The sequence below is a fragment of the Heterocephalus glaber genome, unplaced genomic scaffold, assembly GCF_053883595.1.
Source record: "Heterocephalus glaber isolate CG9 unplaced genomic scaffold, H.glaber_assembly_v1.0 deba00001465, whole genome shotgun sequence".
Taxonomy (NCBI): domain Eukaryota; kingdom Metazoa; phylum Chordata; class Mammalia; order Rodentia; family Bathyergidae; genus Heterocephalus; species Heterocephalus glaber.
This window is the reverse complement of record NW_028258312.1, coordinates 13621075-13909432: the sequence shown is the minus strand read 5'-3', so window position 1 is coordinate 13909432 and position 288358 is coordinate 13621075. Positions and strand designations below refer to the sequence as shown.

Sequence of the window (288358 nt, the reverse complement as noted above, 5' to 3'; positions counted from 1 at the left end):
AACTTAATGAATAAAAATTAATTAATTAATTCAATATGGCAGCAAACGTGATGCCAGGAAAATTCTCAAGCCCAGATCTTCATAGGTGTTTTGTACTTTAGTTTTGTCTGATTAGTCTTCTACCTTCACCATGAAAGAAAATCTCAGATAAAATACTGAAGGATGGAAAACCACAAGGGACATAATTGATTCATCTCAGTCAATATCATCCTGTGGACACCTGAGCCCCACAGGTGAGAGCAGCATGATTTCACATGCAATCTGTAAACTCATAAAAATTAACAATTGGTAAGATATTTTTTATATAGAAATAACTAATGGACAAGTGGATTTTTCTCTAATTTGAACTTTCTTTTAGTAGGAAACTAAAATGGCTTCATTTTACTTACCCTACAGAATATGCTATTTTCTGCACCCATTGGTTATCAAAATTTGCTAATGTCAAGACTGGTTTTCTACTTATAAAAATAAATTTTTAGAATTTGGAAACCTCTTTCAATCTTCTTTTATTTTTTTAATTGATAATTTTATTGGTATATTTTAGGTATACAATATAATGACATTCATTATTGGGGCTTTGCACCTTTACATAATATATCTTGGTTCTTATTTTTTCCCCATTACCCTTCCCTCTCTTCAAGCCCTCCAACCCTCCCTATTTACAAAACTTTGTTTCCATTTTTTATTTTCAAATACTTTTTCCTTTCCCTTCTTTCCTTTCCCCTACCCCTCTCATTTCCCCTTCCCCTTTGGACCTTTTCTTCCTATTTCACATTATCTATTATACCTTATGATCCTTATTTACACTTTTAGTTTTTCACACCAGAGAAACTATTCGGTATTTACACATGTATCCTATTTATTTCACCCAAGAGTATGGCCTCAATGTGCATCCATTTAGCTATAAATGTCTCTAGTTACTCATTCTTTATGGCTGAGTAGTACTCCATTTTATTTTTTTAAAACCCCCACATTTTCTTTATCCAGTCTCCAGTTGATGGGCAGTTGGGCTGTTTCCAAGTTTTAGCTATTACAAACTGTGCCACTATGAACATGGGTGCACATATATCACTGTGGTATGATTCTTTTAATTCTTTTGGGAAGATATCCAGCAGGGGAATAACTGGGTCAAATCCTAGTTTTTTGAGGTATGTAACAAATGCTAGCAGGGCTGTGCAGAAAAAGGAAGCCTTCTCCACTGTTTCTAGGAGTGTAGACTGGTGCAACCTTGTTTTCTTTTTAATTTTCTTTTTACAAACAAATTCTTCCTTTCAAAATCATTATTGTACTAAGATTAAAAAGAAAAACCTTCTGAAATAAAGCAGATCAATGACCTCTTTGCTATACTTGAAGCAGCCTCTCTGGGAGGCTGTGTATGTGTCATTCACATTGTATTGTGAACCATAAGGTGATCCAACTAACAGGATATGAAAGAATACTGATAATCTTTCAATATGTTTATGGCTATTACATACTAGATATATCTGATATCTGATATCTTCAAAGTTACTGAATTAGCATTCCCAGTGCTGGTACAAAATACTTGACACCCATGGTTTAGAGGAAAAGAGGTTTAATTTTGTGCATGGTTTCACATCATGGGTAAAAAGTGTGTAGGAGCAAATTTGTTTAATTCATAGAGGCCAAGAAGTAGAGCAGGGAAACAGCACCAAAAAGAAAGGGCCAGGAACCGGGTGTATTACCCAGCATCACGCCTCTGTGCCTCCCTTGGACACACAGGGAAGTGTGCTTTATTTGTGCAGTAGGTGACTCCCAAGCCAGTCAACTGACAAGTTAACTTAACCCTTATAGTCATTTTTACTTCCAAGCACAGCCAGTACTGGGTTAATCCTTGGCAATTTTTGAGGCTTACTGATCAATGATCACAGTGACATGTATGAGCTTTCTGCATTTTCAGAATACTGTGATCGATATATCTTGTTTAAATATTTAGAAAAACTCTATAAGGCAGACTAGACATTTTATGATCTCTATGTTACGAAAAAATGAATGAGTTTTAGAAATATGAAAGTGGTTGACTTGCAATCCATTTCAACTTCTCTGGCTTCTTATCCATTATTCTTCGCAATTTGAGGAAAAATGGAGTAAAGTAACATGTATATTTTGAGATACAATACCTGGACAAGGCAGACTATGCCAAGATATATATAGTGCACAAAGGTAAATATATGACTCTATCAGTTTGGAGGAGAAAGACATCGCTTTTGGAAGGGAAAGAGGATGAAAATAGGACTTAAGATATGTTATGTACACGTGCCAATTTTCCAACAAGAAATGTAAACATTATGTACTATACACAGTACTGTACAAATAAACTAAAAACTGCATTATAAATTTTTAAAAGTAGTATTTGAATTGGACTTTGCAGAAAACAAGATTAGCTCAGGAATGTAACAATTAATCAGCATCATAGATATTAATATAACATACTGAATTGACTGAAATATGGATTAGAAAACACTTGAGCATTTTAATTCACTCGAAAAAGCAATTGTTTAAATTCATTAGCAATTAAAAAAATATCAAACTAAAAATGTGAAAGAGCTTTCCAAATCAAATAATGAATATCTTTCAAAAACCTGTACCAAACATCATATTTAATGATGAAATTTCAAACTTTTTCCAATTAAATCAAGAACATGACACGGATCGCTTCCTGCACAGGAACTGTGCTGGGTTCGTTAGAGACAAGGTCAACACCTGCATGATCCTGAATGAAAGCAACCTTTACATTTTGCACCACAGGCCTCACTCGGCTAATGCAAGATATTCTAGACAATAAAATTGATGACATAATTAATCAGATGACTATTAATAAAGCATATGAATAGAAAAAGAGGCAAACATTTTATTTACAGACTGTAATGTTTGTTACATAAATAGCAAATGTACTTCATCCTAGGTTTTGGCATCTATTCTTATGAACCATAGAGCAATCATTGTTCACTTGCAAAAAGGAAATAATCATCTTTGGTATTCTTTCTTGAAAAGCTTTTATAGTTTTAATGATTTGAATTGTTAAAAAAAGTATTTCTTGGTCTTACTTAAAACTACTTATTTTTATCAAAAAAATTAGTCCTGTTCAAGACATCTCCTGTTTTAGAGGAAACTTATTTGTGCATCTATTCCCACTTGAACTTTTAATCATGCATGATTGTGTCTCCCCTTCTCCTCTCTCCACTCTTCTGCTTCAACTATGTTTAACAAAACCCAGTACATGTGTTCATGAAGCTGCCTCATCAGTGCCACAGCTGGGTGTGTCCTCTGTGAGGGCTCTGCTGGCTACGCCAAAGGACCCCATGGGGTTTCAGAGTAGCTAGTACCTCTGTCACCACTGACACGAGTTCTTCATGCTGCTACCAAATGACAAAACCCTGACACTGCCGCTCTTGAGAGCCCCTTCAACAAGTGAAGGAACTGTCCTTCCGTCTGAGATTGGAAACTGTTGTTGCCACCCCAGGTACACTCTTGCAGTATTCAGATATTATTATATACCTGGAGAAAATACCCGGAGACAATCTACAGCAACCAGGGCATTGAAGCTATGTTTGTGAGCATACTATTCTCTTGTGTGTGGCAGCCTGTATCTTCTATACATTATTATTTAGAGAATGTCATTTTCCTCATTTTCTATTTCAGTCCACTCGTTTCAGGAACTCAGTCTTAGCCACATAACACATGGGCCTGATGATATTTTTGAGTCACAAATATCACAATTTACTTTGAATTGCCCATCCTTCACATAGCCCTGGGGAAGTTTTCTCATTGGACAGAATTTTGCTGTAACCCTTCAGGGTAAATTGTTTCTACAAAGTGTTCTTTGTACTTCTTAGAAAAAAATCTGACCTGTCCTCCTGATCAATTTCCCAGACAGCCTGGTTAAACCATGAGTAAATACTTATTAGGCTCATTGTTCAAATTCTGATCTCACGGGAAGTCTTTTTGTCATTTATTCAGCTTGATAATAATAGTATGTAATAATTTACAACTAAGAAAATGGGAAATAAATTTTCAAAACTTTAAATGTAAAAAAAATATTTTATCTAATCACTATGTAAGATAAAGTATCAAATATTAATAATAATATCTGGTCACTACAATTGTTAACAGTAAAGAGCCAATATCTGAAAATTTAAATACTTTGTAATAGAATTCAATGTTGATGTTCTGGACTTTACTGAAAAGATGGGATCGGGATAGCTCAAATGAGCATTTTGTTTTTATTGAAAAAGCCCTTTGGAAATTTCTTACATTTTATAGTACATGTTTCTATGTTTTGGGGTCCAAAGCATGAACTTTGGTATAGCCATGAGTTTGAAGCCTTTTTCCTTTTAATAACATTGTGATCATAAACTATTAAATCATCTGAATTCTAGATTAATTTTCTATAAAATGGAAATTATAATTTTATATAGGATTTTTACAAAAAATTTAATAAATTCATGTGGTTCGAATAGACACCAACATATAGAAAGCATCCATTGATCACTATTATTTTTTTAAATTAATTTTATTGGTACATTTTAGGTATACAATATAATGACATTCATCATTGGAAATTTGCACCTTTACATAATCTCTCTTGGTTCTTATTTTTTCCCCATTCCCCTGCCCTCCCTTCAACTCCTCCATCCCTCCCTATTTACAAAGACTTTGTTTCCATTTTTTAATTTTTTCATATTAATTCCATTCTCTTCTTTTCTCTCCCTACCCCTCCCACTTCCCCTTCCCTTTTGCCCCTTTTCTTCCTATTTCTCACTATTATTATTTTTAAAATTTATTCAAATTGTTATTTCCAACTTATTCAAATTGGGTTTTATTCTATTATCTGCACAAGATGAGATATACAAAATGTTCCAGAAGCTAAGCTACCATTACCTATTCTTCTTTTCATTCCTCTGATTTAATTCCAATTAAACTTGCTGAGATTTTCTGTGAAGACTATAGAGTTTGGAATATTTTCTAGAAAGATTCTGTAGATCACAGGCACTCTATGTATTTGGTATGTGTAAAAGTGGATAAGATGCACTCTTAATTCAGTAAGGAGAGATTTGGGGAACTCAGATTCTTGAAATGTGGCACAGTAGTCCTGTAACTTCCTCTGGACTTCTTCCTCTCTGGGTAAAATGCTCATAGCACTTCTGAGTCAGCAATGAAGCTGGCTAAAGGCCATAGGGAGTTATCATTAGACAGATAATGAAAGGAGGCCATTATCGACTTTTTTGCACATTTAATGTACCTGACAGGCTTACAAAAGGTGCCTCTCAAGACACAGCTGATATGGATGGCTGCGCTTGACCAACCACCAGAGCATGAAAAGCATACCTTTAAGAACTGAAATCAAACCCTCTTATCAGCCTCCAACCCATGGAAGCCTGCTCTCTGGAGCTGGATTCCCTGGCTCAGAGATTGCGTTGGCTGCTTTCAAAACAAAGACAAAGACCATGCACATCAATTTCTCTTAATTAGTTTTTACATGACTTTCATTTCTGTTAAGTTGGCCAATTAACAACATGCTACCAAATCAAGTCTCCTACTCCTCTCTCTGGAATTTTCAGGCACTTTCTTTCTCATACTCACTAAAATCAGCTCTGCTAACTTCACTTCTGCAATGATTCAGGCTGGAGGGTAGTTCCCCATTGAGATACAGTAGCTGTACTAATAATTTTGTTCTATACTTTTCTCTCTCCGGGAAACAGACTATTTAATTCGTGAGATTGCTCTGAGGCACTGTTTATGTTGTTGAGGAGATTTATGTAGTGCCTGTATTGAACATCGTTGTGTGCTGACTAGAAATCACTATGCTTCCACATATATGAATTTTAAATAAAAATTTCCAAAGCCTATTTAAGTAAAGAAGCCTCTCCATGAACAAAATAAATGCTATGTTGTGTTGCATTTTTTTTCTTAAAAGGAATGTAGTAATATCTTCATGACACTTCATTGCTAAACGCATGAAATTCATTTTGTTTTACTGGAGGATTAGTGTAAAATGATTGATAACAATGAATGCTCTAATTGTTTCCAAACAACCATACTGAGAAACTTTTAAATTCCCAGGCTACAATGAAGTTTATAATCAGTTGACACCAGCAAGTTAGTTCTTTGTGATAGATTATTTTTATCTCTCAGTTAATCCATTTGATTCTTCATTCTGCAGTAACATAAGTATTTGTCTCTCTCCCTTTGAGCATAGTTAGAGAGAGAGGAGAAGGAGATGAGAAAAGAATTAAGATGTATTGTGTACATGTACCAAACTCCCCCTTAGTGACATCAACATGTATTGGGAATGTAGTAATAAAGAAATTTTAAAAAGAAAAATTTAAATTTTTCATCTCGGAAAAATAGGTAATGTGAACTCCAATGATCTGGAACCAGTGTATTTCTCTTAATTTGGATTTATCACACTTCATTTGAGAAGATTTAGCAAAAACATGGTATTTCATCACAAAGCAACAGATTTTCTCAATGGACTTTAGTTTCTTTTTTTATTAGTACCTGTTTGGAGTACATAATGTTTACATTACTTCTGTGGAGTTGGTACATATATAATACATTCTAAATCCTTCTTTCATCCTTTCTCCCTTCCCTTCCTCCTCCACTCTTCCATCTGTTGATCCCCTTCCTATTTGAGAAAGATCTATGTCCCTATTTACAACCCAAAATATAAATAATAGACAAAATTTCAAGAGCTATCCTTGGTAGATAAATGTTGATTATAGTCAAGATACATATTAGTACTGGTAGGCATTGAAAAAATTAAGTTGCAATGAAATTTTTAACTAATTTACCAAAGTTTCTGTACATTATATATTTATACAATTAAAATTCCTTTGCAGGTATTGCTTTAGCAAATAGTTGCAAACAACATTAAATAATAGTGAACTTTCATAATAAATCCAAAATATATTGCTCATCAAATTTAAAAAGTCATAAAAAGAATATCAGTTATACAAATCTTACAATGTGGCATTTGTCCATTTGGGCCATATTGATAATTCCAAAAACGATAACTCATTGAAAATATAGTGGTTATTCTTTATGTGGATGAAATCAGAGACCTACTTAGCAGTAGCATACAGACTGACCTTAGTGGTGGCAATGATGTTTGAGAGGAAGATGAACGTAGAAACAATTTTGGATAAAGCTCTTACATACAGCAAGAGATACCCTTAGCATCTAAGAAGTAGTTGGAAGCCTAAGCAAGTTATAAAAAGTAAGTGTGAAAATATGTGCAGTGCATTAATTTGATAAAAATCAAATGTTTTTAAATTCAGAGTCAATAAGTCTATGTTTCTAATCCCATAGAAGAGAATGGTCTCAAATTGTGAACACCTGTAATCCCAACACTCTGGGAATGTGAGAAAGGGGAAGATCCTATCTCAAACAAGCGAACAAATAAACAAACAAACAAATAAATAACTAGCTCTGCTTAAAGGCCCTGGGTTCAATCTTTAGTACTAGGGGAAAAAAAGGTATTTAGTAAAATATATATATTCTTTACTTTTTTTTTTTTTTTTGCAGTAGTGGGCATTTTCCCTACAGGTCCTCTGACACTGAGTTACATCCCCAGCCTTTAAAATTTTTTTCTTTGTAATTTTGAGCCTGGTCTCTACATTGCCCAGGCAGGACTCGAATTTATGATCCTCTTGCCACAGCTATGCTAAGTGCCAGGATCACATGAGTGTCTTGGGAAGGCGGGCAACACATACCTCCTGTCTCTCTTGTACCCTCTACAGAGTTAGTCAGGTGGTTTGGCAAAAAGTAGGCTTTTCTCTGTATACAGATTCCTTTTCTGATGTATTGATTATTTCCTAATAGGCTTTGGGGACATGCCTTTACGCCAGCTGTTGTTTCCCTGCAAATACAGAGAAAACGGAAATTCATCATTTAGAAAATTAGTTTTGTACTACTTTTTCATTTAAAGAATCAAATACAATCCTGGCTTGTGAACAATTCAAGAAATTCACTGAGATTAGTCTGTTCTTTGCTTAAGGAAAGCTAACAGCAGAAAGGAAACAGAATTGAGTTTGGTTTGAGCCACACAGATGCAATCTCCTTTTCTTGAGGATAATATCTATTCAGAGCTGATGGCTTTTAAGAATACAGACTGTTACCCAATTTCCTTCCTCTTGCAGCAGGTTTTTAAATGGTTAGCTGTGGGGAGCCTTGTGAAGATGTACTCTGGAATGATCTTACACCTCATGTGGCCATTTAATAAAACACATCCTGCCCACAATTGAGAAAGCAACATGAAATCTTTATTGCAAGCTGAATTCGGTAAGGATGTATGTTTTTGTAAGTATTTGTACACAGTCTTTATCCCTGTGCTTATGGTAGTTTTCTTGTTTCTTCTAAATAAGCCAAGCCGAGGAGACAGGAAAAAGATGACTATTTTACAAAGTACATTTTATTGGTAAGAAGTTACACATTTAATAATGAATTTTCAATCTTAGTTATTATTGCTTTTTCTGTTATGTTTTCAGGAGGGGAAATATGGGAAACATGTATGACAGCCAAATTTTCAATGCATTTTTTATCTGAAGACAATCCAATGATAACAATAACATATATAGATGAAATAAAATTATTCAAATAACTTCAAAACTCATTCTCTGTTAACTTCTATTGCCCTTATATGACAATTCTTTTATATATTAAAATAATAAATCTGTGCAATATCTCCCCATACATGGACTTTACTATTTTTCTAACTTATTCTAAAATATCAAAGTCCTTTAGTACTAACTAGTAAACTTTATGAAGATAAGATTTTTTAAAATTTATGTGTTTAAATTTTTTCTCACAATGTCTGTAACACACTGAAAATGACTACCTTTAATGTGTATAGTAGGAACTCAAAATAGATTAGTTTATTAGACAAGAGAATAAAGTAGCATTTGTGAAATGAATGAAAAAGTTAAAAATATACAATGTCATCCTTAAAAATCAGTATCAAGAAGAGAGATCACCCTGTCTTTGATGAATAGTTCCCTTATCTTACCTGTTTCTAATTCTAGATTTCCTGTAATTGTGGCCAATTGTTTGTCTCCATTTTCTATCTCTTGGAGCCACCAAAGATGAAGATATACTATTTGTGTTTATTTATACCAGATCAGTTTTAAATTATTTGCCTCAATAATCTATTAAAATTGCTTTTTCTCAACGGGAGCTACTCTAAGACTATTTAAAGTTTCCACTGAACAGTTTCTTCCTCATTGCTATCTATAATATAAAATAACAAAATATTTCCATGACTATTTATGATAAAATATGAGTTTAAAGAAGTAATGAAAGCACAACTTATGGCCTCAACCATACACTTGTGAAAGTAAACTAGTGAGTTATTGAAAATTAAGTCACGACAAGGCACACACACATGGGGGTGAAACACCACAGATGGAAATTCAAGGTCACTTAGACTGAAAGTTGGCTAAGTCATTGAGATCTTGCTTATGGAGAAAAGCTTTTGGTTGTGTCCACTAGTCCTTGGTGTATGAATTAATGTTCTTTTGCATAAAAGAATATTAGTGGAAGTGGAAACATAGGTGAATATGCTGTGGTAAGGGTGTTTCAAAATACAAAATGTGATTCTCCTTTTTTTAAAAGCCTAATTCATATACATCTGTCTTTTAGAGGGAGCATCTTAAATCATCCTACTATGGGCACTTCTTCACAGCACTGAATACAGCTGCATCTCTATAACTGATATTTGTTTATTTTACCTCTCTTTTTGTAAAATGTCTAGTCAGACTCTTTTTTTCTTTTTACTGATGATTATACTTCATCCACCTTGACCTTTGATACAAGGTAGGCATTACAGTTTTAAAAAATAAGTAAGTACATAGTTTTCTTTTATGTCACCCACAGTTGTTAAATTCTATCACAAACCTTTTATTGTGTGATAAAAATTAATTTTGAGAACAATGAACTACTTGGAGGATGAAGTCCACTTGGAGTTCTTTCTATTCTACAGAACTGTCGTTCTATCTGGAAATTCTAGTTTCTTACAATCTTGCTTTCAGGCTTTATTTTGCTCACAGATTTTAGTTAACATATAAAAAAAGAAGAAGTAATAAAGAACTGAAGAAAAATAGAAGATTTATAATATTAAGGTATGTATTTAAAGATTCTTTATTCTGCTTTTGTACAAGAAACCTTTGGGTAATGGGAACTACCGTGGTAATTGAGAATAATTATAAAATGGAAATGAATGCCTTTTGACTATATTTACCCATTCATATATTGTGGACAAAGAATTGCAGATGAATGAAAATCATAATTTATTGCAATCAAATAATTTCCAAAATTACAATTTTTATTTTCTCACTCATTTTGTCTAAGAAAATGATGTTGTAGAAAATGTCTAATATTCTGGAGTTGAAATTATCTATCATTAGAAATACTTAAAATAATTCAGAAAACAAAACCAGAAAGTCTATTGTCATCTATATATAAATGAGAGTTTTTGTTTTAAAATTTTGTGTACAAATTAGGGAAGATTGGTCTGGAAGGCATCCAAATTACTCAAACCACAAAAAGAAATTCTAAACAGTGAATCCTTAATATATTTTAAATGGTTTAGAGTTTTGCCAGACCCAGTACTTATGAATGGGTACTTTAGGGCTTCATTTCAGTTCAGTTTGTTTCACTGAACACTGACAGGCATTGTTCTAGACTGGAGGAGCAAAAGGATGAAATGTAAGCCTCACAAGAGTGAAAAGTCAAATAGTTTAGATAAACACAAAAATCCTGATTTACGAAGAGTCCTAAATATCTTGGAAGAGGACTCTACTGTGTCTCTAATCTTAGGTTAAAATTATTACCTCTAAAAGCTTCCAGTTAAAATGCGATTATGTCATCTCCAGGATAAATTAAGACATCAAGCAATTATTAAGTATTGACACCACATAAGCACAGATATTTTAACCCAGAGATAAAGGACAATCCTAGGAGATAAAAGAGACCAAGAAGGAAATGTGAAAAGCAAACAGGAACCACTTGTAAGGAGGATTAATAAGCATATTTCCAATGTGATTGTCAGGAAGGAAAAACAGCCTTGACTATCAATGAGTCTATGATGATATTTTATCTACATTCTGTAAACATTTGTTTAATTAATGAATGGCTAAATTGATGAATGAATACAAGAACATAGCTTCTAGTAGCAGCAAGAGGGCACGGGAACCACATGTGAGATAAGACAGAAGGCGAGAAAGGGATGAACTGGAAACTCAGGACCTGTTTAATGAAAATCTGGGGCAGCTACTGGGCGAGAGTAATGCTCTGTGCTATTGTAACAGAGACTCCAAGTTTCATGCACTTATATAGACATTAGTGTCAAGTTCTGTAGGTTTTCTTGGGAATGAAGGAGGCATTGTTTTGATGGGAAAAAAATGACTGATTCTCAGAGTTTTCCTTTCTTTAGTGTCTCTACACTGGCCTACAGCATCTGATTTGACAAGTGTGGCCCAAGGAGGCCTCATAGACCTCTTATCCAAAACTGGACCTGAACACAGCATGGTGTGCTTCTAAAACTGTGACTTTCTTAAACTCTTCATGCTAGCAGCCCCAACCACTCTCTAAATCTACTCTGGCTCAATCAGTTTTGTAATTTTAAAAGTCTGTTTGCAGGGATGAAACCGATTTCTGCAATTCCTCTGTCTTCCAATTTATCTTCTTGGAAAAAGAAAGTGACTTGGGGAGATTCAACAACCACAATTGCTTACAGGTTTTCAAAAGGATGCTGTGGGAGACTTCACCTTCAATCATACTTAACGTGTTCTCCAATACAACATTTACTTTTCTCTCATCACATACCCCCAAAACCTATGATATAAGTTTATCAAATTACTTTTTAAGTTACATAGAATTTTTTAAAATTGTAAATTATAAATTATGACAAAATTCCAACTGAAATATACTTGTGAATTGATAAACTTAGTTGTGATTAACTGTTTTCTTATTGTAATTTTAATCTTTATAGCCTCAGTAACATAGTACAATGGCATTATTACTCAGGTCTAAACCCAGTAAGTGTCATCTTCTGATGAAATTATATCTTTTTATCAAATTACTAAAGCATTGGGAAAAGTTTCCAGTGGAGTGAATCTCAATTCCTAGATAAATGAGAACCTAGTAACTTTGTAGATTGATACCTCCTTGATGTCATTTTACTTACCTTGTGTGACTTCAGTGTTTTTACTGTAAAATAAAGACATAAAAATAGTCATGAAAAGTAACATGTTTTATGTTATTACAGACAAGTCTACTGAAAAATATATATAGCTGTGTGATTATGAGTTATTATTTTCCCATAGATTTTACATGAATATACATATGTACGTTCAACAATACTCTTGCTATGTTAAAAATTATTTTTGCCATATTTTTACTTTTGCAAACAGCTTTTTATAGTAATATTGCTTTGTCCACCTTTAAAAATACTGTCTGCACTGCCTATCTCTAGCTTCTATTGAACAAAGTGAAATTGAAAATAATTTTTAAAAATTTTATTTATGCCTAACATGTACAGACTTTTCCTTATTCACTAAACTCTACAGTGTAAAAACTTTTTACGTAGCACTGACATTGCTTTAAGTTCCGTAAGTAATATATCTATGAGGTAAAGCATGTGGGGGCGTGTGTATAGGGTAATGCAACATCTGTGCAATTTTATATGAGGCATCTCTGGAGCTTGATGTCCACCAGAATCCTGGTGCAAAGTCTCTGTGGATATAGAGGGAAAAGTATAGATGACCAGGCCACAGACTAATTCAGGAGACTTTATTTTCTTTTACTGTAAGCAGAGAAGCATCTGGTCTTCTGGCAGAAAATGTAAATGATTTTGTTGGCAGCGACAGAGTTATCCTGGAGTGAGCCTGCTAATGGATGTTTGGATTTCCTTGCACTGAGAGACCATTATTCTGTGATGTATTTTCTTTGTTGCATGTATTTTCTGTGTTGGCTACAAATATTGGAGTTTTGAAAATGTGTTTTATAGCTGAAAAACAATAATGAGTCATATTTTATGGTTAGTTGTATTCCAGTTGACTATAGTCCTTAATCTAATCATAGACTATTTTTTTATGTTAGTATGTCTTCTTCAATTTTAAATTTCCATATTTTCTCATATTACTATTTAGTATTTCCATGTTAATGATATTTTTTCTTCAATATTTTTAATGCAGCACTAAAGCACATCTTCATGAAATTTTCAGGAAAATATTAAGCTGAGCCAATACAAGCTCTTATGGCTGGCTGTTTTCTAGAGAATTATTATAATTGTGATTATTTTTTAATAAAAATAGATATTGTTTATATCTCTAGAGAGGACTAATGTTTCTGTTAACTACAAGATCGTATATGAAAATATAGTAAGTCAATATTAAAAAAAAATTTAAATTAGGAAATTGCTAAACCACTGTTGAGGCCTATTAAGAAAAGAATAAATGATTAAAATAATTAATTAGTAGGAACCTGTTAGGGGACCCATCTCCATGCCTGTGTGTCTTTGGCTAGTCAGATATAATGATAATGAATCTCACATAAGAGAATAAAATATGGTAGTTAAAATTATTTTAAAAAGCACACTCACTAATTCACATTGACTTGAGAGATATGAAGATAATTTATTATCCACCTCTTGCATTTCATTTCTTCTTAAAAGCAGAGGCAATGAGTACTTATTTTTTTCAGATTATCTTTTGGGAGATGTATAGGGACTAGTTTTGGGAGATAGAGAATGTGTCTTTCTGAGGAAGAAGCTGACCTGCTTTTTGTTCAGTAAAATAATGATATTTCGGGCTGGGGATTTAGCTCAGTGGTTCCGGCGCCTGCCTCGCAAGCGCAAGGTCCCGAGTTTGATCCCCGGTACCAAAAAAATTAAAATAAAATAATGATATTTCTCCCATCATGAAAAATTTAAAATATGCCTGGTTGCAGCTGATTTCATAATACTGGTCTTTCTACCCTGAAGTATGTTTATCTGCAACGCAAAGCCACCACATGTGCACCATTCATCTGGGTCCCTCCACAGTTCTCTTGGGTAAAAAGGATGTGAACAAAAGAAGGAACTCCTGATTTCATGGACAATTAAGTTCTTATCTCTGACTGAAGAGTCTTCTGTCTTCTACTGGCAATCATGTAACTGTGTGAAATAATTTATTAGCAGACCTTTCACATACGATGACATAGACTTGTAAGCAAGCTTTAATGTGGTAAACATTTTAAGATGAGTAAACTACTGCACAAAGAGCTTATGTAGCTTTCCCAAGGTTATACAGATAGCAAAGAGAAGAGGTAAGATCAAACCCAGAGTTTACTTCCAGAAGTAGGAATGCTTTCAAACATGTCTCCGCAGTGCTGATTGCATTAGTTCAGTTTCCTTAGTGCTACATTGTTGTTGGTGAATTAAGTATTTGCTTAGCAACTTCTACCATATCTATGGGATTAACTTTGGCATGAAACTTCCTCATGTCAAAGTCCTAAAATATTACTCCCAGGGAGAGCCTAAAACAGATGTTCGACTTTGTTTTCTTAACCTTTCTCAAAGTCACTCTTCTGGCTTTTTCCCCATCTTGCAAATAAAGCTCAGTATCTATTCTGCAATGATGCAGTGTAAAACAGTACCTACTTTTCTTAGCATATGTTTGCAATACATCATGATTGTGCTTCTTCTAGGGAATTAGTACATGTATAGAGTATATCTTGATTCTTTTTTATCTGTTTACCCCACTTTTTACTCTATACATTAACCTGGATCCCCTTTTCCAGCTCCAAGAAGTCTGCCTTATGCTTATACCATTTCTCCTTCATTTTTGAATTTTATTTATTTATGCTTTAGGTTTCTCATGTAAGAGAAACCATGTGATATTTATATTTCTGTATCTGACTCATTTCACTTAATATTAATATTATAGTCTCAAGTTCCACCTATAATATGCAAATACCATGATTTAATTCTTCATGACTGAGTGTAGAGTTCCATGGTGTATACACACCACCTGTTCTTTATCCATTCATCTACTGAGCAGCTAGGGTATTTCCAGAGTTTAGCTATTGCGAGTTGTGCTGCTATATTCCTCCAAAACATCCACTACAGTGATAAATGCTATTAATTTTAAGGAGAATTTGAGGCCTCCCTGTAAACAATGATGCTTTCTTGCTGTCACATTCCTTCTTTTCACAGCTTTTTCTGAAATATTTCACTCCATTCCCTAAAGTTCCTCTCACTGCCATTCCACTTTCAACAGCGGACATTTATCTGTTTACTCAGCCCAGAATTGATTACCCTTCTTTTCGTAATGACTCAAAGTTTCTTTGACTTTCTACTCATTGGATTTGGGCAAGCCTTTCTCCACCTTGCCCTACATGGATTGGCCCCATCTTCCACAGTTGTCTGGTAAGATTCCCATTTACCTTCCGAGAGGCCATCGCTTCCAAAGTGCACATGAAAGCAGCTTCAACAGTCAGAGAGAATAACACTAATCTTGAGGTATCTGCTTGCATTGCTGGTAGAAGCCAACCTTCCCTTGAGTTTGCTGGCCTCTTTAAGTGACCAGGGTTGGCCAGCAGCCATTCTGGCACTGTGAAAATATTCTTCCTAAGAATAAAGCCAATTTAGATGAAAGAGAACCAAAAGATGAACACTGCAAAATTCTCTGGCAATACTGGATTTAGTGATGCTATATTTTGCATCAAAAAATAATTCTGGATGTTTATTTTCATGATGCAGTATTTCTTTCTCACACTTTTTCTTTAAACTACGTTAATATATAGGATTAATACTTGGAATAAGTTTCAGATTTTACACATTCTTAGTTTTTTTTTCTAAAATTACATAGTTTCACTTTATTTCTATTTCATCTGTACTTTAGAGTTTTATAGATCTGTGACTTTTTAAAATTTCCAATTTTAATAGTTCTTTAAGAACTTTTCTTCATGGTATAAGAAAACCAGAAAAATCTTATTGTATTTATTTGGTTACTAACTAAGCATAGTTTGATCGCTGCAGTTTATAGTATCCAGAAATATTAAAAAGACATAAGAATAATTATATGGGATGGTGAATTTAAGGAAGAAAAATTCCTGACTGAATTATTAACAAATGGGGTGAAGTTCCATGTTTATTCAATGTTTAGCAAAATGTTTATAGTATATGTGCTGCCAAAGCAAGCACAAGCAAGATGTTTATAAAACAACACAATACTTAAATATTTGTATAGTTCTTTGCATTAAATAGCACTCTGCTAAAATTTCATTTATAGGTTTTTCTCCTATTCAATCCAAAATGAAAGAAAATTATACCACACTGTTTCTTATTTCTCTCGTAATATTTTTTCTTCTAGTGACCAGGGATACTCATCTGAGTAATATATACATCATTTATCCTGAAATAAATGCTCAAATTTGTATCACATAATCTCCATGAAGTTTCAGTAAGACCATGTATACTATTTTAAATTGTGTTACCTTTATGGAGACATAATACTTGTACATCTTTGTGGTGAATAATGCAGTAATTCAGCCCATACGTACCATTTGCAATAAGCAAATCAGTGAAATTTAAGACTTTCACCTCTTCAAGCATTAATCATTTTTATGTGTTGGGAATCTTACACTTTTCTTGCCATTTTGAAATATATCATATTTCAACCAACAGTTATCTTATTAAATTACAAAAACACCCCAAACTGATTTCTCCTGTCTAACTGTTTTGGCTCCCTTTATTTAACTTACTTTAAAAAAAAATGTTATTCCCTCATTGGACTTCACGCCATCCTCTCTGCCTCTGCTGTCTGTATCAGTCTCTAGTAATCACTATTCCACAGGTTCTTCAGGAAAATGACTTAATAGTTTCCACAAATGAATGAGAGCATGCAGTATTTGTCTTTTGGTGATTGGCTAATTTTGCTTGACAATGACCTCCAGTTTCATCCATGTTGCTTCAAATGACAGTTTCATTCTTGCTTATGGATGAATAATATTCCATTGTGTATATATACCACATTTCTTTATCCACACATCTGTTGATTTAAACATGAAATGCAAGTGATTTTTGCCACAATGATTACATATACTTTAGATATATACCCAATAGTGGCATTGTGGGATCAGGTGTACTTCTACTTTTAGATTTGTGAGGAATACTGTTTTCCATAGTGACTTTATTAATTTACATTCCAACCAACAGTGTATAGGAATTCTCCATTTCTATCCCCTTACCATCATTTGTTGTTTTTTGTCTTTTTTATAATGGCCATTCTAACTGTGATGAGATGATATTTCATTGTGGTTTTTAGTTGCATTTCCTCGATGATTAGTACCATTAAGCATTTTTAATATGCTTGTTTTCCATTTGTCTGTTTCTTTTTTTGTTCTTGAAAAGTATTTATGTTTTAGTCCATTTGAAAATTGGCTTATGTGGTTTTATGGTGTGCACCACTTTGAGTGCTTCATATATTCTGGACATTTTTGTGTGTGGGAGATGAGTAGTTTTTAAATATTTTTTCCCATTCTACCATTTGTCTTTTAATTCTGGTGATTATAGTTTTTGCGCTACAGAAGTTTTTATTTTGATGTATCCCTGTCTATTTTTTACTTTCAGTGACTGTGTCTAAAAGTCACTGTCCACACCAATGCTTGATGTATTTTCCCATAATTTTTTCTAGTATGTGAAAAGTTTGTTATTACACTGAGATCTTTGGTCCATTTTATATTGATTTTCATGTACCCTCAGAGGAAGGGGTCTAGTTACACTTTTTGCATATATCCAGACAAATAAACATGTATGTGAAGTTTTACCAGCACCACTTATTAAAAAGACCTTCTTTTCTCCACTGTATGCTCTTGGGCCACCTTTGTGAAAAATCAGCTGATTGTATTAACATAAGTTAATTCACGGATTCTCTGTTCTGTTCCATTGGTCTATTTGTCTGTTTTTATGCCAGTACCATACTGGTTCAGTTGCTATAATTTATAGTATACTATGATGTCAGGTTTTGTGTTATTTCCAGCTTTGTGATTGTTATGTTTAAAATTGCCTTGAGTATTTTGGGTCTTTCACATGAGTTTTAATATTGTTGTTTCTATTTCTGAGTTTAAATTCATTGATGTTTTGATGGGAATTGCATTGAATGTATAGATCATTTAAGTAGTATGGTCATTTTCACAATTTAATTCTTGTAGTCCATAAATATTAGGGATGTTTTAATTTCTTGGTGACCTCTATAGTTTCTTTTATCAGCATTTATAATTTTCCTTGTAGACATTGCTTACTTCCTTGCCAAAATTTATTCCTAAATAGTTTTTTGAGGCTATGGTGAATAAAATTGCTTTTTTAAATTTCTTTTTCAAGAAGTTCATTATTAGCATGCACATTACTATTATTTTTTGTGCATTGATTTTTCCTACAGTTTCATGGAATGTACTTATAAGTTCTAACAAGTTTTGATGGAGCAATGAAATTTCCTGTGTAAAAAATTATGTCATCTGCAAAGATGGATGATTTAACTTCTTCCTTTTCAATTTGGATGTCCTTTCTTTCTTTTGTCTAACAATGCTTTCTGTGGCCTCCAGTATCATATTAAATAGGAATGCCAAGAACGAAAAGCCATTATATGTATATATATGTTGGGGTTTTTTGACACAGGGTGGTGTTTGGGGTTGTGGCTTTAGTACCTGTGGTCTTGGACCTACAAGATATAGAATGTCCCTGGGTAATGTGGAAGGAGCTTTGTTGGGGACAGGGCTTTTGGCATTGGTAGTCACAGTCCTTGACCTTCAGGACACGGACTGGAGCTTGATCCTGTTTTTCAGAACAAGCTTTGGTGATTCTGAGGAATTCTGCACTAGCATCTGCAGTCCTAAGTGCATGGGCTGGCATGACCTTGCCTAGTTCTTACCAGATGAATGAAAGTGGTGCTGGTAGTTGAGACTTTTGGTAGCCACATCCCATGAGCTGCAGAATGTACCTGGACTTATGTCAGTTACTGATGGACAAGCACAGGAGATAAACGGACTTTATAGCAGTAGCTATCCTCTTGCGATTGCAGACTGGGAGGAGAACACCCTGCCTCTTAGGACTAGCAAGTGCTAGTGGGACTCAGGCTTGTGGTGAAGGGACCTTCTGGTCCTGAAGCTGCAGGGTGTCAAGGGAGCTTCTTATTCCCAGGGAGGTGTGCTTTGGCTCAAGATTTCTGCGGGGGGGGGGGGGGGCGGCCGAAAGTATGCTAGCAAAATGTCTGTCTGGTAGCCACTATTGCATCTTGGCTTTTTGAGGTTGGGTGAAACCCGAAGCAAGTTCCTTTCTTCACGTAGAAGAGTCACTCTTAGATCAGCCAGCTCTCCAAACTAGATGAAACCCTTTAGGGACCATGGTATTCTCCTGAAGTTATGACTGGGGGTGGGCTGTTACCATTGGTTTCTGGCACTTTCCTGTTTACCATTAGGGGTCACGTGGGCCATCTTCTGCCTCCCAGTTAGGGATCAGGTACTGAAGTTGTGATTTGCATTGCTCTTTCCTTTAGGTTTCCTTTCTGACTGGTGCTGTTTAAGGCTCCAGTCAAGGTTTCCACAGTTCACCCTTGATGACTTTACTGTAAATACCGTGTTTTCTATGTTGCCCTGGTTCAGGTCCATGGCAGAGAAAAACACACGAGGCAACTCTATTCAGCCAACTTTGCTGTACTCCTTGTGTATGTTCTTTCTTTGGCTTCTGTCACTATTCTGTAATATAGGTAAAAAAGATACTATCATCTTCATTTTGCACATGAGAAAAATGAGTGAAATATTCAACTGAGATCAGGAATCCAGAAACTGGTTTCTTACTCTAACACTTCTGCAACTACTACACGAATATAGCATGCAATCTAAAGTGACAGATCAAATAGAAATATCCTCACATAAACATTAAATCTAGCATTGCATATGTATCACCATATCTTCAAAGTATACAGACTAGAGCAGAATGAGAGGCTCTGTTGGATTACACGACAGGAAATAAAATGCAGAACATTCATTCACTTACTGAATCAGCAGATATCCACAGACAGCATTTTAAAACATGGTAGCCATTGATTTGGAATGATGTCTTAGTGGAGCAGTATACAAGCTGTTTTGGTAGATGATCTTGTTTTATATTTTTCTACCATTAACAAACCAGTTGAAAGAGGATCTATTCTGTCATTCAATTTTTTGGGTGTCTGAGCCTAAATCAAGAGTTTAGCAAGGAAATCAAAGAGACCATAAGAGCTTTGAAGATACACATTATTATATTTTAGAGTAAAATAAAAGTGTGAAGATATCTTGTTGAGTACAAATAATATTGCAACTAAAAGTTAGACACACATAAACATCTTCAGCTTTGGTTTCTGGACAGTCTAACAAACTGTTAAGTCTCTCAGATGATAAATCTGTTTTATCTCAGCTTTTGAAGATTTGAAGCAGCTTTTTGAACGTGAAGTAGGCATACTCTGTATGCTTGATAATTAGAATAGGAAGGGAGTTAACTATAGCAAGTTATTCAACCAAAAGTGTCATTTTTCAACCACAAACAAAGCCTTGCTACAACCTTAGGCACTCAACCTTCCAAATGGTGCCAATTATGTTAACATTCCCTGCTGTGTTCTGAAAAGGAGAGGCACCGAGGGGACCAAAATTAAAACACTTAATTACTTTGTGTTTTAAATGTGAGCTCACTGTGGAAAACAGCAGGCCAATCTTTTTTCTAACCACTCAAGGAAAGTCCCTTTGGTCGCTGGACAAATCCACTAATCATTTGAGTTAAAATACTCTCTGACTGCCTTGTGTTCGCACTAAGAACATCTTTACCTTCTCTTGGAAAGGACTACATGCTTGGTTACTATTAACAATTTATCTGTTGAAGTGGATGAGTGAGAATTAAAGCTCCCTAGAGCTGGCTGATGAGCTTTCACATGGAGTAAATATTGTAACACATCTGGACATCAAGAGCTAAGAGGAAAGGGAGTTGAGAAAAAGAATGAATGTCTAAAGGCACTTCTCGGGATTCACAGAATTGCCATTATAGGATGAAGTATTCTTAGTGCAATCAAATTTGTATTTTATTAACAATGTTAAAATCCTCTCGTAATCTTGACAGTCTATTCATTTTCATTAGCAGAAAATGCTTCAAAATACTAGGATATCTTTCGAAAAGCTGGTTTAGAAAAAAGCTTCAGAAATTTTATACAGATATAAAATTTGTATGACAATTGCTTTTTAATCTTTTTTGTTTAAATTTAGACAGAGAACCTCTTTTTGTCAAAAGTAAATGTTTTGACATCTATTTTTACAATTATTCTATATTTACAGCAATGTTTTGACTCAAGCAATAGTCATTATCTTAGTTTTGTCCACAAATTCAGATGACCTTTAGTTGAGGTTCCATGGTTAATTAGTGCAAAATTAAAAACAAAACATAGGTTTCTATTCTAGCCCAAGACTTTGCCATTAAAGTGTGTGGCTCTTGTGCATTTAATTCTACAGTCATTATAAAAATATGTAAGTGCAAATGTGTAAAAGTGACTTCAACTCTTTGGGGTTGGGAAGGGGAAGACTACAATTAAATTGTCTTGATAGAATCTTATGTGGAAGGTAATTTACTCTGATTGAAAATAATATAACTTGAAGATCACCTATCCAAAATACTTGAAGCCAGAGTGTTTCAATTTGAGGGTTAATCTTTATTTTTAGATTTTGAAATAATAATATACACATAATGAAATGAAATACCTTAAAGATGGTTTTCAGGTTTGAACAAGAAATTCATTTATATTTCATATACAATTTATAGCATAGCCTGAAGTTAATTTTATACAATAGTTCTAATGCATCTGTGCTTTGACTGAGACCCATCGCTTGAGATCAGATGTGGAATTTTTCACTTAGGCTATTGTGTGGGGAATCAAGTATTTTAGGATTCTGCAACATTTCAGATTTTGGATTATTAGATGCAGGATGATCAGCCTGATTATGTATAAATTGAGACACGTTTACTAATCATCATAAAGACAATAAACATAGCATACACATGGGAGAAGACTGGTTATTTGGGAACACAAGGCAAAAATAGAATAGTGAGGAAGTGCGGGAGATAATATGCTTCCTTCCAACATCCAAATTTACTTTCCTTTCTAAATTGTCTGATCACTGTAATCTGTGGTAGGAGGGGTCAACAACAAAGCACCAAAAGATCACAGCACAAAGGTGAAATGATTCCCCTGGCTTAAGTTTTATCACAAAATTCTGAGATCTTCTAATTAAGGAAACAAGATAGGCATCTGCTTGACCCTACTTTGACATCTTCAGATTTCAAGCAATTCAACTCTTACTCTCACAATCAAGCTAATTTTCACTAGAAGAAGTGATTTTGACATTTTCAGAAAGTCAGGTTAAGCTTGTATAAGAGAAGAGAGTCCTTTTTTGTTCTTTTACTGATAGATTTGTCCTCTAAAATAAGACTTCTTAGAGCTCATGGACTTGCTGGGTTATGACAAGTATAATACACAGCAAGGTGTTCAGGGCACAGGCTTTGATTCAAAAATGTGTATGCAGCTCTCTCTGCTTCCATAGCACTAAGTGGCTCTGTGATCTTGGGAAAAGTACTGAAATATCTCTAAGATATGGTTCTTTTGCTATGAAATTGAAATAATAATAGTACTTAACTTTCGAGTGGTATTAGTAGCAAATGATCTGCGCTTGTCTTGATCTTCAGAATCTGTGAATGAGGTCTTATTAAGGAAAATGTTTTGTGTATGGAATTAATTTAAGGAGCTTGAGCTGAGGAGATCTTCCTGGATATTTGGGTGGGTTGTAAATTGAATACAAATATTGTATAGTTATAAGAAGCAGGAGAGAGACCCAAGGGAGAAGAGCAGAGTATATGACCATGGAGGCAGACATGGGAGTGATGTGGTACAAGGAAAGGAACACGTTGAACCGTCATAAACATGAAGAACAAGGAATAGATTCTCCCTGAAATCCTTCGAACCCAGTGTGGCCTGCTTGTACCTTTATGTTGGACTTCTGGCTTCTAGCCTTGGGGAGAATATTGTTTACACCAATATGTTTGTGATCATTTGTTATAGAAGCCATAGAGAAGTAATATAGCCTTAAATTCATATTGTAAACTGTAAAGAATATGTAAAATATATCATTTTGCAAAGTGCGAGAAATACAAGGTGGAGAACCAGTGCTAAAGTATTTGTTTACTTGGAGAAATGATTTCCATTTATTGGTCCCTTTTTTGTGCTAAATATTCTACTCTGTGCTATGTGTGCATTACACGGATTCTCCTTCTTGTTACAAAAAATAAGTTCTATGATTTCTTCTGACAGATAATGAGGAGGCAGAGACTAAAAAACATGAAAGGACTTCCCTCAAAACTTACAATTAGTATGAAAATCAAGATTCAAACTAAAATCCTTAAAACTCAAATATATCAGTGGGTAAATTTTTCTTTTCTTCACATTGCTTCTGCAGGGTACAGTGAACAAAAGTGAGGTTGTGGTTTTTAGAAAAACTAAGTCACATCCATTGTTCATAATAGTTTTTCTATCTTAATATGCTTTCGTGTAATGAAAATGTTAAGAAATTAAACAAAGGTTTAGACAAAAATGAGAGAGAAAAAGATGACAAAATGTGAAATTTGGAAAAATTTCTTAGACAAATTATTATCATGGTAATTGGAGGAGGAAATTGGCTCTAGCCAAATTATAGAAGATGTGGGAATAGCTTTGACTCTGGAGCAGGCAGAATTAAAGATTGTGACCTGCTAATGTCCAGGCTTCTGACCTGGATGATGCAACTTTTCTTAGGAGCTATTAATATGATGGAGTGTGGAGTGTCACTTCTGTGACTAGTGCCTATTATATGGCAAAAGAAATAGAATTTTTGGATGAAATACAGATTGACTTTTAGTTAACTAAAGTCAATTGATTTTCAGTTAGTCAAAATAATGATTGGCCAGGGATTTAGCTCAGTGGTTCCACCGCCTCCAAAGCGCAAGGTCCTGAGTTTGATCCCCAGCACCAAAAAAAAAAAAAAAAATTAATCCTGGTAGGCCTAATTAATCAGACAAAGTCTCTTAAATGGGCAACTGGGAATTGCGGAGGCTAATGTCTGCTCCTGGCCTGGGAGGAGCAATCATGTTGTGACTATGGAAAGGTCGTAGAGCACTGGACTGTGGGAGAAGTCTCTGAGCTGAGGGATGCCCCAGCCAGCAGCTAGCTAGAAAGCAGCTCCCTCATCCTACAATGTGGAATGGGCAGACTTTTTGCCAAAAAATTGAAATAAGCTTGGAAGCAGTCTTTCCCCATGATGTTTGCTGAGTTTAAAGCAGCCTAGATGAGAGATGGGACCTTGAATGCAGGCTTGTGAGTCTCTCAGCAGAGTACCAAGTTAACACTACCTGGGCCCCTGATGCACAGACAGTGAGATAATCTATGTGGAGCATTTAAAAACCAAGCGCTGTTATTTGTAACACAGCAATAGAAAATTAGACATATAAACATAAAATACATAAGGGCACACACATGAACATACACATATATCCAAACACAAATACTCACAGACTTGGGACACGCATACACTACACACATGCACACACGTACACACACTTACTACTGCTTTAGTCTTATAATATGTACTATCTCTTGTTTTTCTTCAAGAAATCTGTCGTAATTTTCATTTTTTTTGTTTCTCGTTAATACCAAATGATACTTATAACCAAATATACCCCTGAGGTTGTATAGCAATGTATGTTTAACACTTTTATTGCCTCATAAAGTAGTATAGTGACAGTAGTTTAATGTGTAACTGCTTCATTATTAATGGGAGAGATCTTGCCTTTCCAGAAGCATTCTGAAATTTTTGTGATACACAGTCATTATAGCCCAATAAATATGATGTGGGTCAGATTGGAAAAGAAATGCTTTCATAAACTCTAAATGCATTAGGTGACTTTGAACCATTTACTGTCGCAATTGCAATGATATTATTGCAAAAGAAATGGCTTAGAACTTGAAAGTAACTCTTTTTAGCACCATAAGTGGTTACCCTGTCTTACCATAAAAATATCAGATTTATTGTCAAAGGTTGTACCTTGTTAATTTTACATTTTAATTTTCTAAACTCTAGAAGCAGAATACAGAATGATATACTATAGAGTAATGATTAAAATTTCTGCATATAAATGTAATCCACATACTTTATTTATAGCTCAGATATATTAATTTGTCAAGTTGGGTTCAAAATCTTTCTCACCTCTTGAGCAAATTAATAGTCTGATATATTTTTATATAATCAGTGTAAGTACTGCTGAATAAAGGTGATAGGTTAGCTTCAATTTGGAAATACTTGTTAAATAGACAATTCATGAAGTAGTAAACCATAGATAAATCATATGAATAAAAGTAATGTAAATAAACTGATAGTATAAGAATCTCTTAGCAAATACATAAAGGGATGTTTAGTCACTTTATCAAAGCCAAATAAGAATTCAAGTGAGAAAAACTGAACGATATCATTTATTTATTATCTAATTAGATAATATTTTCAATAAAAGTCACTTTTGTCATGAAAGTAATGAAATAAATTGTCTAGAAAGTGTGATTCAATGCACTTAAAATCCTATAAAATACACACTTTTTGACTGATATATTTCAATTTTTAACTACAATACCCAGACTAGAATACACACAATTATATCAGATAAGCAAAATAGAAAGAAGAGACAATTGAATATTCAATCAATTTAGAAAATAGTTCTTTGTTTTCAATAGGATGTTTTTGTTTTAAGTAGGACATAATTCAACATATACTATGTCATTCTTTAAATACTTTAAATAAGATTACTAATGGAAAAAACATATTTGCACACATAGATATAAAATTCATGATTATTTGCTATATGATTGTGTGCTTAATTTAGTTCTATATTTTCCATCTTATATTCTTTTTTTGTTTTTTTTATAAGTGTAAAAATGATGCATATTGACTGTAGAAAACATTTAAAATATAGCCTCAAAGGAAAAAAAATCATCAAAGAGAAAACAAAAGCTTATTGTCTTAAATGACTGCACTATGAAATGTTTTAAATATATAGCAAATGTTATATCCAAAATGGCTGATATTTCTAGATAGTATCTTGTAGTATTTAGATTTGTAACATTTTGAAATATTACCGCTACTTTGCTCAGATATATGTAGTGATTAATATAGAGACATCTTTAGCTATGATTCATTATCTTTTTTCAAACTCTTTAATGAAATTTGGCAATAGATTGAGAGTAGAATTAGACTTCATGTATATGTATGCCTTAAGTGCTCTTTCCCCAGAATATTAAACTGTAGTGGTGAGGGGGATAATAGATTCATGAATTTAATTTCATCTGTTTTTTTAACCATTGTATCTATAAATTTGTCTTATTTGAATACAAGTGGAGAATACCACCCAAGTGACCTTAAGAGGGGTTTTCAATACAAAATTAGCCTTTCTCCTTTTCTACTTTCCCTTCTTTCTCTCTTCCCTTTCTTATTCTTCTTTCTTCTTTCTCTTCTTATGTATTTTTTCTCTTTGTTTCCCTTTCTTCTTTTTTTTTTTTTGGTACTGGGAATTGAACTCAGGACTTTGCGCTTGCGCAGCAGGTGCTGGAACCACTGAACTAAATAAATCCCTGGCCCCTGGCCCACTTTCCCTTTCTTTTGAACGCATGCCTTATATAAAGCACTGTGCTAGGGAGAAAAGGTATAAATATTAGCAAGATAGCTTATATCTGCCATCTCAAAGCTTAGGATCATGGCTTTCACTTTGTAAATAAGCATTTGTATTAAAATGTTGTCACTGTTATTCTCCAGAATGGTAAGGAAATGACTTGCAGTGCCCTTAGTAAAGTTGAGAACAAGGAATATTACTCAAATGAATTGCTAGATAAACTGACATTCAAGCTGGAATTAAGGAATCATGAAAATTCTTGGCTTTTAATTACTTTGACTAGTCTTCTGATCATATACATTAAAATGTGGAACAGATGTCCAGGTCTGTACTTTCCCTTCATCACTCTAGGATTGTAAAGTGCTATGCTGTCATCCGTGGTTAGGAGTATTAAGGTTGGATTGACATGTCATTGTTTAGATCACAGCTCAGTTCCTGTAGAATACGAACTGTAAAACTATCTGAAGACCATGTAAGAGGCAAAATAAAACTTGGAGTGAATGTGTGTTGTCATGTAAAAAAGAAAAATTCAAGCAGTATTTGTACTCTAGAAGAATGGAGTCAATTATTCATCTCAAATTCTACCTCATTACAATGCTGGCCGGCCCCATTGCATGCTCAGTACCCACCAAAATATCTGGAATACATATGGTGTTTAATAAATATTAGGGTAATTAGTTCACAAACAGTAAGCAAAATCTGATACATTTGTTTTTAAATGACACTATAATACCTCAGTTTCAAAAACTATAATGAATCATATTTGCATCACTAATCTTAAGATGGTTTTCTTTTTCTTATTGTTCAGTTTTCTTTATATTAATTTCATGTTTTGGTTCCTTTTGTTGGAATCATGGTGGTATATACTTGATTTGAATTTTCTGACTTTATATACTTCATTAAAGCCTCAATGTTTCCTCAAAGTTTAATAGTTTTTTCAGATCTAATTTTATAAAACAACATAAATTAGTAAAATCTTCTGAGTCAATATTTGTTATTTATTTTTGGCCACAGGGAATTGATCCACTAAGAGTCAAGAAAATGTATAAGAACTGCAAAAATATTTTAGTATTAATTACTTATAATTAATTAATTATATTGAATGTTGTTTACTATAAATCTCCATATTCAGTTTGGCCTATATATGGAATATACACACTTATGCTGATTTAGTAGAGATTAATTAAAGAAGAATTAAAATAATATAAAAACCTATACAAATATCATTTTTTAATTTGAAAATATAGTACATATAAAGTTACTAGATTTGTAAATTCATAAAGAAAGCAAATTAGAAAACAACAATGCTAAGTGATATGAAACACCATGGCAACAAGTCATCTAAAATGCCAATCAAAGTTATGGGACTATAGTTAAGAAATGAGCTTTAAGTTCTAATTGAGAATTGAGACCCACAGAATCTCATAAGTATTTTATGCTTGAGATGAGTACTGAATATTTGTTTTTATTAGTTCATATTGGTCTAATACCTCATTTCCTTGTTATTGCATTTTCAATTATCTAAAAATTTAATTTAAGAAAAAGAATACTAAAGCATGCCAAAGAGGGATATGGGTCACAATTTAATAAATACTTTCAAACATTATCTTTGAAGTCAAATTATCTTTGAGAACTTCAAAGGCAAAAATCTATAGTTTGTATCAAACTTTGAAAAGAATACTTATTGGGCTGGGGATTTAGCTTAGCAGTGCTACCGCCTGCCTTGCAAGTGCAAGGTCCCAAGTTCTGATCCCTGGTACCAAAAAAAAAAAGAAGAAGAAGAAGAATACTAATCTAGTTTTTTCCATATAATAAGGCATATTTTATAAGAGAAACAAACTTCCTTCTCAGGAAAGAATATATATCCAAATACACAAAAAGACATGCTAGAGTGACATATCATATTTTAGAGAAGTAAAATATACCTACATTGTGCTTCGTTTTTAATAAAATGTTTGTTCGAACTTCAACATTTTCAGGAAGTAATTTTCTTTGGATTTATAAATTGATTTATAGATCAATTTTAGTTTTGTCCTCTTAAAATTTAAATGCGCTACAATAACTTAAGGTATTGAACTACAATAGCTTAAAAATGAGTTAATACATCACTGGGAAAGGGTATATTAAATACAATGTAGAAATGGTCATATAAAAATAGTGTTCCTAACATTTCACTCCTTTGTATCATTTGGTAAAATTCACAGAACATAGTAACTAACATAAATGCAAAGGAGAAGAAAATATATAAAAAAGAGGCATATTATAATTTATCACAAAAGAACTAAATCACATTTTTTTTTACCTAAATATGCTCACCTTTAATCTTGTATACTGTAGAGAAAATAAAGCAGAAAAGGAGGTAATAAAAAGAGATGTTGAAAGGTTACATTGGGATAATTCCTCAGATTATTCACTTTCAAATATATTTTCAGAAGTGTCTGAGAAGGAAATAAGAAATGGGGCTGCAATGCTCTAAGCGCATGCATACCTCTAGCATAGCAACATGAAATACTACCACAGACATCATACAGCAAAGACTGCCTTAGAACATCATGGTTTGGAATTTGTGTATTGAGGAGGAGAAGGAAAGGAAGATGGTAGAGCACAGCTACTAAATGATCTGGCTGCCCTGTAGATCGACTAATCCCAAACCAAAAGTGCAAAGGAAATCAGGCTTTGGCGGTTTCACTCGGATAATAGAACAAGTTACTTGTATTTGTACTAATACTCTCAATCTCTACCTAGCAAAATAATATGGATTACTGTGGAGGTAATTTAAAATGTACAAATCTGAACAGAAAAGCTAAGACAACAATGTTAGAATTCCACAGTACACTTAAATGAACAATACTGAAAAAAAAACAGCTGTGGGTTTTCAATTGATGCCCTTTATCAGGCTAATAAAATGGCATCAAGTTGGGAAAAACTGAAGCAAAACCATTTTTATTCACAGAACATACAATTCTCTCTTTATATAAAATATAGTAAAGTCCACTATGAGCACAGTAAAAGGGATCAGTCTATTTGAAATTAAAAAATAATTGTATTTTTACACATACCATTAGAAGTTGAAATTTTTATATTATCATTTAAAGTAAATCAAAGGTGTGAAATATTCAATAATAAATATGTTAAAAGATGTGAGACATATACTAAAAGTACAAATAATTGCTAATAGAATATTCAAAAGACCTAAATAAATGGAAAGCTATATCCTGTTTATGGATCGCAAAACTCAACATTATTGAAATGTAAATTCTCCACAAAGTGAATTATAGATTCAACCCACAAACTCAATACAATTAAAATCTTTTTTTATTATAAATTAAAACTTTTATTTTAAAATGTATGTAAAAATATAGCAAACCTCGAATATCCAAAATAACCACAAAGGGTGGATTAAATTAAAAAATGAATGCTGATTAACTTTGAGGTTCATTATAAAACCATATTAAGACAATCCGATATTGAGATAAAACTCCAAAATTGATATTAAGTACAAAATAGAGTCTAGAAATAGTCAGAGAAATTTGAATTTTTTTTTTATAAAAGTGCTAGGGTGGGTTGGGGATTTAGCCATGCTTTCTCTTATTTTAGAAATCCAGAGGATAAATAATTTAGGAATAAAACATAAGGTAGATGATAGGGAGCAGGGAGATATGGCTTGGAAGGGAAATTGGGGATGATGGGAGATGGAAGGAGAGGAGGGTAAGGAGCAATGAAAGAGTCAGAAGGGAATAGGGTATGCACAGATGCCCCAGGATGAGTGTACTCATTATATATTGTAACATGTACTAAAAATAAAAATCAACACTTGTTTAGTGTGTATGAGGCCTCCTGCTTAATCTCCACCACTGGGGCATGGATCATTTGCAAGGGTAATTCAGTGGAAAAGGTTAGGTTTTTTTTTTAAATGATAATGGAACAGTTGGAAATCCATAAGCCAAACAATGCTGATCTTTCCATTGTAATTTATACCATCTTCAAATGCGAAGTGAAAATAGTTGATAATTTAAAGCCTAGAGCTGCTGAGCAAGGCAGGCACACCCATAATCGCAGTGCTCAGGAGGCTAAAGGGGAAGGACCATCATGTCAAAGCTACACAGTGGGATCTGGTTTTAAAAAGCCATGTGTGTTTCTAAAGATCCCTTAGGCATTTCCTCTAACAAACTCTCATCACCATAACCGAAGTGGTGGTGCAGCCCTGTAATCCCAGCACTCTGGGAGGCTGAGGTGGGAAGACAACAAGTTGGAACTCAGCCTGGATAATTTAGGGATGTAGTAAGATCCTTTTTCTAAAACGCAAAAAATTAAAAATGAGTTGAGGATATAGAGTAGTGTCAAAGCCCTGGGTTCAATACTTGGTACAGCAAAATAATAAGGAAAGAAAGAAAGAAAGAAAGAAAGAAAGAAAGAAAGAAAGAAAGAAAGTAAGTCTGACCATAGGCTACAGTAATACCCGTGTATGAATTAGCATCCTCTGCTAGACAGCAGTTGGCCATTTGAGGAGTTCAGAGATCTCTTCCAGACTCTGATTTCTAATGGAGTTAATAGTACCTGCAGGTCTTATATCAAAGTTGGTCAGCCAGTGGGGGAAATTTTAGAAAAAATGGAAAGAGTATGATATATGGAATTAGAGATTTAAAATTTGAGTCTTTCACTGCTCTTTCCTAGTTTCCTCAGTGTTCTTATGTAACTGTGCTTTATCTGTAAAATGAGGTAACACTAAAGCCTATTGCACTAATTTTCATTTCCTTTGTCTATTAAATTTAAAAATATATACATACATGCTCCTTCTAGAGAATTAATCTAATTGTTCTGTCTTTGGACTTGAACTTCAAAACTTTTAAAATAATCTCTAAAATTGATTCACATTGCAGCCACTACAGAGAAATGCTAAGTTAATTAGATGAGGCAGATAATTACTAATCTATTCGTTATACCTCAGACTCAGTGTTAAAAAAAGCTCAGTCTTCTTGTTGCTGAACTAAGATTTAAAGTGAGAAAAAAAATGCATAGTCTGTTTTTCTTTATTAGACCTTATAGGTTAAGACTATTAATTTAAAAGTTCACATACAATTAGAATGATGATGATTTTAACTTTATTCTTTTTATTTTTATTTTTTCCACTTTTTCAGTGGTGCTATGGTGACCACCTCCTAATATACTTTTTATAATTTAATACGGATTAGTTATTGTTCCAAATTCTTTCCTTATTTCACTGAAATGCCCATCAACTAATGAATGGATTAAAAAGATGTGGTTTTTTTAATATAATGGAATACTATTCATCCACAAAGAAGGATAAACTTGAGACATTTCTAGGTAAATGGATGCACCTTGAAACTATATTCTTAAGTGAAATATATTGAACACACTTTTGTAAATATAGCATTGTCTCTCTGGTGTGAGAAACTGAAATTGTAAATTTCAAAACATATAATAGATTTGTGAAATAGGAAAAAATTGTTCAAAATCTTAACGAGTGTGAGATACTTTGTTAAAAATTAAAGTGTTTTATGCAGAAAACGGTATAATATTAGAAAATGAGTTGAGAAATGGATTAACAAGTGAAAATATATTCTTTTAAGATCATGATACACAGTGTATTTACCCTTGCTATCTCCAATTATTTTCGTTGTGAAAAATTATTTTTCATACAATGATTGGCCTCTGCCATGCCACCTCTCCAATGCCATGCCATTGGAGGCAGCTGACTATGAACTAAACCTCCAGAAACTGTGAGCCCAAGTAAACCCCTCCTCCTTTTAGTATAGGGTGTTGAATATTTTGTCCCAGGAATGAGAAAGTGATGAAGACATTCTTCATGTACTATGGCATAAACATTTCAATTACACCATCCATATAATTTTTTCTTAATATCTAAAAATTATTTAATATCACGAATAGCTAATGTTTTACAATTTTAATTTGAAGTATATTTCACCTCAATTTAATTGTCCTAAATTATTATAAAGGTATTTATAAATTTCCTTTGTCCATCACATACCCCACCAATGTCCTAGTACAGATATATATATGTATATTTATATATATAATGAGATCCTTCATGTATTTGTTTATATATATGAAGAATCACACAATATGTACTCTTTTATTTTTTTTTGGTTAAACATATTTATGAGTTTTGACTAAATTATTGCATGTATTTGTAATTTGTTCATACTTGTATAGCTTTCCATTGTATGCATACACAACTTTCATATCTGTTTTACAAATAGTGAATGTCATAGGTTCTTGGCACTGACAAAATACATGCAATAATTAAAGGTATAAGGGATCTGGGTTCACAGTCTCAGAAGTTTCAGTCTGTGACTACTTGAACCTGTTGCTTTGGGCCTGTGGCAAGCACACCCTGGTGGGATCATGTGGTACTTCTACTGTTCCTCATGGAAGCTAGGAGGGAAGAGAGAGACAGGAAGGAGCTAGGTTCTCAGTGTCCTCTCTCAAGGGTGCAATCAGAGTGACCTAATGTTCTTCCAATGGGATCCCCTCTCCTCAACATTTCAACACCTTCCAATAGCAATGCAGACTCATTACTAAGCTTTTAACACAAAGTCCTTCAGGAAACAACAGCCAAACCCATAGCAATGACAGCTTGGATGGTTTCCAGTTTGGGGCTACCATGAATAAAATAGTGCTATTATAAACTATCATAGATGTTTATTTCATGAACACAAACATGTTTGTTTAAAATTTGTTTTCATCAGTATGTTTGGAGTGCATAATGATTGCATTCACTGTAGAGACTTAGTACAAATGTATAACACGTTTTAATTTTTAATTAATCTTTATTCTTTTTACTTCCGTTTTGCACTCTCTCCTTCCATCTCTAGATCTCTGTCTCATTTGTAAAGGATCTATATTTCTTTACTTTTTTTCCATGGCGCCACTGAGCTAAATCCCTAGCCCCAGATCTATATTTCTTTGTTTGTTTGTTTGTTTGTTTTTTGGTACCGGGGATGGAACTCGGGTCCTTGAGCTTGTGCAGCAGGCGGCGAAACCACTGAGCTAAATCTCCGGCCCAGATCTATATTTCTTAACAGCTATATTAAGATATAGTTCACACGCTAAAAATTTACCCATTTAAAGTATACAATTAAATGCATTTTAGTCCATATAGAGTTATGAAACCATCATCACAATCAATTTACTATATTTCCATCATCTAAAATGAAACATTATATCCACTAAGAGTTAGTGCTTAATTATCAAACCTCTTTTTTATCTGTAGGCAAGTAGACTACATAGTTTATAAATTTACCTACACTGGGTACTTCACGTAGATGCAGTCAATCAATGTAAAATTTCTCACTGAAAAATATGCGAGTCTATGGATTTACACCATTTTATTTATTCACTCATTAGTTGATGTACATTAGGGTTGCTTACATTTTATGGCTATTAAGAATAATGATGTTATGAAAGTTAGTGAACAAATTTTTGAGTCAATATGTTTTCATTTCTCTTCAATATTAATAGCCAAATTGCAGAGTTATATGGTAACTCAGGTTCATATTTGAGGGAGTTCCAAACTGATTTCCAAAGTGGCCACACCAGTTTAAATTCCTTCAGCAATATAAGAGTGTTCTGATTTCTCTTTAGTCTTGCTAAAACCTATCATTACCCATCTTTTTGATTATAGCAATTCTAGTACTGTAAAGTAGTATCTTACGTTGACTTGTTGACCATTTCTCTAATGAATAATGGTGCTGAATATCTTTTCAATGTGCTGTTGGTAATTTGTGCACTTTTTTTGAGCAATGTTTATTTAGAACTTTTAGAATGTCATTTCTGATAGGCTTGTATGTCATTTTTATTATTATTTTGTAGTTTTCATGTATTTGGGGTAATTGGACTTTAACAGATATATGATTTACAATTTTTTTTTACTCTGTATATTGACTATTCTTTTTCTTAATAGAAGCATTCAAATTTTGGAAAAAAGGCTTTAACTTTGTCCAATTGATTTGCTTTTATTTTTGTTGCTTGTGCTTTTGATGTCATATTGAAGAAGGCTTTGTTTACCCTAAACAGGCCAATTAATTCCCATTTTTAAGAATTTCATAGTTTTTGTAGTTACACTTAGTCTATGTTCCATTCAGAATTATTTTTTGTTTATAGCATAAGGAAGTGATCCATCTTTGTTCTTTCGCATTCAGACATCTAGTTGTCCCAGCAATAATTGTTGCAAAGACTATTTTCCAAATAAATTGCCTGGATACTCCTATTGAATGGCAATTAATCATGAGCATGAAGATTTATTTCTAGACTTGAAGTTAGGTTTTATTGATCTGTATCTTTGTTTATATGTGGTGTGTCAAGTATCATACTATTTTCTTTGTTATTTTAACATTGTATCTACTTTTGAAAGGACAAAGTGACTTCTGCTAATTTCTATTCAAGAATATTGTGACTATTTTTGATCCCTTGAACTGAACTTTTAGATAACTTTTAGGGTCAGCTCATAGGTTTCTACAAAACAGAAAGACTGTTGAAATTTGGAGAAAAATAGTACAGAATTTGTTGAACAATTTGGATAGTGCTGTAGCTTTAATAATACTAAGGTTTTTGATCCATAAACATAGGACGTCTCATTTATTGAGACTTTCTTTAGTACCTTTAACCATGTCTCATTACTTTTGCAATACAGGTTTTGCACTTTAAAAAGTATATTAGTAAGTATTGTATGGGATTTGATAATACTGCAGTAGAATTATTTTATTAAGATCATTTGGAGGAATATTTCTTTGCTAATAAAATTGTTTTTTCAAGAAAGAAAAATCTTCTTTGGCCTTCCTTTAACTAACTGCCCTGATTAATGTGTCCCACGAAATGATGAAAAGAAGAGGTGAAAGCAAATTTTCTTTTACCATTTTTCTGTTTACACAGAAGAATTTGTAATCTCTGATAGTTAAGTATGATGGTGAGTTTGTGATATTTTATGGATTTTCTTTACTTGCTGGATAAATTATCCTTCTGTTTTTAAGTTTTGGAGTATTTTCAGCATGAAAGAGTATCAGGTTTTTGTTGAAATGATTTTTCTGTGTCAAATGAGATGATCATGCAGAGTTTAATCATTACACTATTGATTCTGTTGATTTTCAAATGTAAAATAAACTCTTGTTTTTCTTTAAAAATACCAAGTGGCCAACATTGCATAATATTTTTCTTCATAATAAATGCTGTTCTCATTGTAGTTTGACATTTATAGAAAAAAAGAAAAAGCATAAATATAAGATCTCACATTCTCTCTCCCAGTGCAGTTTTCTCTTTTACTAATATCTTGCATCGTTGTGGTATGTGTGGTACAACTGAGTAACAAATATTGTTGCATTATTATTAATGAAAGTAAATAACTTAATTAAGTTTCACTCTTTCCATTGTATGGTTATCTGGATTTTGCTAAGAAGCATAATGGTATAATTTCACCATTTTATCGAAAATATTCAATATCAATACGTAAAACTGTCCTAAAAATACCTTTAGGTCCCCTTATTTGTCCCCCTCTCTCTTCTGTGAATTCTCTGTAGCTATTGATTTCTTAATGGCTCCAAAATTTTGCCTTGACTAGACTGTCATATGGATAGAACCATACAGTATGTAGAAGATTTAGACATGATTCTATCACTTAGTGATACTCATCCCTCAGTTCCTCATCCTGGGTCACAGATGCCCATACCATAATTTTCTAACGGAAGTATGACCCATAGTATAAAGGTAGCCAGCTGTGTGTCTCAGTAGCTGCGCTGGGGAAATAAAAGAAGCAATCTTTGCATTCACCCACTTGATATGACGAATAGCAAGGTATATGAGCCTGTGTCAAAGTGTAAACAGATGAGTTTTACCCATGTTAGGTCTCATGTTACATTTTTGTGCATTTGTAATTTTTAAATTAAATTTTTCTTTTGATTTTTCTTGTGGAATCAATCCAATTCAGTACAATATTTCCTTCCATGCTACAAAAATATATCTTTATTCTTAGAAAAATATAGTCAGAGCTAGCTTCCTTATGCTATACATAAGATCTTAACATCAGAGGCAGTACAGGAAAGTACAGATAGCTTTTGAACTGATTTCCAAACCAGCACAAACCCACTTCATTGAAAAAAATAAAATGGTAATTTAAGGTTTTTGGCAAAAGACAGTACTTCGCACATCTAATCCAAGTCAAAGAGCCTGCAGACAGTTTTCAGTAAGATGAAAGAAATGAAATAAATGTAAATTCTATGGATAAATAAATGTAAATGAATTTAAATAAGCTAACAGAATTAATTATTTTTTACATTAAAATACTAGTCAGGCACAAACTTTTGTTTCTCACTGCCAGACTTCTAAATGTTTACCAGACTACTGCTAATATCTTTGACCCAGAGCGTTAGTAGCAATACTGATTTGCATTTGCAAAAGATTATTTTACCAACTGAATGCTTCTGTTCCTGAAAAATATTTTAGGTGTACTACTGAAGGTAGACTGGTGCTAATTAAAGTACTTTTCAAAAGTGACAGACCTCAAAAGCCCATCTACTAATTTGCACAGGTTAAAATGTCTATGAGCATTAGTTCATAATTAGCATCTTAAGTAGTGGAAGCCCTATTGAGCGGTATGATTAGTGACTAATATAGCTTTAATACCATGCCCACAACTTTCTTTCATGTATCATTACTAAAGTTCTTTATTCATTAATTTTATACCCACCACTGAATTCCTAGAGTCAGATAAAAATTTGATAGTATATATAACTGAGGAGAAAAAAATCACAGGGGGTTTTCTTTGAAGTTTTAGAATCTGAGCAATCATTTCCTCTTGGGTTAGCTCTCCCTCTTAATGCCAGAAGCCCTTCTACTTTCTAATTCTTCCCCATGAAATATAGACCGTTATATTCTCTAATAACATGGTGGTCTTCTGCTGTTTTTGATCTACAGTGACTTTTAGCTTGGCAGTAAGAAAAAAAAAGACATTTTGTCCATACAGTCTCATGTTCATCCTAATGTTAAATAAACATTTAAAATATTTCATATACAAATGAATAAGATCACTCCATCAATCCATTGCTTGCTATGTTGATATTTTATAAAAAGTTTCTATTTTAAGTCAGAGTTGCAGTAAGCATTTAAAAAAATGTCTCATGACCTAATGACCATCACAAGTGTGCAGTAACTCTGTGTCCAATTCTTCCTTCATTTTAAAGCAGATTCAGTTGCATTCGCTAAAACTCCTCCACAAAAATCATGTTTGGGAGAATATAAATAATACAATTTTCTCACAAAGCAACTTTCTGAAATCTAAAAAACTAAATTTATGGTCACTTTTGATTTCCAAGTAGTCTGCAGAAACAAAATCTTTTTAACAATCAGAATGCTTTAAAGGATACACTTTTTACCCAAAGGAGAAGGACTTGACCAATGGATTCAATACAATATTTCACAAAAATTCACTATTACAACTTTCAGAGGAGGTTGAAAGTAAGATCAGATGATTTAGATTCAGCTACCTATAATGATGTGGATCATGTAAGCCAAAGAAGATAGCAAAGATATAACATATAGAGAAGTACATACAGAATGAAGATCTGGATTCAGGTGAGGAAGAAAACAGTAAAAGTATTTGTAAAAAATATTTGAGTGGTCAAAATACTACAAAATAGTCATGTATACCTGAATGATCAACATTAGAACTAAGTCAGAAAATGTTATTAGGTTCTTACCAGGGGTGAAACCTATTGGACCTAATGCCAACATTGAGATTCAGTGTTAGAAATTGTTTGCAATGGACCATATGCTACAACGTATTTTGAAAATACAAGTAAACAAAATAAAAGTAAAACATTCTATGTCCATCAATAGTGATACTCAAAGCCAGATGTGGTGGCACATGCCTGTAATCCCAGCATGTGGGAAGCTGAGACAGGAGGATTGCCATAAATTTGAGGCCAGGCTGGGCTACAGAGTGAGTCCAAGAGCAGCCTGAACTACACAGTGAGACCCTGTCTCAAAAGAAAAATAATGATACTCAAAAATGTATTTATCATGAAACCTCACTATCTGAACTAAAAGACTTCATAGGAGGACTTTCTCATTCTAATCCTCAGAATCTACAGGATTGATGGAGAAGTGACGAGTGTGGTACTGACATTTTTAGAACAATAATGACACTTAAGAGATTTGGTTTCCTTTAAAATTGCCTGTGTTTTGACAATAAAAAGGCCCACCTAGAAAGAATAAGATCCAACAATTTGGCTGCTATTAGCTCATTTTTTGAAATCTTTGTTTCAAACTGTCAAGCAATTTATATGCTGTTTGAATATATAAGAACAAATGAACAACTTGCATCATTTAGTTGTTGTCAAAGCTTTTGGTAATATATGCCAAGTAAATCTTTCAAATATGGTGTAACAATATATGACCTGGTAGATGCAATGACATTTTACACCTTGAATTTAAAAATTTATCCTAGAACTCAGCCACCAGGTCATTCTTCCTTCAGTAATAAACTGTATGACTTTGTGAACAGACTTATTGTACCTATTTCAAAAAGTAACCCAAATGTCACACTCAACAATTGGTTCAGGAGTTACCCATTGATGTTACATTTGCTAAAAGAACACCAGCTGACTAACACAGAAACTATTTACAAGAACAAAGTTGAGACTCCTGAAAAAAATGTTGCAAGTTCACAATTAAGAAATGTATAGTACAATCTTTGGATTTCAGAAAGACATAACACTGGCCTCCTTAGGTTTGAAGTAAAGATTATTTTTGTGATGAAGTTTGACTTGTATTTTCATTGTAATTCACATACAAATTTATTTCTGCTGTTATTTTTAGGCCTTTTAAGCAAGTAAACAGTTGATTTTGAAAATGTTGATACTCTACACACATTACATATAAACAATTTAATGTTTTATTTTGTTAATATTTTTATTTTCCTGTTAGGTACATATTGTTTAATATAATAAAACTCATAAAATTAAATTAAAATTAATAATTTATCAAGATAAATATTTCTAAAAAATAAACATGGGCATTATACATCAGCCATAATGTGCTCTTCATAAGATTTGCTGTGACGCCCGAGTGTTTCCAAGTCTTTATAGCAGATTTCTTCTTATTACCAAATCTTGTTCTATTTTGTGTATTCAATATAGTTTGCCAATTGTTAAATATTGAAGAATATTTTATTTGCTTTCAATTTGAAGCAATTATGAATGAAGCTGTTCTAATCAATCAAAGGAAAGTTTTTGTATGAGCGTAAGTTTTCCACTCATTTGGATAAATAACAAGAAGTGTAGTTATTGGGAAGGTTGATGGTAAGATTATGTCTATCAACTGTCTTCCAGGTGATGCACTCTTGAGTCCTTACCAGCAGTGAATGGCACTTCCTTTTGCTACCCATTTTCTTCAAGGATGGATTTGGCAATGCTCTGGATTTTCACCATTTTAGTTAGTGAGTAGTTATCTCTTATTGTCATTTTCATTTTTAATTTCCCAATGACATATGTTGTATGCATTTCTATGTATGTTTATTTACCTCCCATGTCTTTTCCTGGTTTGATGTATGTTCAAAACTTTTGCCTATAATGCAGTTGTGTATTTATTGTTACATTTGCTTTGAATTCTTTGGATACATTTTTAAAATTGAATGTGTGTTTTATAGATTTCTTTTTTTCTTCACCCTATGCCTTGTATTTCCATTATCTTAGTGCTGTTTTTTCAGAGCACAATTTTTAAATTTTAGTTGAAGGCTAACTTACATTTTTAATTGTATCAATTAGACTTTTGGTGTAGTATCCAAAAAGTCATTGTCAATCACAAAAGTAACTTCTTTTTTTTCTATACTATATTCTAGAAATTTTATACTTTTGCATTTTACATTTAGGTATATGATACTCAGTTAATTTTCATAAAATGTATAATTGGTGATTCTGTATCAATTTTTTCTTTCTACATGTTAATATCTAGTTGTTTAAGCATTATTTGTTTAAAACACTGTATCAGGCTGTGGGGAGAAGGGAACCCTTCTTCACTGTTGGTAGGAGTGCAGACTGGTGCAACCTCTGTGGAAATCAATATGGAGATACCTCAAAAAACTAGGATTAGAGGTCGCATTTGACCCAGCTATCCCTCTGCTGTGCATCTTTCCAAAAGAATTAAAAGAATCATACCACAGTGATATATGCGCACTCATGTTTATAGCGGCACAGTTTGTAATAGCTAAAATTTGGAAACAGCCCAAATGCCCATCAACTGGAGACTGGATAAAGAAGATGTGGTTTTTCTATAAAATGGAGTACTACTCAGCCATAAGGAATGAGAAACTAGAGACATGTATAGCTAAATGGATGCACATTGAGGCCATAATCTTGAGTGAAATAAATAGGACACACATGTGTAAATGCTGAATAGTTTCTCTGATGTGAAAAAGTAAAAGTGTAAATGAGGCTCAAATAGTATAATTGAAAATGTGAAATAGGAAGAAAAGGTCTAAAGGACTAGGGGAAGTGGGAACGGTAGAGGAATGGAAAGAAGGGAAAAGAAAAAATATGAGCAAAGGAAAAACTGGAAACAAAGTCTTTGTAAATAGGGAAGAGTGGAGGAAGTGAAGGGAGGGCAGGGAGATGGGGAAAAAATAAAAACTAAGATAGATCATGTGAAGGTACAATATATGAGGAAGGTAACTATTTTATACCTAAAATGTACCAATAAACTTAATTAAAAAAAGCAATATATCAGGTCTCCACTGGTTTTCCTGTGCTTCATTTTCATACAAAAATTGAGTATGTCTATGAATCTATTTTGGGGGTCTTTACTTTGTTTCATGAATCCATCTTTATTCTTTCACCAATATTACACTATGTTGCTTACTATGTATCTACAATAAATTCAAGTTCAGAACTTCAAGTTCAGTAATGTCAGTTTTTGGATTTGGATCTTTTCCTGTGATATTATCTTGGTTCCTCTGTCTCTTTTTTTCCTTAACATAAATTTTAAAATCGAACTCATTTTCTAGTAATTAAATTGCTAGGATTTTGAATGACCTTACATTCAATATTTATATAAAGTTAGAAAAAACTCATGACAATATTCAGTCTTCCTATCCAAAAATGTCCATTTTTTTCCATTTATCTAGAGCATATTTGATATTTTTTCATCTTTTTTGTTTTTAATCAGAGTTTTAATCAAGTAAATTTTGTATATATTTTGTTAGATTTATACTACTACATTTTGATATTTGTACTGATGTACATTTGTATAGATCTATATTTGTACAGATGTGGGTGTTTTCTATTTTAATTCTGATTGAAAGTGGTAAATAAGAAGGCAATTTAAGTTGGTATATTAAATTGTATTCTGCAATATGCTTATACAATGTAAAATAACTTTCAAGGATCTTTAACTCCATGTCTAAAAATTTTCAGGGTATGGTCACCATACTCAGAACACACAACTCATAGGAAAAGTGAAACAAAACATTAATTAAAGTGTAAAATGCTGTGAGTGAAACATGAACATGTCGAGAATACTTAGGGGACATAATTTATCAACTATAGGTGTGTCAGGATAAGCCTGCAGAAGAGAAAATATTTAACAGGGCATTAATTTTTTAAAAAGTTGGAATTTGATATGTAGAACTGGGAAAATTAGTAAGTTTTTAAAAAATGAGCAAGCTGCCTACATTGTTAAAGATATTAAAAGTTCTGTATCTAGTTTTGACAAGAAAATTATTCTATCATTTCAAAAGAAATTTGCTTCCCATTTTTATTTGTGAGATATTAGATTCAACTTATATTTCTATCCATGTCATTTATGCTGAGATGTATTACTCTCATATATTTACTTTGCAATGAACCTTTATGAAGATAAACCAATTTATTCACTTGCATATTTTACATAAAGGGGTGTTAAATTAGAATTTCAATTAGTTAAATATTTAGTTTCTTTTGTGAATCTGTAGATTTAAAACCATTATGTGCTTTAAAACTATTATTCTTAGCAGATATCTAGTCTTCCCCCAGTGGCAAAAGTATCCATTCTTCAAAATATTTAAAGACTCTTTATCTTATTATTTTTAACAGAACAAAATCAGTATCATCATAGAAAAATATTTGTTTATACAGCCTGATTTCCAATATTTTTTGCCTTTGTTGATAAAATACTGTTTTTCTCAAATGTAAAAAGATTATAATATGTTCCCTTCATAATTTGTTATTAAAAAGATGTTCTCATTTTATTTAATGGATTAGCATTTTGCATTTGAAGATTAATAAAATAAAGGTGATTGGAAAAAAATGTTCCATTCTATTTCACATGAAAGCAGAGGGTCAGAAGGTGAGGGGGGAAGAAAAATGAATTCAAGTTTTTAAATTTATTTTTAAGTTGTTTTCTATTTCTCATGCAAAGTGAAATTTTTTATTTTTGAACTTATTCTCTCAATATGTTATAAGTAAATTCTTATGTCATTGTTTTTATATTGAGTATTACAACACTTATTTATGAGTTCTTTGGCTTCTTCAAATCCAGATCAGGTAAAAATAATGATTGACAGATTCCATCAATGAAATTATTAAAATTAATTTGCACTAATACCATAGTAACTAGTAATATTGTGGCCAAGATACTGGTAAAAGGTTAATGACTGAAAATTAGAAAATGAACTTTCATGTTCTAATTTCTTCTGATAGATTTCTACACATTAAAATATATCCCTAAGGCATTATAGGAAAAGCATCAACTTTTTCTTTAGATGTAACAAGAGGACTGGTCCTTGGAGATTTCAGTGTTGCTCCTTTCATAATAATTTAATGCACTTAAAACAAATTGAAGTAATTAGATTTTAAGACTTTAATTTGTCAGCTACAGTAATTTATTGTTCTTAGTAGCAAAGTTCCAGTCATTGATATATATCAACCCTATCCTTTTGGTGTCAAGGGAGGGGCTGATGTTCTGGTAAGAGTAATTTTGATATAATGAAGAGATCAAATTATAAAGATAACGTTGACATAAAGGAGTTTCAACAAGAACAAGCTGATATCCTTACAAAAGAAAAGATTGATAGCAGTGGCATTAGTCATGTATTTATTGAAAAACTCTGCATTTTCACAGTTTAAAAAAGATAATTTTAAACTTTATTGTGATCAATCAAAGTTGGCCCTTAATTCAATATTTTGTTTCATAGTTTTAGACTTAATCCAAAATTGATTAAGATATTTCACCTAATAAATATAAAAATTAGTTATACTTTTGAATATAGTTAATGAATCAATCTTTGTAAAAATTATTGAAGATTAAATTTTAGTATAATGTAGTTTTTGATAGTTGTGAAAAATTATAAACTTTCTCTCCATATTTATGATACATAGTATGGCCACAGTTGAAATATGGCCACTGGATTCTATTCAAGTAATGATTGGATAATAATATAATTCATCTTTCACTTCAGGAAATACTTGAAAGTAAACAGATGCTACTAATAATTGTACTAAGCTATCAGACATAAACCAGGACTATCTCAGGCCTGTAGTTAAGACAACTCTAGAATTGACAGACCTATTTTCTTAAAAGTACTTGATGATGGGCTGAAAACAAAATATCAATGTGACAGTGAAGGATGGTTGCAGTTTAGTTATCAACTGAAAATCTGTTCATGAAGCAAATAGTAAATTGAAAAATGTTGCTAGTTTTTAATTTATAAATGTCTTATTTAGCATTACATTGATCTGAATTATTTATGCTTATTATACTTTTCAAAATTTAGTAAAAAATGAAACTTTAGGTGATAATAATATGTTCTCTTATATTTAATAATAAAAATAGTAAAATTGCTTAAAAATGGATGATTTAGGGTATAAATTGGTGATATGCATATTAATTGGTTAAATAAATAAGAAAAAGGTGAATTCATGATCATTCTTATGATCCAAGTTGCTTTTACTTACAAAAAAGTTTATATTTATTGAAAACTAGGTGTATTCAGTGTTTAAAGGATAATTTTGAACTTTATTATAATTGACCAAATTGGGAGTTCAGGGAGTTGTGATTTTGCTGACCTACCTTGCAATGTTCTTTTGGAAGTTCTGCATTATTCTCCTTGTAAACAGCATGGATTTTTCACTTTACTTTTAGCTCCCTGAAGTGCCCGTTTTATACCGTATCACTCAGAAAAACATGATATATATATAGACTGAAAGGGGATTACTTTTTATTCTATCTTTTGTACCAACTTCAAAAACTGAAATGAAGTTACTGAATAGAAATGAGAAGAAAATTACTTTAGTAACTCTTTGATACTGACCAATTGACAGTTATTTTTCTTATTCTTCTCTAAGATCTAATGTATTCTATGGAATTATTCAATAAATCTTAATGCAGAAAGATCTTCAGATAGTCATTCACAGGTGAAATCTAGAGCCCTAAAATTCTGCATTGACAAAATGCACTAACTAAAATTCTCTCCTCTTTTAACCTCCAGGCAATTCTAATCATCTGGAAAGAGATCAAATAACAGAGAAATGAATAAATTTTCAAAAGAGGAAACTTATAGTCATGAAATAATGGATAATTCATGAGTTAACATCTTATTTTTAAATCTAGAGGAAGATCAATTTAAATTCTCCCAAATAATATTTAAGGTCTTATGAACAACAACATGTAGAAGAGCTGAGGTCATGATAGATGAGGAGACTGTATACAAATGGGCTGGACCGGAATGGAAAACAGCAGTACTTCACCTGTATTAAAGGTTTGGCTTCTACATTACTATTTTATTTTGTTTTGACAAAAATATTTCGTCTCATATATATATATATATATATATATATATATATATATGTATATATACACACACACACATATATATACACACAATCATCATTCTCAGTTTCTCAGTTTATTTAAAAAGAAAAAGAAGCTCATAAATTGAATATATTTGCACCAAAAAATGAAAACAAACAAGCATAATTCCTCTGGACTATTAAATGAAGGAGAAGAGATCCTGCCCCTGGTCACAAAGTCAGCTCTAATCTAGGAGACAGAGAAACTGGTATGCAAAGCCAGCTCCTTCCTTGCTGCCTCTACCATGCCCAATTTTAGAGCTGAAGAAGTTGAAAAAAGAAAAACGTCAGTTCAGAATTTACCTTTTGTTTAATTCAGACATTGTGTGTTTTCCACCATAGTGGATTAAACCATAAAATCCCAAGTAGGTGATGTCATTAAACATGGAAGTGGGCAGAGATGTTCTTCATCTGCTGTGTGAATCAATCTGACAGTATGATCTAGCTCTGAAATACTACACACTTTGTGAAATTACTCAGACCAGGGGTCATCACACTTTGTTTATAAAAGAAGAGGAGTGTTGTAAGATGTGCTGGTCATACAGTATGTGTCCTAATAACTCAGCCCGGCCTTTGTTGTGGGTAGTGTGTTTAAGGATGGTGAATTTGCATTTTGATATCATTTTCTAATGTCACAAATTGATTTCTTTGTTTTGAGTTTTTGACTATCTAAATGCAAAAAAATAATCTTAATTTGTGAGACATATAATAAATAAAAACAGTTCACAGATTCCTGATTTAGACTAGACAATTGGTCAACCTGTGGTAGACTGGACTGAGAAGCATTCCTCATCAGTCTCACTTCACCCATCAGTGTCTGCTTGTTCTTGCCATACCTGCCCGTTCTGGCATCAGTAGTCATGATCTTTTTGCCCCTCAAAATCGCAGGCTTCATTATTTTATGCTTTATCTTTATAATTTGCTTCCTTGTACTAGTTTTGGATTTATATTGTTCTTGATTTCCTAGGGCCTTGAGGTGCATTATTAGGCTATATGAGTTTGCTTTGTTTCTGCAAAGTGAGCACTCACAGGTACAGTCTTCCCTCTTAGTGGTGCTTTAGTTCTGTGCCACATGTCATGTGCTGTACTGTACTAGCTGTACTGTACTGGCATTATTGTTTGAGTCTAGGAACTATTTTCTTCCTTAATTCTTTTCTGTGACTCATTGATTATTCAAGAGTATATTGCTCAATCTCCACGTTTCCATAATTCCTGAGGTTTATTTTGCCATTGATTCACAGATTCATTACATTATGATCTATTCATAGCCATATTAATAGGAAGTTATGGAAACTGTGTAAGAGGTTTCTTAAACAGGGATTTCTGAGATTCTGTCCTTAATCAAGGAACTATCTCTTTTTTCTCCATCAGCCACCTACAATTGTCTCTCAACAAACAAATATGTGTCTTATGAATTCATATTAATATAACACCTTGCCTGTGGTCAACAAAGCTATAATATGGAAAATGTCCACATTCATAAATTTACATTTTTATTCATTATTTAAAATTCTATTTTTTCTTTCTACACTGTTGTCCAATAGAAATACAAAAATACAAAGATTAAATGATCTACCAACACGATTGTATTATTTTGTAATTTTATTTAAAGCACACATTTTATCCATCTACACAGATTAATGAACATGTCCGTGAAATACAAACAAATCAACATCAGTCAACTGTGAAACTATTTCCTCACACCACAGATTATACAAAAATATTCTGATTCCGTCAGACTTCTCCCTCACCCAACTCCATTCCTTTCTGAACATTAGGGAAATATAACTTCTGATTCAAACTGGAAATTACTTGAGAAAGCTGTTTATCACCTGATAAAAGTTTTAAATCACATTAGACAAAATGATTCTGACTTGAGAGTGGGTATACAAGTCACACAATTATGTGGTCCTTAGCATATTTACAAAACATCTTTCCTGATACAGTTTCCTCCTGTATAAAATCAAGATAATATCATTGTACTGTTTTCACAGTTAGGAGGCAGCAATTTGCCGATGTGAATTTCTTGTAAATTTGAAAGCACCTTGAGACAGAATAGATCCTCTATCTATGGAGAACTAGTAAGTCATTTTTGTCACTTCTTGTTTCATTTTGCTCCAGAAGCCAACCCTGGAACCCCTCCCCCTTCTGTGGTGGGGACCCAGCCACTGTGTACTTCTCTATAAGAGGAAAGTGGGGTTGCAGCAGGGAATGTGAGTATATCGTTTGCTACTTTGGCAACTCAAATTCTGTGACAACACAGGATATTGACAACAGATAGAGATGGAAAATTCACTTATAATAATCACTTCAATACATAAGCAAATGTTTTAACACCATGACTTATTGCTAGAAGATACTGAATACACGCATTAGACAGCAGCTCTTTTAACGACCATTTAAAGCTTCACTAGTTCTTTTATCCTGTATATTTAATAAGCTATTACAGCAGTTTCATATTATTCTCAAATTAAACTTTTCTACAACTAAAATACCTTTAAAAATGATTGAAACATTTTAGTATATAATTGAACAGTTTTAAAGTGAAAAATTGAGAGACACAGTGGTACTGCGGTTCATAAACTTAATTCATTCTATGTTTCTGGAAAAAATGGCCGCGTTTGCTTACCCACAGGAAAGATGGCCAAGGTCATGTTCATCACCGGATGCAGAGTTCTCAAAACAAAAATGCCGCTGAACACTTCTGTTTGCAAACCGTATTGTTTGCAGACAAAAGCATTCAGTTGGTGAACTGAGGTACCACTGTAATTTCTTATGCTGTTCTTTCATTAATGTATACATATATGAGGTATGACCACAAAACACAGTGAATGTTTAAATTACAAATATGTATTACAGTAAAAGACTCACTGCTATTAATCCTCCTCAAAAATATCTCCCGTATTCAAACACTCTTATCTCATCCTTCTTGCCACTTTCTGAAAAAGCTCTAAAATTCCTCTTTTGCATCTTTAGCTGCCTCCATGTCCCGAATTGGTTCAATTCACTTTGCAAGGTCACTTTGACCTTGAGGAATAGACGGAAACTTGGTGAATAAGATGATAGCTGTGGTATTACGCACCTGCCTTCCCTCTGGATGGCATTCAGCGGGGCCATTCATTTTTTTAAATCACACTTTATAAAGACACTCTGGAAAGGATTTCAAGAACTGCTTCAGAAAGTGGCGCAAGCAATACGATAAGTGATTTGAAGTGTGTGGGGATAATTTGGATAATATTAATGGCAATATATTTTTTTTACAATAAATTTTTAAACTCACTGAATACTCAGATCCCATCCCCTATTAAGCTCAAATGAGATCTGTATAAAACCTATATTTAGAGGCAAAAGATTGAGATATTTTTCAATATAAAAATTAAATTCTATATATTTCTAATACATTGAAGTAAAGATTTTTATTTGATGAAAAAAACCCCAAAATTTTATAAGCAGAGGATAACAATAGTTGTTACACCATATATTTTTATCTTCAAAGTAGTTATTCAGACTATTATATATAAACCAAAAAGATTCTTACAAAAAAGAAACAGATAATAACACAACTCTTTCAACAAATAAGAGCTAAAATATGTAGGACCACATAAAATGTTATAGCATCTGTTTCCATGGTTCTTAAATTTAAAATATGATTTTATTGCTTTATTTCATTGTTTCACTTTCTGGACTTTAGATGCCTAAGATGAGTTAATTATTTTAACTCAATTCATAGTACTATATCAATTATCTGTCCAAAGTCTCACTCTTTTTTTTCTTTATTCATTTCTCCACTATTCTATGCTTATTCTTGTTTATCAAAGTCATTACACTAATATTTTAAAGTGTATTTTGCACATGCCTATTTTCACAAATTTATATTATTTTTGAATGTATTCAATGTACTTGAATGGCTGTTATATAACAATCTATCCATCCATATTTATCTCTGTGATCTAAGGACATCCATGTTTATTTGTGCACCTTTAATCCCTTGCTTCTATATTCTGCATAAAATCCTCATTGTGTGTATCTACTCTATCTTTTCTATTCTACTAACAATTCCTTCTCCAGTTGACTCAAACTCCCCAGTACTGTCAGAATCTCTGCAATGCACATCTACAAACATCTCTCTCATGGTGAGTAACAAATCCTGAGAACCCTAGGCTACAGAGTGGAATTCCTGGGCCATAAACCACACATAATTTTCTTATCCTGGGAAATGACAGCAGCTCTCCAGAATCAATATTACAATATACATTCTCAGCAGTGTTACATGAAAATTCATATATCTTGTATCTATGTCAACACTTTGTACTATCCAGCTTTCTCAGTTTTTGTCATTTAATAGATACAAAGTGTTATTTCATTGATTTTAAACTTGTAATTCTTTGTTTGCTAATGATTTTGAGATTTCCCTTACATGTTTCTTACTTTTTTGAAATTTCTTTCACTGTAAAATTTTATATATATTGGGGCTGATTGCTCTTTTTTAGGAATTCTAAATTTAGTTGCTCTGCCACTGTAGAGCAAATACTTTAATAAACATACTTTAACTTTAAAAAAGGTATATTAATTTAATTTTTAACTGATAGAGAAAGCATAAAGTACAAATTAATGGAATGTCTGATGATCTTTCAATGCATGTATACATTTTATAATGTTTTAATAGTTTTAAATATATCTATTTCTTCAGAAATTTACCATTTCCTTATGGTGAATAGATTTAAACCCCTTTCTATTCAGGGTTTGAATTTCATATAATATAATTAAAATTGTGTTTTGATTTATGGCTATAGAGTTGAAATTTTAAGTGATTGTTGCTTATCATAAAAATGCACTCACATATTTCCTTTTATTATTTGTATACTGTTCCTCTTTAACATTTAGCATTTCATTCTTCAGGAATCTTCTTTTTTATGAGTTGCAAAATAGTGATCCAATCTTATTTTTCTCTACAGAGTGATCCAGTTTTTCTAAGGCTTACTAAACATTTATCTTTAATTCATTGATCTTGGGTGTCTCACTACTATAAATTATGTGTAGGCAGTTCATGCCTTTGTGTTCTCTTTTATATCACTGAACTACTCTCTCTTCTTTGATATCATTTTATATTTATTAGTATTGTTTTGTAATCCATTTAATTATCTGGCTGGGTGATTTTGTAGATGTAAAAGGACTGAATGGCCATTTGGTCTAAACTCCCACCCTTTCCCAACTCTTTTTTATAACACTGAAGGGTATCCACAACTTCTGTTGGAATAGTTCTATTCAAGCTAACTCAGGTAACCCATCCTAGTGTTATTTATGTCACTTCATCTATGATCTTTACACTTTGAAATGAAATTTATTCTTCTGTTTTCCAACCTTTAGCCAATTGCTAGTCCTCCTGCATCAGAGGAAAAAGATTTAATTTAATTTTACACCTGAGAATTTTGTAGTTATTGTGGAAATTTTATAGCATTTTTTTCTATTCTAAATTTAATATTCACACCTTCTCAATGTCTTTATGTCCCAAGATGTTTTTCTATGTTTCACCTCTACCTGTCTTTGTACACAGTCCATTTGAGCTTTGATCTTTGAAAATATTTCGTAGATAACTGGAAATCAATTCAGATATGGTCTGGTAAATATAGAGATAGGGAAATCATAGTCACTTTCCATGTAAGCACTAAAGCACAATTGATAATGTGCTCTTTTTAGAGCTTACATGGTTTAACTTTTCAAAAAGTAGCATATTTTGGAAAATAGGTAAAAATGATAAGTCTACCAGGCATCAACATTTGAATGACTCTGAATACATTTAAGGTAGAAAAAAATAAAGCACTATTTTTGAATGCAATTAAATTTATTATATTGAAAATCTTTCCATGAGCTGACTGGTAGAACTTTGGGCTTGTTACTTCTCAATATATATACAATGGAATCCATCATTTCTGTGATCACACATCACAAAGCTGCCACGAAGTACTGTAAATCTGTGATTGCAGCTTATTTCACAGGACATCTAGATTCTTTGGGCCACTCCGAGTCAAACTGAGTCAAATTGGCCATAATAATGCCCTGCCATGTCTCTACTATTTTTAGGCAAGATTGTCTCACACATCATTCGGCTCTCAGCATGGAAATATCTGAGGAAGTACCAGGAGGATGATTTGCCTTCTCCAGGAAAGAATGAATAGAAGCTTAAGGGCCAGTGACAAGCTGCATGCTAGGAGAACCCAAGGTGTGACAAACCCTGTCAACCACGTGACACACTACTTCAGGGCTGTCAGCTCACCTTCAATGCACTATTAAAGGATTAAACACATCAAATCCTCATGCAAATTCCAGCTGTGTACCAAAACCCAGAAGAAAGACCCAGAAACATTATGGTAAATGGTACTCATTGAAGAAGTTAACTGCTACAAGTTTTCTTACCTTTTTTCTTCTTAAATTCTTGTTTAGCCTCCTTGAAAAATAAATACATTTGCAGAGTTGAGTTTTGATATATTTCCCTATGCAATTTGTAGCCTACTTTGACAAGCTGTCTTTAGGTTGTGCTGGGATGCTCTAAGAAATTCAGCTGAATGCATTTAGAATCAGCTTAGAAACCTGTTGAGCCTTGTCTGATTGTACACCAGCATGATTTGTCTCATCCTTGTAAATCCAAGTTGAAGGTCATCTCCTTCGTGATACCTTCCACGCTGCTGGAATTAATGCTTAGCCTTTTTGTGCTCTCTTCAAAGACTGTTAACATGGTCATAGCATTCATTCATTCAAGACACATTGTAGTGCTTATTACAAAGCAAACTCTGTGTGATGTACTAAAACACACAGTTAAAAAACAACAAAATACTTGTCTTTTAAAGACTTCCAAGCTGTAGCTGTGGAGGAAGACTTGCATCAGCCCTTTCCAACCCTGGTTCCTCAGGAAGATCTTCAATTATATACAGATCCTGCAAGCTTTTTATCTGGGCTTTACTTCCTTAGATAGTAAAATTTTCACCATAATTTACTTTCCAGTATAGCTATGTTTGTTCTAAGGGTCTGGGTCATTTATGTTTTTAGATTTTAAAAGATTCTGTTATTGATGTTCATGTCATTGTAATGACTATTACCTTTAAAAATAATATCTATAATCCAGATCCTACAGCTAGTCATTTTATTCATATCATTTACTAAATATAAAATTTTTAAAGTGTGTGAATTCTCCCTATTTACAGATAGGTAAACTGAGGTTCTAGGAGTTGATCACGTCACATTGAAAGCAGATACATAATCTCGATGAATGTAAATATTATATGCCATAAACATGAATTAAGATTAATATCAATAAGGAAAATGAGGGAAAGGAAATTAAAGAAGGAAAGAGGTCGGGAAGAGATAGAGGATTTTAAAAAGTTGTACTATGTACATGTACACACTCCCCAAGATGATGGTAAACTTCATGTACTCCAAACATGCTAAACAGAAAAAAGAAACTAAGTCTACTTAAATCTGAAATTTTAAGTCAATCTTATTAAATAACTCTAATATCTGTTCATAAAATTTTAATAAATTAAATAGCTTCTTGACAATCATGAATCAAATGGAAAGTAAAAGTTTTAAGAAGAGAATGACAGCAATTATAGAAAATATCAGACTGGTCAATGTGAGCATGTGAGAAAGAAGTTTGGGAAGACAAAGGTGTTGCGCATAAAGGCAGATAAATCCAGCAATCAAAGCAGCTTATGCATAGATGTAAGAAGAAAGCAAAGTCTCAGACAAAGAGAGGAAGTGAGGAAGACGTATGTATGAAAGTAATTTAGGATGAATCTGTTGGCAAAAGATACAAATCAAGTCTTTCATTTTCTTCATGTTAGACATGTTAGTATATCTAAGCAATTTTGATTTTAAACCAGTATAGGAGTTCAGTGAGCAATTGTGAATAAAATATCATTCAGGGATAGTTTATACTAGGTCTTCTTTTGGGAGCAGTATAGTTGCTAGGCTGTGGCAAACTGTATAGTCTTTGATTGCATTTCTGGAATCTTGTATCACTCCCAGTGCTGATGTCCAAGACTTGGAGGGGGTGGGAGAAATAGTGCTCTCTCAGAAGACTGACCGAACCATAACTGGGCTCTGAATTAATTTTTTCCTATCTTCGAGTTCCCAGACCCTCTGCACAGTATGAGGCCAGTCGAGTCCAACACACGCTCCAGGAGTTTGAGGATTTGTGCAAATGAAATAACCTTGACCCTTAGCCAGTCTCAGGTTCCTACTAAAGGAAATGGATCACTCTCTTCTTCTACCATGACCTATCTTTCTTTCCTTTCCTTTCCTTCCTTTCCTTTCCTTTCCTTCCTTTCCTTTCCTTTCCTTTCCTTTCCTTCCCCTTCCCCTTCCCCTTCCCCTTCCTTCCTTATTCCTTCTTTCTCTCTCCGTTTCTCTTTCTGAATGGTGCTGACACACTGGTTTGGGGTAACTCATTCACATTACACAAAATATGTAGATCCTACACAAGCAATGATTGAAAAAGTTGCTAATACCACTTCTACATCTGTTCTTCTAGGTTAGTGGGGGTGAACCTATGGCAAGGGTGTTATTCATTTTTCTTTTAAGACAAAACATGTTGATTCATGGGGTTTTTTTAGAAGTAAAACCTCAACATTCAGCTTTAATTGTGGTGTTGGCATTTTGCTATAAATAATAGGTTTGGGGTTGCGGTTTGGGCACTCTTCTTCAGAAGGTTCACCATCACTGTTCTAGGTCTTTATCTGTAAGTGGTTACACTTCCAGTAAATCAGTTAATTTGCAATACATTTTACACTCAGATTGTTTGTAATGTCCTAGATGCTTAAAAAGTATTCCTCTAGAGGAGAGCATGTTAAGATGCTGACAAGGAGTGTGAATGGCAGAACTCTTATCTAACACACAGGATGCATTTCTTTGAGCCAGTAACTATTTTTATGCACTTTTTTTTACTGGGCAACTGATAAGCTATGGGGTGCTACAGTAAGTTAAAAACCTACTCAAAGGTCTCAATTCATTTCTCCATAAAGACATGAAGATTCTTAATTAATATTGGAATTGAATAAACTGCTCTTTTTTGTGTACTTATTGATTTTAACTTATTTACGCATGATAGCATGTGTGTTAACAAGATTTAGAATACTTTGTTTTTCTGGAAGGAAAAAAACCTCTAGCATTAAGATTGGAATAGATAAAAGGATGCCCTGAAGCAAGCGTGATGTCATGGGCAATGAGTAGCTCTGCTGCCCTTAATGCTGGGCACCATGACAGCCTCTAGACCAAAGTGATGATCCGGCCCAAGCCAGCAGCCAGCCCTAGTGTGGATGCCTAACTGCGTCCTGCAAGACAGGGCTAAGTACAAGAAATGTTGAAGCATTGACATAGATGTACCCAAATCATACACATTTTCAGCCTTCCGAGTTCTCAGAATCCATTTTGGCTAAATTACAAGAACAAAATGAGGTCAGGGTTATGTTACAAATACATCCAACTAAATGAGGGCTAGCTTTGATCTGATCCAGGCTACAATTCCATGCATGCCGAATGATTTGAGGAAATGTTGCCATTATTAAAACAGCCAGGCATGTGACTTTTTAAAATCGAAAGCAAAGCAGATCAACTGCTCACAGCAAAACAGAGCTAAGATCTTAAAAATTATGGGCTATAATTTGCAGAATAGTATTAATTCTATATTAAATTATGTACATCTCTACATATATAAATATATATATGTATATATATATATTTTTTTGGTACTGGGGATAGAACTGGGGACCTTGCATTTGTGAGGCAGGTGGCAGAACCACTGAGCTAAATCCCAGCCACTAAAAATATATTTTGATACTTACCAATACTCATCCTTTACTTGCTTAGGCATTAATTTTATTCCCTGGTTGCTGTAAGCATTTATGTTGGTAAAAACTGGCCGAAAGCAAGGTCAGCCTGTTAAAGGTGTCAAATTGCAGAAACGTGCAAATGAAGGAGTTGAGAAAAGCAAACATTAAATTTTCCAAACTCAGGATAAATACAGGTTGAATGAATAAGAATATAAGGGAGAATTAAATATGCAGGTAACTTAGTTGCACTGGCATGACATTCTAAGAAATACTTAAGGAATATGAAAGTTTGAGATACTATGTTATACTTTTACATCTGTGGGCCAATGTTAACTATCTTAACCAAAAATATATTTTTCTAATACATCAGAAAATACTGTCATATGGCAAAAAAAGAAAAAAACGATTTAAAAGAACAAGCAAACAAAGTTATACTACAGCTAGAATCAGAATGTGAGGAAATGGATATGTATCGACAGTGAGGAAAGGGTAAAGGATCCATTATTTTTAAGATAAAGTAACCAATTCAATTAAATATCACTTAGAGACCTTTTTTGAGACTAGCCTCTTTATCTTTAACCTGACCTTCTTCCTCAGTGCCTGTGTTTAAATTGCTTATTGATGCCAGGTATGATAAAGGTCACAGCTAGTAAATACCCTCTACTTCATATTATACATCATGCAGTTCTAATGTTTCTGACCAAATCCCAAAGGAATGAATGTTAGTTACAAATCTCTGCATTAGGAAAATAATTGGATTTGTTGGGCTTTGCAATATAAAAGTATTTGAAGGATAAAGCAAAAAGGCCAAGTCAAAAAAAAAAAAAAAGAGAGAGAGAGAGACATATACAGTGAGATGTCATTTACTTTCTCTCCAAAACATCATCTCTCTATAAAATGTTATTTGAAATACTTGCACAAAAATCTGAGCCAAGAAACAGAAATCTTCACAGTTTTTTTGTTTTAGATGAACTCATTGCTACTTGGTTGGAAAGGAGGAAGCCAGAAGAAAATGACTATGCATATATGAACCGTCTAATTTTATCACATCTTTATTTTACTTTGCAAGTAGTGTAACACTACTTCTGGCTTCAAGGCACTGTCAGAGGAATAAGAGCAAGACTCTCCTATCAGAAGTATGGGACTTCATGGGAAAATGATATAATTATTGCAAGCATACCAGATTGAGATTGGAAAAACACATGAAGTCTCAGGATACTATACACCTGAGCCATTTTTATTAGCTTCTAAATGTTTTGAGTGTGAACTAAGCTTCAATCACAATCCCAAGCACCTTAGCCATTCTTGAATCAATCTTATAGCTCAATGATGAACTTAAAATGATTTTCTTATTTTCTGCTGCAGAAATAGATTCAGAGTTTAAGTATTTTACTAAGATCACATAGCTAAAATAGGCTCAAGATTTGAATCCAAGATTTAAATTAAGATCTTCCCCCCAACTTCCTTCCTCAAATGATTTCTGACTCCCATCTCTACTGTTCAGCACTTCCCCCCAGGTGGCATCTAGAAGGAGCCAGAAACATATCCCTTTCTAAAATTCATATAATATTGCTGGGGATAGAATCAGCACTTATAGATTTTTGTTCCTCATTTTTTGTTTCACCAATGAAAAAATAAATTCTCACACCAAGGGTCTACATGGTTTTAACTACTATTTCTTGCCTGTTTCCATTGTTCCAGCATGATACCATTATCACTTGCTCCATTCCCTCACACATCCTTGCAAATGCCTTGTATACCTTCAGACAGACTCGATGCATACCGATATTTCATTACATACCTCTGAGTCAAAGAGCTGTACATTTGTATACCTGCCATTTAATTTTTTTTTATTTTTTAGTATATGTTTGCAGTACATAATGATTATGTACATCACTCTGAGTTGGCATATGTACATAACACATCTTAAAACTTATTCCTTTCATTTCAGAGGCAGTTATGAGAGTGAGTGCAAGTGGGCAAATAGGTGGATTGAGTGAAAAACCATTTGAGAAGAGCACATGAGGAAGCTTGACAAGGCATACATTTCTGCTTTGATATTTTTCTGAAGAGCTTAGAATAAGTTAGCTGAGATTCAACTTAATCCTCTTGTTTCAATCCACTTTTTATCATCTTCCCAATTCACCACACTTTCTCAAAAGCAATGAAAATTTTTCCAGGATAATTTTTGCATTTGTCAAACATTTCCAAAAAATTCCCATAATATAATCATCATATAGCTCATATTGCTCTAATATTTGTGAACTCTTTAGTATTTTAAGTTTCTCAGGTTTCCTAAAAGAATAAGATTTCTAGAAAAATTGTGACTTCATTATAGTATTTTATAAATATGTTCCAGAACTCAAAATTATAGATAGAATCATAGGTCTTTTTTGACTGTAAAATATCTATTTTCACTATTGACTTTTCTTTATACAATGAAGGAAAATAGTCTGAAAGTTAGATCTCAAGTGCACTCATTTCATAAATTGAATGCCTTTCTTAAAAAATTAATTTTATTGGTACATTTTATTGGTACACTTTAGGTATACAATTCGTTTACATTTATCATTGGGTGTTTGTACCTGTACATGGTATATCTTGGTTCTTATTTTTTCCCCATTACCTGTGTGCCCTTCACCCCCTCCACCCTTCCCTATTTACATAGATTTCATTTCCATATTTTTCTTTTCTCATAGTTTTTCCTTTCCCTCTTTTCCTTTCCCCTTCCCCTCCCTTCACTCCTTCGTCTTTGGAACTTTTTTTTCTATTTCAAATTATCAATTATTCATTTAAATCATTTTAACTCTTGTTTACACTATCGGTTTCTCACACTAGTGAAACTATTTGATATTTACACATGTGTGTCCTATTTATTTCACTTAAGAGCATGACCTCGATATGTATCCATTTATCTATAAATGACTCTAGTTTTTCATTCTTTATGGCTGAGTAGTACTCCATTTTATAAAAAACCCCACATTTTCTTTATCCAGTTTCCAATTGATGGACACTTGGGCTGCTTCCAAGCTTTAGCTGTTACAAACTGTGCCGCTATGAACATGGGTGCACATATATTACTGTGGTATGATTCTTTTAATTCTTTTGGGAAGATACCCAGCAGGGGAATAGCTGGGTCAAATGGGACCTCTAGTGCTAGTTCTTTGAGGTATCTTCATACTGACTTCCACAGTGATTGCACCAGTCTACACTCCCACCAGCACCAGCAATGGAGAAGGCTTCCTTTCTCCCCACAACCCTGCCAGCATTTGTTATTTGTTGATTTCTTGATAGCAGCCATTCTTTCTGGGGTGAGGTGGAATCTCAGTGTTGTTTTCATCTGCATCTCTTGAATAATGAGTGATGTTGAACATTTTTTTCATATATGTGTTTGCTGCTTTTACTTCCTTGTCTGAGAAATATACTACAAAGCTACTGTGATAAAATCAGCATGGTACTGGCAAAGGAACACACCTGAGGATCAGTGAAATAGATTAGAAGATGCAGAAACAACTCCAGACATGATCAGTCACCTCATCTTTGACAAAGGAGCCAACCACCATCATTGGAGGAAAGATAGTCTATTTAATAAATGGTGTTGGAAAAACTGGATTTCAACCTGCCAAAGATTAAAACTAGACCCATACCTATCACCATGCACTAAACTAAGATTGAAGTGGATTAAAGATATAAATATTAAGACAGAAACACTAAACTTGCTGGAAGATAAGTTAGGTAGAACTCTTGAAGACATTGGCATAGGAAAAGACTTCATGAACAAAATCTCAGCAGCACGGGAACTAGCAGAAAGAATCAACAACTGGGATCTCATCTTATTAAAAACCTTCTGCACTGCAAAAGAAATCACCAACAGAGCTAACAGACAACCTACAATATGGGAAAACATTTTTAGCAGCTGTACCTCAGACAAAGGACTACTATCTAGAATATATAAAGAATTGAAAAAAATCAGACCCCCCAAATTCAAAGACCCAATTGAAAAATGGGCACCTGAAATGAACAGACATTGAATGCCTTTTGACCTTAAAATATAAAGTAGAAACAGCATATGAGAAAAGTGTATTGTTATCATTAATGAAAAAAATATATGGATGTAGGTATTAAAATGTAATGCACATTTTTTCCTCAAGACTTTCTTTCCAGATCAAGGTTTTGAATGCAATCTTTAAAAAAGCAATTGTTGGATTTTCTTTGTTATTCTCTTTGTCACCTGTACAAGTTTCTTTCAGAAAGTACCAATTTTATGTTAAGGTTTTAATCAATATTTCACACAGTGAAACCTTTTTCTTTGGCACAGTAGGATACCAAAGCATTTTTTTTTCCCCAGGCAGCAGCTTGAGCTGCAAATGACAATAGATTTTGTGGATCTCGTAGATACTGCCCATGTGAAGATTAGATCAGATACCATGGGGATTCCTTTTCTTGGGAATAAGTTTTAAATCAGCATAAACAATATACAAAATTCCTTGATTCTAAAGGTTAGTTTTTCCTCAGAAGAAACACTATCCCTGATTATATTCAATTTCATTACTTCAGAAAAAACATACAGCTGTACAGTTGAAAATGGACCTGAATATGTACTACCTGACTCTTTTTTTTCTTTGAAAGTATTTGTTTCCAAAAGTCATAGCAAAACTTTCTCCTTAATGTATACAGATTATATCTATTATTATATATAAAATAATGGAATATATATTAAAATATTTTCTCTTCAATATAATTTTGCTATTAAATCACATATGTAATTAAATCTTACAGGTGAGCAATTTGTCTTTTGCCAACATTAACTCTTTTTTATATTAATAAGTAAAAACAAGAAAAAGAAAAATAGAACCATTACTAGCTGTGTTCCATGCAGAAGTATCAAACTGGGGTTGAGTTTAAGCCTAAAGATAATTTTCCTCTTTCTCTCTCCTATTCTTTCCATGTTTTTGTATATTTTATTAGCTGTTTCTGGTTAGCTTTGTCCTGTGAGATAGGTTTTATCTTTTAGTACACTGAGCAGGTTTGATGATAACAGTCTGTCATCAGAATTTTGTGGGCTTGAATTCTGTCTCTACCACTTATTAGCTGTGAGAACTTACATGTTCTTTTCCTCATGACCAACAATGCCTAACTCCCTGGCTGGTAGAGGGACTTGATATGAACTACATAAGCATTTAGCACTGTGCCTGACGCGTAATGGCTATTTAATATATGCTAGCATCATTATGATTGGTGCAGTAAGACTGCTGTATAGACAACGTATATCAGTTAAAAATGGCTTCTACATATTTACCAAAAAAATTGTATCACACTTCTCTTAAATTTACATCTTTTTATTTCAGTACTGGGGAAAGAATGGAGGATTTTAGCACTAAGTTACACCCTCAGCACATTTAAAAAAATTATTTTAATTTCTAGACCAGGTCTTGCAGCCTGGGCTTCAACTTAAGATCCTCCTGCCTTAGCTTTCCAGAGTGCTGGGATTATAGGTATGCACCAACATGCCCAGTTATATTTGAATATTTAACTAGCTTTCTTCCAGTGATGTCTAAGAGAATAAATAATATTATTTCCTATGATATTTCCTATGAGTAGAAAGTATTTGGTATATAACTAATGTGACCTTCTGGAGTAAAATTTTAAGTGTGGAATTTTTTACACAGTCAATATTCTTTTAATATTAGTTAGCTTCAGATTTTTATGATTTCAATGTTCTGTGATCAGCCAACCAGATGTTCTTTTTAAAAATATTGTCAAAGCTGGTAGATTCTAGGAAAAATATACCATTAGGATGTGATAGAAATTTGCTTGATTCTCCTAACAGTGTAGGCTCTGTTAAGGAAGGCAGCGGCTGTGTCTGTTATTGATGGCTCTCTGGAAGCTTCCCTGCTTTAGAGGAATTGAGCGTGCAGAAGATGAAGTCATTTTTCTATGCTTGGCCCGTTGCCCTGAATTCTCTTCATGCTGACCATTCGGATGATGGGCACTTGTGAGCATGGAAGGAGGTGCCATACTGACATGAAAAATGGGGTTAATGAACCATGAAGATGCATAATCCAAATAAAACCATTCCAATAAAGCAGAATTGGCACCTTTCACTCTGTAAACAATGACCGTGCATGCCAGAAATTAGCCAGCTTTTAAAATTTTAATTAATTTGAAATATTAAGTGGATTTTAGGTATTTACTTCCCTGTTAAAGACTAGAGGGTTGTAAATCATCAACAGAATTTCTGAGAAAAAGGATTTTTCTACACCCAGGAATACTCACACACAGGAAAGCTCTAGGATCTAAATTAGTCATTTGCATAATCCTATATGGAAACCACTTTATGCCATAATTGTCTGCATAATCATTCAGAAAATATTCAAGAGAGGTACTGGTATCTTAACTGCATGAATGACAGAATATTTATTAAAAAAACAAAGTGCACAACAATTATTCAAATAATTAAGTGCTCATGGAGAAGGAAAGAAAAGGCTGTTTTAAGGAGGATTCCCTTCTTCCCCTCAATTAGTTTTTCCTAGCATTTTATCCTCTCTGAGAATTGTAATATCCCAAATCACACTTTTCTTTTCAGTGTGAAAGTATTTCTTTATGATGGGCAAGCAGATTATAGCAGGATCTTCTGTATCCAGCAAAGACTCTGGAACTGTGGCTTTCCCTAGAGTTCCTGCTGCTTCTAGTTGAAAAGCAGCCACCTGTGCTAGTAGGTTAATCCACACCAGTCCTATTCAAAGAGAAATTTCCTCTCTATTCTTAAAGAAATTATCTGAAAACAAATTATTAAACTAAGAGTAGTGAGAGATTAGTTTCTTGAAAATTCTCTACTGTTTTACCCTCATCCTCATTTGATATCTGTAAGACAATGGATTTCCAATTTATGCAATCGAAGGTGGATGAAGCACTGGCCTCTCATGGGAACCACAGGCAAGTTGAGGCCACAGGTGTGGGTACCCACAGAGGTGTACAAACACCCTCACTCTGTGATGCTAAAATGTACCTGCCGTTCTCCATCTGCAAAGCCCCTGTCTCCCTGTGGTGCCTATTCTTAGAGAAATATCACTAAAGCTTGTAGCCTAACTGCCTGTAATAGAGCTGCCCCGGGATAAATTGAAAAGCTTTCTGTCCTCCTCACTGGTAAGCATATCATATTTCTTTAGTGTAGGAATAATATCTTTCAACCACTGTCCATCAAATCTTGGAAAAGAATGCCACTTATGGATTTAGCTTATGTTGTGAATCGTGTTGGGAACGTAACAAGATCTGTCTTCAGTCCAAAGACTTTAAAATATACTTAGAATAGATTTCTGAGGAAACTGAATGTAAAAATTCATTCAACATTTTTGGAAAGAATATCATTATTTTTATCTTTGAAAGGCAGAAAACTTTTAGAAATGGAAGAATATCTGGCAATGAGTAATGTGCTGTGGACAGTTTTAGAAAGTTCTGGTATATAACACATACACTGAAGCAGATGAGTGACTGCTCTTTGCCTGCATATGGTGACATTGCTGTCGATGTTGGAAATGATACATTGCTGTTGTTTGGCAAAGTCATGTTTTGTGTCTTTGTAAAATAAATCATAATTCAAAATGTCAGTGAGTTTTTTACATATGCATGAAATTATGAGATGCCACATTGAAACTGAAAGACTGAAATGGACCTTTAAGAATTTGGATTTTGGGGCCGGGGATTTAGCTCACTGGTGCCACCACCTGTGTTTCAAGAGCAAGGTCCCAAGTTCAATCTCCGGTACCAGAAAAAAAAAAAAATTTGGTTTCTGTCTTGTTTAGTTTTGTTTGCTTAAGATAAGCTATTTCTCCAGCTTCCTGCTGAGGCCAGAAACTGCCACTTCTCAGCCCTGGCACCAAAGAAAATTCAACATTTCTTGGGCTTCGGGTGTGCTAAAGCTTGGCAAAATCTAGAGATGTGTATTTCTTGGCTTTTGTTCTACTTCTTCTATAAATTGGAGTACTGCTGCGAGTTCCAGGGTAGTGGACTAGCAGCCTTCCCGATTTCTCCAAATTGAAAATAAATTCATTTTTCCATTTTTATGGGCATCTTTCTGCTCTTGATGGTGGGAAGGCAACTGAATCTAGACAGCCTCCGACAGAGCCCACCCCCATAATGGTGTTAAATAAGTCTTGCATATTAAATGATATTTAATAACTATAAAAGGCTGATCCAAATATGTAATATATGTACCTTTGTATCTTTCCAGTTCCAATGTTTTTTTTAAATGGGCATTATTGGGTGGTTATACAAATCCCCCAAATTTACAGCATGTTAAATATTATTAAAATGCTAATGTTTGTGTACCTGGAGGGTCTAGGTGATTATTAGTCTGGGATGCTGAAGTTTTAAATTTTCTTACCTGTAAAGCGTGATTGTTGAGTATTGCTGCGTTCCTCAGTCAGGGCCTGTTCTCTAGAATGTTTCCTAACTTCCCTGGGAGTAGAGGTTGCCTGTACTTTATCTACATTCAGGCATTTAACTACCACTTTAGAGCATACTACTTCATCAAGCTGTTTACTCTGGGGTCAGGAACTATGTCTCTCTTGTTAATCAGAGACACCAGGATCCAGGCACATAATACCCGCTTACAGCCTGCTTTTGAGTGAATGAGATAAGGAATGAGGCCCATGGCCGCCCACGCCTGTGTGTCTCTCCATGGAGGAGGAGGTCACTGGCCTCCTGTCAGCTCCTGTGCCTGCCCAGGGTCTTGATCTCCATGGTGGAAGGAATCCTGCTACCACCTTCCTTTTCCCACATTCTCGGCCCGAACAGCTGTGCCCTTCCATCAACATGACACAACCTCTAGCGACTTCCGGCCCAGGACTTTTGAAATCAACATTCAAAGATTAATAAATACTCATATAGTCATAATCACTATCTAATCAAAGAGAATGGCCTTCACCTTTTTTTTTCTTCTTTCAACAGTTTTCTTCCCTTTTCCCACAGTTTCCTCTTTAAGACAGAGAACATGTGCTTTCCCTCGCTTCACATTTTTAGTGGTGGGAAGTGCGTCTTACATTCTCTTTTCTCATGTCTTCCATTCTTTTGGAAAAGAAAAGCAAACTTGATTCTCTGGCTGCATACATGCTGTAAAATATTATTCAAGCATACTAATGACGATAATTTTCACAGAATTATATTTTTACTTCTGCATCTCCGTAATCTTCATTATTTGGGTTTTTAATAAGCATGCATTATTTTATTTAAAAACCCTATTTCCAGATAAAATATTTTTTCAGCTCATATCTAACTTACACTTTTCTCCTCTCCCAGGTACATACTCTCTACCATGTCTTTCCAACCAGCCACCTGCACTTCCTTGAAGTCTCTAGAAGTTGGCATACAATTTCCCTAGCTATTCCTCTTTTTAATATTATAGTAAATACTCTAGTAGCCATATCCAAGATTTGATTGGTCCTCAAATCTTACCTCATCTCCAGTGATAGTCATATTCTTTTCATTCCAATTACAAACTTGCTAGGGTCATAGTTTGAATCTTCTCACCTCACTTACATCTGTGATGCCATAAAGTTGAATATTACATCTTTTTTTTCCCCAGTATCAGGGACCAAACTCAGGACCTTGCACTTGCCAGGCAGACACGGTGTCACTGAGCCACATCCCCAGCCCATAATATCGCCTTCTTAATACAGTACAACATATTTCCTTTCTATTCTTGCTAATGTCCTTTTTGTTACATTTAATCTTTGACTCCAACAAGATATCTAGAACTTTTATTTCTAGTCTGTGTAGTCAGTCCTATGTAAAGCACAAAATCTAGGACTAGATTTACCTGAGTTTGGGTCCTAGATGTGTTGACATTTCTGTTTATTATTATGATTAATATTATGTTTATAATGTTTTATATATATATATATATATATATATATATCTCAATACTTCAATCTTTCCTTTCCCAATTCTTTTACTATATTTTATCCTTCACATAACCTGGAAATCTTAATAATGAATCAGTTCCAATTATACATTTTTTTTCCTGACAAATAGCTGTTTAAAGCTGCTGAAGAAGTTGTACTAGCAAGTAAATGAGAATTAATAAAAATTATAATATCCATATTACTTGGGACTCAATAATACATAGAAATTCTATTAAGCTTTCTCTGACATTTCTTTCAACAATTATTTTAATACTCTTCTCTTTTTCATAAATTGTAATCTTACTATATTCAGGTATCATATGGTGTCTCAGTTTATGTAAATTCATCTGTGTTTAAATGCTGGCATTTGTGAGTTCACATGTGTGTTCATGTTTTTGTTTATGTACGTATTTGTGTGTGTATCTCTGTGTGTAGTTGAGCTTGTGTATTTCAGGGTTTTTTTACAGGGATATTAATATGCTTTTCTTGTTGGCTTCAAGATTGATTCAACTGACTAGAAAATTCACATATTAGGGGAAAGCTAGAATTTCATTTCAGACCCATTTTTCATGTTGGCTTTTGTTTTTCTTATTGTTTAAAAAATTTGTATTAGTACATGTTTACAGTTTATAATTATTACATTCCTCATGGAGAGTTGGTACATGTACATATCATATCATAATTTCTTTTTATCTCCTTCTCCCTCTCCCTCCACTTCTCTCCAGCTCCTGGTCCCTCCCTATTTGCTATCATCTAGCTTTTATTTTCCCCTTCATTTATATTTCCATTTTCCCATATAAAAGAAATGATGCAATATTTAAGTTTGTGTGTCTGATATATTTCACTTAATATTATGGTCTCAAGGTGCATCCATTTTCTTACAAATGACTCAAGTTTATCCTTCTTTATGGCAGAGTAGTATTCGAGTACTTATCTATTATTTTGTAGTGTGTTTCTATGATGTCTTTAAACTTTGAGCAAAAATAGAAGCTATCAATTTGTTCTAATCAAACTTATACACCTAGTCAAATTCATAGTCTTTCTTCTTTGTGTTACACTGGGAAAGCTTATCCTACTATTAAATAAATCCCTCTCTTGGATCATGGGATATTATTGCTTTCTTTTTTCTTGAAAGCCCTATCATACCCCAAAATTTCTTTTAAAAAATCTGTTTTTGAAGTTAATTACAGACATTTAATAACAAATAAATGTTATTTGGTCAAATTAGCTTCAGGAAAGATTAGGAAACACAAAGTCAAATAGGTTTATCATGAAATTCACATAATCTTTGTTAAAATGACATCATATGTTATGAATTTCCCAAAGGGAAATAAAGCATGCATCACCACCTCTGTTCTTCAGCCTCACCATCTCTACTGTTCACATTATGTAAAGATACTTTACCCTTGTTAATCACAAAACTAAACAAGGTGCCAACTCTTCTCCCTCTAGTAATTTTTCTCTCTTTCCTCTTGTTAAATTCCACAAAAGTTTTGGACCTTTGCTGTTTCCACTTCATCTTGTTCTATGAGCATCCTGCACCTGCTCTTCTCTCTACTACTTTGGTCCACACTGACAGTATTATTACCATGGTTACTGAAGGAATGCATATTTTAGGTCCATATTTACCTCACCTGCCAGTAGCTCATGATGTTGATCATTCTCCACTATATAAAACATTCAATTTTCTTGATTTTTGATTGTCTTCTATTCTTCAATAAGCTTTAGAAATTCTTCTGTTTTTATATTTATATAATTATGACCATTTGGTTCATATTGAAGATGATCTTGTCTCTCCTAATAAGATGGCTTCTTTTCAGATTCTTCTCTTTCCATGGCTTCACATAGGATCAAATGTATTGATTTTCTAATTTGTGTCTTTTACACAGATTCTTTTTACTGAGTACCAATTACATATATATGGCTATTTACTAACTTCTCCCATGTGAATAGCTTTCAGAAACCTAATGCTCCACTACTTAAAAATTTAAGTTATTGTTTATTGCTCCAAATCAATTTTTAGTCTAGTTTCCCTTTGACAAACTTGTTAGCTCTCAAGCCAGCTACTAATGTATTCTCTTTGATTTCTTAACCTTCTTTCTCGCTTTACCCTGTTCAATCAATTTCAAATCCCTATTGAATCCACCTCTATGCTATTTTTCAAATCCATTATACCTCTCAATTCCTGCTACCAATCTTCTATTTCACACTACCTGTGTCAGTGTCTATGTCAGGGAGATTTCTGCAAACCTTAAAGGTGGCTCAGCTTTTCTTGGTCTGGCCTTGTCTGACTTATGCTGCACTCTATTCTCTTGCTTGCAATTCTTAAATAACTGTCCCATTGTCATTGAAAAGCAGTGTGCCAAAGATCCTGTAAAGTTCCCCTCTATTTCTAATAATTAAAATTTAGACTACTGGATATCAATAGTTGTTTGAATCATCCTCACGATATGAAAAAGTATATACTTCCTTTGGTGTTAATGTTTTAAAATTAAATCTTAAAATTGACGATCTTTTTTGAAGATGGAGAACTGGGGCAAAGACAAGGCTGTATTAATTCCTTCTTTGAATGAGAATGGGAGAAACCAAGCCTGGCTGTCATGGAGAATTATCCTATTCAGGAGCAAACAGTTCACTTTCTTCAATTGTACAGTTGACAAGAATACATAGGCTTTTCTGAAGACTCATGGTAGATTAATGAAAAAAAAAGAAAATCTCTGAAATGTGTGGCTACCAGTGTTCCTATATTGACAGTCATAGCCACTTGGACCAAATTGAGAAAACATAAATATAGTCGTTTATAGAGCAAACGGGATCTTAAACTTTTGCTCATTGTACAGTAATATCTCATGAATGCTTCTGTTTGCAAACAATTCTGTTATCAAACAATAGTATTTAGCACAATTTTGCTTCTGTTTCCAAACTCTGCATCAGTTGACAAACACAATGAAGGCCAACATCCCCACAAAATGATAAATGCAGGCATCTTCCCCCAAATCATAATATAAGTTAAATTTGTAAACCGAAGTACCACTATATTTTAACAATGACTTTATTGATCAAAAAGCTCATAACTTTTAGTTCTTTCAATAAGTGGTAATCATGTAGAAATCTATTTCATATAATAATATCGAACAGAATAATAGTATCTGTCCTTGAGTGGATTCATTGGCTTTAAAGAGGATTTAAGTCTTGGGTGAAACTGATTCAGGGTAAACACGACTTCCAGTATCCATGATCTCATTCACAGTAACTTGCAAAATTATGATCTTCTTTCATGCTCTCACCATGAGGAGTTCTAGAAGACACAGAACAATGAACAATATTAGTCAGCTTGTCTGTCCTCAGGACACAATACCCAACACCCAGGTGTTAAAGAAGAACAGATTTAATTTGGCTCATGGTTTCAGAGGATTCAGTCAATGGTCACCTGGCTCCAAGGAAGAAATATCATGGTGGAAGGCTATGACTCCAGAAGCTGCTCAGTTCATGGTGGGTGGAAAGCAGGGCAGGTGAACAGTGCCAGAAGGGGAAGAGGCCAAGGACCATGTAGAGTGCCCATGGTCACCTCTCTAGGACCCACCCAAATCTTTGTTTTATCATTCTCTTGGTTTGGTTTGTTGTTTATATTAATCACAGGGCTGAGATTATTTGCAGATCTTAGTTCTTTTGTCCTGTTATTTTATTTTATTTTATTTTTGGTACTGGGGATCGAACATGGGACCTTTCGCTCGCTAGGCAGGCGGTGGCACCACTGAGCTAAATCCCTGGCCCCCAGATCTTAGTTCTTTAGATACGATCTTCTTTATGAAGAGATCTATTTTCACAAGAAGTATAATATTTATACGTATGCATCTCCAAAATATAGCATAAAATGACTTTAAAGACATAAAATAGTGCTGTTTAATTAACTAGATATCTATAAATATATAATTTTACTACTGTTTTTAAGATTAAAATACACTTATGTGTTAATAGTGATTCTTTCAACTACTGACCTTTTTTTTAAATTTGAAATTTACTAGAATTTATCAAACTAGTTAACATAGCTTATGTTTTCTGGAGTTAAAAAGCAATTATACCTTCATACAGATTACACCTTCATTCAAAACTCCATACACATTTGAACAGGAACTAAACTGTACCAAGTAGTAGTGTAGGCACTGAGCATTACTCAATGACACTGATTTCATGTGACTTACTTTCTGTTGGAGAATAAACAATGAACAAATACATTAAAAGTGTACATTTCATTTATTAAGTAGTATGGGGAAGAATAATGCAAAGCTATGGAATACAAAGATTGTGGTCTTTTATATATGAAAATCAGGAGAAAGGTTGTTTGATGGTGTGGAGAGATTATTAACAAAGTTGTTTAGAAAAAATAATTAAATAAACAAGACAGATATGAGAGCAGTGTTTAATAGAGTAGGATAAATGCATCTGACTCTACTTTTATTCTGCTTTTTAGGTTAGTCATGCATAAACATATAAAAATCAATCCCTACCTTCCACAACACAGATACCACAGATATTTAAAATGAATATTAAATTATTTTAGTACAAAAATTGGATATTTATAGGACTAGGTATATAAGTGATTGTTTTTCTAGCCTTTCGGTAGTCTCTAATTTTTAATATATATCTACAGAAAAATAATGCCCCATCTAACAAGAGATAATTAAATAACAAGATTCTTCTCATTTACTACCATGAATAACAATTTCATATGATTTTTCTATGATGAGTTATAATTTACACTAAAATACATTTCCATATTTTAAAACAAATAGCCAGTGTATGTTTGATTATTTGATTCACCAAATGAAATATGTACTGACTCACAGGCAGTAACTAAGTTACATTTTAGTTATTGTACTCAAATGGCATGGTTGTCTTTGGCCAAAACAACAGAAAAATTAGAAACTAGCAAATCCAGGAAAAAAAATACTAATACAAAGGCGAAAAATAATAAGCACAGTATGATATTTTTCTTTAACATAGGTTATAGTTTGGTTTCAGAAAGCCTCATTAATAAAACATTTTTTCAGAAAAGTTAGGAAGGTATTTTCGGTAAATCACTAGAAAAACTTTAAAAAAATGAATGATATAACTACAACTTTCACACATGGATTACATCATCTATATGCCTGAGGAAGTAAGAACTGATTAGGGCTTCTCAGAATGGGTCATTAGTTAGGCAGAAAGGATGATAGCTAGGAAAGTCATTTACTATTTATTCTGGTAGAAATGTTTTCTTAATGCATGGTACAACCTAAGCAATACAATGGAACCAATTTTGATTTTATATTATAAAAAAGGGGGAAAAGCAAGTTTCTAAGAACTGTCATTTTTAGAGTTTTCTTAAGCCCATGATTATTCAGAAACAATCTTTACCATAATTAATAATAGAAAGAAAAATCCATCAGCTCTAACAAAGAGATGGGCTAAATCCAAACGGATTACTTCCCAAACACAATTTACTGAAATCCCAAAAGAACAAAGGCAATTTTGTTAGATAAACTATCCGTTCTCTTAGGATTTTTTAAATTGCTTCTGGTTTGACAGATAAATAGGGTCAAATTAAAAAAAAAACGAATGGACTTATTTATTAAACTTTCTTATAACTGCAATACAAGAATAAATGCTTAAAACTGAAACTTAATCACTTCAACTGTATTAAAGGTCAAGATAGCCTTCTTATGTAAATATGGCAATTACTAGATTCCCAGGACATATGTATTTATTTTTTAACTTAAATGTTAGAGTACTTTCAGCATAGTGCTAATCAATTCAGTTCAAGATAGAGAGACAACCCTATATTAAGTGCTTACTCTGCACAACGCACAGTGTTAGACAAAAGGTGGAGTAGGAAGATACTACAACTTGACAGCTGGCCTCTAAGGGATCACAATCTACTATAGGAGAAAGACATTTAAAGCAATTAACCATAAAGTAAGATGTAATGTATTAAGTGCTATAATACAGATATAATATAACAGGTCAGTGGAGTAATTGGAGGAATTAATTCTGACTAGGGGAGGAAGAAGATTTCTAAAAGTGTTTTTTGAGCAAGCTCATTTAAAAAATTTCACGTTTTGATAGGTATGAGACAGAAGAAAACCTGGAGACATGAAGGAATCAGTCTGTATGGTGAGGATGAGTAGAACATGTCCTACAGGACAAACCCTTGCAGACTGGGAGGATACAACAGGTGGAGAGGCTGGAAAACAATGAGAGGTTAATTCATGAGGACCTGAGACACAGCCACTGATTTCTGCATGTAACAGGAATCCAAAAAGTGTCCAAGCCTGGAAAGGCACAGTGTGGCTCAAGTGTGGGAAATTTACCTTGGAAGCAAAAAAAGAAATATATTGATGAGACCAACAATTCAAGTTAAAGAGCTCATTTAACAAATCGTTTGCACTGTAGCAAAACACATATAGTGCTGAGCCCATGATCTGTGGCAAAGAAAATGAAAAGGAAAAGGCATAATCCGTGAGATTTGATGACTGGCTTGGAGTGAGGCACAAACAAGAGTCAAAACTGACTTTAAAACTCAGAAGCATAATGGTGTGTTTAAGTAAGACATAGATTAGGGAAGTCAAAGAGAGGTGTGTGTGTGTGTGTTTCAAGTACTTATAAAGTCCTTGAAATTTTACTAAAAGTTAAGTGTGTCCATGATTTAATTGATGACAAAGCTCATGAAATTCAGTTTTTCTAATCTGGCTGAACAGTAGAAGCAGCTTAGGAGCAATAATGTAAAAAATACTAATGTCTAGAACCTGTTGCCAAAGATTTAGATTTAAGTGGCCTGGATGCCTGTCTGTCTGTCTGTCTGTCGTCTATTTTTATATTTCCAAATGATATGTAAATATAGCCAGATTTAAAAACCCTAACATATTATACATTCTTTTCTTTAAAGATTATTCTGATAATAATAGTTTGATCCATTCAGAGGTTTCCAATTCATGACAGCTATTCTTCTCCCCACATATCAAACCTCTTTTCTTCTTTCCTAACTGTACTTTTCACACATCATTCCAGGGAGTCCAATCAGTGAGGTGACAGATATAGGTTAAGAAAAGGGGAATGTAAAGATGCCCAGAGTACAACTGTTGTTTATATTAAACCCCTATGTATGATCATGACTCATGATTTTAACCATCACATTTTTAAGCATAACCATTAAATTACATCCTCAGTCCAGCTCTTTCTCCAAATTCTCAATACCACATTTCCAATCTGAGAATCTTCTGTGCTCCACTGTAACTACAAACTCAATATTTCTAAATTTATCTTACCTCCAAATCTTCATTACTAATTCCACACATATGAAATCAGCTCCCCACATACATGTTATTAATGCAAATCATTCCCATATTCATTCAAATTTAAATGAATTTGAGTTATTGTTCCATTTCCCCTTGGGTGTGAGAATGTCTCCCAGGTTATTTGTGGTCCCATATATTGTAACACAGGCCTGTTACCAATAAATACCCACTTAAGTGTTTCTCAGGAAATAAGAGCCTCAATTCAGGACCATTTCCTTCTCCCCCATTCTTCACTCATCACATGGACTCAGACACCTAAACAAGGAGAGGTTTTCTATAGCTGACAGTGGGGAAAAGGGGAAGTGAGAGTAAAACATGGAAGGCATTCTGCTAATAATCCTGCACTCTAATTAGCTGTATTTTAAACTTTGATTTTACTTCTTCAATAATAAAATAAGGATAAATGTAGCTCTTTTGATTACAAGAAAGATCAAATAAAAATACTGACATTATTATTGTCTTTGATGATGCCAGCACCTTTGACATCCAGTCAATAGATGACCGTTTTCCACAAAATGAATCAGGCAGAGAAGATGTACATTTAGGAAGAAACATATCAGCTATGAGTAGAGTTACCACAGGATTATCAAAATGGGAGTCCTTCAATATTAGTGAATTATTTCCCTTAGGGGCTGGGAGGGGCAGCTAATCCTGGTAATGAAAAGTTCTGAACCAATCCCAGAGAACTTGTCAGATGTGATTAACTGCCATTTTTGAAGCAGAAGTAAGCATCACAAAACCATGCACAAATGCCAGACATCCAAATAAGCTCCCATCCAGCCCAGCTCCACGCCAGCCAAGGTATTCAGCTGTAAACTGAAGGTACTTGCTTGCCTTCTAAACTTATCGAAAAGCTTAGTCGACCAGCAAATGATAACAATAAACAGCTAACCATGCATGAAACAAGAAATAAGAGTTTTCTACTTGTATGCACGCTTAAGCTAGAAGAGATGCCAGTCAATGAGGAAAAAAAAAAAAAAAGAAGGTGAATCTGAGCAACAGCAAGATGGCTGTTTGCCATCTCTATCAACACCTCCAGAAATGCACCCAGTTACTTTCCATGGTGGAGAGAAGTTAGGAAATCAGTTGTGTGCAATAGGAAACGCAAATTCGGGCTGGGAAGTGACTTAGAAGTGTGCTTGTTTGGTCAGGGAGAGTCTTCTCTTTGAGTTTTTCCCACACATTTTGCCTGGGTTCAGCTGCTCCCCTGGCAGAAGAGCTCTGAGGTCCCCACTCCTGTCACCGTAAGTGCACAGCTGGGAAGAGAGAATGAAAAGATGTGGCCTTGAAGAGGCGCTACAGTCACCTGGGGACAGAGAGGGGGCATGGCTCTTCTCGGCTCCTCCAAGTTCTGCAGTTTGCTCATAGTTAGATTATTTACTGAAAGTGAGTCAAAAATCATGTTTTAGCCCTTGATTAAAGAGAGGATAATGCTTTGTTAGAAAAGTCAGCTGCAGAGATTTAGTCTAAATGTGATGGCGGAGGCTGCTGAAAGGTTTTGATTTGGCAAATCGCGGAGGTCTTTCTCGAATACTAACTAAGGATTCCAAGCAGAACAAATTCATTCCTGATGAAGTCTTGCAGCTGACAACGTGGAATAATTTGAATCACAGACCTGTGAAATTTGATCAGGATGGAATTAAATGACTCTCCAAAAGTGATTTGGCAAGGCGGTTTTAACCAAGTGAAACTGGGTGACCACCAGGGGCCATTTCACCTGCAGTCTCACTCTGGGTTCTGCTTCCAGGAGGATTTCTGAGCCACACGCCATGGAGGGCGTGCTTACTTGCCTATACTCAAACTGAAGACATGCGCAATGCTGACGTCCTCAATTCCCTGTCATTTATGAATCCATCTGTTACAGTGGGTCCAGAAATTTCTAGTATCCATTTATTCACCCTTTGATGGATCCACCCTTGATGATATCTAAATGTGTTGCTATTTGTGTGAAATGTAATTTCTTCACATTTCTTTTTTGTTTCCTATTATCTTTCATTAGGTCATAATTTGTTTATAGTTTAGGTTTCTCATAAGGGAGAAATCAAGTGATATCTAAGCTTGTGTATTTAGTTTGTTTCACTTAACATTATGGACATTTTAAAGTGCATAGGGTACACAGAGATGGAGAGAAAACTGGAAACTAGCGTACAACTATTAGCTCAACTTTGAACTACTGTGACCGTAATGTGGAAATTCTCTGGAAGGGATCTTGAGGAACTGTATCAAAGCCTTGGCTTTTGTACTTATAGCTTACTATCCAAGCATTGTCATGCTGGCTTTCTGAGGACAGGGCAGAGGAGAGGACGGGCTGGAAGTGAAAATAGAGTACAGGCTGCAGGATGAAGTCAAAGTGGACAGAGACTCCTTAAGTTCTATGGTAGTAGCTGTGGATCCTGCTGTTGAAAAGAAGCAACTTGTATCATCATGGAATAATTATCTGTTTAAGAACACATTAGAAGTCATTAATAAAATACTTTAACACAAAAAGGTGGGGCATCTGAAAAATATATTTTTAATATTATGTTCTGTTACTTTACTTCTTATATACTAGACACGATGAGGGAAATTTCTGGGGAATAATATATAAGGTACAACCAACTGAATTCTGGCAGATATGTGGAGGTAGAGGAGTAAAAGTAAAAGAGTGGTTGTTTGCAAAGGAAAAGGGGTATAAAAAACAAAAATATCAAAGATGAAAATTTCCCAAAAAAGCCACTGAGTTTCAGAGAAATGAAGTAAATAAAGATGAGGATGAACCATGAAAATATAGTATTTAAATGGCTTATTTTTGCAACAAACATAAGGTTATATTTTATTGATTGATTTTAAATGTTATCAGTGCTTGGAAATAGAAAATATCATGAGAGCTAGAATTTACGCAAGTTAATGGCTTCCCTGGTAATGAACAGGCTCTCACTTCCAGATGCTTCTTCAGGAGGATCATAGGTCTGTGTTCCCTATTGTGGCAAGTGGCACTGTGGGTAGAGACCAAATGGTGAAGAAACATGAACGTTTGGTATTTATGATAAAGCACATTTGAAAAGAGACATGCTTCATGTTTGAAGCATTCTCTAAATTCAAAGGAATTCTTTTTAAACTGAGCTTTGATCTTCTAAAATATTACAAAACAGAAGGAAATGAGGTTCATTACTTTTTTTCCATTTAGGTAATAGTGCATTCTGATATTAGGCACCAAGATAAAGAAAATAGACCAACTAAAGTGACCATGTAAAAGAAAATACGCCACACAATTTGGTCTTATTTGGCATTGAGTACCTTAGTTCCTTTTTTCTTTTTCTTATTTTACCTGAATATGTAATGGTCTGGTGAAGAAATGAAAGCCCTTTTCTACCACAACTATACCTTTCAGCTCTACCCTGTAGCTTCAAATATATTTTAACATCTCTGCATATAATCTATACATACACGTATATGTTTAATCCACCATACACGCATATATGTATATGTATCTAATCTACCCAGTCTATGATACAGTATTCTGCAATTTTGAATTGAGACATAATTGTGCTAAACAAATCACTATTTCCTTTGCTATAATTGCATATATTATGTGAACATCTTGCACAATCCATTTTTGTAAACTATAAGACTCATACAGGAAATGCTTAAGGAAGAAGCATTCTATTGTTAAGCCATATAATTCCAGAATGCAAAAAGAAGAGCTTGATCTCATCTAATGACTTCTCATGTCACCATTAATTTAAGGGAGAGGAAAATTCTTTCAATGAGTTTGGAATCAATTACTTGCCTGTGCTTTAAGAAATAAATGTTTGTGTCATCCCAAAAGATCATTTGTTGCAACCCTAACCTGTGATGTGATAGTGTTAGGAGATGAGTCATTTGGTGCAGCGTGGTCACGAGGGTGTACTTCAAATAAGTGGGATTATTGCCCTACCAAAAGAGATCTGAGAGTTCTCTGGTGGATGGTGAGAGGTTCTCATGTGAAGCTATAGGGAGAAGACAGTTTTTTGTCACTTGGAAATGGGGACCCCACCAGACACTGAATCTGTTGCTGCTTTGATCTTTGACTTCAGAATGGTAAGGAATTAGGTTTATTGTTAAGCCACCTAATTTATGGTACCTGATACAGTAGCCTCAAATAAGATTTTACTTAAGAAATTATTTTCCTTTGCTGTGATCTATTCAAAAATAAACTGTGCAAAATGCAGAGAAAATGAAAATTTCATTTCAAGCAAATTTCAAGACATTCCTAGTGTTATTCATTATGAATAACGTCTCCATTTTGTCTCTTCTTTACTGAAACAAATATACCAAGCTACTTGACATCTCCTTGGCCTAAGAATATCCAGCTGGACGTGGAGATGCTAATCATAGTTTAATTCAGAGAACTGTTAACACCTACAACTAATATTGTGTATTTTTACAATGTATTTTTATGGATATATTATAATGGTGTATACAAAGAGAACATTCTATCTTTAATATTCTCATACTCTGTTAGGAGATAAAGAAGTAATGATGATTATAATTTGCAAAAACAGCCAGGAAATATTTGAGAAATATCTATTCACTTTACACATCCCTGGCAAATGGAATCTAGTCTTCTTCATGGCCTCCAGAAGTAATAAAATGCCCCATATCTTGTGGTCTATTTAAGCACTTCTCTTTGGTTTCTCCCAAGTACTTTTAAAATATTCGCTGGCCCTCTTGTGAAACATTCTTCCTTCTTAAAGTTGTTCTTAGTTTTTCTCCTCCTGACTCATGACTTCTTCATTTCCTGTTTTAGCTTCTTTCCCCTTCTGCTCTACAAATATTGTCTTGAGCCACATTTCCACTCTCTTTCTATGGTTTCTCCTTCACACATTTCATATACACCTAAAGTTTCAAATTTCACTACTAAGCTGAAGATTTCTAAACTTTCTAAGTTTATTAGCACCAGATCTCCCTTATGGTTTCCAGTTATAATTTCAGGCTCATATCCATAAGCTCTATATTTGGATCCTACATGCTGTTTCTGGTTTCCAGCATTTTTTGACCAAGTTAGCTGTGAGAATTTCTCTTCTTTGGTGTAATTGCTTTCCCTTGAACACCAGCTGCCTCTCTTAAGTTCTTATCACAGACCAATATATTCAATGTATTTACCTAACTCCTTAGTAATCTCACATTAATGTCAAAAATTTACAGCAATTCAACTTACATACAGAGTTCGTTGTCCATCACTATCCCACTTGGATCCTTCTCTGACGTTCTCTTTCCCCAGTGCATTACATCACTCTGCAACTTGCTTTACTAACCAGAGACATAGGAGCTATCCTTGCTTCTTTGCATGGGCAATGCAATCCAGCCATTACTGTTGAATTAGTCAAAGCTGCATTTGTCTTTCCTTGTGTTAACAAGCACCTTTCTACTTTCTCCAAATAAGTATTTTATTTTTTTTTTTGTACTCTGATTTCTTTACTGCAACTACAATGAGTCCTGGTTTCCTTTGTCTTTATTGACTGAAATTCTGTATATTCTTAAAATCTCAGCTATCATCTATTTTTATTCAAACTTTTCCATGACTCTCACTAACCCTCAACTTATGGTAGTTTTGATTAGTTTTATATGTGCTTTGATTATTCATGTTTCACAGATGAAAAATCTAAGGCTCTAAAAAGAAAACATTTTGCCTGCACTTTCCTATCTAACTGGTAACAGATCAAGATTTTGAAACCAGGTTTAAGTGACTCAAAGTCATTCTTGTCGACAGTGCTAACTCCTTTATTGCACACCCTTGTCTCTCAACTTCAGGGTTACTACTATTATATTAAGCTTGTATTTCAATTCTTCTATATTCCTACCTGAAGCAGAAACTGTTTGAGGGAGGAAACCGTTGCTCTGGTGCTTTGCTCTAGGACCTAGGAACAGGGTGCTTGCTGACTTGTCAGATTTAACAAGTAGTGGCCTGCAGCATGAAACATACCACTGAGGCAGATCTTCATGATTACTAGTAAAGTATGAATGCACTGCATTTTAATTTTAACACTAATCATCATATCTATCGGAGACCTTCCTTCAGAGTTCAGTAATAGGAATCCTTAAAAAGCAACTTTATTCGTTTATTATATTATAATTTTGGGGGAGACATAAACAGTCTTTCAAGGAAATTTTCCTATAAAATACACAGAGGGGCAGTGAATTTTTATGTATCACTGAATATATTGTATAAAGTTCAAAATGGCCTGTTTAATATGCAGTGCAGAGATCCACAGTCTGAGTTCAGAAGTGACTAAATAAATATGTATCAGTATTCAAGAGAAAGTAGCTGTAGCTTTCTTGTGAATAATAGAAGGTGTGTTCCGTGACTCACAATGCTCAGTGAAGTCAGTCTTGTGAAACCTAAAAAGGACATAGGAGGACAAGGTGGCCTCCTGGATATTCTGAGTGACCCACATGCCTCCTCCTTATCCCACTGCCCCTGGATTCTTGGAAGAGAACAGAGACGTCAGCCTCTGGGTTACAGATGAATCTAGAATGCTTGATGTACTGGGGATTTTGAATCTGCTGGGGAAATTTATTATACTTCCAATGACCAAACTCATCCTTGCTTCTCAAGTTGCCACTATAGAAAAAGAAGCAATCTCTTTGCTCTAAGTCTGTTATTAGTGAGCATCTGTTTAGGAGGAACTGACTGACTGGACCAGAAGTGTGACTGGATTGTGCCATACATGCTATGTGCTTGGCCAGTGTGCTGGAGAAATGTGTTTTCCGGGTCTTCTGAAGGTTTCCTTCTGACCCCATGCTGCTCATACTTTCATATTGCTGTCACAGTTTCTACTGTTCTTGAGGGCATTCTTGGAAGAAAGTGAGCATCGAGATGCAGGTGAAGGTGAGCAGACACTGTGGCGTCCACTGGAAATCTGGCTTCTACCACATAACCGGTGTCCCTCAGATGTAAGCACTCTGGTCCTGTAGAGAATTGCTCAGTTCCCTAGGAAAAGAAATCACAGAAATGTCTATCCTTACAGCCAATGTCTATCCCAGAACACCTGAAGGCAGGAATGGGAAGCCAGGACCCCGTCAGGGATCAGGCATCACAGAAGCCCTCCAAGGCCAGGACTAGGCAGGCGTGCCTCTTTACTGTCATCCTTGACTTCCCATAGTCTCTCAACTTCCAGTAACACTTCCTCTTGCAGTTGTCACCACTGTTCTTTCTTCTTTTCCCACTATTTTGTATGAGGACTGTGAGTGAATATAATTGACTTATTAGCCAGTATAACATTAGCTATCATATTTGCTGACTTTGAGTTCTTGTTTCAGTTTTCCATAATATAGCCTCAGATTCATCCTCAGTAAAATGAGATAACACTAGGACATGCTGTAAGGATTAAAGTATTGTGTTCAAAGCACTTAGTATTACACATAGGTCAGAGCCAACTTTCAGTTATTGAGAAAAATAATGTTTTGTTATTATCTGAAAAGATGGATAATTTGAAAGTATGATTTTCACAAATAAAGGAGGTTTTGTGTTTGTTGCCTCTCTGCTATCTCGCTCATAGCCTAGGATGGAAATTATCACAAGCACAGTGATAGAAGGAGTCTTGCATGATGAAGAAGTGTCTGTCAAAGCAGAAGGATGGGGCAGGAGAATAGAAAGAGAATAAAGAATATGTGGAGGCAGGCGGTGGAACCGCTGAGCTAAAGAAAAGGGGAAAAGGAGAAGGGGAAGTGGGAGGGGTAGGGGAATGGAAAGAAGGAAATGGAATTAATATGAGAAAATGAAAAATGGAAACAAAGTCTCTGTAAATAGGGAGGGATGGAGGGGTTGAAGGGAGGGCAGGGGAATGGGGAAAAAATAAGAACCAAGAGAGATTATGCAAAGGTGCAAATTTCCAATGAAGAATATCATTATATTGTATACCTAAAAAGTACCAATAAAATTAATGATATTAAAAAAAAAAACAATATGTGGATGTGAGTTGGCCTGTCCAGAAACTAAGTTTTAGAAAATTTGGGACCGATTTCCAAGGAAGAGAACAACTGAGATAAGAAAAGTACTTGGGGCCATATAATGGAGGATTTTGCAAAGTGGTTAAGGGAGCCTTGAATGTGTCAGAAGGTTGCAGGTTTTAAAAGCAAAGGTAGATATAATCAGTCTTCGAATCTGACTTTGTGTGAACGTGGAGTAGTAAGTTTTTGAATTTTTGGGGATACTTGCACAAAATGTCTTGCAGGGATTTTCAGAAAAACTATGGACTTATGAACTACTATATTGTCAAAATTTTTGGAGAGAAAGTTATGGATTCAAAGACAGGTAGAGTTATGATAAATTATATTTGATTGTTCACAGTAACTAAAGAAACTCGATGACTCTAAATTTTGGTCTGAGTAACTGGGAAGATAATGATAGGATTTACTAAGATTAGTAACATGAAAAGAAGCAAGAAGAGATGTGTTTGCTTTGAAAATATTACTTTTTTCTAATATTTGAGTCTTGAAACAAGGAGAAAGATTTATGCTGAAAGATGTTTTTAAAGATTTTGTTATAAAAAGGCCACTACCAAAGGCATAGAAATTAAAGTCATTTTCTAGAAAGAATATATAGCATGAGAAGAGGGGAAGGATGCAAAGCTGCCTATACACAGTGATTTGGCACAGTGAACCCTGCGTGCCTCTGATGTTCACCACGTCCAAAATTAAAACTTGATAAAAGATAAATAAAAGCTTCTAATTTAAAAAGGCCTTTTCAGAGCAAAGATGGACTATTGTACATTAAAATATTTAATGTTTATGATTAACTTCCAATTTGTTGTGTTCTGTCCCTGCCATGCAGGTGGTGGCCATGCTGTGCATGCCATGCATTCATCCAGGTGGTGGCCTGACTTCCTTCCAGGTCTTTAAGGGAAGGGCACTGTCACTCTTTCCCTACAGTCCCTAAAGATTTTGGAAACAGGTCCCTCTAGGTATGATCACAAGGGAAAGTTCCCATTACATGTAGGTCCAATAAAAATAATAAATCCCATTAAAATAGTAGGTTATGATATACTTATTATTCAAACATTAGTAAGAGCTTATTGAATAAATGGATGCTTAGGAATTTATTTATTTTTATTTTTTATTTTTTTAGTACCGGGGATGGAACTCGGGTCCTTGCACTTGCGCAGCAGGCGGCAAAACCACTGAGCTAAATCCCCAGCCCTTTTTTTTGCTTTTAAGATACCTTAGAGGGGAGAGAAGAAAAGTAGAAGTACTAAATAAGGCAAATTAATGAAATATCAAGGGAAATTAAATTATGTGGGACAGCAACGACAAGGTAAGTCCCTTAGAACTAAAATAAAGACCTAATCATTGCATATGAAGCTACTCATCTTTTGGTGCTACTGATAATCATTATCACAACATTAAATCTTTCTTTAGTTAGAATCCAGTGCATTGTAGCAGAAGAATTTTATCTGCAACTCATGTTACCTATATGCTGCCTTTTAAAATTTTAGAAACGAATTCATTTTTAAACTTTGTCAGGGCTTGTAAGTCATGCCAGGAGACATATATGGCTTACTTGTTGTCCCATTGTGGGTAAGGACACCTTCCACATATCATTCCATCCTTTCTGACCTCACTATGTGAAAAGAGACTGCCCTCCAGAAACAGTCTGAACAGAGCTGTCCCCAAAGCATAGCTATGAAGTATGCTCTGAGCCACATCAGTGACTGAAAGGAGGTTTTCTTACATGAAAGCCCTTGTTCAAGACCTCTCAGACTCTCAAGTGCACAGAAGTATAATTTTGAAATGGTAGGTGACATTTCACTGCTCATTGTGTTTCCACACAATGCAGTCTTTGATCATGTTGTCACTTCACAAGAGGAGACTCAGATGGTGAATATGTTGACTTTTGCGGTATTCTCAGACATGAACAAAGAATCTCTTTTTGGAAGACTCAGATCTTAAATTTTCTAACCCAATTAAGTAATATTTCACCTGGCTGCAAAGCTACCATGTGTTAGGCTCCTTCCAATTGCCTTTGGACTTGCTAAATCCATTTTTAGACTAGAATGAGCAGTCAGAAATATATGGTAGGTAAAAAAAAATATGGTAGGTAAAATAGTCTGTTTCACACTGTGCCTTTTGTTATTGTGTTATAAAAACCCAGGTTCAAAAGGATTGAGGTATACTTACCTTTTAATGAAAATCACCAGGAGATTTGAAGTCAAATATTCTTATCTTTTGCCCCTGTCTCCAGCAGAGCTGACCTTGCAGTTCTATCTTAGAAGGAGCTACCATGTTTATTTTGGATGCTGCGTTCTTCAGAACCACACTTAAAAGAGACAATGAAGCCAGCAGGCCTCCTTTCAGGCTCCATTGTCAGAGTCTGTGCCTGGCAGCTTTTCCAGAAAGCAAAGGGCAGAGAAGTGCAGGGGCATTGTTTGAAACAGCAAGTAGTGAGTTATCTGGACATTGTTAGGAAGCAGGCCTCAAAGGCTGAAGAGGCCATCTGCAGCACCTATTCAATGCTTCCATGGTTTTTTTAACTGAAGACAGGAACCTGGGCCAGTTCCTATCACTGACTTGTCATATATTCCCACTGCCTGGGACCTGCACAAGGAGATGCAGAGTGGGGAATCCCCAGCACACACCAGTAAAAATTCCTCTTTCTGTTGCCATCTCAGCCTAAGGAAACCTGAAATGATCTGGCAGAAACCTGTGTAGGATGAGAGTAATTTAACCAAATGCTTCTTGTCTTAACTTGTTAGACAGACCAGTGGAGAAAAGTTTACACTTCTTTTTTTCTTTAATTCCTCTTTGCGTGAATTTCAAAGTTCATAACAGAAAAGGTGTTGGAAAGAAGAGAAAGGGAGGTGAGAAGTGCAAACAGATGAGAGAATGACATTTAAGGGAAGATTACATTAAGCAGCATTTCTCAAATATCTAAAAAAAAGTATTACACTAAGGAAATACAGCAATGAGAATTTAGTGTCAAAATGATTATAGTTTTAAGCCTAAATTGACTCAGGGTGATCAAGTATTCCCTTAATCTTAATTAGAAATAGAAACAGATTAATGTTTTTCCAGAAACTTCATGACACTAATTCCTCTTTTAAGAACAATAGATAGATGAGAGGCGTGACTACTCCATCATATAGTTTAGAGAACAGAGCTAACATAGCACTGACTTATTAACACGTTGGTCTGGAGAAGCATCTCAGTGCAACTGCTAGTACATAATGTTTCATTTATCAGAACAGAAGCCTTTAAGTTTTATGTGTATCATGACAAAATTGCCTTACTATGAATGGATTCTATATGCAATGGGCAAAGCAAGCCTGAACAATTGATTTGGGCAAGCAGTTTTTATCTGTACCCTTGAAAGAAATTTTCAATGCAGGTGTATGCTGTTTAACATTTTAACAATTGCCTTAATTAGATAGCCTTATCTCGTACATACCTCTTGTGGTACAGTCTACCCACTATCCTTACTGCCTGCCCTTTTCAGTGATTCACAGAAGCATCTAAGGAATTGCATTAAATCTATATATTCCTTTACTATGGATATTTTTGACACTAACAATGTTCTAATCTGTGAGCATCAATTATTTTTCTATTTACTCTGTCCTCTTCAATTTCTTTAATTAATAATGTTTTATAGGTTTCAGTGGATAGATTGTTCTCTTTGGTTGAGTTTTTCCTTAAAGATTTCCTTTCTAAGCTATCTTAAATGGAAGTATTTTTCTTGATTTCATTGTTGGCTATTTTTGTATAGATGTGCCGTGGAGTTTTGTATGTTGATTTTTTATTTGGTAACTACTAAATTCAATTATTGAATCTAATAGATTTTGGATAGAAACTTAGGGATTTTCTGCATATAGAATCATGGCATCTAGAAATATAAATAATTTTCTTTTAAATTTTAGAATTTAGAAGTTTTAATTTCTTTTTCTTGTCTATTTGCTCTTGATAATGCTTCCTGTACTATTTTGAATTGAAAGAGCAAGAGTGCTCATCTTTGTTTTGTGCAGGAGAGGGGAGGAAGGAGAGAGAAAGGTGATGGAAAGAAAAGAATTGAAGGGAAAAAACTAGAATAGGGCTTTTGCAAATGGGAGGGTACTAAGAGTTGGAAGGAACAGGGAGGAATGGGAGAGGTAGGGGAAAAAATTAAGTTGTGTTATGTACATGTACTAGTTCCCCACAATAAGTATAGTCAGTATGTACTGAAAACACATACTAAAATAAATAAATGAATAAATAAGTAAATAATTTAGAGCTTTCAACATCTCCCAAATGATATGATATTATATGTGGGGTTTTCATAAAGGTTCTTTATAATATTGAGGAAATTTTTTCTATACATAAGTGGTAAGGAGCTTTATGAAGAAGGGATATTGAATTTTGCCATAGTCTGGATGTGGTTCACATACTGGAATCTAGATCTCAAGTGTTGGAAGCATTACTAATTGGTGTCAGTAGAAGATGATTAATGTACTGGAGGTACTGGCCTTGCAAAGGGTTAATGTTGGTCTCCCTGAGTACGTTAGGTTTCAGGAGAGTGGGTCGATATAAAACAGCAAAGTTCATCTCTGCATCCTCTCTGGCTTCCTGTGTGATCATGTGATCTCTTCTGTACACATTCTCACCACTGTAATGCCACCCACCATGAGCCTTTGTCAGAGCCAGGCAGAAGTTGCTGTCCCCCTCTTGGACTTTGGAATCTGTAAGCTACGTAAGGCTCTTTTCTTTACAAGTTTCTCAATTCAGACATGTCGTTACAGCAGTAGAAAACAGTCTAGCAAATACATTGTTGAATTTGTGTGTGTGTGTTTACATGCGCGTGCACACGTGTGTGGAATGATAGGATCATGTGGTTTGTGTTTTTCAATCTGTAAATGTCATATACCACATTGACTGATTTGAATATATTAAATCAGCCTAATATACAAAATGTAAATCTCACGTCCTCAAAATGAATAATCTTTTTGATTCAATGTTAAGTTTGACTTTCTAATATTTTATTGAGTATTTTGACATAATGTTTATCAAAAATATTGGCCTACACTATGGTATTCTTTCTGTTTTAGTAATATTAAGGTAAAGGTGGCCTAGTAAAATGTAAAAAGTGTGACTTCCAGCTCTGTTTTTTTGTTTCTTTGTTTTTTTGTTATTTGAAGAAGTTTAAGAAATATTGGTGTGAAGTTTTCCTTGAAATTTTCTTAAAACTTGATCATAAAGCCATCTGTCACTGAAATGTTCTTCGTCCAGCTTTTTAAATTACTACTTCAACATTTTTGCTATTGTTTTTATTTGCTTCTTCCTGTTTCAAAATTGGCTCATCATTTTTTTCCCCCAGAATTTATGCATTTTCTCTAGGTTATCAAATATGTTGGGATGCAATTTTTCATAATAGTCCCTTAGGATCTCTTTCACTTCTGAGTCATCTACTGTAATGTCTCTACAACCGTTTATGAAGCTGATATTTGAGCCCTTTTAATTGTTCTTTCTTTCCCCTCCCTCTCTCTCTCATTAGTCTAGCTTTCTGTTTTATTATTTCTATGTGATTTATTTCTGTTCTTATAGTCATTACTTCCTTCTTTATGTTAACATTGTGCTCATGTCTTTCTTTTTCCAGTTTCTTAAATATAATGTTACTTGTTTGTGATACTGCTTTTTAAAATGTAGGCATTTATCATTGTGAATTTCCATCTTACAACTGCTTTTGCTACAATCCTTACATTAAGTTGTGTTTCTATTATTACTTATCTTAAAGTATTTTAATTTGATATTTGATTTTTTTTACCTATTTGCTCTTCAACAGCATATTGTTTTTCTTTCACATATTTGTAATATTTAAAATATTTCTTCTTTCACTACTTTCTAGTTTAATATTTTTGTGATCAGAAGCAACATATGATTTAAATCTTGCTAAATGAGCTAAAATTGTTTTCTGGCTTGCCATATAGTGTATACTGAAAAATGTACAGTTCATACCAGAGAAGAAAATGCATTCTGGTTCTGTCTGTGTACACTTGTTATAACCATTTTGTTTAAAGTGCAGTTCAAGTCCAATATTTTCTTATCAATTTTCTGCTTGGTTGATGTTTACATTGTTGAAAGTGAGTGAATTTCCCTAGTATATTGCATTGTTATCTATTTCTCTCTTTATATCTATTGATATTTGCTTAATATTTTAAGGTTGGGTACATGTTATGCCCTTTTATTCCCTCTTGACAAACTAAATTTTATCATTAATTAATTATAAGTTTTGCCTTTTTTCCCCCTCGTACCAGGGATCGAATTCAGGACCTTGTGCTTGCAAGGCAGGCGTAGCACCACTGAGCTAAATCCCTAGCAAGCATTGCCTTTTGTGGTAGGTTTTTACCAAAACCCTATTGTATCCTGTGTAATTATAGCTATCCAGTCATAATTTGCATAGAATATTTTCCTCAATCCCTTCACTTTTTGCTTATATTTGTTCTTAAGGCTAGAGAGAGCCTTTTATAGGTAGCATTTAATTAAATCTTGCTTTTCTGTTTGTCCATTCAGTCACTCTATGGCCTTTGGTTGCAAAATATAATCCATTTTTATTTAAAGTAATTACTAACAGGGAAGGACTGCTGCTATTGAGTTGTTTTTGGATTACTTTGTGGATCTAGTAATTCTTCTTCCTCTCTTGTTTATCTTTGTGGTTTGTTTATTTTCCATAGTGCTAATTTTTATTTTTTTCTATTTATCTTTTTTATTTATCTTTTTTATATCCACTATAATTGTATTAGCTGTTTCTTAATAACATGGTAGGCATAGTTATGTTTTACCTTTTTTCTTTGTTTTTTAACTCCATACTACAGATCTGTGTAATTTTCAAGGTGTTAATAACAGCATTGGGCTATTCTGTATTTGACTACATATTTACTTTACTTGTAAATTTTATACTTTCTTATATTCTTATGGCAATAATTAGTGCCCTTAAACATTCCTTGTGAGGTGGCTTGAGAAGTAACAAATTTACTCAATTTTTGCTTATCCAAATGTCAGCCTATTTTAAGTTCACCTGTGTCACGAAGATCATGTTCATAATTGGCCTTGACTGAAAATGCTTGTTCTTATACGTACTGGTTAAGAACATGCTGATCTTCCATTGTACAACTGAATGCCCAAAATAATTGGATTAAAGCTTGAAAAGAAGCCCAATAAATACCATCATGATAGGCATAGGTTTTTAAACATGTAAATTGGGGTGAATTGCTGCATGTCTCTGCCACTCTGAGAAGTGTATTTTTGTTCTATCGTTTAGTAGAAGGCCTCAAAATTTTTTACAAGACTGTTATGGTTTGATGAATTTAGAGGGGCAAAATTGATATTAGGAAAGAAGACAAAATAGACACCTGTAAAATAAACAAGATTTATTTTGTATTATTTGCACGATAAATACCTTAAGCACTTTTCTGTGGCTGGGACATAATATCCAACATCCACCACAAATTAAGAGAGGAGAGGTTTATTTTTGTTTATGGTTTTTAGCAGATTCAGCCCATTGTTGACTGGCTCTAAGGCAAGAAAGGCATGGTGGAAAGGCCATGGTGGAAGAGAACTACTAACATGGCAGCCGTGAAGCAGGGTGAGAAGAGAGAAGCCCAGGGAGATATTCCCTTCCAGGCCAGGTCCCCAGGGACCTGCCTCTTCTGACCAGGCCACACCCAACAACACATCCAGTTAGGGAATCATCAGTGGATCAACTCACTGACTACTGTAACACCTCTATGATCTAACCACCTTCAAAAGCCCACTTCTGACTATATAAGAATTTGGGGGATCATTCTAGATCTAAACTGTGACTGAATTTAGGCAACTGAAATCCAAAAGTGGCCATTTGGTGTTTGTTGATGTTTTGTTTTATAAGGTTATTCATGGTAGGCCAAACTGAAAACTTATTACGATGAGCTGTTTAGAATACTTGACACAGAAGAGGCATTTGATAATCTAATGTTAGAGAATGAACAAATGTGTGAATAATTTAGTGATACTTTAAATTTAATTCATAATTGTGATCATGTTGTGAAAAATTTATGAAAATAGTAAGGTTGAAGTCCACATTTTTAATTGAAAGTTTTAAATACTTTCTGAGTGAATATTTAATGATTCTCCAAATTCTGTTCCCCAAGTTCAATCTCCACTACTCTTAAAAAATACTTTCTGGGTGTGGCAGGGCACACTTGTAATCCCAGCAGTCTGGAGGCTGAGGCAGGAAAATTGCAAGTTTTGTCCCAGTGTGGAAAACCTAGTTACTTAATGAGACTCTGTCTCAAAATTTAAAATAAAAACAAAATAGCTGAGCATGTAGCTCAGTGCAAATGTCCTGGGTTTAATTCCCAGGATCAAGAAACATCTAGCCATAAAATACAGTTTGGCTAAATTAAAAGTAAGATATTTTTCTATTTCAGTCTTTTTTTATTTCCACAATTACTCATCAAGAGAATGAATTCTCAATTTTTTAAATTTTTGCATGTCTATTGTAGGAGGAATGGTAGCTGAGAACACTTTTAATTAGTTCTTTCCTTTTTTAAAATTAATTTTATTGGTACAATTTAAATATATATAATGATCACATTTATCATAGAGAATTGTATACTTTAGTCTTTTTTGCAGCTATTGTGGAGTTAAATATTTTGGTAATCCCAAGTTTTAAAATATTGGTATTTTCCCCTCAAAATCTCTCTCTCTCTCTCTGTCTCCCTCTCTCTCTCTGCATCTACTCTATGCCAGACACTATTTTCTGTCCACAGACAGCTCACTGAATAGTGAAACCTTCTTCAGGTGAACCTTCTAGCAAAGAAAAATAGACAATGTAAAGAGTGCTATATAGTTATCAAATAGTGATAAGTATTGAAGGGGAAAATAAAACAGGAAGACAGTGGTTTGAAGTTAATATGGTACAGTTAGAAAAGGGCCACTGAAAGGGCAAACTCTGAAAAAAGGAGTTAAAAAGGAAGTGAAATGTGGAGTTATCCACCATTGGAGGGAGGAGGAGTACGAAGGTTTGGAAACAGAACTTCAGAGAAGCCAGACAAGCTGGAGTGAAGGAGAGCAATACGTGAGCGTTTTGAAGTGTTCCTGATCATGGGTGGTCACTGCTAGGCCTGCGAGTGAATGAGAAAGGGTAATTGAGAAAGAGTGATTGTACTTACTTTCACTGAGACATTTCCACTTCTTGGGCATAAACATTTCCTTTGCTCTCAGGGTTCATTGGACAGTTTTTCTTTTTGAGCTGAAGTTCAGTACAGGGCTAATCCCTGAGACTTTGGCTTCTGCATTGTACCATATTGTCAAAGCTTATAAGAATTGAAAAGCAATTAAAATAAACATTGTGTTGATCTCCAACTGAACAAAAAGATCTAGATGTGTTTTTCACCCTGAAAATTGCAAGGCAGGCTCATCTTTGTAGAAGATTGACAGAATGTGTGGGGAAAAGTAGAGTGGGAACCAATACTCAGTGTCCAGACCTTTTTGCCCAGTGTCTGTTTTGGGGATGACCACTTAGAGTCTTTTTCTTCAGAAAAATCTGGAGATCAAAGAACGGAATTTAGTAGTCACAGCTTACCCCAAGGAGCCAGGTGTTTCCTCTTCACTGAGCCCTGGAGTGATGAACTTTATGACAAGAGTGCCGGTTTGCTACAAGGTCAGTATGACAAAGCAGTTTTCTGCCACAGAAAGAGTTAATGACACCCACTGAAGATGCAATGGCATGAGATCTGGTCACTTTAGGATCTGTCTATCTGTCTGTCTCTGTGTTTCTCTGTCTCTGTCTCTCTCTCTGTCTCTCTGTCTGTGTGTGTCTCTCTCTCTGTCTCTGTCTCCTTCTCTCTCCTTTTTCTTCCTCCCCTCCTTCCTTCCTTCCTCTCTCTCTCTCCCTTCTTTCCTTCATTGTTCCTTCCTAATCAAATAATTAAAAATAAAGTTTAGATGTAAATGCAAGTTTAGATGTAAATACACTGTGTAAATGCACTTTTCAGTGATGCCTGATTATATTGCCATTCAAAAATTATTCATTAGTAAGACAACTAGGCCAATTGGAGACACATTTTTTAGAGATTTGATGTTTGATTTTTTTAAAAAATTGGTAATTCATCCCCAAAACATTTTATTTCTTTCAATTATCTTATTGCATAGTAATATTTCTATTTTTATTGCACATATGTAGAGGTTATAATATTTTATGGTTGATGTCCTTGAAAAATTTATTTATTGCTTGGCTAGAACTAACTTGCTTTGTGGTCTCAATTTGTGGATAATCTGGTTGTACTTAGTGACAATATTTCTCATCAAGCTATTTTGACCTCTTATTGATAAAACTTTGAGTTGTGGCAATTTGTACTCAAACAACCTAATACTGTATTAAAGAGATAGTCAAGTAACTGACCTTAAGAATACAGATGGGACATAAAGAAACTGGTCAATACTAATTGATAGTTAATACCACATTTTTACTATCCCTTTTGTTTGTTAAATTTCAAACATAATTGGCAAAAAGATCTTTCAAGCTTCAAGTACTTTCATCATTAACTACTACTTCTTTGTAGAACCAAAGACATCCTTAACTGTAAGAGAACCTTTCACTTTATATGAAATTAAAACAGAATAAACCTTCCAATTAATCTATTTACATCACCAATGTTAATCATCACTCTCACTTTACAGATGTCACATTATTAAAACACATGTCATTTGGAGTCAATGAGACACAGTAACTAAATAATTACAATGTGTAAGAGGGCTTACTATGTATAGCCAAATGTACAGAGGACCTATTGTGTGCAGCATGCCATGACGGGCATTCTAGTCATAATAACTGAGTCAATAAAATGCAATCTGCATCCCTAAGCTATTGACACATTTTAAGAAGAAAAATAATCAAGTAAGTGATAATAATAAATTTTAGACAGTACTGTTATAGGGGGAATATAGATTGATGTTTGATCTAAGACCCAAATGGTAAATAGAGGTCAGATAATGTATAGTGGGAAGTGAGTGTCAGGAAGGATGCTTTAACTGAAAGAGATAAGACCAGAAACAATAGAAAAATGATGGTATATTTAAGAGCTTAAAAAAATGTACTATGGCTAAAACATACTGTTTGGTTCTGCCAAAGTTCAGAACACGCTACCTCAACAAAGAGCATCTTGGCATTTGAGAAAACAGCAGAAGCAGAAAGATGACTCATATCTTTCCCCGAACTTTCTTCCTTGAAACACAATATAAAACCTAGGGAGATCACTCTGAGTTCCTTCCACCTCTCTCTGTGGAAGCTGGTGCATAGCTCTTCATCCAAGAGGTACCTTCCCTATACCCAGAAGAAAGAAGCATCCTTATTTCTGAAAAAACAGGTTCATGGGGAAGAATGTGAAAAATTAGGATGTGTTAAGTTCCAATAGTTTGTTATACTAACTGTACCTCTCCTAATTGTACTTTCTCACAATTGACAACTTAGTCAGCAAAAGCATAAAAATACACAGATTTCCCTGTTTGAGTCTTCATTTCTGAGAGTTCCTATGTATTGTAAACATTATGTTAAGTAAATTTATGTGATTTTCTCTTGTTAATCTGTTATGGTTTATATCTACAATGCCCCCTACAAGTATTATGGGTTTGCAAGGTGATTGGATCATGGGGGACAATATTCATCAGTAGATTCATTTACTGATGAGTTCAATGGCTCAGGTGTTGTTTAGGTGGTAGGGCCTGATTAGGGAGGTGGGTCACTGGGGGCATGATCTAGAAAGGCTGTTCTTCTCCCAGACTCCTTCTCTCTCACTCTGATTCCTGGTTGCTGTAAGGTGAACAACTTTCCACCATGCCTTTCCCTATTGTTTTTTCTGACTTGGAGCCAGCCAACCATTAGTGGAATGAGACCTCTGAAACTATGAGCCAAAATCAACCACATTCCCTATTAGTTTTTGGTGTTTTGGGTATTTTTACTCTGTGACAGAAAAGTGATGAACATAAGAAATTGGTACCAGAAAAGTGAGGTAGGTACTATGACTGTACCAGACCATATGGTTTAGAATTCACTGGAACAGGTTTGTGGGAGAAATTTGGAAAACTATGGAGATGTAGATTACAGAAATACTAAATGCTGCAAACAGAGCTTGATGGGTGATTCTAGGCAGATTCTAAAAGGCCAGAGTACTGATAGGAATGTGAAAATTAAAGGCTCACCTCAGGAAGTTTCATGTGGGAATAAGGATCACGTTGGTTTTTAGAATAAAGGCCATGTTTGTTACACTCTAATGAAAAATCTGTTTTCATTTAGCCCATGTTTTGAGACTATGCAGGAGAATGAAATTAAGGGTGGCATACTAATTGATCTGGTGGAGAAAATTTCAAGGCAGCCCAACATTCAGGCTGTGGAATGAGTAATTATGGCTACTTTTAGACAAATCTACAGTGAAAATCTAGAACAAAAGGCAGAGTCAAAAGATATAAAATATTTCTAGTTTTTCTAGAAAGGAAGCACCTGGAAGTTGAGACAAAGGAGAATATGGTTGTTGAAAAGATCAGCATTAAAAAGCAGCTGAGTACTTAGCATTAGGATAATAGGAAAGATGACTTGAAACATCTCAGGAACTGGCCAGATGCAACATTCTCAGGATTAAGGGTATAAAAGAGTAAACAATTTCAAAATAATTTGCTTTAAAGAGAGAGTTTCAGGGATCTCAGTTCATTAAGAGTCATCTAAAAAAGTATATGCAGGAATTCAGCCATCCAGGCTTTCGAACACTACTGTAGCCATGATCAATGGGGCCTGGCTACTGCTTTCCCTAGTGACAGAACTCAGCATCATCTGAATGGTGCTGGTTTTGCAGTCTTGCAGGATGCAAGAATTTTGGTTCTCACAGAGGCTTCCACCAAGATTTCAGACAAAACCCTAGGAGGCCAGGCAGTGTGCTTCTGAGAGGGAAGTCCCTGAAGCTGTGAAAATGAAGCCAAAAGACTAGTGGAGAAGTGAGGAACTTCAAGATGCCAGGAATGTGGAAAGTCTGATGAAAAAAGTTACAGGCAGTGATTAGAGCCAGTCTATGACATAGGTCATGTGGCCCGCAACTGAAGCAGTAGGCCTGTGGCTTTGCCTGAATCTGTACTATCCCCTTGTTCCTCTGCTTTGCAATGGGTATTTTTACCATGTGTCATTTTATTTTGGAAGTATTTTACTTTCTTTTCTTTTCTTTCTCTCTCTCTCTTTCTTTCTGTTTTTTTTTTTCTTTCCTTCTCTCTTTCTTTCTCTTTTGCAGGGGTTCATTACTTAAAAGTTTGCCTTGACTCTTACAGGAGAATTGGAATTGGACATTTCCGGAATACCAGAACTGTTAAGACTTGGGCAACTCCTAAGTGATGAACTAAATGTATTTTGAGATGGACATAATGAGATGGACGTGGGCCTTCTGAGGGTCATGGCAGAATTTTATGCTTTAAATCTAAAGTGTCTGCCAAATGTCTCATATATTTGGAAGGTGATTGGATCATGGGGTACTATATTCATCAGTGGATTCACTCATTGATGAGTTCAGTAGTTCATCTGTAGTTAGGTGATGGGAACTCTTCACAGATGTGGTCACAGAGGGTGTGATCTGGAAGGGATCGTCTGCTCTCACTCTGCTACCAGATGCCTTGGTCTGAGCACCTTTTCTTCATCTTACTCCTCTAACATGCCACTTCTGGCTTGGAGCCCATCAATCATGCATGAACTGAGTCCTCTGAAACTGGGAGCCAAAATCAACCTTTCCTCCTTTCAGTTGAGCACATTGGATATTTTGTCTCAGCAATCAATGGAAAAGCGACTAATACATCTGCCTTTTGTTGTAAGGGTCTCAGCCATGAGCCTAGTGATGACTACAAAAAAGTAAATTTTTTCTTTATATCTCACAGAGTTGCAGCACCAAGAAATTCAATGAAAAACACAAATAGAGAATTTTTGAAGGGCTGATGAGCAAAGAGTAACAGAAAACTACATTTAGATCTATAATAGCTACCATTTAATAGTCCTTGTCACCCTGCATGCATTTTCTCCTTGAGATAATGGAGCAAATAGATTTAAATGTTTGTGATGAGAGAAAATGTTTACCTGGAGGACCACACTGTAATTAGCAGAAGTTTTTGATTTGAGACATACAGGTGTGTACGTGGAGTACATCTTGACACATGCTGAGAAGTTGGCTTTGCATCTGGAAAACTGAAGATAGGATTTTCTCTGAGAATTCTTTTCTTTGAATGTTTCAGGAAAGTATTTATTTAAGACAAGGTCTTTCTTGTAGTCCAGGCTAGACCTGAATTCACCATACACCTGACTCACTCTCTTGCATGTTGGGATTACAGGCTCCACCACCATGCCCAGTTTAAGATTTTACAATTTGTATTTATGCACAGAATATTAAATAGTAGTGAAAATGCATCAAATGGTGCTATCTGCCTCAATATCAAAAAAACTCACAAATACCATGCTAACGTAAAAATCCAGTGTAAGACAGACTATGATTTCACTTTTATTGAACTTAAAGCCTTGCGAAACAAAGAACATGTCATTTAATAATTGAATGTGGCAAAATTATCATGGAAAAATTGAGGTTTCTCTGTTTTATTATGAATATTTTTAAATTTTTTATTAATGTGTTTTAATATAGAATGAATATACTCATTGTGGGGAATTTGTACATATACATATCACATCTTATTTGTTGTTTTTATTTTTTATTCGTACATTTTTGCAGTACATAATGATCACTTTTCTTGTGATGTGTTGGCATACTTATATAACATATTTTAATTATTTTTTAGTTCCCTTCCCTTCCCTTCCTTCCTCTGTGTCTCTCCCTCCCTCCCTCCCTCTCTCTCTCTTCTCTCCCCCTCTCTCCCTCCCTCCCTCCCTCTCTTTCCCCTTCCCATTTGAGAAAGATTTATCTCCTTTTTATCTATCCTATTACTTACCTTTTGTTTGTCTTAGGTTTACCATACAGGAGAATCCATGTGATATTTAAACTCATGAGTGAGCCTTCACATAGAAGACTGGAAAAATTCCATCAGGAGACTCCTAGCATTAATAACTCAATTCAGCAGTGTAGCAGGATACAAAATTAACAGTCATAAATCAGTAGCTTTCTGTACACAAATAATGAATGTACTGAGAAAGAAATTAGTTCAAAAATATTATTCATAAAAGCACCAAGAAAAATTAAATTCTTAGAGGTTAACAAAAATGAAGGATCTCTACAATGAAACTATAGTACTTTGAATGAGAAAAATCAAAAAAGGACATCAGGAAATGGAAAGATATCTGCTGTTCTTGGATAGGTAGAACCAATGATCATACTTACAAAACTGGTATATAGGGTTAACACAATCTCAATCAAAATACCAACAGTATTTTTCACGGAACTGGAGAAAACAATCTCACATATCATGTTTTGAGCTTTTACTTCTGATTCCTTCCACTGTCTCCTCTCCTGTTTATATTTCTATATTCTGTTTTCACGATGTCGGTTAAATAGGCACCATTTTCAATATACAGTTCCATCAATATATCGCAAAATATTTCTCACCAATAAAATTATTTCTATCAATTATTGCATCTCTGCTTGTCTAAGCATCAGACTTACGAAGGTATGAAAATTAGAGTTTTCACAGATGAGGGAAGGACCATAAGACCTGGGCTTCTGCTTTGTAAGCTTGGGTTCCATCCTGCATAGAAATAAGCTGGTTGTGTACAAGGAATGCAACACACACACACACACACACGCGCGCGCGCGCAATTTGTTAAAGAAAGAATATTTTGAGCTGTGCTGCCCCAATCAATCGTCACTAGCTCTATGTCACTATATAACACAATACATGTAGTTCAGGAAAAACCAGAAACTCAGTTATTTTGAGATTATCAACCTGAGTGTCAGCGCCTCATACATTTCCATTCAAGACCTTGATATGACAAAACACATTCTTTTGATGAAAGTTTTACTTTCTTTGGGTCCTTGATATTCTGCTATTGCAATGATTAAATTTCAGACCTGGTCCTCAGCTTTCTCCTCCATTTCAATGCAGAAGAAGAATAGTAGATGTGGGCTCTTTGAGAGTCTTTTATCATTCCTACCACTTTCTGACTGCCTATTAACTAATAGAGCTTTCTTATTATCTTTTTCCAGGGCATCGATTATGGTGCTTAAAAATAGCATTGCCTCCTATGGTATTTATAATTGCTATTTCCCATTGTCTATTATATGGCACCAATATTCCATATGAATTCAGTATAACTAAACACTAATAACTAAACACCAATTTATGCTAGCAGGTATCTGTGGTCAGCCTACCAAAACTGATAAAATGGATGTTTCATTTCTTACCGTATGATTTCTCTGCCACTTCTAGAGCCATCTTTCCCAGGTTGAATTGAAGCAGACACTGTAATGGAATTTTATAAGTTGTGTATTTTTTAGAGACTAATAGCAATGAATTTAAAATTGGAAAGAATGATTTGGCACTTCAGAGACAAAGTCAAAGTCCAGTGGCTTTAATGTAAGGTTACTGTGGAGATGGCTTGCTAGCCAATAGGGCAGATGGAAGCTCTAGAACTTATAGAGCTGATCATAATTGTCTCACACTGACTCCAGCTGACTAAACCTTCACAGTCTTGCCTCAGTCAGTAACTGAATATGTGAAGCTCTGATGTTGGAGTGACCTTGATTAAGCAGCTGTCTTCTACTTATGTAAATCCTAAAGGACTGATTACCGAAGTCTGACTGGTACAAATGGGATGACACATTCTTTGTCCACACAAGGCTAATTAATCAGTTCTGCCTATCACCTTTCAGACTTAGATTTCCAACTGTCACCATGATGTCTTTCTTCACTTTTCCATATGCTCTGGATGAGATCTGAAGCATCATTCTTTATGCATTTTTCCCTCATATTTACATTGAACCTGCCAGCCAATACAGTTGGTTTTTACTTTCTAGAAGCTTGCCTCTGACATCAGAGAAGTCATAATTACTGTGACTTACTATTTCAGTGATTTCATCTTTGCTCAATAATACCTATTCTCCAACATTTCAGCCAAATTAATTTTATTAATTACGGTATTCATTTGCTTAACAAAAACATTAACTGGGTCTTCCAGTGAAAGAAAATTATGTTCATGACCAGTCAGTTCATAACAGATTGTTCCTTACTGTTTCACCTGTTTTGTCACTTCTCTAATTTAAGCTATTACTGTCACACTTGTTCACTCTACCCCAAGTGAGTTGAGTTTTTGATCCTTAGCCATTTTCACATGGATTTCAGCATGTGAATATTGGGTTGACCTCTCAGACCATAACATGATCTTGGTTCTGCACATAAGTTATACAAATAGTGGCCCAGAATCCCATTTCAACAACTTTAATTTGACCACTGTTTATCCTCAGCTGATATCTATACCCTTCCATAGAGTAATCTAGAACCAAGTAATAGAAAAACCAACAAACAAAAACAGGTCATGTTCTCCTGTGGGTCAGCTCAATAGATAATTGAACTGAAATTGTACTTCCACTGTACTTACCCTCCACTCTGGTATGATTCTATGGTGTCTTGGTGGGGTAAATCTTTACACTGAACAAAATTAGAAGTCATATTCTTGGTCATTCTCTTTGTATCAAAGGGGCAAATTATTTTTTAATAATTACATAGGGAATTAAGTAGACAAAGACTGGTTAAAAAAAAAAAAGCAAGTCTGGGATAATTTATCCAGGTGGAAAAGGGAGAAAGCACATAGCTTGTGGATTTTTATATAGCTCATACTAGTATCCTACAGACACCCTTTTACCACAATGGTGAAACTTGACCAGTAGGTGGACAACATATTTTATCCTGCTCACATTGGCAGCTTACTTCTTAGCTACCACAGTGTTCATGCAGTGGATCTATGAACGGGCTGTCTAGGATGGCAGGGATGGGACTATGCTTGGACACAATAGAGTAGATTCCCTTTCACTGAGGCTGAATAGCTATGGCTACTGCCAAATGAGCAAACTGTCAATGGCAGTAACCAACATGACCACCCAATGTAGTACCAACTAAAACTGGACAATTGAAATGAAACAAGGTGCAATTCTATTGGACGCTTTCAACCATGGAAGAGTCAGTATTTTAACTTTATCAAAATTTGTATAATTCTGGATAGGAATTTATTTTTCTAGACATAGTATTTCTTCCTACCTTACTATGCAGGCACTTAATAAATCACTATGAAACAGTTTCTCAGACAATGGACAATTTCTTAGCAAACAAGGGGAAGCAATGGGTGTGTTATCATTGCCATGATATCCACTTATCTCACTACATATTTCATTACCACAAATTACTGAGCTAATATAATGAAATGACCTCTCAGCTCCTCAGCAAAATGACAGATCACCACCAAGATATCATGTAGGATTGGAAAATATAAGGTGCTGTGTCCCCAATATCTAGAATATTAGTCTCATAGACAAGGAATAAAAGTACCATTGACCCACCTTTCCATCATTTCTGTTAATCCAACTTGCAAAATTCTATTTCTTGGATTCAAAAATTCAAACTCTATTTATATTGGATGTCCTGGCTTCTATAGGGGGCCAATTACTTCCATAGACATGTTGTAAGTCATACCAAACTTGAAACTAAAATTGCTACCTCATGAAATTGGACTGCTCATGTGTAGGAGCCAATAGGAAAAGGAAAGTGTTATCCTTCTGGCAAGAGGTAATTGGTAATGACCATGACAGGGAGGTGGAGTTCATGATGTACAGTGAGGGGAAGGAAGGCCATGTCTGGACCCAGAAGAGTCACTGAGTGTCTCCTCATGCTTTTACTTTTAAAAACTGAGTGGATAATTGTGGCAATCAAAATGCCAGAAAAAATCGCTAAGTCCTCAGATTCTTTGAGATGAATGTTTGAGTTAATAAACTCATACTTAGTGAAGTGAGAATGCTCCAAAATGATAGATGAAAGGAGATAATGAATAAAAATAAACTTAGAATGATTTATAGATAGTGCAACTAAACCAACTGCCTTTTGTCTTTTGTAAATTTGGCAAAATTCTAACAAATTGGGGAATTGGTTATGGATTGGAATTAATGGAGTGCACATGTCTATACAAGTAAGAAACTAGAGAGATAACGTCAAACATCTGTATACTACCACACTTCTCTCTGCCTCACCTGGGATTCCAGTCATTGACTCAGCAAACAGTATTGTGTAGATAGGCTTCAAGCCAAGCATTCATTCCCTCTCTTAATGTGCTTGACTGACTTTTTGAAATACAGTATGCAGCACCTCTGGGAACTAGGTTGGAATTCACAAATGTAACTCAGAAGTTGAGAGATTTAATGACTCATGGGGAAACTCTCAATGGAGCAATGGTTCTGATGAGTAATTCTTTCTTTCATCCTGGAATATTGAGGGGAGAAGACTGGGTATCATATTCTGCAGTGATGTATCACTGAACTACTTCTCCAGACTTTTTAAATCTTTATTTCCAGATTGTGTCTTGCTAAGTTGCACAGGTTGGGCACAAACTTGTGTTCTTCCTGCCTCATCCTCTTGTGTCACTGGGTTCCAGTTGTGTATACAAAATGCAGCAAATTTCTACATTAAATTTTTATCAAGAAGCCCTTCAGACAGACCACGTTAGACTGAATACTCATTTTTCATAAGCAGGTAATTTGAAAACATATTTGATGTAGGCTTTCTGTTCCCTGATACATTTCCCCAATTCCCAGCATTTGCTTCCATGAGCATTTGCTAAATTAAATCATTCCCATTAAACTCTGTTTTAAGGGGAACCTGAGTAAAGTATTCACATTTTTCTATGGATTGATTCCCCTATTTCACCATCTTTAAGGTGTGTATGTACCTGTGTTGTGGTTGGTGCTTAGATGTCCCCCCAAAGCCTCATGTGGATGAGGCGAGACTTTTTTTTTCAGAGGTAGTTGAATCTGGACTGTGTGATGCTGGGGTTAAGAGCTTGTGATCACTAAACCACTACACGTGAGTGATTAGTATGGCACTACCCTAATCCCGGTAGCCTGAATAAGATTAAAGATGCTGTTAAATTCCCTTGTTGTCTTTGCTATTTCTTGGGCATCATGTCGTTTGTCTTCTGTGATACTTGTTTGCCATCCCAGCCTCGGAGTCAGCCAATTATGGACTGAAACCTTTATGAACTCTAAGCCAAATAAACCCCTTCCCTGTTAACTTTTGGTGCTGGGCACTTTGTCTCAGCAACAAGAAAAAAGTAACTAACACAACCTACCACAGTTTACAAAGGATCAGAATAGTTAAGATCTTTGTAGGTGTGGAGACAGAAGAAAAATATTGAAGAAAATTTTCAAGAAGCACATTTCAAATAAAAGCACAAAAGGGGAGCACTCCGAAGAGAGGCAGAATGGTCATTGATGGAGAACTATTAGATGCACAGTGTATATTTAGAATATTTTGGCACGATTTGTGGATTTGTAGATTCTGGAAAGATTATAAGGTAAATCTTAAAAAATCATGAAAACTTGGAAATATCTATTGCAGTGACTAAAATAAATTATTTAAGGCATTCATCATTTATAATTAAGTATAAGGCATTTTCTTTTATGGTGCATTCCTTCAAGCTGGAAATACAAAATAAATAAAGACACTCATATTTGGAACTGAAAAGTATTGTGTAATGGTTAATTTCAGAAGTATGCGGTTACAAGCTGAGTGTGATAGTACACACACATCTTCAATGCCCGCACTCCGGGAGGCTGAGGCGGAAGAATCACAGGTTCAAGCAGAGCCTAGGCAACTTAGCAGCATAGGGAGACCCTATCTTAAAATTTTTTTTAAAGTGATAAAAGGGGCTGGAGATGTAGCCAGTGTGGAGGCTCTGAGATTAATCTCCAGTACTGCATTCACTTCCTTTTGGTGGTACTTGCTTGGTTTAGGTTAGGCTTTGGTTTTATTTAAATGTATAATTTAACAATGAATCTGGAAAAGTATGGGCAGGATGGGGGGAGTGTAATTTGCATAATAAATAGGGATGGTAAAGTATGTTTTTAATATACATGGGGTAATCAAAATATAGAGTGAATGCTTTTTATTTCCCCCTTAAATTCTTTTATCGGTACATTTTAGGTATACAATACATTTACATTTGGTAAAGCATTTTTTAAAGTTTTCTAAAACAATCTTTTTTTTTTTTTTTCCAAACTCTACTGTTCAGGTTAATGAAATAATTTTAAAAGAGTCTTATTGCCTTATTTGGGTCTTCGTGTCTTGATTTTATCATCTGGCTCCAAGGCCAGCCCAACTTGGCGTGTGTTCTCTGCTGAGCATGTTTCAAAATAACAGAGCCTGTGCTAGTGCAGTTTACGCCGAAAGTCAAGAGTCCGGCAGACTCGAATCTTTCCTGAAATTCATCTATTTCATGTCCTGTCAAGTCCACTGCAGTATTCATAGATGATCAGAATTTCTGTGTTGCTCCTCACTCCAACATCTACAGTACAGCTGCACAGATTAAGCTGTGCTAGCTCCTGGTAAGTCCACATGATTAACAGCTAATAAGTGTTCCCCAAATGGAAGGAAAGGTGTCTTTTCACACCCCAGAACCAATAGTCAGAAGATGCTCTCTTGGTTAACCTTTTCTACAGGCAAAGATCAATGACTCTATCCACCAGTTCCTGCTATGTTACCTTAACTTTCTGGACATGCTATAAGAGACTTGGTACCAAATGATATTTTTTGTTTAATGCCTTTTCTACCTAAGTTCTGAAAAACATGTGGGAAGGAATTCCCAACGTGTAAGAGAGTAACTAACAGGTAGCATTACTTTCTAAATGTTGAATGAGTGTAAGAATTTTATATGATAATTTTTTTTTGAGATGGGGTCTCAGTACATAGTTCAGGCTGGTCCTGAACTCACTATGTAGCCCAGGCTAGCCTGGAACTCACAGCAATCCTCCTGCCTCAGCCTCTCCAGTGATGGGATTAAATTCACGTAAGAAAAGAATGCTATTAAATAAAACACATCCACAAACAAATTCTTAGTATTTTTAATAAAAAACAGGACTGAGAACTATGGATGCAGAGAATTATTAGAACATTAATTGAGAAAATTAACTTGAATTACACCAATAACTATAGAAAACCAAAAGGGACACTTTCCTCTCACTAAATCTTATATATTATCTTGGAAAAGCTCAGAAAACAAGATTTTAAAGTAGAAGAAAAATCTCATTTTTTTTCACAAAAACTCATTGACCTTTTCAGACACACTTTAACAATGTTTCTAAATACACATTCATGGTAAATGTCAAAGAGAAGAGCCTGCCTCTTAACCTGTTACTGTTCTGTACCTCAGAGACGAATTAACTGTTTGAACAAGATGGCCTTATGCCCAACCATGGAGATTAACTAACATCAAATCCAAAGCGGAGCAACTCCAGTGGTAGTGAGCATTCCTGGAAAACATCTGCTACCAGCTGAGTGTGTTTACATTCTGGCAGCCCGTGCAGATGTGCTTTTAGTCAGCCCATCTGCGTACTTTGTGAGACGGGGGCTAAGGAAGCAGGGCAGGATACACAGCAGTGAGTGACTGGACTATCATAAATCAAGATGCTCCAGAGAATGCAAATTGCACCTCAGAGCAATCTTTTCTTCCTGTGCTACTAAATGCCTTAAGAATTACAGATTTATGTGTATTACCTAGAACGAAAAATATTGTTTAGTAGTAGGACTACTCTTAAAAATGTAGCTATGGCATATAAATACTGTACAAAAGAATTATCATGTCCATAAAAATAACTACAGAAGAAATATATGTTTAAATATTTTTTTCATATTTAAAAACATAAAAGTACTTACTTGGTGGGCAAACAGTAAAATAAATATTAGTTTGTGCAAATGAAACATTTATTGTTTTTTAAATTTTTATTGTAATATAAGTATTAAAGTATGTTCTGTAGATATTAATTTCATAGCTATCAGAAGTTATTTTAAAGAGTAACTCTGGGTTTTTAAACAATAGAAACTTCTCCATTTATAGCAAGATCACAGTTCTTTTACAAAGTTCATGTATTTTCTGAATTTTCAAGGAGGAGATCTCTGGACAAGGCATTGACTGCATCTTCTTGGAGCGCATCATGGACACTACTCTTTTGTGTTTGAGAAGTTTCACATTAGAGATTGAGTCATGAATTACCAATCTGAGAAAAAAATGAATAATTAAATAGCTAGATTTATATTGGCATTTCACAGAGTTAGATATTTGAAATTCCAGCAATTAAGGAAGGCAAGTAATTGAAATTTTTCATCTTTAAGAATAAATTGACAATTTTCTTCTTATATCCAATGTTATCTGGTTCACATGGGCTTAGGCACAATGATGGTAGCACACAGAGGAGGTCATTGAAAGGCTCCTAATTTGAAGATCAGCTATCTCCCATCCCCAAGAAGATAGAGAAAGCAGGAAAAAAATCAGTATCAAATTGATAGGCTTGGCCATCTGCAGATGTTTAACCCTAAGAGATTTCTGTAAATGGTTGCTAGTAGAGATGAATGAAACTCCCAAATGCAATAGAAATATTTTGAAAGGAGCCTCAACTTTAAAATGCCTATAATGCAATGATATTTGTGATATCCAAAGTAAGACTCTACCATAAGAGGAAGCTGATTTGTGTATATATGTGTATAGAGAAAACAAGAATTGGGAGGTTTTATCTGGCACCTTCATGGAAAAGATGCTGTCCTGGAAAGCACTGATATTCTTGGTATTAGATGTGTTAGTGCTGTTTCAAGGCATGGATCATTTGTAGACTTCCTCAAAGTCTAAATTGTGTATTCTTTCTACCTACTTAACTATACTTCTGATCTGTGTTCATTAAATAGCCAATGTGCTACTCTAGTTTCCTAGGAAAGTTTTGCCAGTTAAGTGGAAGCAGCAGCAAAATGTGATCGTTAAGAAGGTAGACCTCGATGTTAGTGGGTTCAAGTCCTGGTTCTTCTACTTCTGAGATGTGTAGCCTTGGGCACATTATATAATACTTCTCATCTTATCTGTAAAATTGGGATATTTGTAGGCCCCGTCTCACAGATTTGTTATTAACTTTAACCACCTTTTCTGTATATAAAGCATTTAAAATTGTGTTTGGCCCAGAGTAGAGATAATTTACATTTTATTAACTTAAAAATGATAAGATGTAACTTGTCCCCACAAGTTTTTAGGTTACTATAAGCAAAATTTCAGTTTGTTTTACACTAACAACAGTGTAAGCCCTAGTAAATTTGATTAGTTTGATTCAGTCACCTAAACAAAAACAAAGCTTCCTCAAAAATTAAATCAACTATCTGCAGAGTCTGTGTTTAATCAAATGAACGTTAAATTCTGATACCTGCATTTTAAATTGTAATGCCTAATGTAAGAAAAGGTAATAATAATGCAATTTATTGTTGCATAATACATGTGTAATATAAGTATTTGTATAATAAATCAAATGAAAAATCCTACGTCCAGCATTTAATTCTACTAAAGTTACTAAAAAAGATAGTAGGTTATGACTTTCACATATTAAAGTTGCAAAATTTTAAGATTTTTGGTCATTCTTGGTTAGAAAATTTTAATTCTTAAAAGTAACTCCACTTCTCAGATTTGGTAATATAGTATAGTACCTTGTTAATCCATGAGAGCACTTTGGAATTGTGTGATAACACACCATTTCTTGGCAATGCATGTGGAACTACAATGCACTAAAAAGGATGATTTTTGCAAATCTAGCCACTTCAGAAAAAAAACACACCAAAACCTATTTTTAAAAGTAAACATTTTGAAAAAATATTTGACAGTAGAACAAGTCATATTTTAAAACTGCCTTTCTGAAAACTGAATCAAAGTCATCAAAATGCATACCAAATCTTGATTTTTCTTCTATAACATCAGAAGTTGATCCATGATGAAATGCATTTACTTTCTAATAGGAATAATTCATTTTCAATTGGCATTTTAAAAAAATTTATTTTTGTTTTGTGAGACAGGGTCTCGCTATGTAGTTCATCCTGGCCTTGAACTCACTATGCTGCTGAGGCTCGCCCAGAACTCATCCTGCCTCAGCCTCCTGAGTGCTGGGATTACAGGCATGTTCCACCAGGCCCAGCTTCAATGGACTTTTGAAAGTAAAAGGAAATTCTATAAATACCGATAATATCTATGTTCACTAACCATTATTGGTGATTCGTTGTAGTCTACAGAAAATATTTCAAAAGCACAGAATACTAAAAATGACCTCATGGAATTAAAGTATTCTTCAGAAAATAGTGCAACGTGAAAACAGATTTGTAAGTTACAAAACGACGTGGAAAAAAGATTTGCATGCGTAGTCTTTCAATCTTATCTCCTGGAAGGTAGTACAAAGAATAGCAATTTGCAGATAAAACCACAAGTCAAAGGGCAGCCCTAGAGTACATATTGTGTGAGGATTCATTGACTTCACCTGTAGAGCTGAACTGACAGAGTTCCCTTAGTCAGAAGGAGTATAAATTGGCTATAAAAGACCCTCATTTATGTAATGTTTCATTCCCCAAACAATGAACAGAATGTTCCCCACACAAGAAGCACCATTAACGATTTTCTGATGAATACTGCAACATTCATATTGTGTTTATTCTGTTGCACCTTCCTTAAAATAAATGATTAGCCTAACTGTCAATGACAGGGACTAAGGAGAGGGGGAGAAAGTACTATTAGAAACTTTTCTAAAATCACTGCCCCCTATTGACCTATAAAGAGAAATCAGAGACTTCTATGTAAGAGATGAAAGATTGAAAAAAGGGTTCAATTTATTTTACAATTTTACAAATGATAAAACAATAATATCCAATTGCTGTACATAAACAACAGGGAAGCAGCTTGGAACAGAATGAACCAGACATGATAAACCTCACCTTTTAATTTCACAAATGGTGTAAGAAATACTCAGTAGCAATTATCCTGTGCAGCAATGCTAACTCTGTAAACTTTTTCTTCCTGCTATGTACATTGGAAACAATTGTGCTTTTGCCTATACACAGAGACAGTATTTATTACAAGGTGCTACTTAAATGAGAAACACAAAGCCTGGAGCCCCAATCTGAAAACTGCAATTCAAATACATTGCCAACTTGAAGAGTTTTTTCTTTTTACATTTCTTTTTTTCTTTTTCTCTTAAGGTTTGGACATACTGTCCCTTATTATAACTACGGGTATGAACAGCACAAAATTCAGACATAAAGTAGAACTCTCATAAAGCAGGTTTCTATCAGAAGTCTCAAAAGAACTTCCTTCTTCTAAAGTGGTCTTATCTCCAGGGTGGTTCACAGTGCAAACCCTGAAGATATCAGCAGAACACAAATCTAGTATGTAATATTACAGACTCAGTGTGGATACACACAGATACACATATATAACGTTGTATATATGCATGACACATGTCTATTTGTACTATATAGATATATCGATAGCACATATATAATAAAATATCTATTTCTAGGTGGGCTTTATTTGGATTTTCTTTTATCAAATACAAACAATAACCCTCATTCAAATTTTAAAACAGTGGTATATAGATAATATGTGATGGAAAAACTTCCAACCTTAAGAGATAACATCTAACTATACACAACTCTTCTTACATCCCTTCCACAATTACAGATAGTCTTTACAAAAACCACACAAAAGCAACCCTTTTATGAACCAAACACCACATTATGTGCATTATGACTAACTGACTCAATGGAAATAAATTACTTTCTTCACTTTTTTCCTGTGTACTAAGCTTAGTAACTAGTTGGTATGTACACTACCCCTAGCATTATTTAAATTAATGACATCTGTAAGCACATATGTAGAATTCCCATTAACAATTGGTACACAATTCATGTGATTTACAACACATGAAGACATTGGAATGCTCAGCACCTTCTTTCAGATAGCAAAAACAAGCTTCCACAGTAGTTTCTTCAGTCTTGTGGGCTGAATCATTAGATTTGCCCCGAAAAATCTGTTACTGAATTTTTTTTTTAATATCAGCAACTTAATTTCTGAACAGGCTAGGGAACAATGGTGGAAGTGTTTCCAAGGCCTATTCATGTCAACAGCACAGTAGCAACCAGATTACCTAAACAACAGGAATATTTCATAATCTCCTGCCTGAGCATTGCCAGGTACAGGGTTAAATCATGAAGAAGAAATTTAAAAATTAAAGCTGTAAATACATGATATTCTTAAAAGGAAAAAAGAAATACTTCAAGTATGTATTCCTAATTTGATTTTGTTATGATCCTTTCTGCCCAGTGTTCATTAAAACTCAAATCTGTTTATTATTCTTGCTGTTACCCTTCAATGATCTCCTTGAAGTGCGTCTATCACTATAAGAAGGCCACAGAGGATGCTGAAAGAAGAGCATGTGGCACGGTTTACACCAGGGAATGAAATGATCTTGTATAGTTTGTCTTCTTTGAACCCTAAATACCTTTAATTGAATTCACTCTTGAGTACTGAAAGTTCCCTGAGATGAATAAAAGTAGTCTCAGTCAATACTGAAGCCCTTTTTTATGCTGAAGTCTTTCTGAACTGGGCAAATATTTAGAGAACGCAAAGCATAGGGTAACAAAGCAACATGAAGAAGCTAAAAAGGCACTACCCAATGCATCTAGGAGATAAACTCAAGTCCACAGAACGTTGAAAGGCTGAAATGGACTTGCTGTGGCTTTAACACTGTTTAAATGCATTTGTTGAAAATACAGTAGAAATGACAAGGTACTGTACATTACTGCTGCTTTTAAAGACATACTTTGAATGAGTGTCAAGCTAAATTTTATATGTAAGAATTTACTTGTGACTATCTGATTTCTGTTGAATTCAAGTTAAAGGTGACTAGATACAGCATACTACCTGCACATAGTCCAAAGAAAGATTCTATAAACCACCTGTATTTTATTTGTTAAGTAAATTAGACTATTCAACTTTACATTCAAATCATGTAACTTTCTCTTAAAGGTTCTTTATCATGTTTCATGATAAAGTACATTAAGGTTGTATTCATTTTCAGGTGTGGATCTTCTATTATGCATTTTACTTTGCTTTCTTAGAGAAACATGAATTTTCACAAAATATCATCTCCTGCATCCCTGTGTTCTACCATACAGTATTTTTAAAAAATAATGCCACATATTATTAAAAATATTGAAAACTGTACTATGGTGGATGTCCTTTCCCATGGTAACATGAATATATATATATGTATAAATATATATGCATATATATATATGCTTTTTATTTATTTCTCAGACTGCCTTCTCTAAGAAATAAAACATGCATATTTCTCCTGCTATTTCTTCTTTTCTCAGATTGCCTTCGCCAAGAAACAAGAAGCATATAAGTTGTTTCTGGCCAAAGAAGAAGTAAGAACACAGTGCTTCTGCTTTCTAAAGAAACAATTTACATCAGAATTACCTCCCAGGATAATAAGTTACCAGAAAATTGCCTAATACTGTTATATATTAAATTGTTTTATATCATTTTATGAATCAATTCACTTTTCTTTAAAAAATGCATTCACTGATAATGTGACTAAATTTAACTACAGAATACTACTGGGAAATTGAATATATTTTAGGTACAATTTATTGACACATAGTTTCAATGTCAAATGTCTTAAAATTAATCATCTCTATGAAAACAACACTGTCTTAATCATGTTATTTCTACACTAAGAAATTTAATAATGATATAAACAGCGTGCCAACCTTTGTATTTAAATAACAGGGGGAATACTTAAGAACCAGAAGTCACATTTCAGCTATATCAATCAAATATTTATTCTAAGGGAAAAATGCTCCCACAAAGTTATGAAATGTAAAAGGTAAAGAAGTTCTCCTTTCAATAAAAATAAAATAAGATTTTGGAAATTTTAAAATAGAGACAATTTTACATTAGTAGGATGATAACATGTTCATATAAATAACACATTATTTTGATCAAAGGAGAACAGTTTGCTGTGTAGAAACATGAATATAATCTTTGGTACCACAAGTGAAATTTTTGTCTGCTAATTTTACCATCTCAGATGATGTTGAAACTTCTTTGTTTTAGAAAGGTTCATTATTACCGAGGGGCACATATCAGCTGGTACCTTTTACACCATTGAAAAATAATCTGGAGTTTTAAAGTTGTGCCAAATAAAACTTCAAAAAAAACCTTTGTGTAATTGCTTTTTTCAAAAATAGAATGAGACCTCAGAAATTATTACTTGACATTTATCTTTCTCATTCATATGTATTTCCTATTTGTGTATCTCAGAAAAGATTGCTAAGCAACCAATACCCCAACTGAAAGAGATTCTAGAAGACAAACAAAAATAAACACAAGCAAAATTCATGATCAGACTCAGAGTCCTGACTGAAGGCATTTACTTGAGTTGTTTATTCTTATAGATTCCACTGCTCAAAATGTTTCCATCTTGTTTTCTGCTGACAAGGATGATTTAATTTCCCAAGGGCTGAGTTGTGTTCCCGGGTTCCTCTTCTAATGTGCTTGGCATTGCTTTGGCAGCCCGACAAATGAAGAACATGTTTGCTTCCTTAATTAATGATAAGTGCATTGTTGGATCTTGTAAACACTACTGATTATACATTCAAACTGTATTCTTAGTGGAAGTGGCACTTACTAGGACCCTTGAAGTCACAACATTTAATTTTTAGAGCACTTTGCAGGTATTTCATCAGCTGGTAGTGGATTTCACATGAACTTCTTTCATCAACCGTTCAGTTAATTTGTGAATGCTTAAACCCAGCCAGCTCTGTTTTGGATCCTATTTTCAAACCTTCAGAAGCATCTTCAGAAACGAAGTGCATGTTGAGTTTGTTTGCATGTTTTAAAATGTGCTTTATTGCTTTATACACTTTCCTGTTGTCAGTTTCAGAGCTCCTCTATTATGTAGCACATTTAATGTTTTGAATTCTAATGGCATTCTGTGAGGACTTGCGTTGGAAAAGTACCTGTATTTTAAGTCATCATAGTAATGATATTTGACAGCTTTTCCATTCAAATCTTTAGGGAATGGCCAGAATCCATACAGGTGAATTTCATCACAGAATCTTGTGGCCAGTGTATACATGAGGAGACCCGTGCTGGGCCTTTTGATGGGAACTTTGTTTGTCAGCCAGTAACTGAAAGAAAACAATCAGAGGAGAAAAATTTAGAGAAACACGGCATATTCTGCATCAAGTATTCTATGTAGAAAGGTTTCTTTTAAATGTATCTCAATGAGAAATACTTCAGCAAATACTGAAAAAATATTTTAAGCATTTAGAAAATTACGTGCTTTTATCTTCTTTTCCTGATTATCCTTGCAATCATAAAAAAATAGTTTTGGGACTTGGAATGTAGGTAAATATTTCTCTTGAATCTCACATTTTAATAAAATAGTATCAAATACATAAAATATACTGAATAGAATCCTCTCAAAAAGGCTAAATATGATTGCAAAAGCCACACTAATTGGGTGCAGATTAAGTAGTCCCCCCAGAAAAAAAATTTTAAATTTAAAATTATGCTTATAGATTTTCAAAATATCAAATATTCCAATTAAAGCTCCAAATAAATATTTAAACTCCATTAGACAAGCTGACTTGTTCAGCCTCAATGGCAAAAATCACATTGTATTAAAGCAAATTAAAAAATATTACCTCAAACAACATAAGAATAGCAACAAGAACAAAACTAAAACATAATTGTAGAATAATTGATAAATAGTTCATCACTTAGGCAGTTTAACATCTTGTTAAATAGGTAAGATGGCTTATAAACAGTTTATAGTGTGTGTGTACAAAACAATAAAATGCTTGAAAGTGTTTAAATCTAGGATTGTTGCCAAACTGCAGACCTGAAGAAGCATGCACTCCCTCAGGTGAATCATCAACTCCAGAGGGAAGGGGTTTTCCAATACTCTCAGAGTACTCATTTCCTAAAGACATGATCTTATATGAAAACAACTAAAAGGGGAAAGAGTATGAGTTTTCTTCAACTTTAAACATTATCTAATTATAAATACAATAAATTTAATATATTTGTTTTCATTTTGTTGTTGCTGTTGTTAGTGTTGCCAATATCACATGCAAGGGGAAGATTGTATTAGATTCTAGCCACCACTGAAAATGAGACAGGAGCAGAATTTCAATTGCATCTATCTGGCTGTAATCTCAATTTCAACTAACAAGGAATTGAAATTTTCAACCTCACAGGAACATTCAGTTTGGAATAGCAAGTCGTTGAGACCATTTTCAACATAGAGGCAGTGGCTGGGAAAATTAATATGGTATGGTGATGAACAGGCTGATGTCAAAAGTGATGTATATCACGTAGGGAACTTCTTTGACTTTTTATTTGAAAGGTAAGTAAGATCTGACCAGTATACTAGATTCACTTTTTCTAATGTAAACTCTCAAAGTATTTGAAGTCAGAAGATCATTTTGTGGTTTTAATATGTAATTTACTTAACCACATTGCAAATGCCAAAGGCAGAGACATTATATCAAAGGGTAAGAATTTCCCTGCAGATATGAATAGGGCTTCCTGAAGTATTTTGAACTCTCATTAAAATTAAAACAGAAATTTGTAACCTCAAGAGGTCACTTATCAATATTTTTTCTATGTGCCCTTTGTATGCAGAGCTCTATATTAAGTAGGAGATAAAAAATAGGAAGTCTTTTCTGTGGAAGGCCTTCTTACTATGTAATGTTTTACCAATGTTACAGGCTTAATGTATCAGAGGCTTAGGACTCCTGAAATGGAGAAAGGATTAGGGATACTACTGTGTATAGAACTGATTAAAACAATCACTGGGGAGTAATGTATTGTATAGAACAATCCCCATATTCAAATTAGTAAATATATATGGACTTGATATCTACTGTAGGAAACCAGCTTTGCCCTTAGCTCTGAATATCACCCCTTTCTTTTATGTGGCTATAAACATTGTCAGATTGATTGTTAAGCCTTAAATCATACAAAGTGCCTCTCATATTTTATTAATCAACAAATAATTTGTGCTATTGAGATATTGACGGTTCTATTTTATACAGTTTCAAAGTACTTTTCAATAATCCTCATAAAATTTTATAATATACATTAAATGCTATTTATATAATGAATATCATCTGTACTTCATAAAGGTGGATCTCTAGCTCAACAAATAAATCTGCCCCATCAATCAGCTGTACAATCGTATTGCACAAAAGTTTAACAGCAGACAGTGGCAGGGAGTAGACTACACTAATGATTCGCAGTGCTTGTCATTTTCTGTGGTGTAAATATTTCCCACCCTGCAGATTTCAACCTTACAGCTTGACGCTGGCAAACGTTTAGTTTGGAAGAGATGCACCAGGCAGCTGCAGCAAATACTGGCAGCAGAAAAGAGGCTGAAAATATTCTTCCTTGCTCATATCACAATAGATGTGGAACAAGAGAATTCAATCAGTAAATTTTCCTTAACAAAAATTTCTGAGTATTAGTTGCTTACCTCACTATTAAAGGCAGAAAATGAGGTGTAGGGTGTAAGTTCAGCTCTTTAAAGATAGATTCACTATATATTTGTAGAAAATTCTAATGTTATCATTCAGTGAAAATAGAAGAGAGATGAGTGATGCTTCTATTTGTATCTGATGATATTTAACACAATGCTGGATACACTCTGTGAATTTAATTTGTATTTATTTGCTTGTTGGTAATTTAGAGAAGTGTAGTGTTACTAAAATAGAACATATTCAAGATTTGACAATTTCAATATTCAACAGCAGGAAAGCAGTGGAAAAGGTAGTATTTTATTAAAAATAAACTAAAATAACTGGTGTCATATCACCAGTTTTAATGTTTTTTTATTTCATTCTATTTTAATTTTGAAAGGAAACTGGAACACATAACCAAAACTTCCAGAATGAGGATGTAATGATGTACAAAAAGTGAAATACTGGAAACCAAAGAAGGGTGGTTTTCAGAAGCATGATGAGAGAGTTAAGTGGGGTTCACTAAATTATAAGAGCAAGTTGGTTTTTGAAAATTAAAAGTTATATAAATGATACATTCTATTCCTAAGATTGAAAGGTAGCTCTGTAATCATGTATCATAAGGCCACAGAGTCCTATAATGAAATAAAAATCCATGTGAGAGAAAAGGATTTGAATGTAGGTAACCCCAAAACAGTAAAAATAGGTTAGCTACTGGAAGATGAAAATGACAGACGATGTTCAACCATGCAAATTTTACCTTTATATTTACATTTAGTCCAATTGGTCATTTTGAGATTGTAATTACTCACCCCCCTCCAAAAAAGGACATTTTCTCAAAAAAATCTATTTTTACTATGATCACAAATTGTAAACAGCTTTTCTAACAGCCTAATTATCTTGTTACTGCTTTATTTGGACTATTTATAAATGGATATGCCAAGTTTATGTAAATGTCAGGTTCCATTAACCTCCCAGATAGGAGTTGTGCTAAAATCCATTTCCACAGGAGCAAGAGCCAACAAATGTGATCTATATTCTATTCAATAACGTAAACTATTTTGCCTGCAAAGTGTCCAAACTAAACATCTGAGTTCTCAAAGCCAAGTGAAGAAATAGAATTAAGATAGCCATAAGCAAATTCTTAATAGTTCTTTAAAGCTTTCCCAGCAAGTATCAAACTAATACATAAGAGGTTAGTTACATTTAGACTATTTTATTTCTGCATAAAGTTTCAGGTGCTGAAGGGACTGCCCATTTAAAAAATGGCTGTGTCCCTAGCATAAATTTATCACTAAGTATAGGGCTTTCCTAGATCATATAAATTGAGAATTAATGGGAGTTGAAGCCAAGGGAAAGCCCTAGGAAGGACTCAGAGCAATGCAGGGATGAGGCCTTGGATTCTGAATCACCTTCCTGTCACCAGGAATGCTACTCCTGTAAATCCTGCTGCAAAAGATTAATTAGAAGATAATTTTAAATTCTTACCATTGACACTGTGAAGGGCCCTATGATGATATTTTTCATTAAGTCAAATTTATTAATATTTTTTCATCTCTATCATTTCTATTTTATGAAATGCCAATCTAATGGAATCAATGCTTTTTCCTCTCTTTTCATTTTTTTGTCTAGAGTCAATGTTGATATCTTTGACATATTGTTAGACAGACTCTACTAACGTATAAGCCACATTTAATAAATTGCTGTTGAACGGAAGAACGTGACTTTAGAGAATTTTCTAAAAATAAGAAATTCAGCTGAAAAGACAATGTGAAATACACTATTCTTTGCCATGAAAAACAATGACGATAAAAACAGTACAACTAAATCAAGTACTTGTGTAACAACCCATAATTGCAACTTTCCTTTGTTATGATGTTTCTTGTATTATTCAGTTAAGATGTATTAAAGAAATATCAATTCTATCCTCTTTATCACACCATTTACAAGTATTACAATGGATCATATACTTAAATTTAAGAGCTAAAACTCTAAGAAGAAATACAAAATATAAAAGTATTGTGCCCTTAGGCTAAATTTTCTTAGAGATGACAACAAAAGCTTAAGCAAGAAAAGAAAAAAATAGATAAATTGGACTGCTTCAAAATTAAAAGGTTAAACAAAAGCTCACAGAGTGAGCAAATATACTAGTAAATCATATACCTACTATAGAACTAAACTCCAAAATAGGTAAATAATGTTTACAATTAAGTTGAGTCAAACAACCCAAATTTAAAAAAAAATAATAATGATCTGAATAGAAGTTTTTAAAAAAGATACATAAAAGATCAAAATGCACAGGAAAATATGTCCAACATTATCAGCCATCAGGGAATTTCAAGTCAACACCAGAATGAAATATGATTTCATCCCAAACAGAATAGTTTTAATCAAAACTTCAAATAATCAAGGTTGATAGTAGAATTGGAACTTCGTGCATTCCTGATGGGAAAGCAAAATGGTCAAGCCTCTTTGAAAAACATTCTAGTGATTTCTCAAAAGTCTAACATATGATGTAAGCAATTGTACTCCCAGGTATACACTGACAAACATTCTTTCCTTTGCCAAACTTAACTTACACTCTCATAAGCCTGATCCTCAATTAATCCTCAATATTGGTTTTCTATGTCCACACTTGCTAAGTCTAATTTTAGGAAAAATTTTACTAACCCAGTTTAGTGAGATTCTCCTACACAATGATATCTACCCATATCTGATAATCAATTTATTTATTCCCCAACTCTGGTGTCTAGACTTTTACCTGTCTTCAGCGAGAAGAATTTTGTTAGGGCTGTTAGAATCCTTTTACTCCAGATGTCTTGTCTCAGTAATTTTTCACGCCTCACTCATCTTCTTGGCTGTAAATCTCCTTGCTGTATTCCAAAGTGTATTTGGCATATCTGAGGTCACTTTTCCCCTACTGAGGTAGTTACTGAGTAAAATCTGACTTTACTTTTTTTTAACCTCTGTAGGACAATACTTAGGAGAACTCAAATACTATGCCTAGCCAAAAACTTGCATATAGATATTTGTATCAACATTAATGTGAACAGCTAAAAGCAGAAGCAATCCACATTTTTATCAATTGATAGATGGATAAATAAAAGGGGGTTTATTTCTACAATAGAAACATAAAAATTATTTCTACAATAGAGTAACATAATAAAAAAATTAGGCATTGATCCATGCTACAACAGAGATGAAACTTGAAAAAATAGTAAATAAAAGAAGGCAATTACACAAAACACACTTTATGTACTTCCATTTATAGGAAATGTCTAGAATAGAATGCTATACATGGACGGAAAATTAATTAATGGTGTCTATAGATGAAGGTTCACGAGAATTGGGGAATGAAGAATGTGTTCTAAATTGTCTACCAATAAACTAAAAACAATTCATTTTATAATTTAAATAGATAAGTGGTACAGTATGTCAATTACATACCAAAAAAGCTGTAATATTAAAAATGTAACACTGAGTTTGTAATATCTTACATTGGTAAAGAACTACATTTATGGATCAAACATTTTCTCTTAGTGTTATTAAAAGGTTTGCAAAACTGAAAAATATTTATCCTAAGAAAAATGAATAGTGAACACAAAATGGAGATTATTCACTTTTTCACTATCTATAACTATACATAATTTATGTAAGTAAGTTATAACAATCACTTAGTACTATAATTTCAATAAGAGAAATGGAAAATTTATTTCAGAAGAATGAAATATATTTTATTGTGCTGACTAACTTGACAGTTTTGTCACAAGGGAAAATCCTTGAATTTACAATGAAATCAAATAGCAAAGAGTGAGCTCTGTCTCTTTTTTACGTTGTGGGGCTTGGCTGGTCATTCACATGTCTGTGTTTCAGATTTCTGCTTTGTAAATTAGGTTAAGACACCTTAACATCTGCAATGCTGAAGGAATTGAAAGCTACTGTACAGATGATTCAATGAATTATAAATCTTTATACATATGAAATTTAATATATCATGTTGCTACATCTACATTACAAAAGTTCAATCCCATTACCTATGCACATGCTTTTATAATAGTCAGCTCATGAATATGAGTTCAGTGTAGTATACCTTTCATTTTTGCTTAAAAACTTTAGTGGATTACTGCCTACATATACAACTAGGGCTTGAAAATTATTGGGAAAAAACCCTACAAATGAAACAAAAAAAACAATGTTACTTTACTTTTTGTACTTGATCAATTTTAAAAAGCAGAGAAAAATCATGAGGTATGATCCTGAATGTTAACTATACAATTCAACTTAATATAGAAATCATAAAATGCACATAAATTTAAATCACTGTCTAAGAAACCAATTTATTTCATATAATTTGGTTTCCTTTGACTACACTGATATAATAGAAATTCAGCAATGAGAGTCACAAACTTTTTTTAAGTCTCTGGGGAAATAAAATATAAGTTGATGATAATTAGCTTAGACTGCATAACAATAAACCTTAAAAGTGAAACATAATTTTCTTTAAAATGAAAATGTGATTGAAATCACTTTTTGTTGTTATTGTTCGGTAAGAATATTTCCATAAGAAAGCATCTCAAATCACTTGTTCGATGATCAGTACTACTTGGGCGAAATATCTGAAGGCAAGTTGGTCTATAAAGCATGTATACGATATACTTAGCTATCTGTTTCCCTCTGCTAGTACATTCTGCTAGTAAAATTGTTTTGTATGCTGACTCAATTTTTTTGTATAAACTTTCATAATTCACAAAATACATGTAGAGTACAGAAAGCAAGAGATGAATGGTAGAAATGTAGAGGTTCAGGAAATGAGTAGAGAATACTGGTGAGTAACTTCCACTTAAATACTGGAAAAAGAAAGATTAAATTTAAAGTATTACAAAATCTTACACTGGACATCTAATCGTGTTTAATAAAACAGCTATCAGGTATCTCAGTTGGTATCTTAATATATATTGTTTCAAATAGAGTAAATGAAATTCAAAGCAGAATAAGACTGGAAACCTTTAAAATTTGAAGGCGGTGTCCAGATGGTCCTTCATTTTGTACAGATGGTAAAAAGCCTTTTCAGTTTTGGTCTAACAATTGGCTATCAAGACAAACTCAGGAATTAAGGAACTGATTTATATAACTAATAAACATTAAATGATACAATCCAAAAGAGGAGAAGGAACCAATGGAAGCCACCTTACATTGACTGAACTTTTGGTTCAGTTCCTCAGAAAAACAGTGGAGTGAGTATACCTAGAGTTCCTCCACATGGTTCCATACATGAGATCTGGCAAACAATGTCTTGGATCAGCTTGCTAGAGTGAGTGATTATTCACTGAAGAAAAAGCCACATATATACATATGGAGTAGAAGTAGTAAAAGCATAACAACTACAGTTGTTTCGATTGAGTTCATCACACTATTGAACTTATTTAAAAAATTTTAAATATCATTGAAGAAGGACACGAGATTTCATGTTTTCAGAAGGGAGCAAGGGTTAAAAAAACTTTGAGGATGGTCTATGAATTCTACCTAATTATATTTAATAGTATTAATATTAAACTTTCTAAATCAGTGATGTTGATGTGAGGAGTACAGAAATAAGAAGGGTATTTATGGCTATCTCGGATCATTTCTACTTCTGTGATTAAATACTTTCGGTAGCATCTGGAGTTCCCAAATTCTCAAGCATTCAATAATTCAGATTCCTCTGTCGTAGACTAATTGCATTCAGACTGTTCTCATAGGCCTGAATTTAAGGAAAGGTAAGAATACTCACTATGACTGCTCTTTCTCTGAAAAAATTATCCTGTCAGTAACCCACACTGGAAGTTCATGATAGTTAATAATCTTGACATTCAGTTGTGTGTTAGGCTTGGCAACTTGTTATTATCAAGAAAATTATGTTTACAAACAAGATATCAATGTATAAATAAACGTTTTTTCTATCTGTAGAATCAAGATGTATCTTAGGGAAACATTTTGGGAATTGTTTGTTTTGCTCTTTCAGATGGGTATTACTATGTTGAACACACCAGTCTCAAACTCCTGAGCTCAAGTGATCTTCCTGCCTCAGCTTTCTAAATAACTTGGACTACAGACATGTGTCACTGTGCCCAGATCTTTTATCATGTTTTTAAACAAAGGTCATTTAACTAACTTGTAGCATGTTGACAGCCTTCTTTAATCCTTGTCAGAAAGGTTTAGTTTGCGTTGACTGTATTTGGGTCAAAATATAATTATAATTTGTATAAATATATAAAATATAACAGAGTAAACATATCCTTGTCAGGAAAAAAACACTCCACCATTTCCTGTATTTCCAAAACTAGTTCTCTCGAAAAATATTCTCACCAGAGAAAAACACAGGTTACTTGATGAAAGTTTGATTGGTTTGCAGCAATATAAATCTGTTTTTTATATGCACTTCTATAGACCAAAGAAATTGGGTCCACACTGGAATACTAAATGATGATCTTCCAATGTTTTCTTGTCACATACCCTGTCTAGTTTCCCTGCTCTGTGCCTCTTGTCTGTATTTAAGAGCTGCCTACATATTCCAGTGTGGGAAAACATTCGTCTTTTACAAACAGAAGTTCTACATAAGTTTCAATTTCCAGTTGATTCATCAAAACAAAGCTGGTTCAGAAAGGGGAAAAAATACAAATTGCTTGCATCTGTTCAAGCTAAAATATTATTCATGATCTGCCAGTGATGATGGCTGAGCCATCTGGGGAATACTATAGGTGTTCAGGACAAAAAATCTGCCACCGTTCAATGAAGAAATGACACGTGTGAAGGTTTCAAGGTTATTCCATAGTTCAGCGATGGCTTATAAGTATTTTGGAATATATAAATTCTGAATTTATATACACACAAACTATAAGCACTTATCTACTGAATAGTTTTACAAAGAATGAACTTACTTGTCAAATAAATTAATGAATTAGTGGATTCAAGATTTTCTGAGATAAACTAGTGAAACAAATTGATACAAATTACCTTTAAGTAACTGGACATTTCATTCTAATTAACAAAATGAATACCGATATATTAGAGGTGTACTTTTAACTATGGTTATTTAATATATATGTTGTCACACATTACTTTTACATATGTAACTATTCATAATATAGAAACATATAGTCACTTATGTACTTAAATGTTATATACAGGTTTTGTGCATATAAATACATATATACAGTTTACTATGTGACTATATAAACACACATATATCTCATAGATATATCAGAATTAAATAAATGTCAGAATACATAGATGACATTATTATATTAAGCCGAAAAGTAGTTTGGGATATTATGATTTTTATTGTAGTGTTAATTGAAATGCTTCTCATTTTCTTTTTGCTGTTAATGGGTGAAATCTTTTGGTTGAGGGCTACAAAACTCCAGATATAATTTTGACTAAGATATGTCTTGTTTATTATGAGATTATCTATGAAATGTATTAGAATCAGTTTTATCAAGAATAAAAAAACAAGTTTAATTGAAAGTAAAACTAGTTCATACATGTTAAGAACAGTTTCTTGTTTTGTTTGATTCAGTGCTGGTGATGGAACCTAGGGCCTCACTCCTGCTAGGCAAATGCTCTACTCCTGAGCCATACCTCCAGTGTGTTCCAGGAATTTTTAATCTGCAGTTAAAAGAAAATGAATTGATCCTCAAATTGCTTCATTTCTCCTGATTTGAACATACCATTCTAAACATGAATATTAATTCTGTCCTGAGAAAATGCTTATATAACCCCTAATCTTATTCACTGGATTTCTGTTGACATTAATACTACAAGTTAGAAGTTTTCAAGTTTTATTATTAATTTTTTCTGTATAATTTTGCAGTAATAAATATAAATATCTAAATATCAAGGAATAAATATAAAAATAGTTCTTTTAAACCTAGGTGGTGACAACATCTCTTTGAAATGCCTTGGGGGATCTATAACAGCTTTGCCTTGTTTTCAGGAACTAGCAGCTGCATGGCTTTAATCTGTGTGGGTTCTAAATGGTCTCTGTCCCTCTCTAACACAAACTAAGAGAATTCTGCCTCCAGAAAATGCAGAGCAATCAAGGACAAGAATGGGTATGGAGGTCAATTCCATTCATCTGCATATTTAACATCCACTATCTTGTTGGGAAAAAAAAATGTTCAAATATGACTGGAGTTTTGCATTTGAATTCATTCTACCATAGAAACAGTTTGAATGTTTTCCTCTAGAGATTTATGTGTCTATCTCAGTGACAGCTGCAGTGCCACAGTATTCTGAAGTGGCTCAACTTGACAGGTCACATCCTGGATTTCACATTCTGAATGGCAGCTGGGAGATGCCAGAGAGTATCCTCACAGTTGGTCGGCCTGGTATTTAATCAGACCCTCCCTGGTCTCAGAGACAAGCAGCACGTGTGGTCACAAGCAACACTAAGACATCCGGGATGTACTGTTATCGCGCTACTTCTTCCCTTAATTAGCAATGACATTCACGGCAGCAAGCTCTGGAGCTCTACAAGAACAGTGTGGAGTGTCTTTGAAGATCACAAATGTCCTGTGTTTTACTGCACCGCCCTGCCTGGGTGCCAGGTACAGGATTAGCAACATGTACACAGCTGATACAAACACTGTTTGAGTGATTCAAGTTTCAAACTGAAATCTATGTCTATACCCACGTATCTATGTATATACAGATGTACATAGTGAAATAGAAAAAAAGAAATGCTTTATAGTTCTGGGATATGTCATCAAACTAAGCAAATCTGTGGTTGCAGCTACAAAACCTGAGTCTACTCCCATTCACTGGAAAGTAAATTACTTATCCTGAGGAAAGCTTTGCTTCCCAGTGAGGGTTGGCGATGCAGAACTGTATGAGTTTTCATGTTTCCAGTACATTACTGACTGGGGCCTGCAAAAGGCAACTGCCTTGCAAAAGGCAAATGAGCTGATGAATAATAAGCGATATGTGCTGACATAAAGAGAGTTCCTCCAGCCTGCTTTCAGGGTTCCTCCTCCTGCCTCAAGCACAGCTGCTGGGACCATTTACCCAGAGAGAACCCACCTAGAGAGAGCAACTTTGTTACTCCTGTCAGTGCGGTTTTGCAAGTTCCAAGTCTCTACTTTACTTTCTCTGAGGCCTCAACAAGCTATACTTCTTTAAAAACCTCTCTGAAAGCTACTCATAATGGACTCAACCGTTTTTGTGTTAGATGGAACCAGGTTGAGTTTTAAGAGTTGTAAATATATCTTTGCAGAAAAGCCTCCTCTTTAGCCAAAAGCCTGGATTACCTTATAGATTTCCTTCCTTGCAGGAATGCAGAGGCATTGAGGACCACTTCTCCTGGTTAATCCTGTACGTTGCCTAATGAGAATTTATGTTAAATGATTTCAGAATTCTAGAGGAAGATCTGTAATTTGCATAGGATAGGGCAGATCCTTACTCCAGAGGCACTGGTTCAAGTCAGAAAAGGTAAAATACCTCTTCTTATTAACAAGAGATGTGTTCAGCTTTTTCAAAGGCCCAGTTTCCTGTGAAATTTTCTTAGTAAGTCTTAGATTTAGAGGAATTGTCATTATCATAATTACAACAGGAAAAGAACAAAGGTCTTTGAAGTGACCTACTATGAACCGATTATAAATTGTGATATAGACAACATGTGAACCCAAAGACATAATCCAGTGACCGTTAAAGAGTGTCAGAACAGGCATTGTACCAACAAGACAACTCCGGAGTCATACATGTTTACTCACGAAGGTGAATATTCTGCACACAGGACTATCATGTGTGTATGACCACTCACCCCAATGTTCTCACCCCAATGCTACACCCTGACCTCTTATGCTAATTACTCAGCATTTATAGGGAGCAACAGAACCTGGGAGCTCTTACAGAACTTTGTGAGCCCCCTTCTCTAGCACTCATTCTCTTCCCTTAAAGTAATTATCTTTAGGCTTGATCCTTTCATCCTGGTCTCTTATCCCCCACATGAAGTAAAAATATAAACTCAATCCCCTCTCAAATGTAAGCCATGTATCCTCTCCACTCCATCTTAGCCAAAAGGCCAAGAAGCGATACCATGTATCTTCTTTGATCCCCTTTTTCATTAGCTCCTCCTAACTGCCGCCTGAATGCTTGGATAAATCTTTGCATTTATATGAGCTTTTATTCTTTGCCTTAATTCTGTTTCAAAGTAAATTGAAAAACAAAAGCTATTGACAGTGATGCATATGTAACTGAGGAAAGGAAGATCAGATATGAATAAGATAATTGACAAAAAACAAAAAAAAGGTAATTGACAAAACAAATGACTTTTGCCCTTAACCTCTACAGGCTTGATGTGCCCACAGTGTACTTTAGAATTACCATCATGTGGCTGCTCTAAGGAAAACTGCTTTATTAAGGCACAACTAAACAAAACAAAGATGCGTGAAGTCCTTATTATTTATGTTGTATTATTAATGAGGGCAGTCATAATATTTTTCCAGTCTTTGGCTATAAATACACAACAATGAAGATAAAGTGTGTCTGTTGTCCATCCTCAGAGTGTTGTTATCATTTCTAAAATCGTGATGTAAGAAGATCTATTCTGAGTGGCAAGCAAATAAGAGGTGCTAGAGATTAACAAGATCTTATTCGTCAGTAGTTTGGGGCATATTCTGCAGCCAAATGGATAGAGGTTAAAGCTCTGAGCAACTGGTTAATGGGGGAGCTTTACACATTTCACAGCCAGATATTTAAGTTTATTATGCTTCTTTCCAAAGTCAAAACAATTGGGATAATATTTACCTTATGTGGTTCATACGGAGATTATAGAAGTTGAAATTTGTATAGTGCTTCACTGTCTGGCACAGAGTATTAATTGTTGAGTAAAACAGCCAAAAGTCTCCTATTTGAACTTCATAGTTTTGAAACACAATTCATTCTAATTTAAGAGCTGTACATACATGGCAAAAGTCTGTATTACCCAAATGTTTTATTCCTATGAATGCATGGTACGCTTCAAGCCATCAGTACACTTATTTCATGTCTTGTAATCTCTCTGAATGTTAATGAACATTCAGATGTTAATGAACATTTGACTTTGGTAGTCAAAGATGCATCATCAAGAATGACCTGACCACTCATGTTGTGTTTTGTAGACAAAAATATCATTTTGAATGGCTGTGTTGTATTTGTCTATGTATGTGCATGTGTTTGCCTAAGTGTACAGACAAGATGCCTATCTGTGAAAGCACAATAAAAATTAGTTCCAAAAATGATACAAGTAAATCATTTCTATGCAGCATTAAGCAAATAATCATATGTGTATAATTGTACTTACATAAGGCTTCTAATGTAAATATTATATTTTATTATGTTTACTTAGATTTTAACTATGCATATTTTAATAAAAAATTGCTAAAACATGATATAACTAATGTGTCAGTTCTTAAAATTTAGACCTATAAAGCCTCAAAGTAAATCAAGCTGTGCATACATATGGAACTTGTATATAATATCCACAGACAACTCTCTTCATGAATATTAATTGATATGGAATCTCCTGGTTTACCAGTGGATCATTAGTTACCCTATATTGTTATATTTATCAGGATAAATTAATTTTGGAATTATTTATTTTTTCATTTATTGTTTTGTTCCTCCAGCAACCACTTCCTTTTGAGGATAGTCAGCTTGCCAGGTGTTCTGGTTGTGAATAAGCAAAGACCAGACGCCCATAATCCCTAATGCGGTGTAACGGACAACCTCCACCCCACAACTCGGGGTTCAGAAAGCTGCTGATGAGCTTAAAAATGACTATATACACTGCCTTGGCAAGGCCAGATCAAGAAAAGTTCCTAAATGAAACAATAAAAGTATTCGCATTACACATTAGGAAGTAAAACACTTTTCCATTCTATACACTTTCCATCTGGATACTTGAACAGGTTTCTTACTCTTTGTGAGCCTCAAATATTCTCATCTTAAAAGAATTCTTATAAACCTTACTTTATATGATCATTATTAAAAAAAACTGGTCAAAAAGTGGAACTGTTATCTTGTACTTCCACTCAGGCACATACACAGTCCATCCCCACTGCCTTCCTATCTCCATCCCAGTTTATCATGTTCACCGGGGCTTGTGTTTCCACCATTTCTGCTCCACATTTCCATCCAGTTGGAGTCCAGGTCGAAGCTAAAGTGCCTCTAGATAACTCAGGCCTCATCCTCTTTGATGCGGGTCCAAACCAAAGTATTTTATTTAAACAATTTTTTCCATCTGAATCTTCATATAGAATTCTACAGAATTTCTATAGAATTTTTTCTTGAGGAGCAGAGCAGGGATGAATAAGTAATATAAGAATTAGGACATAAAGACAATCTTTATGTAAAAACTATTTGAATACATTCTCAGAATCTAGAACCAAAGGTTTATTTAAAATATTCCCTCTGTAAAATGCCTATAATTTATCTGTGATTTCTAAACAGAAAGTATTTTGGCTTAAAAATTTTTTATTAGTACATGTAAATATTACAAGATGATAGCTTTTTATAGGACATTGGTTCATTTATGTTTAAATATTATTTAAACAAATACTGAATAGCAATATCAGAGACTTAATATTTGGATTAACTAGATGTATTTTGTTATACTTAGAGCAGAAACTTTGATAAAAATCAGTTTAAACTTTAGATTTTATCATTTTTCTTTATTAATTCCACGTGGACTAGTTTTTCTTTGGGGGCTCTGTTGGGGCTTCACAGTCATTGCAATTATTACTAAAATCTAAAAATCTGGGACATATGCCTGAGGGAAGCCTTCCCAATACTTAAAAAATATTAAAGACATTTCAGTATCACAGATGTTTTCTCATTGAAGATATTTTGGTATCACAGATGTTTCATTTTCGAACGTGCTTTGGACCACAGAAACTGCAAAAATAAGAAGAAAAATGTCCTATCTCCATTGCTGAAATGAAGGAAATTGTTCTTATTTTCAAAGTATGACTCGCCTTCTTTCAGTTAATGTAGGTTAGTGCACTAAAATGTATTATAGCATCCTACAAATTTAATACATCCTCAGCTAACTTCTTTCCCCTCTTTTCTTCTTTTCTTGCTTATTTTGATCTACTTTAGATTATCATTAATTTCCACAAAGTTTAACACATTAGCCTCTAAAATATTTGTATAAATTCCAGTTACCCCATAAGATATAAATTTACATTGATTGTAAAACTTTATAATCTGATCTTGTCACTTCTTTATTTAAAACTTCCACTGAATATCCATTTTCAAAAGAATGCTGCATCATTCAAGTTCTTCAAGAATCTTATATTGATCAAACTCTTAGGTAAATTCTCTTTCACTCAGTGCTTTAACTTTTCTACTCTAATGCCTTTCTTCACCTTCTCTTCTATATTTCAAATTTCATAGCTCCTATTGTTCTATAACCTTCCAGTAAGGAAATCCAATCTGTAATTCAGGGTCCAAATGCCTCCTTTTGACAAAATATCCTGATTTATCTTGATGAAAGAAATTCTTCTCTTGATATAACATTGTTATATTTAGTTATTTATTCTATCTTCAAACAAATGTCAGACACTGCTGTGAATTCAGAAGTGAACTAGGCAAATTCTTCATCTTCATATTGCATGCAGGTGTTCGCTTTATTGTATTTGCCTGAGTTTTATACATTCTTATTTGTTTATGTATGACCTTACAGAAAAAAAAACCTGTCAATTCATTCAAGGAAAGGATAAAACTAACTTATCTTTGTGTCTCTAGTTTCTATCACAGAACTTTGTACAGGGAAGAAAACAATAAATCTTTGTGGAAATGAAATGAATTCCTAGTGTTACTGCTGACTTCTGATTCATGACAAATGGTACACAGGCTTTCTGGTGATTTGTATTATCTACCTATGGTAAGTTGGTCTCTGTAATAAATTCACTGAATTTATTGGGGGTACAAAATACATATATATGATAATAAATTCTTTTTACTTTACTATACTTCCTCTGTACAAGGTAGTAGAGATTTCAAAGAGAGAGTATAGATGATGAAACCAAACTGCTTGTTTTAGATCCTGGCTTATCTTTTATTAGCTGTGTGCACTTGGGCAAGTTACTTAACTACTAGATTTCTCAGTTACATCATATGTGATAATGGGAGTAATACCCAAACTAGCTAAAGAGTTGTTTCCATACTGTGAAAACACCTTAATAATTACTGACAGGCAGAAAGTGTAATATGGGTGTTAGCAGATACTACACAAAAGAAAAATACAAAAAATCATCTGGTTTCAATGTGTAATTGTTTTAATGCCTGAAATATTTATTCATTTTTTTTCACATCAATGCATCAATTTCTCTAGCTTTTTTTTTCTGTTTTGTTTTAATATGGCACACTGCTCAGATGTGCATGTCACCCTTGCCTAAGGCCCATGCTAACCTGCTCTGTATTATTTCAGCTTTAGCAAATGTGCTAAAGAGTCAAGCACAGAGCACACTTAAATCACTTCCCCAAATCCATTCTGGTCAAAGGATCCCTCACAGATCATTCATTTCTCCTTATCTTGGATGCATCTTTTATTGCAATTTCCTCACCCTGATATAATTATCTAAGTGAGATAATAACTGCATCTGTTGATTCCAAGTTGGTACCCAAAATATAGCAAAGTCCCTGGGACATGGCATATGCTCAATTATATGAAAAAATTTGAGAACAATGAAGGTGTTAGAAAGTCATCTTGAGTAAGTACTGACCAAATTGTCTCTCTGGTGTGAGAAACTGAAAGTGGAAATGAGGACTAAAATGTATAATAGATAATGTGAAATAGGAAGCAAAAGTTCAAAGGGGAAAGGGAAGTGGGGGGAGGAAACAAAGGGAAGAAAAAAATACAAGAAAAAAAGGAAAATACAGAAATGAAGATTTGTAAGTAGGGAGCGATGGAGGAGTGGAAGGGAGGGCAGGGGAATGGGAAAAAACAAGAACTAAGATACATCATGTACAGGTACAAATTCCCAATGATGAATGTGATCATAATGTATACCTAAAATGTACCAATAAAGTTAATTTTTAAAAATCACTTATTATAAAATAGAATCCAAATATATATAAGGCTTTTCTTTTTTTTTTAGAAAGGGTCTCAAGAAGACCTCAAACTCCTGAGTTGAACTGATCGCCCTGCCTCAGCCTCTTGATTACCTAGGAGTAGAGGTAAATCCCACTGTGCCTGGCAATGAGGTCTGTTTTCACTGAAATTAAAAGATAGAAACATGAAGGTATGTGAAAACATGAAATTCTTTAGGGACAAAAAAGGCAACCATTAGTTTGTGGGGCATGGAAAAAGTAGACTTTTTAGGAATTAGCTTTTTGTAAATCTTCATTTGTATAACCTCTTCATTATCTATCTTATATTTTAAAAAATTCTTATTTGTGGCAATGATTGTAACTTTATATCTAATGTGGATATTATTAATACACTCATAAAAGGTATATTATGGGACTTATTTTAGTTGAATGGTTTTGCTTTTCTGAATGCTTTAATATATTCTTCTTCTTAGTTGCTTTTTCCTCTCTCACTTTGTCATTCTTCACAGAATTGATCAATTGTGTTAATCAGCTCTCCATCCCCATGAAGATACCTTGTATAAATCAACTTTAAATGAGACAAGATTGATTTGGGCTCACAGTTTTGAAGTGTCAATCCACAGTCTTTTGATTTTATTACTTTGGATCTGAGACAGATCAGAATACAGGGAGGGGAGTATGTAGAGTGGGTTGATCACCTCATGACAGACAGCAAGGAGAGAGGGAGGACAAAGCCAAGGAAATGATACAACTCTCAAAGGCTCACCTGTCTGAACTACTTCCTCCAACTAGACTATGATAGCCCATTTTAACCCATTTGGGTTTGCCCAATGGCTCAGCCCATTGATGAGGTTAGCACTCTGATGATTCAATCACCTATTTAGGCCTCACCTGTGAACATTAATTACACCACTGAAAATGAAGCCTTAAACACCTGTGCTTTTGGAGACATTTCAGATAAAAATTGTACCATTCTTGCTTTGGAGGTATTTTTTAAACCAATAAAACAGTGACAAAACGGAAAGGAAAGAAGAAACTAGGTCTGAGAAGTCTTCCAATTGTGTTCTTATTTTTAAAGGTATAATTATGTTACATCGAAGACACAAAACTAAGTTTGTTCCATTGTACTAAAAGTTCTCAATGAATTTGACAGATACCACAGGATTTGATTTATTAGCAAATGGTATTTCTTTAACTGTACAGTCAGTAGAGCTTGTTTGAAGAGATATGAATGCATTGGATTATGATATGGAATTATTCCATTATTCATGGAAGTGAGAGACATTCTGAGAGCCACATGAGCCCCTCTATTTATTTTGAAAGAATGTGCATTTTTTCAAACATAAATAAATTGTTAAACTTATATACATGTAGATAGCTGAGAGTAAGAAAATGGACAAGAAAAATATTAACATTTTAGAAATCCTGTTTTTCAGTCAAAATAAATATGGCTACCTGAAATTTTAAAATGTTCAATGCTATCAAGGATAAATTAGGCAATTTGTTTCACAAAATACTGATATTACCTGTGATTAAAATAAGCTTATTAATTGTTATTCATAGTAAATTTCTCATCAGAAGTTGAACTTGTCATTATCATAAAAAGATTAAGGGAAATTTAAAAATGGACAAAGGTTTTTATGGCTGCTGTATTCAACAATTAGTATTTCAGAAATAAAATGGCAAAAGGAAGTAGAAAATACCTTCAACTGATACAGAGTTACTGAATCTTCCAAGTTTTGAATGGACACAGTCCTTCTGGAAACACATCAGACATATTCATCTATTATTAGTTTTCACCAGAATGGAAAGAAAAACAGCAGTTGACTTCAATCCAGAGAGAGAGAGAGAGAGAGAGAGAGAGAGAGAGAGAGAGAGAGCAATCGAAAGGAAAATACACAACTGGAACAGACTGCTTTCTGAAATCAAGGTAAGGCAAAGGATGTGATCACTCAGTCTTCTATTTATTTCTCTAACCAAAGCTTTTATTTACTTCAAGATAGTTTATTGGAAACAATTATAATTAGCTTAAATAAAAGAGCAGAAAGAGGAGGTGGTGCCTGGAGATAGGAAAATACCTTAAGAGAGAAATGAGCTTTTCTTAATTGCCCAAAGGAAAATTTACTGAATCTGTTTTTCAGTGACACATTAATTAGAGCCAAAACTTGCTTAGCATTTAGTATGTGCCAGACACAGTTTCAAGTGGCTTACACATAACTCAAATGAGATTCTCATGATGGTGGCACTGTTATAAACCAACTTTATCAATAAAGAAACTGAGGTGCAATGAGAATAAAGAGCAAGTCTAAAGTAATAGAGCTGCTGGACGGTGGAACTGGGAAATAAAAAGATCTGGCTCTAGAGTGCGTGTGTCCCTAAATCCCAGGGTAAAATGGATCTCTGCAATACAATCAACTTGGCTGTGTCACTTTAGCTGCACTTATTAATTTCAAATTCATATGTTAAATTATTAAAAAAACAAGATGTGATTGGGAGTGTAACACGCATTTTATAAACTTCTTGTGGTATTCTGAGATTAGTCATTGGGTATATTTACCTAACTGATAAAAAATGCAGGGAGAAAGAAAACTCTTTCTCAAATATAAATATAGAAAAGAAGTTTATCACGTTTTCTCAGTTAAATATAAAGTGTACTTTAATCAGTCTAAGCTAGAATTATGTAACTTTTACTACTCCTCAGCAAATGTTAGATCACACGTTGACATGTTGACATGTTGACATCTTGAATTTCTCAAATCAAAGCTATCACTCCATATCCTTAAGAGGGACAAATAAATTATAGAAATGTAAAAATAATAGTTTAAATAACCAATTTGCACTACATGCAATTAGAAAAATTCTAGACAAGTCATTTATCACTTCTAGATCCCATTTAAACGAAGATTTGGAAGGATATGTTGACACTTAGAAAGAATAAATCTATCAAAGAAAATTGCTACTGTTTTATGCTGACACTAAAATAGAATACTTTGGAGATTTACTTTCCAATTTCCAGGTAAAAATACTCCCATGTTGCTTATTATCAACTATTAAATCTGCACACAGGAGCTCTAAAGGAAGCTTAGGGAATTTTCTCATTAGTGCTAACACACCCCCACACACCCCCACACACCCGTCATACCTGGGGAAATAAGAAACCCTTCTGATTGTTAGTTTTACTTTCCACTTATAAAATCTCAGTCAGGATGCTTCAGGGAGTCAGTGTTGAGTTGGTTCATAAAGAAAGAAAAAATTTAAAACAAAACAACGAGAGAGAAAAAAGAGACAGATTGACTTTGGAATCTATACTTTCTATAGCACAGTTTCTTTAAATTTGCGAGAGAAATGACAAAATAATGAGTCAACTTATATCTTAGTCTCAAGCAACTCCCTCCAAATTTTCCCTTGAGGATAATTCCAGAATACTGTTCAATATGTGAATTACTTTATTTTCCTCTTTGGTCCTTTTCTTTTTCATTCCACTCCAAACTCAAAAGTCCTAATCCTCTGCAAAACAAATAAAACAATATAAACAAATAAAAACAACAGAAGGTTGCCTTTATTTTATGGGTTAGGGGCTTTAAAAAACAGAGGATGGACCTCAAGTGCTTCAGATGATTCTCCAAACAAATACACACACGTACACACACAGAAACACACATATACACACACGCACACATTTTTTCACAGGAAATAAATAAAATAAACGGAGTTCCTAAGCCCTGTGAGAAGCAGAAACCTATTACTAATATTTGAACTTTGATCTGCAAATCTTATCTTTCTTTGTTCTCCCTACATCAATTCAGACAGAACTGCTAATCGAAATAAATTATGTAGAATCTCTATCTGTAATATTCAATAATTTTGTGGCACTGACCAAGTCTTCTTCATGCAAGAGTGGTAAAATATTTTAGATACAATGGTGACAATGGAGCCACAGTCAACCATGAAAATGAATTTAGGAGGTTTTAGATGAAATAATCACTATTTTATTTTGTCAGCAGAACCCCATAAAATTGGGTTTGAAGATACCATTTTATTTTATTATAATCTAGTATATCTAGAGTAATAATGAACTGTGTATTATCTTAAGTATCATTGCAAAAAATTTTGGTTCTAATTCCCTTTGGTTGTGACATTCTTTTTATTGTACAATGAGGAATAAATATTTCACTTCTTAACCTACAAGGTCTCTGAATAAATATAAGAACATCACAGGTAAAATGAATTTTTTTTATGCTAAACATGCTGAGCTACTGCATCACACATAGTTATCTATTTTCTATTTGGAAATGAACTTTAATCACTATTAACAATTTGTTTAATGAAATCATTATTGCTCTGAATTTAGAAATAGAATTTGATTCATGATGACTGACTCATCATATATTAAATGGGACATATACATATATAACCAAAATGTCATGAATATTTAAATTAAAAATGACATTATTATATCAAAAGAAACAATGTCCTTAATTCCCCTCAAAATACCATAGTTGCTTCAGATACCCTATCCCAACATTTTTTTCACTTTTGGAAGCAGTTCTGAAAGTCCTCCTCTGTTAGGCTTTTTGATGTGTGATCCAAATGTAAAACCATTATATTGTGTCCTCATCCACTCTGTGCCCTGGATAAGGCACCGTGTGTCTTTCTGCTGTTTCCTGAAGTCAATATGACTACGAAAGGCAAACATTTTGAACTGAGGCAGCCACAAAGCTACAACTGAAGACACATGTGAAAGGACTTTCAGAAATGCTTCAGAAAGTAACAAGGAAGATGAGATAATCATCTATGAAGCCTAAGGGATTATGTTAGGGGAGATTAATAGCAATGCATTTTATACTGTAATTTAAAAAATTTAAAATCATTTTTTAATCACACCTCATATATTTATTATATTACAGGTATTATGAATTAAAATGTAATTCTTTTGTATAAAACTTGTATCAGGAGTTATTTTCCTTCCTATATATTTAGTTCAAAGTAAAGGATAATATAATTTTACTTTATTAAACAAAATGTGATCATTTTTTACTAATATCATCTTGGTTTTCAGGATAAGTGATTAAGAAATTAGAATTTTTAAATTATGTAAGCAATCATATTTAACCTGAGGGAATTCATATCATAAATGCCACATTTCTTGAATAAAATGGACGAATTTAAATGTTGTCAAGATTCTCTCAAACATTTATAGTAGAGAAATTACATTATATTAATTGTGTCATGTCATAATAGTTATTATTAAGATTATGAGCTTTAACATTACATAAAAAGATGAAAATCTAGGTAAACGATAAAGTTTAGAGTACATATCCATTTCTGACAAACACTATAAAATTTAAATGGTATCGGAAAGCCTTTAGTCGGGCCCAGGACAATATCAGGGTAAACAATTTAAGTATTTTTTCTTTAGTCAATAATACTTAAAGACTCCCACTTTAAGGATTGTTATATAAAATATCTATTATGCATTCTTATATTTGATTTGTATAATAAACCAGAAGATAAGAATTAAATGAAAGTTATTGATTTTGCTTTTATAAAAATCACTATTCCAAGTGCATTTACATTAGCCAATCTACACTATGATGATAGATATAATAAAAATAACATTCTAATAAATGAGATGGGTATTTCTGGTGGAGCTCCCAGTGTGATAGAAAGGATTTTACTTAATGAGGCTGAATGTCAATGGCTTCAAGTTTTATTTCCCTAACACAAACACAAATCTGCTTGAATTTCATCTATTCTGGTGTGCTGGGGCTGACCTTTATTGATTCACAAAGCTGTTGTCAAGTTTTCTGGAACTCAGCAAGCTGGTTGATGTCTCATAATAAACTTGAAATTGGATCTGTTGAGAGTATTTATAAATGAAAACCAGCAAATGTTATAAATACAGTTTTGTATGTTTTTCAGAGAACTCTTTGTTAAGCACTTATTAGCTCACATTGTCTAAAGAGGAATTTCTAAAACTACTCCATGTTCAAGTTCTTAGACTAGTTTCAAGAGATGTTTATTTGAGACCAAACTACTGGATATGTCATTGAACCTGTCCTAGGACATCTTTATATCATTTATTCCAAAATGACACCTTGATTAGATCATTTGCAAAATCTTCTTCCAAGAGTGTCCGAATCAATTACCAGATGTGTTTTTACCTCACTCTACCCCTAAGAGACAGAATAATGAAACTAATGGTTATAGGACTGAATAATGTGGGAAGTTGACACTAATAAAAAACTAAAGAACTGAATAAAACCAGAGACCAGCCTTAGCGAGTACAGCTGGTGTCATGATGGAAGAAACACAGGGGTCATGGTGTTGTGAAGCTTTGGAAACCAATTATCAGACCATAAAAAACAGCTAAATTTAGTTCTACCTCATTATTATAATGGAGAAATAAATATCCATTATTGTCAGATATTCTGATTTTAAAAATAATTACTATGTAGAAATTGAAATTGAAATTTGAAATACCATTTTTAATGTTGGCAAGAAACTTCATTTTTAAGTATCTATGTTGTTAAAAAGATCAGCAGACTAGAATTAAATTGTTAGTCAATAGCTTACTATGCTATAACCAGGAAAATGATCAGAAACTACAGAATATATTTCTATTCTGAGGTTTTAATAAAGTCCAATATTATATTGCATAAATAGAAAAGCAACAAATAGGTAGCAAATTATAACATGCTATACTTTGTTTTGACTGGAAGTAATATCTAAATTACACTTTAGTCATTACGTCCAAAGATTAGTAACTGGTTATATCTGGAATATACAGTAAAAAAGTCAAATTAAATATAAATTAAAAGTCATAATAGTAAAATGAAGACCTTGAGCTAGAATTCCAGAGATTCCATTGTAAGTCATCAACATTGTAGTCTTAGAATTTTTTCTCTGGCACTTTCCACCACAAGTATATATGCTCATGCATATTTGCATAAATAGAATAAATAGGTACAAAAATTGCCACTAGGAATTTCAGCAAGTCATAAAATAATGATATTCTTTTTCTAACCATGTTATCTACATTAAACTCTAACAAAATTATACATTTTTGAAAAAACATACTCTAAAAGCAAGATCTATTTTTTTATAATAACCTTTTGTTCTCTGGCCAGATACATATTTTAAATTTCCTTATTTGAGTTCCCATTTCTTTTAGTATAGTATATTTCAAGTGTAGGTGGATTAACTTTACAAATAATATGGCATGCAATCAATCAGTTTTCCAGAAAAGATCTTGATTTTTTTCTGCAGATGTCAGCTGAAAGCCTGAATAGATAAATGATCTTAAATTTAATGAAATGCTTCAGAAATCAGCTATAGAACTTGTGCTATCTCTTTTAGAATTGAAAAAGATAATCTTTGGAATTCTATTTTAGTTAGAATTATTTAAAAGCTTTGAAATAAGTCTGGGTTTGAAGTTCAGGCTATTTATTCTTAGCTTGATGGACAGTTTATTTAGTTATTTCCTTCCATTGTTTGTGAAAAATGATCTGGTTTTTATCTTTGGGCAGAAAACACAAGGCAGAAGCAGTTCAAGATCTGTGATAACTTAAACAAACAGGAATGCATTCACTTACTGAATATTATTTTGGCAGAGTACAAAGGTGTATAAATAAATGCTATTATAGCAAAAAAATCAAACATCAAAAATGAATGACAAAATAATGCAAATATTATCATGCTAATATAAAGTTATACTCTTCTATAGAGGGTTTGGAGGAGAGAGAGATGCTCTGAGAATCAGTAACTCTGTCCCACTAAATCAGTTTATGTTCTTCAACAAACTTGGGCCTCAAAAGTATGCTGTACAAAATGTGAAATTTAATTATATTATGTTAGAAATAATTAAAATCTTTTCCATATACATTTATTAGCTACTTGTAAAAACTTTCATAGCTATATAATTTCAATGAATCTACCCTTTAAAAAGATTCATTGCTAATCCTGAACTTTTATATTATATCACACCATACTATGTTTGGTCTTTCTAGTCCTCTGAAATGAAATTTTTCAATATTCTTCACATGTGCTTAGATTTCTCTAAGTAGTTATAATTTCTCACCTTTTCAAAAATTTCTATTTATTAACAGGATTATAGTGCTATAGTTTTTATTTCAAATCGGAAGTAGTTAATATAGTTATTTGATCATATACATACATAAGTATGATCAATTCTATGTCTCTTAGGGAAAAAGATGGGGGAATTTGATAGAGACCAAAAACTTCTCTTCTATACGCTGCTATAACAATAAAAAACAAGCTATGACAATGTTTTCTCAGTTCATCAACCAGTAACTTGTTTAGAAAATCCCTGATAAAGTCTGAGTGCTACAAGGTCCACAGCATGCAGGAGAGAATACAAAATTCCCCCAAACAGTTCATTTCATCATGAGTCACAATGCTTTAATAACACATTTTCTACCACTAGGACCACTGGAGAGAAAAGATGACATCACCCACTGGTCAGTGTGGGCAGCACAACATTGTAGCAGTTTTTTGTCTACCATAGAATGGCTTTCCCACTGGACATATATTTGCTTTTGTAACATTCAGTTTCCCAGGGTTACTTGAGGATTTAAAAAAGCCAATCTTCAAAGTTTTGTTATTATATAAGTAAGGACCAAAGACTGAAACAAATGAAGAGTTTATCTAGTTTCTTTCTAAAAATCGTTCCTGCCTGTTCTATTCTCCAGAAGGTTGCCTTTTCCTTGCCCCTCCAATCTATTTGCAATCACAGCATGCCTCCTCATTATCACACTGTCACAGTGAGCAATCCAAGAACTCATTCCTGTGCACACCAAGTTAAATGAGAATTCCAGAAAAACAGAAGTGTCAAACCTACCATATATCATGATAGAGATTCATAAAATTGATTTTGAACATATTTTTGCTACCTTGAATTGTTTCTAAGTAGCAATCATTTAAATAGTTGTATAACTAGTGACTATTACAACCTTCTAATCCTTTCTAGAATAAATGTCAGCATGGGGGATTATATGGTTTGGATTCTGAAGCTTTTGTAAAGTGGTACTTAGATTAGCTTTTTTTTTTTAATTCAAGGCATAAGGTATTGGAACCATTATGTTTAATTCTCTCTAGATAAGATAACTATGCACCACGTGGATATGACACAACAAGAGGCTGAGCCTTACTGGGAATTCCCGGTGTACACCCTGCTGATCTTTAATGTCTCTTGGAAACCCTTCTGCCAATCTCTGATGCATAACAGTTGCCATGTCTCACTGGCGATATCTTAAGCACTTGTCAAATCCCTTGGGTTAGCACTCATAAGTTACCTTGTCCCTTCTATATGTAATCCTAGGGATACCAAGCTAAGGCTTCTGTCACTTGAGGAAGCAATTGCTTTTGTTATATTCTTTGCAGTTTCTGTCCCAGCCAAGCTCTGGGCACAGGATGGCACTCTTAGATGTCCTGTGAAGGGATGAATGTGCTACAGAAGAAGTGCATTCATTCTTATTTTTCAAATGTGGAACCGTGATTTCAAGGATTTTGCTCCTTTGAATCCGTTTGATAGGAATGCCATGCCTGGCACACTACTGAAATATCTGTATAAACATATTCTGTGTTAATTATTTCCTGTAACATAATCAACTTAACTAATTTTGAAATTAATGACAATTCTGTTGTCAGCATCTGTTTCAGGAAAAAAGAAAAAGAGCAAATTTTTCCTGCTGAGCAAACTAAAAAGATGTTTGCAGCACTAATTCCTCCTCATAGTGGCTTTTATCAGTGGAGAGCTGCTGATGGATTATTTGACCATGCTGCTCTGGAGACAGAGACTAAAAACTTGTCAAAAGTCTAAAGTCTCTTATTTTTAAAAAATGCTGACTGTTTTTTTCTTTTCTTCTTTTTTTCTTTCTGTTACAGGGGATCGAACTGAGAACTGAGGACCTTGCACTTGAGAGGCAGGCAAGGTGCCACTGAGCTAAATCCCCAGCCCTAACTGCTGACTATTAATAAGCAAAAATAAAGTGCTTTGGTAAAGTTCCTAAAAGCCACCCCAACACTGTTTCCCTAATTTTTTATTATTTTAAAATAGATGCTGTCCAATATTTATTATTATAATACACTTTTCTTAAGCACTGCTGAAAAACAGACACTTTGGTATAAGATTAGCTTATCCTATTTCAAGTATTTTTATATGTGACTATATGATAATTTCTACAGAAAGTTTAGAGAAGCACAATCATCAATGCAAATAATACAAATTTAGAATCCTTGCTATAAATAATATCACTTTAAATAATTTCCAGTGGAAAGAAAGAAAAGAAAAAGGAGTTAACTTCTAATAGTCCAAATTATCAAAAGTATCTGTAAGTGTGATTAGAATGCCTTGCATTTTAGATTATGTTAAGATATAACATATTATCACATGATTTTTTTTTTTTTTTCTTGGTACCGGCGATCGAACTCGGGTCCTTCCGCTTGCGGAGCAGCCGGCGAAACCACTGAGCTAAATCCTCAGCCCCGTCACATGATTATTTCAGTTATTTTAACTTGTTATTCAAGTTTGTAATTGGTGCAAATATAATTTAGTATCTGAAAAAAGGAAGTTCTAAATCGAAACTCAGTTGTTTGCTGCCACTGCTTAATTAATTCTGGCAAATCACACTGAAATTTTATAAAGTTCAAGGAAACTCAGTCTGTAAAATGTATGAAGGGGAATTCACATAAGCTATGTACCTAAGAAGTCTTAGTTACTTCATTACACCATAACCTATTACTTTATTTTTTACAAATTGCAAAATGGATCCTTCCGCTGATTTTATTATATCTACAATGACTTCAGTGGGCAACATTTTGTACAGAAGTACATTTTAAATTAGTGGAACAAGCAATAAAACTGTACATTCACTATGAAATCAACTCACTGTTGACAATGACACTTTGCACTGAATAAAGCTAGTTTACTCTGGGAAATGATTTCCTTGTATTTAGTTTGCAAATCTCTCAGTCTCAGTGAAAACTCACCATCTAAACTTGGAATATATGAGAAATAATAAAACAATTTTAACAGACCGTAAAGTATAAATAACTGAGAGCTAATTTATATTTAAGGGTAATTAAATAAGAGAAGGAAAGTTTTAATAAAGGTCTTATGATCAGATTTTGCAAATTGCGGGAAAGAAATGGAAAATACAAGAGGCATCTGTACTTCTAATTTCTATTGCTCTCGTTAAATCATACATGTTGTATCTTTAGCCTTTTGGTTCCTACTTAGTTATTACAGGTAAACTCAGTACCAAAAAACCATAGGAGACAAATCACTGCTCTGTGTTGACAAAATATTTTTGTTTTTGAATGCATCTTCAGAACAATACTTCATCAGTTTAGCAATGGTATTGTTTAACAGTTATGGTTCTACTGAACAATACTTTCCATATATATATGAACAACCACTTATTATGTTTAAGTATCACCTTCAGAAAACCATACTGAACCACAAATTGCCCATCGTGAAAGGAGAGTTCAAGAGAGGAAAGAATGTTACTTGACATGTTATTGAGGAACACAGAATGGCTCTGGCTATTTGGCACACATTAATGAGGGCAGCCTGGATAGACGTTCTGATTAGACCTCAGCAATGTGTTTTCCCTTCCTGCCAAAAATGTTGGTCTTAACTAGGACTCTATCATTGTGATTTTTGTCTCTCTGAATATTCATCTTGACTTTTGTTATCTATGGAATGTGAAAATGTAGACAAGAGTTCTGAGAGGTCAACCACAGGTTTGTGGCTCAAATTAGAATGCATAAGAGACAGAGCATCCAACCCACTACTAGCCAACCTGCTTTCCAATTCTTGATTTTATTTAAGCACAGAATTAAGAGGAATTGTTAGAAAGACATTAAAATATTTTGTAGCCAAACTCTCCAAACTTATTTTGTTAAAATATACTGACAATGACCCAAATTAAAAAAAAACAATAGGTAGGGCAAGAGAGAAGAGAGAAAGAGGAGAAACAGATACTACTGCCCTTGATCTTTTGCCAAGAGAAATCATGGCATGCTGGCAAACACACAGCAGAATCTACCAATAACTTCTGTCCTATAAGGCAGCTCTAGTGGTCAAGCCCCAAGTTTTTTGTCTTATTCTTTTATTTACTACTGGCATATTGAGCCAACATTGCAAATATATAGAGACATAATTTGAAAGTTGTGGCCTAGAGTTCTGACCATATCATCAACCACATTAGGAGAGAGTATGAGCAGATTGAAGCTGATTGATTACATGGAAACACCCAATCCAGCCCACTACTATCCAGCTAAACTATCACTGAAGTGTTTTAAAGAGACAAGAAATTGTATTCTTTTGAAAGATTTATGGGATACTTAATTCAGTAACATTTCTTTGCATATACAGGCAGTATCTACTCATAATCACTGTCTAAAAATTTGTTAAATATTTTTGCCATCTACCTTACATTCACAATTAATTATTTTAAAACACATGTGAACTCTGAATAAAATAATTGTTTAGTTCCTTGGACATAAGTTACATAAATTCAATACAGATTTTGCACATTGACTAAGTTCCTCTTTTTTTCCTGAAAGGTCAATGAAAGCAGGGAATTTCTAAGGTTGATTGTGATTTTTTTACACTCACCAGAAAAGTGAGTCTTCAAATTAGAAAGAAAATAGAACCACTAAAATCACATAATGAATATAACTTATGACAGAAATTCTTGATTTTTCCCGGCAGTTCTTAAATAAAGTGAGATTAACCTTTCTTCTGATTACTAAATTTCAGACTTGGAATTTAAAAAATTATGAAAATAATTTCCTAATTTGGCTAAAGTATTTAAGTTATCATTTTTCTTTTAGAGAACACCATATTAATATTATTTTTAAAATTCAAATTAATCAATAGATTAAATTATTTAAAAATTAAAGACTAACAGATTCTGAAATACAATACTCAAAAAAACTAAGTTAAATTTTGTAACTAAGGCAAAATTCTCAGTTGGTCCATTAAGTTTGTAAATGATCATTCTATGTGCTACCATTATTACGATCGGTTTACTTTTTAATCAGATCTTGATCATATAGGAATTCTTTTTACCAGTAAATTTTAGTAAGAACTTTCTTTACAGCTTAGTTGATGCTACATACATGTTGATAGATATGTTTATTCAAAACTGTTGGAAGACAAGTTATCTAGTTTCTGTCCTCATTATTTGTGATTCAAACCTTCTTTATTGGCATGGCTCTTTTCTTCACTATATCTGCATGGAAATGCAGAGCTACCCAGAATGAAGAGGAAATTTTTTCCTTGATTCTTCCTGCTTCCTTGTTATCTTGACTGCTATAGATACTAATTCTGAGTAAAATTTTAAATTCTTCTGTTAGTAGTTTTGCCATTTTCTGTGACCCTGTGCCCCAGCCTCCACATAATACATGCAGTTTATAATTTATATTTATTATGAGGCATCTAGAGGTATGAATAAGTCAATCTTTCCTCTCATGACTTTGCTCACAGAGAAGAATATGAACAATAGCTACACATCGTGATGACTATTTTAATAGACATATGCATCACTTGTGAGAAGAATATAAGGAAGAGAGACAAGGTCAATCTGAGAGGATAGAACAAAAGTGAATTTATGCTCAATTGGAATTCACATGTAAACTGAGATTAAGGAAGGAATAGAAATGATATACGTGGAGAAGAGAAAAGTATGGATGCTCCAAAGAAGAAAACCACAGTATGCTTATATCGCAGAAGCACCATGAGGGTTCCATCATGTGTCCAAAGAAATTCTTGACACTTGGAAAATCCTTTTCATCTCATTGAGCAATAACCAAGAACTGGAAAGTGTATTGGTCAAGCACAGCCCATAAATGACGGTCCACTGGCTCCAATTTTAGCCATACATTTATGAAAATCATCTCAGATGTAAATCACTTACACTATCACATTCTACAACACAATATAAACAATGTGAGTTGCAAGGAAAAACAATATTATGTCTGAAGAGCAATCGGATTAATTATGAAGAAATGCTGCATTGCCAGTAGTGTGCAAATCAAAGTCCTCCAGCAAGGGAAGAAATATTCTGTCATGAAAATCTCCTTTGGTTTAAGATGCCTACTATGCAGTATGAACTACTCTAAAACATTAAACTAGGACACGTGTTTTATAAAGAAATATTACAGCTGTGTTGATCACAGGCCAAAATAGAAACCATATGGAAACATTTTTAGTACAAGACTAAATTTAAAACAAGTAAGCCAGTTTCAGAAAGTACTTAGCCTGAACATTTCCTTTTTCAAGTTGTTTTTTATAAAAATTTTTTCCACGTATGATTTTCAGTTGATTCAGTACTCTCAAACAATCCATTTGACTGTGCTGAACTCAATTTTCTGTGGTCTAGTAATGATGTATGTATCTGAGTTTATATTTTTACTAGTGACTTGACTAGCAGCCTGTTTTGATTCAAATTTTTCTACAAGTCTGTGACATTCACATGAAGTTAATCTGGAGAGGAACATCTTAATTTTATATAGCCTTTCATAGTTACACACATCTAAAATAAACACATTTTCACATCTGAAAGGTGAATTAAATAACTGAAATGTGAGATATGTTATTTTTGTGTTAAGCTTAAAACTGAAAAAATGTCCATGCTGGAAGACATATAAAAAATAATCTATTTGTTAAAAATCACACTTTCTAGAAAGACAAATAATATGTTTCTCTCTCTCTCTCTCTCTCTCTCTCTCTCTCTCTCTCTCTCTCTCTCATTTTGTTTTCTTTTGTTTTGAGACAGGGTGTTGCTATCTTCCCCAGGCTGTTCTCAAATTCCTGGGCTCAGATGGTCATCCTGCAAGGCTCCTGAGTAACTGGAACTATAAGCAGGTGCTACTGTGGCTAGCCTCTTTCCTTTCATTTAATAACAAACTGTGTTTTGACAAGTATTTTGCAACTCAGTGACAGTTATCCAAATGAGAGGGCAACTAGAGAAGCTGCTTACTTTGATTTCTGTGAAAATTATTTTTCCCTCCTACATTTACGTAGAAATTAGAGTTTTGACCATTGTCAAAATTAGAGTTTTGATATATCATACTCATATATGATGATACTAATATTTTAGAAATGTTATGATAAAAAAATAACCACAATAATTAAGCAAAACCCTGGAAAATTCAGAAGATATATTAAATGAATTAAATTGTCAAATGTAATTATTTAGAAGTAAGGATGAGACCCATAAAATATAGAGATCAAGCAGATTATTACTTTATATTCTGAGTAAGGAAAATAATTCAAAATTTAATTACATAAAGCAATAAGGCAAACAATTTCTATGTTCTCAAAAGAAAATGAAATTACTAGAAATAAACAATATAGCATAACAAATACTAACAATTTAATTTTATAATAGGGAATTTTTGCTATCTATGAAGTATGGCAAAAGTAATATTTGAAAACTTCAAGTTACTTCAGGTTAAATATGAGTCAGCAATGTGTCATCATTATATGGAATGCCAACATATTATTAGCATATGTTTGACTTACAAAATGTCTAACAAGCAAAATGAATGCCATAATGTACATATATACTGTAAGTACATTATACACTTATACACATAGCGTATATTACAGACTTTGTGAGAATATATAAAATGTTAGTATTATACAATAAGAAATTGTCTACATAACTGTCTTAGATGTCATTCCAATGAAGAATTTTTATTTGAAATCTCTGGAACCACCTAATAATCTATAGCAGTGTTGTTTGAATTGGAGTTCAAATATATGTTGTGAAGGTTCTGAGAAATGTTATTGTTGTCTTTACAAGCACTGTATGAATCATTCAAACTAAGAGCATCAGCATAGGGAAATTTTCTGGATTGTTTAATAATTTTATTTTCAAGGAATATCGAAATAACCTCTCCCTTTCTGATCTTGGATATTGTAACTGAAAGTAGAATAAAAGATTTAGATATCTTCAGCCTCAGTTTTGGTCATTAAAATATGGATACTGACATAATCATTTAGATTCATTTGGGCTTTGAGTTTTGCTGATTCTATATTCTAAATCTCCTTACACAGGTAATATTTGAATGGTCAAAAATGTTTGTGCTTAACTTTTTTAAACTTCTTCAGGATTACCGATCCTGTAACCTCCTAATGTGACTCACTTAAATTTTGATCATAATGATGATAGAAACAGCTTACTGAAATATTCCTTCTTTAAAGTAGTTTTCTCTTGGTAGTAAAATAATTTTCACATATTTCACCACAATTAAATTAACCAACCTTCATATGAATATTTCTTCTTGGCAAATATGCATGTGTGTATATACATAAGAGAATATTATAAAACTATAGATGTTTGTTACTGAATTTGCTTTTCTTATGGATTTTTATAACTATGAAGCTTTTGTAAAATAGATAGCTCTTTTAATAAACATGAATTGTGAAAAATCTGTTCTTGGATTATGTAGTTTAATTGTCAAATGTATGAAAAGTAAACATAGTAGACACACATGTATATAAATACTTCAGCTATACATTATATATACATACTAACCTCCATGTATATTCTCTTTCTATATATATGTATATATATGCACACTAATACATATAAACACAGAGAGAATATATATTATATATATATCATAAATATATAATAACTATAATAGTCCTTTGATTTAACTTTAAAAGATTCTAAGATTTTTCATATATGAAGGTAACAGTTTGTCCACAAAAAGCTAAAGAAAAAAATAAAAAGTCACTTTCATTGTGTAAAAATGTTAAAGACATATATGAACTGAAGTTTTATTTCCTTAAAAATCAGCTTGGGGATGATGTTCAATACAGTAGTGTTGGGTACCTTTAAAATTTCTTGCTGTGGTGGTGACATCACAGAGCATCATATACTTTAACTAATAATAATCAAGTGTGAGTTCTCAATCCAAGTGTTTATCTTTATCCTGACTCACTTAAAACAGAAACTTACCAAGTGTCAGCTAGTTACAATCATATTAAAAATTCATTCCTACAATGTAGTGACAAAATAGGACAAATATATCATCAGATGTTGTGACTGCAGTACTTGCAAGGGACTGCATATTTTAGCATTGTGATTATGTCCACCCTAAAATGCATTTATGGGTGCTCTAAGCTTTCATGAGAGTTAACAAACTTCAGTAATCAACAGAGGATTGAAACTACCTTGCCAAACTGCATTAACCACAGGGTTTTAGAGAGATAAATCAAAAGAGATATAAAATAGACACTTAAACAACAGGTCTCTGGGGAATTTTACTTTGCTTTCATTTCATATAAATCTTCCTTATCAGTATTCACACTTCCTATTCTATTTCAGAGTGCTTTATGTTGAAACAGAATATATTGCATACATTAATGTATTACTTTCAATAGTTCCATAAATAAAATGGCCTTTTAGGCACACCATGTGTACACATTTTCATCTCATTCGAAGTGATAGGTGACACTAAAGCTACTTTTACATGCTAGGCAGAGCCTTAGAATTCAGTCCCTTGACTTAAAGGGAAGCATTTGCAGATATGTGAATAGGAAGATGATAAGACATGTTCTTTCTGGAAAACTCAAAAGCAGTCCAGTCAAAAATACCTAAAACACAGCAACCAAAATAAAGCATATCATTTGTTTTAACAATGGTCAGAAGTTTAGTCTTATTGGGTTTTTTTGGACTATAACAGCCAGGACTCAGTGAAGTTGTTTGTATCCAACTGACTACAGGAGAAAAGTGAATAAGAGGAAACATAGAAGAAGAGCATGGATAAATTACTTAAAGCATTTGCAATTTTTATGTTTAAAGATATCTGAGCCAGGTAGAGTGGTGCCTGTCTCCTGATCTGATACTCAAGAGGCTGAGGCTCTAATGCTGGGGGAGCTCAGGAGCTGCAGGCCAGCCTGAGCAACACAGTGAAACCTCATTTAAAAAAATCTGTAAGAGCCTATATGAATTCATTGTTAACTTCATATAATTCTAACTGAAGCCTAACATACTGAAAATCCATTGCTTCAATCTTGTTCCTATTTCATGTTTTCCTCTTGGTGTTGAATTGAGAAAATACACTCCTGACAAAATAACGCTTTATGATGTGACAAAATATCCCTTTATGATGTTACAAAAGTGGTATAAGCCACTATTTCTACATAAAGCCTGTGCATTCTTTAAGGATAGTGATCAAATCTTAATCTTTTTTCTATACATAGTTTGTGGAACTGAATATACTTTTAGTAAATACACATATTTATTTATATGTGAGTTATCTATTTTAACACAACTCTTATTACTAATTATCAGTATTACTGGATTTAGACTTTTATTCATTTGTCTCTTCTAATTAAAAGATTTTTTACTATTTTTTTCTCTTAAGCTTGTGTTTAAGAAATGGAAATGTTGAAAGGCCTGTGTGGCATCTCTCAGCAGATGGTGGCCCAGGAATCTAGCCAAAGTAAGATGCTGTCCTTGAGGCCCCACTTTAGCATGAGGTTGTGATGCAACCAGAGTGAAATAAACTACAGGAAGAATTATTAAAAGCCAGGGTAGGCCTAGGAGCAGAGCTGCCCCCAGGGTGGAGGAGATGAATTTTCCGGGCCTCAATACCATGGCCCCCAACACTGAGGAGGGTGTCAGCAGCACATATGCTCACGCCCCCCCCCAGTAAAATTGAGAAGATACAGTCTAAAAACCAGACTACCAGATCACCGAAAGCAACATTAAAGGGAATCGAGATGGAACACTCTGATACTCAACCACCTGCACTCCCTAAACTAGAAAAAAAGAGGATCTGGAAAAAATGAAATCAAAAATAATTTCTTAGATAACAGCAGAGATTGTGCCCATAGTGCAAGATGTGATAATAAATCTAGAGAGGACATAGATAAAAAATAGAGGAGCTGAGGAACATGATGGAATCCCAGCACAGGAAACAAATGGAATCCAGAAAACAGATGCAAACAGAATTCCAGGAGATTGAAAACTCCATTAACAGTTTATGCAGCAGAATGAGCCAATATGAGGACAGAATTTCAGATTTGGAGAAAAGATTGCAATTAGTGACCAAGAAAATAAAAACTTGCTTTAAAATAGTAAAGGACTATGAGAAATCAATCCAGCAGCTGCTAGACGATGCAAAGAAGAATAACATAAGACTGATCGGAGTCAATGAAGAAATAGGAGAGGTGCAGATGACACACACACAAAAAAAACAGTTCACAGAAATGATGCCAGAAAACTTCCCAAGCAGGGGAAAAGAGCTTGATATACAGATAAGTGAGACACATAGGACTCCAACCAGCCAAGATAAAAAAAATTCTATACATATGCATATAATAGTTAAGATTCCAGAAACCCAACAAAAGAACAAAATTCTACAAAACATTAAAGAAAAGACACAAATCACATACAAAGGAAAGCCCATCAGAATCACAGCAGACTTCTCAACACAAACCCTCAAGGCAAGAAGAACTTGGAGTAACATATTCCAAGCCCTAAAAGAAAACAGCGTCCAACCCAGCTTGATGTACCCCGCAGAACTATCTTTCAAAATTGTTGGAGAAATAAGATACTTACATAACAAACAGCACCTTAGGAGCTTCATGAATACCAAACCAGCACTCCAAACAATTTTAGACAATATCCTAAGAAAAGATAATGAGGATCACAACCCTTGGAAGCCCAGCAGAATGAATCCATCAGGCACAACAAGAAATTAAAAGCAAAGGAGGAGAATCCAAGAAAAAGAAAAAGTCTTGACAATGAAAACTTAATACGAATCAGTAATAATCATTAATGTTAATGGTCTCAATTCACCAATCAAAAGAAATAGACTGATAGAACGGGTCAAGAACTAAGATTGAACAATATGCTACATACAAGGAGCACACTTAATTCAAAAAGAAACTCATAGACTGAAAGTTAAAGGGTAGAAAACAATACTCCATGTGACAGGAACCCAAAAAACCCAGGAATAGCTATCTATTTTGCAGATCAAGTGGATTTCAAACCAACACTGGTTAAGAGAGACAAAGAAGGACACTACATCCTTATAAAGGGAACAATCCAAGAGGAAGGGATGACAATCATAAACATATATGCACCAAACACGAGTGCGATCAACTATATAAAACAAATACTAATGAACATGAAAAATCAAATAAGAACTAATACGATATTAGTGGGGGAACTGAATACCTCACTGTCACAAATAGATAGATCACCTAGACAAAAAATAATCATGAAAATACTAGAACGCAATCAAACTCTTGAACAAATGAACTTAACAGATGTTTACAGAGTGTTCCACCCCACAAAATCAGAATAAAACATTCTTTTAAGCTGCACATGGGTCATTTTCCAAAATATACCATATACTTGCTCATTGAACATGTTTAAGTAAGTCCAAAGGAATTGAAGTTGTCCTCTGCATATTATCAGATCATAGTGTGATGAAATTGGAGATCAACAGCAAAAGAAACCACAAGAATTTCATAAACACATGGAAATTGAATAACACACTTCTGCAGAACCAATGGGTCACAGGAGAAATTAAAGAAGAAATCAGACAGTTCCTTCAATTAAGTGACAATGCCAATACAATATATCATAATCTGTGGGACACAATGAAAGAAGGCTTACGAAGGAAATTCATAGCAGTGAATACTCATATTAGGAAAACAGAGCAAGCTCAATTAAACAACGTGATGCTGAACCTAGAAACAGAAGAGCAGGACTACTCCAAAACTCATAGAAGGGAGGAAAGTATAAAGATCAGAGCAGAAATCAATGTAATGGAAACTTAGAGGACCATGCAAAAAACATCAATGAAGCCAAGAGTTGGTTCTTAAAAAGAATAAACAAAATTGACAAACCCTTAGCCAAACTTATCACAAAAAAGGAAGAACTAAATCCGTGCAATTAGGAATGAAAAGGATGAAATTACTATGGACCCAGAAAAAATCCCGAGGATCATCAATACCTACTTCAAGAACCTATATGCCAATAAGATGGAAAACAGAAGAAATGGACAGATTCCTAGATATGTATTAATTACCCAAATTCAACAAAGGAGACCTAAAAGTTCTAAAAAACTCAATATCAATGAAATTGAAAATGTAATTAAAAACTTGCTAATTAAGAAAAGCCCAGGTCTTGATGTCTTCACCCCTGAATTCTACAAGACATTTAGAGAGGAACGACTGCCACTACTGTTTAAATTCTTCAATGACATTGAAAGGGAAGCAATGCTCCCGAATTCATTCCTGGAAGCAAGTAACACCTTGATCCCCAAATCAGAGAAAGACTCAACTGAAAAAGAGAACTATAGATCCATCTCACTAATGAACATAGATGCAAAAATCCTTGAAGAGATACTGGCAAACCGAATGCAGAAGATCATCAAGAAGATCATACATCCTAACCAAATGGAAATCCAACATGCGTTTATGATAAAAACCTTACAAAAAATTGGAATATGTGGTCTCTACCTCAATCTGATAAAGCCATGGATGAAAAAACAACAGCCAATATCATACTAAATGGTCAAAAACTGACATCCTGCACATTAAAATCAGGAACAAGACAAGGATGTCCACTATCACCACTCCTGTTCAATATAGTCTTGGAAACATTAGCTACAGCAATTAGAGAACAGATAGACATAAAAGGTATAAAGACAGGAAATTAAGAACTCAAATTATCATTATTTGCAGATGACATGATACTCTATATAGAAGACCCCAAGAACTCCACCAAAAGTCTTCTAGACTTAATAACCAAATTCAGTAAAGTAGTGGGATACAAGGTCAACACACAAAAATCAAGAGCTTTCTTCTACATGAACAACAGACTCACTGAGAGAGAAATAGAGCAAACAATTCCTTTCACAATAGCATCCAAACAACTGAAATACCTAGGAATCAACCCAACAAAAGAAATCAGAGACCTCTTCTCTAAAAACTATAGCACTCTGAAGAGAGAGATTGAAGAGGATATCAGAAAATGGAAAGACATCCCTTGCTCCTGGCTAGGAAGAATCAACATAGTGAAAATGGCCTTACTTCCAAAACTGCTATATAGATTCAATGCAATCCCAATTGAAATTCTAATGGCATACTTCATGGACCTTGAGAAAACAATCCAAAAATTCATTTGGAGCAAGAAGAGATCCAGAATAGCAAAAGCAATTCTAGGCAACAGAGACACAGCAGGGGTGATAACAACCCCAAACTTGAAACTATACCCCAAAGCTACTGTGATAAAAACAGTATGGTACTGGGAAAGAAACAGAGCTAAGGACCAGTGGAATGGATTAGAAGATGCAGAAACAATGCCAGAAACACTCAGTCACCTCATCTTTGACAAAGGAGCCAAACACCCTCACTGGAGGAAAGATAACCTCTTTAATAAATGGTTCTGGAAAAAATTGGGCTTCAACTTCCAAAGATTAAAACTAGACCTATATCTCTCACCATGCACTAAACTAAAATCAAAATGGATTAAAGCTCTAAATATTAACACAGAAACACTGAACGGGCTGGAATAGAGGTTAGGTAGAACTCTTGAAGACATTGGTGTAGGAAAAGATTTTATGAACAAAACCTCATTTGCCTGTGAACTAGCAGAAAAAAATCAACAAGTGGGATCTCTTCTTATTAAAAAGCTTCCACACAGCAAGAGAAACCACCAACAGTGTGAAGAGACAACTCACAATGTGGAAAAAAATTTTACCTTTTGTTTCTCAGACAAAGGCCTACTATCTAGAATCTATAAAGAAAATCAGACCTCCCAAATTTAAAGACCCAATCTGAAAATGGGCATCTGAAATGAACAGACATTTCTCAGACAAAAAAGAAATAGCAAATAAACATATGAAAAATGTTCAACATCACTGGTCATTAGAGAGATGCAAGTAAAAACAATGCTGAGATTCCACCTCACCCCAGATAGAATGGCTGCTCTGAAGAAATCAACCAATAACAGATGCTGTCAGGGCTGTGGGAAAAGAGGAACCCTGCTCCACTGCAGGTGGGAGTGTAGACTGCTGCAACCACTGTGGAAATTTGTATGGAGATACCTCAAAGAACTAGGACTGGAAGTCCCATTTAATCCAGCTATTCCCCTGCTGGGTATCTTCCCCAAATAATTAAAGAAATCATACACAGTGATATATGTGCACCCATGTTCATAGCAGCACACTTTGTAATTGCTAAAACTTGGAAGCATTCCAATTGCCCATCAAAGGGAGACTGGATAAAGAAAATGTTTTTTTTTTGTTGTTTTTTTTTTTTTATAAAAATGGAGTACTAATAAACAGACTGGAACACTGCAGATTCATCCTGTAGTGATCACATCATTTGAAATAGCCATGAGAGACCGAAATGCATTTCAGCATTGCTTTTGGAAGTACTTAATTGTAGATGAAGGACACAGGATTAAGAATATGAAATTCCGTCCAATCAGGAAGTTAAAGCAATTCAATGCTGATAACAGAACTTCTTTTGACTGGTACTCCTTTTGCAAAACAATTTATCAGAGCTTTGGTCATAGCTAAACTTTTTGTTGCCAGATGTGATGACTTGAAAAGCTTTGGATCTTGGTTTGACTTTACTAGTCTTTCCGAAACTGCTGGAGATATTATAGCTAAAGAAAGAGAACAGAATGTATTACATATGCTTAACCAGATTCTAACACCTTTCTTACTGAGAAGACTAAAATCTGACGTTGCTCTTGAAGTTTCTCCTAAACGAGAGGTAGTTGTTTATGCACTACTTTCAAAGAAACAGGAGGTTTTCTACAGAGCCACTGTGAATCGTACAATTGCCAACATGTTTGCATCAAGTGAGAAGGAAACAGTTGAGCTAAGTCCTAATGGATGACCAAAAGGCCGAACTAGAAAATCAATAAATTACAGAAAAATAGATGATTTTCCTAATGAGTTGGAAAAATTGATCAGTCAAATACAGCCAGAAGTAGACAGAGAAAGGCCTGTTGTGGAAGTGAATATTGCTATGGAATCTGAAATAAATTTGAAGCTACAGAACATAATGATGCTACTTCGTAAGTGCTGTAATCATGCATATCGGGTCGAATACCCTATAGACCCTGTTACACAAGAGTTTAAGATTGATGAAGAACTGGTTACAAATTCAGAAAAATTCTTAATTTTGGATCAAATGCTGCCAGAACTAAAAACAGGTCACAAGGTGTTGCTTTTTTTCGCAAATGACACAGACGTTGGACATTTTGATGGATTATTGCCATCTTAGAAATTTCAACTTTAGTAGGCTTGATGGGTCCATATCTTATTCAGAGAGAGAGAAAAAATATGCATGACTTCAACACAGATCCAGATGTGCTTATCTTCTTAGTGAGTACATGAGCTGGTGGCCTGGGTATTAATTTGACTGCAGCAGATACAGTGATTATTTATGATAGGGATTGGAATCCTCAGTCTGATCTTCAAGCCTTTGATAGATGCCATAGAATTGGTCAGACAAAGCCAGTTGTGGTTTATCGGCTTGTTACAGCAAATACCACTGATCAGAAAATTGTGGAAAGAGCAGCTGCTAAAAGAAAACTGGAAAAGTTGATCATCCACAAAAATCATTTCAAAGGTGGTCAATCTGGATTAAATCAATCTACAAATTTCTTATATCCTAAAGAATTAATGGAATTACTAAAATCTAGAAATTATTGAGAGAAAAATAAAAGGATCAGGGGAGAAAATCATCAGTGATAAAGATCTGGAGTTATTGTTAGATCCAAGTGATCTTATTGATCAAATAAAAGCCTCCGGACCAATAAAGGAGAAGATGGGGATAGTCAAGATACTAGAAAATCCTGAAGATTCCAAACCTGAATGTTTGTTTTAAATTGGAGCTGAAGAATAGCTTAAATTACTGTTTACATCTGGTGATTTACTTATATTGGTTTTGAAATCCAGATTGTCCACTTGACTTTTTAAACTAAATCAGTTTACATAATGTAAGTAGTACCCTTGTATACTTAATAGATTATAATTTCCTGAGCCTTGTTAAGAATAACGTTTATCTTAAGTTTAAATTTTCAGTTAAATTTTGAGGCTAGGTAGTACTCTTGGGTACGGTCTGATATACACTTAAGCATCGCCAGATTTATACAGTCTTCCTGTGGAAGTTTAGTAAATGCTTTTTACCCCCTTTCTTTTAGCAGTGCAGTTCAAACGGGCTTGATACTTCAGTTATGGAGTACACTTTCAATGGGGGCTTAGTGCAGTTATGCTTTCTATTGTTGAAATAAGACATTGTTTGATTTTAGAGTCTTTAAGAGAGTTCTCCAATAACATTCCAATACAAGATAAAAAAACCAAATAAAATGGAGCACTACTCAGTCATAAAAAATGAGAAATTAGAGACATTTATAGCTAAATGGATGCACATTGAGGTGATACTCTTAAGTGAAATAAATAGGACACACGTGTAAATACCGAATGGTTTCTCTATTGCAAGAAACTGAAATTGTAAATAAGTACTAAAAGGTATAATAGACAATGTGAAATAGGAAAAAATAGGGGAAGTGGGAGGCGTAAGGGAAAGGAAAGAAGAGAGTGGAATTAATATGAGAAAATGAAAAAAATGGAAACAAAGGCTTTGTAAATATGGAGGGATGGAGGGGTTGAAGGGAGGGCAGAGGAATGGGGAAAAAATAAGAACCAAGAGAGATTATATAAAGGTGCAAATTTCCAATGATGAATGTCATTATATTGTACACCTAAAATGTACCAATAAAATTAATTTTAAAAAGAAACAGAAATGTTGACTTAATTCATAATTATCACATCTGTAACTTAAGACGTATTACCTCAGCCAACCTTCTACCATACTTGTAGGACTCTTAGATATAGATGGGACTTAACTACTCCTTAAATACATACAACCTGTACACTTCTGTTATACTGCCTGCTAGCCATTTAGCACTTCTGTCATAGCTTTTGTTATTCTAAACTCGTTATTTTTATCATACATTCTTATTACTCTTTAGCACAAAAAAATGAAGATCAGTAGTTAGTAGTTTGTTCATGTGGAGACAAAAATATATGCAGAGTTCAACAATTCTGTTTTTCAAGAAAGAAGATGATTTAAAATAGTAAGTGTACAAACAAAACACTTGCTGTGAGGAGGGTAACCATTATACAGCATGAAATCACATGTACCTGGAGGTTATACTGAAGCTTCTGTCCATCTAGGGAAAACATTTGTTTATGTGTTGGACCGTGCCAAAGACAGACAGATGTTTCCAGTCACTTACCCTCTGACAGCATGAATGAGTCTCAGTGATGGGTAGGCAGTTCGCACTTTCAGTTTATTCTTGATGATTAATGCGTTAACCCACTCCACGTGCTTCTCTCCTCCTTTGACCATGAAAGCAGGGATCCAAAGGACACTGTCATTCAGCATGGAAAGTCTATGGACAAATTTTTCTCTGTCACTCTCATTTCGAAAGCCTCCAAACGCTCTTTGCACAACTGATGGATTCATGGTTATAAAATCTGATTTAGTTCCCACATCTGCAGCAAACTCCACCACAGGAGCTAGATTACACCTGTAGAGGAAAAACATCAAGGGTGTGAAATATTCACTTATAAATGGTGTGTATGGAAAGGAAGAATGAGGAACAAATATGTTTTTTCACCAGGTGAAAAAATTCTAAGGATAATCCACCGGTAAACTATATTTTCAGTAAGTTACTATACATTAAGGAATATTGCTTTCAGTAAAGATATGCACTCCACATACAGGGTTCATTTTGCCCCTTATACTCAACCTGTGTTTAAGAATATTCTTAACAATTAAATACATTAGACCACATGATGTAAATTCACAAGGACTCTGTTGCCATGTGAGAGGCAATCTAAACCATATGCTGTTCTATAGGTAAAACACACTGGACTTGATATTCCAATCTGCACTGCTAGTCATATTCAAGTCTTTTCAACAATTTTATACACATACCTAAATAAGTAATTTGGCTTTGCATATTCTACTGTTGGGGGACAGTACAATGGCTTATAGCATTTTCCACAAACATATTTACAATTGCTTCATTTGGGACTAAATGATGAAGTAAGAAAATTAAAGATATTCAAGTTAATATGTCTTTCTGAGATTTTAACTAATATGAAAAAAACCTTTACTATTGGTCAGATACCACCAGCCTTCCTGGTCCTTTTGACATGTTCAAGGTACCTGCTTTTTTTGTTAAGCCATTTCCATCTCTAAAGGAACACATATATAAAGAGAAAAAAGGATTTGATTGTAATCTCACCACTGGAACCTTGGGGCCTTGAAAAGAGCTTGAACTTGATTTTACTCTTATAACCTGATCCAATCTTTTCTCATACGACATTGCTGGAAAGCGCCTTGAATTCATCCTTAATTTGCCATGCTTTGACTCCATAACATTAACCTTGGTTACTTAGCTTAAGAAATAGCTTTTCAAAAAACATTATTTTTTTTAGCTTGTGTAAAAGCAGATTTTAATCGGGTCATGCATGAAAATTAGATTTTTAACAAATAGGAATCACTATCTTGGTAAAAGTCATTTGAATATATTCAATCTATACCTTTGTGAGAACACACACACACACATACACACACACAAACCACACATACATACACACTAAAAAATAGAACTCTTTCTTTTATCAGCCTTTCAATGAAACAATCTTCAATAGTTTTATTATTTCAGCACTTTTGCAGGTTTGATTTCACTATGAAAGCTCCTCATATTCCTCTTGGTTGTGCATTTTGCTACCTTAAATTCTCAAACAGCTTAAATTTTAATTAAAGCACATTAAAAAATTGTTCTACTATTAATACTGCTTTGTTTATCCTTCCTCATCTCTCTTAATTAATACATCTTATTACTTCCTAGATCTCTTGAAACATTTACTTATAAAAACTAATCTCTTTCTTCTCACCCTGTTAAGCAAATTCTGTTACCTAGGGTGAAAAAAAAGAAGAAAAAACATTATGTTATAGATTAAATATTACTCTTTTCAATTTCCATGCATATATATACTATCATATAATAGATTATTTGCTTCTACTCTAGATTCAAAACGATAATGAATATTTTTAATTTCCATCATGACAATGATATCAGAAATAGGACTGTTCTGAAAACCCATTGCTACACATGCACCGATACTAAAATAAACATCCTACTAGGAGATTCATAGGAAATGGAGAATTTGATAATTATTAAAATCATAAAATGTGTACCACACAAATATTAAAGATATCCAAAATCCTAATCAAGCTGATTATATCATGAATTTGGTTACTGTGGGGAAAGGTATTTCCTGAATATTATTATTGTAAACATATCTTTTCCTCATGTAAAATGCAGAAGATACTCATTAATATTACAGTTAATGTATCCCGGCCAGGGAAAATGGCATCATACATATCTTTCCACTACAACAAATCCTCAGAAATTGCTTTCAGAAGATCCTCAATGTAAAAAAAAAGCACAAAACAAAACAAAACAAAACAAACACCCTTTATCTTCATAATATAAACATAATCAGGAACGAGGCAGCTAAAGAGAATAAATTTTACTATTGTGTTGAATTATCTTTTCAGCAAAAACATTACTTATTTTATACTTTTGGTTATGTTTCCTTCCCACATATTTAAAAGTTCTACCCCCTATCCTATGTTTGCTACACCCGCTATTTTGAATATATTTTTCTGACATATGATTATCTACAAATATCTGGGGATGCATCTTCTAGGAGGCAATAAAATGTTCAACAACTAAATCTGAATATTGAGGATAAGAACTTTCCATTGTGAACCAAAAAGAATCTTCTAATATATTTCTGGAGAACAGGGTTAATTCAGGAGGCAAACTAACATATTTAGTGCAATTAAAGAATGGTAAACAAATATGACAGAAACTGGATGTCAAAGGGTAATAAAATTCAGAGGTAAAGTTTTGTGGATTCAAGTACAGCCCAATCAGATTTCTTGGGGAATGATAGGTACAGGATTGAGATAACATGACAGCAAGGCACATCATAAAATATAACCTGTACTATGTCTAGGACTCCATTTTGCGGGGGGGGGGGGCATGATCGCTGTATTTATTTCATTGTAAAGAAGAACTAATAATATGTTCACATGTGGCCAGTAAGTTACTCTGTGGTTGACTCTGATATTTAGTCATATAACTATCTGAATGTTATTTGAGTAAGCTGGAATAACCCACCAGCTGTGTTGCACTCCGGAAGTTCAGTAAATTTATGAACTTCAGAGCACTGCTGACAGCAATACTGCTGATTGAGCAAGAATATAAATGCATTCTCAATCACAAAATTTGCATCTTTCTTTCAAAAAATCTTAGAGGTTATAATATTCAAAAGTAACAAGAATGTGTCTCAAGCATTTATGAAGCAATACTTGATTACTCATATTATTATTTACCTCACAAAATAGAAGAGTGGGCAAGTTGTAAATGACAGATCCTTTGAAAGCCAAAACTGCTGAGTCCAGATGAGAATTTAATAGACTCAGCTCTATTATTTTTACTCAAATTAATTTTTATACTGCTAAACTATTTTTTGACAAATCAAAAACAAAAAAACATACTCACAAAATTAGATGCTACGCAAACTTCCTATTTATTCTAAGCTGCTCAGTTATCAACGTATTCATGTGGATTCTTCATTGTTAATTAAACACCTGCAGAAATGCACCCTAGACCTCTGAATTTTCTTCTGTGATCTCACCCTGTATATCCTGAATTTTCAATTTTCTTTATAGGCCCAACTGAAGGTATTTTCATTTATTTCAAGGCTGTATAAAATGCTAATTTTAAAACTCATAGGAAAGTCATACTTATTATGTGTATGAATGTAAGAGATCACAGAATTTCATACCGAGGATTATCTCCTGGATTTGTCAATGTTCTCTGCATTTCTCTTATATATCCCCAAAATAAGCAAGTAGGAGAGTTCTCTTTTATTTACTCATCAGGCCTCTGTTGACAGTTCATAGAGCAAACACAATGTTAGGTGCTCAGAATCCTTTTCTTAACTTCTTAATTATCCATGGTATCTTACAATATATGATGTATCCCAAATATAACCTTGACAGGCATTACTAATAATACCAACAGGATAAGACTTATTCTTTTAGCCATCTACTTCTTCATTCCACGGTGTACTTTATACTTTTGTGCAGGGTACAGAATTAGCCTTGTAAGATAGAGGTGAAACGGTGTGCTGTGGCAGTTGGAGGTTGTCCCATCCTTGCACATATAATATAGATTAAATTCAAAGGAAATGACCTTGGGTAGGTTAGAGACCACTCCTCCCACTTTGGTTAATGTTCAGACAACCTCCAGGCACATAATCACCGTCCTTTCACTCATGACCGATTCCATTGTGTCTTCCCGGTGCTAACACTGGAATCCTTTGGCCAAGCCAGTCATCACCAGTGGGACCGCTTTGGAAATCCAGTGGGATATGACAGAAAGTCTCTTCTATCTTTGGCTCCCAGAAAAAGTTTATTGATTCTGTCTCTTCACTTCTTGCTTCTCAGCTTGAATAAATAAGGGAAAGAAACAATGTCATACCTATTTTTGGGGGGAGGAGACTTTATTGTTACCCTCTCAGAACCTCTAGTAGGAGCTGGAATATGCAAACTGTCACTCTCTGAGATGAAGGTAATAGACCCCAAATAGACTGGAAACCAATCATTTTTGCTTAAGATCAGGAGTAGTTTTACCCTCACTTTTAGATGGAGAGCTGAAGTGAAGATGATTAGGAGACATTTCCAGGGGCATATCATTTATAATTTATATATATTTAGAATTTATCAAGTCTGGTTTAGAATGACTTCAGAATGGGAGTTTTAATTGGCACATATGATTTCTTTCGGAAATGCCTTCACATTCATCTTTCACATCAACCTTCATGTAGAAGAAATAGTGATATATCTTTTAGCCCTAGGTTTTAATCTCAGACATATTTTAAAAGGCCAGGCAGCCATAAACTTCACAAAGTTCTAAGCAGTTATTAAACAAAGGGTTTTAAATATTTACAATATTGGCATAACATCTATACCTCAGACACAATATTAGCATAATGTCTGTACCTCAGATCTTCTAAATGATAGAATTTCTAAAATATTAGAGAGACTATTAAGAATCTACTTGATAAGACATCTTGATGTTTGAATCATAGGGCTAGAAATAGATTTACCTGTGGTAGGCCATTATGCAGTAAACAAAGGTAAAAGAAATAAAGATTAAAATTCATGTAGAAGATTTGCATTTTCAGTACAGCAAATGCACGCACAAAATACAAACACACAGCCTGTATGTTATGCTTGCTGTTAAGATAACAATTGACACAATCTTTAAGTTGATATAAATAAATCCAAACAACTCTAATAATGTAACTAAATTGAAGAGAAAATTTTTTTTCACAAACCCAGATTTGTTTCTATTACTGCCAAGGGTGAAAACAGTGTCACATAATTTCTAGGGAAATCCAGAGAACTTTTAAAAAAACTCAAATCTTTCTAGAGAAAAAAGATCAGCATACCCAGGAATATGTTAGACTATGTCATTTCTATATTTTATTCAAAACAAAAATGGAAATTTTGTTCTTATTTACTAAATTGTTAGGTTTGGGGGAATAGAAAATAGTGGGGAAAGAATGCCAAAGAATGCATGTATTGTGTTTCCATTTTAAAACAGTAATATATGTATCTGTTGGGAGCAATGTTACATAATTCTAGGGAAAAATCATTTGGTTAGCCTAGTTCTCTTGTCTACAGCCCAGCTACAGAATAACTCCAGTTTGGCCTCCGGTCGCAACTGAGACTTCAGTGATCCAGTAATGCTGTGATTCTCCAGGACAAGAACCATCCTGGGAGAACAAACATCTGCTCAGTTCCTCATTGTTCTTGGACTGATTAACATCTTGTTTGCCGGAGATGTACTGAACTCTCTGCAAGCCTTCCGTTACACCTTGTTTATCCCAATGTAAACTGTTGAACTCTCTGCAAGTCTTTTGTTACATTTGTTTCTCCCAATGTACTGAATAAAGGGTGTGGTAAGATGGGAGCTTTGTCTTTGCTGCCCAGAGCAGCACTGATCAGACCCAAAGCTCAGCTTCTTCTCGGTCTCATTTTTCTACCTTTCCTGTAATTCGCCGTGTGCTGCCGTGGCTCGCAGGAGACCAGGACTAACTGCAGAGGTTCTGGTAACGTCTCCTTCCCCTGTCCCCTACATATATCTAATGTTCATCCAAGTTTGGGTTATATTTTAATGAATAAAATATACTCAGTTTAATATCTGTATTCAACCATCTCTAGCTGTAGCTATTAGGACATGGGAGTCTACATCCTAGTCTCTGTATCCCAAGTAAGTTATTAAAACTCTCTGGGAGAGTGTAATTATATATATATATATATATATATATATATATATATATATATATTTTTTTTTTTTTTTTACTTTTTTGGGGTATCATTGACAAATAAAAATATTTGATATTAAAAATTTTCCATAAATAAGGCTGTACTGATTGGAATGATGATGAGAATATTAAATGAAATAAAATTTCCTCTCAAAATTCCTTTCTCTGGGTAAATAATGCATACTAGATTATGCTGATTCCTTTTACGACATGCTTTTTTTCTTCCCTTTACAATCTATTGCGATTATAAATATTTTGAAATATATGCAGGCAAATTAAAAGCCGTGTCAAATAGGGAGATCATTTTGAGGAATAGTATGAGAAAGCTTAAGTTTTCTTTCTAAAACAGTAAGCCATTTGTGCTAGAATTTAGATTTTGTCTCTAAGAAATTGCAGCCTGAATGGCTGATGGGGCCAACCTGCAAGTATCTTGATAAATAAACAAAAAATAGTTTGACTCTATAGGAAGGTGTGGAAAATTTAAAAGTCCATAGTATGGTCAATTATATTTTAAAAATAAATATATAACTCAATTATTCAGGAGATGAAGAGTATCCAACTAAACCTCATATTGTAATAAGTGTTATATAAAATAATAAAAGTATTTATTGTAATTATAAGAAGAAAAGTACTAGCTACATTTTAAAGAGTCCTTATTATGCAATAGACACCCTTCTACTTGTAATATAATACGTAACTATCACAATAAGCCCATGATAGACACTATTGCTGTATGTTGCCATTATTGAGAATATAGTTACAGGTAAATTGTCCAAGACTACACAACTGTAAGAAATAGAGGCAGATTTTAAACACATTCTCTTAAACTTTGTATATTTCTTAATGCCTGGGAATAAAGAGGAAGCACCAGAGCAAAAAACTAAATACAGTTGCATATGAAAATACAATAGTTCATAAATATATAAATACAGTTCATAAATACAGTTGTACGTGAAAGTACAATTGAGATATGTTTTTTCTTTTTCTTCTGGAGATTTTTTAATTAAAATTGTACATGTCATAAATGTTATTGTTGGAAGGGCAAATCTTTAGCACTTGGATGAAGATAGTTTGAAAGTAATATACTGAAAGAATTCTCTCAAAACTATCATGAGGACACTAGAAGGCATTATTATCTTTAATAAATTCAAATGTACTGTAGAATGATGCACAAATATATTCTTTGATACAAGCAATGGGTGACAGAGAGCTCTAAAATTCGTTATTCTAAGTTTTCAGGTAAGAAAGAAAAAGAGCCCTACTTCTTACGGTAAATTACTAAATGCAGCATGCCAGGAGGGATGGGCCATAGGAAAGAATCATTATAGTCAGAATGTTTCATTGTAAATTCATATTTTTTAATCAAGCTCAAAATTCACATTTAGAAGCTTTGTCCTTGGAGCCTATTTAATTATGTGCGGTCTTATGAGTTACAAGTCAGCACTTCTTCTTCTTCAAGAGAAAAGTAAAAGAAGACAAGGTGAAAAGAAACACAGAAAGAGTAAATGGAAAGAAAAATAAGACATCATAAAGACAAAAATTCACAAACATTGGGCTGGGCATTTAGCTTAGTGGTTTCGCCTCCAGCTGCGCAAGCGCAAGGATCCGAGTTCAATCCCTGGTACCAAAACTAAAATAAATAAATAAACAAATATTAGAAGTCGAACAGCCTTTATTCATCAATGCAAGATTGTGAACAGTAAGCAAAATGCAGAACAAGATAAAGCTTTAACTGCTGTTCTTTATCTGAGATTTGACAATATATTTATAAATGACGACAGTAAATTCTGAAATGGCAACGGAATGAAGGTTCCATTAGTGGACAGAGCTAATTTGTCTGGCTCACTATTGCATGCCCACTGTATAAAACTCAGAACAAGTGCACACTAATTACTTGGAGGGAGTCAATTTCTCTCATTTACTAAAGGGTTAAAACCAGCACTATCTGTGAGAATTAATATATTTCAACTTAATACTATTTTGTCAATTTTTATTCTATAAAATATTCAATTATTAAAATTTTCCTTGTTTCATTTGGCTTCTCCTGACATTTATCTTTTTAAATTTCAGTGATGTCTGCTTCTTCTTTTTATGTTCTTATCTTTTGGGGTTTCTTGTCCTCATAGCCAGAAAACAACTATGATTGAATTAAAAAAAATTATTTGTTGGAAAGTTAGGTGGGGAAAAAACTAAAAAGAGGACAGATCCCTAACAATCTGGTGGGTCCCTGACATGGTCACCTCAGCCTGTCCCTGCTGGGGCACTGCTGAACCTTGCTGTCTCTGAACCTGTCTCTCATTATGTAAGGCCACAGCTAGGAACATTTGCTTGAACTACTTCTGGACACAGTCTTATTTCCTTATTCCCAGGAAAAGAAGAATGAACATATCTGTTCCATTTTCATTTGTAGTGCACAACAGGGCCCCTTTCCACATTTATGAATTCTGCTCAAATAGCCAGAATGGTCAGTCAGATGTCAATTAGTCAAAAAGGGCAATACATATTCAATTAATCACTTCTTATCAATATTTTGCTGGTATTTTCTAGTTTTGATATCAGCCATCTTTTCCCTGAATCCACATGTTACTTCTTAAAGGAAGTCATTATGCTATGCTTTCAATTCATGTGGTTAGCAAAATCTTCATCCCTCTTTGGTAAATTCCAGTTACTGAAATTCTCGGTGACACTCTAAATCAACACAGTCAAGTTGGAAATCACTATCTGTAGTGTTCTCTTTTCTCTTACATAGACAAGTTCCTTTTTTATTTACTAATACTATGTCACCAGCACCTCTGCACCTCTGCCTTCACCAAAACAAAAACATCCGAAGGACCTCTTACACTTCTCCTTTCTTCTTATTTCCCATATTTTATGTGTCTTCAATCTCTGCCTCATGTGCCCCTTTCATGCCATCTAAATAAGACCAGTTTTACTTAATCTCAGTGCCACTACTCAATTTTAATTATGTATTACCTGGATTTTTGTTACACTTTTGAGTATATACCACTGTAATCAGCCATCCACTTTTTCTGTTTATGATCACTATGGCCCATAAGTAAATGAAATCACAAGTAAATGAAATTTATTATTTGATGTTCAAGAATCTACCTAAGCCTGCTCTAAAAATAAAGTTTGTTACTTAAGATTCAGTATCCATGAGCATGGATTCTCTGGTCCTTCAAAGCTAAATGGCAAAGCCTGGTTTATATAACTTTAATACTGGTTTTTCCCAGGTGCTATCTTGTCTTTATTGAGATAGTGCTAACCCCATGTCTATTTATCTACGTCACTAAATTTATCACACTGTATAATAATTATATAGTTACGTCAGTTTTCTCCACTAAAGTGCAGATTCCTTAGTCCACCCTCATTTCCTCCTCCTCACCCCTGTGGCTACCAGTTCAAGGTGCCATAAATACTAGTAATGTAGTCAATAAAATATTGCCAAAATGAACAGAAATCAAGTTAAATGTACTACTTCATGGTCATCCATATACTTTTCACATTCATACATCATATATAACATGTACATTTTCTTTCAAAGAGTAAACTAAAAGATATTGGCATAAGTCAAAATAATGAACATGAAATACATGTCATTCAAAATGTTACAAAGAGGACAGCTTCATTTTTATTGCAACATTTGTAAAGGAATTTTAAAATGTCAACCATCCTCTATAAAAGTCACACACACACACACACATATATACCATATATAATTATAAGTTATATACATATTTATCTATATAATATGTAGAGATATATAGTGGGTACTTTCTTTTTAGGCACTTTTTTTTTTCCTTTTGAGACAGGGTCTCTCTACATAGTTCAGGCTGGCCTTGAACTCACTATGTACCCCAGGCTGGCCTCAAATTCATGGTAATCTTCCTACAGGAGACCCCTGCAGTGGAACTGCTGACATTTATCGGTGACATAATCATTGTTAAATTGGGGTAAAGAGGCCACATGAAGGGGTTACACGTAGTTGCTAGGGATACGTTGTTGACTCAGGCAAGGCTTGTAAAAGAAGAGACAAAGCATTCTTGTATTAGGGACAGAATAGACAAAATATAAGTTGTGATGAACAAACAAACTTGTCTTTTTAGTAAATGAGGTTTCAATTTTGGGAACAGACTTTGGATGCAAGTTACTCTGACCCTGGATGTGTGTTATCTCATATTAAGCTCCATAGCTTCAGGGGCCATTTCTCTGGTCTCTGCCATGGATGTTGGGGTGGGGGTGCTGATATTGGCCTGGACCATGTGCAATGCTCCTATAAGTCACATAGGCTCTGGTTGGACCTATTTCTTTCTTTCTTTCTTTTTTTATTTCAGGTACCAGGGATAGATCTCAGGACCTTGAGCTTTCGAGGCAGGTGACGTGTCACTAACCTAAATTCCCGGTCCTCAGATTCATTTTTTTAAAACAAGCCAATTGTGAGGTAACACTGTATAGCCTGCTCTGTTTACAGCCTGCTTTGGGCATGGTCAATGGGGCAGTCCCATACGTCTTCCTGCTTCAGCCTCCTGAATGCTGATAGTCATATGCCATCACACTGTAGTAGGCACTCTCTATCCATACACTCAGCCGATTTCATTTTGAAATACATTTTTTTTAAATTGACTCTGTACTGAGCATGTATAGATATTTTATTGTGGTTGTATTCTAAATAATATAGCATAAAAACTATTTATATAAAATTGATATTATGCTGTGTATTATAAATTATACAGAGATGCTTTTAAAGTATATGGAGAGAAAGTGTATGGAAAACTACAATATTTTATACAAGTGATTTGAGCAACCTTGGATTTTAGTATCCATGAAGAGTCCCAGAATCACCCCCTCAGGATACATATGCTCACCCGTGCTCCTACATACTCTCTCACACACACACACGCGTACATAAAGCACAATCATTTCATCCTCATCTCACCACAAAGGAGTCATTTCTTCACTATGCATATTTGAAAGAGAATAGGCTGAGGCACACACAAAGGATGAGTAGCTATTTTAAGGTCATTTGGTTTTGATGTGCTAGAACTAGAGTATAATTCCTGATTCGACCCTCAAATTATCTTAACCTTTGGACCAAATAAATACATAGATATTTAAAATGAGTGCAACAAGTCTTGAACTATATACTCTTCATGAACATTGTTAAAATTTTATCATTTTGCTACATAAATTGCCAAAATAACTTGAATGTGACCTATTATTTCCCCCATTTATCACAGTCCCTTATAAACCAGCATATGATGGTTTTCTTTTCTTTTTCACAAAAGTGAATATGGATGTATATATGGTACCAAGCTAATATTTATTCAAATTATTATAAACAGCATGTTTCTTTGAATTACATATGATATTATCATCAAGTATATCCACTAAATTGTTAATTTATAATTAAAAAGGCAAATCCTTTTTATTTTTTAGAAAGGGTATAAGAGAGAATGGTGGCATTTGTTGAGAATTTGCTATACATTGTCTTGGGTAAAACTTCATTGTTGGGATATTTAAGGGGTTGAGCAACCAAGCAAGCATTCTCAAGATGCATTATGAGGCATTCTTGCTGTAATCATCAGGGAATTGACTACTCCATCGATCTGTGGTTGCTAAGCAGTTACTACTGCCTCATAGAAAGAACTGATTCAGCATGGAGTTTATGTCTTTAAAAATTATGTTGTGCGTGAAGAAGAAAAAAAATAGCATTCATGAAATATTATGGCTGGTACTTTAATCACCCATCCTAGAGAACAAAGGCAGGAAATCACAATTTTTTCCTTTGCGATTCATGGTGTTAATACATTATGTACAAACTTAGTGCACTGTGGCATCCTTACAAAGCTTGCAGGAAACAGTCTTTGACTTCTGTATCTTTTAGTGATGAGAGCACCAAGCTTGTCACAGCAGCATTGCTTTGCCATTCAATTTTCTTATTTAGGAAATATTTTTTAAAAGTTTATAACTGTTTCGGTTTGTCATTTTAAAGTATACAACTTTCCTACTTTTTCAAAGTATAACCCAAGGTTCGGAAATATTTTCTAACTCAGGTATGTATAATTTATTTCACACTGACTCCCAGAAAAACAATATAATGTGCAGAAAATTTAGGCTTTCTGATATCAACCAAGTATTTAGGAAATTATTAAAACATGACTGTATAAAAACTGCTTCTGAGGTCACATGGTAGAACATGGCAACTTCCGATTCGTTACCTGAGAGGATCACTCTGAATCTCTGCTTTCAACTCTCACACTTTGACTGGTTCAAGCAAGACTCCTTGATCCCCAGGACTTTCTTTTTTTCCACATCTGATTCATTATAAAACCCTAAATATTTGCAGCAGGAAATTTCTCCTGAATTCGTTCCCTCTTCTCTATTCCTACTGATACTTTCTCAATTGCAACATTATTGTTTATTTGAGCTACTACTGCAATAATATCCTAATTAATTAATTTTTACACAATTAGCTAGATCCACTCGTGTATCATGAATTATTTTGACATCATTGATGAGCAATTTTGAATGAATGGAAAAGAGAATAGTGGATTATAATAGAAAATGACAATATAATTTTATAATTGTATGAAAATTTGTTTCAGACCTCTGTGTGTTGGTTTTTTACTATGTATCTTGGATGAAATAAATTGAAAGACATCGCTTTATAAGTTCTTTATCCTAAAGAACATTCTACTCTTATGTAGAATTAATCGCTTCTGCTGCTCTGGATTAAAGTACTTATATCTTTATTCTACTACATATCAAACTCTGACAAATGTTAATATTTGTCCATGCCTGATGTCTTTGACAAATCAGTACTGCCAAACATAACAATAACGAGGCTCATCCTGTTTATTCTGTGTGTGTACAGGCATGAGAATTAAGAAATTGCTCCCAGCGGCATTCGATCTTTCAAGCTTTCAGGACTATTGATGATGTTTCAAAGGAGTTTTTGAAAACACATAGGGCTATAGGCCAGAGAATAACATAGCTCTAAAATGTAGATAACTCTGCCAGTATATTCCACAATTAAACAGGAGCTTGAGATGACTAATGACAAATAAAACAAAGCTGTCACTTGGATTTGGACCCTCTGCTGTTAGTTTGAGGTGGGCACTAAATCTCATTCTCTGTCTAATCACTTTAGTATTTTGATTTTAATATGTTGGCTCTACTAGAAATATTAAAGATAGTTAATTAGGAAACTGATGTAATATTATGTATTTTGGAAGAAGAGCTAAGGAAAAATATAAGGTACTAAAAATATTCATCAAATTGACACTTTTTAACTCTCCCTAAAATTGTACTAACTAAAAATAGACAAAAATTGGACTGGGGTGTAATTCAGTTATAGAGTGCTTGGCTACCATGCAGGAGGCCTTGAGTTTGAACCCTCTCTCTGCAAAATTAATTAATTAAATAGACAAAAATTGAAAGAAAATCTTTGAAGTTGGAATTATTTATGTTTAAACAAAAAATGTGATCTACTACATTGACAGACTCCTTTTAGGTAACCGTTGTTTTCTACAAGCAGATTCAGAATTTTTCAAAAGAAGTTAGTGACACCAGAAAAATTTAAGGCTAATATGCTTTTCATTCTGATTTTAAAAATACTGTCAAATCAAAATTGATTCACAAGGAGAATTGCCACATAGACATGATAAGTATAAAAAACAAACTATACAGTTTAGATTTCCACCAACAGCTAGGCTGACACCGCCTCTATATTTTTAGTTAAGCTGTAAGAGTTTAAACTTGTGTTTTTTAAATATAAAAATATAAATTCTCACTCTGTATTTTGCTTTATGCCAAAATCAGTTATTAAGGTATGTTTACGTGTCCATTATATAGTAAAATTGTTGAAGATCTGAAAATCAGCCTCATCAGATAATGAAAGAGTAGACCAAAAATGTCTTTATATAAAAGCCAACAAATTAAGCATTCCAAATGTTACTAATTTTCTTAAATTACATGCAGAAGATCATATTGAGGAATTCCAGAAGCTAAAGTACTGTAATGGCAAAGCATGTATTAAAAAATAAGTGAGTAAAAAGCTTTTAATGCTGAAAATCTTAATCATGGAGGCTAAAAATCTTGAAAAGTATATGCATACAATACTTTGTTAAGATTATGTGTAGAAAGAATGAAGGCAAGGAAATCCATAAAATATAAGATATTTCTGTAGAGGAAATTATTTTCCCTTCTTTAAAAGAACTGCCCTAGCACTTAATTTTATTCATTTTTGTAATGCATAGGTTCTGTCTCACTGCCAGCAAAGATTTTATCCCATCTCTATTATTACTGTCATTGCATTATTTTGGTTCTTTCTCTCAGCATATCTGCTTCTTTCTCTAAAGTATAAAATCTCAATATAATTGGCCATGTAATTTATCTTTACTTTCCTAGTACCTAGTCAAATTGCTCCAAACTTGGAACCTATTAATTGTTTGATAATCTTCTACTTAACAAATACTTACTGAATTAATAAGATAACAAATGAATGAAACTACTACTTCCATTTCAAAATATAAAATACATGGATTTTTCCAATTTTTTCCCTTAAATTCTGTTATTAGTCCATTTTAGGTATACAATATGTTTACATTTATCATTGGGTGCTTGTACCTGTTCATGATGTATCTTGCTTCTTATTTTTTCCCCGTTACCTGTGCACCAATTTTTATAATGAACAACACTCAGAGACAAATTATTACACAAAATGTGATATAAGGACTTGAAAATAATTATAATATTTGAACTTTAAATTGTTTCTAAAAATTTATGAATCTCACTACAATAAATAATTAAACTCTATTCTTTAGATCACCTGATGCTTTTGTCTCGAGACAGTTTTGCTGAGGCTTATCATGTATATAATTCACTAACCATACTTGCTATCAATTATATTGTGCCCATAACTATACACACTCAAATTATGTAAATCTTAAAGAACACCTATATAATCAATAGGTATCAGTAGTCACATTTTATAAATAAGGGGGAATATCCTTTCAGTTTGCAAATACTTAAAGTCAGGTTTTGAACTAAATTTTGAATCAAAAAACACAGAATTCAAATGTATTCCCCATTATTGTTATTTTGGATGATTTTGCATATTCAAAATATGTATTATCCCACACAAAAATGAAGCAGAATCAAAACAGCAGTAACAGTAACATTTGACACCTATGAGAAAATATCGAAAACTATAGTTTGCAAATCTCACAAGTTGAATATCTGTATATTTTTTAAAATGACATTCTCAGTATCAGATAGTGTTGGAGCTAAAATATAAACCTAATTCTTCTTACTGTCAGAATAATGTCACATTTCCCATGGATATTCTTCAGGTTTTCAAAAATAAAATTTTAAGTTAAAATTGTTTTTGTCTTAATTTTAAAACAGTACCAGTATTTACTGTATGGAGACCCATGTAGACACAAACAAACTAATACACATGATTACACAAACAACAAAAGATTCCCCATCAAAAATAGAAGGTAATTTCCAAACAAGATCTCCTGTAAATCCTCCTTTAAAAGATAAGATAATCACTGTTAATATGTGATACCATACTGAATGTGTGTGTGTGTGTGTGTGTGTATGTTTGTGTGTGTTTTTCCAGTAATGGCATAAGTCAAATATTACTTTAATGACTGCATTTTGTAGCTACAAGAATTTTGCTAATTGCTACTGAAACAAATATGGGAACTGAGAGTTGTTATCTCCCAGAAAAATGTCAGGGTCTTTTTTCCATAAATATGTTAAATGATGTTGCTGAAACACAACTTCTCTTTCTTTTGATTATACTTGCAGTTTACTGGTTCTTCTTTATACCTTGTACATACGGTAACCTCTCATGGCCCTAACCTCATCACATTTACAATCATCTGTATGACTCATTAACATTAGGTTTCTTTTGCTTTGACTAAGCACTGATACTCTTCTCCTGATTTTACATCTTTTGTACTTGCTAATGTTCAACAGAAATAACAGCAGTACTTCTGGACCAAAGGAAACAAAAAGCCAGATCGAAGGACATAACATTAAGAAGAAAATATTTCCATAACTGTACTGATGAGGAGAAATTTATTCACAAAATATGGCAATTAGAAGGAACATAATTCAAATAACAATGGAAACTGACAGGACTTATTTTAAAGGCCTCTGCTAAGTCATAGAAAATACAGTTACAGAGTTTCAGAGCCAGAAAGGAATGTATGAGGCCATTTAGTTTAACCACCTCATTTGACAGATCAGATCAGGAAATTGAAACCTAAAATGGTTTACATTATTTGTTCAAAATCACCATATATTTAGCTGAAATTCCAGAAGAAAGATCCAAGTTTCTTAACTACCAAATGACTACTGTTTCGACTATGCTTCATGGGATAGTATGGCAGCCTTAGCAACAATGGCGATTTAAATGAAAATATTCACATGTGCTAAGTGAAGAAGTCATAGGTATTATTTTCACCCAGTGAATATACTACAATCTAAAACCATCAGAAGACAGATTTACATTTATTGAAAACTGAAAAAACTGTATGTTGTTACTAGACATTCTCACAATATCTCATTTCTTCTACAGACGTGAAGAAAAAAAGGAGGTATGGATTATTTTCCTTATCTGAGAAAAATCTGTAACTTAAAGAAGTTAATCACCTAAGATTGAAAGCATATTAAATAATATACCTAGGACTTGAATATCCAATTTAAATTTTTATGTCATTTCATCAAGGTGTTAAGACCCTTAAGATTCAAACGTTCACTGCTTACTCATGTTTAGGATATTTGGATGTATTTTGGTGCACAATAAGAACTTGATGCAAGAAAGGAGTTTTCACATTATATTCCAGGGACACTGTTTGACATTATAAAACTTAGCTTGTGGTTTTTAACTTTGTGTTTCTTTCCAGTTCCAAAACTTGATTTGCTAACCTATATTTTGAAGAATCACTGATATCTTCTTAAAATATTAAAATGGGAATTCACTGTTCTGGATTTCGTAAAAATTTGGAATATACTCTAAAATACATCTTAGTTGTCTCTTTCAGGATTCGGAGTAAACATACAATTACAAACTTCTCAATCTAGAAAAATACTGACTTATTTACAAGTAGAAGACATAAATGTATTTACTCTTATATTTGAAAATAAAATCTTGGCTTTTCAGTTGAAGACAGCTATGTTGTTCTTTTGTCACCATACTGGATACACTCAGGAAAGTCGCTAAATTCCTTGTTCTGGGGAAAATTGTATTTTGTTTACCTACATCTAATTACTTGAGAGGAATCACAATGAATACTGATTCTTTGAGATCCATTCTCTGTTTATTATCTGTCATACAAAATGCATTACTTCTCTTATATATTAGACATTTCTCTTAGATATTTCAATATTATAGGTTGTCCATCCTTAATTCAAAAATCCAAAACTAAAATGCTCTAAAATCTGGAAGTTTTTCCATGCAATATGATGCTATAAGCGTCATCAGTCATAGTCAAAATGCAGGTGCACTAAAAATATTGTATATGATTAACTTTAAGCCCTGTATGTAAAGTATATATAAAGTATAAGTATATGTGAAACATAATGAACCCCATGCTTCAACTTGGGTTCCATCCCCAAAATATCACATTATGTATGTGCAAATATTCCAAAATCTGAGGAAGACCAAATTCTAAGAGTCCTTTCTTATTCCAAGCATTTTGGATAATGGATATTCAACCAGCACCAGCTTAATCTCTCTCCCAGTCAATCTATTATCTCAAAATCTTAGTCAAATTCCAACTTGATCATAACATTCCTTTAGGGAGTGGCTTCTCAGAGTACTTGAAAAGTCCCATTCAAGTTTTATTCAGGAACAATGGGCTGTTCCTATGCCTAAATCCTTCTGCACATTGTAGCTCCAGTTTATACTATGCCTCTGTCGATTTTTTCTCCTTTTTACATTTATCTTCTAAGACTTCACTTTAGGTACATGTCTCCTGTCTGTCTTATCACCAGTGTTAGTGCTTCTAATAGAGAAATTCATATGTTGTTAGTTTGTTAGGTAGTTTCTTTTCATCTAGACCTAACTGTGATCACTTCTACAGTGAAACCATAACTGTATCGCTACACTTTGGTATGTTAGAGAATAAAGTAGAAAATATTAAGAAAAATCAAAACAATAGATAGTTAAAATTAGTTTTTGTTTGGCTTTGGAGTATATTTGACAATAATCTGTTTATGGATGAGTCTGACAGTTGAAAAATAACAAAGATTTTAACTCCAAACTGAGACCACATCTCACTCTAGAAGTGAATCTTAAAGCTCACTTCATGTCAGAGAAAGATATTCTCTGTAACATTTTACATTTACTGTTTATGAATAATACTATCAAAGATGTGCTTTGTCATGTTTGTATCTACCATAACCTGAATCTCATCATTTTTACCTCATCTGACATCTTCTTCATTGAGAGCACCTTTTGTTTCATATCTTGTAGTTCTTTATTATGAGGTCTTTCCATTTATGAATGTACTAATTTCTTTACTTTTTAATATATCCCTGTTCTGTTTATAACAAAACTGTAAAATGCAAAATAAAACAAACAAATTAACGATCTAACACACCCCAAGTTTCCTTCCTGAACTATTACAAAGTATCATGCAAATTTTAATATTATGTAATAATTCTTCATCATCGTACATTCAACATAACTTGACATTGCCCCTTCCTCAGAGTTCTTCATTATGCACCAAATAGTGGAGTGGTCCCAAACTTGGTTGTTTCCTATGACCATGGAAAGCATTTGTCTTTGTATTTACTTGTTCCATTGATTCAGATTCTCTTTCTCCATATGCTGAGTGGCTAATGATTCAGTTGTACAAATATTTATTTGACTTGTCTTTTCTTGTACATTATTAACAATGCCATTGCATATACTTAAACAAATACAAGTGGAAAAAGTGGATAAAAAATATGACTAATTTCTATAACTTTTAATATACAATATCAACTTGATTTTACAAAATTTTTATCAATTTACATTTTTAGATTCATTTCACTGAAGTGCCAATACCAAGGGATATTTTTACTGTATATTAAAATTTTTAAAAGTCATTGCTGGGTGAAAATTTGTATAATCTCGATTTCTGAAAATGAGTAAACAATGTCTTAAAAGTTAGAATAGTCTTAGTCATTATCATTTCCGTTTTCATAATTACATTTGTAAATAAGATATATTTGTCTGAGGAATAACATAACTAGAAAAATAATAGTTGGATATTATATCACAATTTGTAACGTCATAGCTTTAAGTTAAAATTTAAAAAACAAATAATTATAAATTTTAAATTCAAGTTTATACATAGGACATGGATTTTACAATTAAAATCAGTAGGCAAAACTGCAAAGCTAATTAGTTTTCTAAAACATAAAATTGCCAGGTGTGGTGGCATGCACCTATAATCCCAGCACTCTGGAGGCTGGTGCAAGAGGATCACTGTGAGTTCAAAGCCAGCCTGAACTACATAGCAAGACCATGTCTCAAAAAAAAATTATAGAATTTCATAAATGACTCTTAGAAATAAAATACTAGGCAATAATAAGAGAGAAAAACATATATACCAAGTACTACATAAGCAATGCTTACGATCCCTACAGTATAAAATTATTTATATTAATAAAAAACTTAAAAATATTCCTTATGCTCTAGCTTTCTCTCTTTCTTATAAACTTAGTTATTTACTATTTCCTATTTGAGATAAGAAAACTATATTTCCTCTGAAAGTGTAAGTGGAAAGAATTGGACAATATTTATGAAACTAGTAAGAATTTACCATCACTTTTCTAATAAAGGTGGGAAAAAAGGGAGCAGGGGAGATGTTTAAGGATGTGTTCTCTTTCCTCTCCCATCATCAATTCTAATTTTTAATGGGAAAAAATCTTCTATTTCCCATAAAAGTGTTTTGGGTTTTTTTTTTCTAAAAGAGTTAGTAGTAATAGAAGGTCAAGAGTCTGACAAATATGACAAAGAGTATGACAAAGTTTATGACAGAGTCATAAACTACCCCACAGGGGAAAGTACAAAGTTGACTGAGCTACAAAAATGCTTTGCTGTGGCCAAGTGGAGTCAACTCCTTTAAGTTTTTCTTTGGGGAAACATGTCATTCTTCCCCTTAGGAAAACAGATATTGTGAAGTGATAATATTTTTATCATGTTACCTTAGTTTCCACTAGATCACATATCTTGATTACTTTTCTAATTTTATGTACTGAGATTTTGCAGTTTTCTATCAGAGCACTGTTTTTTGTTTGCCATTGCATATCTGCTTGTCTCACATGTTACCCAGAGTCAGTTATATTCAGTTAAAAGGACTGAATTTAAGTTACATTTGAATCTATTCATTTTTCCAAAAATTGTACATGCATTGTAAGTGTGGGTCCAACTATTTTATTTTAACACAGCTCCTGTGGAATTTACAGTGTCTTCTGAATGCAGGTGAATATTATTCAGCAACTTATAAAGGAGAACAAATCTGTTAATTGTTTGAATACTTCTATGGAGTACGGGTATGTAAGCTGTTAGTATGTGTTTCGGTTTGTACATTATGTTGGTTTATGACAATATAATAAGACTTCTAAATTATCAATTATGTCTTCCTAAAGTGTACTGTGTGTGTTATCTAAAGATTAATAATATATCTAGACTTACCCTGGAATATCTAAAAGTCTTTAGGTAAAATTGTTAGTTTCAGTAGCCCTATTCAGTAATGGAATCATAACTTGTTTTCTTTATCAAATATTTTTTAATCCATCTGCGTGATTTGAAATAAGAGAACGAGCTATAGACAAGGGTGTTAAATTTGCTAAGACTTCAGGGAATTTGAGTCCAGTGACACCCTTTGAGTCTTTTAAAAAGGAAGGTAAGAATCTTCAATTCTGTAATCAGGCTCTGCTCATGACTGGCCCCTTGTTCACGCAATATGGATAAAAATGTAGTAAGTTATCAGTGACTTTGACAAAGAAGTTAATGTTTGTCTTTTAACTGGTTAGTTTCTTTTTAAATAACTCCAAGAATACTAAGCCAATGTGCTTCGATTATTACACTTTTAGTTAGTATGGAAACTGGGTAAGAGATAAATTTTGTGAAATTATTTCTAGCTTCTGTTAAATTCCCTGATATCATAAGTACTCATAATAAACGAGTGTTTCATTGTTCTACAATTTAAACATCAGGTATCTTTTCCTTCTTTCTGTCTGCACACCCCATTGCTATTGATGTTAGAAGGGGTAGCATCAGTCAACCAAATATTTGGAATTTCTCTTTTATCAGTTAATAATAAAAGGCTCTGTGGTATTGGACAATTTCTGTACTTAGCAGTATCAGAGACCCAGATTTTTCTAAGAAAAAAAAAGACATTATACTTGCAAAAAAAGAATTTTTTTGATGAAATTGTACATGTTATTGAATTCTTTTGTACAGCACATGGTCTGCACCTGGTCTGTTTATGAGGACTCATATAAGCAACTCATGTTTCTATTTTCAAGAAGTGTTTCCAGGGCATTCAAACTTTCCATCAGTCTTTGAAGAAATAGATCTGACAAGCCTAAAATACTATTATTCCTTCTTCTTCCACTTTCTCTTCTGCTCAAGCATGTGAGAGATGGCATGTAACTGACAAATTGCTGCTGATCACATTAGTCAAAATTTTGCTCCTTGGGAGTGATATGGCACAATATCTTAAATTTCATGAGAACTTTATTATACTATGTGAACCACACTTCTTAGAGAAGGATGCAGGTCAATAAATAAGATATTTTCAACTTGAGCCAGTTATTGGCTTTCTTTACTTTCCTATCTTAACTGAGCTTCCTTCTATGTGACAAGGCATCTGTCTAATTGAGACAAGTGATCTTGAGGTTTGTACATGTACAAAAACTGATCACAATGTTCTCAACAATGCTTTTAGAGTTACGGCTTTGGAAATTTTTAATAAGAAATAAAATTTTCTTGTACTTGTGTTTTGTTACTAAGGAACTTGTGCATCTGAGACTTAGATTTAAGAAATCAGTTTAATATTTAGGTTTACTATTTTCCAATACTCATGAAAGAATAAAAGTCACCATTTAACTTATTTGGCAATCTTAGTGTTTTGTTTTGGTATTTTTACCTTAAGCCTCACATAATTACATAATCAGGGTTCCCTCTAATTTAATGTCCCTCTGAAACCAGCATTTAATATAATTGATTTGAGATTCAAGTAGCCACTGAAGCAGTGCCATTTGTAGGAAAGGAAATGCATTACAATATGTTGGGTATCCTGTGTAAATGCACATGAGTGCTTTTCACAGACTGATCATAAAATGTTTTTCACAGAATATTAGGAAAACTCTAAAAGCTCATTTCAAAAGACAATAATGCCATTTATATGACCCTTGCTGCTGCTGCTAAAAGAAAAGCTATCTAGAGCAAGACTTTCACTTGCATGCAATAATGAATTCTGGTATATAACTAAAGAAGATTTCATTTTATTTCATTAAATCTTTTCCCCAAAAAGGTCAGGTAAAAACCTAATTAATGTTTAAGGAATGTTTTATCTTAAAATGGCGCTTTGATTTGTAAAATCTGAAGTCTGCTTGAACACAATACCTGGGTGGTTTAAATCGTGAGGTTGTAAAGACAGACCACTCACAAAGTGTGAAAGGAGGTAAAGCACTCATTGAACACACAAAGTTGAAGTTGAAAAGTAACTGTGGATTCAATGAGGTTTTCAAATAGGAAGCGGTAAAGACATACTTCCCACTGTCCTATTTAGGTGTTTGTCCCTAGCTGATGGAAAGTAGTGGCTCAGAAATCAGCAACAGCCCCTCAGATCCAACCTCCAATTACCAGTGAGGCAGATTAAGACCCTGGAACCACAGAATATGAATTAAAACAGGTAAACCAGTCAGTGGAACTTACTATAGTTGGTTTCCTATAGGAATGACCAAAGAGTATTTTATGGTTAGCAATGGACTTTATTAATCTAAAGTGAAATAAAGAGTTTTTTAAGTCTAAACAAAACTAGGGACAAAATTAGGTGCTTAAGTCATTAAGGAAGAGAAAATATGTGCATTAGCCCAGTTGCTACAACCCTGATATTTTGCAGAAGGAAACTCAGAGTAGGTGATTCAAATGCCCAATTGTCTACAGTAGAACTACAAGGGCAGTGCTACCAGGTGGCCTGCCGATCCTGTTTGGTGAATGAAAAAGAAGTAGCATTAATTTTAGAATGAAAGAGGGAGTCAGTAGGAATTCATGGAAGCAGAATTTTGTTCACAGGTGGACTAGAGTCCAGTAGTTTGGAAACATGAAATCTGGCTAACAAAAGAGAGTGAGATATGGTATAGGTTGTACAATTTCTAAGAAATGAATGGAAGCAAATGAAGACTAGAGCCTGTGATATAACATCAGCATGATCAACCTGTAACTGTTAAGACAGAAAGACAGCAAAAATGTACTCACTGGGGACACAATGCTATGTGAGATAACTTGGTAATTTTAAATTGGAATAATTCAAAGGATTCAGTCTATAGAAATCAGGTAATAAGGCCAGAGCAGAAAGTACTCTCAATGAACTGATATTACACTGGAGAAGTAGGACTATTTCAGGTCTCTCTCGTTGCTCACATGTAAAAGCAATTTCCATTTTAAAGTTAGAGATAAGACTACCTCTAACAACTTCAATAAGCTCCAAGGCCGAAGCTTAAATGGATATAGGAGCAAGACTTGTCATGTTAAAATCATTTTCCTCTAGTATTAATCACCCTTTAAAATCCTCTTTCTGTTGCAACAATTTCCATTATACCTTAAAAGTTTACTTCTTTATGTTACCTGACTTGTGATTCTAGTCACTTCAGAAATTCTAGAAACCTTACATTTTCTTCACAGCTATTCTTCACACAGAAATCAATGTTTAAAGCACATTAATTCCACATCTGTTTTTATTCTACCATCAAATGTTTCTCTCCTTCTCTTTGTATTTTAGTTTATTTTTATATCTAAAAGTCAAGTCTACAGGGGTTTTTCCTCAATCCAATCAATCCCTGAGTTCAGGATTTTAAAAGCTCAACTGGTTTCAAATCAATATCTGACCCTATACTCAGACAAGAAAAGGTTTCAGTTATAAGTATGAATTGTATCCACCTGGTTTTTCATAGATACTATTGGTTTTTGAAGAAATTGTACTCTAATTATGACTAATTATATACAGTGGTGGTACCTTGGTTCACAAACTTAACCTGTTCTACAGTTTGGGAAAAGATGGCCACGTCTGTGTTTGTGTGGGAAAGATGGTCATGGTCATGTTCATCACTTGATGTAGAGTTTGCAAACAAAAACAAAACTTTGCCAAAAGTTTCTGTTTGCAAACCAAATTGTTCTCAAACAAAAGCGCTCCTGAACTGAGGCACCACTGCAGATAATCAATGTCTTTTAAGATGTCTTTCAGCAGATTTTATCATGATCCATACATTACAGCCTGCATTGTGGCCTACCTTCAAGGGACTTCAAGACTTCGCACATATGAAAAATCACATACTTTGCTGTCTTTATATGGTACCTTTTCATATTTCAACATGGATGTTTACCCCATTCAGCAAATGTTTCTGATGCTAACACAAAACATGTACAGATATAAGAATTGGGATTTAAAAACTGCTAATATCTGAGCTGTGATCACAATCCCATTTCCACTGTTGAGTCTATTTCAGGAAATCAGAATTTAGCTAAACACATAATTCATCAAATATCTACAGACCATCAATAAAACAGGTATGTTCAATTGTGTGAAAAAACTAAAATAATAAAGTGTATTAACATTCACAGATACCATGAATAAATGTAATGAAGGGAATTTGGCTGAAGATATCACATATAAACTGCTAAAACATTTCCTTAGAATGTTATATAATTATCAATAAAAAAATAAAATTAGCTCAAATGTATAACATTAATGCAAAGTAATGTTCGCAATCTTTAGAAAAAAAATAAAGTTACACCAAACTAATGACCATAAAGATGAGGGTTTTACCTAATTCTTATTTGAATGTTAACTATAGCAGAATTGGTATCTGTCCCCCTCATCGCCAGAGCTGCCTTGAATCATTGTTACAATGAAAGCAGCTTTTTATTCAGTGATACAATAACTTCAATTTTCTATTCCAAGCTACATGTAGATCTGGGTATAACACAGAAAGGGATGGCATAGGTAAATGTTTGCATAATCAGTAAAACTCTGTATTAATATTAAATTCGAACATTTCTGCCAGTTTCCCATTTCTAAGTAAAAGGTCTTTGAGGAAATCCCAACCCCTAGGATCGGATGGCGCTCACTCACCTGATCACAAAGTTGTGACTGTCAATCTCCTTCCCACATCCACTCTCGAGCAGAATGCCAGAATTTCCAACAACCGCGCAGGTTTTAAACCGACGGTTTTTCATTGGTGAAACTTCAGGTAGGAGGCTGTGCAGGTCATGAGAAATGTTTAGCGTCCGGCGCCTGTCCAGCACGTAGTGTATGACATCACCCGGTTTAAAGCTGCTCTTGACCACTGAGACATCTCGCTCTGCATCTAAGAAGCGAAGAATGTTCTTCCTATATTCGAAACACAAGCAAAGCTTTACATGACAGCAAATCCAAGAACTGGTAATGTCATTCACCAAGTAGCCTATGAAACATAAATTGACAAATCACTGATTTTGAATTTTCAGGTGGTAATTACATCAACAACAGGAAATAGAATATGCTTTTAAAAGCACTTTGCATAGAGTTTATAATAGTTTTGTAAATATAGTATATATACATATTTTGGAGTAAAAAGCACACTATATCAAAACATACTATAGAAAAATCCGTTTATTAAATTAAATACTTGAATTTCCATAATTAGATGTTCGGCTACTAGCTTTCTATTTTCTATAGTCATTTATTTTGTGTCACATAGTCTAATTAAGGTGAATAGAAATAATTTAAATACTTTGAATTTAGATCATAGATAATATTACTGAAAAGACTTACTTTTCAAATAAACATACATATTTATAAAACTTGCCTATAAATATGTGAAGAAAATGTGCAACTATATCACTAAATGTATATGAAAATTTTCTTCCTAGACTAAGATTCCAGGAGATAAGACCAATACATTAAAGGAAAAGATGGGTTAGGGCTGAGGATTTAGCTCAGTGGTTCTGCCGCCTGTCTCACTGTCTCACAAGCGCAAGGACCCAAGTTCAATCCCCGGTACCAAAAAAAAAAAAAAAAAAGGAAAAGATGGGTAGATGAAGCGTTGGGATTGTACATGGCAGAGAGTCAATTGTTGCTTAGTGTCCTTTCTTCCCCTCTTCCTTTTAGTATTTGAATCTTCAAGGTTTTATATGTGACATGGATCCTCGGTTAGGACCCTTCCAATTTTCTGAAACTCAAATACAGCTAGGTTTGGTCATATAAGTTGGCTTTCTTAAGTGGTATTGAGTAGATCGTGTGGGTGGCTGTATGACAAAGAAATGGAAGTCACAGCTCATTTGTCCACAATATTTTAGATCTTTTTTTATATTATGCTACTTCAGTCTACCAAATACCTAACATAAGTTGATCACAAATCTGAGATACCATGAGACATGAACTATATGCATCTGCTAAATAACTGAATGGTGAAAAATGAGAAAATAGCAGGCTGGAAAGTTGATGCACCCTGACTTGATATAGAAAATGCACTTGACAAAGCTATTGCTCGTCATAATTTGGAAGTTGTGCCCTTTACCTGATAAATTTGTTGCTTTTGGATATTTGTTAAATACTGTTCATACGTTGGTTTATGTTGAGTTTTCTTTTTATCAAGGAACTGAAAGAGGTGAAGTCAAGCATGAAATAAACAAGTTGCAAGCTGAAATGAAAAGAAATATATCTCTGGAAATGTTTTGTAATCTAAACTGTTTGTAGTCTATTAATTTAGACCTCTAATTGTTTCTTTATCCCAATTTACAATAAATATGACTATAATTTCCCAGTAAGAAGAAGGATATTGACTTTAACATGAGTCCATAGACTCAAAGGACAAAAGGGTAGCTGCCATTAAGGTGAGGGAAGTGAATTATAACTGAATAGCTGGAGGAGAAAAAACAAGTCTTAAGAATTTTAAAAGAAATCTTTGGATGGGGTTATTTATATCTGAAACTAAGTACAAAGTAATAGCCCAGGATTCTAGTAAGCTCTTGGGATAATCGTACTGCCAGAAAATTACGGACCTAACCTATTAAAGTTTGGAATTATCCGATCCATAGCTTAGCAAACATGTATCAGCAAGAAGTAATTAGAGAAAACTTTACACCTATGTTGGAAATTGAATATTATTCTCTATGTGATTTTATTGGAAAATTGTTTTTTTTCAGTTCTAAAGATTGAACTAGGGCCTTTGCACTGAACAACACCTTCAGTCATTTTTTTTTTTTAATTTTTATTTCAACACAAGTTCTCGCTAAGTTGCAAATTTGCCTAGGCCAAGTTCAAACTTGCTATCCTCCTGACTCAATCTCACAGAATGCTAAGATTTCAGGTGTGCAAAGCTGCATTTTTGAAGTGATGAAACCAATGTCATTATTATAAAATTTACTATCTGACATGTTTTCCTCTATGGCTATTATTGTTTAAGCTTCAATATAATTGGTAAATTTTTAAGACTAAGAAAAAAAAAGGTCCTCTCTTCACAACTACTTCTGTTCATGACTACCAAAGGAATTATTGTCCAATTTACACTTGTAACCTAGAAAGATGATTGGCAAGGATAGATATAAAATAACGAGCTCATATACATCTCATTTTGTTTGGCTTTCTCTAAACCAATTCTATCTTAATGTGTGATCTAATTAGAAAAACCAAATGATTGAAAATTCTGTACGGATAAAAGAAATACTTATCAGCTCTTTGGAAAAAATATTTTTAAGCTTAATTTGTAAAGGAAATTTTATACAAATACTCTACAAATGAAATCAGAAACATTATTAGAAATGCTATCATGCACCGTAATAGTTTATTTTAACAATATATAGATTACATAAGAAATCCTCAACTATGGACTTATTAATAGAGAAAATGGAGAAGTATCTCATTATGTCAAAGACATAATGATTCTTCACAAAAGTTAATGATCAGCACCCAAAGTGGCAAAACACAGAAACCTTTGCAGTTATTTATTAGTTGTCATTTATTTATCTGTGGAAAATTAGTATTTTGACACCTATATTTCAACAAAAAATTCTCATTTCCTGTTAACATGACAAGGCTGGCTCTAAAGTACAGACTGCACGGATGTGGTTAAATCACCCAACTACATGATGTTATCATTTTCCTTTGAACATAATTTGAACAGGTTGCCAGAGATGTTCTTGGAGATGTGCACTCACAGATGGTGGCGTGTTTGCAAGTTTGAGGTGAGTAGATTAGAGGTCTAGATATGGATGAAAATATGGTAGCCTGGACATGCTAAAGGAACAATCACTTTTACTTGATCAAAAAAGTCAGCACTTACATGACTCTCAACTAATAGCAAGAAGGACTTTCTAACAATTGTGCCCTTTCTGTGTAACTGAAAGCAGCCAAAACGCTTGAAAAGACATCTTCTAAATTCTTGATTATAATTGAGCACCTCTATTTTATTCATTTTTAGGAAAAGTGGTATGAAAAGGAGCCTAGGTAACTTGAGAAAAGTTTTAAGAAAATAAAAAACAGTAGCTCATACTAATCAAAATAACAAAATACAAAAATTTCTCAGGCAAAATTCTAAACAGTTGTTAGTGTACAATTTCCTTTTTTTAAAATTGAAAAGGGAAAAAGTGAATTTGAATGACTCCAGTAAGTACTTTTTCTTATACTAAACAAAACTTTTAGTTTCTATTTTAGGGCTTAAATTTAGGCATGGGAAATTACCTGAGATAAATTTGCTGGTGCAAGTGGATGAAAGAGAGAAAATAATTACTATAAGAGAATAATATTGTGATTTAAGCTCTTAATACTCTTTGAAATCAGTAAGAGAAGGCTAGCTTTTTCTCCCCCAGCAGGCTGAAGATATTTTTTAGATTACAGATGTAATGGACCACAAAAAGCTCTGTGTATTTGCCAAATCTAGTTAGTGCTCAGACTATAAATATGTCGGGACTATAAAATTTTTACTTATATATAATAAGCTAGATGACACCGAGAGCATGAAAATACCACTTTAAGCATCATCAAAGAGAACATATGATTTTGCTTAGAATATAATTGTTAAGAATTTAATATTGCTTATCAGCAGGCAAAACAAAACTTTTTCAAAAACAAGAAGGAGAAAAACAGAGTAAAAAACTAAATGTAATATTTGAGCTTTAAGGTACTTGAACCAACAAAAGCTAATATTTAATGCACAGGTGTACCAGGGCAACTTTTCTTAATTTGTAGTCAAGTTATGACCAGATATTCCAAGCAGGGGTTGTGTTTCTGTGCATGACTTAGAAGAAGAACAAGAAGATTCCTCACAGGTCCATAACTGTAATTTTGTGATCCTACTGCAACTTCTGAAACCTCTGTTGAATGTTAAAGATAACTGGAAAAATCTGAAAATGTTTCATTTTCAGTGATACTAAAAATCTTAGTCATACAAACTATTTTCTGTTAAGCAACGTTGGCTAAAACTGAAAGTTTGGTTTAGACTGTTAGGCTGACAGGAATAGATACTACACAGAAACTTTTCAACTGAATTTTCAACTACAACTTCCCTTTCAACAAAATTCATCACTTAACATAGCAGCTGAAAAGTGCCGGAAAATTAGTTTACTAAACAGTGTTTTCACTTGTAGTTAACCTATCACCAGATGCAACTCTTTCTTCTCAGTAGTTTTCTTGTTAACAAGAAGTGCATGTGTTGCAACAACTAGAATTTAATCTACATAGTAGTAAGTTCATCAGAAAGTAATGTGTGACAAATCTTACAGCTCGAAAGCATCATAAGTTGAAAAGCAAATAAGATTGTGATATATATTAGTAATCAAATTTTGCAAACACTAGATAGGGACTCCAGATCCCCCAAAAGCACTGAATCAGTTCAACTGGTAATTGCACAAAGAAAAAAAATAAATTAATGCTAATTCTTATCTCATGCATCCAGTAAACAGAAAGAATACACCAATATTTATCCCTAAAGCCTTGTCCTCCAAAGTAATTTGCTCCAAATCTCTAAAAGAATGAAGTCTGTTCACTGATAGGACATCTGAACTTGTTATAGTTGCTGACATTCTAGTATTTAAAGAAAACCCCCAAATAATAATAACCAAATTAAAAGAAAAATTGTTCAAAATACTTGAAAATAATTTTTGTTGCCTTTATGCCCCAAGTTACAATTTGAGTCTTAGCCCAAAGTTTGGTAATATTGGATGAATAATACCTTTTGTTATTTCAGAGCAATGAAAAATACCACAATACTACATAAACATGCATTTACATGATTCATATTATTTGTATTAAAATATAATATTACAAGAAATGTATTTCTTAATGATCTACTTGCCTGAACAGCCAAATAGGTCTGGGTTTGTATCTAATAAACTTTCTGACCCAAGATCAGCTGTTCTGGTCACTAAATGATGAAAGGAAGTAGAAAATGGTGTTATGTATTGTATATGGACCTTATTCTAAAGTAAATGTACGCATGTAGTAGCAAGTTCTTTTTGAGAAGCATGCATATATAAATTTGCAATTATGTTCAGTTAACTGGGAAGTCTTAGCTGTTTAGGAATTTTGATATATATGATATTATGTATTGAAAATACTTTCTAATTATATGATTAAGCTGTTTTGATGAGAAGCTAAGCTCATACATTTCAAAACTATATTTGCCAGTTTGCTTTTCTTTTTGGCTTTTACTTACTTTATGAAAATTAGAAGAAAGAAATAACCCAAATGTGGAAAAAATATCAAGTCATAAATGTTGGACATGGTCAAATAATCTCTCAGTACAGTGTTCACAGATTTATTCATAACATCTAGCTCAATAAAAATGTCATTTATTAGTTTATAATAAAAAACTCCAAACTATTAATAATGCAATCAAAAATGTATATCTATAGCCAGATGAGCTACAGTATTCATATTTATATAGACTTTGGAAGGTATGGCTGGATGTAATGATTAAACTAGTATTTATTACTGAGAATTTACATGGTAAAGTTTAATTTATCTGATTTATTATTTAGCATGGCTAGATATACTCACTGAACCTTTTTCCATTATTTTCTTTGATCCAGGTAGCCTAAATTAATTGCTTTCTTCTGGCTAAACCATCCTATTTGAAGTTGTCTGTCTAGACATGACTGCAGATCAAGTTTTTCCTTTCAGAGCAATTGTATTTCTCACTTTCTAATCTACTTCCAAGAACTATGAATCTTTAAACTAAATTATACCTGGATGTATGATTCCATATGACCCCGTTCCTTATAATTATTTTATATCTTACAGGGTTTATAAATTCAAATGTGGAGTCGGAGGTGTGGGGAGGACACTAAATAGGTATCATGGGAGAGCAAGCATGGCCCAGTCTGCTACCCATCAGGAAGAACACAGGTCCAAGTCATCAAGTCTTTAAATTTCTCAAGAAATTTGAAAAGTCACACTTCTATGAGGAATTTCCTGATTTTTTAAATATCAGTTTTAAAATATTTTTCTCTATCCAATTTAAATAGAGTTTACTTTCAACCCAAATTCTACTCAGGAGACACCAATTTATAAGGTCATCGGACTCTACACATCTCACCTTTTTATTAGACCCACAAATATACAAAGTTCTCTCTGAACTATAAGCACTCAAACACCATTCCTCATTGCAATGGGTTGGTTCCTGTTTCTGATTCCAACCCTCCCAAAAGTTTAATACAAATTAGCCTTACCATTCTTGTCTTTCTCTGACGTTCACCTCTTTTTAATTTCCAGATACTTTTGAGTAAATTTCAACCTGCAGCATGTGCCTTTGTTGAAATGCACTCTGTAAATTGTGTATACTCTAAAGATCAGTGTCACAGAGTCTTCTTCCAGGTTGCTTACAACCTGCACTACGTGTAGGTATGAACCAAGGAGTGAGTAAATAGAAGCCCAGGAAAACGTGTCAGCCCTTAATCTTTTGATCAGTAAGATACTCTTACAAAATACCTGTCAATATCCAGCCACTGGATGATTGGCATTTGCCAATATTAGAGAAATATGATGATTTTATAATCATATCAATCAAGGCAGCCATGTAAAGTAACTACAGAGAAAATTAATCTGCTAATTTCTTCCATTTAAAAACGTTCTTTCTTGGGCTGGGGATTTAGCTCAGTAGTGCCGTTGCCTACCTCTCAAGCAAGCGTAAGTTCTGGAGTTAGATCCCCGGTACCAAAAAACAAAATCAAAAACAAAAAAGTTTTTTCTTATTAGTAATAGGACTACTAGAAAAAAATGATGTAGTGAATATATTGAATTTTATTTCAAGAGTTTCTTTCAGCTTAAATGCCTAGTATAATAAGTAAGCCAGTATTCAAGCAGGCTCATTATCCTGATTTTTATCCATTTTTCACATGGACTCACACTGACATAACCATTGATAGGTTAAATCACATGTATTCACAATCATCAACAAAATAGGTATTGAGTAGTCTCTCTTTTCATTTACTTGAGATAACGTAAAATTTGAATAAAGTGTCAAAGAAGCCAAAACTAATTCAAAAAATATTTTCATCATGAGCAATTGTGTAAAAGTATGTTAAAATATTAGTGTTTTTTGTTGACTATTTTATTTCATTAATACAAAAACTATATATTCAAATTCACATGTTCATCTTTAAATTTTTTACTGTATAATAATTTCATTTTTACGGCTTCACATTCTTCAGTGAGCAACATTAAGTACAGCTGGTTCACTCTTACTTAACCTATAAATCAGATGTTCGATATAAGTTTGCAAGTCCAACATGTTTGAGAACATGATGTGAAATTTATTAAACCTTATTAAAGAAACTCACCTTATCTCCAAAACCAAAGAAGAATTGATCTTCCAGCCTTCTACAGAGTGCTGGAAGACTGACGAGCCCGCCTTTCGAATCACTTTATCAGAACTATTGACAAGTGATCGGCTCAAACACAATTCACCATCTCTGGAACAAAACAAAAATGCGAGCTTTGTGAAAGAAGAAGCATTTTTGTGTAAGCTATACAATACATAATCTGATTTATATGACTGGTGAATAAATTTCCACAGGTTAGAAAGATACAAGCATGAGGAGAGGTGTTCTAAGAATTAGGTGAATATGACTTAATTATAAAAACCTACACATATTCATTCTTAACTTTAATTATTTTCATATAAAGGAAAAACAAAGATCTCTTTGGAACTTCAAGAAACAAGAATTCTCATCAAAGCCTGATTTCCTACTGCATCCTCAACTGACTCTTTTTAGACAATAGACAGGATGTTTGGTCAATTATTCTACATCTCTGTAACTGTGACCTCAAAGATTAATTTTACTTTCAAAGAAGATGTATAAACACAATGGCAAGAGCTTTGTCTCAAGAGTAAGGAAACATTGCAATATCAGGTGATCTGCACATGTTCTTGATTGTGTGGCTCACCAGCCTTGTGTTGCTAGGCAAAGTTTTTCTGAGCCACAGTGCCTTCACCATAACCTTGAAAATCAACCACCAACTTTCAATCAACATGCTCAGGCTAGCGTAACCTGTGTCATAATTGTATTGGAGTATGGCAGTGTTGATCATTTTGAGAGATAACTATGATATCATTTATACCAAGAAGACTTTGGTGGCTCAACAATTCACTAGTCAATAGACTATTTCTTGTTACTTTACAGATGTACATTCAGATTCAGAGAGTGAAAAGACTTTTATAGCACAGAGGCAAAAAAATCATAGCCTTCTCAACATATACATTTATTTCTTTACATATCACCTTTTAATTTTTTGCATCTCAACAGCATAGTAAAAAAGTAACTTGACTACATATTCAAACACAAATTCTAAATCTGTGCTCTTTATGTAGGCAACCCTCGCCTACTATCAGTGGAACCATTGCTGGCGTAACAGCTGTTGAATGAATTCTATAATTGAAGGTTTATACTTTGGTATTTCAGTTTGCATACTTTTTTAAACATGTAGTTTAAATTTGAAGCAGCTCAAAGCATCATATGAAACCACTCTTTTTAAAATTTAGAACTCTATAAAAATAATGCTTTAAACTGTCTTACTCATGAAAATGATATACTTGCATGCCTGTGTGCAGCTGATAATAATCATTTTACAGAAGTCATTTAGGATGCAAAGAAATATAGAGCATATTTTACCATTCAGTGGTCCAATAGTCTATATTACCTGTTAGTGATAATAATTGCATGTGAAGCAAAATATGGATAAACATAGAAATTAACCTTCACACTTTAGATGATATGCCTTTAAGAGTACAGGCCAACCTGGATTCTCTTCCCAGACCTCTAATCCCAGTGCTTGTGAAGCTGAGGCAGGAAGATCATCTTGAGTACAAGGCCAGCCTGGGGTACATAGTAAGTTCAGAGCCAGACTGGGCTACATTGCAAGACCCTGATTCAAAAAAACCACAAAAAAATGGTATACACCATCACATTTTCCACTTTTCACCCATTAATATCTGGTAAGTCAGTATCACCATTTTCTTACCACTGGTTACTATTATTAAAATAATTTCTTATATCACCGATACATTTTCATGAAAGTAAAAATGTACACAGGCTTGCCTTTCCTTTAATCTGTAGAAGATTGTTTCACTGACCTGTGGATATATTTTTGCCTGCACAATGATGGCTGTGAGGTATTAAATTGCATGGAGCCTTTGCCGATCAAACAGAAGTGATTTTTAAACTTTATAACCATTTTATAAGAATACAATGCTGATGTTACTCTGCTGTTTGTACTGTGTTTTACTGAAGTTGTGATGGGCCAAATGTATGCTTTTATCCCTGGACTAAACTCTGAATGGAAGTAATCTCACTCCTCTTTGAGAGCCAATGGAACTCATGAGTGAGAAGACTAAGTTTAGGGCAGTCTGAATCTCTGGAGAGTTTTTTTTTTTTTTTTTTTTTTTGTGTGTGTGTGTGTGTGTAAAATTAAATGTATCTCAAGGGCTTTTCCACATGTGACCTTTGTAGCATTTCTGTCTTAGGAAAAACTTCCTTCCCATGAATGCAAAGCATGAAGGATGTTGCCACCCCACTTGTTTTTCATTACAGATTGGAAGTGACTTCTGAACAGCTGCACTGAAAACATTTTCTGCATAAGGCTAAGCACGAAAATATTCAACATGTACTTTTAAAAGGAAAATTACAAAACACATCAAAGAAGTCACTCAGCATAAAGCAAATACTACAGAGCAGTCTTGCATATGTGGAGCTATGAAAAATCTAGGCAGATGGTCATCTATGACATACCAGTGATGAAGCTGATGCTTAGGTTTGTTATCTGGTATGTATACATGCTTTCGTCTTTGGTGAGACATTCCCAGCTTCGCCAGAATGTATTCTGTTAGCTCTGCAGTACATAACAAATATGATTGATTTCACTTCTGGAAAAGAGGTCCCCAAAGCTCTGCATTCAACTCCACTGAAACTCTTTCTGACTTAGCTGTGGAATGAATATGTTCCCTTTAGACGGGGTTAAACTTCCTCCTTAATTTAAAAATTTTAAAGTGATTTAAAAGAAAAGAATTGCTTGAACACAAACAGAAGGCAATTTTGTGTTTTTACTCCCATGTTCTGCTACTCAAAATAAAGATTAGATGTTCTACTTTTAATTCATAGGTTTTGGTAGAATTGAAAATATAACATGTGAAGTGCAAATTCTGGAAATCTTGACTTGCAAAAGTATACTCCACTCAGAGCGAACTGAAATTTGGCTGATGTTAGGACTATCCAAAGTACGGTATGAGTGCTTATAACCACTGTCAATCTCATCATCGATTTCAGAACTCATACTCTTGATCAATTAGTAACATAACCTAAAGTGAGCAGTTTCTCGCTTCAGATGAACATCTCTAGAGGATAAGAAAAGTAAGTTACAGTCTCACTTTTCATCAACCAGGAAATAATGTGTAGCAAGTTTAAGAAGAATACCAATCAGAACAACTATCCATGAGACATTAAAGTTTCCTATACTTTCAAACAAACACTTCATCTCATTAAATGAGCATATCTACAAATCTGTGAAAGTTTGGTTTGGTTTCTTGAGTCAGGGTTTGCCATGTATTCTAGGCTGGCCTCAAACTTGCCCTGACAATCCTGGCTCAGCCTCCAGAGTGCTAGGATACCATGCCTGGATCTGTAGGATTCTTGAAAGCCTTTTCCAATAATACCTCAGAGTGCACATAAAGCTAGTAAAATCTTAGGCCTGTGAGGCCCATTAAAGACAAAAAAAAAAAAAGAGGGCAAGAACAGAGCCCTGAATAGTACCAATGCCTTTTGGGTTAAACTTCATTAACTAAGTCATCATAGAAACAATAAATTTTTGTGGAGAAAATGTTGCTTTTAGGTATCGAATCATTATTTGACCAGCTCTGGGATAACCCCTCCTTTCTTTTAAAAATATTGTTCGTGTACCTCTGTAAGTATGAGAAGGTGGCCCTTTGATGGAAAAGCTGGGCTGCTCTTCCTTCTCCTTCTTTCTATGCAGAATGATTGCTCAGTATCATATGCAAGAAGAGTAATGCTACATTAACTCTAGCTGAGACCCGGCCTTTCAAAGTATAACAAGTGCTGAATAGATAAAAGATTGCACTCCTGTTGAAAAAAATATGTAGGCAGGAAAGCTAAACATGAATTTAGGGGAAAGTGTAAGTCTGAAGGGCCATGGAAGGCCTTGCATAGAGACTACTGGCCACCCACAAGGTGCGCAGTGCCCCCCAAAGGCCAGAGCCTGCCTCTGTTACTTCACTTTCAAACGTCTGGCCCAAACCTCCAATCTAATTCAACTCTTTTTAAAAAACGACCTCCCCACGTGGCTTGGGTGGAAAGCGAGTCAATGAGATGATTAGTCTGATGACTCAACTCCTCCTCTACTGGGAGTTAAAACCAGGAGTTTGGATCGTAAGGTTTTCCACTGCATATCTGGTCCTGGTTTGAAAAGAGGAACGTGTGCTCCGGACCTGGAGCTGCCCTTCTCGCCGGCTCCGCGGTTTGCGGAGTAGCCGGTGACCCCCGGGGCAGCAGGACGCTTCGGGGCACGTGGATGACAGCGACGCCTGCAGCCAGCCCTGCCCGGTCCCCAAAACTGCAATTGCGGGTTTTAATTAAGGAGGAGGAGCCGCGGCGCTGGCTGAGCATGGACAGTGATTTGTTTTAAACGAAGGGAGTCCTGATTCCTCCAAACGCTTCTTTCCCCGTCTTGCTCTGTCTCCCACCCTCGCTCTCGGGGTTCTGGGAGGGCCAGACCCTGGGCGCACCTCTCTTCCGGTTTGGTTAACTCGAGGACCAGCCCCACGCCTTCTAAAACGAACTGGGAATAAACCGAACCCGGTTAGCTGGCAGAGGCTGCTGGAGAGGGCTCAGCCTCGCTCGCCCGACCCCCGCCGATGCCCACCTCTTCCTCTGCGCCCAGGGCAGTGCCCACCCAACAAGGGGTCGGCACGGGAAGCATCCCGGGTCCCTGCCCGGCCCTGGAGGGGCTGTGTGAGCTCTTCCCCCCATGCAGCTGGGGAGCTGGAGGGGACGCCCGCTGCATCGCGCCCCCACCCAGCCCGCTCCTGCTCCCCGGGGTCCCGCGCCAGCAGCCCAGACGCTCAGCTCCGGGCCGGGCTCGGCCGCTTTGTCTGGGCGCAGGCTTCTCCTGGAGCCCACAGCCCCGAGGGAACAAAGAGCCTAGACCCGACCCTCACGCCCGGCCTCGCCAGCACCGGAGCCCCGCGCGGGCCAGCGCCTCCCCAAATACCCCTTTGTCTGCCTGGCAGCACAGGTCTGCAGCGAGGCCCACACCCCCTCAAGAGCTCCTTTCCTGACAACTCACACAGCTGGATTTTCAGCCCGCCCTCGCGGGTGTAAAGGACCTCATAGGGTTCTTTTATTTTTTTTCTTTCCCCAGAATAGACCTTGAATAGATCTGTTGATGCATAACTACCATTCAGGCCATTCTTTACTAGCTTTTCATTCTCGGCCAGTCCCTCCTGACTGTCACCACGGCTTTCTCCAGAACAGTGTTTCCTTCTATAAAGACAAACCTTCCTCTTGCTCACTTAAATGCTCATTACTTGGGGAGGAGCAGGAATATTATGGACTCCCTGAAGTTTAAGAGCGGGTATTTTAGCAGTTCTATCACACGCACACACACACACACACACACACACACACACACACACACACACACACACACACTCTCTCACGCGGAAAAGTCCCTTCGTTTTAATCAGTGTCAGAAGAAAATAAAACGAAGAAGGGCGTCTGTACAGTGTAGAGTTTCCTATAGCGGACGCCTCCGGACGAGGGAGGATTTCCGAAACAGGACTTTGGGCAGAGTTGACAAGCAGGTTCTCATCCTCAGAACCAGTTTCCAAGCTCTGTCAGCCCAAAAAGTTGCGCCACCCCCTGGGTAAACTTCAAAAGGCGCAGAGGCTAAGGGGAGGAAGGAAGGAAGTGTGATATTTAGAGAACTTAAGAGGGTGGGGAGATTCTGAACTCATCCAAACGAAAGAAACAGCAACAACACAGTCATGGAAATACAGTACAGCCAGTTTCTTTCTAAAACTACGTCCGCGTTTTATCTCTGGACAAGCAAATAAGGAATCATCCTTGGGGGTGGAAATAGAATTTCTAATTCAAATTAAAACACACAGATGTACCCAACGCCAAAAAGAAGCAAACAAACAAAAAAGTAGAAAAGCAGAGGAGACAAATTTTCTCCTGTGTGGGCTTTAACTTTAATCCTGCAAGAAACCAGCTTTCTCTAGCTTCCCCCTACAGTGACAGGACAGAGGGAAAGTGAAGGAGAGGCGCTGAGTGAACACAGACCCCCGGCTGAGTTCTGCCCACGGATTAGAGGGCCAAGGGCAAACGTTCTTTGTTGACACTTCTGCAGAGACTTCTCCTGCGTGCAGGCCCCCGGGCCAGTACGACTCTCACCTCCACCACTCCACAGGGTAAGTTGAACTCGCTTCGAGAAGCACACACACACACACACACACACACACACGCATGCACGCACGCACACACACAGCTCCACAACAGCCTTTGTTATTTAATTCGCGAGAGTCCCTGCCCAAGAGCTCGGACGCACACGCACAGCATTCCAACCTTCACTCCACCGCCTAGACACACCGTGCCCCTAGGCTGGACTTTCGGTCATCTCTGAAATGGAGCTCTCATTTACCCGATCAGCTGCGTCTCCTGGTGCTCCTCGGTTCTCGCTATTTCTTTTGTCTTATAAAAGATCAGGAGCAGACTTATAGTGCAGATCGTCCACCTCTTCCTGATGGAGCGCATCTTGGGTGCCCAGGAAAGTCCGGGTTGCTCCAGCTCGCGCACCTCCTCGGGATAAAGGCTCCGTGTTGGGAAGAGTCGGGGGAGGGAGGTGGATCTGAAAAAGGCGAGGAGAGCTTAGGAGCCGGGATCCCAGGATCGGGTGGCCGGGGTCCGCCGCGCCCGTGCTCCCCGCTGCTCCCGCGCCGCCCGGCTGCTCCGCGCCGCCTCCCCGGGGCTCAGGGTTCTTTTCAGAGGTACACCTTGGGTTCGGCGGTGGCGGCCGCTTCTGCAGCTGGGTTGGGGGCGTCACTGGCCCTTCCCTCTCGCTAGCAGGGAAATGATGAGCAGAGCCAGCCAATCACCGGGCGGAGGGGGCGGAGGCTGCCGTTGCCTCGCGTTGCCGGAGGCAGCTCGCGGAGTAACGTCGCCGGCTCGGTCCGCCCGGGCCGAGGGAGGAAGCTCGCGGTCGTCTGCGCGCGCGCTCTCGCACGCACACACACAGACACACACACACATGCACACGCAGCATCTCCTGGGACACCGAAGCACCCGCTCTCCGCACCCCGGAGCGCCCAGACAGTCCGCGGGCATCAGTATGGAGCGCGCACCTCGGCTGGGAAAAGATCAGAGACGCATCCGGTGGGATTGCGGTTTTAGATGGAGCCGGGGCTTGCGAGAGGGATAGCTTTTTCCAAAAGCGCACAGAAAATCCACGCCCTCCAGATAGAGTGAAACGGAGCCGAGAGCGGGGAGAGGGAGAGCTTGGTATTCCGCCCACAGCTCAGTCGGGAAAGTACAGATGCTTTCCCGAGCCAATGAGCTGATCTCTGGCCCCTTCAGAATGAACTGCAGATGAGGACCCCTTGCTGTAGACCTCCAGGTCACAAGTGATGCCAGAGTTGTCCTTAGGAACTTTATGGACATCTATGTGACTCACTGTCATTTGGAAACTCTTAACGAAGAAGTCAAGGAAACTAACGCCATTTAAACTTCAGTCAGGAGAAATAGGATTCGGGGAGGGGGCACGATGATACAACCAACCTCTCTTTCCAAATTCTTTAAATTCTCTTTTAAATTTACACTCACCAACACATTAATGCAGCCAGGAAACGAGCAAGGAAGGCAAGAAGGAAGAGCAGTCTCCTCTCTGAAACTCACACCCATAGGTATTGGTAGCCTGTTTTACTCTCTCGTCCCTCCTACCACATTATATTGTGTGGCAGGGACACTTCTCCGGTTCTGTGTTCAAATCCTCAATGCCAACACCTCTGCCCCAACCTTTGGTTTCCCGCCTTATTTCTCTGGTCAGAGGACACCTTGCACCTGCACCTTCCCATGACGTCTGGGCTCCACAGGCATTGAAACTAGGATTTCTCCTGTCCTTTTGCTCCGGTCCCAAGATCCGCATGCTACAGCTGCTGCCTCCAATTCCATGTTCCTTCAGGTGGAGCGGTGGCTCTTTCAGTCATCCATTGCTGTCCGTTGGAGCTAACATGACCGACAGCTAATGGTGACTCACAATTCCCAGGCCCTCAGGAGACCAGGGGAGAGGTTCTAACTTTCTTCTTGTGGACAGCTTAAAATAAGAACAGGAGCACCTTTGTTTAAGAATTTGAGGCCCCAGGGCAAGGGGAGATAGCCTGATAGAATCAGGGGTAGAGTGATTACCAAGCATGCATGTGGGAGGCCTTGGTTTGACTTGAGCACGGAAAACTCCTAAAAACACTGTCCCAGGCCAGTGCTGGCCATTCTTCCCCTAGGGGATAGGGAGGTAAGAATTGCTGAGTTCTCCAGAGCTTAGTCTTTACAGCAGAGAGAGGTAAGGGGTTGGATCTAAATGCTCCAAGGAGCAAGTAATTATGAGTCTTTATTGACACTACAACTGGCCCTCTGGGAGCCTTTGGAGTTTATTGATGTCTGGGCAAATCCTGCTTGCATTAATGCATTTCTATTACAGTGACTCTTCAAGGAGCAGAAACTGCAAGAATAAAATAGCTTCTTATTTAAGAAGAACTGGATATTAGAGAACTGGAAATTTGGGAGTGGGGAAATTATGGTACAAATGTTGAATTCTTCAGAATAAAATTTTGATTCTGAAAGAGTAAACACGTATATTTTGGATTTTATGTAATGCACAACTCTAACTGGGATGGAATAATATGCATCACTTCATTAAATTAATCCAATATTTCTAGGGCAACTGTTATGGACCCGGTAATGTGTAACCAGTGGAGTGTGCTTACATATACAAATGGCTCTCTAGAGCTGTATCTGTATCTATAGTCACCAGGCAAAAACCCTACTCACTAAGAAAGTGACAGCTTTTAAAATTAATAATTTTCAATATGGCAAGAGGAATTAGAAGTATCATTTGAAATATATATCTGGTATTTGGGTAAGATGCTGGATAGATGCAAATGTGGTGTGTTAAGCCTTTCCATAAGGGGAGTTGAGGCTCCTGGTGGGGTAAACAGATGGACTGAGGTCTTCAAAGCTGTGGAGCAACCCAGGCAGAGAGGATAGAACAATGCAAGGAGAAGGAGCTACTTGCAACTTCGGATAGGAATGAAAAGCTAATGGTTTGGGGAACCCTGAAGCAGTTCAGTACTGCTGAAACAGGAAGTGTGAAAGGTGGGTGGTGAGTCATAAGTTGCTACTGTGATCTTAATATTCTGCAGCTCCACAATACGGAAGTGTCATCTCTACTAGGAAAGCCACAAGAACATTTTCAAGTGGAAAGTAGGTTTAATTCTTCTATTTAACTTTAAATTACAGTAGGGGAAACTTTTTACCTGTACCAAACAGACCAAAACAAACCCAAGAGTAAAACTAAAGAACTCTGAGAACTAGTTAAGAAGACACATATGATAAATTTAAATGTGAGATGAGAAAAAGTAAACCCTGCAATTGTGTAATGCTGTTATCTATGACTTTGTTAAGTGCAAAAACTTTCATAGTGAGGTAAACAATTCTGAAATAATGATAATGGTTCTATTAGATTCAAAGGACTCAAATCCCTGTATTGAAACAATTTATTTACCCTAATCCCTAATTCCATGAGTTTAATATCATTAGATCGTTGAGAAAATATATCCACACTATTTTCCAATTAAAAATATATATATAGGTCAACACTGAGGGTACAGTGAAGACAGTGTGGTCCACCTCAAAATGTAATTAGGCATAATAATTATAAAGATTAATTAAGAAGTATTATCTATACAGTGACTATTCCTCCATTACTATGCCCATGATATTCTTACGCAAAATTCTTCCTAGATTTCCATTCTCTATTTGGGCTATAAATTCCACAATAAAAATTTTGTTTATATCCAGTGTACTTTTGCAATTATAATTACTGTGCAAATAAGTAATAAAAATAATGACAGTTGGTTTTAAAATGCTACTTTATCCTTTAAATTAATGCAAATTTCCCCCAGAGTCAGTTTCATTAATTTGTTTTCCAAGGTACTTCTTAGAAGTTCTCAAATTTATTTCAAAAAAGATTTCTGTAATATGGTTTCTATATCCCTTTAAATTGTGTAAAATCTGTGGTAATGTCTCCTAGATCTTGATACTGTAATTTTAAAAATATATAATTGATATTGTGTAATAGCAAGAAAAGGTCTAAAGGAGCAGGGGAAGTGGGAGGGGTAGGGGAAAGGAAAGAAATGAAAAGAAAAAATATGAGAAAAGGAAAAAAATGAAAACAAAGTCTTTGCAAATAGGGAAGGGTGGAGGGGGTGAAGGGAGGGCAGAGGAAGGGGGGAAAAAGAAACAAGATACTCATGTAATGGTACGAGATCCCAATGATGAATGTGACTGTATTTTATACCTGAAATGTACCAATAAACTTAATGGGAAAAAAATTTTCTCTCCATGAATATGGGCTATCACTTTATTTGTATTTTTATGTATTTAAACAGAATATTTTACTTTTCCTCGTAAAGTCTTTATACCGATTTAGTTAAATTTATAACTTCTAAGTATGTCATCAATTTAGGAACCAATATAAAATACTGTGTTTTACTTCAAATTCTAATTGTTGCTGGTACCCATGCTATATTTAACAATTAGAATGATAGATGGTGTACAATTCAGAGTTCTTAAAACAAACATATTCAATAAGATGTTTACATAGAGAGATAAAAATAGGATTTACTTTAAAGAATGAGTCCACATTTTGTAGGCTGACAGAGTAGGATGGCAGGATAGAAATGTAGGGAAGAATTGGTATTAGAGTGTGAAAATAGTTTAAATGCTGAATTTTTTTTCTTTTTGGGGACTTAAGTCTGTTTTTAATTAGGGTCTTCAACTGACTTGATGATCCCTACCCACATTGTGGACTGTAATTTTCACTACTCATATTTTACTTATTTTAAGGTTATTTTCATTAAACACTATGCTTCCATAGCAGCCTCCAGAGTGGTATTTTACCACATGGCTGAGTATCATGGCTCAGCCAAATTTCCACATAAAGCTAAGCCTCACAGATGGGTAGGTTGAAGTTTCTGTAGATGATCTTATATTATGGAGGCTTATCCATAGTTGGCCTTTAACCCATGAGTCATGACCAGGAAAAGCAAAAAGCAAAATAATGAGAATTTTGTCATTCATCATTAGGCAGTCCTGCTTCCTTTTGATTTGGACAAAATATGTAATTTTTAAAAATGCTATCCGACATTAATTCATTTTTCCTGACATGAATACCAATAAAATATACATATATTTTTCCCTGAGTATTTATTGATATTTTTTACTGTTTTATCTATGAGAGCCAAAAATAATAAGCTTTCCACAGAAGGATGACCTTGACATTAAGTAGAAGACATTGTCATAGATTTAGTATAATTTCTGGAACAACAGGAAGATCCTATCATTGTATTCTGAATTATTCCTCATTGTTTAGCTCATAACATTTATAACATTATCCTTTGCATTTAGTACTCTGATTTCTACTTAAACAGGAATGTCTTTTCTGGAGACAATGCCTAAGTATCATTAATTAAAAATTCCTCAATTTTTCATAATTACTTGAAATTTAACACACGTTTTAAACTACTGCTGGTTAAATATACTCCAGTTCATACAATATTAATCGCTCACATTCCACACTTTGTTTATAAAATCTCATCTCCTGAGTTCTATAGTCCTAGGTCTTAGTCCTCATTTCTTTCTGCTCAGAAGCATGCAATGCTAAAAATACACAGTTGCACTATCCCACACATTTTGGGAAGTCCCACGTTCTCATCTAGAGATATATTTTCTTTTCTGTAATCTCGTTTTGCTGTGCTTGCCTGATCAAACCAGAAAAGGGGATCTGTCTTGTAAAAAGAGAATAACCAGCAGTCTAAATGTTGTTGCAACCTGATTTTCTGCTTAATATTGGACATTTAGTAGACAATTTTCAGTGGTCTTATCTCTAGGGAGTATACTGTTTATTCTTGTAATTTCTTCAATCTTTATGAATTTTGTAGAATTTCCTCTTGTATCTTGTTATGTCAACTTCTTTTCTCTCTCAGAATTTTTCATTTTCTCACATTGCCTAATTTAATCAATTTAATTTCTTCTTTCATGTGACCCACTTTCCTTTTATACTATTTTTATCTATCATAAAAAAGAAGCAAAAACAAATAATAACATAAAATTTTAAGAATAAAACTACTTGTGAATGTCTTCCTCTTTTGAGACCTGAACATCCATGGAACTTCTTTTGTAATTGTAATAATTCACAATGAAAGTCTTTGGGAAAAATAGCTTCAGTGTACATATCAATTATGTCCTTTGAATTTTGTAAACTGTGTGATATTTAAATATTTTAAGGTTTATTACAGGAAGACTCCAAGAAAAATAATACTGAGGTCATTATTAGATGGCAGATTAGTAATGAATGTGGCCTGCTGAAGGTTTTTCTTTTCCTTAACAGTAGATCAAAATTAAACACACATGTGTGGATACAGACATCCACACAAACACACATATACAGTTGCTAGAACTTCAAATTGCTTTTTAAAAATATTACAAAACTATTTAACATCAGACACACTCTTAGGGGAGCAATTAGGGGTAGTGGGTAGCAGCTGTATCATTTTACTTTCTATGTACTTTTTGTTTATTGAAATACTTTTATTCATTATTTTTTACCACCTCGGTCCTTGTATAAATTTGAGTTTGTAATTCCTAAAGTAGACAGTTACATTAGGAGATACAAACCCCATAATTTGCCTACTTAATAGACTGCAATTGCAATATCTCAGCTTTTTAAAAGTAAATAATGGATAAAATAACTAAACAAATCCTTTATGAAGTAAAAGTTTGAAGACCAATTCTAAAGATAACAAGTCTGTCAGCAGCAGAAAGTTGTTGTGGGGAAATGAATCGATAAACATTTATTGGAGAGAGCCAATGAGACTAAAAGAAAAAAATGAGTCTAATTCACATCTGACTTATGTCTTTCCAAAATAATATAAATAATTGATCTGCTCTCTGAATTAGCACAATCATAATTGCCACATTTTATTAGAAAAAACTATGTCAATTCCGACGGATAGTATAGGTATTGTGATTAAGCATATTATGTTCACAAAAATCATAGTTTATGCAAATCCTGACAGCTGTTATTAGTAGAAATTGTAATTCTATCATTAGAAAAAATGAAATAAATACATTTTAAAATTCTGCTAGTAAAAGGAAGGTCCACTAGTTCATATCTCTTAAGCACAAATAAAGTGGCAGTTGTTCTATGGTAGAATTTTTGTGAATCAATGTTTGACCACCAAATTTACTGACTCAGGTGTGTGATTTTACCATCAGTCCATAAGTGGTTCATATGTCAAAGGAAGACATATTATCAAACTCATGGAGCTTAATGCTTGCTTTATTCATCTCAGAATAGACATAGTTCTGCAAACAATCTGAGTAAATTCAAGGCTTATTCCCACAAGATTGTGCTAGGAGAGCAGCTGCCAACACTTAGCAAGTTTCTTTTTATAGGATTTCTGGTTTAATCTTAACCTTTTCTGACTGGCATATTTGTTCTCTAACTTTCTTGATTTATTCAGTCAGGTAACATTTATGTATTCACAGTATGCAGCTATCAGTCTCCTTTATATAATAATGTATCTCTGCTCTTTAATTTTAAAACTTCTTTCTCAGAAGACAACCATTATCTTGACTCATTTCTAAATATTTAGTGCTTACCTTATTGTACTTCTAGAGAATCAGTAATATCTATACATATTCCTAAATCTTAAAGATGGAGAAAGCTTTTCTTTAGTTAGGGCTCTTCAACAAATTAATATTTGTATTTAAAAAATAAACCTTAGATATCAAGTAAAAAAACTCAAAATTCTTCATCGATCAAGGTAGAAAGACTTACAAGAAGATCAACTAGCTATGAACACAGAGGTATGTACAAAGGCATAAAATCAATTTATCCTTTCTTATTATCTACTCTGAACTTTAGTCAGTCATTCTTTTGTTGAAATAATAATTTATATTTAGTAAAATACACTCTTCTTAAGGGTACAATGGTATACGTTTAGTAAACCATATAACCTGTTACTAGCACTCTGATTATAGCATCGAACATATCAATCATCCCAGAAATATCTTTTGTTCCTCTTTCTGGTCAATGTTCTATCATTGGCAATTATTCCTTACTCTTTATGTTTTCACAAATCAGATTATCTGGATATTGAACTGTATAAAAATGGACATGTATCTACTCTTTCTACTCTTTCATGACTCTGTTTGAAAGATTTCAACATCGTATTAATTGGTAATTCATTAAAAAATATTGTGTAAACGAGGCATGGTGGTACACTCCTGTAATCCCAACACTATGGGAGAATCTCAGCTTTCAGGCTAGCCTCAGGCAACTTAGCAATGCAGTGATACCCTCTCACAAAATAAAAAGTAATAGATAAATGGAGGAAGAGATGGGATGTAGCTCAATGCAAAAACTCTGAGCTCAACCCTCGGTATAACAAAAAAGAATTAGCATATTGCAATACTCTTCTCTTATAAATGGCTTTCTTTTTCATTTTCTTAGAGCTACTAAAAATGAACAGATATTTTAAATTTGATAGCACGAAAATTATCAAATTTTCTTCATTTTTTGTGACTTGTCTAAAAATATAGTTTGCATTTGACATATATTCTCTCCTACATTTACTTTCAAAAGTTTTAGAGTTTCAGGTTCAACATCAAGCTCTTTTAAAAATTATATTTTGCTTATCATAATGAATTCTTGATTGAGAGAAACTTTATCTATATGAACACACAGTTGTTTCAACAGTATTGGTTGACAATACCTTCTGCTCCGAATAGGATAGTTTTTACCCTTTTATCAAAATCTAGTTGATAGGGCTAGGGATTTAGCTCAGTGGTGCTGCCACCTGCCTTGCAAGGGCAAGGTCCGGAGTTCGATCTCCAATGCAAAAAAAAAAAAAAAAAAAAAAAATCTAGTTGATCATGAGGCTATATTCTGAATTTCTCTCCCACTTTATTGATTCATCTGTTTACTATTGTACCAGTTTAATATTGTTTTGATTAGTATAGCTTAATAGTAAGTCTTCAAGTCAATAGAATGAATCTTCTATTTTTTTCTAGGAAGTTTTGTTTCTCTTTGTTTTTCTTTACCTTTACTTACACATTTTATATAAGTTCATTAGTTCCTTAAACAAATTTTAAAATATATTTTGATTGGGATTATACTGCTTGAATAAGCAAAGTTAGGGAGAAAAGACTTAACGATATTAGGTCTAATCCATAAATATGGGAGTTTTCTATATTCATTTAGGACTTTAAAATGTATCTCAACTTTGCTTTGAAATTATCAATGAATGTGTCTTCTACATTTCACAATGAATACATTTCTTAATGTTTTTCTTTTAAATAACTATGAATGCTAATTTTAAACTTTATTTTTAAATTATTAGTTGTTATTATGTGGAAATACATTTTTTTATTCTTAAGTTCTTTTATTGGTACCTTTTAGGTACACAATACATTTACATTTATCATTGGATGCTTGTACCTGTATATGATGTATCTTGGTTCTTATTTTTTCCCTATTACCTGTGCACCTTTCACCCCCTCCACCCTTCCCTATTTACATAGACTTCATTTCCACTTTTTTTTCTTTTCTCATCATTTTTCCTTTCCCTTCTTTCCTTTCCCCTTCCCCTCCCACCACCCCTACCCCTTTGGACCTTTCTTCCTATTTCAAATTATTAATTATTCATTTTAATCATTTTAACCCTTATTTACACTTTGTTTCTCACAGTAGAGAAACTATTTGATATTTACACGTGTGTCTTATTTATTTTACTTAAGAGTATTGCCTCGGTATGTATCCATTTAGCTGTAAATAACTCTAGTTTTTCATTCTTTATGGCTGAGTAGTACTCCATTTTATATAAAAAAAACAACACATCTTTGTTATCCAGCTCCCAGTTGATGGACACTTAGGCTGTTTCCAAGTTTTAGCTATTACAAACTGTGCTGCTATGAACATGGGTGCACATATATCTGTGTGGTATGATTCTTTTAATTCTTTTGGGAAGATACCCAGCAGGGGAATAGCTGGATCAAACGGGACCTCTATTCCTAGTTCTTCGAGGTATCTCCATACTGATGGAAATATATTTTTAAAAACACTAGCTTTGTATTAGCAATACTACTAACATTATTAATTTTATAAAATGTTTCACATGTTATCTGTGGTTTTCTTCATAAACAATTTCATTGATTAACTACTATAATTCAAGTAAGTTTTCTTTCCTCCCTTCGAATCTCAAATCACTGTATGAGCTCACATACAATGTTGATGTTATAAAAGCAGGTATCTTAGACCTGCTAGTTTGGCTTTTGATTCCAGAAGAAAACCATTACTCAACATTTCAAGCAGACTGTTCTATTATTTTCTATTCCTTTCCATTCTATTTTATAAATAACTTTTATCTGTTTATGGATATTCTATTGTATTCCAAGGTTGAAGTAATTTTTTTCTTTAATAATTATGAATGGATGTTCAATTTTGAAACATGATTTTCTCTTCTGCTGTTAGTGATAAGATCTTTTAGGTTTTTCTCTTTATTCAAATTATATATTAAATTAGTATGATAAAGCATATGTTGGATGCAGCTGCCATCCAACAAAAAGGCAGGTTAAAAAAAAATACGCTTTATCCTCATGTACCTTATTTACCAGATTTAGCACCGTGTGACTCCTTGCTCTCTCATAAAGTGAAAAAGATCATGACTCAGGACATGGAGGCAGCCAGAACACCACAACCACAGACACGGAAGGTATGTTCAGTATAGCTTCAGAAAATAACAAGAAAGACAGGATGTGTTTGAAGTGAAGGAGAGTATTTTGGAGGGGTTTAATAGGAATGTGTTTTTTACTATAATAATTTTATAAAAATAAGCATATATTTCTCAATCACACCTAGTGGTTTATCAGGATTAACATTCAATTTGTACTAGAAGAAGTTATATATTCTTAAGTCATTTTGTGTAATATTCTGTGTCTTATGTCACACTGGTAGTATGAAACGTTAGTTTCTCCAAATATTCTGTATTTTTTGTTGCTTTATTCTATTAGTTCTTCAGAAAACAGAATCAAGACATCTTAATCTGATTGTGACTTTGATATATCCCTTTACCATGTATCAAGTTTTGTTACATATATTTTTACAGCTTAGTTGTGAGGTGCATAAACACAATGACTTATTATATCTTCCCGTTGAGTTGCTCTTTTATCAGTATGGAATATTTCTTTTCATTTCTGGTAATAATACTTTTCTTGAAGTTTGGTCAATGTGATAGGTATATACAATGCCACATTTATTTAATTTTTTAAATTTAAAATTCTGAAATTAAAAAAAATAAATTTATTTAAATTATTTTACATTTATTTAAATTTTTTTCAATCTGTCTTACCCATTCTATTTAATGAAAAATTTTTGACAGCATGTAATTGGGTCGTGTATTTTAAAATCAGACCTTATAAATTTTGTGTTTTAATTATAGTTTTTCATCTGTTGAATTTTTTAGTCTTTTTAATTTTAGTGTAATTATTAATAAATGTTGGTTTAAGCATAATAATTTGATGATACTTTTTTATTGGATCATTTTTTGTTCTGATTTTTCTTTCCTACATTTCTTATCCTCTTTTAGATTAGTCCAATAGCTCTTTTATGTTATTTCTTCTATATGTTTAAATATATTTATATTTATTACTTTTATAGAATTATATTTCTATGTGTTTGTGAATATTTATTCTTAATTTAAATTGAGAACAATTAAAATTATGAAACTTCATGTAAAATACAAGCAAATTACCAGTATATAAATTCTGTTTATGGGCCGGGGATTTAGCTCAGTGGTTTCGCCGCCTGCTGCACAAGCACAAGGACACGAGTTCAATCCTGGGTACCAAATAAATAAATAAATAAATAAATAAATTCTGTTTATTAGCTTTCTATCCTCAGTGTTTTTAGTTTCACTTCAAATAGTTAAGTAACTTAAAACTTTACTATATATTTATATTAACCCACATTTTTACTATTGGGGGGGTTGTTGTATGATTTTATGCAGACCTGAATTTTCATGTGGCATCATTTTTCTTCTACTTTTCTTCTACTTCCATTAATATTTCTTGTAACTCATGTCTACTGGCAAAATATTCTCCATTTAACCCACACTTTGAAGATATTTTTGCCTGATAAGACTACTGAGTAGATATTTATTTATTGTTCTTGTTCCAGCTCTCTACGTATTTTGTTTCATAATTATTTCTCCTTTACTTTTAATCTTTTATGTGAAGTCAGCTGTGATTCACAGGTTTATTCCCTGTAACTTCTAATCAGGTTTCCTTCAGCATTGCTTTTGTTATTTTATTTTATTATTATTATTATTATTATTATTATTATTATTATTATTATTATTTTGGGGGGCGTACCAGGGATTGAACTCAGGTCCTTGCTTTTCTTATTTTAAACAGTCTGAAAATCATGTGTCTAAAAGATATTCAACAATCGTTCTGGAACAGTGTGATTTTATTTTTCACCAATTCGGTAGGTTTGGCCATTATTTTTAAAGTCTTTGTTTGCCAGTTTCTTTTCTTTTGTGTTCTATGAAACCCCAGTTGTAGGTATCATACCACCTGGCATTGGAACATTGATCCCTGACTTTTTTTTTTAACTGACAGGAATTTTCACTGTATGCCTTCGGTTTGCTAATTTATATCGTACAGTGTTCAAGTTTGCTCACACTTTCTCATACTACCACTTATCTCTCATTAAACTTGTCCAGTGGTTTCTCATTTCAGATATTGTACTTTGTATTATTGCAATTCCATTTGGTTCACTTTTGTAGATGTTTTTTATCACTTCTGAAACTCTCTTTCCGTTCTTTCATTATGTGTAACTTCCCTGGAGATACCTTTACTATATTTATTAGAGATGCATTAGATCACTTTTGATAATTCATAAATTTGAGTTATCTGGAAACATGTTTCAGCACTCTTCTTTTTCTTGACTATGGGTCTCATATTTACATACATCATGTTATTTGTTTAATTTTCTGGCCTCTGCAGGTAAATGATACATTTTAGGAAGTCCTGGATACGTTTTAACTTCAAAATCTTCTGAGTGTCCCCATTAGCTTTCACTCTGCATAGTTTCTCTCTGTGAAATCTTGTTCAGACTCACTGAATAGGTATAGCTCTGCCCTGGGTCCATAATGTGTGAGGAACCACACAGAGAATTCTGGTGCTACTACTCTGCATATTGCAATCTTTCATGTTTTGCACACTGTGAATCCAGTCTAGCCATGGATCTAGAGCTTCAATATCTTCTATGGAGCTCAGAAAATTACACTGTGTTGGCCCCTGACTTTCTGTATTTCAATCAATAAAGTGTGTGCATTCAGAAACTAGTATGAACATGGAGGTTACCTCAAGAACTTTCTTTCTGTTACGGTTCACACACAGGTTCTTTCACTTTGAGAAGCAGAATCCAGGATAAGTTTAGACATATAAAAGAAACATTGGAGGGTAGGACTATGAGGAATACAGGAAGCAGCTAGAAGAGGTAAGAAAAACCCTCAGATGGTCATGCAAACCTTATCCTTAGAATATAAAAGAAACTATAGAAAAGTAATTCTATGAGAGTTCAGTACAGCATACGGAAACTTTTCAAGACAAAAAGGCTGATGCCATACCTATGTAAGCCATATCAATTAAGGTTGGGCATAGTCCATGAAAGTGTAACCTTAGGAGAAACAGAGCAGTAGATTCAGAGTGAAGCCCTAAAACCTTCTGTTATTTATCCTTTCGGCAACAGGGCATCTGAATGATACATTTTCATGGCCTTGCTAGCTCTGCTTGCCTCCTAGATATATTCTGACACACACATTCAAAGAACAACTCTTCTGTCATTCTCATGGGCTGCCATTTTTGAATAGCAACACAGAAGATGGTATTTGACTGAACAAATAACGGCTCCTGTCATGCTTGCTTCTCATGGGGCCTCATCCTATAGTTATCACCTCCCTCTGCTTCTCCCTCAGTGATTACCTCTGAAGGCTTGGTCACTCACCTTGAGGAAAGACTTTACCTCCATTAATGAGGGTCCTGACTCTTTAATAATCATCATCTCCTAGGACAAGGTTGCTGCATGTGTCTATTTACAATTGTATTAGAGGAGAGGAGTGGCTAATGTCTACGTGGGCTACAAAAATTCACATGTATTTTTTCCTTTCCCTTCTTTTCTTTCCCCTACCCCTCCCACTTCCCCTACCCCAGAGGAAAAAATGGAAACAAAGTCTTTGCAAATAGGGAGGGGTGGAGGAGTTGAAGGGAGGGCAGGGGAAGGGGGAAAAATGGTAAAGGTACAAATTCCCAATGATGAATGTAACTGTATTGTTAACCTAAAATCTACCAATAAACTTAATGAAAAAAAATTCACACGTATTCTTCTCTGTCCCCAATAAAATTCCTAATCTATGTATTATCATATCTGCAAAGTAGGATGGGACATTTTTCCAGGGCATAACTAGTGTAATATTTAGCTGTTGGGCTTCAATTTGTATCACTGTCTCAGCTTCCATTTGGAAATGCATCCTTTTTGCCTAGTGGGTAGTGGAAGAATCACTCAAAACCTAGATTTTATTACATGTAGTTGTGGAATAACCTTGGTACTATTTGCATGATTCCCATTTCCTCAGAGGCAGACATCAAAAAAGAATTAGGTTAAAAAAAACTGAGCGGAAATTTTCATGAGGGGTTGCAAAGAGAGATCAGGAAAAAATTGAGAACGATGCAGAGAGAGAAACATGGGGCTTGGATATGGGGTTGTGGGAGGAAGAGTTGTAGGTGAAGCGCTATTCTGACAAAGTTTTGGTAAAGGCAAAAAGGTGTCCTTGAGCCACTGATCCCTAGTTAGTCCTTTGTCTGAGTGAAGGTCCAGTAATTTGCTGAGAACAACCTGTGGAAAGCATGGCCTCAGTGTGGACATGACATTGAACTATCTGTGAAGCAGCCAGGATTGTCAGTCAATTATAAGCCCTACAGCAGGAAATCTGAGTGGCTGCCACTTCAGTCCTTTTTCGCCTGTTTTTAGTATCTAAATATAATAGCTTTACGTGTTGTGACAAACCTTATTGTTATTTACTTTGAAAAGATGATTGTAGTCATATTTATTTTTATATGGCTTGAATTTGGAGTCTTTGTGTGTGTGTGTGTGTGTGTGTGTGCGTGTGTGTGTGTGCTACGCCAATCATATGCTGTATCATTGTCACTGGGGAGCTGGGCCTTGATGCAGTGAGAAATTGGTCTCACTTTTTTAGTCCCTAGTTTTTTGTACCCCTCATGAAAGTATTCAGTGAAGACATATAGGTTGCACAGAAGTATGAGTAGAATTTATTGTAAAGCACACATATGTACAGATATCTCTTCAAGCAAGAGAGAAGACATCACCACCAAGGTTTCACCTCCCAGTGTGAGTTTTGATATGTTTTTATGCCCCCAAGACTTTCTCTTGGGGTCTGGAGAACTGGATTAATTATGATTCTTATCAATATTTTACTTAGAATTTACTTTGCAATTGCAAAATGTCTTCTTGTCTTTTTAAATGATCAGCATTTTCTCCCAGGCTTTTCTTTCGTAAGAAACTTGCAAAAGGTGAGCTTTTGATTTAAACCAGGTCCAGCTCAAGACAAGAGGGTCTTAAAATGCTTTTTCTTTTCTGATGTCATTGGGCTGTAGGCTATGGTGGTCAGGAATGCTGTATGCCTGGTTTGGAGCTAGACCATCAGGTATTAGAAAGACTGGGCACATTGTGTAACCCGAACATGTCAGCATGCTCTGTGGGATTACTTTAAGTCTGAGAACTAAGAAATGATTATAAATGTATGACCAATTGACATCTTGTTTCTTTACTTAACTCAAAAAGGATTGCCATTTTGTACAACCTCCCCACATTGTTCCACTAACATCTAACTCTCTATCATTCCCTCCTCAAGAGCCAAACACCTTCACTGGAGGAAAGATAGCATCTTTAATAAATGGTGCTGGAAAAATTAGGTTTCCACGTGCTAAAGATTAAAACTAGACCTGTATCTTTCACCATGCACTAAACTAAAATCAAAAAAGATCAAAGATCTAAATATTACAACACAAATACTTAATCTGCTGGAAGATGGAATAGATAGAATTCTTAAAGACATTACTGTAGGCAAAGACTTTATGAACAAAACCCTGATTTCACAGGAAATATCAGAAAGAATCAACAACTGGGATCTCAACTTACTAAAAAGCTTTTGCACAGCAAGAAAAACCAACAATAGAATGAAGAGACAACCCACAGTGTGGGAAAAAAATTGCTAGCAGTTTCTCAGACAAAGGACTACTACAAATGGGCATCTGAAATGGAAGAAGAAGATGACAACAGAGGAGGAGGAGGAGGAGGAGAAGAAGAAGAAGAAGGTGAAGAAGAAGAAGAAGAAGAAGAAGAAGAAGAAGAAGAAGAAACAGCAAATAAATATATGAAAAAATGTTCAACATCACTGATCATTTGAGAGATGTGAATTTAAAAAACACTGAGATTCCATGTCACTCCAGAAAGAACGGCTGTTATAAAGAAACCATCCAATAACAAATGCTGGTGGGGCTGTGGGGAAAAAGGAACCCTTCTCTATTGTTAGTTGGAGTGTAGACTGGAGCAACCCCTGTGGAAATCAGAGTGGAGATTCCTCATAAAGGTAAAATTAGAGGTTTCATTTGACCCAGCTATTCCCTTTATTAGTATCTTCCTGAAAGAACCCCAAGCATCATACCACAGTGATATATGTCCACCCATGTTTATAGCAGCATAGTTTGTAATAGCTGAATCTTGGAAACAGCCCAAATGCCCATCAACAGATGAAAGGATAATGAAGATATGGGTTTTTTTTATACAACTCTAACATAAAGAAGGATAACCTTGAGACACTTCTAGCTAAATGGATGCACCTTGAAACTGTACTCTTAAGTGAAATAAATTAGATACATATGTTTAAATATTTCATGGATTTGAGCTTGGCATGATAAATCCAGATGGTAATGCCCGGAACTTTGATAGCTGATGGAGAAGAGAGAAGTACCAAGAAAGGGCTCTTCCAAAGAGGAGTTAATTGTGACTTTGTGGGCCATCTCTATAGGTTTTAATGAGAACAAATGTTCTGGGTTGATGGAGAGGCTGTTGTGTGTAAGAGGGATTAAATTAGAGCCAGCAAGAGCAAAGTGGGTGATTCCCCTTGGGTGTTAAAATAACAAAGAGCTGGCCCTACAAAATGACATCACCATTTAATTTCCCTTGTGCTGTGGGTTAGTCCTTTCCAGAACCTGACGTCCTCTACAGGCTCACAAGTGTGCTAGTGAAAGTCCAGTATTCTTGGGTCGCTGTCTTTATCTGGTCTCGTGTTGGAGAAGTGACCGAGGGTCCAGGGTCAGCATCATGGCTCTTTTGCCACATGTCAGCAACAAAAAAGTTAAAAGCTCCAGCTTTTAAGGCATAAAACCAACAAGAGCAAAGCAAACATAGAATGATCAAACATTTGATTTAGTCAAACATTTGACTAAAACAAAGTTTTAGTCCTCATGAAATTTCTGCAACTTAATCACATTTTCTGGAATTTACAATAGCTTTCTGATTTTGCCCTCATCTTTCTTATTTCCATTCTGATAGGGCAACTTTTAACATTTTAACATTTAAGACTACTTCCTGTTCAAAATAATTATCTTTTCCTTTTTTTCCCTTTTCTCCAAAATATCCTTACAAAGATATGCTTATTCTTATATATCTTTCTGTACATCTCTTTTCTCTACTTGCTGTTTTTTTTCTACTTCTTGTTTAAATATTCTGTTTACTCTCTTCCCCCTTTCCCCCAAATAGCAGCAGGAGCATGCAGCACTAAGTAATCAAATTTTCAGGCTGTCCTGATATACCTGTAGGCAAAGACTGTGTCTCAGTAGTGTCCTTAAGAAAAATAATAGCATAGCCATCTCCTCAATTGCCATTGCTTACACTGGCAATAGCATTGATAAGCCACATTACATCTGAGCTATCCAGAGGCCGCTCTCATTGGTCTGGTTGGCTAGCACAGTTAGACTAACAATATCAAGACTATCATAGACAACCGCAGTACTATTTCCCTCCTGGTCGGAAAAAAATTGCACTCTGAAGTAGGAAGCAAAGTAGCAGGATTGAGATGACACCCTTTACATTGTAACAGGGAAGTCACTCGGTGAGGATTGCATACAGTGGAGACACCAAGCTAATCTTAGGAGATTGCTCTGCACAAAGAACAGAAGCCGCCATTGCCTTGATACTTCTTGGTCACTCTTAGCTTCTGTGTCTAGCCACTGTGCTAAGTATTCTGAAGACCTTTGAATAGGACCTAAAGGGTGGAAAAAGACCCCTGAGGCCAAACCTTGAGGTTTAGTTACTCCATTCCTTATAACCAGTTTGTCAGGTTGGGGGGGCAGTCCCACGGGCTTTGAGATGAGAGGATTTTACCTTATCATAAATCTATGATTGTTCCTGCTGCCAGAAGGAGACTTTGATTGTTCTTTCCTTTTAGGGTCTCATATAGAGTTAGCTAAGGGATCATATCAAGGGATTCAATGCTGACAGTAGCTTGTTAATCCTATGGAATCTCAAAAGTTGATTTTCCAGTGCTAGGGCCTGAAGGGCTTGTACGGACTGTATGTGCTCTGCTGAGAAACCTGAATACCACACGGGTAAAACAAATTCTACAGAGTTGACTCTTTGGGACAGTAGCTAGGGCTTAAGCATCGAGATTCCATTTCCACTGTCAGGTAGGAAATTTAAAGTCTGAACCAAATGATTTCAAGAAAAGCAGAACAGAAAAGATCATCCACATGTCTTATGATAACTCTATTCATTAAAGTTAGGTCCAAAACTATGAGGACTGTCTCTGAATCCTTAGGGAAGGGCAATCCAGGAAAGCCTTTTGCTCCCACCCAGCTCATCGGGTCTCTCAAAGGCAAAAAGGAGGGGCCGGGGATTTAGCTCAGTGGTTCCGCTGCCTGCCTTGCAAGCTCAAGGACCGGAGTTCGATCCCCTGTACTAAAAAAAAAAAAAAAAACCTAAAAAAACTGGCAAAAAGGAATTGGGACTAAGGTGTTACTGGAATGCAGAAGAAGGCACCTAGGATTACCGCTGTGTGTTTAAAGGAAGCGGATCCATCAGAGCACAAAGCTCATGGGCTCCTGGATTTACAGGAGTAACTGACTCATTTATGGCATGGGGATTTCCACTAAATGGTAATCACCATTAGGGTTCTCCATAAATTAGACTGGAGTATTACAAGGTGACTGACAAGGCACCAAATATCTGCTGTGAAACAACTTACGTATTAAAATTTGTAGCCCCTCTCGGGTCAAGCCAAATAAAACATCATTTATGGTATGGAAGGCGTGTAAATCCTTTAGCTTAATCACTTCAGGGGCAGAAGTAAGAGCCCTTCCAGGCTTGTCAGTGGCCCACACCTGGGTTTAATAGGAAGGTCAGTAAGAATAAAATCATTGTCAGCATCGCTGGGTGAAGCCACCATTGTCATAACTGTGGGGCTGCTGGGCGAGCCAAAAATAATTTGAGGCCCATCTTTGTTAGTAAGTCTCAGCCAGTTAAGGGACAGGATGTTCAGGACTTAGCAAAAAAGATAGGTAAGGGGAAAATTATTCCCTAATCAGCATGGAGGAGGAGAAAAGTGTTTAACCACAGGAGTTCCATTGATGTCCATAACCTGACAAGAGTTGGAGCCAGTTGTGTGGAATAAGAGGTAGGAGCAAATCAAGGGGCTCTACTGTCCAGGAGGAAGCTTTGTGTTCATCTGCAACATCCAGTGTGATCTGAGGCCCATCCTGCTGATGGTGATGATTGGATTGGGGGCCAACTGGAGCCTTGAGCATCCTCACTCCAGAGACAACAGCTCAGATGCTGGACTGAGGTCCCTTCAATTCTCAGGAGAGTAAGCCCTCCACTGTCCCATTTTGTCACATTTACTGCAAGGTGATGTGGGAGGTTGACCTGAATCAGGGTGGTCTCTCTTCCAGGGCCCTGTTTGCAGCACATATGACACTTTCAGTTAACTTGCTGTCCTTAGGCAAAGAGCCAGGAGGTGATATTCAGAGAAGCTCTGCATGCCTTTTGTCCTCGTTTTCTCATCTAATCTTAGCTTCCTTTTTGCCTCTATTTCTTCTCTACATCACAGTTATAAAAACACAGTGTCATTTAGTAAGTCAATGATGGGAATTTCAGGTCGCAAAGACTTTTTTCTTATAATTTCCTCCTGGTATCTGGTGCTGAGTGGATAAGAAATCTGTCTACAGGGAGGACTCGGCCTTTGGAGGAGTGAGGGTCAATTAAAGTATATTTTTGCTGGCATCCTTTCATCATTCAAGAAATGCTATTATGTTTTCTTTGGGGCCTGCATCAATGGTAGCCAAATAATAGGTTTTATCAGTTTGACTTTACTGGCTTTTAGCCTATCTAGAATTCAGGTTTTAAAATGCCAGAATTTCTAAACATCATCAAATCAGTAAGGGACATCTACTGGGACAACCTGAATATGTAAGAATCTGTCCAAAAATATCATTGACATCCTTCAAAACTAGTTCATAACCATGAACAGTATGTTAGAAAGCTTCTGTATGTTTCTGGAGGTCATCAGAAAAGCTATTCAATTCTCTTTTGATTTGCTTAAAATCCTGCATAGGGAAATGTTGTTGACTCTAACTGATCCAAATTCACCAGTAGTAGCTCATGAAGAGGGCACATGCATGCCAATGGAGCCATAGAATCTGCTGGGGACTCTGAGCCAGGAGGAGCATTAGTGCTAGAGATGAAAAATCACCCAGCCAAGAGAGTTCCACTTTATTTAGGAGTGCCATCACATCTGGGTCTAATTTACACTGGAATCATAAATCAAGATTTCTGGGTAAGGCAAAGAAAACTTGCACATAAGATACCTCTGGCCTCTTTCCTGCCTTTCTGCAAGAGATCTTGCTGGAGTATAGTATTACACACACTTAATGCTTCTCTTCTTTGTCCAGTTCTCTTGACTTCCTAGCTTATACAGAGACTGAGAAGTGTAACAAATAAAACTAAGCTTGTTTTTCTTAAGTGCCTGTGGTTCAAACCTATCCCAGTTGCATATGATGCATCTGACAGGTGAGACAAAGGGAACCAACTGAGGATTACCCATCTTCAAGGAAAAGGAACACTGGCTCAGAAAAGGCGTAGCCATTCTGAGACAAAGAAAAAATGAAGAAGAAGCAGGGTCCCTGTTTTCTCCATCTATAGCTCAGTGATGGGGTATAACCCATCTTGCCAGAGCACCGGATCTTGGGGTACTAACCTTTGGTTTCTCCTTGTAACTAACAGAAAACTCAAGGTGCCTCTCAACAAAAAATGTACTTACTTCCTCCAGCCCTTTCAAATATCTGCAGGAAGCAGGCTTGATGTTTCCTTTCTAATACATAGACTAATGTAACTAGAGTATACTGATAGTATCCATTCAGGAGGTAAACTAATAAAAACCTTCTAAGAAATACCATTTGAAGAAAGAAAATAAACTGGTAGGGAAGAAAAAGGGCTTTCTTTTTTTTTTTTCTCTGCCTATGGGATTGTGTGTAATATATCTTGCTGGAATCTCAAATCTGGGTGGTCCATCAGTCCATTTTCATAACTGATGGACAAATCAGTATGCCCTCTCATGAAATGATGCACTAATTTGTATCCTGTCAAATATCTATAAGGACGGGGGGCCTGACACTCATTTCCCAATGCATAACCTGATGTAAAATGTCTCATATATACCTAAAGATTACACCAAACTTTAAATCCGTTGACACATGAACCAGACTTCGTACTTTATACAGAAACAAAAGCACTCAATGCAGGATTCTCATAGTAGTTAGCAGAGCTATTAGAAGTATGCCATCTTCTGACCAAAAGTGGTGTTACACCTAATAGCAGTGGAAGAGACAAAACCACAAAATCCTAGGAAGCCTAGTGGAAGAACAACAAACAGGCCACAAAGTTTTACACACACGCCAGCCTCAAATATCATACTGAATATAAATTACTTTACGCTAAGCATAAAGTCTCCCATACACTGGAACAATTCTAAGCCTACAGACAGTTGTAGCATAATGTAAACACAAGGAAGACGAAGGCTCATTTAATCCAAGAGAGAAAGAGAGAGAGAGGATCTAACAGTGTATCAATGATCTGAATCACCCCGACAAAATGTCTTCACACAGTGAAGAGCCCACCCTCACGTTCTTGGTCTTTGATTCTTTCTGTCCTTGATGAAAGAGTTCAGTGCAAACACATAGGTGGTGCAGAAATAAAGATAGAATTTATTGTAAAACAGATACAGAGTTAATAGCTTCAAGGAAGAAGGTGGGCAGTGCCACCCAGGCTGTGCCCAGAGCATGAGTTTAGATCCTTTTTTATGCACTGAAGACTTTACTCCTGGGGTCTGAAGATCTGAGATAATTATAGTGCTTATCAATACTTTACTTAGAAGTTACATTTGGAATTGAAATGTGTCTTCCTATGCTTTTTAGATGACTTGGGGCTGTAATCATGTGAGAAACTTAGGAAACTGTCCAGCGCAAGGCAGGAGTGTCTTTAAAAAACATTTTCTTGGGCCAGGGATTTAGCTCAGTGGTGCCACTGCCTGCCTTGCAAGCGCAAGGTCCCAAGTTCAATGCCCGATACGAAAAAACAAAACAGAATAAAACAAAACATTTTCTTTCCGGGTATCATTGGGGTACACTGTATGGCACCCCAGAGTGCTGCATGCTTTGTTTTGGAACCTGATATCCAGGTATCGGAAGGACTATGCACAATGTATAACCTTAAAACTTCACTGTGCTCTGTGGAATCCCTGTAGGTCTGAGACCTAAGGAATAATTAGAAGTGTAGTAGACATTGACATCTCTATTTCTTTAACTAGCAATGTGCGCTATGTGGACCCCTTCCCCCATTTGTCCCTCATCTACCTGCCTAACATCATGGTTGTAAGAAATCACCAATGGGCACTTACTATGCAACTTGCATGTTTGTAGTAAATCATGATCCTCCTTGTCTTTCCTTCCTTCCCCACCCAAGCTAGAATTCAGTTCTCTCTACTCCACAAATTACACAGGGAGACTGGGAAAGTCAGTCTAGTCCCTTTTGGCTCTTTCTTTTCTTTTACTTCTAATGGTTTTTCACAATAAATTTCTTGTCCATCTAATCTTATCTTTCTATCTTCAGATAAGATAATGTGACTAATGAAATGGTATCAAGATTCATACAATACAACACAGAACTGACAGACACCATGAAAATGTACTCCAGAGAAAACAAATAAAAACGCATGATTTATTCTAGTGTGGCAAAATTTTCTTTGATTTGGTATATAGATTGCAAGTATGTCCCCTCACCCATGATTCAATATGTTGAAATGTTAGCTCTCAATGTGATGGGATTGAGCTAGCTGGGTTCACGGAGAATCCTAATAAAAAGGCCTGTAGAGCTCTCTCTCCCCTTTGCTCCTTTGTATCATGTAAGGACACAGCAAGGCAACAGAATTCAAAGGAGCAATAAGTGGGACTTCATCAGATACAGAATATGCTGGTGTCTTGATCTTGAAATTCTCAATCTCCCTAACTGTGAGAAATAAATGTTTGTTTAGACACCCAGTCAATGGTCTTCTTATTATAGTAACTCTAACATATTAAGACAACTAAAAAACTGGAATTTTTTCATGTTCTTGGAGTGCTATGAATATATATTGGTATATAGTGCACTAGGGGGAAGGCAAAAAATAGGTCACAATTTAGGATACTGGAAGAAGAAAGTGGTATCATCCTGGAGAAATAGAAATATCTATGAAATATTTATAAACATTTATTGTTCCAGAAATTTCTTTCTTTCTTTCTTTCTTTCTTTCTTTCTTTCTTTCTTTCTTTCTTTCTTTCTTTCTTTCTTTCTTTCTTTCTTTCTTTCTTTCTTTCTTTCCTTCCTTCCTTCCCTCCTTCTTTCTCTCTCTCTCTCTCTTTCTTCTTTCTTGCTTGCTTACTTTTTTTCTTTTCTTTCTTTCTTTTCTCTCTTTCTTTCTCTTCTCTCTCTTTTTTCTTTCTTTCTGTACTATAGATTGAACCGGGGAGTTTTTCCTTCATCTACATCCCTGATCTTTTTATTTTTAATTTTCTTTTATTTTACCCTTTGACACAGAGTATCACTAAGTTACCCAAGCTGGGCTCAAATTTGTAATTCTTCTGTCTCAGCCTTCCAGTGCACCGGTATTACAGGCATTTCTCACCAAGCCTGGCCTTTTCTGTTTATATCCAATTATGATCACCATGTACCATCATAAATGATACAGAGGAATGAGCTCTAGGGGCAGTGACACTATAGTGCATGAAAATTACAGCCTCAATTCCTTATTGCAAATATTGTGTTGAAAACTTCCTGAAATTTAAGCAAGCTTGATTTTCCCATTAACAGTGGAGACCTCAGCAAGAGTCTAAATTGACAAAATAATTGTTGCAATCATTAGCTAATAAAATCCTCAGATTTTCCTTAAGGAGTGTGTATTATATCTGGTACAAGAAACAAACATCAGTGGAGATGTGCACTTAGGAATCTGTCATTGCTTTTGACACCTGTGTTGGGGTGAAGGAAGGAAGTTGGTGCAAAGAGAAGATGGGATGTGATCTCAGTCTTACAGGACACAGTCTATTCATTAGAGAAACCCTGAACCTGGGAAAGCCCTCCAGTATTATCCAGCACTAAAGCAAGGAATCAGGTTTTACTATTCTTGTACTCACCAGTTGTAAGATGTAGGTTGGTTCAGGTTAGCTATTGCTACAAGTGAGGCAGTTCCCTTAATTAAATGCAACTCATGTAGAAGGATTTCCTAAGGAACCATTCACTACAGAACATTCTGAAGGGGTCTCTGAATTACAACTTCAACTACAGCCCACCACTTTTGCTCCCCTAATTTTCCAGATTTTTTTAAAAAAATTATTTTATTGGTACATTTTAGGTATACAGTATAATGACATTGATCATTGGAAATTTGCACCTTTACATAGTCTCTTTTGGTTCTTATTTTTCCCCTTTCCCCTGCTCTCCCTTCAACGCCTCCATCCCTCCCTATTTACAGTCTTTGTTTCCATTTTTTCATTTTCCCATATTAATTCCATTCCCTTCTTTTCTATCCCCTCCCCATCCCCCCTTCCCCTTCCCCTTTGCCCCTTTTCTTCCTATTTCACATTATGTATTATACATTTCAGTCCTTATTTACAATTTCAGTTTCTCACACCAGAGAAACTATTTTGTATTTACACTTGTGTCCTATTTATTTCACTTAAGAGTATCACCTCAATGTGCATCCATTTAGCTATTAATGTCTCTAAGTTTTCCTTTTTTATGGTTGAGTAGCACTCCGTTTTATAAAAAAAAACCCCACATTTTCTTTATCCAGTCTCCAGTTGATGGGCACTTGGGCTTCTTCCAAGTTTTAGCTATTATGAACTGTGCCGCTATGAACATGGGTACACATATATCACTTTGGTATGATTCTTTTTTTTTTTTTTTTTTTTTGCTTAACTTCTTTTTTTGGTACATTTTAGGTATACAATATGTTTACATTTATCATTGGGTGCTTGTACCTGTACATGATGTATCTTGGTTCCTATTTTTTCCCCATTCCCTGTGTGCCTTTCACCCTTCCACCCTTCCCTATTTACATACTTCATTTCCATTGTTTTTTTTTTTCTTATAATTTTTCCTGTCTATTCTTTCCTTTCCCCATCTCCTCCTACCACCCCTACCCCTTTGGACATTTTCCTATTTTAAAGTATCAATTATTAGTTATTAATCCTTTTAATCCTTATATACATTCTCAGTTTCTCACACTAGAGAAACTATTCGGTATTTACACATGTGTATCCTATTTATTTCACTTAAGAATATGGCCTCCATATGCATCCATTTAGCTATGAATGACTCTAGTTTCTTGTTCTTTATGGCTGAGTAGTACTATATTTTATTAAAAAAAAATCACATCTTCTTTATCCAGTTTCCAGTTGATGGGCACTTGGGCTGTTTCCAAGCTTTAGCTATTACAAACTGTGCTGCTATAAACATGAGTGCACATATATCTCTGTTGTATGATACTTTTAATTCTTTGGGGAATATACCCAGCAGGGGAATAGCTGGGTCAAATGGGACTTCCAGTCCTAGTTCTTTGAGGTATCTCCATACTGATTTCCGCAATGGTTGCACCAGTCCACACTCCCAACAGTGGAGTAGGGTTCCTCTTTCCCCACAGCCCAGCCAGCATTTGTTATTGGTGGATTTCATGATAGCAGTCATTCTTTCTGGAGTGAGGTGGAATCTTAGAATTGTTTTCATTTATATCTCTCGAATGACCAGTGATGCTGAACATTTTTTCAGATGTTTATTTGCTATTTCTACTTCTTTGTCTGAGAAATGTCTGTTCATTTCAGATGCCCATTTTTGGATTGGTTCTTTAAATTTGGGAGGTCTTATTTGTTTAAATTCTTTATATATTCGAGATAGTAGACTTTTGTCTGAAGAACAGCAGGTGAAAAATTTTCCCCACATTGTGGGTTATCTCTTCACATTGCTGATATTTTCTCTTGCTGTGCAGAAGCTTTTTAGTAAGAAGAGATCCTACTTCTTGACTGAGCTAGTTCATGGGCAACAGAGGTTTTGTCCATAAAATCTTTTCCTACACCAGTGTCTTCAAGACTTCTACCTAACCCCTTTTCCAACCAGTTCAGTGTTTCTATTTTAATATTTAGATCTTTAATCTATTTCAATTTTAGTTTAGTGCATGGTGACAGATATAGGTCTAGATTTAATCTTTGGCAAGGTGAAACCCAATTTTTCCAGCACCACTTTTTTTAATTTTGGTACCGGGGATCAAACTCGGGTCCTTGCACTTGCACAGCAAGAGGTGAAACCACTGAGCTAAATCCCTGGCCCCTCCAGCACAACTTATTAAAGAGGCTATCTTTCCTCCAGTGAGGGTGTTTGGCTCCTTTATTGAAGATGAGATGGCTGAGTGTGTCTGGCATTGTTTCTGCATCTTCTAATCTGTTCCACTGGTCCTCAGGTCTGTTTCTTGGCAAGTACCATGCTGTTTTTACCACAGTAGCTTTGTAGTATAGTTTCAAGTTGGGGACTATGATATCCCCTGCCACGCCTCTGTTACCTAGAATTGCTTTTGCTATTCTAGTTCTCTTCTTGTTCCAAATGATTTTTTGGATTGTTTTCTCAAGGTCCATGAAGCATGCTGCTGGGATTTCAATTGGGATTGCATTGAATCTATATAGCAGTTTTGGAAGTATGGCCATTTTCACTATGTTAATCCTTCCTACCTAGGAGCAAGGGATGTCTTTCCATTTTCTTATGTCATCTTCAATCTCTCTTTTCAGAGTGCTATAGCTTTCAGAGAAGAGGCCTGTGATTTTTTTGTTGTTGTTGTTAGGTCAATTCCTAGGTATTTCAGTTACTTGGATGCTATTGTGAAAGAAATCGTTTGCCCTATTTCTGTCTCAGTGAGTTTGTTGTTAGTGAGGAGGAAAGCTCTTGATTTTTGTGTGTTGACCTTGTATCCAGCTACTCTACTGAATTTGGTTATTAAGTCTAGAAGACTTTTGGTGGAATTCTTGGGGTTTTCTATATAGAGTATTCATGTCATCTGCAAATAAAAAATTTTACTTCTTCATTTCCTATCTTTATTTCTTTTATTTCTTTCTCTTGTCTAATTACTGTGGCTAATGTTTCCAAGACTATATTGAACAGGGGTGGTGACAGTGGGCATCCTTGACTTGTTCCTGATTTTAGTGTGAAGGATGTCAGCTTTTGACCAGTTAGTATGATATTGGCTGTTGGTTTTTCATAGATGGCTTTTATCAGATTGAGATAGAGACTGTTTATTCCAATTTTTTGTAGCATTTTTTTCATGAATGGGTGTTGGATTTTATCGAACACTTTTTCTTCATCTATGGAGATGATCATATGGTTTTTGTCCTTGGCTCTACTGATATAGTATATTATATTTATTGATTGTGTATGTTGAACCATCCCTGCATCGCTGGGATGAATCCCACTTGGTCAGGGTGTATGATCTTCTTGATGATCTTCTGCCAGTATCTGATAATTCTATTTGCCAGTATATTATTAAGGATTTTTGCATCTATGTTCATTAGTGAGATTGACCTATAGTTCTCCTTTTTGGTTTGGTCTTTCTCTGCTTTGGGGATCAAGGTGATGCTTGCTTCCAGGAATGAATTTGGGAATATTGCTTCCCTTTTAATTTCACTGATGAGTTTAAAGAGTAGTGTCAGTAGTTTCTCTCTAAATGTCTTGTAGAATGCAGCAGTGAAGCCACCAGGACCTGGACTTTTCTTACTTGGTAAGTTTTTAATTATGTTTTCAATTTCATTGATTGATATTGGGTTGTTTAGAATTTTTAGGTCTTCTTTGTTCAACTTTGGTAATTCATACATATCTAAGAATCTGTGCATTTCTTCTGTGTTTTCCATCTTATTGGTATATAGGTTCTCAAATTAAGTATTGATTATCCTCTGGATTTCTGCTGTGTCCATTGTAATTTCACCCTTTTCATTCCTAACTGCATGGATTTGGGCCTTTTCTTGCCTTTGTCTGATAAGTTTGGCCAAGGGTTTGTTAATTTTGTTTATTCTTTCTAAGAACCAACTTTTGGCTTCATTGACTTTTTGGTATCGTTCTCTTAATCTCCATTGCATTGATTTCTCCTCTGATCTTTATAATTTCCTCCCTTGTATGAGCTTTGGGCTTGTCCTGCTCTTCCTTTTCTAGAAGCTTGAGGTTCAGCATCAGGTTGTTTAGTTGGGCTCACTCTGTTTTCCTAATATGAGTATTCACTGCTATGAATTTCCCTCATAAGACTGCTTTCATTGTGTCCCATAGATTCTGATATGTTGTATTGTCATTGTCATTTAATTGAAGGAACTGTCTTATTTCTTTAATTTCCTCTGTGACTCATTGGTTCTTCAGAAGTGTGTTGTTCAATTTCCATGTGTTTATGAAATTCTTGTGGTTTCTTTTGCTATTGATCTCCAATTTCATTGCACTATGCTCTGATAATATACAAGGGATAACTTCTATTCTTTTGCACTTACTTAAACATGTTCAATGAGCAAGCATGTGGTCTATTCTGGAGAAAGACCAGTGTGCAGCTGAAAAGAATGTGTATTTTGATTTTGTGGGGTGGAACACCCTGTAAACATCTGTTAAGTACATTTGTTCAAGAGTTTGATTCAATTCTAGTATTTTATTTCTTATTTTTTGTCTAGTTGATCTATCTTTTTGTGACAGTGGGGTATTGAGGTCCCCCACTACTATTGTATTAGTGCATATATGACTTTTTGTGTCCATTAGTGTTTGTTTTATATGGTTGGGTGCACTCGCATTTGGTGCATATATATTTATGATTGTCATCTCTTCCTCTTGGATTGTTCCCTTTACAAGGATGTAGTGTCCTTCTTTGTCTCTCTTAATCAGTTTTGGTTTGAAATCTACTTGATCTGCAAAGAGAATAGCTGCTCTTGCTTTTTTTGGGGTTTCTGTCACATGGAGTCTTGTTTTCCAACCTTTAACTTTCACTTCATGAGTTTCTTTTTGAATTAAGTGTGTTTCTTGTATGCAGTGCACTGTTGGATCCTGATTCTTGACCCATTCTGCCAGTCTATTTCTTTTGATTGGTGAACATTGACGGTTATAACTGATACATATTGACTTATCATTGCCACGACTTTTTCTTTTTGTTGGGTTCTCCCCCTTTGCATTTAATTTCTTGTCGGGCCCAACTGATTCATTCTGCTGGGCTTCCTGGTGTTGTGATCCTCATTGTCTTTTCCTAGGATTTTGTTTAAAATTTTTTGGAGTGCTGGTTTGGTATTAATGAAGTTCCTAAGGATTGCACATATGTTTTTACTGATTGCTTTATGCTAATAAATGAAGAAGCACACAGAGAAGTCTGTTGTATTAGAACATGTCAGCAGTCCCAGCACTTAATAGACTAAGGCAGAATGATCACTAGTTAGTTGCACATCAGACTAGACTACATAGAAGACCCAAGATTTTTTCTTTTTAAAACAGAGAAACAGAGAGAGAGAGGCAGACAGAAAGAGGGAGAAAGGAATATGGGGCGGGGGGAATGCACAATGGAGTGAATTGCCAAACCCATTTCTGCAGGTGGCTGTGCGTTTGAAGCTTCACCATGCAGAAGGTTTTCACTGTTACCTTTCGAGGCTACACCTGACTAGGGTTACATTTCAGCAGCAGATTAAATTCAGTTACATTTCAGCAGCAGATTAAATTCAGTCTAATTCCCCTTCCATGAGCTGGACAGAAGAATCTCCTGCAGAGGTAGTGAGAGACTGGTGTAAGAGTAGTGGTGTCATGAGGATCTGAGCCCCTTGTTCCTGCTTGTGTTTTCCTTCTGGGCTGATCTTAGGTGCTCTGTTCCCACATTAGGTGTATTTTGCCTAGGTTCACCTTGCATATGACTTGAACAATTTGACAGAATTCAGCTTATAATCTGCAGTTCAGAGTGTATGCCAATTAATTTCCTAGGAAACACAGTTGTATTGTTAACATTTTTTGAATCATGTAGAATTCGCTTTGTCCTAAAAAACCCCACAAATCGTAATTTCTCATATCCTAATAGGGTCTACTAAGTTCCTATAGATTTTACCTTATCTCGATTTTTACAACTGTAGAATACACCTCAGGTCTGGCCCTACTCAGCGATGACAAATGTGTGTGTCATTTGGCAATGATTCTCAGAGATATTAAAAGTGTGGGAGACACTATGTCCCTTTCTCCCCTCCTCCATTCTCTCTCTCTCTTTCTTTCTTTCTTTCTTTCTTTCTTTCTTTCTTTCTTTCTTTCTTTCTTTCTTTCTTTCTTTCTTTCTTTCTGTGAATGCCAAGTTCAGATTCAAGTTCTGACTCAAGTTCAGAAACTATATTGAAAATCAAAGGTTTCTGCTTGGGAGAGACCATGACCTGAACATAGTCTCTTCAGTTAAAGGACATGTCTAGAGAAAGGCTGCATTTCTCAATGCCACACATCATATTACCAATAGAGGAGGGGCATTGTGTTGGTTGGTCACGCCTTGATTTTATATTGGGAAGGATTTAAGGCCCTTGAGTCCCTATTTCCAGTGTACCTTCTGGGAGAAGTAAGAATGTTAGTTCACTTTTCCTTATGTTTATTCTCAACTGGGAACAATGTTGACACAGTGATGGTTATTTTAAGGGATCTATGTTAGAGCTTTGTTGTTTTGTATGGGAATTATGTTCCATTTGTTTCAAGGATCAGATTTTTTTTTTAACTGCATAAAGACAGCTCATTTCAGGCATCTGTTCCAAAGGCTAACTTCAGTACATGCGGTATCTGTTCAGGTTTTAAAAGTGAGTGATCTTGAATTAATTTTTAGAGATCTAAAGGAAAATAAATTGAACTAAAGGAAAAGTAAATATCACTTACAGATTTCAATGGATTTTATTCATTTTGCTTTTTGAATCATCTCCATGGTAATTTTTAAATTTTTTTCTGCAATTTTTAACTTTTAAATCACCTTTAATGCCACTGATATTTCCTGCCTAGGTGAAAAAAATCAAGAGAAGAGACTGCCATGGAAGTGTCAAGCATCTCTGCTCTATTTTCTTTGCAATGGGGTAATGAATAAGCAGGTCCATTGATCTGGGTGCCATTGAATAAGCACATCACATGGCTCATAGCATAAAACTTCAAAGGAAATATGTGAAGAATCACACACTAATGCAATATTTAAAAGCTCCAGAGTCAGTTAATGTAAAACATTATGGTTTGAAAAAAGAATATTTTAGTACAAGCCTGCATGTTCAAACATAGTGAATGCTCAATGTGACATTCATTTGGTTGAACAATGAAATATTCATTGAAATGCTCATGAATGATCACATGGTTGCACATAATGCTCAGTAACACTTACCTGAATATTTCCATATTGCTAAAGACACATTCATATACAAAACCAGAAAGGACACAGTAGAATGTGTGATGATGAAAACAGATCGAGTTGATATTATTCCAGTATCATCTGTGCTCTGTAATGTATATAGGTCATTTATTGTTTTGAAATATGAAATAAAATGTGATAAGAGTGCTTTACAAATATTTTTACAAGTTGTTCCTGAGGAATTGTAAAATAAAAATATAAAAGATTTAGGATTCATTTTAGTATTTTTTCATAGTTTAATGAAATATAATGAGGCCTTTTTCAAGGAGTTCTTTACAAGTTTGTGAACATGGACATGGCATATTTCCCCTTAATTATCAAGAGAGTGGTTGTTATGTGCTGTTCAGCAAACAAGGTGCAAGACTCTGATTTTTTGTTGTCTTGCTTTCACCAACTGTAACCACATACCTCAACTCAATTATTCCTAATCACTGACCAAAGCACATGGCTAATTTGAGGGTGAGGGCTTAGAGTCAATGCAGCATATTTATTTCACACATTCCAAGATCCAGAGAAAGAGGAAAACAGAAAAAAGTCATTGAGAACTCTTCAAAAGACAATAATTTTTCATTGTTTTTCCTGTATAGCTAACAAAGACAAATTCTATATATTTAAGGTATACGGCATGATGATATATGCACAGTGGAATCCATAATAAAGGTAATTACCATGTGTATCATCACATGTAGTTATATTTGCATGTGTATGAGGATATTTGAGTTTTAATTTTTAGCAAATTTCAAGTGTATAGCATTATTAACTGTAGATAACTTTTTTGTTCCTTACTCACTAGCATCACCCTGTTTATCTTAGTAGTTTATCTTATCTTATTTATAGTTTATAATAAGTTTATCTTATTCATATTTATGGTTTATTTATAGTTTATCTTATTTTATCTTATTAGTTTATCTATTTCAGATTCCACACATAAGTGAAATAATACATTATATGTCTTTCTGTCTGGCTTATTGTACTTAACACAATTCTCTATAGGCTCACCTACATTGTCACAAGGGACAGAATTTCCTTCTTTTTTAAGCCTGAATAACACATGTGCACACACACACACATACACACACACTCACAAATATGTCACATTTTATTTATATATTTGTCCACCAGAAGGCCTATAATTTGTTTCCATATCTTCTCAATGGTAAATTATTTGGTATTTTAAATGAGATTACAGCTATCTCTCTGACATTTATGTTATATTTATGTTCAGATGTGGCATTTCTAGACCATGGAATTGTCTATCTGCATTCCAAACTCTTTTCCACATTGGGTGAAACAATTTCCCTTCCCTCCAACAGTATACTAGGATTCCCTTTTTTCCTTATCTTTATCAATATTTGTCACCTCTTGTCTTTTTGATAATTACTCTTCTGACAAGTGTGATGTGATACCTCATTGTAGTTTTGATGACATTTCTCAGACAATCAGTGATACCAAGTACTTTTCCATATATTTGGTGATCATTTGTATATTTTTTTTTTGAGAAAGGTCTATTCATGTCTTTTGCCTATGGCACCACTTTTCCTATTTTCAAAATATATTATAAAGCTATAGTATCAAAATAGTATGGTACTGTCATAAAAACAGACATAAGAAGCAATGGCACAGAATAGAAAACCTCTAAATGAGTCCATCTATGATTAAATGAACTTGACAAGAGAGCCAAGAATACCCACGGGGAAATCATAGCCTGCTCAATAAATTATGCTGGGAAAACTGTATATCAACATATAGAAGAAATTACTCACACCCTTATCGCATGCAGCACAAAAATCAACACAAACTTATTAGTCTTAAATGTAAGATCAGAAACTCAAAAACTATTAGAAGAAAACATAGAAACAAGCTTTTGAGTACTGCTCTGGGCAATGATTTTTTTTGGATATAACACTAAAATCACAAAAATAAAAGCAAAAATCGATGAGTGAGATTACATCCAAAACTGATGTTTCTAAATAGCACAGGAATCAGTCAACAGAGCGAGAAGACAATGTACAGAATAATAAGAAAACAATTACGTGACATATATGTACATACATATATATATAAATATATCTATCTATCTATATATATATATATATATGGAGGACTACAATTCAATAACAGAAAAATCCCAACTTTAAAAAGGAACCCTAATTCTTCGAGTCTTTCATTACAAATAACTAATACAGCTTCAGAAAAAATAACAAACAAATAAATATGAATTCTATGGTATGACAAGGGAATAGGAATTCTTTTAATGAAATTTAATTATTTAGGCATTACTGTGTAAATATCACTTTCTTTTGGGTAGCATTTACACTAAAGCCTAAGCTTGAAATTTTCTTTTTCTCACTGTGATTAAAACTGTTAGTGTATTATCACATGGATTGTAGAGCTTTCACTTATTATTCTGTCAATTATCTGAAGTTGTTAGAGCACATGAACCTTCAAAAGTTCACTTATGGAGATTCTTAAGAAAACAAGAGGCACAATAAAGATTTAATAATTCAAAAATTAAACAAATGATTTTTATCCATTACAGTATATATACTTGCTGAGATTTCACATCTAATGCCTTTTCTCTAAATTTTTTTCTCTCTCTCTCTACATAATAACATTACTCCATCTTATCCTCTAAAACAGACATTTCATTATTTTAAGCAGACACATCCATTGTAATTTTTTATCTTACTATGAGTATCTCAACAACTTCCGAAATGTTAATATAAATATTATGTTATGGCTATGGTTAATTTTATGGGTCAGTTTGGAGGCTATTTTTAGATGAGATTAACATTTAAATTAACTAAATTGAGGGAGGGAGCAGATTTACCTCTGTGGTGGGTGGGCTCCATCGAAGTAGTCTGAACAGATATCAGCCTGGATGAGGGGAAGGAATTCTGCAGCAGCCTGTTTTTAGACTTTCCTTGTGCCACTGTTTCTCCAGGTATCTACCCCCTCCCCCCTCTGCCTTTGGACAGGAATGACGCTATTGTCTCTTCTGAGTCTTTAATTTCTAGTTCCACATTACAGATTTTGAACTCACTAGCCTCAATAGCAGTCACATAAGACAATGTCTTATACTCTTTAATATATATTATATAATATATAATGTTCATATTATATATGTGTATATATCATACATATTTTATTTAACAAATGACATATAATGTATAGTATATTATATATACATACACACATTATTGTATTGGCTCTGTTTCTCTGGAAAACCTTAAAACAGATATTACATAACATTTAAATGTTCAAGGTAGATAAAAGTATATTTTAGAAATTTTCCTATGACCAGATTATTAGCTTCCCTCTCTCACTATGTTCTAGGTCTTTAAATACCTCTGCTTAGGTAGCAGAGAATGCTTAGTGGACAGATTGTTTCTCTAATTGCATTGCCAGGACAGGTTTTTGAGTACACAACAGCTCTCTCTGGAAATGACAGTGAAAGCTATTTCTTTCATATTTGAATTCCCTGAATACAACAATAGCAAATTGAAAAGGAAAAAAGAGGAAATTGAAAATGACTAAAATATTAATGTCAACTATTTTAGGAAAAAGATGACAATATATGGATATAAAACAGGTAGATAAGGCAAAACCTCCTAAAGTCATTGGTAAAACCTTAATTTTCTTTTCAAATTCTCCAACTTAACACTTTTGTACCTGGAGAAATTAGAGATATAGTGCAATTTTAAACTTTTTATATTTTTACACAATTGTGGTTTTATTTCTCTGAAAACTAACATACAAACAAAATATAAGAACATTGTGGTGAGAATAACTCTACATAAGTTTATTTTTAAAGTAGTATTCTGCTATCCTAAAACACTGAAATGCTTTCGCAGGCCATTTGCCTTTGGTAGTGATAGGGAATAATAGAAATTTATCTGTACTTTTCCCAGAAGTGTCTGGTATTTTTTTCTCAGGAAAAATATGAATATGTAATTTTTGATAATTTTTAATGTTAAAAACTATATGGAAGACAAAAAAGTTAGAAAGAATGTTTTCAGACATCAGACTCCAGTCAGTACAGGACCAAGAAAGAAGAGGAGTTACTCCCACAATCAGATTGGCTCTCTTTCTACAGGGAATTTGTAACCCAGCAGCAAGGAGGGATGATCCACAAGAGCTGTAGGAGACGTTTTGATTGTAAGAGGTAGAAATGAGAATATGCAGATATTGAAATGCCTAGAGTACTAAAGGATAGATCACTAGTGAGGACGGAGTTACACAGAGAAAGAGTGATAGAACCCTTCATAGGATCCTGTGGAGTCTTTAGTTGAATAACAGTCTGCATGTTAAGGTTAAATTTCAAAGGAAAGAATAATTTCCAGGTATACATAAACCAAACAATTCTTACACCTCAAACAGCATCGTGGATGCCTCCAATTCACAATACAATGCAGAAGACCTATTGAATACACAAGTATTTAGTAAGGATGACCAAATGTAATGTGAAATAATAGGGCTGAATTAGTTCTATAGAATAAATTACTCTAGATTAAAAGTTGGCCCAAATCTGATCTCCTACCTGTTATTACAGAAAGTTTCACTGGAAAATGTCTTTTTGCATCTTATTATATGTTATCTTTGGAGAATTTTGAATTATAACACTGGAGATGATTAGTTGTGCCATGAACAAAATGGCCTGCAAAGCTTAAAATGTATGTAGTCTGGTCCTTTACAGATATAGTTTTCTGCTTTCTCCACTGGATGTTCCCTGATCAAAGCATTTTTATATCCATCAACAAAGTTCAACATTGTTAAAACTCAGATGATAAAACCTAATAGCCGAATATTTAAAATTTATTTCTGCCATCCAATCAAAAATCACTAAAGAAGTAGGAAAATATCTTTATACTCAGGATAACAAAAGGAAGCTGTATGATAGAAATGATGTGTTATGTACTTCAAACATGTATTAATAAAAATTAAAGAAAATATATCTTAAAATAATCATCATAATCATGCAGATTATATTCTAGTATTTAAAGAAATCATGGACATGATATGAATAGCAGGGTTGTAAAAAATGACAAAAAGAAATTCTAGAGATAAAAATATAATAATAGATATAAAAATAGTTGCAGATCGGTAGATTGGAATTTACAGTAAAAATATCAGTGAAATTGAAAACAGAAACCGAAAGTAAAAATGAGATAAATAGTTTTAAATAAAAAGACAAAGGAAATAAGATAAAATGAAGAATATATCAATGATCTTTTGGATAATATCAAATAATAGAAAATATATGTTACTACTAAGTACTAAGATGAAGGAAATGAGAAGAAAAACATGAAGTAAAGCTATGTCATTTATCTTTCGGGGCTCTATTTGACAATTGAGGTTGGAATAATTATTTTACAGGTTTATGTGGCTTTTTTTATGTGGCTTCTATCAAGTTGCATTCTAAAATGGGTGCTCAGAATAATTTAATATCAGTTTCTTATTCTCTTAATTTTGTGTTTAAAGCTTTTAACATACAGTAGTTTTAATTATATAGTGTCTAACATGTTGCTTTTTCTGATTACAATTTTAAATGACTGCTATCTAGCTTTTTAATCCACTATCTATCCATTTTGAAGTTAATTCCTGGAGCATAGTGGGGATCTATAGCACACCTAGGATTCCTTAAATATAACTGAAGGTCCCTATCAACTGAAGACTGTATAAGTAACTTTAAATATGTTGAAATGTGTGTGTGTGTGTGTTTGTGTGTGTATTCAGTCATTGCATGCAACTTTGAATTGATACAATAATAGAAACTAAAACAAATGTATGAATAATGTACGGTGCTGAAATTTATTTTGGCACAGGAATTTTTGAAAGTAAGCTTGGAAAACACTGCTGTACACATCTGTCAGATATTTACTACCATCTCACTAGTATCCTTGTAATTTATTTCCAAACATGTCAATGTAATACATTTATCAATTGCTATCCATTGAGAAAATATTTTGTTATATTGAATGTAAAGTAAGTCTATAGTATATCTTGTCAGGCTTTATAGTTTTAAAGGTTATATATATATATATATGTCCCTTAAAGCTTCTTTCTTTATATGTTATACTGTATAATGAGTTGCTTAAATGGAGACATTTTTGTTTCTTTTATATAATGAAGCTTATCTTATGTAATAAATACTTTTCCTTCATATTTCATGTTAGCCTTTTTAGGCAGAACTGCCATGATTTTCTTTTTCGTTGTTGTTGTTGTTATTGGATATTAGTAGACCAGATGAAATGTCTTTCTGTGTGTATTTCTCATACTCCTTGACCAAATTGGCTTGTCAGATCATGGTGGTTTCATAGCAACACCAGAAATGCTAAAGAGTACTTGAAATTGACATACTGACGTGTCTCCCCATATTCTGTTGGTTAAAATAAGAGGTGAGAGACTCATTAACTCTATGGAGAAGAGAAGACTTGCAAAATTAAATGAAAAGTATTAGACATAAGAATAGAAGTATTGCAATATCTAACGAAATCTACCAGGCAGCACTTCAATATACTGGAGAGGCAAAAGGAAAAACTTTATGTGAAAAACATTTATCATTGACACCTGAGAAAATGGGAAGTATAATGTTTGTATCCTAGAAGCCCCAAAAGTGCTGATTCACACACTGTTTCTTACACTAAATGTTAGTCTCTACGTGAGAAATGTGAAGTATACAGTGCCTAATTAATTATTTTTGCTTAATTTTGCCAAAATTATTGTCTGTTATTTGTGAATAAACAGATGTAAGCAAATAAAATCAAGACTGAAATGTGAAGAAGAAAGGGAAAGACGGACTGAAAAAATTCTGCAGAATCTTAGCTTGCAAGAGCGATGTATACTGTGCTCACTTCGGCAGCACAGGTACTGAGAGAAATCCATCTTACCGTGGCCTTGGCTTATCGAGTCTCCTACACTGCCATGGAAAAGACTAGGAATCTTAGTTTCTAAATCAGTTTTTAAGCTTAACCTTGGTGGTGGGGCAAAACTTCTTCTTCAGACCACTTTCCTTTCAATGATCTAACAGCTTCTCCTATAGGATGGAAGACTTCATGTCTCTCCTAGCTCTGGCAAGATTTATTTTGCACTTCTTGAATTCCAAAAATCTGGCTGTGGACTCAGTTTATCAACAAAATCAGACAAACTGAGAGGACTTGGAGGAAGAAAACACCTTTGCTAGTAGTGTTGCTTCAGGCAGCTGCAGTGCTTATTCGCTCCTTTAGTTGAATTACTCTTGTTTGTTGTTCCTTGGGTTTATTTGGTTGGCATTCCATGGCATCATCCAATGAAAATGTATCATTTTAATTTTTATCATGATATTACATAATGCAAAGCTAAATAATTCATAGCAGGTCTTTCAAATGGAAATGCAATATGAATTGCATACATAAGACATATGCATAATATGTAATTTTCATAGCCATATTAAAACGATAGAATAATTCTAGGGCCAGGGATTTGGCTCAGTGGTTTCGCCGCCTGCTGCGCAAGCGCAAGGACCCGAGTTCTATCCCTGGCACACACAAAAAAGATTACATTAATTTTAATGTGGTATTTTATTTAATTCAAAAAAATTCCAAATAGGAACATTGTAAAAGTACACTCATTATATAATTATTGAAAATTTTCATGCCTTTAAAATGCAGCATACATTTTACAATTATTGAAAGCATATCTCCATTTAGATTCATCAAATTAAGTGCTCAATAGCCAAAAATAACTAGAAGCTAGGATATCAGATAATAGAAGTTACTAGGATTTTTATACATTCATGTGTTTGTTTGTTTTGAGACAGAGCCGCACCATGCATCCCAAGCTGGCAATGAACTCACTGTGCAGTCCAGGTAGACCTCAAACTCTCAAGGAGTCTCCTGCCTCAGTCTCCCCTGGGTTGAGATTACAGGTGTGTGCTACCAACCTACTTTATGTTGGTATTTTTTATGTCTAGATTATCTGTAAATTTATGCAGAGAGTTATGGCTCTATTTTACTAATTTTCTTTTGGAAACTTTAAATTGTACCAATCACTAGTAGGTTTTCATGATTCTGTACTTTATGAGGGAGAAAATCCAGTGTTTAATGTTTCGACTTCCCTTTTAACACCTATATATATGCACATAAAATTTATACCATAGCATAGATCCTTTTTTTTCCTGATTATTACAATCATCTGGGTACATGATAAAGATTAAACAATACAAGAGGTGTGATTTCTATTTAAAAATCTTCTTCCCATGCAATACCTAGTTCCACTTCATTCCCAATAAGAAATCATTATTACTTATAAAATATTTGTTATATGTGTTTCTAAACAGTTTCATACCCTGTATTTTTATTAGTGTATATTTGCAATACAGACTAGTGATGTTCATATACTTTGAAACTTTTCAATTCCTCTCTTCTCTCTCCCTTACTTTCAACTACCTCTACAGCCCTTCTGCATCTTTAAGTTTGAATTTGTGTTTCCTACCATCTCTCCTTCATTTTGTTTATGTAGTTTCTTCTATTTTAGGTTTGTCATATAAGAGAAACTATGTGATATTTAACTCTCTGAATCTCATTTGTTTTAGGATTATGGGCTCAAGTTCTACCTATTTCCTGCAAATGACATGATTTCACTCTTCCTTATGGTAGAATAACAGCCCATTGTATACACATACCACACTTTCTTTATACATTTGACTGTTAATGCACAGCTACTCTATTGCATATTGTGCTGCTATAAATGTGGGTATACATACATGTTTTACTATGGTATGAAATTTTTAATTATTTCAGGAATATATGCAGGAGATACATATCTGGATCAAATAGAACTTCTACTTACAGTTTTTAGAGGAATCTCCATAGTGACCTCCATAATGGTTTTATTAGTTTGTATTCCCATCAGCAGTGGATGAGGGTTTGTTTGCCCCACATCCTCACTAACATTGTTTGTTCCTTTCTGTAGTTTAGAAGATAGCTATTCTGCATGGGTAAGACCCAATTTGAGCATTGTTTTGATTTGCATTTTTCTTATGGTTAAAGATATTAAACATTATTTTATGGACTCATTGCTATTTGTGCTTCTTTTATTGAGAAGTATCTACTAATTTTAATTGCCTAATTTTGATTGTGTCATTTGCTTTGGAGATGGCTAATTTATTTTGAGTTCTTTGTATAGTAGAACCCTAAGAAAAGTAGCAGGCAAATTCTTTCCCATTCTGTAGGTTGTCTCTTCTCTTCAGTTTGTTTCCTTTGCTATGCAAGGTTTTTTAATTTGATGCAAGCCCATTTGTTGATTCTTGACTTTACTTCCTGTGGTATTAGAATTTTGTTCAGAAAGTCTTTGGCTGTTTCTATGACTTTAAGCTTTTCTCTTATCCTGTCTTCCAGCAGTATCAAAGATTGCTTCTGTCTGTAGGTCTTTGATCCTTTTTGACTTTATTTGATTCTTGGGTGAGAGATAGAGATCTAGTTTCAATCTTCTGCACGTGGATATCCAGTTTTCCCACCACCATTTATCTAAAAACTATCTTTTCTCCAAAGCATATTTTTAATAATTTTGTCAAAATTTACATGGATGAAGGTTCATGGGGTTGTTTCTTTGTGAACTGTACTACTCCACTGTTCTCCATGTCTAACTTTGTGCCAGTACCATGTTGTTTTTGATACATTAACTCTATAGCAAAACTTGAAATCTTGTACTGTGATGCCTTCTGTTTTCCTGTTTTCGCTCAGAATTTCTTTGGGCATTCTGAGTCTTTTCTGGCTTCATATGAATTTTACAACTGTTTACTCTAGTTTCGTAAAGAAGGTTGTTGATATTTTAATAATGGTTGTATTAAATCTACCGATTGCTTTTGGTAGTAGGGACATTTCAACAATATTAAGAGGTCTTTCATCTCTGTGGTTAATTTCTAGGCACATAACATTTTCTGAAGCTTTTGTGAATAGAATTATTTTCTAGATTTCTTTCTCAGTGGGCTCATTTTTGGTGTGCATCATTGATTTTTGTGTATTGCTTTTCTATCCTATCACTTTGCTGAGTTTATCAGATCTAAAATTCTGGTACTGTTTTGGGTCTTTCATGTAAAGGATAATATCACCTGTAAATAAAGATAATCTGATTTCTTCCTGTCCTATTTGTATCCCATTTATATTTTCTCTTCCCTTGTATTAATCAGCTTTCTTGTTACTGACACATATTACTGAACCCCCACAACTCCAGAAAACCTGTCCCAAAGGCTTCTAACTCAAATGGTCATATACACTCACAGCAATGCCCTCATTATTTCTACGATTTTTTTTTTGTTAGCTTTCTTCTCATTGAGACATAATTTTTGACACTCACAACTTAAAGGATGATAGATTTTATTTGACTCATAATATAAAGAAATCAGTCCATGGTCTGCAGGCTCCAAGGCAAGAATGTCATGGCAGAGGGCATGGCTGTATAAAGCTACCCAATTCATGGTGGCTAGGCAGCAGAGCAGGGGAACAGTGCCAAAGAGGAATCAGTGAGGTACCATACATGGTATCCAAGGCCCCAGGTCCTTGTATCTCTGGGATGAGATTGACTTGGTTATGGTTTATGATCTTTTTAATACGTTGTTGAATTCTGTTTGCAAGTATATTACTGAGGATTTTCACATTTATTTTAAGAATATTGGCCTGTAGTATTGTTTTGTTGAGTTCTTATCTAGTTTTGCTACATAGAATAATTATGAAAGCTTTTCTTTCCTTTTAATTAAATGGAAATATTTGAGGATATTGTCATTATTTCTTTTCTAAAGTTTTGGTTAAATTCAGTGATAAATCCATCAGATGGTAGATATTTTTGGTTGATAGAGGTTTTATAACCTCATTATTTTTATTGGTTTTTATTATTTTGTTCAGGATATTGATGTCTTTTGGTTCAATTTTGGAAAGTCATGTGCTGGGAATTTATTCAGTTTTTCTAAAATCTCCAATACATTGGAATATGTTTTCAAAATAGTTCCTAAAGCTCCTCTGGGTTTCAGTGGCATCTGTTATAATTTTGACCTTAATTTTCTGAAAGTATTAGTGTGGATTTTCTTTCTCTTTCTTTTGGAAAATGTAAGGGTTTATCCATCTTATATCTCATCAAAAAATGAACACTTTCATTCATTGATCCTTTTCTATTTTTTAGTCTCCATTTTATTAATTTCACTTCTACTCTCTATACTCTGTATAATTTATTTCCTTCTACTAGTTTTGGCTTTCAATTCTAGAAACTTGAGATACATCATTGGGTTATTCAAGATTGCTCTATTTTTCTAAATAGAATTAGAGTAGGTGCTGATAGTTGCAAAGTTCCATCTTAGAAATTGTTTCATTTTGTTCCCAAGATTCACATATGCTATATTTCCATTCTCGTTTGATTGTAAGAAGTTTTAAATTTCTTCCATGATTTCTTCTATAATCCATTGATTGCTCAAGAGTGTATTATCCAATCTCAATATGCTTGTGGAAATTCTGTTTTCTTTTGATGTTGATTTCTAGCTTGATTTCATTATGATCTAATAGGATGCATGTGACTATATAAGTTCTTTTGTATGTTTTGAGAGATGCTTTATGATCTGTAAGATAATTTGTTTGGGAGAAAGTTCATGGGCTTCTGAAAAAAAGGTGCAATTTGCTATTGTTAGATGAAAACTGTGTACATATCTATTAAATGTACTTGTCTTCTGGTGTCGTTTAACTCCTGTGTTTCTTTGATGAATTTTTGGTCTATGGACTTATATATTTGTGGCAATAGGGTATTGACCATTATTGAAATTGTTTTGTTGTGTGTATTTGTCCTTTTAGATCAAATACTTTTTATTTTATAAAATTATGAGTGCTTTTATTGGGTGGATATATATTTACAACTGTTATACCTTCTTGGTGAGATACTTCCTTTCCCAGTACCTATTAACCTACTTTGACATTTCTAACTATTTTTGATTTGTAGTCAGTTTTGTTAGATTTAAGCATAGCTATTCCTGCTTGATTTTAAACTCAAATTTCTTGGACTATTATGTTCTACTCTTTCATTTTCAGTCTATGTGTGTCTTTGTGAATGAGATGTATGTATTGCAGGCAACATATGAACAAATATTGTTTTTAATCCAAACTTCTAGTCTGCCATTTGATTGGAGAGTTAAGACCATTTACACTGAGAACTACTACTGAAACATATATATTAATTCCTCTCATGAAATTGTGTTTCCAGTATTTGATTCTTTTTGGTACTCATTTAATATTTTTAAGAGTTCTTTTCTACTGTCCAGGTGTACTGGAGCACCCATAATCAAAATATTTTGGCAAGCTGAGGCAGGATGATCTCAAATTTCTGCCTACAATAGGCATTGAGCAAATATGTGAGATCCTGTCTCAGAAAAAACAAAAAGTATTGGGGATGTAGCTCAGTAAAAAGCCTTGTGCAGTCTTCAGTACTGAAAAAAAAAAAGTGACAAGAACTTCTTCCAGATTCAGATATTACGTTGTTTTATTTTATCTTCATATTTCATGGATTGTGTGTTGCTCACTGTCATGTATATATTCCATAATAATTATTATGTGTTTTTTAAATCATTGCTTTACATTTAATAATGATAGTCCTACTAAGAGCTACTCTTAATCTAATTAGTTAGGCCAGGCCTGTTGAATAAACCATAAATTTTAGTATACCTCCAATCTTTCCCCACTATGTGGGAAGAAAAATATGTATATTTTATGGCATATTATTATTACAATTATGCTTTTAGATAGTTTAATACACTAATATAATTAATTATATCATTTAACATTTTAATATAATATTTAAATTCTCAATGAGTTATATAGATCAAGCATGCTTATCTGAAAATTTTATACACTTATATATGAATCTCTTCCACAATTCTACCAAAACTATCTTGTCTTTAAAATTTTATGACATTTAACTGGAATAGGATATATTAAATGACTGCAGACTCTGGTATGAAAAATATTTTTAATTAAGTTGTAGTATTTTTTGAGCTATAATATTGTAAATTATAACATTGTACTATAGTTCTGGGATGTACTAAAAAATTAAGAACAGTCATAACATTAATTGTGCCAGGTGGTACATTTCATTCATAATGACAAAGTTTATTACCACACTAAATGCATTTTACTGTAAAAGAATTTTGAGAATTCCTATCTAGTGCATCACAAATTTCTTTAATTATCTCCTATTAATATGCTTTTAACAGCAATACATGGTGCTATCAAGCCTCCTAGAATTAAATATTTAAGTGATATTGTGCATTTTTATTAAAGAGAATATTTAAATACAGCAAAAGAAACTCTACATTTAAGAATCTTCAGTTATTTGAATGAAGATCAAAGCTGTGAATATTCTATCTTAGAAAAATTGATAGTAATTGCTGAGACTATTTAACAATGCAAAATTGGATTCACCAAATTATAAACAAAACAAATAACCATGTTTAAGTTGTTCAACTTTTTAATGTGTTAATTACCTTCTAGCTATATTCTGCCTCAAAGCCTCCTTTATGCTGAGGAACATATTGAGGAATTATAAGCATGTCATGTAAAATATGTTGTCATATATTCTGCAGTAACTGGATTTGGAAAAATCCCACCCAAGTGCTAACAGAAAGTATGAGTCTGGAGTGCTATCTGTCTATATGAAAAGCAGCATTTCATCAGTTAAATAAAGTATGATAACCATGTAAAATACAAAAACCAAAATGCATCATTATAATAGTGTAATGTAGAACCAGTAAAAAAATTATTTTATAAGCATTTTTAAAGACTTTAAAATGTTCGTCACCTGTTAACTAAAAATACTGGGTTATGTAATATATTGAATGCAGTGTCATGTCTATATGTACATATATAATTTGTGTAGAAAATGGCAGTGGGCAATTAGCATCTTGAAATAATTATAATCAAAAGAATTTTAACTGGCAATGAGATTTTGTGTTCTTATTTTCTTTATGACTGAAATAAAAATTTTAAGTTTTCCATTATAAGTATATATTATTATGATAATTCAAAAATTATATTCCAATTATTATAAATATATTTATAAATAATTGAATATATCAACAATAATTGCTTCTTTCAACATAAAAAGTAATTATTTAATTTTCTAAGATCAAACAGTAGTATTCACAATATTGAATGTCTTGGATTCACTTGCTCCATTTATGCTACTTTCGTTCTTATGTTTCCCTCCGAGACAGGAATACTGTCTCCACTGTATTTCCCCTTAATTCTATAGATGAGTATGAAGTCTGTGATGGAAACTAAGTGGACCCTAGAGGACAGTCTGTCAGGACAAAGAGCATGCATAACGATGCCTGGCAGCTCTGTCTTTCCTCCAGAAATGTCTTGGATTGAAGGGACTTGGCCACCAAATATTTGATGATGTCTTCCAAGGGTCTAAGGTCCAGTGCAGGTTAATATGGTGACAGAGATGCCTGTCCCTGAGTTGAGGCAGAACTTCTCCGAGAGATCATCTCTAGCTAAGATACCTATGAGCTCGGCTGAAGTAAGACTGGTCTTGTAAGACTGACATTAAAGTCTCGCTTTCACTGTGCTTCCTTCCTTCCTTCCTTCCTTCTTTCCTTCCTTCCTTCCTTCCTTCCTTCTTTCTTTCTTTCCCTTTCTTTCTTTCTTTCTTTCTTTCTTTCTATCTTTCTTTATTTCTTTTTTTCTTTCTTCTTTTTTGGGGGGGAGTATGGGAATCAAATGCAGGACCTTGTTGTTGCCAGGCAGGAGTTGTGCCACTGAGCTACATTCCCTGGCCCTCACTGTGCTCGTCTCCAAGTTCATTTCTTTGGTTTGGACAACTGAGCGTACTTCTCACAGGTAGCAACAGTACACTAGGTATTTTAAAAATTCATACTTTGGGTTTTTTTTTGTTTTTCACCACACTTGGTTACCATTACATGTGTGTTGATGACACTCAAGATTTACACTCTTACCAAATTTCAAATAAACAATACAGTATTACTAACTATAATTACCACGCTGTACAATATTCCCTTGTGCTATGTACTTCATTTACTTTATCTGTTGACATTCATTTAGTTTGCTTTTTGTATCTTGGCTGTTGTCACTAGAGCTACAGTAAACATGGGAATATGAATATCTTTTCCACAAACTGATTTCTTATCCTTCAGATATATACCTAGATGTAGAGCTGCTGTATTTTTTGATAGTACTATTTTTAAATTTTTGTACAACTTCCAAACTATTTGTGAAATGGTTTTATTAGTTTGTGATTGAAATTTTATTTTCTTTTAGAAATTTTCTCTATGTTGTATATGTTGGATAACTTCCACTTATCCTTCTTAAAAATCCAATAATTTCCTTTTAATATCTTCATTTGGCTATTGAGCAGTAAATATTTTATTTTCATCATTGCATTTTCAGAACTAAACTATCTCTTCATTTTTATGACTTCCAATGTTTGTTAATGTTGTCAATTATCTTAATAATTTTGAAGAATTACTTTTGTTCTTATTTCTTAGAACATGCTTATGGCAGTTGCTAAGCCTTCTTTTTTCTTTTTTTAAAAATTAAATTCTTTTATTGCTACATTGTAGGTATACAACACAATTACATTTCTCATTGGGAATTGTACCTTTACATAATGCATCTTGGTTCTTATTTTTATCCCCATTCCTAGCCCTCCCTTCACCCCCTCCACTCTTCCCTATTTACAAAGACTTTATTTCCATTTTTTTCCATTTCTCATCATTTTTCCTTTCCCTTCTTTCCTTTCCCCTGCCCCTCCCACTACCCCTACCCCTTTGGACCTTTTCTTCCTATTTTGCATTATTGATTATTCATTCTAATCATTGTTACATTTTAGGTATACAATATAATGACATTCATCATTGGAAATTTGCACCTTTACATAATCTCTCTTGGTTCTTATTTTTCACCCTTGCCCAGCCCTCCCTTCAACCCTCCATTCCTCCCTATTTACAAAAATTTTGTTGCTATTTTTCTATTTTCTCATATTAATCCCATTCCCTTCTATCCTTTCCCCTAGCCCTCCCACTTCCTTCCCCTTTGCCCCTTTTTTTCCTATCTCACATTACCTATTATACATTTAGTCCTTATTTACACTTTCAGTTTCTCACACAAGAGAAACTATTCAGTATTTAAACATGTGTGTCCTATTTATTTCACTTAAGAGTATCGCCTCAATGTGCATCCACTTAGCTATGTCTCTAATTTCTCATTTTTTATGGGTGAGTAGTACATCATTTTATAAAAAATAAAACACATTTTCTTTATCCAGTCTCCAGTTGATGGACATTTGGCCCGTTTCCAAGTTTCAGCTATTAAAAACTGTGCTCCTATGAACATGGGCACATATATATCACTGTGGCATGATTCTTTTAATCCTTTTTTTTTTTTTTTTTTTTGGTACCGGAGATCGAACTCGGGTCCTTGCGCTTGCGCAGCAGGTGATGAAACCACTGAGCTAAATCCCCAGTCCTATTCGTTTAATTCTTTGGGGGAAGATCACCAGCAGTGGAATAGCAGGGTCAAATGGGACTTCCAGTCCTAGTTCTTTGAGGTATCTCCATACTGATTTCCACAGTGCTTGCACCAGTCTACACTCCCACCAGCAGTGGAGCAGGGTTCCTCATTCCACACAGCCCCACCAGCATTTGTTATTGGTGGACTTCATGATAGCAGCCATTCTTTCTGGAGTGAAGTGGAATCTCAGCGTTGTTTACATTTGCAACTCTTGAATGACCAGTGATGTTGAACATTTTTTCATGTATTTAATTTCTATTTCTACTTCTTTGTCTGAGAAATGTCTGTTCATTTCAGACGCCCATTTTCAGATTGGGTCTTTAAATTTGGGAGGTCTGATCTTTTTAAGTTCTTTATAGATTCAAGATAGTAGACCTTTGTCTGAGGAAAAGCAGGTGAAGATTTTTTCCCACATTGTGGGTTGTCTCTTCACAATGCTGGTGGTTTCTCTTGCTGTGCAGAAGCCTTTTAATAAGAGGAGATCCCACTTGTTGATTGTTTGTGCTAGTTCACAGGCAACTGAGGTTTTGTTCATAAAATCTTTTCCTACACTGATGTCTTCAAGAGTTCCACCTAAACTCTGTTCCAACTGGTTCAGAGTTTCTATTTTAATATTTAGATCTTTAATCCATTTTGATTTTAGTTTAGTGCATGCTGAGAGATATAGGTCTAGTTTTAATCTTTGGCAAGTTGAAGCCCAATTTTTCCAGCGCCATTTATTAAAGAGGCTATCTTTCTTCCAGTGAGGGTGTTTGGCTCCTTTATTGAAGATGAGATGGCTGAGTGTGTCTGGCATTGTTTCTGCATCTTCTAATCTGTTCCACTGGTCCTCAGGTCTGTTTCTTTGCCAGTACCATGCTGTTTTTATCACAGTAGCTTTGTAGTAGAGTTGCAGGTTGGGGATTGTGATACCCCCTGCCATGTCTCTGTTACCTAGAATTGCTTTTGCTATTCTGGGTCTCTTCTTGTTCCAAATGAATTTTTGGATTGTTTTCTCAAGTTCCATGAAGTATGCTGCTGGGATCTCAATTGGAATTGCATTAAATCTATATAACAGTTTTGGGAGTATGGCCATTTTCACTATATTAATCCTTCCTACCCAGGAGCAGGGGATGTCTGTCCATTTTCTGATATCATCTTCAATCTTTCTTTTCAGAGTGCCATAGTTTTCAGAGAAGAGGTCTTTGATTTCTTTTGTTAGGTTGATTCCTAGGTATTTCAGTTTTTTGGATGCTATTGTGAAAGGAATTATTTGCCCTATTTCTCTCTCAGTGAGTCTGTCATTGGTGTAGAGGAAAGCTATTGATTTTTGTGTGTTGACCTTGTAACCAGCTACTTGACTGAATTTGGTTATTAAGTCTAGAAGACTTTTGGTGGAGTTCTTGGTGTCTTCTATATACAGTATCATGTCATCTGCAAATAATGACAATTTGACTTCTTCATTTCCTATCTTTATTACTTTTATTTCTTTCTCTTGTCTAATTGCTGTGGCTAATGTTTCCAGAACTATATTGAAGAAGAGTGGTGATAGTGGACATCCTTGTCTTGTTCCTGATTTTAGTGTGAAGGATTTCAGTTTTTGACCATTTAGTATGATATTGCCTGTTGGTTTTTTCATAGATGACTTATATCAGTTTGAGGTAGAGACCATCTCTTCCAATTTTTTGTAGGGTTTTTATCATAAATGCATGTTGGATTTTGTTAAATGCTTTTTCTGCATCTATGGAGATAATCATATGTTTTTTGTCCTTGGCTCTACTGATATGGTGTATTACATTGTTTGATTTGCGTATATTGAACCATCCCTGCATCCCTGGGATGAATCCCACTTGGTCAGGGTGTATGATCTTCTTGGTGATCTTCTGCATTCTGTTTGCCATTATCTTATTAAGGATTTTTGCATCTATGTTCATTAGTGAGATTGGCATATATAGTTCTCCTTTTTGGTTGGGTCTTTCTCTGCTTTGGGGATCAAGGTTATGCTTGCTTCCAGGAATGATTTTGGGAGTATTGCTTCCCTTTCAATTTCATTGAAGACTTTAAACAGTAGTGGCAGTAGTTCCTCTCTAAATGTCTTGTAGAATTCAGCAGTGAAGCCATCAGGGCCCAGGCTTTTCTTAGTTGATAAATTTTTAATTACATTTTCAATTTCATTGGTTGATATTGGGTTGTTCAGAATTTTTAGGTCTTCTTTGTTCAACTTTGGTAATTCATATGTATCTAGGAGTCTGTCCATTTCTTCTGTGTTGTCCATCTTATTTGCGTATAGGTTCTGGAAGCAGATATTGATGATCCTCTGGATTTCTTCTGGGTCTGTTGTAATTTTACCCTTTTCATTCCTAATTGCATGGATTTGGGCCTTTTCTTTCCTTTTTCTGAAAAGGTCGGCTAAGGGTTTATCAATTTTGTTGATTCTTTCAAAGAACCAACTCTTGACTTCATTGATTTTTTGTATTGTTCTCTTAGTCTCCATTGCATTGATTTCTCCTCTGATCTTTATAATTTCCTCCCTTGTATGAGCTCTGGGGTTGGCCTGCTCTTCTTTTTCTAGAAGCTTGAGGTGTAGCATCAGGTTGTTTAATTGGGCTCATTCTGTTTTCCTAATATGCATATTCACTGCTATGAATTTCCCTTGTAAGACTGCTTTCATTGTGTCCCATAGATTCCGATATGCTGTATTGTCATTGTCATTTAATTGAAGGAACTGTCTGATTTCTTCTTTAATTTCCTCTATGACCCATTGGTTATTCAGAAGTGTGCTGTTCAATTTCCAAGTGTTTATGAAAATTTTGAGTTTCTTTTGCTATGGATCTCCAATTTCATCGCACTATAGTCTGATAATATGCAGAGGATAATTCCAATTCCTTTGCACTTACTTAAATATGCTCTATGTGTGAGTATGTGGTTTATTTTGGAGAATGACCCATGTGCAGCTGAGAAGAATGTGTATTCTGATTTTGTGGGGTGGAAGACTCTGTAAACATCTGTTAAATTCATTTGTTCAAGAGTTTGATTGAGTTCTAGTATTTTATTACTTATTTTTTTTCTAGTTGATCTATCTATTTGTGACAGTGGGGTGTTGAAGTCCCCCACTACAATTATATTCATGCATATATGACTTTTCATGTCTGTTAGTATTTGTTTTAGATAGTTGGGTGCACTAGTTTTTGGTGCATAGATATTTATGATTGTCATCTCTTCCTCTTGGATTCTTCCCTTTACAAGGATGTAGTGTCCTTCATTTTCTCTCTTAATCCGTGTGTGTTTGAAATGTACTTGATCTGCAAAGAGGATAGCTACTCCTGCTTTTCCTTGGGTTCCTGTCACATGGGGTATTGTTTTCCATCCTTTAACTTTCAGTCTATGAGTTTCCCTTTGAATTAAGTGTGTTTCTTGTATGCAGCATATTGTTGGATTTTGGTTCTTGACCCATTCTGCCAGTCTATTTCTTTTGATTAGTGAATTGAGACCATTAACATTGATGGTTATAATTGATACATATTGACTTGTCATTGACATGACATTTTCTTTATGTTGGGTTCTCCCCCTTTACATTTAATTTCTTGTCATGCCAGATGGGTTCATTCTGCTTTGCTTCCTGGGGTTGTGATCCTCAATGTCTGTTCCTAGGATATTGTGTAAAATTCTTTGGAGTGCTGGTTTGGTATTCACAAAGTTCCTAAGGTGCTCTTTGTCATGAAAGTATCTTATTTCTCCATCAATTTTGAAAGATAGTTTTGCAGGGTACATCAATCTGGGTTGGAGGCTGTTTTCCTTTAGGGCTTGGAATATGTCACTTCAAGCTCTTCTTGCCTTGATGGTTTGTGTTGAGAAGTCTGCTGTGATTCTGATGGGCTTTCTTTTGTATGTGATTTGTCTCTTTTCTCTAACTGCTTGTAGAACTTTGTTCTTCTGTTAAATTTCTGGAATCTTAACAAGTATCTGCCTATGTGTAGGGTTTTTTTTGATCAAGGCTATTTGGAGTCCTATATGCCTCACTTATCTGTATGTCAAGCTCTTTTCCCCTGCTTGGGAAGTTTTCTGCCATTATTTCTGTGAAGAGATTTTTTATGTCATCTGCACTCTCTCCTGTTTCTTCATTGACTCCAATCAGTCTTATGTTATTCTTCTTGGCATCATCTAGCAGCTTCTGGATTGATTTCTCATGTTCCCTTATAATTTTGAAGCAATTTTTCTTTTCCTGGTCACTAATTGTAATCTTATCTTCTATATTTGAAATTCTGTCCTCCCATTGGCTCATTCTGCTGTGTAGACTTTCAATGGAGATTTTCATGTCCTGGAAACCTTTTTGTATCTGTTTTATGGATTTCATTTGTTTCCTATGTTGACATTTCATCATGTTCCTGAGCTCCTCTCTAGATTTATTAATCATGTCTTGCACAAGGAGCACAATTTCTCCTGTTATCTGAGAAATTATTTCTGATTTCATTTTTCCCAGATCCCCTTTGGTTGCCAGTTCAGTGGGTCCAGGTGGTTGAGTATGAGAGTGTTCCATCTCATTTCCCTTTGGGGTTGCTGTAGGTGATCTGGAAGTCTGGTTTTGAGACTTATTTATGTGTTTTCTCATTTCAACTGGGGTGGGGGCTGTTGGTCCCTGAACAGATTACCTCCTCTGAGCTGGGAGAGGTGGGACAGGGGCCAGGAGCAGTGGTAGGGATGGTGGCCCAAAAGCCCTTTCCTGTGGGCTGGGAGCAGTGGGAGGGATAGTGGCCGGGAAGCCCCTTCCTCTAGTCCAGGAGCAGTGCGATGGCAGCTCAGCAGCCCCTACCTCTGTGCCGGGAGCGGTGGGAGGGATGGTGGCCGAGAAGCCCCTCCTCTGGACCAAGAGCAGTGGGACAGTGGCTCAGAAGCCCCTACCTCTGGCCCGGGAGCAGTGGGACTCAGTACCGTGGTCTGGTGGTCGGGTGTCCTCTGTGCCTGTGTAGTGTGAAATCAGGTGGATGTACAGAGGAGTGGGGGTGGGGATTCAGTGGATTCTTGCTGGGGCACGAGCTGATTCTGCGTGTTCTTTGTGACTTGAGACCTCGGTTGGCATGCGCAGACCTGTCTGTCTGCAGCGGGCTGATTTGGTGTGTTCCGCATGACTCGGGACCTCCATAGGGCCGCTAAGTCTTTGACTGATTATTTCAAACATTAGTTTCTTTCGTGTTTAGTGTCTGATACTGATCATCTTTTTTCTTTGTTTTTCTTTTTTTCTTTTTTTTTTTCTTTGTTTCTTTTCCTTTTATTCTCTGCCTCTTTATTTCAGTTCCTTTCCTTTTTTTGGTCATGTTGAATAATTTTGGAGGTTTGTTTTATACATTCTGACTTCTGCAAAACTCGATTTTATTAAATTTCCAAAGCATTTGATATGTAAGCCTGGTTAATTTGCTCAAGAAAGGCCAGGGCTTCTGCACACAGAAACGCTTTCTAACACATAAGAAACCCTTTCCTGCAGGGTCCTCCTCCCTATTGCCCTCCAGACATGTACTGGCTCCCATGATTCTCTCTCACAGCCTTCTAGCTGCAGGCTTGGGCTTTAGCTGCTCTGTTTTATTGTGCCCTTTACAGGCCCAGGCTCACATTAGGACAACTCTGAGAAGAACCTTGTGGCTGTCAAAAGCAGCCCTCTGCTACTCTGTAGCTGCTGTCATAAAATTCGCCTGCAGTATTGGATCTTCCTGGGGTTACAGTTAGAAGAAATGAAAATTTGTTCTGCTCTGCCAGTCTTGACTCTACTGCCAGGCCCAGAGAGTCAAGTGTTTCAGTTTTCAGAGGCTTTCTCCACTTTATTGATGGTGCCTGCTTTGAGTAAGACCTGGAAAGGCAAAGGAGACTCCCTGCTAATAGCTGGCAGAAATTTTGCCACTTCTTTTCTAGCACTAACCTTGTATAGTCAAAAAATCTCTTGCTACTGCTGGTTTGGGAAGCACTAAGAGGAAGGTGGCCCTTGTAGGTGGTATGGAGGGAGGAAAATGGCTTGATTTTGCAGGGATATCCGGTGCCATGACTGGTGAGGGGCAAAAATGCTTCATTGTTGTAGCTGGTTCTGTTTAGGCCCAGGAGGGTCAATGGAGCTTTGCCCTGGAGGAGCTGCCACCACCACTAAACACACAAGTCACCTCCACTGGACTTAGCAGCAAGGACACTTGAGATAGCAGCAACTTCAGTCAAAGCAATTTACAAGCATGAAGGGAATAACGCCAGATCTCAGTGGTTTGAGGAATGAGTAAGCATTGACTCACATGGGAAATGTACCTAGATAATTATTCATGACAGTTTATTTATTGAAAAATAAGTTATTGAGATAGCAAATGGGAGAGGAAGGATTGAGCAAAAGTTTTGTGTTTGAGTTCAAATGCCATCGGCTTTGTAGATGCACTCATAGAAAGTTAGAGATTTCTATTCAGATGGCTTTGGTATTTGTGAAATTAAATTTTCAGCAGTCCAGATACAGGCAAGTAGAACAGAAAGTGTTAATCTGTCCAGGAGTGGGACACTTCTGGGTCATGTTCTAAACAGAGAGCAAGAATATAAAGATTTGAATTGCTGAATTGAAGAAACAGTGAAAGGAGAGTATAAAATGGATAGAAAAACAAATTACCTGAGAAATTGTTTACAGTACCACCCATTCTTCAGAGATATCTCCTGCAGCCAAGTTTATACTGTATGAACCTGTACCCCTGGTCCTATCTGTGTTTAAGTGTGCACATGACTTAAGTTCTGTTATTGGGATGATCTCACCTCAAACTATAGATTGAGACACAGACACTATTAAATTTCACTTCTGCCAACATTTGATCAAACAGAGCAGCTGAATAATGTTTTACCTTGTTCAAAGAAAAAGAGAATTGTTCTGTGGAGAGAGATAAAGCAGACAAAAAGTAAGATGAGAAATGAGAAAAGATTTGGTCACATTAAAAATCAGATAAGAAATAAGGAAGAGAAAGAGGGGGAAAAGTCAGAGAAATAGAGACAGAGAAACAAAAACAGGAAGCGAGAGATTATCTAATGGATTTCCACAGCCTGGCTCTGCTCTGTCAATACACTGAGTTGCACGCTCTGAATTTGGATTTCATGAGACTCCTCAATTGAATCTATAAATTCGTCTTTTTTTAAATTTTTTGCTTATTCTCATGATGTAGTGATGCTAGACATCTAAATATTCTAAAGGGAAGCCGGTCTATGTGGTATAGAATGGGATTTAATACCAGCTTTTAGAAGTCACTAAGGGACTTTAAATGCATCTCTCATATATAAGGAATGATCAGACTGTTATTATTGTTAGTATCAATATTAATACCGATTACAGTGAAAAGTCCCAGCACAGTACATAGGGCTGATGCCATAGGGCTTTAGAAAGGTGGTAAGAGTCATGCTGGAAAAGAATCCAGGACATGACCCAGCAGCAAGGATCAGCAACCCTTGGCAAACCTACTGTTCCTTTCTATTTCTGCGTATTGTGTCCAGGACTTCAGCTGTTCTTAGTAAAATCTCATAACATTCCTATTCAACATATTTCTCTGGATATAGTGTATAAAGTATAGTTTCCTGTTCTATACCTGAAACATGCTTGCCTATTTACATTTCAAATTCAAGCATCTAAAATAGATAAACTAGTAAGCAGTGCTCTTTGTCTATGTCTTCCAAATTCAGATTCTTCTGCTTAAATATCTTACATACACTTCCTTTTATAATGTGTCATTCACTACTGTTTTTATCCCCTTTCAACTACTTCTTTGGGTAATTTTTGCTTCTTAGCAAATGCCATCTTTGACACTTTTTTTTCATAAACTTTTTTTGTTGGCTCATGTCCCTGGAGACAGCGTGTCATGTTGGATTTTCTAATATACTTCTAAAGCTCTGAGTTGCATTCTGACATCAAAGAGCCAGTGAGTAATAGAATGACAGCTCTGGATTGAACTTTGAGAAATCATCTGGTTTAATCTCTTTCATTCTAAAAGGCTGACAACTACCGTCTGGGTTCAGCCTACCTCGCATATCTTACTCCTTTTTCCTTTCATTTACTGCTGCTCAGATGACATTTATACCATCTTGAAAGTTAGATTATTCTTGTATTTAATAGATACTCCCTTCCTCTTCCTCTTCTTCTTTTTCCTCCTCTAGCTCTTTCTCCTAATCTTCCTCTTCTATTGCTTTTGGATAGATATTTTTGTTATAGTACCTTGTGGATATAAACATGATGAGTTATCAATACTCTTATTCCAGAATGGTATTAACTTTACAGTGTAAGATGGTCATTTACTGAGATTTCTTCACAGGTAAAGCAGGCACAAAGTTCATAGTTTTCCAATATGAGTAGAAAACATACAGCCCTATTTTCATAAATATACATGGTTCCTAGTTCCCAATTTGTACAAGTATAAGAAAATTAATTCCAAGTTAGACTGTAAGCAGTTCTGTCTCATTGTATACCTTTCTCTGTCTCTATTTTTCTCCCCCTTTCCTTCATTCTCCTTTTGTTCTATTCTGGTTGTTAGATAATGAGTAAATCAATACTTTCCCTTCTCTTTTATTTCCTTTTCTCTATTTTAGGTTTGAAGGTAGGCAAAATGTGCAGAAGCTGATGTAAGGCATTTGAATCGTCCTCATGTTTGTCCTCTCCACTGCATCAGTGGAGTTATCTTTACCAGTAGTGAAGAATCCTGACATGTAGTTTTTACTTTTAGTCATATCTTTGGGGATGTAGCATGCTTGGAGAGATTCACTCATGCTATTTCAGTTTCAAAGGCAAATAGAATTGGTGGTGCACAGTGGTGTTTTTTGTTTTATATTTATTTCAATTTTGTCTTCTTAAATTTCATCTGGTATACAAGATGAAGATTTCTTTTACAAAGGAATTCTTAAAAATTCACCAGAGATGCCTCCTGACATGTACTTCTCCAAAAGCTCCAATGGAGAGAGGAGACACACTTTTGATTTTTATAGGCACCTTCACCTTGATCCTTGTCTCTGTCATCTATCAAACTATTTTCTATTTTTGGATTGGAAAAATGACCTCCAGCCTAAGATTTATAGTAAAAGCAAATAAACAACAAACAGCCTTTTATGTTCTGGGCCATACAGCTTTGAGAGCAAGATGAGGGCCAACTAAGGGTCTATCCTTAAGACTCCACACAACTTTGATTTCTGGCTCTGAAATGCCCAAGTGATCTTTTAGGCCTGTGGTATGTCCGTGGTTTTTCAACAAGCCTTAGTGTATAAATCAGTGTCTTTCCTCAAAGAACTGTCTCTTCAAATTTGTCCAAAGGCACCAGATTTGTAGCCCAAAATAGCTATTTTAAGAATTAGTGTTTCTCCCCTAGTAAAAATTATTTTTCTGCTAGATATTTAGATCTTCATATAAAGACTGACCTCTCCAAGACTTAAGTTATAGACACATCCAGTTTCTTGTTTTGTTTCATGGTGAAATTTTCATTCTTTTGAAGTGAGACGAAGTTCCTCTACATGTCATAGTTTACTTCTCACCATGAATCACACTGGCACAAACTCAGATGTGAAAAGAATACTTGTCTTTATTCTTGTATAATGAAATAACTCTCCAGTCTTTATTTTCCCTAGGAAGAAGAAACTCAATTAAAAATAGTTTGCAAGCAAACATTGTTTTGTAAATTAATTTTAATATCAGATGTTTCTTTTTCAGAAACTGTTCTCTGTGTTTCAACATACAAAGAAAGACCCACTTTTGGGGTTATAGCCCTTTCTCCTCTACTTCTGAATATATTTATTTAGCATCAATGTTATGAACTTAATACATGCTGTAATGCATTCCTATTTACATAAAGTCTCTCAGTCTCTCTGCCTGAGTGTGTGTGTGTGCGTGTGTGTGTGTGTGTGTGTGTACATATATGGATGCATCTTGTCAGAGTTAAACATGCCATCATTTTGGTTTGATCTGCAGCAATATTGATATCATAGGAATTAAATCTTGTGATGAGAAATAATTTTTAAAAACCCTTTAAACCCTCACTTATGTTTTCAAACAATGGTGAAAATATTGTTACCTATACTCTCATTTTCAAATGGATTTTGATCATCACTGGTCGTGTTCCTTTTCTTTTCTCTAAAAAAAAAAAAAAAATCAGTAAATCCAATACTAGCCTAAAAGGGACACACTTAGGCACTCTGTAGCTTGTGCTTTGGTATAATATTGTACTCTTTTGGGCATTTCAACTTTTATTTGTAGTATATTAAAACTTAGTATCTCTTAAAGAAAAACTTTCAGCCAATACAATACATTTTTTAGTCTAATGAAGTAAAAACAAGTGTATTATGGGTACATTTCTAAAATAAAGATTTCCTTTTGAAACAACATAGCATATTTTCATCTGCAAACTACTGAATAATAACCACATTGAATCATTTGGTTCAGATTGTTTACTTCCAAAATAATTCTGAATTATTTTTATTATTTTCATGAGTGAGGAGTAGGTATGATTAATGGTTTCATAACATCTCTACTGATTTTCAGTAAAGTTTTGAATTGTAGTGAAATTTTTCATAGCTTTTTTAATTTTAAAATTTTTATTGGTACATTCGGAGTACATCATGATTACTTTCATCGTGGGAAGTTGGCACACAAATGTAACACACCACAATTCTTTTTACTTTCCCTTCCCCTCCTTGTCATTCCTTTTGATGATTTCTTAATTTTAAAAGCATTTTTATTTAAATGTATAATTGAAAGACTAAGGAATATTACAAAAATTTGAAACATCAAATCCAAAATATATTATCTTAATTTACATTACTCTTTACATTTAGATAGAGACTATCAGCTTATCTATCAGGTAGCAAATGCTGTGGAGATTTTCTCCAATTTTTACCAGTGTTTTGTATACATTGTGTGTGTGTATGTGTGTGTGTGTGTGTGTGTGTGTGTGTGCATGTGCAACTCTCACTGATACTGATAACTGCCAGCCACTAACATTTTCCTGATTTATTAGCATATTACTTATTGAACTGTTTCTAATATGTTTGATAAACTATGATTTTGCCAGTTCATTTTAATGTTTCTTTTGGCATAGTGCCACAGACTATAGTGAAGGTACTTTAATATAATAATTATGCTTAAGTTTTAGTTTACTATTAGCTTTTATTCAAATTTATTTCTGAAAACATCTCAAACTGCAGGTCCACCATAAAGACAATTACAGTTGTCTTTTAGATTTTTAACTTTAACAAAGGTGTCCTTACATAAGAGCTACTTTGTTAGAATTCATTGATTTTTACTGCTTCCACCACACTCTCGTAACTCAGCTGTTCTAGATGGATTGCCTGATGGTGTGATTCAGTTGTCACATTCCTCAGGTGTCTGAGCTAATGACATCCTCAGCCTCTCATTCAGGCATTTACTGGCAAAATTGGGCAAGCAGGTAGAATATACCCTCAATGACAATCTCCCTTCCCCTCCTGTCTAATTACAATCCTGGCTCCTCACCATGAGGGGCTGTTTCCTCTGCCAAGAGAGTAGATTCTTTTCTTGCTTGCAGGGCACTTCATACAGGATCTTGAGGTGACCCTGTGGTAAAGTGTTTAATGCTTTATGAGAATTTTGCTTTCCCCTCTGTGGAACACTTCTGAATTCCACAGTGGCTGGAGAATCAGTGATGGAATTGCAAAGTTGGGCACTGGAAATTATAGTAAGTAGGGTGTGGTAGACAGGATTTTGGACCTCAGGAGTAAACTCCTTGGTGTTACATCTGTGAATATGCCTTAAAAAGCCAAAGAGAAATTACAGTTGCAGACAAAAATGAAGATCCTAGTCTGTTGACCTTAATATGAGCATATTATCCTGGAGGATTCTGGTGGATTTATTAAATTCAAAAAGCTCATACAACAAAATAGGAAGTAGAATAGTTTGTGAGAGAGGTGTGATGCTGGGATAAAAGGAAAGAGAAATATGAAATCCAAGAGGGACTCTAACCACAGTGTCTGGTTTTAAAGATGAAAGAGGGGAACTGAGATAAGGTATGGGTAATGCGTGTGGCTTCTACAATCTAGTTACTGCCAGAAAGACAAGAAGACCTCAGCCCCATGAATGCAGGAACTAAATTTTGCTGAATATCTAAATGAACAAGGAAACATATTATCCCCTAGAATTTCCAAATGAGAATGTAGCCCTGGTGACATTTTGATTTTATCCCCATGGGAACACCACTGGTCCTCACATCTACAAAACTAAGATGAAAAATTTCTGTTGACTGTTGAATAAGGTGTTCCTTGGCATACTCAACAAGAAAAAAATTATCACTATAGTTTATTTTTCACTTTTCCAAACAAGATATTGAAGTAGCCACTATGAACTGTGAACCAAGGACAAAATTCTTCCCTCAACGAGCATAGAATATAATTGAAAATTTAGCTAGTACAAAAATTCTCTTTTGCTCATTTTTAATCCTGAGGGTAATTCAATCATTATAGCAGATTAATCTTGTCTTTAAAATTCTAAGTTCCATATATAAATGACCTTCCCTCTCCTTTCACTGAGGCTGCCCCTATGTCTCTCCCTTCACATGTAATTATGGTCTAATTTAAGATTCCTTACTACTGTATAACAGAGGAGAAACAGGATTTTGATCTTGATTCCATTCAGGCTAGCACAACCTATTAGTGTTAGCCAACAATTGATTGCTGCCATACTGAAGCCCCATTCATGAGTGTACTTGATGACAAAGATAAAGGAAAGTTACCAAAGGGCAGTTAAGCAGAAAGCAGATATATTTGCTGGGGATGGGTTTACCTATCAGCCTACCAGTGCATATCTACTTGGCCCAGAAATATTTCAATGTATTTCACTGTATTGTCTGTTATTGGCAATACAAATGCTTCCACACTAACTGAAATTCTAACTCAGGATTGAGACATTATTAAATAACAGGAACTTTTTAACAATGTCATATAAGGGAAAGATTGTCTAGTGTGTCCTATATACTGATAAATTGTTCAAGACTATAAAATAGTATGCTACAATCTGGAAATTGTGGTTCCAATTTTTTCTTAGATAGTATAAACATTTTAAACTCTTGTAGAAATATTTGTAGAAAAATTACTTGATTGTTTCTTTATGTTATTATGCATAGTCTTTATTGTAGGAAATATTTTCTTTGCAAGCATACAAAAGTATTTCTTTTTGGACTGGGGATTTAGCTCAGTGGTTTCGCCACCTGCTGCACAAGCGGAAGGACCCAAGTTAGATCCCTGGTACCAAAAAAAAAAAAAAAAAAGAAAAGTATTTCTTTTTTAGCTTGAAGACTGGTATATGAGTTGAGTGATTAGGTTATAAAGTGGATTTGGGGAGGCTGACAATGTGAACATGTAAAAAATGTTAAAAAAAACTAACACTTTAACCTTATACCTTATAAAATGAATCCAAAGATAAAGATAAGTAAAGTTTCAAGTTTTGAGCAAAAGACAGTTCAGACCTCCATGCCACCAATATAGATTTACCATATGATAAATTTAAAAGATAATACTCATTTTGATGTCTGAGACGTTTGTTGTCTGTTAACAAGAGTCTTTTTGGATTCTCTACATACTTCTTAGAAAATACTGTCATATTCAAAGGAAATAAAATTGATTTGGTCATAATCCATGATAAAAGTTAGCACCTAAAATGGGATTCTGGAATAATAGCTGAAAACTGGTACACCAGAACACGGTACCTTGGATAATATTAAACAGATTTTTTATTGCATATATGATTGGTTTGCTATAGTTTGTTTGCAAGTAATGCCAAAGAAATGTGGAGAATCAATGGAAGAAGGTAGCTACCGGCTTTCCAATTAGATCTTGTCCATCTGAGAGCTCATATATTCTGGGCTGAAGAACAGCTGTAGCAGCATTACCTGATCAGCAATACATGCTCCAGAAGGATGCAAATCTGTAGATTATTCATTATGGAGAAGTGATATCCAGGCTTCTCTTACTTATCTAAGCTTTTTGTGGCATAATTTCTCAGGTGATTACCAGTAAGGGTGATATAAATCAGAAGATAATTCTTCTTGGCCTTTCCTAACCAACACAGCAGTGTTTGAATTCCAGTGACAGAGATGAATGTGGACTTGGAAAGGTGGTCTTCAGTGCTGTGAATATGTTGATGCGAGTGCTTTACCCTGCCTAGTTTGGTTATGCGATTATGCGCCATTTACTACAATTCCTTGCTGGGAATATTTTAAGAATGTGAGAATATCATAGGAAAAGAAACCTCACAGATCCTAAGTCTGTAGAAACTGTTTTGGGAAGAGCAATACTGTCACTTTTACACTGTGAAAACAAATAGAAATAAATCATAATTAACAGTGCTAAACAACAGTTTTTCTCAGTTTGGATTGGGAGTTCATTGCAACTTGTAAAGCATTAAAAAGATGTTAATTTCAGGTTAACTTCCCTGTTTTCTTAAGGAAAAGTAATAAACACATAGGTAAATGTGTATTCACTTGCAGAGCTGCTAATATATAATTCAGCAGATCTTTGTTACTCACTGCATTACTTTGAGGAAACACAACCATTAGGTAACTAGTTACCCAGGATCCACGGGGCTCAGTAACTCAATATAAAGTTTATAAAGAAGAGTTCACATTACTTTCCACTCTTAAATCAATTTTTATCTTCTGACTGAAGGAAAAGACAAATCACCTAAAAACATTTAACAAATTCCAGAAATTCTATAAAGTTGGAGGGATCAGAGTTAATTTCAAAATCGCTGTTAAGAGGCTTGTTTTCGCTCACTTTTTGTTTTTGTTTTCTTTTTCTTTTTTCCAGTACTGAGGATTAAACTGGGGGCTTCACACTGAGATTCTCAGCTCTTTATTTATTCATTTTTACAATTTGAGATAGACTCTGTCTAAACTGCCTAGGCTGGCCTCAAACTTAGGATCTCCTTGCCTCAGTTCTTGAGTAGCTATGATTACAGGCATATGACATGTTACAGTTCTAATAAAAGCAAATAGTATATGCCTTCAAACTTTCTCCACAGTTCAGAGTCCCTGTAAAATTCCACATTTTCACAGTGAGTTTAGAGTAAAACACTGTCCAAAAATTAAAAAGTACTTAAATGCTTTCAGCATACAAATGACTTCTAACTTATTTTTAGCCTTATTTATAATTAATAAGCCCAATAAGCTGTTTAAAAACCTTTTTGGATTAAGAAAGTATGGATTTTTTATAAAATTAAAATCAATATTTCACCATATGCTTACGCTTAAAAATATAGTCGTTCATCAAGTTATTAAATTTTAAAGTACTCACTTGACAATTGAGTTGATGAGTCTAAATTGTCAAATAATTAAAGTTTTATGTCATGTTTGGTGCATAATACTGTATTTAAATGATTATGACAATTGATTGAATTAATTCTATAATATTCATGGCTACTCATAGTATGCTAGCTATAAAGAAACAGCTTTAATAATACATAGGGTTTACTACAAAATGTCACATAGAATATTCATATTTTATTCTTATTGCACTAATATTTAACATATTTTACATATTAATATAATTTAATATTTAAAATGTAATTATTTAATTATCACTAACACATTTTGTGGGTTTTTTTCCCACTGCACTACTACATAGGGATTGAACCCAGGGTCTTCACACTGAATCACACAGTTACCTCCTCAATCTTTTATTTATTTACTCATTCCTCCTATTATTTTTTAATTTAATTTTTTGCAGATGGATTCTCGCTAAGTCACTAAGTTATAGGAGGCTTATTTGGGCTTAACAAGTATTAATTCAAAGACACCACTTTTTTTAGTAGGATGTAAAATAGTATGACCATTATGAAGAGTTCTCAAAGAACTTAAATTGGAAATTTCATATGACCCAGCTGTCTCTCGTCTAAATATCTTCTCCAAAGAGCTTAAGACACCACACTACAGTGATACATGCATACCAATGTTTATAGCAGCACAATCATAATAGCTAAATCTTGGAAACAACCTATATACCCCTCAACAGGTGATTGGATCAATAAAATGTGATATATATATATATGTATATATATGTATGTGTGTGTATATGTATATATATATGTATGTGTGTGTGTGTGTATATATATATATATACATATATATATATATTTGGGTATACAGAAGGACAACTTTGAGACATTTGTAAGAAAATAGATGCACTTAGAAATTATGTTGAGTGAAATATATCAGGCACACAAATTTTAATAGCACAGTGTATCTCTCATCGGGGTAAGGCGAAGTACACACTAAGAGAAAAAGAAAGGAAGGATAGAAAGATCCAGGGAGAAGGCTCTGTCACAGATGGTAAGGGGACCAAGGGAACAAGGATGAGGGGTGAGGGGAGGAGATGGGGAAAGAGAGTGAAGTTTTACTATGGACAAGGTACTAATAACCTCAATGGATGTGGGCAGTGCATGCCTTAAACATGCACCGAGAGTGGTAATATCAACAAGAATGAAATGGGGGAAAGGGGAAATAGAAGAGTAGGGAGTGAGGGAGAGGGAAGAGGATTTTAAAAAAGAAACAAGATATATTATGCACAGGTACCAACTCCCCAAAGTGATTGTAAAATGTATATACTACAAACATGTACTAATAAAATAAATTTTAAAATAGTACATAAATGTGACTTAGTAGGTAGGGCTTGCTGACCTTTGTGGACATATTAAAATCAAGCTCCAAAGTCAAAGAATGGATTCTGGGAGGATCAAGTCATTATCATCTAAAAAGTTTAGAATGTAGCAAAAGAACAAATATATATATTTGTTATATATATATGTATATGTATTCTCTTCCTGCCTCTGAACTCCTGAATGCTAGGATTTCATATGTGTCCTGGCCCGCCACACCCAGCCTAACATGATTTGATATGAAATGTCTTTTACATGGAGAAAGAAAGAGAGTGAGAGGGAGAGAGAGAGCAAGAGAGATTGCCTTTACAAATAAAGGGAATTATTGCAATTGTAACAAAACTATTACAATGGAACCACATTTTAATTGAAAAGTAATTTATAGTGAAAATTAATCAAAATTAAGGTGAACTATATATATATATATATATATATATATATATATATATATATATATATAAAACAGTTGCTCTCATGTACTTGGAATTGAGAATCCAAATCTTTAAATAGCAGTTACATGGTTAAAGAAATAAATGAAGCAAATACAAGGTTAAAAGGTAATATCACTGGTAACATGATAATACATTGACTTCCTTTAAAGGTGTTTTTTGAATGTAGTCTCCCTTTTCCTTAGAAATATTTCATATCACTGTGAAGTATTACAAGTTAATGATGGACAAGACTAAACTCAAGTCCCAACCTTGATTGCCTGATTTGATCTCCAAAACAGGAAGATTACTGGATGTTTTTCAAGGGACTGACCAGATTGAATGGAGAATTATAGTAAAGGCTGCTCTTGTCCTAACTTTTTAATATGAATTAATTTTATACAAATAGGAAGTTGCAAAAATATTACAAGAAGTCTTATAACCCTTCACCTTGCTCCCTCCAGCTTTATATCCTACATAATTTTAGGACATGATCAATATCGGATTAAAATTGTCATACAACTCTTAACTATACAAAAATACTTCATTTCAGTTTACTAGGTGCAACTCTTTGTTTATCTTTTGCTATTATTGGAATTATGGTAGTAAACTTTGCTCAAACCCAAAAGAAATACACTACCTAATATTTTCTGCATTAATGTCTAGAATAGACAGATAATATAGAATAGAATACTATTTTATCAGCATTTTTTAGAGAAAGTAATAAATTATTTTACTTTCAGCTTATCTTATTTATTCTTTGAATTACTAAGCCTCGTAATACAGCCTGTTTGTTTTTTACATGACCAAAGGCGTATTTAAAAACAAAAGATAAAATGCTGCTTGAGTGAAACTACAGCTTCCCTGAAACTAAGATCTCGCCCTTGTATCTGTTTGAAATCTGAAAATAAAGCTACCTTGTGAGTCTGAGAAAAGACTATGGGAACTACTCAGGAAAAAGGATACCATATATTTGTGTATGTTGTGCTACATTCTCTTTGATTTTCAAAAGTTTCTACATTTTTGTGACATATTTTTTGAGCCAAAGATTGCCCAGAAGTATGTACTTAATTTTTTAATTATTTAGGATTCTCCAGGGATAGTTCTCCTGTACATTTCTAATTTAATTGCATTGTATTGAGATAACATAATGAAATTATTTTAAATATTGAGATTTCATCATCCCTTCCCAAGGCTATATTTTGGTAAATAAGTTTGTGAATAATGGAAATAATTGCTAGTTACATATTTTACAGAATATTTTATAAATGTCAGTTTGGCAAAGTGAGTTGGTGGTATTGTTTAAACCTTCCATATTCTTATTAGTTCTTGGTCTCTATGCTCTATCGATTATTGAGAGTGATGGTAAAAATTTCCATGGTACTTGGTCTTTTTTTTCAGGGTTAGGGGGTACCCGGGATTGAACTCGGGACCTTGTGCTTGTGAGGTAGGTGGCGGCACCACTGAGCTAAATCCCAGGCCCTGGATTTGTCTTTTTTTTTTATATAATTATATCCACTATGTTTAATGTAATTTGAAATTTCTGTTATTAAATTAAATAATATTCTGTTAGATTAATTGAAGTTTAGGAATACAAATTTAAGGAAATGACACTATTGGTTTCAGGAAATGATTTCATTCATAGAATTGTGATTGAAATGAATTCTACTAAAGGACTTCCTTAAAGATTTTTTATAATGTGGATATATAATATAGACAATGTTCAATTTTTGTATATTTGAAAATGCTTTCAATCTTCTCTTTTGGAGAGAGTATTAGATATAATGTTTTACCTTGTTTTTTTATTGTTGTTTGTTTTCACTGTCCCATACCCAGAATTTCTGTCATTGTTATCTTTGATTGAATGAACATAACTTTATCACACTCTGCCAATGAATGCATTTGAACAATTTATTTATTTTTCCTATTTCTTTTATTTTGAGATTGTTGAACTTCTTGGATCTGCAGGTTTGTACTTTTAGTCAAAATTTGAAATTTTTCATATGTATTTCATTCACATATTTATTTATATCCTCATTTATTTCCTCAGAATTTCTTCCATGAACTGTTTAAAACTCAGCTATATACTTAAACATCCCTTTCACACATCACCCAACTCTTTCTGTGCAGTTCTTTTTCCAGTTCTCTGTCCTGGAATCTCAAAAAACTTTGATTTCCTTTAATTCCTAGCTCCATCATTCACTGCGGAAGTCCACCTCCTATCACGATCTCCCGCTTCCGGGCCACAGCAAGGAGACATTGTCTTTTGCGCACACGCACACATCCATCCTCTGGAAGGCGGAGTGTTCGGACAGAGTTCATACATAATTAAAACAAAACTCTCCCAAGCGTCATTATCCCGTTCTGCCTGGTTCCCTATACTTACAAACCTTGTTTCCCCTTTGTGTCTGTGTTAGGCTTCTTTCACTCTGGAAGGACTATCTGGCCCCTGCTATACCATCTTGACTGGAAGATGATGTCAACACCTAACTCTTGGTATTGTTCACGCTTTGCACCTATGACCCTTGCTGCTTTTATTTCTCCTATTTTGTTTCCTGTTTTTAGAGTAATTATGATTTTGTAGCCTATCTCATCATCAATCTTGATTTATTAATTATATTGCTTTTTTTTTTTTTTTTTTGGTACCAGGGATCGAACTCAGGACCTTGACCCTGCAAGGCAGGCAGCAGAACCACTGAGCTAAATCCGGCCCCTATATTGCTTTTTAAAATATCTGCTTTGTAACTAACTCTATAGCAATGTTATAATTTACCTTGATTCCTTGAATTAATTTCTAAATATGATGAGATCCCACAGTACATTTTTATGAATTCACATTTATAATTTATATTCAACATGATATATATATATATATATATATACAAATTAAATAAAATTAACATTTTTCCAACATATAGCATTCCAAGTGCAATTTTTCATTTGTGTTAACTAAGTTTCCATGTGCTATGTTTTTAAGCCCTGGAATCTCCATTTAACATTTTGGCAGTTTAGTTCTGCTGACAATGGATTTGCTCCAGCTTGTATTCTTTGATGGTCTCCCTTCAAAAGAATTCTCATGTCATAGAAGGTAACATATTTTTTAATTTCCAGATTCTTTTCCACTGTCCTCTGGACTGTATAATTGATTATAAGAACATAGAGAAATTCTTATGTTCCTTTCCTTATAATGTATATTCTTCCTTCCAAGGTGCAGGTTTTCAGCATTTATTTTACTGACATTGTATTTTAAGGTAACCACCTTAAAATTATTTGATTATTTCACTTGAGGTCATTGAGACTATGAATATACGAGGCAATAATTTTTCAGAAATTTTAAAACTTCATTCTTTATTTCTTTAAATATTTTCCAGTCTCCTTCATTTTCTTGACTGTTCTGTTACACGTTTATTAATTCACTTAACATTTTCCACAAATCCATGAAGTTCTAATTTTTCTGTCATTATTTTTATCTTTGTCTTATATCTGGTAATTTTATTTTTTTGTGGTGCTTAATTTGTTTTGAAACTTCAAATAAATATTGAATTTCATATATTTTTATCTTTGAAACTTCCACTTCTCTCTTACATATTTCATTTATTGTCTTATTATGGTAATTTCCCCTGAAAAATGTTGAATTAATGGAGTGTATTTACAATAGATTTTAAAATTTACTTCTATCAAATGAGCTATACCTCTACTTAGTGGTTTGTTGGCATATTTTACTCGAGTAGTAAAATGCTTTGAAGTTTGAGTATTTGGTTTTTCCTTTTGTGTGTGTAACAGATTTTGTCTCCTGCTCCAATGATAACCAGTTAACCTTCAGTTCACTCAGTTTGATCCTCTCATGACTTCAATAGGGTAGGTTTTATTTTTTTCAACTTTTTTTATTAATGCATGTTTGTGATACATAATGTTATGTTCCTGTGGAGAGGAACACACACATGTCAATTCTTTTGTCATTCCTTCCTTTCCTCTCCCCTCCATCCCTTCACTTTTGCAAAAGATCTATCTCCCTATTTGTTATTATCTGTCCTCTATTCTGCTCTTTATGTATATTTGGGGTTCTTCATAAAAGAGAAGATATGTGATATTTAAGCTTGTGTGTCTGATTTATTTTACTGAACACTGTGATTTTATGGTGCATCCATTTTCCTACAAATAATTCAAGTCTATACTTCTTTATGGGAGTGTGGTATTCCATTGTCTATAAATACCACATTTTCTTTACCCATTCATCTGTTGATGGACATATAGGCTGATTCCAAAATTTGCCCATTACTGGTTGTTGTCTTAGTTACTTTCTCATCACTGAGACACAATACATGATCTGCACAATTTAAAGGAGGAAAAGTTTATTTTGGCTCACTATAGAGGTTTCAGTTCCTATTCAACTGGCCCCAAGGCAGACAGGCACGGTAGTGGGGCATGGCAAGCAGAGAGAGTTCATGACAAGGCAGTGCAGTGTGAAGCAGGGCAGAGATGCAGGGAGGAGATGGAATGCATATGTTTCCCAGTCATACTTACAGTGACCCAAAACTTCTTACCTTCCCACCAGGATTTACCTGCCAAATTAACCCAACTCTAAACCCACCAGTGGACTAATCCAGTATCACACTCATGATCCAATCACCTCTCAAAAGCCTCCCTGTGAGGCTTTGAGGGGACATCTAGATATAAACCATAATAGTTGTGCTGCTATAAGCATACATATAAATATGTATAACATTAGAAGACTAAAATAAAAACACGTTTTTGTTGTTGTTGTTTTTGTTTTGGTACTGGGGATCGAGCTCGGGTCCTTGCACTAAAAACGTGTTTTTTAGTATAGGTTTTTATCATATATAATATATCTATTTTTTCACAGAAAGTTTGTTTATGTTTTTAAGGCCAATAAACATAGAGGGGTTTATTTTTAACTCCATATCTATGCTGCCTGGTTTGAGATTTCACTTCTGCAAAATAGTCAGAGGTCAATCTATTTTGTCACTGGGGTTTCATTTCTGTCTTTAATTTGAGGGGTAAAACACATCACTGGAAGGCTATATTTAAATTATACAATTGCTTAAAAATATTTTGGAAGTGGCTACACAGTGCATAAACATGACCAAAAATAGATGCTGTACAATACTGTGAATGACACTGAATTGTTCCTTTTAAAATGGCTAATTTTCTGTTAACATAAATTTCACCACAAAAATAATAATGTTTAACACATGATACTACTAAAGAAAGTTCTACTTTTCACAAGACAAGTTTATTTTAAAGTCATCATCTCTGACAAACACAAAAATTAATAAAACCCTACTCTAGGAAACACCCCCAGGCTCAAAGCTTTCCAACAAACAGGGGACATAATAAGCAAATTATTACAGAATGATCAAAGGTGATATGTCTTTTTTTCATTAAGTTTATTGGTACATTTTAGGAATACATTATGATCATTTTTTAAATATATATACATACATATATATATAATGTGGAGTATATATAATCTTACTAAAAGTAGGCTATAAATGTTTTGGTTTTAGAAATGACCAAACAATTAATTTATTCATTTTATTCACTGGACCAATAGCTACTGACTATATAAAAAGCAAATCATCCTTCTAGGTACTGGTGATAATTTAGTTAATAAAACAAACAAAAAATCTGTCTTTCAGAATTTATATTCTAGTGGAAGGAAATAGCCTGAAAAAATAATATCAGTCAATGAATTGATTAGCCAGTCAACTCATCTTGTATGACAGATGGTGATGAATGTCATGAATAGAAGCAACTAGTCAAACAGGGTTGTAGGTATAAGAATTTATACAGGATCTGAAAGAGGTGAGGAACAAGTGGGACAGGAGAATCTTTGCCATAGAATAGGAGTGAACACTGAGTACTTAAGAAGTATGGAGGAGGACAGTGAGAGTAAAGGAAGAAGAGCAAAGGGCAAATGGGGAAAACTAGTTAGAGAGTTAAAAGGAGTTTGTGAGGCAGAGAAGAGAAGATTCAGAAGACGTAAAAACTTCATTTTACTCTCAGGCAGACAGCTGGTTCTGTTGAGAATGGCTTTTATGGAGAATAACTCAAAGATAGAACCAGGAAGATCTTTGAGGAAGCCTTCACAGTCCTCCAAGCATGACAATGATGGCCTAGCCCTAAGGTGGCAGACTTGGATAGGAAGTGTTCTCAGGAAACCAGATTCTGGAGGTGGGGTTAGGAAGATTTGCTGACATATTTGTTGTAGGTTAAGAGAAAGGGATGGTCAAGAAAGACTCCGCATGAGTGAACTACAGGACGTTCTACCTATTCAAATAAGCAAGACATGGAGAGACAGCACTTCTCCTCCTACTCACACATGGAGTCCATAGCAGTGCAATCCATGAAAGCAGAAATTAGAACAGCAAGTGTCAGGGTTTGGAGGTTGGAGAAGTGGTAAAGATGTTGGTCCAAGGGCACAGTTTGGTCATACAATGGTTAAGTTCGAGGGAGCTAATGCACACATGGTGACCATAGTTCTTAATACTGTAATTTTACTTCAAATTGGATAAAAGAGTAATTTTGAATCTCCCCTTATATAAATGGCAATTGTGCAGTGATGGATGTATCAATTCATTTGATTGTGATAATCTTCATAAAATGTGTACACATATACACTAAACATGCTGTGTACCTGGAACATACATAATTTGTTTGTCAATTAAATATTTTTAATTATTAAAATATTTTACACAAAGCCCTTTTGGCCTGAGAAGTTACCATTAAATGGAGTTTGGAAGACTATCTGGAAATCTGATTTGGGGAACTGCAATATGATACCTCAAGTGGAAACATCACAGCTTTACTTTTGAGAAATGTTAAAAAGACCTTGAAACAAAATAAAATCCTTGTGATAGACTTTCTCAGTGTAAACTTAAATTAATGGTTGCTTTACCTAGTGTTATATGTCTTTTTTGGTGTCTATTTAAGTATATCATTATTTAGTAAAAACAAGAATATTAATGGGAAAATAAATGAATATATCAATCAAAAATTGATATCCAATTCAGTAAATACTTAGGGTTCGTTATTCATTTATTGACTAAATACTTATCAAGTGTTTACTACTTGTGGTCTCTGGTACCAAGGATATAGCAATAAAAATAAATAAAAATAAAAAACAAGTGTCCTGACTTATGGAACTTGTAATTTTTATATATATATACACACACACACATACACTAATTACATGTGTATCTCCACCAAAACATGTATACATCAGGAAAAGAAAAGCTTGTATAAATATTTTAATACTAAATTTATTGAGACATCATGAGATTAATACAAGTTACCTTTGGTCTCTAAATTACAAGAGCTGCTCAAAGTGGTGGCCATTAGCTTCCAGACATTTAGGATGGAGTGTATACATTTTTGCCTCTCTTTATATAGATATATGAAATATATATATGTGAAGTTTCATATATATGAAATTTTATTTGATTGTTGTATGAAATTTTGTTATATATAATAAAATTCCATTTAGATTGCTAAGGTAATAAAGACAAAGCATAAAGATGGGATATGACATTTTAAAGAAAATCTAAAGTAAGAATAAGCCTTGAGGGAGAAACTCTTGAGATCTATTATTTTTGACAAGTTGCTCTCTATTGAAACACACCTTTGTGAAGTCAATATAAAGCACATATCGTATTCATAGAAACACTTGGTGCTTATCTTTTCAATTTAATTATTTCTTCTGGGCTGGAGATTTAACTCAAAGATTCACATGGGCTACTGATAATTCCTGAGCAGGTTCTTTTTATTTTAACTGATGGATAAAAACATAAGAGTTGTACATGTTCATGGGATCACATGCTTGCTCAATACATGCATACATCGTGCAACGTTAAAATCAGGTTAAACATCTATTTTCTCAGACACTGCTTATTTCATTATGGTGAACATTCAAATTCTTATCTCTGGCTTGAAGAAAGGTACAATGTAGCTCTAGCTGCCATCTTGCGTCCCTGAGTGTATGCACCTAATCTCAGCTGGTCTGCCCGAGACCCCCTGAGCACCAGCTCTAGTCCCCCGTGCTGCCCCATAACCACGCCAACAAGATGAAAGAAACTATCATGAACCAGAAAAAACTTGCCAAACTGCAGGCACAAGTGTGCATTGGTGGGAAAGGAACTGCTCACAGGAAGAAGAGAGTGGTTCATAGAACAGCTACAGCAGACGATAAAAACCTTCAGTTCTCATTAAAGAAGTTAGGAGTAAACAGTATCTCAGGTATTGAAGAGGTGAATACGTTTACAAACCAAAGAACAGTGATCCACTTCAACAACCCAGAAGTTCAGGCATCTCTGGCAGCAAACACTTTCACCATGACAGGCCACACTGAGACGAAACAGCTGACAGAAATGCTACCCAGCATCTTGAACCAGCTCGGTGCAGACAGTCTGACTAGTCTAAGGAGACTGGCTGAAGCTCTTCCCAAACAATCTGTGGATGGAAAAGCACCACTTGCTACTGGAGAAGAGGATGATGATGAAGTTCCAGATCTTGTGGGGAATTTTGATGAGGCTTCTAAGAAGGAGGCAAACTGAATTGAGTCAGCTTCTGAAGAAGATAAAGCTCGGAAGAGATTACTGGGAACTGCTATTTTATATTATGGCTGCTTTTGAAAATTGTTTTTGTTTATGGATCTGATAAAATCTAGATCTCTAATATTTTTAAGCCCAAGTCTCTTGGACACTACAGCTCTTTTCAGTTTTTGCTTACATACAATTCATTCTTTGCAGCCAATTAATGAAGAAGCCTGGGAATAAAATTTGAAACAAAGATACTTTTTAAAAAAGAGAGAAAGGTACAATGTATTGTTCTCTGTTATCTTCTGACTATGTGGTAGGATACCAGAGGTCTTACTCTATCTGATGATAGCTTAGTATTCCTCCTTTATCACTCTTTTCCCTTTCCTCCCTCCTATTCTCCTCTGCTGCTGGCAACCACTATTCCATCCCAAACTTCCATGAGGTCAGCTTCTCCATACTCACGACATTAGTTTAATCTTGGTGTGTTTGTTCCTCTTAGCTTAGCTTACTTCACTCAACAGAGTGATCTTGAGTTCTATCCATGGTTTTGCAAGCAAAAAGATTTTCAGGGATGAATAATATTACCTCTTGTACACGTGCCACTTGTCTATCCATTATCAGTTTGTGGACACTTCAGTTGTTTATTTTGCATGGCTATTGTGATTAGTCCCTCTGGCCATGAACTGTGCTATGTCAACTTGACTTGAGTAAGAATGCCTAGCAGAATTAGTAAAGGACTTTTGTGGGTGTGTTTGCCCATGACTGACATATAGACCAGCAAATCGAGGGAGGAAGATGCATCCCAGATTTGGGTAGTACTCACCAACAGGTGTGAGGGCTGAAGGAATAAGAAGGGAAAGAAGGATGTATATCCATTTTAAAAGACCTTCAGTATTTGCCATGCCATTGGGCATTGGTCTCCAAGTTTCTTCAGTCTTCAAACTTAGACTTACAGGAGCGACTCTCTAGTGAGCCTTAAGGCCTCTGACCTTTGACTGGTGCTGGATTCTTCATCCCTTCAGCTTCCATCTACTTGGGTTGAACTGTAGCTGCTGCATCCTTCAGTTTCCCATTGCACAGACAGCCATTGCGGATTATTCTACCTCTGATCTTGTAAATTTGGATTTAGGTTTAGGCTTAAGATTAAGTTTAGGTTTAGATTTAGTGTTAGGGTAACCTGATCTGCTAGAGCAGTGATGGTGAAACTTTAAAGCTTTCAGTGACACAAAGAGCCCGCTGCAGCACGAGTGCCTTAAGTTCACCACCACTGTTCTTGAGAACTCTAAGTAATACAGTGCCACCATGAATATAGGATGTCTCTTTGACACAATGGTGTCAACTCCTTTACAACTATCACAATATCAAGATTTCTTTTCTAAATTAACATTTATTGGCACATCACTTCTTGGTCTTTTGGCTAAGATAAAGTGTAGTATCAGTTCTTATCATTTTGGACATACATAATGACCACATTCATCTTAGGAAATTTTTACTTCTCTGTAATATTTCTTAATTCATTTTCCCCATTCTCCTCCCCTCCCTTCAATCTTTCTTCTCCTCCCAATTTACTAAACTGTGTTTCCATTGTTTTCATTCTTTTTCTATCCTATAGTTCTACCTTTAATTTTTTGAGGAAATTTCATACTGATTTTCGCAAAACTTGTATGCATTTACTTCTCCATTAACAATGTGCAAATACTCATCAGCAAGTGTTATCTTTTTCTTTTTTGATAATAACTGTTCTTATTTGAGTGAGATGATTCATCATTGTGGTTTTGATTTGTATTTCTCTGATGGTCTGTGATGTTAAACTTTTTTCATACATTTGGGCATTTGTATACCTCCTTTTGAAAAGTTCTTTGGCTTTAAGGACTACAGTAATTTCCAAATGTCTACACATGGTACAGCCTTGCCTGCATTTTGAGTTTTGCCTGTGCATACATTTTCTCAGTATGCTCTGCAGAATGCTGGCAGCCTTCTTAAGGTTAGGCAGATTTCTAACTCTTATTTAATTTGAATAAAGAAAGCTATTACATAAATAGTGCTTCCCTAAGATGTTATATGCTATCCTTTAAATCTAGGAGGCTTTATTTCCCTAGATTTTTATAAGACCTGGATCTGCTTTGAACCCATGCTTTAAAATGTGGCCAAATCACTGATGTAACATTCAGGTCATGCTTAGATTACTTTATTGTATTATTTTCTGTTCTTTCTTGTTAAAATCATTTCAATTTTCTTTTATCTGTTAAAGAAGCCTTACAGCAATATTTTAAAAATTAATGAACTCTGAAGATTACCATTATCTTTGTGTGTTTAGGATCTTACAGCAAAAAAATCCTATAGAGTACCTATAATCAATAAATTATTTCTCTTCTGAATGATGAAAGTCTGAGATCAAAGTGTTAGTATAAACAGGCTCTACTGAGAGCCCTTTTCCAGGTTATATACTGCCTATTTCTCACAAAATCTATTATTTTATAAAAGGTGTATAAATATTCCCTAAGTTTTCTGAAAATTCTCTATCATGAGATAATTGATGTATTGTTTCTCTTGCAGTGACTGCAGTCAAAATCTATTTTTGTTTTGTTTTCCTTTACAGACCATACCAGGGATCTGACCAAAGGGTTTGAAGCTAGGAAGTGCTCTCCCACTAAACTAAACCACCAGTCCTTTTTGTTTCAAGACAAAGCTTTATTAAATTGCTTAAGCTGGCCTTGAACTTGCAATCCTCCTACATCAGTCTCCTAAGTAGGTAGGATCACAGGTATGCTCCACCATGTCGCCACATAAATTAGCCACCATGGCCTATTTAAACAACAAATTCTTAGGATCAAATCAAAAGAAAACTTGCAAGCTAGATGCAGAGTAGAAGAGAAAAAATGATTCTGGGAATTTTGGAAATTAACATAGTTAATTTCTTAATAGTATTTTTGGGTGGTTAAATTGGTTTCAAATATTTTAAGTCCATTTTTAAAACAACTTCCAAGAAGAATGATTTGCGTTAGCCCATTTGTCTTCTCAGCCCACTGGCTGGTAATTAGAGGACCTGGTGTATTTTGGTATAACTGCAAGATGATAGGTGAGACTAGGAAGCTCCTCCAAATGAAACCAAGTTGTTATCTTGAGCATTCGAAAGGCAAAGCAACAGATACCCATTACAGTAGGATTTCCATAATTGTTTCTCATCCATACTCATAAGGCGAATCATTAAAGCTACAAGAATATATATCCATCTGGTTTTAAGAAATTATTTTTCTACATGAATAAATTTATGACCCTTTCATTAACATTTCCTGTGGTTATCTCTGTCATCCATTTAGATTTAATGACATAAATTCTGAGAATTTACACTTATATTTCTTTTTATAAACTGGCTTTGTCCCTTGTTATAAGATATTTTATTGACTCAGAATTATTCAAAGCTTGACTATAATTTTTTTCAAATATTTTCCTCCTATTGAATATGTGGATAATGCAGTCTGAATCTTTTGGCTCTGGTAGATAAAAAATGGTTTGACCATATATAGGATGTAGTAGTTCTGTTTTCTCCATAGTTTTTTTGTTGTCTTGTTTATATTACAATCTCCAGTAATTCCAGTTTCAAGTTGTTATCATTTCTTTGGTAAATTACAAAATTTGTAAGTTATTTTACTGATTAGCTTTTAAAACATTTTCCATTAAACATGACTTTCCCTCATGTTTAGTGCCAATCATTTAAATAAACTCCAAAATTATGTACATGATTGATGATCAAGTAGTCGAAAGATGAGCACCTTCCAAAATAATTGGAGCATTGTTATTGCACCCTGAGGTGACAACTATTGGAGTCTTGAATAATGGGTAAGGTATTAAAATGAGGCTGAATTCTAAATAACAATTTTATATAAAAATTATTATATACCCTAATTCCCATTGATATTCCCTGTCAAACTCTTTTCAACTAAATGAACATCAGCATTTTCTCAAAAATAAATACATTCTAGTATTTAAATGTCTGAGATTCCCTGAAGAATGGAATGCTGGCCTACTTTGCTGCAGCCATATGTTAAAGATGTTTCCTTGTATATTTCAATATGTATTATATATAAAAAGTCTGATTCAAACACATGGTTTATGTATCAGCCTCAAACTTTCTCCCCTTATTTCTTCACAGTTATAAATGTTTTCTTAAATAATCATTTCAAAAGAGTAAATGAAACCTCTGTGGGTATTGGAATTTATGCCACACTTGTAGTCTATTGTCTCAAGGACTATGGAAGTAATCTAAAAAAACATTTCATGTGTTGTGTTTAGTAAGGATCATTATCATTCAATATTCCATGTGTTCTCCCACATCTCACCAAGTGTCTAATGCTAAAAAAGGATTTCTTTTTGAACTTAGTTTTTATTTTCTATAAGTATATTTGTAGTGCATCGTGATTACATTTCTCGTGGGAGTTGGTGTATGACTAATTTTAATTCGTTTTATTTCCCCTTTTCCTTCCCTCTCACCCCCTCTGCAAAAGATCTATCTCCCTATTTCGTATTATGTACCTGTCTTTTATTATACTTTTTATTTATGTTTTTTGGTTTCTCATATAGGAAAACCATGCAATATTTGAACTTGTGTCTTATTTATTTCACTAAACATTATGGAGTCAAGGTCCATGTATTTTCTTACAAAAGATTTGTTTTCCTTCTTAATGGTGAAACAGTATTCCAAATAGGAATTCCATCTGGGCCACCCATTCTTCTCCCTGTGTCTTGCCAAAAGAATTAAAGACATCATATTATAGTGACAGTTGCATGCCCATGTTTATAGTAGCAGAATTAATCATAGCTAAATCTTGGAAGTAGCTTACATCCACCAACATATAAATGGATAAAAAGTGTACTTGCCTGGGGTTTGCATTGTCTCTTTCTGCCAATGAAATTCATTCTTTGGATCTAGATCTTGGAAGAAAGCTGAGGCTGGCAAGTAAAATTGGATACAAATGTAGTCAGTGGCCAGTTTTTCTATCCAGGTTCTACTCAGAAGGTATAGATGTGTGGTCATTGTGGAGGCTGAAGTAGTAACAACAGTAGCAGCATCAGAAGAAAAAAATAGCTATAACAGCAGTAACCAGTTTTCTCAACCTATTTACAGTTGCACTTACACTTAAACTAATTGCAACTTTTGCTCTAACAAGTCTAGGGATTTTCTAAGATTAAATTATTTTCCTTAAAGTTTTTCTTATTGAAACAGCTGAAGTAGTTTCTGTTTCTGAAGTTGAATCCTGAGTCACACATGTACGCGTGCGCACACACACACACACACACACACATATTAGAAATAGAATGCATGGTGTGTGTGAATATGTGACCATGCGTGTGGTCAAATGTGAAATTGCATTCTTGTTTTACCACAAATTTATCTCTTCAACTTGCTAAACTGCAATATTCTCCACTTATAATATTTATAAAAGATGTTTTATATTATTGTAAGGAGGCAGGTATGAGATATTTTTAAGATGCCTGTACCAGATCATAGCAGTAAATAAACTGAGACAGGCAAAGTGGAGCAATTGTTATCATGATATGAAAACTGAAGTTAAACAATAAGTAAACTAGTTTCTATAAAATTTAAATATTTTTGTGTTTTATACATTTTTTTCAGTTTTCTGACTTTCAGGAGGTACATTAAAAGACAATAAAAGAGCAAAAACAGATGTGAAATCTTCATGAGTTCCAGAATATCATTAGGACAGGTAATAAGTAAACTAAAGACAGTAAACAGGAAAATACACTTAGATTAGTAAATAGAGTTTTGTTAATGTGTGCACAAATGGCTTGTATTACTAGAGAGTAAACAATATTCAACTTAGATGTGATAATTGAAATGAATATTCATTGCATTCATGGAAAATGGAGTAGTTTTAGGTAAATTATTTCATTTTAGTATGACAGAAGCTAATCAAGATATAGGTGTTATTCTGAGTGAATTAAAATGAATTTGTCTAAATATTCAATTTGTTTGTAAATGAACTATTTGTTCAAAAAGATTTTTCTTAATTTCAAAAATCTTTCCACTAGAAAAAATATTTTTCTCTATTTGTATAATCCACATTTTCCTTCATTTTGAACATCTGCATGAATTGAATTTGTTTGAATTGATTTCACTATAAATATATTTTACAGAAGTATTTACTTGTTTTTAAAAATATATTCTCTTTAGTTGATATACTAAATGAAGGAAAATAAGATGACAATTTAGAAATTCTTTCACAATCATAACATGCAAATGTAAATATATTTTCTTAAGTTACACTAAGATGGTCTTTTATGGTAAGCGGCTAAAACAAGTTTGAAAACTGAGCTCTTTAATGATTGACTGTATTCAACATTATAACTTCAAAATAGTACAGTACACTGGAGAGTGTATAATAATAATCAGAACAATTAGTTTTAAGTACACTTATTTCCTTAATACTTTCAAAATTGGAATTTTGACAATTTATTCAAGTAATATTTTCTCAGACTTTGACTGATACATTAAGCTTATTAAGATTTTTAAGATTTCCAAAGTTTAAAGTATTCTTCAAATTAGATTTTAATGTTTATTTTTTCATTTTTTATTCATAATAAAAAATCATGATTTTCAAAATATTTGAATTTTATGTTTAAAAAAATTGCCAAGTAAGACTGCATTTATTCTCTACAATTGTAGATTGACTAACTCTAGTTGAGTAACATATGCAATATTTTTTTTCCTATTTATCTTTTATTTCCCGTGATAATGTTCTAGCATTTGTTTTTTTTTTTTGTACCTGGGATCAAACTCTGGACCTTGCTTTTGCGTGGCAGGCGCTAGAACCACTGTTCTAGTATTTTTTAAAGAACAGATGTACTCATTATCTTTTTGCCAGTCATAACAAAACCTTTAATATTGGGTTAACTCCACTTTTAAAATATTTTCTTCTATATTTTGAACTGTTAAAATTTCATGCTCAAAATACAAGATTTTTTCTATTTGTAAATATAACTAATTAAAATTTCACAACAAATCATTATGCTTTGGAAGATGAATGAACAATAGCAATAATGAAATATGCCACAAAATGTAATTAATATTTTTTGTGGAAATGTACATGGAAGAGAATGTGAACTTGTCTCTAAGCAACAAATTAGATCGTAGATCTTGGGTATCAGTTTGTGTGTACATAGAGTATACATATGTGTTGTGTTGTGTGTATATGAACGCATGTTGTTTCTATTTGATTAAATTTAAAAGTAGTTGTTCTCCATTTAGTCATGAAAAGATTTCAGTTGCAATTACCCTTATTTAATGTACCTGCAGAAGTTTTGGTGATGTTAATATGATTTTTCCTTAAAAAGGATTGGGGTGTGCATACTGATGAAATAACAGATCTGCACAGTGTCCCTATATCATCACCTTATTTACTATTAACAGAAAGAAATTTGCCTAATTAAGAATAAAGACCTTCATTTGAGATTGATGAATATGTAAAACATGACCAAAAAATCGGGAAAATTTTGGAAAGAACTCCTAGGAAGGATTAGGAATAATTCATGCATTTCTATAATATGACAGTTTAGAACACATGGACTCCCATCATCTACTTTATAAACTTTCAGTGTCATAAAGATTCTATCATTCACCTTCTTTGTTTGTATTTTTACTGCTTTCTGCAACTTTTTATATAATCTTTCTCAAATAGAAAAAGAAACAGGTTAATTTTCCAAGAAGATCTTTGTGTAAAACTACACAGAGAAGGCTGTAGAGTAAGAAGGCAGAGTTCTCAAAGTTTGCTGCCTGACGGGGTACAGGTAGCTCCTCCAAACTGATGGCCTCGGTGCTGTAAGTCACATGCATTTCCTGATGGACTGTACCCCGGGTTAATAGGGGAACAGGATTTCATCTAGAGGATTCTAGGAAGATAAGGAATAATTTAGGAATAATCACAATAAATACACACTCAAACTACCAATAATCAAAAGAACTACATTCACAGAACTGAGCAAAGGTATTAATGTATAAAAAAGCTTAACATTTCCTTTTTTAATGCGCACTTCGCAAACCACATTTTTTGTTGTTGTTTTGTTTTCTACTTTAACAAGAGTCAAGTGAGGATTAATCTTGCATATATTATTTATGTTTTGACTAATCCTGATCGAAGAATAAGGATAATGACAGGTAAGTGTGTGTGTGTGTGTGTGTGTGTGTGTGTGTGTAAAGAAAGGGAGACAGAAAAGAGAGCGAGGTAAACAGAGTAGATGAATAAAAAAATCTCTCTATGAATAAGTTCATTGTAAGAAAAATGTACAGGTGCCATATGTTTTTGATCTAATAAAACATCAGCATCTTTTATCATATTCTCTTTAGGGAAATAACTTGTATTCAGATAAGGAATATTATTTCAAGACAGTGAATTTTGTTAACCTTTTTAATATGTGTAACTTTTCTTTTATAATTTTATAGAAAATCTTGTGTCTTTTGATTAAAATGTTTACATTAGAAATACTACAGAGATCATGAAGTATTGCACATTTTTTGAATATGCTTAGTATTGTAGCCATCAAAAACAACATTTTACAAAAGACATTGGGCATTACTGAACATAAATTTGTGTTTACTTAAGCCATTATCTGCTATATTCATTTAGTTTTCCTTCTCTGAAGAGTAATTATCTGTGTTCCAGCTTAGTTTGATTTTTTTCTGGCAGTTTAATATGTGATCTTATTTTATACACATATAATACACCATATATATATATATATATATATATATATATATATATGGTCATAAAATGATGATTTCACATTTTTATAGAGGACAGTGGAAATATCAGCTCATGTTTCCAGACCTCTTATCTCTTGATCTTGCTATGTTTTCAAAATAGTAAACCTTTTTAAAGATTTATCTTGTACCTAAATAGACACAAGTAAAAACTACCTTAAATTTATAAAAAGGAATCTATACAATGGTGCAGGTATATGAAGAAATAAATAATGTAAAATACAAAGATACAAACCCAATATATATTGTGTGTACATATAATAATATGCAAATTATCTTTTGAGTTAGATTATACTATATCAGTTCAATTTTTAATCTAATTAGTTATTTTTCTTGAGGGAAATCCATGAAAAAATGAAAGTAAAAGTTAAAGGCAGATGGGTAGAGATGGAGGAAACTTAAATATATATTGCTAAATGAAAGAAACCAATCTGAAAAGGCTATTTTTTGATTCTAACTATAGGATATTTTGAGAAAGGCAAAACTATAAAAATGATGAAACAGTCTGCCAGAGGTTAATTGGAAGGGCATGAAGAATGAAAAAGAGCATAGAGGACAGGTGTTGTCAGGACAGTCCTGGTGGATGTACATTATTCTACATGCTCTCTTGAAAGGTGGTTTGTTCAAGACAAAGTCTGGGTAACGCCAAGTTTTAACTGTAATATAAAATTGGGACCTTAGTTAAAACTTATATGCCAATATTGAAACATTAATTACAAGAAGTGTTCTACACTATTAAAATTGGGGTATATGAGAAATCTAATTGCCATTCACCTTTTTCTATGAAGGTGAAGTAACTCAGAGCCAGCTGACTAAAGTAATACTGAAGACAACAATGGATTTCAGGTAAGTATTTGCTCACAATTTTTTCAGATTATTTTCATTTTGAAGGATGTGTAATTCATGAACTGTCAAAGAGGAAAAGATTTCATCTTTTGTTATGAAAATGGCATCTTTCTATGAATTCAGTTTTGAGTGAAACAAGTATATATTTCTTGAAGTTAGTAGAAGGAGAAAAAATAAAATGAATTTAAAGGGAAATGGGGGATCAAAACAAGTAGAACAGAAGAAAATTATATATTGCTGAGTGAAATAAAACAATCTGAAAATATTTGATTTCTCTTTTTAAATAGTGACTTTTATTATAATAATGAACATATAGAAATAGAAAAATGTATAGAATTCCAAGAGAAAATATGTAGATACACCAAAAATTTACTCCATTTCTCAGCTCAATAGTACCATTTTACTTTGGGAAGCAAAAAAAGCACTATGATACAAGCCTTTACTCATCATTTGTCCTAAAGATGTAATTCATAGTGTGGAAAGTTATATGAAAGGAATTTAACCATCAGTTTCCAATTAAAAAGTATGAACGATTGTAGGTATTTTAATCAGAGAGTATGTAAGAAAGGAAACTAATTGTATAGGTAATGGAAGTAATAAAAAGCCAAAAGTAGAATGTTAAAAAATCCCAGAGATGACAAATAGCAAGAAATTACTCTCATCTTTAGGCTGGAGAAATGTTGAGAAATTGTATTGTACCAAGTATCTGCAAGTCTAGGCAAAAGTGTGGCTTACAATACAATGCAAATTGTCTAGTAGAAGTGATCTGGAAGGAGATTTAATTACATAATGAGGTGTCTTATGTTGGAAAAGAGAAACTACGGAGAAGAAACCAGTGATCCACTGATTCAAGCATATGTAATGAAGAGCAGTGAGAGATTTCCAACTGGTCAACCAGCCATTAACCATTTATGAGTCTGTGAAGGACTCTGGAGGGAGATGAAACTAAGGGCAAACTTTTACTAATTAACACAAATTACACACATTTAGTTTTTTCTTGTATTTATCAACATGTTTTGGCTGAGACAGTATTGACTTTGATTGTGATAGTCTAAAAGCATATTGAAAAATCTCAGTCTCTTTTTGGGGAAACAGTGTAAAATGTGTTTCCTTATATCTGTTGATAAGTCAACTTAATATTTATACATTATTTCCATAGTAAAACAAAGGGACCCCTAAAAGATGGAGAGACAGGCACATAGGAGAGGGCATTGAACACTGAAGAACATCAGAACGGTGAATTCTTCGGATTTCATTTTTATTTATTTATTTTTTATTCATCAAGTTTATTGGTACATTTTCGGTATACAATATTATGACATTCATCATTGGTAATTTGAACCTTTACATGATGTATTGGTTCTTATTGTTTTCCCCCTTCTCCTGCCCACCCTCCAACCCCTCTACCTCTCCCTATTTACACAGACTTTGTTTGCATTTTTTTTTCCTTTTCTCATATTTATTCCTTTCCCTTCTTTCCTTTCCCCTACTCCTAGCCATATCACTTCCCTTTCCCCTTTGGACCTTTTCTCTGGTGTGAGAACCTGAAAGTGTAAATAAGGATCAAAATGTATAATAGATAATGTGAAATAGGAAGAAAAAAAATGAATTTCTTTTTTGACTCAGGTATCTCAGATTTAAAGCAAACCCAGAGGAAAATAAAGAGGAAAATAAAAGATAATAAGAAGCAGGGACATAGATCTTTCTCAAAGGGAAAGTGGATCAATCAAGGAAGGAAGGGGAGGGAAGGGAAAAATAGAGGGTTAAAAAGAAAAGGAATTGGGATGTTACCTAAATGTACAAATTCCACACAGGAAATATAAACATTATGCACTGCAAATATGTAGTAATAAAAACACAAACATTAAGGCAAATATAAAAAGAATGTGGCAACTCAGAAACGAGAGATAGAGATGCAAACAAATAAAAACAAAAGCCTTCCTCTCTAAAGGCTAATCTCTAGAGAAAAAGAAAAGGAAAGACAACATAACAAGACAGAATTCTCCTCTCATGAGGTTGCAGTTAGGAACCTCATTAGGTGGTGGTGGCAGAGAAGGTCAAGCAGGGATCCGAGCCTTTTATCTTCACTTGCTGATATCAAGAACCTGCTGTAAGTAAAGGCCACTGGGAAACTCGGCCTTCCTGTTCCATCGCATATCCAGGAGTTACGGCCCTCCCTTCCCTCTTGTGTCGTCTCAGCGGACCTGTACTGGACAGCTGGAGGTCTTGAGGCCTCACTCACCACAGGGTCACCTGGGCCACACAGGAAGCAGAACTCTCACCCTGCCCAACAGATGGAGGAACCCTAGTTTCAAGTGTCAGCGGAGACTGGTGAGCAACCGCGCTTCTATGCTTGCCTGATAGAACGGTGTATGGTAAACCATTTTAAACATGCTTATATAAGGTCCAAAATCTCACAGTGTAGGAGACAAATATCTAGGTATGAAAAAGATAAACAACTTATGGTGGATAAGAAGCCGGGTTATCTCAAACTGTACAAAAAACACAACTATCAAGTTTCAAATATCTAGATGTCAAAGATGCTATTTTGTCTGACACAGCTTGAACAACTATGGTTTAAAAATGGAAAAAAAAGTGTTTTAACGAGCAATTATAAGAAAGCATAAAAATTTATTGCATTTCTCAACTCAGTAGCTGGAACAAAAGTAGAGAAAATGGAGAAAAAATAAAATCTCACCAAAAACTTAGTATATCTTAGCAAATAAATGGTATACATGAGGAAAAAAATGTGGAAATTTTAGAATTACAAATGAAAATACTTGAAATAATTCTTATTGTTGAGCTCTGTGAATGTTTTTCACAGCAGAATACAGAATACAACTAAAAGAATAATTGAATGGCAAAGTAGGACAAAATACCCACTCGGGAAACAGAGAAAGATTAGCCTGAAAGGAAATCAAAGTTACACAGACCTATGGAAGTATATCAACAGATATGGTTTTTCAAAAAAGAAAATATAATTTGTATATTGTGAGTCTTGAAAGTATATGAGAAAGAAAGCAGAGATGAAAATATACTTGCAAGGGAAAAGTGACAAAATTTGGAAAAGGAATATAAATTCTTAGGCAAAAGACATTGAAATCTAAACACCTCAAAATTAAATTCTGGAACTAAAATAAAAAATGTTGAAAGTAACCAGAGAAAAAAACAGCATACATATAGGTCAAACAGAATTTCTCATTATAAACCACAAAGACCAAAAGGAAGTGGCATTGTAGTTTACAAGTGCTAAAAGAAAAAAATAAAAAGACCAACATAGGATCCTGTACCCAGAAAAAATGTTCTTCATAAATGGAAAGGGAATGAAGACACTCTAAGACGTAGAAAAATAAAAAGAATTCAATTTATTGTGAGCAGAACTATCGTAATAAAATGATTAAAGGAAGATGTCAAAACAAAAAGAAAAAGAGGTCCTGAGATGGTTATGAAGCAAGATACAACATGTCAAGCCAAAATATAGATAAACAATAGATTTTCCTTATTCTTTTGAGTTTCCTACATTACAGTTTAAGGTTTAAGTAAAAGTTATAATTCTGTTCGATGTGATTCCACATATATGTAGAGAAAAAAATTTGATAATTACATTTAATCATTGGATAGTAAAGAGACATAAAGGCAAATACATTTTTGTATATCTTACCTGAAATTGTAAACTATTACCAGTGGTGTTATTTTATATTATATAATATAATGTGTAGAGCAGCTGTGAAATTTATATCAAGAGATATTTTAAAAATAGTGTATGTACTGGAAAATGGAATTCTAAAATTATGTTTGAGTAACTCATAAGCAGGCAGAAAATAAGGCAGAAATAAAATATAATTAACAGAAACTAAAATAGTAGACATAAGCATCATGACAATAATTACATGAAATATAAATAGCCTAAATAAAAAAATAGAACACAGTTTTGCAGAGATTTTAAAAATAAAAACTACAAAAGGAACTAATTTTTAATGTAATTATATATTTCACTGAAATGTAAAATAATGGGAAATATATCATGTGCATATTAGTCAAAGAAGAAGAGAAGTGGCTATAGAATTATCATAAATAGTAAACTTGGGAGCACAGAAAATTACCAGTGAGGGAAAAGATACATAAAATAAAATGTATATTATTAAGTTCATCCTCCAAGAAAACAGAACAAACATAAATAAGTATATATTAAAGATGGAGCTATAGGATGTGAGAAGAAAACACTGATAGAACTGAAATGAAAAACAGACAAATCTATAATTCTAGTGGGAGAGTTCTAGATACCTCTTCCAAAACAAATAGAGCTAACTAGAAAAGAAGTCATTGCTAAGCACATGGAAGAACTCAGCTTCCCTATCAGCTAACAGGGTTTTGTTTTGTTTTGTTTTTGATAAACACTTATGGAACACTCTATAAAACAAGAGCAGCTTTATTTAACAGCAGAATAGATACCATGGTAGACCACATATTTGCCCTGTAAAAATACTCAACAAATGTAAAATTACTGAAATTATTTTGAGTGTGTGTTCTGACCACAATGTAACCAAACTAGAAATTAATAGCAGAAAAAAGCAGGAAATATCCAAACACTTAGAAAATTAGCAACATACTTTTAAATGATCTATCAGAAAGATAGAGCCTCAAATGAAATAAAAAAAGGAACTAAATAAAAATGAATATACAAATATTTGTGAAACCATCTAAAGGAATATAAGAGGTCAAGTCATAGCATTTAATACATACATAGCATAAAGAAAAGAAGAATGCCAAATAAATAATATAATATCTCACCTCAAGAACCTAAAATAAAAGAAACATCAACCCCAAATAAGGCAGAAGAACTAGTAAAGATAAAAATAGAAATCAATAAATGGAAACAGTACAAGTAAAATTTAAAATCAATAAAAATATCAATTGTTCTTTGAAAGATCAATACAATTAAAGACTTCTAATAAACTAAAAATGAGTATCATACTGCATATTGGTAATCTAGGAAAACTATTGAAATCCAAAATTTGAAGTGCACTCTCAGCTGCACATGTATCACTTTCCCACTGTCATACAATTGAAAAATTGTTAAATCAAGCAGTAGTACTTTGGGGTCATTGGTATAATCATTCTGAAAAACAAGTGTTTTCTTTAAAAAGCAAACAAAAAGCCTAAATATGCAACTACTGCACCAATTGGACTACTCAACATTTATCCAGGAGAAATAAAAACTTAGCTTCACACAGAAACTTTCAGGAAGATATTCACAGCAAACTTGTCCATGATAATCCCAAACAGGAAACAATGCAGATGTACTTTGAAGGGTGAATTGCTAAAACAGATGGGTTTCAATACTGTTGAACATCACTTATCAGTAAAAAGGAGTTATTTATATATACAACCTACATGAATCCCCAGACATTCTTGGTGAAAAAGGCTAAACACCAGAAATTACATACTGTTTGATTCTATTAACATAACATTCTTGATATGACAAAATGATAGAAAGGAAAAATGGTTAAGGGAAGATGAGGGTAAAAGGGACATAGTGTGACTAGAAAGGACAACAGAAGAGTGTCTATCAATGCCAAAATTCTGGTTGTGATATTGTACTACAGTTGGAAGACTAGCTTTTGTGGTAAAATAGATTGTATGTACATGGATTCTGTCTATATTGTATTTTTCAATGATATGTCATTCCGGAATTATTTCAAAATATTGAATAATAGAGTATAATAATTGTTTCAGAATTTTATACATATTCTACTGAGGCATTTTGGCCTTTGAGATCAGAATTTCTCTCCTAACTTCAATTGCAGAAAAGGATTATGACATCAGAGATTAATATAATCTGCTTTTTGATTATTTCTATCAGTTGTTTTGTTTTTCTCCTATGTAACAGAACACAGAAAATCAGTAGGTAGGGGAAAGATGGTTAACAGAATTACAGCTGCAGTTGAATAAATTGCATTAAGTGTGGACTGAACATTATTCAGGATAAATATCAGTTTTTAAAATTGTTATTTTTCAATAGGGTATAATTAATCTATTAAATTTTAAAATTATTGAATTGTCTTTTAGTTCAGTTAACCTGGCTAGCAAAACTACATTTGCCAGAATCCACTTTTTATATATTTTCGTTTTAAGGGTGGTCATGACTGCAATGCTTACTATAGTTGATGACCAGAAAGGGATAGTGGCTATTTTATGGTGAAAGTGTGGACACACACAGCTTTTAGTTTTCTTATTTTACTTTGTTGACATGAAGTTTTTGCTGAACTTACAATTGCTGTACTTTAGCCTAGATCCTCCTTGAGTGTGTTGCACTACTAGGCAAAATGTGTGTCTAATTCGCGGGTGAAGGGTGCTTGCAAAGAATACTAGTTTCTGCAGTACAACTTGTTACCAAGGCAAAATGCAACAATAATGGACACAAACTTCAGTTTTCAATTCTTTTTGAATGCCAATTAGTACTGGTGGGTTTCAGCCTATTCCTTGATCTCCCTCTCCTTATTACATCTACTGGATTTCAGTTTCCAGCATCAGACACTGTGACAATAACTTTGCAAAGACTACTTCACCAGGGCTACAAATATGTGCACTGATTCCCTGTACCAATATTCCTACTATATTGCTTACTGTCCATTGTTCAATACTAATTGATACAATCATGATGAATATTACCAAATATAAATAGAGCTAAACTGAGATTAGTGTTAGGCACAGATTATGAGCAGTAATATACGGCAGTTGGGAGTACAGTATGACTCCTAATAAATACAGTATGAAGAATCTGATGTGAACTGAACTCAACTCCAATTTGTGCAGAAGTTACAGGAAGTTTTAAAGGGAAAATGACAGAATGAGGATGGGGGTTAGAAGGTATTCAGTGTAATGAATAAAATGAAAATTATTTTTAAAAGGACACAAAGCTCCTGAAAATAAGGAGAGGACGAAGGGTTGAAGGGAAGGGAGGGGAATGGGAAAAAAGAAGAATCACAATATATTATGTATAGGTACAAATTCCCTGTGATGAATGTGATCATTATGTATATAAAAATGTACTAATAAAATTAATTAAACATTTTCAAAAGAACAACAAAAGAATGAAAGATTGGTCCATTTGAAACCTATCTGGATTTGTTAACTGGTGGTTATGGAAATGCAGGTTCTACCTTACCATAAAGATTAGCAAATAGAAATAACACATCTTAATTCTTTTTTCCATCTCTTTTCCCTCCCCCATGAAATCTCTTCATTCCCTTCCCATTAGAAAGAGATTTATGACTCTACTTTCTATTTTCCATCTTTTATTTTTCTCTTTATAATTTGGATTTCTTATATAAGAGAAACTATTTGATATTTAATCTTGTGCATTTGATTTATTTCACTAAACAGCATGGTCTCTTTTCCTACAAATTATTAAAATATGTCCTTCTTTATGGCAGAGTAGTACTCCATTGTCTGTAAATAGCACAGTTTTAAACCATTCATCTGTGGATGGACATATAGGCCACTTCCAAGATTTATCTATGATTAATTGTGCTGCTATAAACATAGATATGCATGCGCAAGCTCAAGGACCCAAGTTCGATCCCTGGTACCAAAAAAAAAAAAAGAAAGAAAAAAACCCTAAAACATAGATATGCATGTATCACTATAATATGAAGTCTTTAATTCTTTTGGGAAGATACCTAAAAGGTGAAGAGCTGGGTCCAATAAAATTTCTATTTTTACTTTCTTGATGAATCACCATACTGATTTTCATAGTGCTTGTCCTAGGTGACATTCTTACCAACAATGTAGAAGGATCCTTTTCTACCAGCAGCCTAACAAGCATTCCGTATTTGATTTCTTCATGGTGTCTCTTCTTTGTGGGGTGAGATGAAATCTCAGTGTTGTTTTAATAACCAATATGTTGAGCATTTCTTCATTATGTTAGCCTTAAGTTTTTTCTACCAGCCACTTTAATGGGATTAATGTTAGACTTCAGATGTGGCCATGTGTTATTAGAAAGTATATTAGTGTATTGTTCAAACTTTTATAAAACAAGGTTGAGGATAAATTGAGAATAAAATTCAGAGGTCTCTGACTAATATTTATCAAGGAAAGGATGTGTGTCAGTATAAATTAATTTTAAGTAATTAGTACTGTTTTTAAAATTTTTTTAGATTTATAGAAATGATGATTAATATGTCATCACGTACTGGAACATAAAACATCATTGGTTTACAAAATAAAAATAATGCTTTATTCTGAAATTCTTTAAATATATTGAGAGGCTATAAAATAAGCTTAAGAAGTAAGAATTTAAGTAGTAAGAATTTAAGTTGGAAATTATTTTGCAGTTTTATTATTCACATTTATTTACTCCCAATTGCATACCTGTGAGTAAAAGGACTTATACTGCAGGTTCTGCTTCTCACGTGATCAAAAATAAAGGTCACTCTTTGGCAGTATTCCTTGGTAATGTCTGATTGAACAAACAAGTGCCTTCATTTCAAGCTTTCTCAAATGACCGAAGCATGATATATTCACTTGAACAAAGTATTCAGAATACCAACCACAATATGTGGGAACTGCTAAAATGTTCTTGTATAGCACTATTTTAATTTTTTTCTTCTCTTTTCCCTGTATAATATCATCACCACCTACTTCTGCACTTCCAAGACATTAATTTCTTCACTTCAAAATTACATCTATGTATTGATGTATGTATGTGTGTGTGTATGTTTCTATTTGTTCGTGGTTCTGGGTCCTAGGCCCTTTGCAGTAAGTAACCTATGCAGCCTTAGTATTATTATTATTTTAAATTTTGAGACAGGATCCCCATAAGTTTTCCAGGCTGATATTGAACTTGTGATCCTCCCACCTCAGCCTCTGGAGCCACTTACATTGATCATATGCACCACTGCATCAGGTTGACAATCACATCTTTGAAGATAGTACATCCTTTTCTCAGATCATTGACACCTTCACTATCAGAGCTTAACATCTATCCCCCAAATCTTTGGAAACAAATAGGATGGATATAAACATAGTTTTACAATGACTGAAAATGCAAATGAGCAAATTAATGAGAGATTCTCTAGACTAGCTATATAGTAACTCATTTTCATCAATCTCTGTTAACTTGTCTTTGGGATATTTTGGGGTATGTGAACAACTTTAATGCTCTTGAGACCTTCTGTTCTACTGCTGAAGCTGGAAGCATCATGTAAAATGTATGTGCATTTATGTTACAGAAGTTCAAGGAAGTGCTCCAGGAACAATCTCCTTGAACTCATGAATATTTTATTTTGATTGATTATTTCATTATTCTATTATTTGTGGGTTCTGCCGCACTCTACCTTAAATTTCTTCTTGTTTTTTTTTCATTCTGGTTCCTTCACTAGTAATATTTAATAAATAAGTCTGATAAAACTTGCCTGAAGCTTGTATTCTACTAGGCTGTATTACAAAAACATGACCTAATTGTATGCAGCTAGTATTAATTTAGACTGTGTTAATACAAAAAGACTAGAAATGATGTAAGTAGTACAAAGAAGTTTTAGATATACAAGTATTTGCTTCATTGAACCAAAAGGCACACACTGTATGTGTTAATAAGAACAGATTTGATGTTGTTACATTTCATAGTTTATAGTGAATTTCAAAAGGAGCTGAGAAAAATACCTAATTTACATATGAAGTATTTGGTCAGTGTTCATTTGTAGATTCTGATACATAGATCTGAAGTAGGAAATTTGCACTTTTAAAAATCGTACAGAAAATGTCAAAGATGCTTTTATTTATTTATTTTGGTATTCATGGACTCTCAACATTTTAATATCCTGAATTTTTAGTCTAATCAGTATAGATGAAACAGTTTTATTTTTTAAAGTGTGCTTTTGTTGAAATATATATCAATAATACAGAATTACAGATAGATACATATTGCAGCTACTAAGCCCACTGCAGATCAATTTATTGTTAATAGGAGTGACCGGTACAAGGCAACATTTGAAGCTAGGTGGGTCTTTATTCCTCTTGAAACTATACTACATTTAGCCTTTTATAATGTTACTTTTATGCTTTGAGAGAGAGGTTTTTCACTAGAGTTGTAGATTATAAAATTACTAAAATATTCTTATCAGCTGTCTTCTTGGAGAGGTCTTGAATAAAAATAAAGGGGAAAACAGATACTAGAGAGACATTTTTAATAATTATCTGAATGTACTAGTGACATACTTATTGAAGAATTTTAAAAGCTTAGGGTTTTTTGTAGAAATACCCTCTCATCAAATCATCATTCATCCTGGTGATTTTTCTTCCTTTTCTGTTGTCCCCAGGAAATCTGAGAGTAAGTGATCCTTGGCTCAGCAAGAGACCAGATCGCCACCTAGGGGTAGAGTCCCAGAATGAAATGCATAAAGCGAGCTTTGCAGCCTGCACCAGATCATTCATGTAATTGACAGATAAAAAGCCTTCACTATGTTTAAACTCTTTAGGAAACAAAGCACATTTAAAAAGGAGCAGAACAATGACAAGGTGCCAGGAAAGGATAGTTAGGCTTCACATTACTGCATTAACAATGATAAATTTATGAAATTCTAGGCTGTGAACTCACTCACCTCTTACAAATTCTACTGAGTATTCAGCAATATTACACAATT

General features: G+C 34.3%; 2 protein-coding genes, 2 long non-coding RNA genes, 1 other non-coding gene and 2 pseudogenes across 7 annotated transcripts; 5 read left to right on the top strand and 2 right to left on the bottom strand.

Moving 5' to 3' along the window:
* Positions 1 to 8173: 8173 nt before the first annotated feature.
* LOC147826580 (uncharacterized) lies at positions 8174 to 52578 on the top strand. The gene is made up of 4 exons (XR_015438937.1): positions 8174 to 8301; positions 40117 to 40223; positions 45246 to 45515; positions 51688 to 52578. It is a non-coding gene; the product is annotated as an uncharacterized LOC147826580 (long non-coding RNA).
* A 32623-nt stretch (positions 52579 to 85201) lies between these two features.
* Positions 85202 to 110554, top strand: LOC101714946 (uncharacterized). 2 transcript variants are annotated; one of them, XR_015438936.1, is made up of 4 exons: positions 86482 to 86983; positions 90167 to 90289; positions 101864 to 102176; positions 103734 to 110554. It is a non-coding gene; the product is annotated as an uncharacterized LOC101714946 (long non-coding RNA). The 2 variants fall into 2 exon arrangements; XR_015438935.1 differs by lacking the exons at positions 86482 to 86983; positions 90167 to 90289 and adding an exon at positions 85202 to 85342.
* St8sia4 (ST8 alpha-N-acetyl-neuraminide alpha-2,8-sialyltransferase 4) lies at positions 106453 to 194687 on the bottom strand. 2 transcript variants are annotated; one of them, XM_004841732.4, is made up of 6 exons: positions 194533 to 194687; positions 194181 to 194387; positions 187811 to 187942; positions 180126 to 180383; positions 154569 to 154862; positions 106453 to 110838 (listed from the first exon to the last, which is right to left on the bottom strand). In XM_004841732.4, exons 2-6 carry the CDS (start codon positions 194291 to 194293, stop codon positions 110556 to 110558), a joined length of 1080 nt encoding a protein of 359 aa, XP_004841789.1. In that variant the 5' UTR covers positions 194294 to 194387; positions 194533 to 194687; the 3' UTR covers positions 106453 to 110555. The 2 variants fall into 2 exon arrangements, with proteins under 2 accessions (XP_004841789.1, XP_087037022.1); XM_087180896.1 differs by having other exon boundaries at positions 194181 to 194677.
* LOC147826579 (U6 spliceosomal RNA) lies at positions 127542 to 127648 on the bottom strand. Its single transcript, XR_015439015.1, has one exon. It is a non-coding gene; the product is annotated as a U6 spliceosomal RNA (small nuclear RNA).
* LOC106009156 (lymphoid-specific helicase pseudogene) lies at positions 151708 to 153154 on the top strand (annotated as a pseudogene).
* A 72623-nt stretch (positions 194688 to 267310) lies between the features above and the next one.
* Positions 267311 to 268125, top strand: LOC101715169 (transcription factor BTF3). Its single transcript, XM_004841733.2, has one exon. It carries the CDS (start codon positions 267620 to 267622, stop codon positions 268106 to 268108), a length of 489 nt encoding a protein of 162 aa, XP_004841790.1. The 5' UTR covers positions 267311 to 267619; the 3' UTR covers positions 268109 to 268125.
* Positions 268126 to 269490: 1365 nt separating this feature from the next.
* Positions 269491 to 269591, top strand: LOC147826578 (U2 spliceosomal RNA; annotated as a pseudogene).
* Positions 269592 to 288358: the final 18767 nt, after the last annotated feature.

Excerpts from the sequence above, each read along its gene's own strand:
- LOC101715169 (XM_004841733.2), top strand. The coding sequence starts at position 267,620 with ATGAAAGAAACTATCATGAACCAGAAAAAACTTGCCAAACTGCAGGCA.
- St8sia4 (XM_004841732.4), bottom strand. The coding sequence starts at position 194,293 with ATGCGCTCCATCAGGAAGAGGTGGACGATCTGCACTATAAGTCTGCTC. Across the intron at positions 187,943-194,180 it reads CAGGAGACGCAGCTGATCGG|AGATGGTGAATTGTGTTTGA; the intron begins GTAAATGAGAGC and ends GTTTTGTTCCAG. Across the intron at positions 180,384-187,810 it reads TCTTTGGTTTTGGAGATAAG|GAAGAACATTCTTCGCTTCT; the intron begins GTGAGTTTCTTT and ends TTTCGAATATAG.